General features: G+C 49.2%; 26 protein-coding genes and 1 non-coding gene across 78 annotated transcripts; 15 read left to right on the forward strand and 12 right to left on the reverse strand.

Annotated features, from left to right (window-relative positions):
• Positions 1-2835: 2835 nt before the first annotated feature.
• HSPA1A (heat shock protein family A (Hsp70) member 1A) lies at positions 2836-5206 on the reverse strand. Its single transcript, XM_053601391.1, has one exon. The coding sequence runs from the start codon at positions 5052-5054 to the stop codon at positions 3129-3131; it is 1926 nt and encodes a 641-aa protein (XP_053457366.1). The 5' UTR covers positions 5055-5206; the 3' UTR covers positions 2836-3128.
• Positions 5207-5325: 119 nt separating this feature from the next.
• LOC128593411 (heat shock 70 kDa protein 1-like) lies at positions 5326-12075 on the forward strand. 2 transcript variants are annotated; one of them, XM_053601390.1, is made up of 2 exons: positions 5326-5486; positions 9809-12075. In XM_053601390.1, the coding sequence occupies exon 2, from the start codon at positions 9822-9824 to the stop codon at positions 11745-11747; it is 1926 nt and encodes a 641-aa protein (XP_053457365.1). In that variant the 5' UTR covers positions 5326-5486; positions 9809-9821; the 3' UTR covers positions 11748-12075. The 2 variants fall into 2 exon arrangements, with proteins under 2 accessions (XP_053457365.1, XP_053457364.1); XM_053601389.1 differs by lacking the exon at positions 5326-5486 and adding an exon at positions 5757-5893.
• A 3067-nt stretch (positions 12076-15142) lies between these two features.
• LSM2 (LSM2 homolog, U6 small nuclear RNA and mRNA degradation associated) lies at positions 15143-22982 on the forward strand. The gene is made up of 5 exons (XM_053601398.1): positions 15143-15378; positions 15998-16065; positions 22214-22244; positions 22354-22413; positions 22528-22982. The coding sequence occupies exons 1-5, from the start codon at positions 15376-15378 to the stop codon at positions 22651-22653; spliced, it is 288 nt and encodes a 95-aa protein (XP_053457373.1). The 5' UTR covers positions 15143-15375; the 3' UTR covers positions 22654-22982.
• Positions 22983-24081: 1099 nt separating this feature from the next.
• VARS1 (valyl-tRNA synthetase 1) lies at positions 24082-41152 on the forward strand. 3 transcript variants are annotated; one of them, XM_053601378.1, is made up of 30 exons: positions 24082-24329; positions 24613-25031; positions 26818-26952; positions 27041-27179; positions 27421-27545; positions 27631-27718; positions 27951-28051; positions 28182-28309; positions 33552-33716; positions 33960-34041; positions 34621-34740; positions 34826-34934; positions 35025-35119; positions 35653-35743; positions 36008-36132; positions 36218-36321; positions 36411-36569; positions 36661-36751; positions 36885-36990; positions 37082-37152; positions 37238-37363; positions 38009-38113; positions 38195-38263; positions 38347-38425; positions 38551-38678; positions 38914-39069; positions 39241-39447; positions 39524-39635; positions 39758-40083; positions 41017-41152. In XM_053601378.1, exons 2-30 carry the CDS (start codon positions 24645-24647, stop codon positions 41083-41085), a joined length of 3798 nt encoding a protein of 1265 aa, XP_053457353.1. In that variant the 5' UTR covers positions 24082-24329; positions 24613-24644; the 3' UTR covers positions 41086-41152. The 3 variants fall into 3 exon arrangements, with proteins under 3 accessions (XP_053457353.1, XP_053457354.1, XP_053457355.1); XM_053601379.1 differs by having other exon boundaries at positions 27634-27718; XM_053601380.1 differs by lacking the exons at positions 24082-24329; positions 24613-25031 and having other exon boundaries at positions 26826-26952; positions 27025-27179; positions 27634-27718.
• A 141-nt stretch (positions 41153-41293) lies between these two features.
• On the forward strand, positions 41294-56357 carry VWA7 (von Willebrand factor A domain containing 7). Of its 3 annotated transcripts, none has more exons than XM_053601381.1 (17): positions 41294-41572; positions 41887-42135; positions 42417-42698; positions 43160-43256; positions 43798-43908; positions 44330-44525; positions 44620-44789; positions 48258-48370; positions 49046-49162; positions 49898-50080; positions 52194-52326; positions 53014-53166; positions 53281-53373; positions 53768-54069; positions 54156-54295; positions 54482-54656; positions 54773-56357. In XM_053601381.1, the coding sequence occupies exons 2-17, from the start codon at positions 41902-41904 to the stop codon at positions 54944-54946; spliced, it is 2673 nt and encodes an 890-aa protein (XP_053457356.1). In that variant the 5' UTR covers positions 41294-41572; positions 41887-41901; the 3' UTR covers positions 54947-56357. The 3 variants fall into 3 exon arrangements, 2 of the variants coding, with proteins under 2 accessions (XP_053457356.1, XP_053457357.1); XR_008382352.1 differs by lacking the exon at positions 41294-41572 and having other exon boundaries at positions 41592-42135; positions 54773-54998; positions 55564-56357; XM_053601382.1 differs by lacking the exon at positions 41294-41572 and having other exon boundaries at positions 41592-42135; positions 53768-54048.
• SAPCD1 (suppressor APC domain containing 1) lies at positions 55711-57871 on the reverse strand. Its single transcript, XM_053601397.1, has 5 exons — positions 57517-57871; positions 57129-57269; positions 56133-56228; positions 55939-56028; positions 55711-55844 (listed from the first exon to the last, which is right to left on the reverse strand). Exons 1-5 carry the CDS (start codon positions 57628-57630, stop codon positions 55749-55751), a joined length of 537 nt encoding a protein of 178 aa, XP_053457372.1. The 5' UTR covers positions 57631-57871; the 3' UTR covers positions 55711-55748.
• A 139-nt stretch (positions 57872-58010) lies between these two features.
• Positions 58011-88927, reverse strand: MSH5 (mutS homolog 5). 6 transcript variants are annotated; one of them, XM_053601386.1, is made up of 25 exons: positions 88786-88927; positions 85013-85150; positions 84347-84470; positions 83435-83515; positions 83230-83292; positions 81685-81806; positions 81374-81483; positions 81075-81110; positions 79533-79615; positions 78396-78441; positions 71484-71622; positions 71290-71352; positions 62667-62795; positions 62202-62274; positions 61959-62068; positions 61669-61749; positions 61351-61438; positions 60939-61128; positions 60700-60826; positions 60074-60223; positions 59394-59468; positions 59043-59186; positions 58706-58843; positions 58488-58561; positions 58011-58265 (listed from the first exon to the last, which is right to left on the reverse strand). In XM_053601386.1, the coding sequence occupies exons 2-25, from the start codon at positions 85142-85144 to the stop codon at positions 58154-58156; spliced, it is 2490 nt and encodes an 829-aa protein (XP_053457361.1). In that variant the 5' UTR covers positions 85145-85150; positions 88786-88927; the 3' UTR covers positions 58011-58153. The 6 variants fall into 6 exon arrangements, with proteins under 6 accessions (XP_053457361.1, XP_053457362.1, XP_053457363.1 ...); XM_053601387.1 differs by lacking the exon at positions 88786-88927 and adding an exon at positions 85430-86010; XM_053601388.1 differs by lacking the exon at positions 88786-88927 and adding an exon at positions 85386-86010.
• Positions 88928-89055: 128 nt separating this feature from the next.
• CLIC1 (chloride intracellular channel 1) lies at positions 89056-95578 on the forward strand. The gene is made up of 6 exons (XM_053601395.1): positions 89056-89349; positions 91209-91318; positions 91519-91644; positions 91734-91840; positions 92368-92549; positions 95184-95578. Exons 1-6 carry the CDS (start codon positions 89311-89313, stop codon positions 95343-95345), a joined length of 726 nt encoding a protein of 241 aa, XP_053457370.1. The 5' UTR covers positions 89056-89310; the 3' UTR covers positions 95346-95578.
• A 136-nt stretch (positions 95579-95714) lies between these two features.
• DDAH2 (dimethylarginine dimethylaminohydrolase 2) lies at positions 95715-99112 on the forward strand. 2 transcript variants are annotated; one of them, XM_053601394.1, is made up of 7 exons: positions 95715-96798; positions 96936-97300; positions 97420-97519; positions 97643-97716; positions 97876-97995; positions 98520-98669; positions 98819-99112. In XM_053601394.1, exons 2-7 carry the CDS (start codon positions 97004-97006, stop codon positions 98933-98935), a joined length of 858 nt encoding a protein of 285 aa, XP_053457369.1. In that variant the 5' UTR covers positions 95715-96798; positions 96936-97003; the 3' UTR covers positions 98936-99112. The 2 variants fall into 2 exon arrangements, with proteins under 2 accessions (XP_053457369.1, XP_053457368.1); XM_053601393.1 differs by having other exon boundaries at positions 95715-96118.
• A 4603-nt stretch (positions 99113-103715) lies between these two features.
• On the reverse strand, positions 103716-105867 carry MPIG6B (megakaryocyte and platelet inhibitory receptor G6b). Of its 4 annotated transcripts, none has more exons than XM_053601407.1 (6): positions 105800-105865; positions 105218-105565; positions 104989-105079; positions 104588-104628; positions 104376-104455; positions 103716-104263 (listed from the first exon to the last, which is right to left on the reverse strand). In XM_053601407.1, the coding sequence occupies exons 1-6, from the start codon at positions 105858-105860 to the stop codon at positions 104159-104161; spliced, it is 726 nt and encodes a 241-aa protein (XP_053457382.1). In that variant the 5' UTR covers positions 105861-105865; the 3' UTR covers positions 103716-104158. The 4 variants fall into 4 exon arrangements, with proteins under 4 accessions (XP_053457382.1, XP_053457379.1, XP_053457380.1 ...); XM_053601404.1 differs by having other exon boundaries at positions 104376-104474; XM_053601405.1 differs by lacking the exon at positions 104989-105079 and having other exon boundaries at positions 104376-104474; positions 105800-105867.
• Positions 105868-107368: 1501 nt separating this feature from the next.
• LY6G6C (lymphocyte antigen 6 family member G6C) lies at positions 107369-111066 on the forward strand. Its single transcript, XM_053601408.1, has 3 exons — positions 107369-107579; positions 110133-110243; positions 110685-111066. Exons 1-3 carry the CDS (start codon positions 107528-107530, stop codon positions 110897-110899), a joined length of 378 nt encoding a protein of 125 aa, XP_053457383.1. The 5' UTR covers positions 107369-107527; the 3' UTR covers positions 110900-111066.
• A 153-nt stretch (positions 111067-111219) lies between these two features.
• LOC128593421 (lymphocyte antigen 6 complex locus protein G6d-like) lies at positions 111220-131286 on the reverse strand. Of its 3 annotated transcripts, XM_053601402.1 has the most exons (6): positions 123273-123336; positions 122459-122788; positions 122112-122375; positions 120565-120720; positions 113791-113937; positions 111220-112629 (listed from the first exon to the last, which is right to left on the reverse strand). In XM_053601402.1, exons 1-6 carry the CDS (start codon positions 123328-123330, stop codon positions 112406-112408), a joined length of 1179 nt encoding a protein of 392 aa, XP_053457377.1. In that variant the 5' UTR covers positions 123331-123336; the 3' UTR covers positions 111220-112405. The 3 variants fall into 3 exon arrangements, with proteins under 3 accessions (XP_053457377.1, XP_053457378.1, XP_053457376.1); XM_053601401.1 differs by lacking the exons at positions 111220-112629; positions 113791-113937; positions 123273-123336 and adding exons at positions 120005-120196; positions 131109-131286; XM_053601403.1 differs by lacking the exons at positions 120565-120720; positions 122112-122375; positions 122459-122788; positions 123273-123336 and adding an exon at positions 114056-114202.
• LOC128593425 (60S ribosomal protein L6-like) lies at positions 124250-125056 on the forward strand. Its single transcript, XM_053601409.1, has one exon. The coding sequence runs from the start codon at positions 124343-124345 to the stop codon at positions 125024-125026; it is 684 nt and encodes a 227-aa protein (XP_053457384.1). The 5' UTR covers positions 124250-124342; the 3' UTR covers positions 125027-125056.
• On the forward strand, positions 129601-149417 carry ABHD16A (abhydrolase domain containing 16A, phospholipase). Of its 2 annotated transcripts, none has more exons than XM_053601399.1 (20): positions 129601-129888; positions 130839-130895; positions 131783-131849; positions 132091-132177; positions 136257-136342; positions 138881-138954; positions 139156-139278; positions 143323-143437; positions 143537-143638; positions 144532-144649; positions 145049-145098; positions 145429-145552; positions 146701-146805; positions 147020-147083; positions 147850-147906; positions 148048-148110; positions 148262-148338; positions 148422-148520; positions 148616-148662; positions 149085-149417. In XM_053601399.1, the coding sequence occupies exons 1-20, from the start codon at positions 129757-129759 to the stop codon at positions 149166-149168; spliced, it is 1731 nt and encodes a 576-aa protein (XP_053457374.1). In that variant the 5' UTR covers positions 129601-129756; the 3' UTR covers positions 149169-149417. The 2 variants fall into 2 exon arrangements, with proteins under 2 accessions (XP_053457374.1, XP_053457375.1); XM_053601400.1 differs by having other exon boundaries at positions 144586-144649.
• Positions 149418-155319: 5902 nt separating this feature from the next.
• On the forward strand, positions 155320-162281 carry LY6G5C (lymphocyte antigen 6 family member G5C). The gene is made up of 3 exons (XM_053601410.1): positions 155320-155870; positions 157448-157606; positions 161796-162281. The coding sequence occupies exons 1-3, from the start codon at positions 155759-155761 to the stop codon at positions 161957-161959; spliced, it is 435 nt and encodes a 144-aa protein (XP_053457385.1). The 5' UTR covers positions 155320-155758; the 3' UTR covers positions 161960-162281.
• A 2406-nt stretch (positions 162282-164687) lies between these two features.
• On the reverse strand, positions 164688-167644 carry LY6G5B (lymphocyte antigen 6 family member G5B). Its single transcript, XM_053601412.1, has 3 exons — positions 166864-167644; positions 166604-166732; positions 164688-166316 (listed from the first exon to the last, which is right to left on the reverse strand). Exons 1-3 carry the CDS (start codon positions 166979-166981, stop codon positions 165916-165918), a joined length of 648 nt encoding a protein of 215 aa, XP_053457387.1. The 5' UTR covers positions 166982-167644; the 3' UTR covers positions 164688-165915.
• Positions 167645-168739: 1095 nt separating this feature from the next.
• CSNK2B (casein kinase 2 beta) lies at positions 168740-173427 on the reverse strand. The gene is made up of 7 exons (XM_053601411.1): positions 173285-173427; positions 172610-172692; positions 171414-171516; positions 170549-170664; positions 170035-170110; positions 169700-169889; positions 168740-168970 (listed from the first exon to the last, which is right to left on the reverse strand). Exons 2-7 carry the CDS (start codon positions 172679-172681, stop codon positions 168880-168882), a joined length of 648 nt encoding a protein of 215 aa, XP_053457386.1. The 5' UTR covers positions 172682-172692; positions 173285-173427; the 3' UTR covers positions 168740-168879.
• Positions 173428-173632: 205 nt separating this feature from the next.
• On the forward strand, positions 173633-177152 carry GPANK1 (G-patch domain and ankyrin repeats 1). Of its 6 annotated transcripts, none has more exons than XM_053601418.1 (3): positions 173633-173668; positions 174883-175602; positions 176561-177152. In XM_053601418.1, exons 2-3 carry the CDS (start codon positions 174986-174988, stop codon positions 177003-177005), a joined length of 1062 nt encoding a protein of 353 aa, XP_053457393.1. In that variant the 5' UTR covers positions 173633-173668; positions 174883-174985; the 3' UTR covers positions 177006-177152. The 6 variants fall into 6 exon arrangements, with proteins under 6 accessions (XP_053457393.1, XP_053457388.1, XP_053457389.1 ...); XM_053601413.1 differs by having other exon boundaries at positions 173639-174613; XM_053601414.1 differs by having other exon boundaries at positions 173639-174079.
• A 1372-nt stretch (positions 177153-178524) lies between these two features.
• On the forward strand, positions 178525-181114 carry C9H6orf47 (chromosome 9 C6orf47 homolog). The gene has a single exon (XM_053602762.1). It carries the CDS (start codon positions 179352-179354, stop codon positions 180231-180233), a length of 882 nt encoding a protein of 293 aa, XP_053458737.1. The 5' UTR covers positions 178525-179351; the 3' UTR covers positions 180234-181114.
• Positions 181115-181212: 98 nt separating this feature from the next.
• Positions 181213-188397, reverse strand: APOM (apolipoprotein M). Of its 2 annotated transcripts, none has more exons than XM_053602764.1 (6): positions 188272-188397; positions 182563-182717; positions 182220-182293; positions 182035-182133; positions 181775-181873; positions 181213-181356 (listed from the first exon to the last, which is right to left on the reverse strand). In XM_053602764.1, exons 2-6 carry the CDS (start codon positions 182613-182615, stop codon positions 181331-181333), a joined length of 351 nt encoding a protein of 116 aa, XP_053458739.1. In that variant the 5' UTR covers positions 182616-182717; positions 188272-188397; the 3' UTR covers positions 181213-181330. The 2 variants fall into 2 exon arrangements, with proteins under 2 accessions (XP_053458739.1, XP_053458738.1); XM_053602763.1 differs by lacking the exon at positions 188272-188397 and adding an exon at positions 183222-183426.
• Positions 188170-201494, forward strand: BAG6 (BAG cochaperone 6). Of its 24 annotated transcripts, none has more exons than XM_053602741.1 (26): positions 188170-188399; positions 189058-189178; positions 191230-191347; positions 191464-191660; positions 191903-191956; positions 192934-193008; positions 193603-193841; positions 194638-194767; positions 195262-195459; positions 195683-195935; positions 196255-196359; positions 196470-196577; positions 196700-196812; positions 196913-197000; positions 197186-197469; positions 197883-198171; positions 198331-198500; positions 198683-198736; positions 198877-198979; positions 199072-199196; positions 199370-199516; positions 199621-199680; positions 199791-199934; positions 200012-200119; positions 200879-201025; positions 201321-201494. In XM_053602741.1, exons 2-26 carry the CDS (start codon positions 189071-189073, stop codon positions 201414-201416), a joined length of 3513 nt encoding a protein of 1170 aa, XP_053458716.1. In that variant the 5' UTR covers positions 188170-188399; positions 189058-189070; the 3' UTR covers positions 201417-201494. The 24 variants fall into 24 exon arrangements, with proteins under 24 accessions (XP_053458716.1, XP_053458722.1, XP_053458723.1 ...); XM_053602747.1 differs by having other exon boundaries at positions 196282-196359; XM_053602748.1 differs by having other exon boundaries at positions 196282-196359; positions 196916-197000.
• A 1437-nt stretch (positions 201495-202931) lies between these two features.
• Positions 202932-219659, reverse strand: PRRC2A (proline rich coiled-coil 2A). 3 transcript variants are annotated; one of them, XM_053602766.1, is made up of 31 exons: positions 219534-219659; positions 217177-217351; positions 216223-216400; positions 215769-215868; positions 215616-215688; positions 215125-215268; positions 214814-214965; positions 214539-214618; positions 214244-214386; positions 213734-213824; positions 213405-213621; positions 212097-212571; positions 211455-211645; positions 210944-211238; positions 210361-210571; positions 208293-210167; positions 207355-207626; positions 207024-207154; positions 206661-206790; positions 206467-206552; positions 206037-206270; positions 205790-205930; positions 205599-205670; positions 205338-205505; positions 205028-205110; positions 204290-204500; positions 204099-204197; positions 203762-203974; positions 203570-203664; positions 203382-203472; positions 202932-203257 (listed from the first exon to the last, which is right to left on the reverse strand). In XM_053602766.1, exons 2-31 carry the CDS (start codon positions 217286-217288, stop codon positions 203117-203119), a joined length of 6504 nt encoding a protein of 2167 aa, XP_053458741.1. In that variant the 5' UTR covers positions 217289-217351; positions 219534-219659; the 3' UTR covers positions 202932-203116. The 3 variants fall into 3 exon arrangements, with proteins under 3 accessions (XP_053458741.1, XP_053458742.1, XP_053458740.1); XM_053602767.1 differs by lacking the exon at positions 219534-219659 and adding an exon at positions 219183-219377 and having other exon boundaries at positions 206467-206549; XM_053602765.1 differs by lacking the exon at positions 219534-219659 and adding an exon at positions 219183-219377.
• LOC128595217 (small nucleolar RNA SNORA38) lies at positions 216596-216726 on the reverse strand. The gene has a single exon (XR_008382865.1). It is a non-coding gene; the product is annotated as a small nucleolar RNA SNORA38 (small nucleolar RNA).
• Positions 219660-225238: 5579 nt separating the features above from the next.
• On the reverse strand, positions 225239-226959 carry AIF1 (allograft inflammatory factor 1). Its single transcript, XM_053602769.1, has 6 exons — positions 226854-226959; positions 226614-226675; positions 226460-226526; positions 226051-226092; positions 225705-225867; positions 225239-225443 (listed from the first exon to the last, which is right to left on the reverse strand). The coding sequence occupies exons 1-6, from the start codon at positions 226876-226878 to the stop codon at positions 225359-225361; spliced, it is 444 nt and encodes a 147-aa protein (XP_053458744.1). The 5' UTR covers positions 226879-226959; the 3' UTR covers positions 225239-225358.
• A 24776-nt stretch (positions 226960-251735) lies between these two features.
• Positions 251736-255544, forward strand: NCR3 (natural cytotoxicity triggering receptor 3). Of its 2 annotated transcripts, XM_053602850.1 has the most exons (4): positions 251736-252154; positions 254538-254882; positions 255009-255116; positions 255255-255544. In XM_053602850.1, the coding sequence occupies exons 1-4, from the start codon at positions 252112-252114 to the stop codon at positions 255299-255301; spliced, it is 543 nt and encodes a 180-aa protein (XP_053458825.1). In that variant the 5' UTR covers positions 251736-252111; the 3' UTR covers positions 255302-255544. The 2 variants fall into 2 exon arrangements, with proteins under 2 accessions (XP_053458825.1, XP_053458823.1); XM_053602848.1 differs by having other exon boundaries at positions 254538-255116.
• A 1081-nt stretch (positions 255545-256625) lies between these two features.
• Positions 256626-259308, reverse strand: LST1 (leukocyte specific transcript 1). The gene is made up of 5 exons (XM_053602597.1): positions 259203-259308; positions 258169-258283; positions 257668-257763; positions 257373-257395; positions 256626-256862 (listed from the first exon to the last, which is right to left on the reverse strand). Exons 1-5 carry the CDS (start codon positions 259284-259286, stop codon positions 256719-256721), a joined length of 462 nt encoding a protein of 153 aa, XP_053458572.1. The 5' UTR covers positions 259287-259308; the 3' UTR covers positions 256626-256718.
• Positions 259309-262814: 3506 nt separating this feature from the next.
• On the forward strand, positions 262815-264740 carry LTB (lymphotoxin beta). 3 transcript variants are annotated; one of them, XM_053603012.1, is made up of 4 exons: positions 262815-263012; positions 263399-263444; positions 263635-263706; positions 264116-264740. In XM_053603012.1, the coding sequence occupies exons 1-4, from the start codon at positions 262815-262817 to the stop codon at positions 264568-264570; spliced, it is 771 nt and encodes a 256-aa protein (XP_053458987.1). In that variant the 3' UTR covers positions 264571-264740. The 3 variants fall into 3 exon arrangements, with proteins under 3 accessions (XP_053458987.1, XP_053458988.1, XP_053458989.1); XM_053603013.1 differs by having other exon boundaries at positions 262823-263012; positions 264113-264740; XM_053603014.1 differs by lacking the exons at positions 263399-263444; positions 264116-264740 and having other exon boundaries at positions 262823-263012.
• The last annotated feature ends 1583 nt before the right edge of the window (positions 264741-266323 follow it).

A 266323-nucleotide genomic window follows, 5' to 3' on the forward strand; every position in this document is an offset into this window, starting at 1 on the left:
AGAGAATCGCTTAAGCCCAAGAGTTGGAGGTTGCTGTGAGCTGTGATACCATGGCACTCTACGGGGCAACATAGTGAAACTCTGTCTCAAAAAAAAAAAACCTTAAGGCTCAGCACCTGTAGCTCAGCGCCTAGGGCCACATACACTGGAGCTGGTGGGTTCGAATCCAGCCTGGGCCTGCCAAACGATGACAACTACAACCAAAAAAAATATCCAGGTGTTATGGCAGGCACCTGTAGTCCCAGCTACATGGAAGGCTGAGACAAGAGAATTGCTTAAGCCCAAGAGTTTGAGGTTGCTGTGAGCTGTGATGCTGTAGCACTCTACCCAGGGTGACAGCTTGAGACTCTGTCTCAACAACCCCCCCCCAAAAAAAAACCACTTAAGTAATTTTACTTAAACTAGTAACTTAATAAACTTCCTCACATGTTCACTTGTGAACATCAATAATACCCTAATGAAGTGTCAGTACAGTGCCTGGTACAACAGACCCCTCAAATATAGGTCCTTGGTCTATTATTGAGCCACCATTTTTTTTCTTTTCTTTTCTTTCTTTCTTTCTTTTTTTTTTGAGACAGAGTCTCACTATGTCACCTTAGGTAGAGTGCCATAGTGTCACAGCTCACAGCAACCTCAAACTATTGGACTTAAGTGATTCTCTTGCCTCAGCCTCCCAAGTAGCTGGGACTACAGGTGCCAGCCACATCGCCCGGCTATTTTTTTGTTGTAGTTGTCACTGTTGTTTAGTAGGCCCTGGCTGGGTTCAAACCTGCCAACTTGGTGTATGTGGCCAGCGCCCTAACCATTGAGCTATGAGCACCGAGCCTGAGCCACCATTTTCTTAAGTGACTCCTCCTAAGGTGCTCACAGGGGTAATTAAAATGTAGCATTTCTGTTTCAGCATCCTTTCAGAAATAACTTTAGGCTGGATGTGGTGGCTCACATCTGTAATCCTAGCAGTTTGGGAGGCAAAATTGGAAGGATTGAGACCATGAGTTCATGAACAGACTGGGCAAGGTACCCCATCTCTACAAAAAATTAAAAATTATTTATGTGCCTATAGGTCCAGCTACTTGGAAGGCTGAGGCAAGAGAATCACTTAAGCCCAAGAGTTTGAGGTTGCTGTGAGCTGTGATGCCACAGCACTCTACCCAGGGCGACAGCTTGGGACTCTGTCTCAAAAAAGAAAAATTATTTGTTATGGCACATCTGTAGTCCCAGCTACTGAGGCAGGATTGCTTGACACTGCCTCCCAAGTTTAAGGTTGCATTGAGCCATAATGCTATAAGGACGACACTACACTTTAACCAGGGAAACAGAGCAAGACCCTGTCTCAGGAAAAAAAAAAAAGATAAGAAAGTAAGGCCAGGCACATTGGCTAATGCCTGTAATCCTAGCACTCTGGAAGGCCGAGGTGGGTGGATGGTTTGAGCTCACAAGTTCCAGACCAGCCTGAGCAAAAGCCAGACCCTGTCTCTACTGAAAGCAAAACTGAGGCAAGAGGATCACTTAAGCCCAAGAGTTGGAGGTTGCTGTGAGCTATGACACCACAGCACTCTACCCAGGGCGACAGCTTGAGACTCTGTCTCAGGAAAAAAGAAAAAAAAAAAAGAAAAGAAAAATAACTACTTCAGGGGAGGCATTAAGCCAAATACTTCCTTACTAGGAAAAAATAAAAATAAAGGGCGGCGCCTGCGGCTCAGTGAGTAGGGCACCGGCCCCATATGCCGAGGGTGGCGGGTTCAAACCCAGCCCCGGCCAAACTGCAACAAAAAAATAGCCCGGCGTTGTGGCGGGCACCTGTAGTCCCAGCTGCTTGGGAGGCTGAGGCGAGAGAATCGCGTAAGCCCAAGAGTTAGAGGTTGCTGTGAGCTGTGTGACGCCATGGCACTCTACTGAGGGCGGTACAGTGAGACTCTGTCTCTACAAAAAAACCCCAAAAAACTGGAGTTGAGTAACTCCTAAAAAAAATAAATAAATAAAAATAAAAAAATGAGTAACTAAAGATCACAGTAAAGACACTTGTGCATAACTCAGTATGTCAGTGCATGTACCCCCATCTTTTCACTGTCAATTTACGATTCTTTTCAGTCTATTTTTAATCTAGATTAATATCAAGTTTCTGAATATTTCACGTGCTTAAGAGTAAGCAGCATCCCCCTCACACCTAATGCCTCTCCTTTTGCCCATGTCTCGCAACACCGTTCACTGCCTAGCTCCTTTTGAGACCACTATTACACAGGTCTGCCCCCTCCCTCGTCCACCTTAAGGCTACCCACCCAGGTGTCTTTTTTTTTTTTTAAATAAAGACGTTAATTCCACTGCCAGGTGTTTTTAACTTTTTCTGGACCCACACATTCAACCCACTCAGCATAAAAAGGTCTCTCTCCCTCTCTCTCTTTTGAGACAGTCTCACTCTGTTGCTCAGGCTAGAGTGCCCTGGTGTCAGTCTAACTCACAACAACTTTGAACTTCCTGGTGGTTTTAAGTGATCCTCCTGCCTCAGCATCCCTAGTAGGTGGAACTACAGACACTCACCACAACCTCTTTCTAAGCTATTTTTAGCAGAGGTGGAGGTCTCTCACTCTTGCTCAGGGTCATCTCAAACACCTGAGCTCAAGAGTGCTAGGATTACAGGCAGAGCCACCTCCCCTGGCCAATAAACAGGCTTTTTAAAGAAAAAAAATTACCACCTAACACAAGCGCTCACAGAACAAAATATCCACACTTTTCAATCTCTGACCTTGAGGTAAGACTTAAGGCATGACTCCATTTTAAAGTTTATTTATTTCGAAGTAACCAGTAGTTAAAAATAAGGTCCGAGTAAGACATGACTCCATTTTAAAGTTTATTTATTTCGAAGTAGCCAGCAGTAAAAAAATAAGGTCCGAGTAAAGTGTATTACAAAAAAGAAAATAAACACAAGGTGGCAGTATGAATTCATCTCCACATTCAGAGACCGGGGTGGGGGTGGGGTGGGGTGGGGAGGTTCTCTCCAAACAAGGAAAAAAAACCTCAGTTCAATAATGCAACATGCAAAGACGAGAACCGAGGAAAGGGAGAAATAAGGAAATCCAAAGTCTCAAATTCCAACCATCTCTAAAATGTGTCAATCTTGGAAAAGTCTCCTAATCCACCTCCTCAATGGTGGGGCCAGACCCAGAGCCCCCCTTGGGGGCCTGAGCCCCGAAGCCGCCTGCCCCGGGACCACCCGTACCCTGGTACAGTCCGCTGATGATGGGGTTACACACCTGCTCCAGCTCCTTCCTCTTGTGCTCAAACTCGTCCTTCTCCGCCAGGCTGTTGGCGTCCAGCCAGGAGATAACCTCCTGACACTTGTCGAGCACCTTCTTCTTGTCCGCCTCGCTGATCTTGCCCTTGAGCCCCTCGTCTTCCACCGCGCTCTTCATGTTGAAAGCGTAGGACTCCAGGGCGTTCTTGGCAGACACCCTCTCGCGCTGCACCTCGTCTTCCGCCTTGTACTTCTCGGCCTCCTGCACCATGCGCTCGATCTCCTCCTTGCTCAGGCGGCCCTTGTCGTTGGTGATGGTGATCTTGTTGGCCTTGCCGGTGCTCTTGTCGGTGGCGGTGACGTTCAGGATGCCATTGGCGTCGATGTCAAAGGTCACCTCGATCTGGGGCACCCCCCTGGGGGCCGGAGGGATGCCGCTCAGCTCGAAGCGGCCCAGCAGGTTGTTGTCCCGCGTCATGGCTCTCTCGCCCTCGTACACCTGGATCAGCACCCCCGGCTGGTTGTCCGAGTACGTGGTGAAGATCTGCGTCTGCTTGGTGGGAATGGTGGAGTTGCGCTTGATCAGGGCGGTCATCACGCCGCCGGCCGTCTCCAGCCCTAGCGACAGGGGAGCCACGTCCAGCAGCAGCAGGTCCTGCACGTTCTCGGACTTGTCCCCCATCAGGATAGCTGCCTGCACCGCCGCCCCATACGCCACCGCCTCATCGGGGTTGATGCTCTTGTTGAGGTCGCGCCCGTTGAAGAAGTCCTGCAGCAGCTTCTGCACCTTGGGGATGCGCGTGGAGCCCCCTACCAGGACCAAGTCGTGGATCTGAGCCTTGTCCAGCTTGGCGTCCCGCAGAGCCTTCTCCACCGGCTCCAGGGTGCTTCGGAAGAGGTCCGAGCACAGCTCCTCGAACCTCGCCCTGGTGATGGACGTGTAGAAGTCGATGCCCTCAAACAGGGAGTCGATCTCCAGGCTGGCCTGGGTGCTGGACGACAGGGTCCGCTTGGCCCTCTCGCAGGCGGTGCGCAGCCGCCTCACCGCTCGCTTGTTCTGGCTGATGTCCTTCTTGTGCTTCCTCTTGAACTCCTCCACGAAGTGGTTCACCAGCCGGTTGTCGAAGTCCTCCCCGCCCAGGTGGGTGTCCCCGGCAGTGGCCTTCACCTCGAAGATACCGTCGTCGATCGTCAGGATGGACACGTCGAAGGTGCCCCCGCCCAGGTCAAAGATGAGCACGTTGCGCTCCCCCTTGCCGGTCCTGTCCAGGCCATAGGCGATGGCGGCAGCCGTGGGCTCGTTGATGATCCGCAGCACGTTGAGTCCCGCGATCACTCCCGCATCCTTGGTGGCCTGGCGCTGCGAGTCGTTGAAATAGGCCGGCACGGTGATCACCGCGTTGGTCACCGGGTAGCCCAGGTACGCCTCGGCGATCTCCTTCATCTTGGTCAGCACCATCGACGAGATCTCCTCGGGGTAGAACGCCTTGGCCTCCCCCTTGTAGGTCACCTGCACCTTGGGCTTGTCGCCGTCGTTGATCACCTGGAAAGGCCAGTGCTTCATGTCTGACTGCACCACCGGATCGCCGTACTTGCGGCCGATCAGCCGCTTGGCGTCAAACACCGTGTTCTGCGGGTTCAGCGCCACCTGGTTCTTGGCCGCATCGCCGATCAGCCGCTCGGTGTCGGTGAAGGCCACGTAGCTGGGGGTGGTGCGGTTGCCCTGGTCGTTGGCGATGATCTCCACCTTGCCGTGCTGGAACACACCCACGCACGAGTAGGTGGTGCCCAGGTCGATGCCGATGGCTGTGGCTCTGGCCATGCCGGTGCCTGTTCCCTGGGTTCTGGTCTGAGACTGAGAGAATCCGGGAGAGATCTGCGTGCGCGATCTGGCACAGGAGCTCGGTTTCTTCTGAAAGCCGGAGACTGGATGTGAAGGAGGCTTTAAGTCTGGCAGAGTCGCACCTAGAACACAACACCTCCTCTATCCTGCGCTCGGGTTGGGAATTCTTGTTTTGAGCGCGCAGCTGGGCTTTTATAGTCATCCTCCAGCTCCGCCTTTCCGGCGTTCAACCATTCACCAAGCTTGGTGGGGCTGCCAGGTCGGGAATATTCCAGGGGTTTCGCCTCTGGTCCTGCCCCCGGGCTTCCTGGGACCAATCAGCGACCAGGGCGCCGCCCCTCCTCAGAACTCTCCAGACTCTTCTGGAATTCGCTGGCGGGGACTGGTGCTTTCAGAGGAGAAGAGGCTATGGTGGGGCTGTTTGTTGACTGCATCGCCGGCACCACGCTGGCCGCCTGAGTAGTGTGTGAAATAGAATTGACAGGAAGAGTCTCACTAGGGTTGTCATTACAGGAGCTTGCTGTGCTTGCTTAGTTCTGGGACGCGGGGAGTATGAGTTGACGCAGTAGGGTGGGGTGGGTGCGTTTGTGTTGACATCGCGCCCCTGGTAGCGTTACAATGGCTACGCTGCCTCTGACCTCATGCGCCAGTTTGGAATCAGGATGAGTGGGCCGGACCTCGCTCAGAGTTGCAGGGCGGGGAGGGGTGGGGGGTGGGGGCACGCCGGCTGCTCAGTTTGGATCTTGACGGAGCCCCCACAATTAGGGGCTCCATATTCTGAACGTTTTCAAACTGGAGCGAAGGCGCCGGGAGAGTAGGTGAGCCAGTAGGGATCTGATTGGAAGGAGGTGTGAATCTGCAAAGCCCAGTAGACCCTCGCTTGAGAAAGTGCTGGAAAGTTCCCTGGTTTTAAGTCTGAGGTACAGGGGCACTGGCAGACCAGGAAAGAGGAATCACTTGAGGAAAGCCAAATTGGCTGGGATTGGTTAGAGTTGCTGGATTTAGGCTAGGGGTGGGAGTACATCCTAGGAATTTGGGGAGTGGGCGAGGCAGATCTCAAATCCTTTGTCTTTAATTTCAAAATATTAAGGGGGTACAAATGTTTTAGGTTGTATGTATGGGTCGCTTTTGTAATGTTTGAGTCCTGGCCTGTTACGTTATAATAGGTGTGCCTGTTACCCAAATTGTACCCTTTAAGTAGGTTTTTACTCCTCCCCTTTTCCCCAGATCCCCTCTGGTTGATTTCCACTGAGGTTTAATTTAATTTAATGTAGGTGAGGATTAGTGAGGATTAGCTCCTAAACCCTTCCTTCCTTCCTTCCTTTCTTTTTTAGACATAGTCTCACTCTGTTGCCCTGGTTAGAGTGCCATGGCGTCCTGACTCACAGCAACCTCAAACTCTCAAACTTTTGAACTAAAGAGATCCTTTTGCCTCTGCTTCCCAGGCAGCTGGGACTACAAGTGCCTGCCACAACACCTGGCTATTTTTTTTTTTTTTAATTTTTAATAGAATGGGGTCTCACTCTTACTCAGGCTGGTCTCCAACTTCTGAGCTCAGGCAATCCACCCACCTCAGACCCCTGGAGTACTAGTATTACAGACCAGCCCTAAACCCTTAATTTGCTCAATATGACTCCAGAAAACAGGGGTTTTATTCGGGAGAAAACAAAACTGCTATCTGGAGCACCCTACCTCCTATGAGAAAACTTTCCAGCACATGACTGGGTTCTTAGTAGCTATCTCAGATGGTCAGAATTTATTCCCCATGAATCCCTAATAAAGGGTGAAGTAGCCTAGGAAGGCAGCAAAACCCAAGTGTAGAGGCTAATATCTCTTTTGAGGGAAATCAGAATGTAAAATAACCTTAGTTCAGCAACAGACAGATAACAAGTGCACGATAAAAATATAGGCATAGGAACAGGACAGTTCAATCAGGTCCAATGAGAAATTGAAAACAATTTACACCCAGTTCCTTCCTACCTCCTTTGAGTGGCTGAAAATATTTTGTCAGTCATGTCCATAAAGCACTCTGCCATGAAAGTATGGTCTCAATATATTTGTATACCCATGTTCATGGAGCGATGTATAGGTAAGCAAAGTGTGGTATATACATATATTGAATATTAATCAGTCTAGAAAAGAAGGAAGTTGTGATACATGCTACAACATGGATGAAACTTGAGGACATGTTAAGTGAAATAAGCCAAGTTGCAAAAGACCAAATACTGTATAATTTCACTTATATGAGTTAACAAGAGTCAAATTCTAGCTGGGCGTTTTGGTGGGCACCTGTAGTCCCAGCTACTTGGGAGGCTGAGGCAAGAGAATCGCTTCAGCCCAAGAGTTTGAGGTTGCTGTGAGCTGTGACACCACAGCACTCTACCCAGGGTACAGCTTGAGACTCTGTCTCAAAAAAAATAAATAAAAACAGGTGGCACCTGTAGCTCAGTTGGTAGGGTGCTGGCCATATACAACAAGAATCAAATTCATTGAGATAGAAAAAAGAATGAAGGTTTCCAGGGACTTGGGGGAGGGAGTAATGGGGAATTATTTAATGAAGATAGCATTTTAGTTTTTCATCAGAGTTCTGGAAAATGCTTGGACACCATTGTGATTAAGTGTAGAGTTGTAGGTTGCTGTGAGCTATGACGGCACAGCACTCTACCCAGAGTAACAGCTTGAGACTCTGTCTCAAAGAAAAAAAAAATAGCCAAGTGTTATGGCAGATGCCTGTAGTCCCAGGTACTTGGGATGCTGAGGCAAGAGGATCACTTGTGCTCAAGTGTTTGAGGTTGCTGTGAGGTATGACACCAAGACCAAGGCACTCTACCAAAATTGACAAAGTAAGACTCTCTATAAAAAAAAAAATAAAAAATGGTTAAGATGGGCCAGGCATCACCAAGCCAGGCATGGTGGCTCAATCCTATGATCCTAGCACTCTGGGATGCCAAGGCAGGTGAATTCCTTGTGCTCAGGAGTTCAAGACCAGCCTGAGCAAAAGCAAGTCTCTGTCTCTACTAAAAATAGAAAAAACGTGCTCGGCATCCATAGCATAGTGGTTATGGCACCAGCCACGTACACCAAGGCTGGTAGGTTGGAACCAGCCCAGCAACGACAACAAAAAAAATAGCTGGGCGTTGTGGTGGGCACCTGTAGTGCCAGCTACTTGGGAGGCTGAGGCAAGAGAATCGCTTAACCCCGGGAGTTTGAGGTTGCTGTAAGCTGTGATGCCACTGCACTCTACTGAGGGCGAGATAGTGAGACTCTGTCTCAAAAAAAAAACAAAAAAGTAGCCAGGCATAGTGGTGCATGCCTTCCTGAGTAGACTCACCTACTCAGGAAGCTGATGCAAAAGGATTGCTCAAGCCCAAGAGTTTGAGGTTGCTGTGAGTTATGGTGATGCCATGGCACTCTACCTAGGGCACAGAGTGAGACTCTGTCTCAAAAAAAAAAAAATTGTTGGTATACAAAAAAAATCATGGTATACAAAATGTATTTTCTGTATTTTACCAAAATTAAAAATAAAAACTAATACCAGGTGAGGTAGCTAATGCCTATAATCCTGACACACTGCGAGGCTGAGGCAGGAGGATCACTTGAGCTCAAGAGTTCAAGACCAGCCTAAGCCAGACCAAGACCCTGTCTCTAAAAAATAGGTGGGTGTTGTAGTGGATGCCTATAGTCCCAGCTACTTGGGAGGCTGATGCAAGAGTTTGAGGTTGCTGTGAGCTATGACAACACAGCCCTCTACCGAGGGCAACAAAGTGAGACTGTTTCAAAAATAAATAAATAGACTTGGCACCTGTAGCTCAAGTGGCTAGGGCACCAGCCACATACAGCAGAGGTGGCGGGTTCAAATCCACCCTGGGCCCGCCAAACAATAATGACAACTACAATCAAAAAATAGCGGGGCAGGGCGGCGCCTGTGGCTCAGTGAGTGAGGCGCCGGCCCCATATACCGAGGGTGGCGGGTTCAAACCCAGCCCCGGACAAACTGCAACAAAAAAATAGCCAGACGTTGTGGCGGGCGCCTGTAGTCCCAGCTGCTCGGGAGGCTGAGGCAAGAGAATCGCGTAAGCCCAAGAGTTAGAGGTTGCTGTGAGCTGTGTGACACCACGGCACTCTACCCGAGGGCGGTACAGTGAGACTCTGCCTCTACAAAAAAAAAACAAAAAAATAGCGGGGCATTGTGGCAGGCACCTGTAGTCCCAGCTACTTGGAAGTCTGACACAAGAGACTCACTTAAGCCCAAGAGTTTGTGGTTGCTGTGAGCTGTGATGCCATGGCACTCTACCTAGGATGACAGCTTGAGACTCTCAAAAAAACAAAAAGAAAAGTTAAAATTAAAATTAATGGGCAGGTACCTTCCTTTTGAAAATATAATAAATTGGTTTGGTGCCCATAGCTCAGTGAGTAGGGTACTGGCCACATACACTGAGGTTGGTGGGTTTAAGCCCAGCCCAGGCCTGCTAAACAAAAGTGACAACTGCAACCAAAAAATAGTTGGGCATTGTGGTGGGTGCCTGTAGTCCCAGCTACTTGGGGGGAGAGGTAGGAGAATAGCTTAAGCCCAAGAGTTTGAGGTTGCTGTGAGCTGTGACATTACAGCACTCTACTGAGGGTGACATATTGAGACTGTCTCAAAAAAAAAAAGAAAAACGTAATAAACAAAAAAAATGAAAAACAACATTAAAAAGCAATCTGCCAAAATAATTCTCATTCTTTTTCCCTAGGCCCCGGAAAACCATGGCTGCTGCCAAGGGAATGGCCATAGGGATTGACTTGGGTACCACCTACTCCTGTGTGGGGGTATTCCAGCATGGCAAAGTGGAGATCATCGCCAATGACCAGGGCAACCGGACCACTCCCAGCTACGTGGCCTTCACAGATACAGAAAGGCTCATTGGAGATGCTGCCAAGAATCAGGTAGCCATGAATCCTCAGAACACTGTGTTTGATGCAAAACGTCTGATTGGCAGGAAATTTAATGATCCTGTTGTGCAGTCAGATATGAAACTTTGGCCTTTTCAAGTGATCAATGAAGGAGGCAAGCCCAAGGTGCTGGTATCTTACAAAGGAGAGAATAAAGCTTTCTACCCTGAGGAAATCTCTTCAATGGTACTGACTAAGATGAAGGAGACTGCTGAGGCCTTTTTGGGCCACCCTGTCAGCAATGCTGTGATCACAGTGCCAGCCTATTTCAATGACTCTCAACGCCAGGCCACCAAGGATGCAGGTGTGATTGCGGGACTTAATGTCCTAAGAATCATCAATGAACCCACAGCCGCTGCCATTGCTTATGGTTTAGATAAAGCAGGTCAGGGAGAGCGACATGTCCTGATCTTTGATCTGGGTGGAGGCACATTTGATGTGTCCATCCTGACCATAGATGATGGGATTTTTGAGGTAAAGGCCACAGCTGGCGACACCCACCTGGGTGGGGAGGACTTTGACAACAGGCTGGTGAGCCACTTCGTAGAGGAGTTCAAGAGGAAGCACAAGAAGGACATCAGCCAGAACAAGAGAGCCGTGAGGCGGCTGCGCACCGCCTGCGAGAGGGCCAAGCGGACCCTATCATCTAGCACCCAGGCCAACCTAGAAATTGATTCACTTTATGAAGGCATCGACTTCTACACATCTATCACCAGGGCCCGGTTTGAAGAGTTGTGTGCAGACCTATTTAGAGGCACCCTGGAGCCTGTGGAAAAAGCTCTTCGGGATGCCAAGATGGATAAATCTAAAATCCATGACATTGTTTTAGTAGGGGGCTCCACCCGCATCCCCAAGGTGCAGAGACTGCTTCAAGACTACTTCAATGGACGTGATCTCAACAAGAGCATCAACCCTGATGAGGCAGTAGCTTATGGGGCTGCAGTACAGGCAGCCATTTTGATGGGTGACAAGTCTGAGAAGGTACAAGACCTGCTTTTGTTGGATGTGGCTCCCTTGTCCCTAGGGTTAGAGACAGCTGGGGGTGTGATGACTGTCCTGATCAAGCGCAACTCCACTATTCCCACCAAGCAGACACAGATCTTTACCACATACTCAGATAACCAGCCTGGGGTATTGATCCAGGTGTATGAAGGCGAGAGGGCCATGACACGGGACAACAACCTTCTGGGGCGTTTTGATCTGACTGGAATCCCCCCAGCCCCCAGGGGGGTTCCTCAGATCGAAGTGACCTTTGACATTGATGCCAATGGTATTCTCAATGTCACAGCCATGGACAAGAGCACAGGCAAGGCCAACAAGATCACCATCACCAATGACAAGGGCCGTCTGACCAAGGAGGAGATCGAGCACATGGTTCTAGATGCTGAGAAATATAAAGCTGAAGATGAAGTCCAGAGGGAGAAAATCTCTGCAAAAAATGCCTTAGAATCCTATGCTTTTAACATGAAGAGTGCCGTGAGTGATGAAGGTCTGAAGGGCAAGATTAGTGAGTCTGATAAAAAGAAAATATTAGATAAATGCAATGAGGTCCTTTCATGGCTGGAGGCAAATCAACTGGCTGAGAAAGATGAGTTTGATCATAAGAGGAAGGAATTAGAGCAGGTGTGTAACCCTGTCATCACTAAACTCTATCAAGGAGGATGTACTGGGCCTACCTGTGGAACAGGATATACGCCTGGAAGGCCTGCTACAGGCCCTACCATTGAAGAAGTAGATTAATCTTTTCAGAAACCGGAGTGTTCTAGGGTGCCTCTAAGTGAATTTGTTCCCTTCATCTTCAAACATCATTATGATTCTGGAATTGACTGGACCTGAACCTAAGTTACTATCCCTTTGGGATTCTGATGGAGGAGTCTCATACACCATCTTTTCCCACTCCTCAATGTCCTGTTTCTCACTCTGGAATGGACTCTTAGGAGAACTAGGTCCCTTTTGGAACCATTTGATGAATTTCAATGTCTGTTACTTATTTCTGGCCACCCTAACTTTCTTCTTCCTGTATGGATGGTTATTTGTCACTCAGTAAATTTGTTCCTAAAGGAAATTACTTCTGGTATCTTTACACTGTGAGTGTACCTTGAAAAATAAGGAAAAGTAGAGTTCCTGTGGTCTCTGATTATGACTGATTAAACTGGTAAGGGGAAACTATTTGAATTTTTATGAGCTCATTGTTTCAAACAAGAAAGTAATGTTTGATCCTCAGGCACTTTAGCCCAGATGGAGTTAACTATACAGGATGTCCCAAAGGTCACCCATAAAGTCACCATACTAGGGAAAATGAGAAATTGTAGTGAAACGTGCCTTTATTTACAAAATAATCATTTTACAAAGAAGTGGTCAACACATAGAGAATATTTTGTAAATTTTTTTTTTTTAGGGACAGAGTCTCACTTTATTGCCCTCGGTAGAGTGCCGTGGTATGACACAGTTCACAGCAACCTCCAATTCCGGGGCTGAGGCCTCAGCCTCCTGAGTAGCCAGGACTACAGATGGCCTGCTACAACGTCCAGCTATTTTTTTTGTTGTTGTTGTTGCCGTTTGGCCAGGGCTGGGTTCGAACCCGCCACCCTCGGTATAGGAACCGGTGCCCTACTCACTGAGCCACATGCACCACCCATTTTGTAAATATTTTATAATGACTGTTTTATAAATATAGATACATTTAGCTATAATTTATATATATTTCTCTTTCAATGTAGGCCACTTTTTATGGACGATCTTTGGGACACCGTGAAGTTACTGCTTATAATCAATTATAGGTTGGTTTAGGTGTTTAGGGTAGAGATGGGATTTAAAATTCCTGCTGGAGGTTCTGACGTCACAGGTGGGGGTCCAGGATTTAGTGTCTGTGTACTCACAGAGTATATTATCACATCCGTTGCATATAGAGAATATTTCTATTACAAACTCCTGACAAATGAGTACTTTTATGCAAGATGAGAAATGGAGAATCTATGGTCTCATTCCAGTAAAAAATTTTCATTTATTGTATTATAATAACATATATAGGGGGCCAAAAAATGTATACATATTTTAAGAAAATAAAAACCTGTATTAAAATTGTAATAATATATACTGATAACAAAAGATGAATACGTGGCTTGGCGTCCGTGGCACAGTGATTACAGTGCCAGCTGCATACACCAAAGTTGGTGGGTTTGAACCCAGCCCGGGCCAGCTAAAACAATGACAACTGCAAGAAAAAATAGCGGAGTGTTGTGGTGGGCGCCTGTAGTCCCAGCTACTTGAGGCAAGAGAATCACTTAAACCCAAGAGTTGGAGGTTGCCCTGAGCTGTAATGCCAGGCACTCTACCAAGGGCAACATAGTGGGACTCTGCACCTCTTGTAAGTGCAGAGTCAAATGTGCCTTGAGTATTACAAATGTTATACAGTTTTTGCCTTTTTAAAAATGTGTATACATTTTTTGGTACCCTCTGTATATAAAAACCTGGGGACCTGAGTATTGAATTATATGTAACTGTGCATTTGTGTTGTGTTTGGAGGGCAGCATTTAGAAATGAAACATTAGAATGGGTTCTCCATAGCTGCACAGTCGTTTACATCATAGTCCCAGGAAAAAGTGTGTTAAGAAACGTGGAGACTGCCAGGCGCTGGGTGGCTCACTCCTGTAATCCAAGCACTCTGGAAGGCTGAGGTGGGCGGATTGCCTGAGCTCACAGGTTCAAGATCAGCCTGAGCAAGTATGAGACCCCCGTCTCTAAAAGATAGCCTGGGGTTGTGGTGGGCGCCTGTAGCCTCAGCTACTCTAGAGGATGAGACAAGAGAATGGCTTGAGCCCAAGAGTTTGAGGTTGCTGTGAGCTATGACTTCACAGCACTCTATCCAGGGCAACAAAGTGAGACACTGTCTCAAAAAAAAGAGAGAAGAAATGTGGAGACTGAGGTTGGCTTCCCGGGAGAATTATATTTATTCAGAACGTTTGATTCAATCAAGATTTCTGCTCAAGCTCCCCCTAATCTTGGAGACTTCTCAACATGTTTTTCTCTTTTTCTTTCTTTCTTTCTTTTTTGAGACAGTCTCAAGATGTTGCCCTGGGTAGAGTGCTGTGGTTGCTCACAGCAATCTCCAACTCTTGGGCTTAAGCGAGTCTCTTGTCTCAGCCTCCCAAGTAGCTGGGATTACAAGCGCCCGCCACAACGCCCGGTTATTTTTTTCTTGCAGTTGTTTAGCTGACCTGAGTCGGTTTCAAATCCACCAACCTCAGTGTATGTGGTTGGCGCCAAGCCACTTCTCAACATTTTTAAATGTTTTTACTTAACGAAGTGTAATACACATTTATAAAAGTGCAAAACTCAGAATGAGTTTCCCCAAACTCCCCCCAAAATTTCTTTTCTTTTTTTTTTTTTTGAGACAAAGCCGTAAGCTGTCGCCCTGGGTGGAGTGGTATGGCATTACAGCTCACAGCAACCTCCAATTCCTGGGCTCAAGCGATTCTCCTGCCTCCACCTCCCAAGTAGCTGGGACTACAGGTGCCCGCCACAATACCCGGCTATATTTTGGTTGCAGCCATCATTGTTGTTTGGCGGGCCCGGGCTGGATTCGAACCCGCCAGCTCAGGTGTATGTGGCTGGCGCCTTAGCCACTTGAGCCACAGGCGCCGGGCCGCCCCCCCGCAAAAAAATTTTCAACTGTGTGTAGTGGTCAGGAAATCACGCTATGAAGGGCACTGTGATATAAAAACACCAAAAACTGGCTCGGCGCCCGTAGCGCAGCCGCAGCCACGTCCATCGAGGGTAGCGGGTTCAAACCCTGCCTGGGCCAGCTAAACAACAATGACAACTGCAACAAAAAATAGCCAGGCGTTGTGGCGGGCGCCTGTGGTCCCAGCTGCTCTGGAGGCTGATGCAGGAGAATCGCTTGAGCCCAGGAGTTTGAGGTTGCTGTGAGTTGTGACGCCACAGCTCTCTACGGAGGGTGACACAGTGAGATTCTGTCTCAAAGAAAAAAAAAAAAAGGAAAGAAAGAAAAAAAGGCAAAGGAAAAACAAGAAAAACAAAAACCTTTCCGGAGAAGCGCCAAGGGCCCCCACAAGCTCCAGGGCCGCACCTGCGTAGTGGAAACCGGAGGAAGTCAGAAGGCAGGAAGCCCCGCCCCCTTCCCGGCTTCCTGGTCTCCTCGGGTTTTCCCCATTAGCTCTCTCCGAGCCGGCGGCTGCAGCCGGGCCCTGGTCTCCGGTATTTGGTGCGTTCCGCTGCGTTTACAGCTGCACCTGCACGGCCCCACCCCACCCCACGTGCGGGCTCGCGCTCCTTGTCCCTTCTGGTCTCCGACCCGCAGCATCCAGTCCTCTTCCCTGTGCGGCCCGCAGGCCGCGGTGCCAGCGCCATGGTGGGTACCGTGACTTCACAAGGGGGCGCCCTTGCAAAACGCGGGTGGTTCGGACTTTTGAGTGAGGTGGGAGTCCCGCCTTTGTTCCTCTGGATTAGTATTAGGCCCATGTTTTTACCCCTCCGTCTTTAGCCCTGCTCTTCAAGGTCTTCGAGAAGTGCCTGAAAGCAAATGTTTTTGTTTTTTTTCCCTTATGAGGAAAAAACCCAACGGTTCTTAAGAGTGTCGGCGGGGACAGCATTAGGCGGAAAAGCTAGGCCCCAAGGAACAGTTCCCTGCGGTAGATCAGGCTGCGGGAGAGTGTGGGTGGGACACTTTCTTTATGCAGTTTACTGAAAAGTGCAGCAGGGACCCCAGGAAAGGTGGTCGTTTGAGAGAGCAAGCCCCGGCGACCGAAGGGTGCAGGGCAGAGTCTTTCTTGGCCTTTAAGTGAGGTGCTCAATGTAAATGTGCTGAGTTATTTGGGCAAGCATTTCAAGCCTGTCAACCGAGTATTCTTTGAAGTTTTGAGAACTGCCAGAGATATCGTGGTGATCTGAATACCAGTGTTTGGTAATACTGGCAGGGGGCACTCCTATGTTCCTTCCCACATGATGGTTTTCCCCCTCTTGCCCAATAGCTCTTCTATTCCTTTTTCAAGTCCCTTGTGGGCAAGGATGTGGTCGTGGAACTCAAGAATGACCTGAGGTAGGTATCTATTCCAACAAGTCTGTAGGGGGTGAGGGTTCCCAGGGCCCTGGAACCTTTTAATGTGACAAGTATTGGAGGGCTGGGCAAGATGGGAGAGTAGAGAAGAAACTCATGACTTGTGCCTTAAATTTGCAGATTAGCCGGATTAACAGGGGTCCTCAAACTACGGCCTGTGGGCCACATGCAGTGGTGTGATTGTATTTGTTCCTGTTTTGTTTTTTTACTTCAAAATAAGATATGTGCAGTGTGCATAGGAATTTGTTCATAGTTTTTTTTTTAAACTATTGTCTGGCCCTCCAACGGTCTGAGGGACAGTGAACTGGCCCCCTGTTTAAAAAGTTTCAGGACCCCTGAAAATGTTAGAGATAGGTTAGCAGACAGAGGCATCAATAAAGTTTTTTTCAGAAACTAAGATGGGTTTTTTATTCTGATTAAATTACATGCTCCTTTTGTAATTTAGGATTCAGCTGCTGTTTTGTTTTTATTTTTTTAATTAATTTATTTATTTTGAGACAGAGTCAAACTCTTGTTGCCCAGACTAGAGTGCCATGGCCTCTGCCTAGCTCACTGCAACCTCAAACTCCTGGGTTCAAACAATCTTCCTGCTGGAGCCCCCTGAGTACCTGGGACTACAGGTGCCTACTACTACACCCATCTAATTTTTCTATTTTTAGTAGAGACATGGTCTCCCTCTTGCTTAGACTGGTCTGGAACTCCTGAGTTCAAGGGATCCTCCTGCTTTGGCTTCTCAGAGTACTAGGAATACATTTTAAAATGAAATCTCCTTAATTCTCATCTAAGGATGCCTATCAATGCCTTCTTTATGTACTGCTTTTATATCCTTTACCTCCTTGTATCATGGACTCTTAAACATCTTTTAGCTCTTGGGTCAAATGCTGTATCCTACAGTGAACATATTCTCACAACACCTTCAAAGTGACATATACTATTGGGCTGGGTTTTTTTTTTTTTTTTTGAGACAGAGCCTCAAGCTGTTAGCCCTGGGTAGAGTGCTGTGGCATCACAGCTCATAGCAACCTCCAATTCCTGGGCTCAAGTGATTCTCCTGCATCTGTCTCCCCAGTGCCTGCCACAGGTGCCTGCCACAACGCCCGGCTATTTTTTGGTTGCAGCTGTTTGGCAGTCTGAGCTGGATTCGAACCTGCTAGCTCAGGTGTATGTGGCTGGCGCCTTAGCCACTTGAGCCACAGGCGCCAAGCCTGCTTGTTTGTTTTTTGAGACAGAGTCTCAAGCTGTGGCCCTGCGTACAGTGCTGTGGCATCATAGCTCACAGCAACCCTTCAACTCAGGGTCAAGCCATCCTCTTGCCTCAGTTTTTCTATTTTTAGTAGAGACGAAATCTCACTTTTGCTCAAAGCTGGTCTCAAACTCGTGATCTCAAGCACTCTACCCACCTCAGCCTCCCAGAGTGCTAGGATTATAGGCATGAGCCACGGCGCCCAGCCTATTGTACTGTTTTACACATGAAGAAACTGAGGCTTAGATAAGCCAAGAAACTTGTTCAAGTCTACAAAATTAGTAAGTGACACAGCTAGAATTGAAATCCAATTCTGTCTGGCTCTTTTCTTTTTTCTAATTAAAACACAAGATTAGGCTCGGTGCCTGTGGCTCAAGCGGCTAAGGCGCTGGCCACATACACCTGAGCTGGTGTGTTTGAATCCAGTTCGGGCCACCAAACAACAGCTGCAACCAAAAAATAGCCAGGCATTGTGGCGGGCACCTGTAGTCTCAGCTACTTGGGAGGCCGAGGCAGGAGAATCGCTTGCGCCCAGGAATTGGAGGTTGCTGTGAGCTGTAACACCACAGCACTCTACCCAGGGCAACAGCTTGAGGCTCTGTCTCAAAAAAAAAAAAAAAAAGCCACCTCAGCTTTAGAACTTTATAGTATGCTGTGTTTTGTGGATATTTGCCATGTCAAGAAAGCAGTTGATTTTAACATTCCTTTTTTATTTATTTGTTTGAGACAGAGCCTCAAGCTGTCACCCTGGGTAGAGTGTCATGGCATCACAGCTCACAGCAACCTCCAACTCCAGGGCTCAAGCGATTCTCCTGCCTCCGCCTCCTGAGCAGCTGGGACTATAGGCGCTGGCCACGACACCTGGCTATTTTTTGTTTGCAGCCGTCATTGTTGTTGGCGGGCCCAGGCTGGATTCGAACCTGCCTGCTCAGGTGTATGTGGCTGGCGCCTTAGCCGCTTGAGCCACAGGCACCAAGCCCTTTTTTTTGGAGATAGAGTCTTAGTCTTACTCTTGTCACCCAGGCTGGAGTGCCATGCCACAATCAGAGCTTGCTACAGACTGTATCGTGGAAGTCCTAGACTCAAGTGATCCTAGTTCAGCTTTCCCAGTAGCTGGGACTATAGGCAAAATGCCACCACACCTGGCTAATTTTTTTTTTTTTAGAGACAACATCTTACTCTGTCACCTGTGCTTAAGTGTAGTGATGTAATCATAGCTCCTTGCAACCTCAGACTCCCCGGGCTCAAGCCATTCTTCTGCTTCAGCCTCCCCAGACAATAGTCTGGGGACAATAGTCACAGCACAACCACACCTAGCTATTTTTTTCTATTTTAGTAGAGACAGGTTCACTCTTCTTCAAGTTGGTCTTGAATTCCTGACCTCAAGCCATCCTCCTGCCTTCGCCTTCCAGAACGCTAGGTTTTTAGGCAAGAAACACTGAGCCCAGATCTATGTCTGGCTAATTTTAAAGTTCTTGGTACAGATGGGATGTCACTATGTTGCTTATTCTGGTCTTGAACTGCTGGTTTCAAACAATCCTATCTCCTTGGCCTCCCAGAGTACTAGGATTTACAGGTGAGAGTCCCCGTGCCCAGCCTGATCTTTAACATTCTTAACATCTCAATGGCACTTTTATTAGATGGTTGGAACTAACTCAACCAAGGCTTTGCTGTTGGTGATGGTCACTTAGGCTGTTTATAGTTCTTTTTTTTACGAAGGATGCTGCCTTGTACATCCTCAGAGACAGACTTTCTGGAAGTCAGACTAGAAAGGGAATTATAGAAATTTTCTTTTTTTTTTTTTTTTTTTTTTGTAGAGACAGAGTCTCACTTTATGGCCCTTGGTAGAGGGCTGTGGCCTCACACAGCTCACAGCAACCTCCAACTCCTGGGCTTAAGCGATTCTCTTGCCTCAGCCTCCCGAGCAGCTGGTACTACAGGCGCCTGCCACAATGCCCGGCTATTTTTTGGTTGCAATTTGTCTGGGGCCGGCGCCCTACCAACTGAGCCACAGGCACCGCCTGGGAATTATAGAAATTTTCAAAAGTGGGCGGCGCCTGTGGCTCAGTGAGTAGGGCGCCGGCCCCATATGCCGAGGGTGGTGGGTTCAAACCCAGCCTCGGCCAAACTGCAACAAAAAAATAGCCGGACGTTGTGGCTGGTGCCTGTAGTCCCAGCTGCTCGGGAGACTGAGGCAAGAGAATCGTGTAAGCCCAAGAGTTGGAGGTTGCTGTGAGCTGTGTGACGCCACGGCACTTTACCCGAGGGCGGTACAGTGAGACTCTGTCTCTACAAAAAAAAAAAAAAAAAGAAAAAATTTTTAAAAGTAGTCAACAGAAGGTAGGTCTTCACCGACATGGAGTGTAATGAAGTACAAATAGGACTGGAGGTTGTGAGATGTAGTATTGAAGTCATTGACAGAAGTAAAAAATTTGAGAGAAGGCCAGGCAGCTCACACCTGTAATCCCAGCACTCTGGGAAGCCAAGATGGCTGGATTGCTTGAGTTCAGGAGTTCTTTTTTTTTTTTTTTTTTGCAGTTTTCGCCAGGGCTGGGCTTGAACCCACCACCCCTGGTATATGGGGCTAGCGCCCTACTCCTTGAGCAACAGGCATCACCCAAGTTCAGGAGTTATTGAGCAGCCTGAGCAAGAGCAAGACCCTATCTCTAAAAAAACAGCTGGGTGTTGTGGCAGGTTCCTATAGTTCCAGCTACTTAGGAGGCTGAGGCAAGAGAATCACTTGAGCCCAAGAGTTTGAGGTTACTATGAGCTGTGATGCCATAGCACTCACCCTCAGGGTGACTGAGACCTTGTCTCCAAAAAAAAAGTTTGAGAGAGGTAGCATGACTCAAAGCAATGGTATTTTGGTAGCATTCTTCAACATTTTAGGGGGCTTGAGGATCAGGGGAGAGAGGCTATAAGGTGTGCCTGCATCAAGAGCAACAGTAACTACCTTTATCTCGGTATGAAACTCTGGTTCCAAAGCAATAAATGTTGAAGATAGCTGGTGGGACTGGGTGCAGTGGCTCATGCCTGTAATTCTAGCCATAGTGGAAAGATCCATTGAAGCCATGAGTTCAAGGCCAGCCTGGGCAATATAATGAGACCCCATCTCAAAAAAAAAAAAAGCCTGGGCAGCACCTGTGGCTCAGTGAGTAGGGCGCTGGCCCCATATACCGAGGGTGGCAGGTTCAAACCCAACCCCAGCCAAACTGCAACAAAAAATAGCCGGGTGTTGTGGCGGGCGCCTGTAGTCCCATCTGCTTGGGAGGCTGAGGCAGGAGAATCGCGTAAGCCCAAGAGTGGGAGGTTGCTGTGAGTCCTGTAATGTCATGGCACTCTACCGAGGGCGAGGGCGGTAGTGAGACTCTGTCTCTACCAAGGAAAAAAAAAAAAAAAAGCCTGATGATTTTGGGGTTAGATGGACTTGGACTGAGATTCCTGTTTATTCTAAGTTTGGGAAAATTTCATATGTCTCTAAACACGTGGATGGTAGTAGCTACCATGTAAATGGCTGTAGAGATTATAAATACTATGCAGTATACAAGTATAGCCCATAACAGTTGTTTAATGGTAGCTGGTAAGAATGGATTGGTTGGCCAGGTGACTCACCCCTGTAATCCTAGTACTCTGGGAGGCTGAGGAGGGTGGATTGCCTGAGCTCATAGGTTCAAGATCAGCCTGAGCAAGAGCTAGACCCCATCTCTACTAAAAATAGAAAAAACTGGCTCAGCACCTGTTGTTCAAGCGGCTAAGGCGCCAGCCACATACAGAGCTGGCAGGTTTGAATCCAGCCCGGGCCTACCAAACGACAACTACAACTAAAAGATAGCCAGGCGTTGTGGCAGGAGCCTGTAGTCCCAGCTACTTGGGAGGCTGAGTCAAGAGAATTGCTTAAGCCAGGAGTTGGACGTTGCTGTGAATGTGATGCCATGGCACTCTACCCAGGGCGACAGCATAAGGCTCTGTCTAAATAATAATTAAAAAAAAAAAACTGAGGTAAGAGGATCGCTAGCTTGAGCCAAAGAGTTGGAGGTTGCTGTGAGCTATGATGCCATGGCACTTTACCCAGGGTGATGGCTTGAGACTCTGTCTCAAAAAAAAAAAAAAGGTTTAGAGAAAGGTATGAGGCCTAAAATAACAAACCACTTTGGCAGCTGTTTTTTTTTTTTTTTTTTTTTTTTTGTAGAGACAGAGTTTCACTTTATTGCCCTCGGTAGAGTGCTATGGTGTCACACAGCTCACAGCAACCTCCAACTCCTGGGCTTAGGTGATTCTTCTGCCTCAGCCTCCCGAGTAGCTGGGACTACAGGCGCCGGCCACAACACCCGGCTATTTTTTTGTTGCAGTTTGGCCGGGGCTGGGTTTGAACCCGCCACCCTCGGTATATGGGGCCGGCGCCCTGCTCACTGAGCCACAGGCGCCGCCCTGGCAGCTGTTTTTTGTTTTTGTTTGTTTTTTGAGACAGTCTCGAGCTGTCATCCTGGGTAGAGTGCTGTGGCATCACAGCTCACAGCAACCTCAAACTCTTGGGCTCAAGTGATTCTCTTGCCTCAGCCTCCCAAGTAGCTGGGACTACAGGTGCTGGTCACAACGCCTGGCTATTTTTTTATTGTAGTTGTCATTGTTGTTTGGTGGGCCCAGGCTGGATTCGAACCCACCAGCTCTGTATGTGGCTTCCGCCCTAGCCGCTTAAGCTACTGGTGCTGAGCCGGCAGATCTCTCTTTCTTACTCCAGGGCTTAGGAATGCCCTCTTTTGGTTTCACCTGTCCTTGCTTTTCAAGTTCTGATTTCCCTCAACTATGTTCTTATTCTAGCTCTGGAGTCACCTTTATGTTGACTTTGGTATAAACTAATTTGTTCTTCCTTTCCTCTGCTCTTGACAGCATCTGTGGAACCCTTCACTCTGTGGATCAGGTGAGATATTAGCAAAGACCTGGAATCGGTTCTTGGAGAGGGGAGACCTTAGGGCTGGGTACTTGCTGTGTTTCTAGGGTTAATGACGATAGTCATTTTCCTTTTGTAGTATCTCAACATCAAACTAACTGACATCAGTGTCACAGACCCTGAGAAATATCCTCACATGGTAAGTTGGGAACAGTGGAAAAGAGGAAACACTTCCAAAGCTCTTCCAGGAGCCTCAGGTGTCTAGAGGACATTTTTTTTAAGGGTGTTTTCACTTTTGTCTATCTTTGTCTAGTTATCAGTGAAGAACTGCTTCATCCGGGGCTCAGTAGTCCGCTATGTGCAGTTGCCGGCAGATGAGGTAGACACACAGTTGCTACAGGATGCAGCAAGAAAGGAAGCCCTGCAGCAGAAACAGTGACGGCTCCTCCCCTTTTCCCTCCCTCCTCTATTGGTGGTCCAGAATCTCGCAGCCCAGGACCCCTTTTCCTCAGTACTTCAGGTGTTTTGTTTGTTTTTTTAAGGGATGAGGGGAGTAATAGTGGGGAACAGCTGTCCCTTGTTGAGATGGGGAGGATAAGTAGGCTGGGGAACTGCAAAGGCTTTCAGTCTCTAGCATCTGCCATTCTCACTCCTTTCCTGGAGATGCTGGGAGAGTTTCCTAGGTCTTTTCAGGACAGCATGTGATTGATGTGAGGGATGGAAAGGATCTGTCCCGCATCGGGAATAAAAGTGATGATGCACATTTGAGTTTGGGGGTCTATTGTTTGTGTATGGGCTGGGGGGTGGGAATAGATGTGGGATTCATCCCAGCCCTGTTATTTTCCATTCCTCCAGCCAAGAATCCAACCCATCTTCCTAGTAAACTGCCACACCTTTTCTTGGTATAGAGCATATAATACAATTGGACTATACCGTCCTTCCTGAACATTACGCTACCTACACGTTGTCCCTCTGGCCTTTTGCTTATACTGTACCTACGACAACTAGAGTACTTCCTGCCCTTCCATCACTGTGTTCTTCTATCAGTGTGACAATGTTAGGAGACACCAAACTGCATTTGATGCTGCTGGGTTTTGTCCAGCCAAATCAGTATACTTTTTCTGAATATAGTAGATAAAAGTAAGTGACATAATTTGTATTGTGGAGAGAAGTTACGTGAGAATTAGTAAATTTCAATCACTAATTCAGCAAATATGAGTTCCCAAACAGATGAGAATTATCAAGCCTTAAGGGACCTTTCAGGCCATTCCCCTGTACTCCCCTCCCCACCCCCCTTTTTAAGGTAGGGTCTTACTCAGTTGCCCAGGCTAGAGAACCCTGCTGTCATAACTCACAACCTCCTCAAACTCCTGGGCTCATGTGATCCTCTTGCCTCATTTTACCGAGTATCTGGGACTAGTGGCACCGAGCCAGTGGCTAGCTCTTGCTTGTCTCCAACTGGTAAACTCAAGGGATCCTCCTGTCTCGGCTTCCCAGGAGCTAGGATTACGAGAGTGAGCTATGGCGCGGCCTCATCTCTCTCCTAGTAAATAAAGCTATGAGATTCAGGGAGGAAGCCGGACGCCCAGGGCTTTCGCAAATGCACCTCTCATTTGGTCCTCGCACCCCGGTCTCCCGCTACCCGCCGGACCCTCAAACGCCTGTTACCCTGCTGCCCGCTGGGCGCCGCCCTGGCTAATCGGCCTGAGGACCCGTGCGAGGTGCCCTCGGCGGCGCCTGACGGGACCGCAGTCCTTGGGGTGTACTCCAGTCCACCGCTCATGCCCACGCCCGCCCCTTTCTTCGTGAGCGCGACGAGTGGCGAGCAGCGAGGCCGCCGGCGCGGAAAGGGGCTGGGCAGTGCACGCACCGGCAGGCGGGGCGCGGCCGCCCCCGCTAGGACCCGCAGGCCCGGAAGTGCTCCTTGTCACAAAGGGGGGAACACGTGGGTGCCGACTTCCCAGGCGGCTGGTTCAGGGAACTAGGGTCAACCGGAGAGCAGTCCATCGGTGCCACCCGCCCGACTCTTCCGTCCCGGGCGTCCGGCCGGTTCAGCCGGCGGCCGGCGCCTGGCTGTGAGGTGGATTCCCGGCCCAGTGTGACCCTCTCCCTCCAGTACGTACACGCGGCTCGAACTCGCATCCGCTCCTGCGAGCCTCCCACACTCCCCCAGGCCCTACGGTCGCGGGCAGCTCTCAGCCCTCTGTTCCCAGCAGCTCTCCCCTGTCATTGCCACTCTTGAGAGCCAGGTCCTCACTTCTTATAGCTTAGTCAGATCCTCAATCCTGGGAGTTTTGGGCGCCTGCGGGGGAGGAGCCTTCGTGAGGGTTCCCTGTCTACTCCAGGGCTCCAGGACATTCTGGGTTCCTCAGTCTTACCTGTCTCTCTTTCTCATTAGGTTGTTCATCTCGTTCGGATCCCCTCATAACTATGTCCATCCTCTACGTCTCCCCTCACCCAGATGCCTTCCCCAGCCTCCGAGCTCTCATAGCCGCTCGCTATGGGGAGGCTGGAGAGGGTCCGGGATGGGGAGGACCCCATCCTCGCATCTGTCTCCAGCCGCCCCCGGCCAGCAGGACTCCCTTTCCCCCACCCCGCCTGCCAGCCCTGGAGCAGGGCCCAGGTGGGCTGTGGGTATGGGGGGCCACAGCTGTAGCCCAGTTGCTGTGGCCAGCAGGCTTGGGAGGTCCTGGGGGGAGCCGGGCAGCTGTCCTCGTCCAACAGTGGGTCAATTACGCCGACACGGAGCTAATACCAGCTGCCTGTGGGGCAACGCTGCCAGCCCTGGGACTTCGAGGCTCCATCCAAGACTCCCAGGTGAGGGGGGAGGAGTGGAGGGAAAGGGGAAATTCAGAGGAAGGAAGCAAGGATTGGAATGGGTAATGAGACAAGAAGGTAGCTCATCAGATGTGGGGAAAGAGTCATCAAATCCCAGATTGCCACCTGGTTTGGTAACTTTGGATGCATGTCTTAAACTCTGTGAGCCTTGGTCTTCTTACTCTGTAAACACAAGTTGATATAATACTTGCCTCACCAAGTTGATGAGATTAAAAGATTTGCACAGAGCACAAGGTCTAGTGCCAGGCTTTTTAAAGTCTGTGAGTGTACCTATGGTAAGAAAGAAAGCAGAAAACAAAAGAAAAGAAAGTCTCTGAGTATAAGTTTGGAGAGTCCAAAAATGTTGAGGAAAACACTGGGTGTGGGAAGAGATGATAGTTGCTGGAAGGAGATAAAGGAGACGTGAAATGAACAGGGAGGGAATTGAAAGTGAGATAGCACCACCAGACTATAGCTGTAAATCCTTCCGGAGTTGTGCTTAAGCCCTGTTTACAGCTCTGCCCCCTTGCAGTGTTGAGAGTGGTGGATACATAGTATTTCATGAATGAATGAATGTGTGACATGAACCCTGGTTTGCTCCCTCTTATCCTGATTACATTGTCTAAAATAGAGTCTTTCTCTCCTGGAATTCCCTATTCCTTTCAGCCTACTTTATTTTTCTTCATAGGAGTTAAGAAAACGGGGCACATCATATATTTGCTCATTTATTGTTTCCCCAGTAGAATGTAAACTCTTCCAGCTCAGGGCTGTTCATGTTGCCTATTAGAGAGGTGCTTAATAAATACTTGTTGATACCCTGGACTTGGCAGTCATTGTGTGACCTCCTGTGGTCTTTTCATTTTCTTTCCTTTCCTTTCCTTTCTTTCTTTTTTTTTTTTTTGACAGAGTCTCACTCAGTTGCCTTGGGTAGAGTACTATGGTGTCATACCTCATAGTAACCTCAAACTCTTGGTCTCAAGCCTTGTTTCAGCCTCCCCAGTAGCTGGTACTATAGGCCTGTGCTACCATGCCCGGCCAGTTTTTCTCTTTTTAGTAGAGACTTTTTTTTTTTTTTTCTTTTTTTCCAGTAGAGACAGGGTCTCACACTTGCTCAGACTGGTCTTGAATTCCTGAGCTCAAGCAATCTACCCACCTAGGTGCTAGGATTGAGTAGCACCAATCCTAGGTGGTGCTAGGATTATAGGCAAGAGCCATCACTCAGCAGAATTTTTTTTTATTATGACAATTGAGTGTAGAAGAAACTGGCCTCAGGGCCAGGTGCAGTGGCTCAGACCTGTAATCCCAGCATCCTGGGAGGCTGAGGCAGGCTGACTGCTTGAGCTCAGGAGTTTGAGACCAGCCTGAGCAAGAATGAGACCATCTCTAAAACATAGCCAGGCATTAAGGGCTGCGTGTGGTGGCTCACGCCTGTAATTCTAGCACTCTGGGAGGCCAAGGCAGGTGGATCACCTGAGCTCATGGGTTCAAGACCAGCCTGAGCCAGAGCAAGACCCTGCCTCTAAAAATAGGTGGGCATTGTGGTGGGTACCTGTAGTCTCAGCTACTCGGGAGGCTGAGACAAGAGAATCACTGAGCCCAAGAGTTTAAGGTTGCTGTGAGCTATGACACCATGGTACTCAATCCCAGGGTGACTGATGAGACTGTTTCCAAAATAAAAAGAAACCAGCCTCAGTAGTAGTAGAGGAGACCAAAAGGATTAGGTGGTGTTGGAGGTGGGGATTGAGGTGGACCCAGCCTTTTCTCACACCTCTCCCCTTTCTGTCAGGCTGTGCTGGGGGCCCTGGGCAGGGCTCTGAGTCCCTTGGAGGAGTGGCTTCGACTGCACACCTACCTGGCTGGGGAGGCCCCTACCCTGGCTGACCTGGCTGCTATCACAGCCTTGTTGCTGCCTTTCAGATATGTGAGTCAGTGGGCCCTGGGAAAGAAGAGTGCTCTCCTTAGATCTCACTGTAGAGGGACTAAGGATCATTAGTTCTTTCCCCTTCCAGGTCCTGGACCCATCTGCCCGCCGGATCTGGGGTAATGTGACTCGCTGGTTTGTCACATGTGTCCGACAGCCAGAGTTCCGGGCCGTCCTGGGAGAAGTGGTTCTGTTCTCTGGGGCCAGGTCTCTCTCTCAACAGCCAGGTTAGGAATAGTGAGGAGTGGGAATATAGGGGCTCTTCTGGGATCTTTGATGAAACTCATTTTGTTTTTCTCTTACAAATGGCAGAATCACTACGGCAGGAGCCTATGGGAGGGGAGGGTAAGGTGGGAGGTCAGCCTGGGTAAGCCCTTGGGCAGCTGAAATAGCCCATCTGAAATGTAGTAGCACTATTAACAGAGGGTCCCCAGATGGCTGAATCTGATTTTCTGTGCCTCTCTTCAGGCTCTGAGGTCTCTGCACCCCCAAAGACAGCTACTCAGCTCAAGAAAGAGGCAAAGAAACGGGAGAAGCTAGAGAAATTCCAACAGAAGCAGAAACTCCAACAACAGCAGCCACCTCCAGGGGAGGTGAGAGGCTAGGGCGGAGCTGAAAGGAGGGTTGGCACCCTCATGGGGTGGTTAATATCTGGGCCTGTGTCTTCTCCCTCCCAAGCAGAAGAAACTTAAACCAGAGAAAAGGGAGAAACGAGATCCTGGAGTCATTACCTATGACCTCCCAACCCCACCTGGGGAAAAGAAAGGTACTAGGGGGCAAGGGGCCCTACCCTTCATCTACTCCCTCCAAGTTTTTACCCCTGCTTGTTCTGTTCTTGCTCTTTCCACTTTGCTTGGTGAGGATATGCAGAGTACCCCAGGGGCTCCAATGCCTGTCTTCTGATGTAAGCCACAGGGACCTGGATCATTCTCTGCTGGCCTGTCATCTTCTTAGCCATTCCCAGCCTTGGCACTGAGCCCTCTCCTCCTCTCTCCCAGATGTCAGTGGCACCATGCCTGACTCTTACAGCCCTCAGTATGTGGAGGCTGCCTGGTACCCTTGGTGGGAGCAGCAGGGCTTCTTCAAGCCGGAGTATGGGGTGAGTGGACTCTGCCACCTGGGCTGGGGGGTGGTGTTGGGGAAGGGCAGGACTGAAGGACACATTGCCTGGGAGGAGGCTGGAGAAGTGATATGAGGCCTGAGCACATGCCATCCTTCTCCACCATCAGCGTCCTAATGTGTCAGCATCAAATCCCCGAGGTGTCTTCATGATGTGCATCCCACCGCCCAACGTGACAGGCTCTCTGCACCTGGGCCACGCCCTCACCAACGCCATCCAGGACTCGCTGACTCGATGGTGAGCTCCTGTCTGCAGCTGTCTGCCCTCTCTGGCACCCTTCTCTTCCCTGACCCTGCCCTCCACAACTATCTTTCTGGGTTGGCCCTCAGCTCTGCCTCTAGTGTCATTTCTCTCTCTCTTTCATGGTAAGAAATTTAAGGTTTCAGGTCTCCTTGAGCACCTCCTTCCAGACCTACTTCCTCCCAAGATTTAGGCAGTTACCGCTTTGATGTGTATCTTTTTTGTTTGTTTTTTAAGAAGCAGTCTCCCTCTTGCTCAGGCTGGTCTCTAACTCCTGAGCTTAAGCAATCCACCTGCCTCTGCCTCCCAGAGTACCAGGATTACAGGTGTGAGCCACCTCGCCCTGCCTTTGATGTGTATCTTTCCTGATCTTTTGTGTTTACTTATGTATACATGTACTCATACAAATTTGTAATTTTATTTTCTCTTTTCTAACATAAAGGGTTCACACCAAACATCTTATTTTATAGCTTTCTTCTTACACTTAACATTTCTTTTTTTTTGTAGAGACAGAGTCTCACTGTACTGCCCTCGGGTAGAGTGCTGTGGCGTCACATGGCTCACAGCAACCTCTACTCTTGGGCTTACGCGATTCTCTTGCCTCAGCCTCCCGAGCAGCTGGGACTACAGGCACCCGCCACAATGCCCGGCTATTTTTATGTTGCAGTTTGGCCGGGGCTGGGTTTGAACGTGCCACCCTCGGCATATGGGGCCGGCGCCCTACTCACTGAGCCACAGGCACCGCCCCATTTAACATTTCTTTTGGCAATCTTTCCTTGTCCTTATGTACAGATTGACTTCTCTCTCTTTAATTTTCCCATTGTATTCTATAGTGTGAATATACCATAGTGGAGTCACTTTTTATTAATGCTTGTTCCTAGTTTTCTTCTATGGAAAACCTTGCTGGAATGCACATCCCTGTTCATGCTTGCTCCAACATGTGTGGAAGGATTTCTCTGGTATAGCTACAAAAAAGTGGAACGGCTGGGCCAGCAGAGCGGGGGGTACACCTGTGTTAAGTCCACATGAAAGCTGCCAAGTTGCCCTCTAGACCAGGCTTACTGTTTGGTACTTCCTCAGTTGCACATGAGGGTATTCATTTCTCCATCCTTGCCAACCCTGGGCATTGTTGGTCTTTGTTTTGCCAATCTGATGGACAAAATAGTGGTACTTCTCTTATTTTACTCCGTGTTTCTCTGATTACGATTGAGGTGGTGCCTCTTCTCATGTGTTTCTTGGCTAATCAAGTTTTCCCTTATATAGTTTCTCTGTACCTATCTTTTTTGTTTGTTTTTTTTTGGCCGGGGCTGGGTTTGAACCCGCCACCTCCGGCATATGAGGCCGGCGCCTTACTCCTTTGAGCCACAGGCGCCACCCAAAATCTCTTGGGGTTCTTTTTTTTTTTCTTTGAGACAGAGTCTCACTATGTGGCCCTCAGTAGAGTGGTATGGTGTCACAGGTCACAGCAACCTCAAACTCTTGGTCTCAAGCAGTTCTCTTGCCTCAGCCTCCCAAGTAGCTGGGACTACAGGTGTCTGGGACAACACCCAGCTATTTTTTGTTGCAGTTGTCAATTGTTGTTTAGCTGGCCTAGGCCAGGCTGGAACCGCCACCCTAGGTGTATGTGGCTAGTGCTGTAACCACTGTGCTACAGGGCTTTTGTTTATTTTTTAATTGATCCTTATCATTTTTTATTTTTAATAAGTTTGTTGGAGAATTCTTTACCTACTGTGAGTATTGGATTTTTCCTTGTTACAAATGTTGTAAATGTTTCATTGTATTGTTACTGTGTGGTGATTCTCCTATTTTGTAAATGTTTTTCACTTTTTTTTCTCACTGTTAACATTTTTTTTTTTTGAGACAGAATCTCACTTTGTTGCCCTCAGTAGAGTGCCGTGGTGTCACAACTCACAGCAACCTCAAATTCTTGGGCTTTAAATGATTCTCTTGCCTCAGCCTGCCAAGTAGCTGGGACTACAGGTACCCGCCACAACGCTGGCTATCTTTTCATTGTAGTTGTCGTTGTTTGGCAGGCCCAGGCTGGATTCAAACCCGCCAGCTCCGGAGTATGTGGCTGGTACCCTAGCCACTGAGCTACAGATGCCAAAACACTGTTAATATTTTAATTAGCAACAACTACAAGATCGAATGTTTTAGGTGACAATTCTTTTTTTTTTTTTTGGCCGGGCTGGGTTTGAACCCGCCACCTCCAGCATATGGGGCCAACGCCCTACCCCTTTGAGCCACAGGTGCCACCCGACTATTCTTTTTTTAAAAGCTACTTTTTTTTTTTTTTTTTGCAATTTTTGGCCGGGGCTGGGTTTGAACCTGCCACCTTCGGCATATAGGGCCGGCGCCTTATCCCTTTGAGCCATAGGCACCACCCTTTAAAAAGCTTTTTAAATTTATTTTATTTTATTTTTTAAATTTTTTTTTGAGACAGAGTCTCAGGCTGTTGCCCTGGGTAGAGTGCCATGGCGTCACAGCTCACAGCAACCTCAAACTCCTGGGCTTAAGCGATTCTCCTGCCTTTGCCTCCCAAGAAGCTGGGACTACAGGTGCCTGCCACAACAACAGGCTAATTTCTTTTGTTGTTGTTGCAGTTGTCATTGTTGTATTAGCTGGCCCCGGGCCTGGTTCGAACCCACCACCTTTAGTGTATGTGGCCAGTGCCCTGCCGACTGAGCTACAGGCACTGTCTTATTTTATTTTATTTTTTTGAGACAGAGTCTCACTTTGTCACCCTTGGTAGAGCGCCAGGGCATCATAACTCACAGCAACCTCAAACTCTTGGGCTCAAGTGATTCTCTTGCCTCAGCTTCCCAAGTGGCTGGGATTACAGGTGCCCATCACAACCCCTGGCTATTTTTAGAGATGGGGGGGTCTCCCTCTTGCTCAGGCTGGTCTGGACCCATGGGCTCAGGCAGTCTACCTGCCTTGGCCTCCCAGAGTGCTAGGATTACAGGTGTGAGTCACTGCACCCAACCTTTTTTTTTCTTTTTTTCCATTTTTTTATTGGCCGGGGCTGGATTTGAACCCACTACCTCTGGCATATGGGGCTGGCACCCTACTCCTTTGAGCCACAGGCGCCACCCGTACCCAGCTTTTTATTTTATTATTATTATTTTATTATTATTTTTTTTTTTTTGCAGTTTTGGTTGGGGCTGGGTTTGAACCCACCACCTCTGGCATATGGGGTTGGCGCCCTACCCCTTTGAGCCACAGGTGCCACCCTATTATTATTATTATTTTTTTTTTTGAGACAGTCTCACTTTGTCGCCCTTGATAGAATGCTGAGGCGTCATAACTCACAGCAACCTCAGACTCTTGTGCTCAAGCAATCCTCGTGCCTCAGTTTTTCATTTTTAGTAGAAATAGAGTCTCAGGCTGGTCTCAAACTCCTGAGCTCAAGTGATCCACCCACCTTGGCCTCCTAGAATATTAGGATTATAGCCAGAGCTATAATTTATTCTAGATAAAGAATTCAACACAAAGAAACAAACTACGAGAAAAGCATTAAAAATGATGTAATTTCTCATAATAAATAAGAAAATAACATAAGTAATCATGCTTACAACTTTGGGTTAGGAGAAACCTTCTGTAATAAGATACAAAGAACAGCCCCCACTGAACTTAAGGTAGAAAGATTTTTTTCAATGAACATACATGATTTTGGAAACTCTGATTACTTTAACTGAATAGATATACATCAGTATTTTAGAATAAAAAATGAAATAACAGTGACTTGGATTTTTTTTCTTTTGAGACAAAATTTCACTTTGTTACCCTTGGTAGAGTGCTGTGGCGTCATAGCTCAGAGCAACCTCAAGCTCTTGGGCTCAAGCGATTCTCTTGCCTCAGCCTTCCAAGTAGCTGAGACTACAGGCGCCTACCACAACACCCGGCTATTTTTAGAGGCAGGGGTCTCGGTCTTGCTCTGTTTGGTCTCTAACCTGTGAGCTCAGGCATTTCACTCACCTTGGCTTTCCAGAGTGCTAGGATTATAGCCACTGTGCCCAGCCAGGATTTTTTTTTTCTTCCTCAAGCAATGAACTTTCTGTCAAATGTCCGTTGATTTATTTATTTTTGTTTTGTTTTTGTTTTTTTTTTGTAGAGACAGAGTCTTACTTTATGGCCCTTGGTAGAGTGCCGTGGCCTCACACAGCTCACAGCAACCTCCAACTCCTGGGCTTAAGCGATTCTCTTGCCTCAGCCTCCCGAGCAGCTGGGACGACAGGTGCCCGCCACAACACCCGGCTATTTTTTGGTTGCAGTTTGGCCGGGGTCGGGTTTGAACCCGCCACCCTCGGTATATGGGGCCTACCAACAGCCACAGGTGCCGCCCCTGTCCATTGATTTATTATTTTGCTAAGTTTATCTGAGCCTCACGAGCTATTTCACTAAAATAAAAATTTTTATCTTCGGGGCGGCGCCTGTGGCTCAGCGGGTAGGGCGCCGGTCCCATATGCCGGAAGTGGCGGGTTCAAACCCAGCCCCGGCCAAATTGAAAAAAAAAAAAAAAAAACAAAAAAAAATTTTTATCTTCATTTCTTATGAAGACTACTTACGCCTCACTTCTTTTTTTTTTTTTGTAGAGACAGAGTTTCACTTTATCGCCCTAGTGCCGTGGCGTCACACAGCTCACAGCAACCTCCAACTCCTGGGCTTAGGCGAGTCTCCTGCCTCAGCCTCCTGAGTAGCTGGGACTACAGGCGCCCGCCACAACGCCCGGCTATTTTTTTTGTTGCAGTTTGGCCGGGGCCGGGTTTGAACCCGCCACCCTCGGTATATGGGGCCGGTGCCCTACTCACTGAGCCACAGGCGCTGCCCTATGCCTCACTTCTTTAATAGTAATACCTAACAGAATCGTGCAGTTCATAAAATATGATCCTATCTTCTGTGGCATATAAGATTTCCCAATTATCGATTATCAGATTATTCTTCTAATCTGTTACTTTGTTACTTTGTTCCTATGTAGTAACTTATTTTAACAATCATAGTTCTCATACACTTTGCTATCCAGTTAGACCCGAGTCTCCTTCCTCTTTGTTCTTTTTGTAGATTGTCTAGGCTCTTGCAAATCTCTCCCTGACTAGTTTTAGGATCAGCAGAGTTCCAGCTCCACCTACCTCCCTTCTTTCCTGAAAGTCCATTGAGTCCCTGCCTAAAGCCTCTGCTTCCTTTGGTGCCAGGCTCCACCAGCCCAGCTCACCCTTTGGTCCTCTGTACCCTCCCACAGGCACCGTATGCGTGGGGAGACCACCCTATGGAACCCTGGCTGTGACCACGCAGGCATTGCCACCCAGGTAGTGGTGGAGAAGAAAGTATGGCGTGAGCAGAGGCTGACTCGGCACCAGCTGGGCCGAGAGGAATTTTTACGGGAGGTCTGGAAATGGAAAGAGGAGTGAGTATGCAGCATCCCTGTGGGCGTGTCCCTTACAGCCCTGCCTCCCTGTCCCTGTCCAGAAAAGACCTCTGTAACTGTGACTCCTAGCCATAGGGTCAGACCCACTCACAAAAGCACGATGTCAGTTGGCCCCAGGTCAATCTCAGAGGGCTAACTGGTTCCCACAGTGCCCCATCAGCCACCAATATCTCCTTTCAGCCCGGCCTGAGTGCTCACCCTGGCCTGTCTGTCCACTTCCAGGAAAGGTGACCGGATTTACCACCAATTAAAGAAGCTTGGCAGTTCCTTGGACTGGGATCGAGCCTGTTTTACCATGGACCCTGTGCGTAGGAGGGGTCTTGGAGCTGGGGCAGGAGTGGGAGGCTTCCCAGGGTAGTGTATCTTATGGCTTTTCCCCAGGAGGTGAGCCCAGTAGGAGACCACTGTGGGCTCACCCTATGTCCTGGCCCTCTTCACATCTTGGTCATTTGTATTCCCTGGCCTGCTCTGAGAACTCCAAATTCCTCCAGGCCATATGTGATGAAGTCTCCCCCTCTCATGGAACCTGAACTCCCAGAATTCTGTGCATCAGCACCTGTCCCCAGCTGAGCAGGTTCCTTGCCATCTCCAGCATCATAGGGCCTGTTGCCTACTCTTGTGTTCCCATAGTCCAGTGGTTCTCAACCTTCCTAATGCCACAGCCCTTTAATACAGTTCCTGTGGCTCGTGACCCACAGGTTGAGAGCCACTGCCATAGTCCCTTCTCTCCCTTGAAAAAAGTACTTCTCCCCTCAAAGGGGTCTGTGTGCTGACTGATGAGACCCTGTGCAGGACAGGCCTTCCTGGACCCTGCTGCCTTGGGTGTCTGCCTGGGCCCCAGGCACCAAGGCCCATTGTCTGAGTTTCCCCTGCTGTACCCCAGAAACTCTCAGCAGCTGTGACAGAGGCTTTTGTCCAGCTTCATGAGGAAGGTGTCATCTACCGCAGTACCCGTCTTGTCAACTGGTCCTGCACCCTCAACTCTGCCATCTCTGACATTGAGGTATCTCCCCTGGCTCCTGCCCCTAGGCCTGTCTCCATCTCTGGCCCTTGCCCCTAGGCTACCTCTCTAAGTGCCCATCCTACAGGTGGATAAGAAGGAGCTGACAGGTCGCACCCTACTCTCTGTGCCTGGCTACAAGGAGAAGGTGGAATTTGGGGTCCTCGTGTCCTTTGCCTACAAGGTTCAAGGCTCAGGTGGGAGTCAGGGGCACACAGATCCTGGGCTGGGTTGGGGGAGGCAGTAAGGGGCCACAGCTGAGACCACAAAGCCTTCTGTCACACCAGACAGTGACGAGGAAGTGGTGGTGGCAACAACACGGATCGAGACAATGCTGGGAGATGTGGCTGTAGCTGTCCATCCCAAAGATCCCAGATACCAGGTGGGGGCTGCCAGTTGGGAGAAGGCTGTCTGAAAAGGGGCTCCCACACCTGTGGGGATAGGGGGTAGGGTCCAAGGCCTCTGGCTGAGGAGAGGAAATGGGATCAAAACTTGTCTTCTGGGCGGTGCCTGGGGCTCAGTCGATGGGGCGCCGGCCCCATATACCGAGGGTGGCGGGTTCAAACCCGGCCCCAGCCAAACTGCAACCAAAAAATAGCTGGGCGTTGTGGCAGGCGCCTGTAGTCCCAGCTACTCGGGAGGCTGAGGCAAGAGAATCGCCTAAGCCCAGGAGTTAGAGGTTGCTGTGAGCTGTGTGAGGCCACGGCACTCTACCGAGGGCCATAGGGTGAGACTCTGTCTCTACAAAAAAAAAAAAAAAAAAACTTGTCTTCTAGCTCCTTTCTCAGCTTTGAGGGTGGAGGCATTGGGACTGTTTTTTTTAGGGGGTGTTGGTGTTGGGTCAGTCAGGGCCTTGGAAAAGAAGGAGTTGGGCCTAGACCTTTTTGCATTCTTGACATTTCCCTCTGTCCGCAGCACCTGAAGGGGAAGAGTGTAATCCACCCATTCTTATCTCGGAGCCTCCCCATTGTCTTTGATGAATTTGTGGACATGGAGTTTGGCACAGGTGAGCATGGGGCTGGCCCTGTGGGGAGGGGGGAGACTGCAGCCCATGGGCATACCCCAGCCCTTTATCTTCTCTCTCAAAGAGAAAGAATATAAGCTGCAGCCAAACAGAACTTGGGCTGGTTCTCAGGGGACTGTATCAGGGACCCCACCCTGTATTAGTGGGGTCAGGTGGGCCAGTAGCTGCATCCTTCAGCAGAAGAGGTGAGTGTGGAAAGGAACTCTGTGAGTCTTTTGTGACCCTCACACCCCATGTACACCCCAGGTGCGGTGAAGATCACTCCAGCACACGACCAAAATGACTATGAGGTTGGGCAGCGGCATGAGCTGGAGGCCATCAGCATCATGGACTCTCATGGGGCCCTGGTCAATGTGCCTCCGCCTTTCCTGGTGAGGCTTCCTGGGGCATGGGGCCCTTGTCAGGGAGTTGGAGGGGTACCTAGGCGTCACCATGATGAGGCCTTTTTCTACCCAGGGCCTACCCAGGTTTGAGGCCAGGAAGGCGGTACAGGCAGCACTGAAAGAGCAAGGGCTATTCCGTGGCATGGAAGACAACCCCATGGTGGTGCCGCTTTGCAAGTGAGGGTGGATGTCAGAGGGGGTGAGGAGGCAGGGGTGCTCCTCAGGGTGCTCACCACCCCACCTTCCCACCCTGCATGTAACCCCAGCCGTTCCAAGGATGTGGTGGAGCCTCTGCTGCGGCCACAGTGGTATGTGCGTTGTGGGGAGATGGCCCAGGCTGCCAGCGCTGCTGTAACTCGGGGTGACCTCCGTATTCTGCCTGAGGCCCATCAACGGACGTGGCATGCCTGGATGGACAACATCCGGTGTGTAGAAGAGTCTGGGCTGAGAACTGAACTGGGCACAGGCTGGGGCACCTCCAGGCCCTCCCTGATCTCCCTACCTCCACATTTGCAGGGACTGGTGCATTTCCCGGCAGCTATGGTGGGGCCATCGCATCCCAGCCTATTTTATCACTGTCAGTGACCCAGCAGTACCCCCTGGGGAGGTAAGGACAGACCAGAGCTAGATACTGGGACATCTATGGGAGCTATAGGTTTATTGGGTCCTTGGTGGGGGGAGAAGTCAGAACAAGGCAGAGACAGAGGCACCCCCTTGGGTGCTCATACTACCTGTGGCAGGACCCTGACGGGCGGTACTGGGTGAGTGGACGCAATGAGGCGGAGGCCCGGGAGAAGGCAGCCAAGGAGTTTGGAGTGTCCCCTGACAAGATCAGTCTTCAGCAAGGCAAGGCGGGGCCTTGGGCATGAGGAGGGGCAGAGCTGGGGCCCTCATCCTCACTGTTCCTGACTAACCTCTGACCTTTGGCCTCCCTCAGATGAGGACGTATTGGACACCTGGTTCTCCTCTGGCCTTTTCCCCTTCTCTATCTTAGGCTGGCCCAACCAGGTGTGTTCCTGGGGCCAGGCCAGGGTGTGGTAAGGGTCTCGAAGGTGAGTGCTTGGCTCTCCTTCACACCTTGGTCTGCCCCCAGTCAGAAGACCTAAGTGTGTTCTACCCCGGGACACTGCTGGAGACAGGCCACGACATCCTCTTCTTCTGGGTGGCCCGGATGGTCATGCTGGGCCTGAAGCTCACCGGCAAGCTGCCTTTCAGAGAGGTATGAAGACTGCTGAGACCCTCCTCATCTGCCCTCCCCACCACAGCTCAGGCTCAGCATGAGGGTATGGGGGCAGGGTCTGTGGCCTAGCCTGGGGGTTAGAGGGGGCTGAAATCCAGCCCAGGTTCTGATCAGTGACTTCAGTACCCTGTCCAGAGTTTCATCTTCCCAGAGGATGGAACATTTCTTTTTTCTTTTCTTTTTTTTTCTGAAACAGAGTGTCACTGTGTTGCCCTCGGTAGAGTGTCATGGTGTCACAGCTCAGAACAACCTCAAACTCTTGGGCTTAAGCAATTCTCTTACCTCGGCCTCCCAAGTAGCTGGGAGTAGAGGCACCTGCCACAACGCCCAGCTATTTTTTTGTTGCAATTGTCATTGTTGTTTTTTAGCAGGCCCAGGCCTGATTCGAACCGACCAGCCTCAGTGTATGTGGCTGGTGCCGTAACCACTGTGCTATGGGTACTAAGCCAAGAGGGAACATTTCTGATTCGCATGAAGGCACCCAGTGAGCTGGTGGGGATACTGGATGGGGCCTGAGGTTCAGAGTGGGCAAGACCAGATGTGGGGTCCTGGCTGAGGGGCACTGAGTCCAGGGAAGGAGGGCTCTTCCTTAGCCCCACGGGCTGTCCCCCACCTGCTCTGCAGGTCTACCTCCATGCTATCGTGCGAGATGCTCATGGCCGGAAGATGAGCAAGTCTCTTGGCAATGTTATTGACCCCCTGGATGTCATCTATGGAGTCTCCCTACAGGTGGGGCTGAGTGCTGGGCCAGCCAGGAGGGGCTGTGGGGCTATGGACATGGCCACCTGACTATTCCCACCTCCACCTCAGGGCCTCTATGACCAGTTACTGAACAGCAACCTAGATCCCAGTGAAGTGGAGAAGGCTAAAGAGGGGCAGGTATGGAGAGGGGACAGGGTGGAGTATGAGCAGAAGGTTGGGGGGCTGGCTGAGGATGTTCCTCCCTCTGCCCCTCCCTGTAGAAGGCAGACTTCCCAGCAGGGATTCCTGAGTGTGGCACCGATGCTCTCCGGTTTGGACTGTGCGCGTACACATCCCAGGGTATGGCCCCCAAAACTTCCTCAGCTGCCTCCTCACTCCTGTGTGGCCCTTCACTCTCCTTGGCCCTGGGCCCCTGGTGGATGTGGGCTGGGAGGGACAATGGTGATACTTCACTCCCCATCCAGGTCGTGACATCAACTTGGACGTGAACCGGATATTGGGTTACCGCCACTTCTGCAACAAGCTCTGGAATGCCACTAAGTTTGCCCTGCGTGGCCTTGGAAAGGGTTTCATTCCCTCACCCACCTCCAAGGTAAGGCCTGGTGGGTGGCAAGGTTGGCATACCCACATAGGTTCCACCCTTGCTCCAAGGGCCTCCATGTAGCAGGAGGGACAGATAGACACAGATACACATGGTTACAGTGAAAGCCCAGGACATTGGGGTCCTCCCCTGAGATGGCTAGAGGCTTATTCCTTGTTCTTGATATTTGCCCATGGTTCCCAGCCCCCTCCCTGGGGCCTATTGGCTGATGTACCCTTCTCCCCAGCTTGGAGGCCACGAGAGCCTGGTGGACCGCTGGATCCTTAGCCGGCTGACCGAGGCCGTGAGGCTCAGCAACCAAGGTTTCCAAGCCTACGATTTCCCAGCTATTACCACCGCCCAGTACAGCTTCTGGCTCTATGAGCTTTGTGATGTTTACTTGGTGAGAAGCAGGCGAGGAGAACAGGGGAGAGAACAGCGGAGCCCTGGGCCCAGCTCTGCCTAGGTTGGCCATGAGGACCTAGCCAACCTGTCCCCTTCCCAGCCTTCACAGGCTCATCGAGGGCTTGAGGCTAGATCTCCAGCCCTGAGTCCTGTGCCTCTCCTGCCCTAGGAGTGCCTGAAACCCATACTGAATGGGGTGGACCAGGTGGCAGCCGAGTGTGCACGCCAGACCCTCTATACCTGCCTAGACGTTGGCCTGCGGCTGCTCTCACCTTTCATGCCCTTTGTGACAGAGGAGCTGTACCAGAGGCTTCCCCGGAGGACACCGCAAGCTCCCCCTAGCCTCTGTGTTACTCCTTACCCTGAGCCTTCGGAGGTATTGGGCACAGCCTGGAGGGAGGACTCTGACTTCACCTCCGAGGCCCTCTCTTATCCCCTTCTTCACCCCATAGTGCTCTTGGAAGGACCCTGAAGCAGAAGCTGCTCTTGAACTGGCTCTAAGCATCACTCGAGCCGTGCGTTCCCTGCGTGCTGACTACAACCTTACCCGGATCCGGCCTGACTGTGAGCCACGGGCCCCCACATCCACCCATCCCACTGTACCCCCAGCCCACTCTGGGACCCCGTGGCTGCCTAATCTCCTGTCTCTTTGGGGCCAGGCCTCACCTTTCTCCCCTTCCTGGCAGGTTTCTTGGAAGTGGCTGATGAGGCCACAGGCACCCTGGCATCAGCTGTGTCGGGCTATGTGCAGGCACTGGCCAGCGCAGGTGTGGTGGCTGTCCTGGCCCTGGGAGCTCCTGCACCACAGGGCTGTGCTGTGGCCCTAGCCTCTGACCGCTGCTCCATCCACCTGCAACTGCAGGGGCTGGTGGACCCGGCCCGGGAGCTGGGCAAGCTGCAGGCCAAGCGAGGTGAGGCACAACGGCAGGCCCAGCGTCTGCGGGAACGCCGTGCCGCCTCTGGCTACTCTGTCAAGGTGCCCCTAGAAGTCCAGGAGGCAGACGAAGCCAAGGTGTGTGGTATGGGTGGGTGTTTCCCACACCATCCGTTCCCTCCATCAAATCCCTACTGTGGAAGCTGGAACTGGCACTGAGCCCTGGGGAATCCCCACAGGGCAGCATGGAGCCTCGAGTCCTCACATGCCAAGGCAGCCAGGGGCAGGGGCACAGCCTAGGCTCACAGAACAGATTGGAGATGGAGGCCAACTTAGGCCCAGGCACCCTGCCTCCTGGCCAATCCCCTTTTGCCCCTCCCAGCAGCCCAGACCATGGAGATCCACACACCTGGGGCTGCACTCAGGACCCACAGTCAGGGAGCCCAAGCTCTGGTGCTTACTTCTGACCACTGGGCTGACCACAAAAGAACAGGATTGCCTCCTCATGTGCCCCTGCAGACCCCCAGCCTCCTGGATTTCTCCAGGGAGGAGCAGTGGGGTAAACTGCAGAAACAGGGAAAAATAGGCATGGAGGCCAAGGGCAGGATAGCCTTGAGTGGACATAGTTTACCTCACTTGGTTCTCTGGCTAGCCCCCAGGGGTGTGCGGTATTATCTTCATTTTACAAATGAGGGTTAAATGACATGCCTGGGTGCCTGTGTTCTCCTGTCCAGGTGGGGGCATGGGGTGAGGCAGGTGGGCTCTGAGGCCCCTTTTTTATTTTATTTTATTTTTTTCTTGTATGTACTTAACAATAAAACAGAGGCCCCTTTGTCCATGGGAACTAACCAACCTCTGGGAAAAGCAAGACCCAAGAAGCTGGATCATGGGGGAAGGAGGTGTTGTTGGCTGGGAGGCTCATGAGATTAGGGGGACAAGGCCAGCCAAACACATACCCCCAAACTGCTCCTCTCCTGGTCCCCATCCATCTTTCCAACCTTCCTATCCTGGGTGTTTGGAGGGTTTCCTAGCTTGGGCTTGGGTCCTCATTCTCCTTGCCCCCCGTTCCAGCTCCAGCAGACAGAAGCAGAGCTCAGGAAGGTGGATGAGGCCATCGCCCTATTTCAGAAGATGCTGTGATTCACCCAGCTTCAACCCCCAGTGGTCCACCATGGCAATGGCAGCAATAAAATATTTTGCCACAAAATTATCTCTTGTGTGTGTCCAAGGTGGTATAGAGAGGGGTACAGAAGGGGTGGGCTCCTGAATCTTTGGAGGCTGCTGGTGTGAGCAGTGCTGGAGCAAGGAGCTGGTTCTGGGTGGCAGAGGGGTGCGTCTCTCTGGGTCTGTCCCTGGCACTGTGCCAGGCCTGAGTCATGCTGCTTACTGCCTTCCTCCCCAGCTCTCGCTCACCTCTGCACTGCGGGTGGAGGGAGACCCGCCCTGGCAGCCGCTGCTGCTTGTGGCCTTGGGCAGGCTTGAGCAGAGGGGCTGGGGCTGCTTGTCCTTACCCCACCCTGGTGGGGCCTCCCTCCCTCTCCCCTGAGTCCAGTTAATTATAACTCTGACCTAAGTACCCTGTGACGCCACGCTCGGGCCAGCTCTGCCCACGAGACCCAGCAACCAGGTAGGGAAAGGCCTGAGGAGACACTCAGACTTCCTATTCATGGGGGGTGTCCCTGGGGCAGGGCCAAGGACTTATCCTGGAGCTGGGAAGGAGGCCCCAGGGGAGAAGCCTTGGACCCAGACCCTGGCAGGTGCAGGTTTGTGTCCCTAGTGGCCTAAAGGCCCCCAGATTATCTGGGTGACTGAGGGGGAGAGGGCAGGGAAGGCAGGCTGGAGCAGACATGGTGTTTGAGGCAAAGCAGGTGCCCATGGAGACAGCTGGGCCTGCCCTGGAGTCGCCATCGCTTCTTTCCTTGAGAGTCTTCTGTTTCCCAGGTCCATGCCTCAGCCATGCTCTGTGCTGAGGTGTCCCCATCCCGCCCGGGCCCCTCAACGCTGCTTCTGCTGCAGCTGCTCCTGCCCCCCACATCTGCCTTCTTCCCCAACATCTGGAGCCTGCTGGCTGCCCCCGGCTCCATCACCCACCAGGACCTGACCGAGGATGCAGCGCTCAATGTCACCCTGCAGCTCTTCCTGGAGCAGCCGCCCCCAGGAAGCCCCTCCCTGCGTCTTGAGGACTTCCTGGTGAGCATTCCCCATTCCCTGAACCTTGAGGGCTCTGGTTGCCAAGAGAAGGGACACTCCCTGCCCCAGCTGCTCAGCACCCCACTTGTGGCAGCAACAATTCTCAGCAGTCCTAGCCCTAAAACCTAGTCCTTAGAACTGTCCAGGACTGCCCCTCTCTAGGCGGTCTCAGCACACTCAGTTCCATCTATACCCAGCTCCAATGCCAGTTGCTGAGATAATGGTGGGCAACAGTCCAACCCAAGGGGCTTCCCTAGAGCTCTTGTCCCCATTCTCACCAGGGCCGAACTCTCCTTGCCGATGACCTCTTTGCCGCCTACTTTGGACCTGGGTTTTCTTCCCGGCGCTTCCGAGCAGCCTTAGGTGAGGTATCTCGTGCCAATGCAGCCCAGGACTTCCTGTCGACTTCCAAGAATGACCCTGACCTGCACTTTGATGCTGAGCGACTGGGCCAGGGACGCACACGCCTGGTGGGAGCTCTGCGAGAGACCCTGGTAGCAGCCAGAGCTCTTGACCACAGCCTGGCTCGCCAGCGCCTTGGGGCTGCACTTCATGCCTTGCAGGTGAGAAGAGTTGGGGCATTGGCCCTTCCTGTCTGGGATGGAGGCCTTAATCTGGGAGCGATGCGCACTGCTTGACGGTGCCTTGGGGCTGTTCCCTAGCTCCCCACCTTCAAACTAGCAGTGCTTCCTGTGGGAGAAGCAAGGAGGGTGCTGTGGCTGGAGAGACGGGAAGGTGAGGAAGGAGGAAGAGGGGAGCAGTACTTTGTGCAGGGTCCTGTAGCCCCCGAGAGGCCCTCAGTTAAACTCAGAGTGAGGTGGGAAGAGACACTGGGACTGTCCCACTCGGGCAAAGCTCTGCTCTGAGTCATAGAGCAAGGGCAACAGGAGACAGGGGTTGTCTGGTGGAAGCAGTGGGGCTGGGATGAGACTTTCTGGGTGAGGAAGTTGGAGGCACATCCGGGCAGGAGATAGGGAGAACAGTCAGACTGGTGTCTGTTCCCCTTCTCCTATCCTGGGACCAGGATTTCTACAGTCACAGCAACTGGGTGGAACTGGGTGAGCAGCAGCCACACCCTCACCTCCTCTGGCCCAGGCCCGAGCTCCAGAGCCTGGCACAAGGTACTGCTGTGATCCCAGCGTTGAGGTGAAGCCCATGGAGCCACTTCCTCCATCCACTCAGCCACTATGTCACATCCTGAGGTCACTCACATAGGTCATCTCCACAAGGACCGTGAGGCCCCCCCAGTCCAACCAAAGGCTGGGTTAGTTAAGTGGTTTCCCATGGGGAAAGCAGCCAGGACCAGGTCTCCAGACCTCAGTCCAGTCTTTCTTGCAGCTTCCTTCCACTGCTGGCTCACTGGAGCCTCCCTTCATCCTCCCAACCAAACTAGGACTCAGAAGCTGCCTTCATCCATTACAGGTTCATGTCCTGTGGGCATTGCAGAGGGCACAATCCCTGTAGGATTGGTCCCCACCTTCCCTGGTTTTCTAGCCCAGTCCCAGTCACAAATATTCAGTGTCACTGCTGGCCCATGAATCCTAAGGTTTTCATACAGAAAGCTCACCGTGGGCTCCAGCCCTGTCCCAGTGAAGTTTGGGTGGACAGGGATGAAGGCCAGGGTAGCAGTCTCACCTTAACCTACTTGCCCTCTCTCCTCAGTGAGTGATCCTACTTGCTCCGATTGTGAAGAGTTGAGCTGCCCTAGGAATTGGCTGGGCTTCACACTGCTCACCTCTGGCTACTTTGGAACTCATCCCCCAAAACCTCCAGGTATCAGGCAGGAAAACTCCCCAGAAAGAAGAGGAGAAAGTCACCGCCTTTGATCCCTTGCAAGACCTCAGTTCTTAGGTCCTGTTCCCTTTCCTGGGGCATCACTGCCTAGAAGGAGGAGATGTCAGGAGTGGGGACCTGGAGGAAGGCCCACTGAGGGGGCGTGATCCTTGGGTTGGGGAGCAGGTTCTTGCTCAGTTGATGGAATTTCTCCATTGCTATGGGAAGCTTTGGGGGTGTGGCTGGAGAGATCAGAGATCCTCCTTGTGCTGTGGTGACTGCTTTCCACAAAGTGTCATTGTTTCCTGCTGATCCTTTGCTGAAGGGTAAAAGGGACAGGCCAGGTCAGAAAGAATCTCTTTTTCTCAGGAGGGAGTGGGCTTCTGACCTCCTGCTCTTTAGATCCCTTTCCCCATCCCAGGGAAATGTAGCCACGGTGGCCATTTTGACCGGAGCAGCTCTCACCCACCCCGGGGAGGCATCAACAAGGACAGCACATCCCCAGGTTTCTCCCCCCACCACATGCTACACCCTCAGGCTGCAAAGCTGGCCCTTCTAGCCTCCATCCAGGCCTTCAGCCTGCTACGAAGCCGCCTAGGAGACAGGGATTTCTCCAGGTGAGTCACCTCCAAGACATGGACAGGTGCTCCTGGGGGAGCTGCTAGAGACAAACACTCAGACCTTTCATTGTGTGTCTGGCCTGCTCCCCAGGCTGCTGGACATCACCCCAGCCTCCAGCCTGAGCTTTGTCCTAGACACCACAGGCAGTATGGGCGAAGAGATCAATGCTGCCAAAATCCAGGCACGCCACATTGTCGAGCAGCGGCGGGGCAGTCCCATGGAGCCTACCTACTACATCCTGGTGCCTTTCCATGACCCAGGTAACTATGGTCTGGCTAGGAGAATGGAGGGAAGGAAAGTCCAGGGCAAGGGATAAAGGCCTTTGATGAGGGCCTTTATGACTCTACTTTTTTTTTTTTTTTTTTAATTTTTAAAAATTTTTATTGTAGAGACAGTCTCACTTTATTGCTCTCGTAGAGTGCAGTGGAGTCACAGCTCACAGCAACCTCCAACTTCTGGGCTTAGGCCATTGTCTAGCGTCAGGGAGGAGCTGGGACTACAGGCACCCACCAAAACGCCCGGCTATTTTTTTGTTGCAGTTTGGCCGGGGCCGGGTTTGAAACTGCCACCCTCAGTATATGGGGCCAGCGCCCTACCCACTGAGCCACAGGTGCTGCCCATGACTCTACTTTTTTAATAAAATGGCGGCATGTCCTGTGGTCCTGAGTGAACCTTCACTGGGTATCTGTGTGCATATGGAAAACAAGCAGCCATTTCTTCCACTGTTTCCAAAATGACAGCACTTTCCTTATGACTTTAATGCATAATCCAAGCTTAGGTACATGTCCTCTGCTTTCTTAGGCTTCCATACTAAAAAGCCATTTTCTTTCTTTTTTGAGACAGAGTCTCAAGCTGTAGCCCAGGATAGAGTGCTGTAGCATCATAGCTCACAACAACCTCAAACTCTTGGGCTTAAGTGATTCTCTTGCCTCAGCCTCCCAAAGTAGCTGGGACTACAGGTGTCCAGCACAACATCTAGCTCTTTTTTGTTGTTGCAGTTCTCATTGTTGTTTTAGTTGGTCCGGGCAGGGTTTGAACCTGCCAGCCTCAGTGTATGTGGCTGGCACCCTACCCACTGAGCTACAGGCGCCGCCCTAAAAAGCCATTTTCAATTCTTTTTATTTCCTGCAGATGTGATTGGGCTGATGATAGGGGTTAGTGAGGTTAGGCCCGTGGGAAGTGTCTGAGATAGCTAGTTATATTGTAATCTTTTTCCTGCTGTATTGGACTATCTGGTCTTGGGTCCATCAGTCTTACTATGTCCTTAGGCTAGTGTTTTAACATTCTTTTCCCTCAATTTCATCAGCCATAAAATGAGTCAGTACCTGCTTTATCTTGCCTAACACCTGGGTTGAAATGATAATCAGATAAAATGCCTACTGGACTGAGAATTCCCTAAGGGCAGGGGTTTGAGTCTTTTTGTCTGCATAAATCTTATAGTGGCTGGCATTTAATAGGGACTTATTACATGTTTCATAAAGATATGAATAATTAAGAATTTAATGCTTGATCAGGAAGACCAAAGCAGGAGGATCACTTGAGCTCAGGAGTTCAAGACCAACCTGAGCAAGGAATAAAGCCTTCTGATGAGGCAGTGGGCCTCATGACTCTACTTTTTTAACAACCTACAAAAAAAAAAAAAAACCCACAAAAAACAGAAAACTTAGCAGGGTCCAGGCACAGTGGGTCACAGTACACAGCACTCTGGGAGGCTGAGGTGGGTAGATTGCTTGAGCTCAGGAGTAAGAGACCAGCCTGAGCAAGAGCAAGACCCTGTCTTTATTAAAAGTAGAAAACACAGCAGGTCATTGTGGCACACACCTATAGTCCTAGCTACTTGGGAGGCTAAGGCAAGAGGATTGCTCAAGCTCAAGAGTTTAAGGTTGCTGTGAGCTATGATGCCACAGCACTCTACCCAGGGCAACTGAGTGAGACTCTGTTTCAAAAAAGAAAAGAAAAGAAAACTTAGCCAGATGTGATGGTGGTGGTACCTGTAGTCCCAGCAGGCTGAGGCAGGAAGATCCTGTGAGCCCAGGAGTTTGAGGTTGCAGTGAGATATGATGCCACAGCACTATGCCCAGGGCTACAGAGTGAGACTCTGTCTCAAATAATAACAATAATAATAATTTAGTGCTTACTATGCATCAAGACATTATTCTAAGATATATAGAATCAACTCAGTTTATCCTCCCAATAAGCCTCTGAAGTAAGTGCTATTATTGTCTTATTATTTTCTATTATGTTTAGAGAGTGCACTTTCCCACAGGGCACCTAGTCCTGCCCTGTTCTGCCCCACACTGACAAGTATAAGGAGCTATATAAATATAGTAGATCCTCTCTAAGTTGACCACCAAGGGACTGTAACAAACTGGTCAACACACAGACATGGTCAACGTAAGGAAATAGGCCTACTATACCAATATGCACATGTGGTGCCTGTCTGGTCTATGAAAAGTAGATCAACTTTAGGTCAGTGTAGGGAAGTGGTCAACTATAGTGTAGGGAAGTGGTCAACTATAGAGACTCTACTGTGTATGGGAATATTGTTCTTTCAATACTTGTCCACTAGTGGCGCCTATAGCTCAGTGGGTAGGGTGCCAGCCACATACACTGAAGCTGGTGGGTTCAAATTCATCCCAGGCCAGCTAAAACAACAATGACAACTGCAAGCAAAAAAATAGCCAGGTGTTGTGGTGGGCGCCTGTAGTCCCAGCTACTTGGGAGGCTGAGGCAAGAGAATCACTTTAGCCCAGGAGTCTGAGGTTGCTGTGAGCTATGACGCCATGGCACTCTTCCAAGGGCTACAGCAAATACTTGTCCACTGGCCAGGTGAGATGGCTCACACCTATAATCCTTGCATTCTGGGAGAGAATCACCTGAGCTCAGGAGTTCAAGACCAGCCTGAGCAAGAGTGAGACGTTGTCTCTAAAAATAGCTAAGGTGTTGTGGTGGGCTCCTGTCGTTCCAGCTACTGGGGAGGCTGAGGCATGAGGATCGCTTGAGCCCAAGAGTTTGAGGTTGCTGTGAGTTATGACACCACAGCACTCAAACCCAGAGCAACTAAATGAGACTCTGTCACAAACAAATAAACAACAACAAAAAAAACTTGTCCACCCCTGGAGCATAGTAGATCTCTTAACTGGGAAGGTAGGTGTGGGTAGGAATGAGAGGAGTTCTTTTTTTTTTTTGAGACAGAGTCTCACTTTGTCGCCCTCGGTAGAATGCCGTGGCATCACATTTCACAGCAACCTCCAGCTCTTGGTCTTAGGCAATTCTCTTGCCTCAGCCTCCTGAGTAACTGGGACTACAGGTGCCCGCCACAACGTCTGGCTATTTTTTTGTTGCAATTTGGCCAGGACCGGGTTTGAACCCACCACCCTTGGTATATGGGGCTGGTGCCCTACTCACTGAGCCACAGGCACTGCCTCCCTCCCTTTTTTTTCTTTTTTGATGGCATCACAGCTCACAGCAACCTCAAACTCCTCGGCTCAAGTGATTCTCTTGCCTCAGCCTCCCCAGTAGCTGGGACTACAGGCACCTGCCACAACACTCGGCTATTTTTAAATAGGGGATCTCGCTCCTGGTCAGGCTGATCTCAAACCCGTGGGCTCAGGCAATCCACCTGCCTCAGCCTCCCAGAGTGCTAGGATTACAGGCATGAGCCACGGAGCCTGGCCTTAAGAGGAGCTGTTTCCTCACTCATCTCAATCTCCTGTCCCCCTCCCCAGGGTTCGGCCCTGTCTATAAGACCAGTGACCCTGACAGCTTCTGGCAACAACTCAATGAGATCCATGCCTTGGGGGGTGGAGACGAGCCTGAGATGTGCCTGTCAGCCCTAGAGGTCTGGCCCCTCCCTTCCTCGTTCCTTCTTACCCCTCTTTCCAGGTTGCCACTAGAGGGAACTAGATCTTTCCTAGGGCTCCCCACTTCCTTCTCTCAACTTCTGTCATTGGGTTCCACTAGCTTCTCTGTCCTCCTTACCCCTGCTCTACTCATTCCCTTGCCCCTTTTTTGGGTTTTTTTGTTTGTTTGTTTGTTTGTTTTTACAAATCCACATTTATTTATTTACTTTTCATTAGTTTAAATCCTTGAGGGGTCAGCATCACACAGATTCTGTGTCTAATAGTATTAGCAGGAAGATTGCTTTGGAATTTGTCATGAACCACTGATGCCATGGGCCCCACTTACCATTCCCCAGATTACTTTGGTTTTGTTCAGTCTACCACCAGGAGTCACTATGTTGTTCTTTGCTTTGTATACATAAGCACATCTCTTGCCCAAATAGAATTCAGTTTCATCTCAGACATGAACACCTACAATTTTAAGAAGAGCTGTGTGCTCTCCTTGGTTCTGGAGACCCTGCTTGGAGCCAGCAAAAATGGCCCTTGGACCACAGCCTTCTAGACATATTTGCCTTTTAGAAATGATGTTCCTAGCAGTCTTCTAAAGGCTCCAAGATGGCAGAAAGAGAGCAGATATTTGCCATTTTAACACCTGTCTTTTCCCTCTCTTTCAGTTGGCCCTGCTGCATACACCTCCACTCTCAGACATCTTTGTCTTCACGGATGCCTCCCCCAAAGATGCCTTTCTCACCAACCGGGTGGAATCCCTGACTCAGGAGCGGCGCTGCAGGGTGAGCACAATGTGGGAGACCCAGTGTTAGCCACCCAGGGATGTAGGAGATCCTGTGACGACAGTCTGATAACAAGGGTCATGTTACACTATTGTGGCCCAACCAGCCTTGGCGTGTGGTAGGAGAAATGGGCGTACTATTTTTTCATATCTTTGACAATACTAAAAAATGGGAGATCCTACCCTTAGTGATGCTGAATTTATACACTATTTGAAGAACTGGAGATCTGATTTTTTTTTCTTTTTTATTGAGACAGAGTCTCAAGCTGTCACCGTGGCTAGAGTGCCTTAGTGCCACAGCTCACAGCAACCTCAAACTCTTGGACTTAAGCGATTCTCTTGCTCAGCCTTCCAAGTAGCTGGGACAACAGGCCCCCACCACAATGCCTGGCTGTTTTGCATTGCAGTTGTCGTTGTTTTAGCTAGCCTGGGCTGGGTTTGAACCCTCCAGCTTCAGTGTATGTGGCCGGCGTCCTACCCACTGAGTTAAGGCACCGCCTGGAGATCTGATTGTTAAAAATCTACTGTGAAATGTTGATAGTTACAAGGGGGTGGCCAACAACTAACTGAAGCATCCAGGCAATTATGTCACTGGGAGAACCTACTGCAGCAGCAAGAGGGTAATGGAGACAACTTACTGCTAATCATAAGTTCTGAAGAAAGCCTGAGCACAGGGATCCTCATTTTAATAGTGCCACTTGGATACCCCAAGCACTGGGCTCTCTTCTGGCTGTAGGTAACATTCCTGGTGACTGAAGACCCATCAAGTGTTCAGAGCCGAGCTCGGCGTGAGGTGTCCTCTCTGCGTTTTGAGCCATACAAAGAGGTGGCCCGAGCCTCAGGAGGAGAGGTGATCTTCACCAAAGACCAGCACATTCAGGATGTGGCAGCTGTTGTTGGGGAGAGCATGGCTGCCCTGGTGAGTATGTGAGGGCCACAGGGGCTGGTGCCCTCAATTCAGAGCTGAAGGGTGGTGACCCTGTGTTTCTTCTTGTAGAAGGGGAATGACTTACATTGCTGTGTTGCTATTCCAGTCACAGGGGTGGGAAAGGAAGCGTCTCTCCCTCTGAGGTCCGCTACTACCACTTTCCACATTGTCCTTCCATATTAGTAAAGCCCTCCCCAACATGGGTCTCCACTATTCTCCCCCCAGGGTTACCACAGAAAGTCTTGTCATCTTTTTTTTGTGTGTGTGTGACAGAGTCTTACTATCTCACCCTCCCCTAGACTGCCGTGGCGTCACAGCTCACAGCAACCTCCAACTCTTGGGCTTAAGCAATTCTCTTGCCTCTGCCTCCCAAGTAGCTGAGACTATAGGCGCCTGCCACAACGCCCGGCTGTTTTTGGTTGCAGCCATCATTGTTTGGCAGGCTGGGGCTGGATAGGAACCCGCCAGCTCAGGTGTATGTGGCTGGCACCTTAGCCGCTTAAGCCACAGGCGCCGAGCCACACCCCACTATTTTTTGTTGCAGTTGTCATTGCTGTTTAGCTGGCCCAGACAAGGTTTAAACCTGCCAGCCTGGGTGTATGTGCCTGGCACCCTACCCACTGAGCTGTGGGCACTGCCTTTTTTTTTTTTTTTTTTTTGAGACAGAGCCTCAAGCTGTCACCCTGGGTAGAGTGCCATGGCATCACAGCTCACAGCAACCTCCAACTCCTGGGTTCAAGTGATTCTCCTGCCTCTGCCTCCCAAGTAGCTGGGACTATAGGCGCCCACCACAACGCCCGGCTATTTTTTGGTTGCAGCTATCATCGTTGTTTAGTGGGCTCGGGCTGGATTCGAACCTGCCAGCTCAGGTGTATGTGTCTGACGCCTTAGCCATTTGAGCCACAGGTATCAAGCCAGGCACTGCCTTTAAAAATATATATATGTTTTTTTTTTCGGGCAGCGCCTGTGGCTCAGTGAGTAGGGCGCTGGCCCCATATACCGAGGGTGGTGGGTTCAAACCAAGCCCCACTTGAAACTGCAACAAAAAAATAGCCAGGCGTTGTAGCGGGCGCCTATAGTCCCAACTGCTCAGGAGGCTGAGGCAAGAGAATCATGTAAGCCCAAGAGCTGGAGGTTGCTGTGAGCCGTGTTACATCATGGCACTCTGTCTCTACAAAAAATAAAAAAAAAAAAACATAAAAAAAATTTTTTTTTTCTTTTTTGTTGTAGTTGTCATTGTTGTTTAGCAGGCCTGGGCCAGGTTCGAATCAGCCAGCCCTGGTGTACGTGGCTGGTGCCTTAACCACTGAGCTATGGGCACCAAGTCGGCTTGCCATCTTTTAAAGGGGGATAAGAAGTGATTGCCTCAGGTGGCACCTGTGGTTCAGTGGTGCCAGCCCCATATACCAAGGGTGGTAGGTTCGAACCTGGCCCCCGGCCAAACTGTAACAAAAAATAGTGGGACATTGTGGCAGACGCCTCTAGTCCCAGCTACTTGGGAGACTGAAGCAAGAGAATCACCTAAGCCCAAGAGCTAGAGGTTGCTATGAGATGTGATGCCACAGCACTCTACCAAGGGCGACAAAGTGGGACTCTGTCTCTAAAAAAAAAAAAAGAAGTGATTGCCTCATCTTGAATCCCTTGCCTCTAGCTGTTTCTTTTCTTTTTTTTTTTTTTTTTGTAGAGACAGAGTTTCACTTTATGGCCCTAGGTAGAGTGACATGGCATCACACAGCTCACAGCAACCTCCAACTCCTGGGCTTAAGCGATTCTCTTGCCTCAGCCTCCCAAGTGCTGGGACTACAGGCACCAGCCACAACTCCTGGCTATTTTTTTGTTGCAGTTTGGCCGGGGCTGGATTTGAACCCGCCACCCTCGGTATATAGGGCCGGCACCTTACTGACTGAGCCACAGGTGTTGCCCGCCTGTAGCTGTTTCATTGGCCATAATAATTTCATCCCTGGCTCTGTGCCCCTCTTTCACTGTATTCCTTCTCCAAGTGTGACTTGGTTTCTTTCTGTCTCTACATTTCTCCTGTCTTTGTTCCCATCTTATTCCATACCTTGTCTTTTCCCTCATTTATTGATCTTGCCCATTCCTTAAGGTGACTCTTCCCCTGGACCCTCCTGTTATGGTGCCTGGGAGACCCCTTGTGTTCAGTGTGGATGGGCTGCTTCGGAAGGTCACAATTCGTATCCATGGGGAGATCAACAACTTTTGGATCAAGAACCCGGCAGGTACCTCCCTGTGTCTCAAGGCAGAGTGAAGTGGAATGGGGAATGGAAAATCAAGGGAGATATACTAAGAGAAGAGAATCATTTCACCTGACAATCTCTCTCTCTCTTTTTTTTTTTTTTTCTTTTTTTGAGACAGAGTCTCAAACTGTCATCCTGGATCGAGCAAACTCTTGGGCTCAGGCAATTCTCTTGCCTCAGCCTCCCAAGTAGCTGGGACTACAGATGCCTGCCACAATGCCTGGCTATCTTTTGGTTGCAGTTGTCGTTGCTTTTTAGCTGGCGCAGGCTGGGTTCGAACCTGTGAGCCTCAGTGTTATGTGGCTGGAGCCCTTCCCCACTGAGCTATGGGTGCCTCCCGACAATCTCCTTTTTATTTTTATTTTTATTTTATTTATTTATTTTTTGAGACAGAGTCTCACTATGTCGCCCTCGCTAGAGTGCCATGGCATCACAGCTCACAGCAACCTCAAACTCTTGGGCTTGAGTGATTCTCTTGCCTCAGACTCCCAAGTAGCTGAGACTATAGGCACCCATCACCACGCCCAGCTATTTTTTTGTTGCAGTTGTCATTGTTTAGCTGTCATGGGCGGGGTTCAAACCTGCCAGCCTTGGTGTATGTGGCTGGCGCCATAACCACTGTGCTACAGGCACTGAGCCGCACCTGACAATCTCTTGCTCTGATCCCAGGGATCTCCCAGGGCCAGGAGGAAGGCATGGGTCCTCTAGGTTACACTCGCCGCTTTGGGCAGTTCTGGACCGTGACTGTGATTGACCCCCCTCAGACAGGAACCTGGGAGATCCAGGTCACAGCTGAGGGTACCCCCCGGGTGAGAGTGCAAGGTAAGGAGGAAGGTATTCCTCCCTGGAAAGGGGAAGGAGAGACTGCAGACCTCGGGGAGATAGATCAGTCACATTCCTCTGGGGAAAGTCTCTGATCCCTTTGGCCTCTCTCAGCCCAGACCTCCCTGGACTTCCTCTTCCATTTTGGAATCTCTGTGGAGGATGGACCCCACCCTGGCCTTTACCCCCTGACTCAGCCAGTTGCAGGTACGTCTATTCCCTGACCCTTCCCCAGTTTGTGTGTTATATACACACATATATTTACAGACACACACACATACAAATGTATACATGTATGCATATACTATCCATATGTATGTACATCTTGTTATTGAGTTATAACTTACATATAGTAAAGTACAATAAACTTAAGTGTACTGCTTGTTGGATTTCATATAACACGCCAATGTAACCATCACCAGTTCAAGATATAGAACATTTCCCCCACCCTAGGTCCCCCTCCAGGTGCTGCCACCAGCACCCCTCGGGTAACCCATTTCCCCATCCATACCCTTAGTCCTACTCTGAAAGCCATTCATTCCCCCTGTGTCACCCAATCTCACGCAGAGCACTGTTTTCCCCTCCCTTTCCCTCTTCCCAGGTCTCCAAACCCAGCTGCTGGTTGAAGTGACAGGGTTGGGTTCCAGAGGCAACTCTGGGGATCCCTGGCCGTATTTCTCCCATGTCATCCTTCGAGGGGTATCGGAGGGTACCGAACTGGGCCGAGTACCTTTGGAGCCCGTGGGACCTCCAGAGCGAGGTCTCCTGGTGGCCTCTCTACCGCCTATGCTGTTATCCACCCCTGGACCCTTCTCCCTGGAGCTGCTTGGCCAGGATGGAGAGGGGCGGCATCTGCACAGGACAGCCCCTCAGCCTTGCAAGGTAGCGCCTGTGCTTCTGGAGGTGAGACGCAAGGGGAAGGTGCCCCCTTGTGGCTGGGGCTGGAGGGAGCTCGAGTGGCTCCTGCCCTGACCAGCTCTTCTCTGCAGCTCAGTGGCCCCCAGAGTTTCTTGACCCCGGGCAGCAGGGTTCCGCTCAGTCTCCACATCGCCAGCTTCTCGGGCCCTCAGGATCTTGACCTTAGGACATCTGTGAATCCCAGCTTTGCCCTCACCTCCAACCTATCCAAGTGAGCCTCCCTCACCACCCATCTCCTTCTGGCCACGCCTCTTGGCTCTCTGGGCACGGGGTTTGATACTTTGGCCCAAGCTCTTTATCCCAAGCCCGGCTCTGGCCCCTTCCAATCGGCTCCGTCCCTGACTCCCCGCTACGGGCCGGCGCTAGCTTCAGCCAGACTTCTGGGACCTTCCTGCAGGGCTCACCTGGAACAGAATGAGTCTGCCTGGGGCCGCCTGTGGCTGGAGGTCCCGAACTCAGCCGCCTCGAACTCCGTGGTGATGGTGACTGTGACTGCAACAGGTCAAGAAGGCAGCCCAGTACCCCCGACCCATGTTTTCCTGCGCCTCCTGGTGCTGGCCCCAGCCCCGCAGGTGAGGTTTTCCCACTTTCCGTCGCAGGGTGGGCAGGGGAGGGGGTGGGAGGGCGGTGTAGGCTTAATTTGGGTATAGCTCTAGTTGACCCTATGTTCTCTCCTTCTTACCCCTAGGACCAGCTCGCTGTCCCTGCCCACTCATCTGGCCCTGTCCTCACCACACCCACCCCTGTCTTTTGCTCTGTCACTTTGGTGACTCAGGACAGGGCTGAGAGAGGGCTGGCTGGCAACCCCTGCTGGGGCACAGTTGGAGGAGTGCTGCTCCTGCTAGGCCTGGCCTCCTGGTGATGCAACAGCCCCTGGAGGGATAGGTCTCTCCTATTTTCAATCTGCCTTATTGGTAAGGTCACATGGGACCTTGGGGGCTTATCTCTCCTAGCCAAGATGGAAATTTTCCTTCTCATGCACTTGTCCCTTGCCTTTCTTAAAACTGTAAGATTGAGATAGAGGGCAGAGGATTTTCCCACAATGCATTTTCCCTAACCCTATGGGAAACAAACCAAAGGAATTTTTGGAAAAATTTCTTTTCTTTTTTTTTTTTTTTCAGTTTTTGGCTGGAGCTGGGTTTGAACCCACCACCTACAGCATATGGGGCCAGTGCCTTATTCCTTTGAGCCACAGGCACCGCCCGGAAAAATTTATTTTCAATTTCTCTGTAGCATCTTTATTCCACTAACTATTGATGCTTTCCCAGGCTCAGGTAGAGAAGAAGATATCAAGGAGGAGATGAGGTTTGGGAGTAGAGTAGGAAGGTACCAGAAAGTGTTATTTATAGATTGTTTTTATTTTAAATTCTGGAGAAGCTTCTGTTTTATTTTTATATTTAAGGCTTAAGAACAGTTTCAATAAACATGTCTTCTTCCCAGAGGGATTTCAAAGAGAGATAATTTTTGCACATCATATAGGGCATGACACACCAAGAATATGAAAGGAAAGTTTTCAGGAGCAGAGGAAACTTTACACCAAGATGTCTGAACTTCATGGACCCACTACCTGGAGCCATTTAGCTGCTGAGTTAAGAAACAGAATAAGGAGGCTGGAGGTTTGACTCAGCGTCCTCGTTCACCAGACTAAGGGGAGTGAGGAGGGTTCAGACACAGGTAGGGCCCTTTTGTCCCTTGGGGCATCTCAGTTGAGCCTTCTCCCCTTTTGGGTGGCTGACTCCTTTCTGCTGCCTTGACAACTCCTGGAGAAGAGGAGAGAAATGAGCTGGGTATCTATGCCCCTCCCTTCCTTGTGGGGTGGGGGCTCTGCTCTCCCCTTACACCTGTATGGTTTACCTGTTGCTGCCATAAGTTCTGCTTCCATGGCCTTTCCTTCCAATCCTGGGGAGCACAGGAACTAGTCTTGTTCAGGGGACATGAGGAGAACTGGGGGGAGATTCGCTGTGTTTTCTGCTAAACCGATGCTGACCCCAACATTCCCCTCAATAGTTGCACTTCCCAAACATCTGAACCAAAGACAATAAACTCACCTTCCCCTGAATCAGATTCTGCAAACAGATGTTCACCTTTTGAATCTGGGCTAACTGGGGACCACCAGGATCTGGGTGTAAATCTGTTAGAAAATTCTAAAGGAGGAGTTGGATGCTGATAACATAGTAAAAACCTGAGATCCATCAGTGTAGCCTGGCTTATTGTACCCTCAATGAATCCCCAACAATAAAAAAAAAAACAAAAAAAACCTGAGGTCCACCTGCCACTCTTTTCCACTACCACAGGCTGACTCTCTCCTCATCTGGATCCCTTCATCCCAATACCCTCCCTAGCAGGGGGGAAAATCTAATACTCTCCCTTTCCATTTACATTTTTATTTATTTATTTATTTATTATGAGACAGAATCTCATTCTGTTGCCCCACCTAGAGTGCAATGGCATCATCACAGTTCACTGCCACCCCACCCTTCTGGGCTCAAGCAATCCTCTTGCTTCAGCCTCCAGAGTAGCTGAAACTAAAGGTGCTCACCACAATGCCAACTAATTTTTTCTATTTTTAGTAGAGATAGGGTTTGCTCTTGCTCAGGCTGGTCTCTAATTCCTGAGCTCAAGGAATCCTCCCACTTTGGCCTCCAGAGTGCTAGGATTACAGGCATGAATCATCACCCAAGTTCCCCTCCATCTCTTTATCATTTCAGTTTCTCCATCCCCTCAGATAGCATAATTCCCCCTTTCTCTATTATTTATGAATTTTCCCAGTCCATCCCTGCTTTATTGGAATAATCCAGGCCACACCCACATCTCTGTGGAGTGATCCAAACTATCTCTCTGAATGGAATGCTGACCAGCCTCCTCCAGCCCCAACAATGAACACCAACAAAATGCTTGGTGTCATCCTGTCATTATGATGCTGCCTCCAATTCCTGATCTGTGCCCATTAACTCTCCCCTCTCCAGAGTGGTCTCAGGCTGTGTCCACACATGCCCTACTCTCCCTCCTCTGCCACCCATTCACACAGAGGCGCAGCCCCATACCTCACCAAGGGCCCCCAGATGCAGCTGCTGTCGCTGCGCCTCCCTTAGACGGTCTTCAAACCAGGCCTGGCCATGCTCTAGCAGCTCCAGCCCTTGCCATAGGGCATCCTGTTCTCTCTCCAGAGCTTGCATCCTTTGCAGCTGGAAAGGACAAGAAGCAGAGGCTGACTCTTGTACAACATCAGGGCTGTGGGTCATGGCCCTTTCCATTCCTGGTTGAGTTTACTGTCTGGTCACTAAGTGTGAGCCCAGACTGGCCACTGAGGACCTGGAGGCCAGGGGAGAGTAGGCAGGAAGATTTTGTGGGTCCTCAACTACAGAGGAAATATAAAGGGCAGATTTAAAGAAAGGGGGTCCTCCTGGGATCTCTTGTTGGGGTAATACTCACCCAAAGGAAGAAGCTCTGGGCCCCTGGGTCTTGGCGGCTTGTCCCCAGTGGCAGCAGCAGAACTGTGTAGGGAGCCTGCACCAGGGGCAGCCCACCAGGACCCTGGCTCCCCATGGTTCTGTGGTGGGAAGGGTGGAGCCACTCTCACTGGTGCAGTCTGGGCTGGTCCCTCCCCCTCCATCCCTGCCTTTATACCCATCCTGCCTTGTCTTTCAGTCTCTCAGGCCCCTTCCTGCAGTGTGTGTCTGAGGCCGGGATGTTCCTACTTAAGGGGAGGAGACCATCCTCTCCACAGGGCCCCTGTGTCTTCCTTCTAATCTGTTTTTGTAGGGCCTCTCTAAAGTGATTTGGTCTCATGAATTCCCTGTGGGCAGAATCTAGGGTTTCCCTCATTTTTAATGAGGCAGGGCGAGTTTCTCTGTGGACTCCTGCTTGGTGTTTTGGCTCTTTCCTATTCTCTTGTTTTGTTTTGGCTGGCTTCCGGAAACAATAACTTTCTCCAAAATAAACTTTATTCCTATGTAAAACAAAACTTTTAGGGAAACTAAGAACTCTGGGTCTGAAGGAGATAAGCAAATAAAGAGGGATGGCAGCCAATCAGGGTCCCAGGAAGTTGGGGAGGGCAGAGGAAGGACTCTTAGATGATAGCAGTGGCAGTAGGCAGTACTTCCTGCCTCATGAAAATGTCCAAGTCCAGGTTAGAGTCTTCCAAATCCAGTTTCAGAAACTTGTCCACTAATCTCTGACAGCTAAAGGGGAGAGAGAATGGCAAGATTTATGGAAGAATGGATAACCAAATCCCAGAGCAGAGGGGAGAGGCTGTGGCATAGGAACCCCAGGACCTGGAAGATTTAGGGATGAGTCTTTGAAGGGCAAAATGCTGGAGAAGGCTGGCTGAGTCCCTGCAAAGGAGGACAGAGCTACAGGAGAAGGTGCTAGAGAGGGCAAAGACACTGAGGCAACACACTCACTTCTCCATTTGGTTCTCCTTCAGCAACTCCTTGACAGGCTTGATGGGTTTTCCACTGCGGATCAAGTCTAAAACCTACAAACAAGAAGGAAGGGGTAAGGGATGTTGGGGAAGAGAAGAGAAAATGAGGGCCAGAAATCCTGTAGTCCAGAAAAGCAGAGCAGGGCCAATGGAAGGAAGCCCTGAGGTGGAGGCAGATGGACATTCAGATCTTATCACCTCCTTGCCACGAGCAATGAGTCTATCAGGAAGCCCAGCCTGGGCAGCTGTGTAGGACGCATGGCTGGCCTTGGCAACACCTTCGCAAACCTGATAGAAGAAGACCAGATCGTTCCCATCCTCACAGGTCTCCATGGTCTTAAAAGAGAATAAAAAGGGACAGTGTATTCTCAATCACCTGCTTCCTGCCCTGAAACCCCTGGCCAGTCCCTGTGGGAAGTGAGAAAAGGGATGTGGTCTCTGTGCTTAGGGAACCACTGTTCTGATAGAGAAGCCGATCTCTCCTCTGGAAAATGCTCAGTCCAGGGGATCCTGGGGGCTAGATTGGTTTCCTCACCAAATACTGCACAAAGGGCCCCTGTGGCAGCAGCTGTAGCTGAACAAGGCTCAGAAAGTTGGTGGCCACAAAGATGTAGGGACATGTGGGGCCAAGCGCCAGCCAGTGTCGGAGCACAGCAGCCAGAAGTGCAAGTCCATCCACCTGTACAGAGGCCACAGGTGAAGGTGCAGAACCATGAGGGGCCCACACGCCCCCTGCACCTACTCTGGCCTTTCCCTACCTTGTGGTCTCTCTTTTCTACTCACACATCCCTATTCTTGTCACAGGGCTCAGTCCCATCCTCAGCCTCACCCTCCTTCACCCTCCTCCATTTTCCCTCCTTAGTTCCTCATTAGCTTCTCTCCTCACCGTGTTGGTTCCTTTTCCAAATTCATCAATAAGGACCAGAGACTGTGCAGTGGCATTGTTCACAGCCTTTGCCACCTGCTGGGCATGAGGTCAACAAGGAAAAGTTTCATTAGTATTCAAGGCCCGTAATGCACTGACCAAAGTCTGCCTATGAACAGAGCTGTGTATGCCCACCCCGCTGCACCTTCAATGGTGAGGTGCATGGGTTTTTTTTGTTTGTTTGTTTTGAGACAGTCTTACTATGTTGCCGTTGGTAGAGTGCCATAGCATCACAGCTCACAGCAACCTCAAACTCTCTTGCCTTAGCCTCCCAAGTAGCTGGGACTACGGGTGCCCACTACAATGCCCGGCTATTTTTTGGTTATAGTTGTCGGTGTTTGGCAGGCCCAGGCTGGGTTGAACCCTCCAGCTCCCGTGTATGTGATGGCGCCCTAGCCGCTGAGCTATAGGCGCCGCGCCAAGGTACATGTTTTTTCATCCTTCACTGCCAACAGTACCTCACAAGAAGCAAGGATTGAAGAAAGGTTTGTGGAATTGATTGCTCCAGCCTCTGACCTGGGTGCCCCCTGATCCTATTATATGGGAATACAGCAGAGACTGCTTTCCTGTTCTGAGCATTCTCAGGGATTCCTTCCCCATTATTCCCTTCCCCAAGCCCACCTCCCTTTGCTCCCTTTGACCTGGTTGAGGTCGATCATGAAGGTAGAGAGGCCAAGGGAGATGGATTCGCAGCTATGAATTTGAGTGAAGATGGCGTTTACTGTCCCAATTTCAGCCTCCTCTGCTGGCACAAAGCTGCCCAGAAGGGCCATGAATGTGATCAAGCCTACCTGAATAGAGGAGGAAACAGGGCTGGGGCCTGGTGCGGTGGGCTGAGGTGAGAGGATCAACTGAGGCAGCTAGATAGATGTCTGAATGATAGATCAAAGAGAAATGGATACAGTATCATAGGAGAAAAAAGGAAATAGGGCACATTTGTCCCTCTTCTCCCCCAAGCCTGATCAAAGTCCCTAATTTAGTCAGTAAAGAGGCATAGGGAAGTAGGCAGTCGCACACTAGGGGGTGGCATGTACCTATTCAGAGGTAGGTACAGGGAATTCAAGCTATGGAAAGATTCATTAGTGTGTGGCTCTGGCTCATCAGAGAATGAGAACACGTGAGGTAGAAGAGCAGGGGTGTGAGTAGTGGTCTCTTCACGACAGGTAGGGTCAGAACACAGTGGAGAAAAGCTAGTCTGGGTTGGTCAGCAGATGGGGGTAAAGAAGATGGAGAAGATGTCAGAGGCCCAAGCTGTGGGACTCCTCACCTGTTTGAGGTATATGCTCTTTCCTGAGGAGTTGGGTCCAGTGATGACTTTGATCCTCCCTTTGTCCCCACTGCATTCTGCAGAGTTGGGCACGAAGGTTCGGGCACAGAGTTCCATCAGAGGATGTCTGCAGTGGTGGAGAGGCACCTCACATGGCCCATGGATCCACATGGGTGAACCCCAGAATATGGGGCCTTTGAGCCCCTTGTGTCTATACCTCCATCCTCTTCTAGTCTCACCTGCCATTTTGGATTCGTACTCCAAGGAGCTTGGGGGAGTAACGGGGTCTTGAGTAGCCATAGTCCCGGGCAGCACTAGCAAGAGCCAGCAGGACATCCAGACGGGAGGCAAGGTCCAATACCCGGGTCAAGACAGTGGCCCGTGCCAGCACCTGGCACTGCAGCTGGTACATCAACAGGGTCTCCTGGTCTGGGGGTGGATGAGGGAGGGAGCTGAGGGTCAGCTCCAGGGAAAAGTAAAGGAGAGACAGAGGTCTACAGAAGGGCCTGGAAACAAGTGTACAGATACCGTCTGAAACTCCAAAGACATTCAGAGGAAAAGATGCAGAATCAGAGTAAGAAAAACAAAGCAGGTAGAGAGGCATTCCTGAGCTGCTCACTCCCCTCCAGCCATTCACTGGCTTCTCCTCACCTCGGATCTCACAGTGCAGGTCTCCCAGCAATGCATCCAATTCCTTGGTTCGACCACTACGATAGTGTAGCTTCTCCTCTGAGAGAAACTGGGTACAAGTGTTCAAAGTTGTGGGCTTTATATCTCTTGGTCTTCCTCTTTTCTCCCAAAGCTGATCAGTGGCTGGAGCCACTGTCTTCTCCCACCTTTCTAACCCCACCTCCATTGTCCCACCATGACTTCTTTCTCCTGTTGGGCGCTGCTAATGGGGTAAGGCCCTCAATCAAGTATTGATTCATTTTCCTTGTCACCTCCCTGAACAGAGGTCAAAGGTCTTACCATGAAGTCCAGTCCCTCAATCTCAAAGTCAGGGGCCTCTACCATGGAAGGCAAGCGGGGAATAGAAAGAAGGAAGCCAATCTGGGGAGAGAAAAGAGGAGATACTCTACTCTCCTACTGGGAGACTCACTGGGCACCTTCTCTCTTAGAGGAACCCAGAGACTTCTGTATTCTCAGCAAAAGGTGTTTATGTTCCCCTAAAATTTTTCTTATATACTAATATATTCTTCCTAGGCCTAATATCTCCCCTAAAAGATTCCTGGAGGCTACACCCACTCTCCTGTCCTCACCAGAGGGATGTAGATGACACTGCATGAAGGAATACGAGTGTCCAGATTTTCCAGCTCTTTGCGGGCAACCTCAGTGAGGAAACTGGGAAGTCCCATCAGCCTTCGCTTTTCTAGGAGGGTGGAAGACACATAGATATCAAATTGAGGTTCCTGCCTGGTTGCTATGAAGATCCCCAGCTGTGGTGACTGTCTGCCAAGGATGGTGCCCATCACTGCACAGGCTCCTGCACACCAAACACTCACTCTCATCAATTTCAGGATCTATGTTGGGGAGGACCGTGAAGCGATTTTCAGCAAGACTGCCCTCAAAGTCTACCTGAGGAGATAAGAAGTCCAGTTCTTAGCACCCAGCCCCTTATTCATGTCCTGCTCCTCAGCTCTCCTTGGGCCCCAATTCTCCCTGCGGTTCTGCTTTACCTTCACCCTCCAGACACTTCCTTAAGTTCTATCACCTTTCATCATCAGATTTTTTTTTAATTTTATTTTTAATTTAAAGGAGTTTTTTTATTCAAAGGTATAACTGGATAAGTAGATTTGTTTACCATTCCATCATTCCATTTTTAACCACCTAACTGACCTCAACATCGTCCATGCTTTCCCTTCTCCCCCATCACCTTCCCTGTAGAGAACCAGGCCCTAGTCTCTCTCCACTCTTGAGTCCCATCTCACTTCCCAACCTCCCCAAGTGCTCTCTTTCCTTCCACTCACCACCTTCCCAATGAGGCTGGCAATGTGGTGCAGGTCATCAGAGAACTCTTGGGCGATGTCCCGAAAGAGCTGGATGGACTGAGGCAGGGAGCGGCAGGCATCCCTTAGGCCCAGAGCACTGTACACAGTCTGTGGGAGAAATGAACTGAGGAAAGTGGCGGTGTATGCAGGCTGGGTTGAGGTGAGAGGACATGGATCAACTAAGAAGAATAAAGATCAACAGAGGAAAGCACATCAACAAAGAGAGAGTTCTCCAAGGCAAAAAGAAAACAGTGAGGGAGAAAATGGCATCTATAAAACTATGTGCCAGGCACTGCACTAAACATTGAAATTACAACTAAGATATGATCCCTTTCCCAGCTGAGCTGATAGTGTACTAAAGAAGACAGAAATAGGTGGTGCCTGTAGCTCAGTTGGCAAGGGCACCGGCCACGTACACCTAGGTTGGCAGGTTGGAACTCGGCCCAGGTCTGCAACCAAAAAAAAAATAGCCAGGCATTGTGGCAGGTGCCTATAGTCCCAGCTATTTGGGAGGCTGAGACAAGAGAATCACTTAAGCCCAGGAATTGGAGGTTGCTGTGAGCTGTGACACGACAGCACTCTACCCAGAGTGACAGCTTGAGACTCTCAAAAAAAAAAGAAAAAAAAAAAAAAAGACAGAAATATATCCTGAAGATGTAAAAATAAGGTGTTAGGTACTCTGATAGAGGGACAATGCCAGCATTGGGAAAGAGAGAACAGGAAGGGAGCCACTGAGAGTTAATTTCCCAACCTGCAGCAGATGATCTAACTACTGATTAGACTGAGTGGACAGACCAAATCCCTTGGACATTTATGGAGCCTTCCTTTGTGGTACGAGATATGTAAAGCATTTAAATCAAGGGGGCTATAATATAGCCATCATGGAAACAAGCAACCAAAAAAAGTGATTACCCATGAGATACACTGACCAAGTTGTAGAACTGACTAAAGTAACTAAAGAAGCTCACAGAGTAAGTCTTATTCTGTGGCTAGGATAGTTTGGGATATCTTTGCAGAGAAAAGGAAATAAGTTGGCCTTAAATAAGGCTACTAAAAAGGCAGGCAGGCTGGCACTGTGTGTGAGGGCAAGAATATGCATGGGCTAATGAATAGAAGTAGGAATCAGAGCTAATATTTACTGACTGCTTACTCTGTGCCAGGCAATGTTCTAAACTTTTACATGTGTTAATTTCATTCATTCCTCAGAATGCTCCTATGAGGTAGGTCCTAGCACTATCTCAATTTGACAGATGAGCAATTTGAAGTACAAAGAGGAGATGTAATTTCCTCAAGGTCTCACACTGACTAAATGGAAGAGCTGGGATTTGAACCCAGATGTCTGGCTTTTAACCATCCTGTTATACTGAGCAGGGACACAGGTATCCTAAGCAGAGGTCTTAAATGCAGCCCAGTCTAAAAGAAGCAGAGGGTAAATATTAATGAGCAGTGGGAAAGGGAGATACAAATAGACATATCTACTCAATTTTTTTTTTTTATTCAGAATCATTATCCTAAGGGCAGTGACTCTTTTTTTTGAGACACAGTCTCAATATGTTGCCCTCAGTAGAGTGCTGTGGTGTCACAGCTCACAGCAACCTCAAACTCTTGGGTTCAACAGATTCTCTTGCCTCAGCCTCCCAAGTAGCTGGGACTACAGGTGCCTGCCACAACGCCTGTCATTGTTGGTTAACTGGCCTGGGTCGGGTTCGAACCCACCAACTTTGGTGAATGTGGCTGGCGCCGTAACCACTGTGCTACGGGTGCCAAGGCATCTACTCATATTTTTAAAAACAGATTACTCAATGTCTTAAATATATATAATACAGATAATTAGAACCAGATTTCTCACTATCAGAAAAAGAAGTTGCAAATAAGTAAAGGAAAAAAAGTCTAGAGTGAACTTTGTGGTATTGGATTGGATCAGTGGTATCATTATGAACTCAGGAGATTAAAATAGATAAATATAGGAATATAGATGTATATGCATAGACTAGTATATGTATATACCTACATATATTATGCATAGATTAATATATATATATATATATATATATATATATATATATATATATATATACATACACATACATACATTTCCTAGCTCTGTCTATGGTGATGGCTTAGAAGTGTTAGATACCCCAGTAGCAATAACTACACCTAACAGCCAGATCTTGGCTTCTAATGCCATTCTCCAAAAAGTAACAGGGCTTTTTTTTTTTTCTTTTTTTGTAGAGACAGAGTCTCACTTTATGGCCCTCGGGTAGAGTGCCGTGGCCTCACACAGCTCACAGCAACCTCCAACTCCTGGGCTTAAGGCAATTCTCTTGCCTCAGCCTCCCGAGTAGCTGGGACTACAGGCGCCCGCCACAACACCCGGCTATTTTTTGGTTGCAGTTTGCAGGCGGGGTTTGAACCCACCACCCTCGGTATATGGGGCCGGTGCCTTACTGACTGAGCCACAGGCGCAGCCCGAGTAACAGGGCTTTTTAGAGAAACTAATTCTGGAGCTCCAGTGGCGCAATCAGTTAGCGCACGGTACTTATATGACAGTGCGAGAAACTAATTCTGAACTAAGACAAGGAAAGTACAAAGTCTGAAGCTAAAAAATCTAGGAAGTGCTCAAATTAAAACTATTGGAGGTCATGTAAAAAAGGCATAATCAAAAGCCAACCAGAGGCTCAGCGACTGTAGCTCAGCGGCTAGGGCACCAGCTACATACACCAGAGCTGTCAGGTTCAAATCCAGCTCTGGCCTGCCAAACAACAGTAGTCCCAGCTACTTGGATGGCTGAGGCAAGAGAATTGCTTAAACCCAAGAGTTTGAGGTTGCTGTGAGCTGTGACGCTACAGCACTCTACCAAGGGTGACGCAGTGAGACTCTGTCTCAAAAAAAAAAAACACCAGCCAACCAGAGGTAGGTCTGGTGACACAAACCTACAGTCCTAGCTACTTGGGAGGCTGAGATAGGAGGATGGATCCCAGTAGTTTAAGACCAGCCTGGGCAACATAGTGAGACATCATCTTGTAAAAAAAAACAAAAAACAACATGAAAGAACTCCCAATGACCAAGCCTAAACCTTATTTGAGCAGAAATGCAGAAATAAATATTGACAGGGGCTGGGTGCAGTGGCTCACATTTGTAATCCTGTCTTGGAGGCTAAGACAGGTGGATTGCCAGAGCTCACAGGTTCGAGACCAGCCTGAACAAGAGTGAGACCCTATCTCAAAAAAATAGCCAAGCATTGTGGCAGATGCCTGTAGTCCTAGCTACTTGGGAGGCTGAGGCAAGAGAATCGCTTAAGCCCAGGAGTTTGTAGTTGCTGTGAGCTATGACACCACGGCAGTCTACCAATGGTGGCAAGCGAGATTCTGAAGGAAAGAAAGAAAGAAAGAAACAGAGAGAGAGAGAGAGAGAAAGAGAGAGAGAAAGAAAAGAAAGAAAGAAAAAGAATATATATATATAAAGAGTCTCACTATGTTGCCCTGGGTAGAGTGCTGTGGCATCACAGCACACAGCAACCTCAAACTCTTGGGTTTAAGTGATTATCTTGCCTCAGCCATCCAAGTAGCTGGAAATACAGGTGCCCACCACAAGGCCAGGCTATTTTTTTGTTGCAGTTGTCACTGATGTTTAGCTGGCCAGAGTTCGGTTCAAACCCACCAGCCTCAGTATTTGTGACTGAGGCTGTGCTACAGGTACCAGCCAAAATAAATAAATATTCATAGCATTGAATAACTCATAAAAATAAGTGAGATAATTGTACTATGATTATGTAGGATGTTAGTATAAAATGGATGAAAGATTATATAAGGACTCTATAATTTTTTTTTTTTTTTTTTGTAGAGACAGAGTCTTACTTTATGGCCCTCGGTAGAGTGCCATGGCCTCACACAGCTCACAGCAACCTCCAACTCCTGGGCTTAAGTGATTCTCTTGCCTCAGCCTCCCGAGTAGCTGGGACTATAGGCGCCCGCCACAACGCCCAGCTGTATTTTGGTTGCAGTTCAGCCAGGTCCGGGGTTTGAACCCGCCACCCTCGGTATATGGGGCCGGCGCCTTACCGACTGAGCCACATGCGCCGCCCAAGGACTCTATAATTTTTGCAACTTTTTCTTTTTTTTGGATAGAGCCTCAAGCTGTCTCTCCCTGGGTAGAGTGCTCACAGCAATGTTCAACTCCTGGCTTAAGCGATTCTCCTGCCTCAGCCTCCCAAGTAGCTGGGACTACAGGCACCCGCCACAACGCCCAGCTACTTTTTTTCTTTTAGAGACAGAGTCTCACTTTATCACCCTTGGTAGGGCATAACACAGTTCACAGCAACCTCCTGTTCCTGGGCTTAGGTGATTGTCTTGCCTCAGCCTCTACAGGTGCCCACCACAACGTCCAGCTATTTTTTTGTTGCCAAAGCCCCCACCCAGTTTGGCTGGGGCTGCGTTCAAACCCGCTACCCTCGGTATATGGGGCCGGTGCCTTACCTACTGAGCCACAGGCAACACCCCACCCGGCTATTTTTTGGTTGTAGTTGTCATTGTTGTTTGGCAGCATGGGCTGGATTTGCAGCATGGGCTACAGGTGCCGAACCAATTTTTGCAACTTTCAAGTCTCAATTATTTAAAAAATAAATAGTGGGTGGCACCTGTGGCTTAGAGGGGTAGGGCATCGGCCCCATATGCCAGAGGTGGCAGGTTCAGGCCCAGCCCTGGCCAAAAAAAACTGCAAATAAAATAAAATAAAATAATAGTTAAAAATCGGCTCAATGCCTGTAGCTCAGCAGCTAGGGCACCGGCACCAGCCACATACATCAGAGCTGGGAGGTTGGGTTCAAACCCAGCCCAGGCCTATATAACAACAATGATAACTACAACAAAAAATAGCTGGACATTATGGTAGGCACCTGTAGTCCCAGCTACTTGGGAGGCTGAGGCAAGAGAATCACTTAAACCCGTCATGAGCTGTGATGCTACAGCACTCTACCGAGGGCTACATACTGAGACTCTTGTCTCAAAAAATAATAAAAATAAAAAATAATAATGAAGGATCAGTCTCAAAATTCAAAGAAAGAAAATGTTTATTTATAAGTGGTAAGAAGGATGGAGACCACAATTAGTCAAGTATACTTTGTAACTATGTAAATATTTTATATACTTATAAAATAAAGCAAAAGTTGAAAAAATAACTCCTAAAAATAAAAAATAAAATGGAATAAATGAACATATATGTATATACAAGTAGTAATATAACCACATAGAAAGACATTATTCCAGGTGACTAAAACATAGTAATTGACTATGTATCACTAGTAGGGACAAAAAGAACTGTTTCTACTTCCTACTCTCCCTTAAAAAAAAAAGTAAACAATTTCTCAATAATAATAATAATACTAGTGGGCGGCGCCTGTGGCTCAGTCAGTAGGGTGCCGGCCCCATATACCGAGGGTGATGGGTTCAAACCCGGCCCCGGCCAAACTGAAACCAAAAAATAGCCAGGCATTGTGGCGGGTGCCTGTAGTCCCAGCTACTTGAGAGGCTGAGGCAAGAGAATCGCTTAAGCCCAGGAGTTGGAGGTTGCTGTGAGCTGTGTGAGGCCACAGCACTCTACTGAGGTCCATAAAGTGAGACTCTGTCTCTACAAAAAAAAAAATAATAATAATAATAGTAATAGTTGGTAGTAGTGCTGGTAATGCAAATCTAAGATTGTCGTGCATGTAGTATGGGGAAAAGCAAATGAATGATAATTTTATCATTTCTAGAGTTATTAAGAACAGGATTTTCAGGGTGGAAGAAAGGAAATATTGATGAGAGTAAGTAAAGGAATATAGGAGGTAAGAACCGTGTGGTTCTGCATTTAAATTAGGGGTACCAGTACCAATTTGTCATGTATTTTACTTTTTTTTTTCCTAAGACAGCTTCAAACTGTCACCCTGGGTAGAGTACCATGGCATCACAGCTCACAGCAACCAACATCCAGCTCCTGGGCTTAAGTGCCCGCCACAATGCCGGGCTATTTTTTGGTTGTAGTTGTCATTGTTGTTTGGCAGGCTCAGGCTGGATTTGAACCTGCCAGCTCTGGTGTATATGGCTGGCGCCTTGGCCGCTTGAACTACAGGCACCTAGCCATATCTGATACATTTTGTCAAACCAGAGAACTAGGAAGCTGTTAAAGTCTACTGGGAAGCTGGGTGTGGTGGCTCACGCCTGTAATCCTAGCGATAAAGTGAGACTCTGTCTCTAAACAAAAAATAACAATAGCCAGGTGTTGTGGCAGGCACTAGTAGTCCCAGCTACTTGGGAGGCTGAGGCAAGAGAATCACTTGAGCCGAAGAGTTGGAGATTGCTGTGAGCTATGAGCCACAGTACTCTACTGAGGGTGAAAAAAGTGAGATTCTGTCTCAAAAAAAAAACAAAGAAAAAATGGGCAGCGCCTGTGGCTCAGTGGGCAGGGCACCAGCCCCATATACCAAGGGTGGCAGGTTCAAACCTGACCCCGACCAAACTGCAACCAAAAAAATAGCTAGGCATTGTGGCAGGCACCTGTAGTTCCAGCTACTCAGGAGGCTGAGGCAAGGGAATCACCTAAGCCCAGGAGTTGGAGGTTGCTGTGATCTGTGTGATGCCACAGCACTCTACCGTGGATGATAAAGCGAAACTGTCTCTACAAAAAACAAACAAACAGTGACCGAGGTGGCAAGTTTGAACCCGGTTCAGGCCAGCTAAACAACTGCAACAAAAAAATAGCCGGTTGTTGTGGCAGGTGCCTGTAGTCCCAGCTACTCGGGAGGCTGAGGCAAGAGAATCGCTTGCTCCCAAGAGTTTGAGGTTGCTGTAAGCTGTGATCCCACAGCACTCTACCGAGGGCAACACAGTGAAACTCTATCTCAAAATAATAATAATAATAAATAATAAATAAAGTCTACTGTGGTCATGTGTTTTTTATTCTTTTTTTTTTTTTGGTTTTTGGCCGGGGCTAGGTTTGAACCCGCCACCTCTGGCATATGGGACCGGCACCCTACTCCTTGAGCCACAGGTGCCGCCTCTTTTTTTTTTTTTATTAAATCATAGCTGTGTACATGGGGCATCATTCACTAGCTTCACAGAGTGTTTGACACACTTGTTTTTTTTTTTAGAGACAGAGTCTCACTTTATCACCCTCCGTAGAGTGGCATGGTGTCACATAGCTCACAGCAACCTCCAACTCTTGGGCTTAGGTGATTTTCTTGCCTCAGCCTCCAGAGTAGCTGGGACTACAGGCACCCGCTTCAACGCCTGGCTTTTTTTTGTTGCAATTTGGCTGGGGCCGGGTTTGAACCTGCCACCCTTGGTATATGAGGTCAGCCCCCTACCCACTGAGCCAGAGGTGCCGCCCTGGGGTCATGTTTAAAAGACTTAGAAACAAGTATGAAGAGGCTCCCATTTGCCAGAGATGGAATGATTTTAACACATGTAAAGATATAAAATGCAAAAAAAATTTAAAAAGATATAAAATGCAGTGGACTGAAACATATGTGTAAATCCGTAAGTTCATAATGGTACTAAAACAACTACAACAGTAACCAAAAAACTCACTGGCTACCTCGGAGGATTGTAGGAAACTAATTTACTATATTGACAGTGGTAAATAAAAATGAAGGAAAAAAATCAAACAATTTTCTATATTTCTGTATAAATTTTAACACTAGTCAGTAAACATACATGAGAGGAAGTTTATCTTTTCTGAAATTTCTGGCCAATAAATGAAGAAGGAATAACAGATTTAGAATAACACTACTTTACAGTCCCTAAAGAATTAATAGATTTAGGTATTAAACATCAAAAGCTGCTAACATCACCAAAAGAGGGATAGACATATCAGACATTATTTTCCTCTATTATGAAACAATATTGAAAAAAACTTGAACCTAGTCATGCTTCTATATCTACTAATTTACAGAAGTTATATAAGAGAAAGAAATATGTCAAAAACACCTGGGTAATATAAACAGCAAAATCCAGGCTAAGGGAAACATTATGGGACAAATAATAAAATAGGTTCTTTGACACATAACTTGCAAAGGGAAGAAAAAAAGAGAGAATGAGGGAGGTGAGATAAAGAAGGAACCCCCAGCTTAAAGAAGACTAAAGAGCCATCATCCCATTCATTGCTAGATGTTGACTGTATGTGGATCCTAATTAAAGGAACTATAATGAAGAAAACCATGTAAGAGATGATTAGAAATTTAAGTATCAGGTATTTGATGATATTAAAGAATCATATTTTTAGGTAAGATAACGGTATTGTCATTCTTCTAAAAAATAATTTCTTTGAGGAATCATACCAAAATATTTGTGGATAAAATAATAGAATGACTGGAATTTTATTTCAAAATAATCCAAGAAGGGGAAAGAAGGAGAAGATATAGAAGAAACAAGATTGGTATGAGACAAAATATTGAAGATGCGTGGGGACTGACTATATTATTCTCTCTAAATGTTTTTGACAGTTTCTATAATACAAAGTTTTTAGAAAGTGATGGGAATAAAGTTAGACAAAATGTCCAGAGTTCAGAGGGTCTGGAACACAGGCTGATGGGCTTTGGACGTCTGGAATCCAAGAAGGGCGGCCTTACCTTGTAGAGAACCTGCCAGTCGTTGACCTTGGTGTGGGACAACTTCATGCGTTTCAGAATCAGCTACAGTCAGACAAGATGACAGCCACTGTTTTCCCTCCTGCACTGTAATGCCACTCAGAAACCCAGTTCAATGCCCAATATGGGCCCCTCAACCTCCTCCCCCACCTCCTTGCTCCCCATCCTGGGCTTACAGGCACATTCTTGATATGACCAAGCAGCCGATGTAACATCTGAGCCATGTCCAAATTCTGAGGCAGTAGAAAAAACTGAATGACATCCAGACGGGAATTGAGTTCCCCTAGGTCCTGAGTTGGACGTGTAAACCATAGCCTGGAAGTGAGAGTTGAGGTAGGGGTACTACAAATTACATCTGTTCTCATCATGGTCTTGATCTCAATTTACCTAAATGTGTTTGCAGGTCCCTAGGGATTGTGGCAATATGTATCCAAGACATGATAGAGGAACATACTGATGAAGCAGTGTCCTGTGTGGGTGTGTTTATGTATAGTCTACTGAAAATCTCTGGATTTTAGAGCATGATTGTGTGTGTACATCATGGTTTTGATGGATTAGACCATGTGTCATTCCATGTGAGTACGTGATGGAACTTGTCAATATTTTAGAGGAAGAGCAGTGTGTTGAGATATTTGTATGCCAGTGCTGCAGCTCTCTAGCTGAGTAGGACAGGGTGAGTCAGTATGCGTTTGTATGTCTGTATTTAGCTTTGAAAGTGCCTTTGGGAGGCTCGGTGCCTGTGGCTTAAGTGGCTAAGGCGCCAGCCACATACACCTGAGATGGCAGGTTCAAATCCAGCCTGGGCCCGCCAAACAACAATGATGCTACAACCAAAAAACAGCCAGGCGTTATAGTGGGCGCCTATAGTCCCAGCTACTTGGGAGGCGGAGGCAGGAGAATCACTTGAGCCCAGGAATTGGAGGTTGCTGTAAGCTGTGATGCCACACTTGAGGCTCTGTCTCAAAAAAAAAAAGAAAAGAAAGTGTCTCTGGGGGGCGGCGCCTGTGGCTCAGTGAGTAGCGCACCGGCCCCATATGCTGAGGGTGGCGGGTTCAAACCCAGCCCCAGCCAAACTGCAACAAAAAATAGCCGGGCGTTGTGGCGGGCGCCTGTAGTCCCAGCTGCTTGGGAGGCTGAGGCAAGAGAATCCCGTAAGCCCAAGATTTGGAGGTTGCTGTGAGCCGTGTGATGCCGCGGCACTCTACCTGAGGGCGGTATAGTGAGACTCTGTCTCTACAAAAAAAAAAAAAAAAAAAAGAAAGTGTCTCTGGGAAATAGGACAGGGATTTGTCTTTTTGTGCTCTTTCTATGAAAGCACGTAACTGCCCTATGTGGAATGATAAGCCTTTAATTCTTTTTTTTTTTTTTTGAGACAGAGGCTTACTATGTTGCCCTTGGTAGACTGCTGTGGCGTCACAGCTCATAGCAACCTCCGACTCTTGGGCTTAAGAGATTCTCTTGCCTCAGCTTTCCAAGTAGCTGGGACCACAGGCGCCTGCCACAAGGCCTAGCTATTTTTTTGTTGTTGTAGTTGTCTACAGTAGCAGGCCTGGGCCAGGTTCGAACCTACCAGCCCCAGTGTATGTGGCCAGCGCCCTAACCACTAAGCTACAGGCTCTGAATCAAGCCTTTAATTCATAATGGTCATCCTGCAGAGAAAAATGGATTAAGGGGGGACATTAAGGGGCTTCAACAACATCTTATTCTTAAGTTGGCCAGTGGATATACAGGATTTATATATTATTATTAATCTCTTTTTCCTTTTAGACAAAATCTCACTTATGTTGCCTCAGGATAGAGTGCCCTGGCATCTTACCTAACTCACAACAAACTCAAACTCCTAGGCTTAAGCTATCCCCTTTGCCACAGCCTCCTGAGTAGCTGGGACTGAAGGTATGTGCTACCATGCCCATCTAATTCTTCTATTTTTAGTAGAGACTGGGGTCTCATTCTGGGTCGGACAGGTCTTAAACTCCTGAGCTCAAGCAATCTACCAGCCTTGGCATCGCAGAGTGCTAGGATTATAGGCATGAGCCACCACGCCTAACCATTAATATCTTTTTTTTGTAGAGACACAGTCTCATTTTACCGCCGTCGGTAGAGTGCCATGATGTCACATGGCTCACAGCAACCTCCAGCTTTTGGGCTTACGCGATTCTCTTGTCTCAGCCTCCCGAGCAGCTGGGACTACAGGAGCCCGCCACAATGCCCAGCTATTTTTTGGTTGCAGTTTGGCTGAGGCCGGGTTTGAACCCGCTACCCTCGGTATATGGGGCCGGCGCCCTACTCACTGAGCCACAGGCGCCGCCCAACCATTAATATCTTTTAGTGTAGGCTTGGTGCCTATAGCTCAGCGGCTAGGGCGCCAGCCACATGCACCGGAGCTGGCAGGTTCAAATCCAGTCCAGGCCTGTCAAACAACAATGACAACTACAACCAAAAAAAAAAAAAAGCAGGGCATTGTGGCGGGAGCCTGTGGTCCCAGCTACTTGGGAGACTGAGGCAAGAGGATCGCTTAAACCCAAGAATTTGAGGTTGCTGTGAGTGATGCCACAGCACCCTACTCAGGGCAACATAGTGAGACTCTGTCTCAAAAAGAAACCTCTTTTAGTGTGTTAGAGGTATTTCTTAATAAATTAAATTAGTAGGCTCTGCACCCATAGCTCAGTGGTTAGGACGCCAGCCACATGTACCGGGGCTGTCGGGTTCGAACCTGGCCTGGGCCTGCTAAATAACAGTGACAACAACAACAACAAAAAATAGCTGGGCAAGAGAATCACTTGAGCCAGTGGTTCTCAACCTTTCTAATACTGTGATGTATTTTCATTGTTACAAAAGGGTTGCGACCTACAGGTTGAGAACCGCTGGCTTAAGCCCAAGAGTTTGAGGTTGCTGTGAGCTGTGACGACATGGCACTCTACCAAGGGCAACATAATGAGACTCTGTCTCAAAACAAACAAAAAAATTAAATAAATTAGTATATAATAATCATGTCTCATCTATGTTTGTCTAATTCTGGATATTCCTACCTCCTATGGCTACAAAGAATTTGAGACTCAAGACCAGACGAGGTGGCTCACACCCATATTCCTAGCACTCTGGGAGGCTGAGGCCAGTGGATTGCCTGAGCTCACAGGTTGAAGACCAGCCTGAGCCAGAGCAAGACCCTGAGTCTAAAAATAGCTGGGAATTGAGGTGGGCACCTGTAGTCCCAGCTACTCGGAAGGCTGAGGCAAGAAAATTGCTTGAACCCAAGAGTGGGAGGTTGCTGTGAGCTATGATGCATGGCACTCTACCAAGGGTGACAAAGTGAAACTCTCTCTCCCTCAAAATAAATAAATAAATAAATAAATAAAAGAATGTGAGACTCTACATATATAAGGACTTCTGAGCCTACAGATTCTTTCCTATATAAGAACAAGCAACCATGGCTCGGAGCCCGTAGCACAGTGGTTACGGCGCCAGCCACATACACTGAGGCTGGTGGGTTTGAACCTGGCCCAAGCCAGCTAAAAACAGAAATGCAACAAAAAAATTGTCGGGCGTTTGGCGAGACTGAGGCAAGAGAATTGCTTAAGCCCAAGAGTTGGAGGTTGCTGTGAGCTATGACCTCACTGCACTCTACCGAGTGTGACATAATGAGACTGTCTCCAAAAAAAAAACAAAACAAGCAACCATTTTATATAAGAGCCAGTATGTTCTGGGCATGGTGGCTCATGCCTGCAGACCCAGCACTTTGGGTGGCTGAGGCAGGAGGATCATTTGAGGCCAGGATTTCGAGACCAGCCTGGGCAATAGCGAGAACTTGTCTCTACAAAAATTCTGCAATAGCCAGGCACAGTGGCTCATGCCTGTAATCCCAGAACTCTGGGAGGCCAAGCCAGGTGGATTTCCTGAGCTCAGGAGTTTGAGATCAACCTGAGCAAGAGTGAGACCCTGTCTCTTTAAATAGCCAGGCATTGTGGCAGCCACCTGTAGTCCCAGCTACTTGGAAAGCTGAGGCATGAGACTTGCTTTAGCCCAAGACTTTGAGGTTGCTGTGAGCTCTGACACCATATCACTCTACCCAGGGTGATAAAGTGAGACTCTATCTCACACACACACAAAAAGACCTACAAAAAGTAAAAAAAAAAAAAAAAAATCAGCTGGGCACGTGGGCTCACACTTGTGGTCCCAGCTACTCAGGAGGGTGAGGCAGAAGGATGGCTTGAGCCCAGGAGTTTGAGGTTGCATTGAGCTATGAGGATGCCACTGCACTATCTAGCTGGGCAGCAGAGTGAGACCTTACCCCCCCCCCAAAAAAAGCCAATGTGTTAGAATACATCAGATTAGAATGAAGTGGAGCCCCAGATGGCTTTAGGGTGGATTTAGGTACTTCCACTCCTTGGCCATTAAGGGCTTCAGCCTTAGCAGTCCATGAATATTCATCCCCACTTTGAAGAGCACATGAGCCTCACTAAGCAGACTTCTACATGAAACACCTATGTACGTCTGACTCTAGTGCCAGGAGACCTCAGTCAAGCCTAATTCTACAGCTGAGGAAATGAGGCTGTTAAAGGATAAGGAACTTGTTCAAAGTCATCTGATAGTAAAAATTATAGCTCAATAGCCTGGTTTTGTGGCGGATGCTTGTAATCCCAGTTACTTGGGAGGCTGAGGCAAAAGAATTGCTTAAGCCCAAGAGTTCGAAGTTGCTGTGAGCTGTGACTCCCCATCACTCTACAGAGGGCAACACAGTGAGACTCTGTCTCAAAAACAAAACAAAAACAAATTATAGCTGAGTCTTAAACTCAGGTCTTCAGACTGCTAGAACTGTGCTCTTTAGAGCATACCGTGACATTCAGTTACCTTGTTGGTACCCTGTCCAGCTTTAGGCCAGTGGGGTCCTTAGTTCATCATTCAGGTTAATGCCCTACTAGATCCCATGTGGGGAATGTGCCCTCCTCCCTGACCTTTAATAAGCACTTTTCACTGAGAATTCCTTTCTTCCATCCCTGAGATTAGGGATCTGCACTGGAGAATGTGTGGGTAATTAAATTATCCCACTAATTACCTGGGGATGACCTCAAAGATTATCCTGAATTAACCCCTAAAAGATATATATCACAGGGCAGGGGAGGTAAGGAAGGTGTTGTGTACCTGTAGGCTGGCAAACGGTTCCATTCGAGTTTAGAGATGATGTGACCCATTTGATTGCACTCACATACTGTGTGTACTCACTGAGCACTATTATGTACAAGACCATGTATCAGGCACTGAAGTAATAAGGAATGGCCACTAGACAGAGTGCACAGCTACAGAGGAAAGCAGATTCACTGACTGCTAATTCTAACCTATGTGACAGTGCAATTAGAAAAACATAAAACAAGCACTATCTGAGCACAAGGAAGGTACATGTTGATCTCCTTACAGATACCTATGAAAGCTTCACCAAAAAGGTGATAGTTGGGTGGCACCTTGAAGAGGATGTAAACTTTTGAAAGGTGAACAGGGGAAAGACTTTACAGAGGAAACAGTATAAACACAGGCATGATGTGTTTCCATAATGGCAAGTGGCCCTAAATGACTGGAATATGGGGTAGATTCAATAGGAAATGACTTAAAAGGAGCTTGGGAAGGTGAGCTTGAAAATTAAAATTGGGGTGAATGGCAGGGATCCTAAGCATCATTCTGCTAAAGATGCTAATCTTTTTCTTTTTTTTTTTTTTTTTGAGACAAAGTCTCACTATGTCACCCTCAGTAGATGTCCGAAGCATCACAGCTCACAGCAACCTCAAACTCTTGGGCTTAATCGATTCCCTTGCCTCAGCCTCCCAAGTAGCTGGGACTACAAGCGCCTGACACAATGCCTGGCTATTTTTTTTTTTTTGTAGTTGTCACTGTTGTTTAGAAGGTCTGGGCTGGGTTCGAACCCACCAATCTCAGTATATGTAGCCGGTGCCCTAACCACTGAACTATGGGCGCCAAGCCAGAAGATGCTAATCTTCATCCTGAAGGTAATGAGGAATCCTCCTGAAGTTGGTTATTTTGTTTCTACTTAAGGTATTTTTAAAAAGTGGAGTGATGGGCTTGGCGCCTGTGGCTCAAGAGGCTAAGGCGCCAGCCACATACACCTGAGCTGGCGGGTTCGAATCCAGCCCCGGCCCGCCAAACAACAATGGCTGCAACCAAAAAATAGCTGGGTGTTATGGCAGGCGCCTGTAATCCCAGCTACTTGGGAGGTGGAGGCAGGAGAATTGCTTGAGCCCAGGAGTTGGAGATTACTGTGAGCTGTGATGTCACAGCACTCTACCCAGAGTGACAGCTTGAGGCTCCGTCTCAAAAAAAAAAAAAAACAAGTGGAGTGATGTGCTTAGATCTCTATTTTGGAATGACACGTATTTTAGAATGAAGTATGGATCAGAAAAAAAGAGATTAGAGGCAGAGAGACCAATTTGAAGGCAAATGCAATACTCCAGGTTAAATGATGATAGCCAGAATTAGGAGTGGAAAGAGAGAGAAAAGGATGGCAGGGAGAGACATTTTGGAATGCAATCAATAAGCCTTAGTGAATAATTGAATAAGGGAGTTGAGAGAGAAGCATCGCTCCAAAGTTCACAGCTTGAGAGGCTTACTGCCAGCAGTGCCATTAACATGAACAGGGAACACAGGAACATGACTGGTGGGTATCAGTTTGGATGCTCTAAGTTTGAGCTGCCTGTAAAAAGTATAGCGGGCAATGACATGTAATTAATATTCCACATATTAGAGACACAAATCTGAGAGTCATTAGAGAAATTTGAAGTGTTTTTTTAATAATAAGTATTACTGCGTTACATTAGCATTTTATGGCTGTGTTTCTGCTGCTTTATGTGTGCAAGTCTGTGTATCATCTATAGGTATACGTGTATCTGTGCTGACTACAAAAAATGAGAATAATACCAGCTAACACATGAGGCTGTTGTAAGGAGTAAATGCATTTAGCCTGGGCAGTTGTTTTACTACTACTAGTTGTAGTAATCTGAATACTGCTATTAGTAGGCATTAGTATGTAATGTGCACCTGGAACTCCTGCATTAGTGTGTGCCATGTAAGTGTGATCCACTCACCTGAGCAGCTTCTCTCCCCACTTACTGTGGCATCTGTTGAGGATTCCTGTGAGGGGTAGAAGCAGGGATGGAATGTGTGCATGTGTCTAAGTTGAGGCATCCAGGTCAGAGGTGCTGGTATAGGGCAGGCTGGCCTAGGAAGCCCAGATACAGGACATACTGGCAGCCAAAGCTGGTGCCTGGTCACAAATCTGAGCCAGGATTACTGTACAAGGAGATGGGGGACACTTCATCCAGGAAAATACACAAAGCAAGACTAGTTAAGATTTCACAAAGAGTGGGCCAGGCGCAGTGGCTCACCCCTGTAATGCTAGCACTCTGGGAGGCTGAAATGGGTGGATTGCCTGAGTTCATGGGTTCAAGAACAGCCTGAGCAAGAGCAAGACCCTGTCTTTAAAAATAGTTAGGCATTGTGGCAGATGCCTAGAGGCCCAGCTACTTGGGAGGCTGAGGCAAGAGAATTGCTTGAGCCCAAGAGTTTGAGGTTGCTGTAAGCTATGACACTATGGCACTCTACCGAGGGTGACAAAGTGAGACTGTCTCAGAAAAAAAAAAAAAGATTTCACAAAGAGCTCAACACGGATACATAAAACTTGGACACAATTCACTTAGATAAGCACAGTGAAACTATGTGGATACTTAGAGTGATGTCCCTGACACACTCTAAAGCCAGACAACTGATAAAGCCTATGAAAATCAAATGCAGGCAGTTATACAGTTGCATAGCTCTCCTTTATACACAGGGCCTCCCCAAGTCCCTAACAGTGCCAAAGTAGTAGAAATATTCATACAAACCCAGAGAAGGAACACAAAACTGGCAAAGGAACAAATGATATGCAAACACCACTCACTACCTAGCTACAGAGTAGGGAGATGCTCAAATTCAGAGAGGGTACAAAGAGGACAAGAAAGTTGGATTGGTCCTTCCTTCCCTTCTTTTTCCTCCCCCCCCTCCCTGTAATGTATAAAAAATAAATACATAAATAAGTAAGTAAATAAAAGAAAGCTGGATTGGAGTGGAAGAGACATCTGGTAGTAGGTACGAAATGGCAGGAGAGGAGCTGGGACACATCTTTGGAACCAACTTCTTTTCTGGAAGGTTTTTGTAGTGTGGGATGAGGCCTGGGCCATACTTACCAAACAGGCTGAGCCCCTCCTTCAGTCCACTGGCTACTTTGTACACGGAAGGGTGAGACTCACTCTTAAAAATCTGTAGAACACTGCCAGGGAGAAATAAAATAGATCAGGGTATTGAGATAAGCACAGTGGAACAATGTGGATACTTGGAACTGAGGATTGAGAAAATGGGATGGAGCTGGAGATATCCTCCTGAGATCAAGTGTTTTTGTTTGTTATTGAGATAGCATTGCACTTTGTCACCTGGATAAAGTGCCATGGCATCATAGCTCACATCAACCTCAAACTCTTGGGCTTAAGTGATCCTGTTGCCTCAGCCTCTCAAGTAGCTGGGACTACAGGTGCCTAACACCCAGTTATCTTTTTTTTTTTTTTTTAAGAGACAAGGTCTCCCTCTGGCTCAGGCTGGTCTCGAACTCCTGAGGTCAGGCAAACCACCTGCCTTGGCCTCCCACAGTAGTAGGATTATAGGCATGAGACACCACACCCAGCCTAAGATCAAGTCTTTTTTTTTTTTGCAACCTCAAACTCCTGGGCTCAAGTGATTCTCTTGCCTCAGCCTCCTAAGTAGCTGGGATTACAGGTGCCCACCACAACGCCAGGCTATTTTTAGGGACGAGGTCCTGCTCTGGCTCAGGCTGGTCTCCAACTGCTGAGCTCAGGCAATCCACCTGCCTCAGCCTCCCAGAGTGCTAGGATTATAGGCGTGAGTCACCGAGCCTGGCCTCATGAGATCAAGTCTTGATGTCAGGTTTATCTCTAACTTTTTTGTGCTTCAGTTTCTCCCTTTAGAAAAGGAAGGTGAGGCTGGGCTGGTGACTCACACCTGTAATCCTAGCACTCTGGGAGACAGAGATAGATGGATCACTTGAGCTCAGGCCTGAGCAAGAAAGATCCCCCTCTCTACTAAAAACAGAAAAATTAGCTGGGCATCATGGTTGACACCTATAGTACTAGCTACTCGGGAGGCTGAGGCAGGATTGCTTGAAACCAGAAGTTTGAGGTTGCTGTCAGCTATGATCCCACAGCACTCTACCAAGAGCAACAGTGAGACTCTGAAAAAAAAAAAAAAAAAAGAAAAGAAAAAGGTGGCATGCCCATAGCTCAGTGGATAGGGCGCCAGCCACATACACCCAGGCTGGAGGGTTTGAACACAGCCCAGGCCAGCTAAATAACAATGACAACTGCAACAACAACAAAAAGCCAGGCATTGTGGCAGTTGCCTGTAGTCCCAGCTACTTGGGAGGCTGAGGCAAGAGAATCGCTTAAGCCCAAGAGTTTGAGGTTCCTGTGAGTTGTGATGTCATAGCACACTATCAAGGGCAACATAGTGAGACTAAGAAAAGAAAAGAAAAGAAAACGTGATACCTTTGTGTTTTTCCTCCTGTCTTCTCCTCACCACCCCTCCTGTCCCCTTTCCTTAGAGAGAGAGGTCTTACTAGCTCCAGGATTAGGGAAACTAGAGCTTCATTAGGATTATTAGAGATTTAAACTTAATCTGTCTCCTTCCCCAGAGGTGGCAGCCTGTCTCCACCTTCTTACCTGTAAGTGTCTTGATCTATGCTCACCAGATTGGTCCTGAGGACAGAAAATAAGCAGGAAAGTGACTGGGGTCTGAGGGGTCTAAGTTAATTCCAAAGCTCCACCTCCTTTTCCTCCCACCCTAAATTCCTGAGTATTGTCCCAATCCTCTCCCCAGGGGTCCACATCCTCTCAGATTCTCCTGTTTGTCCTCTCCTGTTTGCCCACTGGGTCACTGCCCACTGCCCCCTAATCCCCATCTTATTTTTCAGTCCTCCCAATCCCACCTTACTTTGATTGAGGTTAGGGTAGACACCTACAATACGAATTTCTTAAACCCCAGGATGGGGACGCTGACATTATAGTCTTCCAGTTCAACTCCAATTCTTCTTCGACTAAGGAACTTGAGCAGCCCTCCAAGTGCTCGAACCTGGAAGAGGATCAGCAGTGAAGTTGGGGTCAATTTTAATGTCCTGGAGGCTACATAACACCAGGGGAAAGAATATTTTCCAGGGCTGAGCCAGTTCCCCACCCCCACCCCCACCCCCAGAACTCAACCCTAGGACTGGGATTCTTACATGTTTTCCCAACCTGCCACCTCCCAGCCCTTCTCCCCCAGGACCCATCTCACTGTAAGGAGGCAGTCAAAGGGAATAATGGAGGAGAGGAAGAGAATTTTCTCAGTGGCAGTCATGGAGTCTGGGATGAAGGAGTAGTTTCCAGAAAGGAGTCGCTGCTTGCTTATCTCCAGACCTATTTGAAGGAGGTAAGGAGAGGGAAAGGTCTTGTAGCCAATTTTTTACCCCATTTTAAGAATGGGACAGTAGGGTGGCGCCTGTGGCTCAAGGAGTAGGGCACCGGTCCCATATGCCGGAGGTGGCAGGTTCAAACCCAGCCCCGGCCAAAAACCACAAAAAAAAAAAAAAAAAGAATGGGACAGTAGAAGCAAGAGAGATGATGTAACCTGCCCAAGCTCAAACAGGCAGTTAATGGAAAGATAAAGTAAGAGCCAAGTTTTTTTGGCTGGGGCTGGGTTTAAACCTGCCACCTCCGGCATATGGGACCGGCGCCCTACTCCTTGAGCCACAGGCACCGCCCTCTAATTTTCTTTTTATTTCACATATTATATGAAGATATTTGGCTGACAGCACAACCTGAGAAAGATAAGTGGTTCAGGGGAATAAGATATCTGTCTGGAATTGGGATTTTTGTCAAAAAAAAATCGTATTAAGGGTGGTGCCTGTGGCTCAACTGAGTAGGGTGCTGGCCCCATACGCCGAAGGTGGCAGGTCAAACCCAGCCCCGGCCAAAAACTGCAAAAAAAAAATTGTATTAATAGAGAAACTTATAACACTGTTCCAACATCTAATTAGATAAAACACTCCCTGTCCTTACTGTTAACTTGGGAAGTGTACATGTATGGAAGTACATTATGAATCATTAGGATCCCTAAGACAGACCTTTACTTTTTTTTTTTTGGCTGGGGACAGGTTTGAACCCACCACCTCCGGCATATGGGACCGGCGCCCTACTCCTTGAGCCACAGGCGCCGCCCAGACCTTTACTTTTTTTTTGAGACACAGTCTCACTATGTTGCTCTCAGTAGAGTGCTGTGGAGTTACAGCTCACAGCAACCTCAAACTTTTGGGCTCAACCAATTATCTTGCCTCAGCCTCCCAAGTAGCTGGGACTACAGGCACCCGCCATACCACCCAGCTATTTTTTGTTACAGTAGTCATTGTTGGTTAGCTGGCCGGGTTCAAACCCACCACCTTCAGGGTATGTGTGGCTGGCGCCATAACCACTGTACTATGGGCACCAAGCTGACCTTTTCTTTTTCTTTCTTTCTTTTTTTGGTGTGTGTGAATGTGTGTGATACGGCTTTGGCTTGATGGGGAAAATTCCAACCATCAAACCTTCCAAAAAGTATCACAATTCCTTCTTGGAGGACAGCCTAATCCCCAGACATGCCTAAGCAGAGGCTTCACAATAAGCCACATATTATTAAAGGGTAGGAAGCAGGAGAGATCTTGGGGACACTGGTCATAGGGCAGAGAGAGCATAACGTTTAGGAGAGAAAAGGCTGAGGGAAGATTTCTGATGATGGGAGCGGAGTTAGGAGAAAAGGTTGAAACACTGAGATGAGTGGTTGTGCAAAGCAAAAGAAAGGAGATACCAAAATCCACACTTGGCAAAAATATGATTTCAGGTCTCTTAGGCTCTCTGTCTTCCTGGGATGCTGTGGGGGAGGCAAAGAAAGGGCCATTATTCTATATGTCTCATTCCTCCTGTCTCAGTCTGACCCTCCCTCTCACCCAGCTATAGCCTCCTGGAACATTCCTTCCCCATTTTCCCTCTTTCTTCCCTATCCCAGTTCTTACCAAGCTTCCCCAAAAACCGAGTCATATCCTCATCCTGTTTGGCACTTGTAACAATGGACTGGGGGTTGATTTCATCCATAACTTGGGAGGAGAACAGAGACCACCTGAATTAAAGGATCTTTATCTTTGACTAAGAGAAAACCCATTACCCTCCTCTTGCTACTCCTTTCCCCTCTAAAACTTATTTCCTCTCTCTAAAGATAGGAAGTGGTTTGTACAATGGGAACATAGGTGGGAGTTAGGGATGAGATTTAGAAAAGTAAGGTCACATGTGGTGGCTCATGCCTGTGGTTCCAGCACTTTGGGAAGCCAAGGCAAAAGAATTGCCATAGGCCAGTATGAGACTAGCCTGGGTAACATAACAGGATCCCATCTCCACAAAAAAATGTTTTGAATTAGCCAGGTGTGGTGGCACACATCTATAGTCCCAGGTATTTGGGAGACCGAGGTAGGAGGATCACTTGTGCCCAGTTTTTAGGTTACAGTGAGCTATGATCAAGTCACTATGAGCTATGATGAGGGTAGATTTTTCAAGAATAGGTTAATATCCTCCTTGAAGGTGTGTCTATGTTCTCACTTTATTAATTCCTGGGAGAGGTGGTTGTATAAAAAAAAAAAAAAAAACCTAGTAACACCTTCCTCTCTTGCTTCCCTTTTTTACTCTATGATCTCTGCAGTGCTACCCTTCTCCTATGAGTAGAAGCAGCCTGAGACTCTCTTTAGATGCAGATGCCCAATCTTCAACTTCTAGTCATTCAGCATTGTGAGCCAAATAAATTTTTTTTTCTTCATATATTACCCAGCCTCAGGTATTTCCTTATAGCACCCCAAAATGGACTAAGACAGTCAGGTAAGAACATATGAGTGAAACACACTTCCAACCCCAGAGAATAGGGAAATTCATATCCCCACCTCTCTGGAGAAGCTTGAGGCTTTCATGGTCTGGAGCATCTGGCATGAAGTGGATGGTGGAGTCACTAGTGTCATAGTAGGCAATGCCTAAGTGTCCTGAATTCCACAGCACACACAGATGTATCTGTCCAGTGAGGAAGAAAGGAAACTAATATTTGAATCACTCATAAGTATACGGTATTGCTATCCTTGTCATGTTATCCTCCCATTTTGTTGTTTTTATTTCCACAGTTTGTACCATCTGATCATTAGCAGGTGGATTTTACCATGCAGAGATTTGGCAAAGGTATTCTGATGGTAGGAGCAACTTGAGTAAATTGGCACATCTAGGGTCAGGCTAAGGGAAGTTTTGATAGTGTCATTTACTATACTATAGTAAATGTTGAAAGGAACATTAATGGAAGATTGTGAAAGATTTTAAATATTGCACTTTTGTTCTGTGAATGGTAGGGAATAGAGACAACCAAATGCACTACGGTGCGCGCGAACGTCAATGTTAATCATTTTATCAAATCTCTGGGACAGGCTTCATCACCTCTTATTAACTGTGGAACCCACCCTCAGCAAAGCTAAGAGACTCGCCTGACTCTTCCCAACCCCCCTTTATCCTGACCTTCCTATCAACTCCCTGCTCTCCCCACTGGAGCTCCCGCGCCCCGGAGAAACCTGGGCCACCTCCTGGTCGTCGTCATCGACCTCCTCCTCCTCGGCCTCACTGGGGCGGGACAGGGGGTTGGGGCCCGGGCTGCGGAAGCTGGCAGAGGGCGTCCCGCCGGGGGTCGCTCCTAAGGAGGCCATGGGGCTCTGAGGATGCAGAAAGTGAAGGAGGTTCAGAAGTGACATTTAACCCACCAGGAGGCTGGGGTAGGGCGGCGCGCAGAATGCAAACCCATTGAGACCTTCCGCGAGAGGGCGAGGCGCAGGCTGACAGGGGCGTGGAGAGCTGTGGCGACAGGGATGGGGGCATTTTGAGCGGTCAGTTCTCACTAAAGTGAGATCGTGGGAAACTCCACATGCCCCACCCTCATTTCTGTCACACCGAGGTTATGCTTTGGAAGGCGGTCTGAGGGCTCTGTGGGCGACCTGTGCACGTCTAATCTCACTGCCTATGGCAATCACAACTCCATGGCCACAGTCTCAAGCTCCGGATTCCCTCCTCCTCCAGGTGCCACCAATTCGTGGCGTTTTCCCGCTTTTTCTGTCAACTGGGTCGCGAAGTGAGCGAAACCTCCCGCAGAACAACCACCACAGGTGGGCGGGCAAGACTATCCAGCCCCTGCGCGAGGTGCGCGCGCACACGGCCCGCCCTCTTAGCGGCTATTGGTCGGAGATGCCCGGATCCCGCCTAGGGATCCAACCTGGCAAGAGGGAGGAGCGGACTGCTGTAGCAGAAAAGTTTGGGCATTGATTGGCCAATTCGCACTGGGGGCGGGTCCGGAACATTTAAACTTCCCGCCCTCTGTTGTTGCTTGGGAGCAGGCCGGAAGGTCAGAACCGCAGTTCAGAGTCCCAGCTGGGGAAAGAGTCTGGGGTCGTTGAGGGTGGTTATGGGAACGTAGACAACCTTAAAGGGCCGGAGGCACTATTTTTTTTTCTGGAGAGTGGAAATAAACAACGTTAATTCAAACCATTCCAACAACAACTCTAATATTTTTGCCCTCTGAGTTAATATTTATAAAGACTTTAGAATAGTGCCTGGCAAACAAATTGAGAGCTACGTGAGTGTTTTAAATAAATAAGCGGAAATAATCCGGACTCCTGTCTCAGACCTTCTTTGCCTGTTTCCTGGGTGCAGTGTATGACCACTCCCACAAAGGATTACAGGGGCTAAAGCATTATTTCCACCCTCAAGTTGAGGTGGAAACATTTGAATTACACCAAATTCTAGCAGAGAGAAATAGATCTGATTAGAACATCATCTACACCCCTATGGGGACATGCCCATGTCTCTATACACACATACACAACGGGTATGATGCATATATTCAGCAACTATTTGCTAATATTTAGTCCCTACTCTGGGTCAGGGGCTAGATTCAAAGCAATGCTCCACTAAAGTTTATTTGTGTGTATATGTGTGTTGGGGGGTGGGAGAGGAGATTGTGAGGGAGAAAGAAATAAACAGTTTTTAAAAATCCTTTAAAAGGGCTTGGCACTCGTGGCACAGTGGTTACGGCGCCAGCCACATACACCGAAGGTAGCCAGTTCAAACCTAGCCCAGGCCCACTAAAATAACTGTAACAGCAACAACAACAAAAAATAGCAGGATGTTTTGGCAGGCGCCTGTAATCCCGGCTGCTTGGGAGGCTGAGGCAAGAGAATGGCCCGAGTTTGAGGTTGCTGTGAGCTATGATGCCACAGCACTGTCCCGAGGGTGACCCCAGTTTGTTTTTGGCATCCTGAGATGAGGAGATTCCTCCTTCCCAAGAAATTAGGAAAGATGGTGGAGGTGAGATGACCTGGCTGTGCTGACCAGTGATTGGAAAATTCCCTCCAGCCTGAAAGGCGGGGGAACAGAGTCAAGGGCTGGGTTAATGGTTATCCCTGGCAAATTATTGAGCAATGGAGCTATGGAAACCTGGAGAAGGCTGATGACAGCTCTGGGGAGTGTCAGAGAGGGACACACCTTCCAATCTAGGGTGTGAAGAGATTAGGGACTGGTTTACCAAGCCCAGGAAGGGGAGGGAGTGAAAAGGAAAGGGGAGATACTGAAATAAGAGAAAAGAAGGGACAAGGAAGTAAGATGGGAGAGAAACCTCTGATGAAGAGCCTCAGATCTATGAGGCACTGCTGGATGGTTCTAGGAAAGGGCAGCGTTGCCTGTCATCTGGGAAGTTAAGGCAAGATACCCTGTGAGTAAGCCATGCCAGCCAGCCAAAGTCAATATCGACGATTAAGGCAGCTTTAGCTACAAAGCTGTCGGAGAGAAAAGAGAGGTAGGGGAGAGGCTATCAAATCTGTTTAAGCCTCAAACTGGCCCTGTTGACCTGAGGCTTCTCTCAGAAGGGTGACCTCTTTGGTGCAGATATCCTCTGGTGGACACGAACCAGTTGGAACAGGAGAGAAGCCTAGGGAGTAGAACTTCTTTGATCCCCTCCCCTCAGTAGGAAGGGGTCCTGTGTGTAGATTTTTTTTTTGTATGTCAGTCATCATGTCTGTGTGTAGATTTTAATGGTCGTCATGGACAGGATTCACACATGCACTCATGGAGTCATTCCATATCTCTATAGGACGTTACAGTTCAAGGGAGCAAACACAACATATTCCCTCTGTGTGGAGAGGAACAAACCTTCCCCCAGGCAGGAGAAAACCCTAGAAGAGGAACCACAAGAGGAAACCACCAACTGCTGGTTTCCAGCAGCACATCCAGTCACTCCACCCCACTCCTCCCCCAAGTCTCTTTCTTTAAGTTTCTTTTTTTTTTTTTGTAGAGACAGAGTCTCACTTTATTGCCCTTGGGTAGAGTGCCGTGGCGTCACACAGCTCACAGCAACCTCCAACTCCTGGGCTTAAGCGATTCTCTTGCCTCAGCCTCCCGAGTAGCTGGGACTACAGGCGCCCGCCACAACGCCCGGCTATTTTTTTTGTTGCAGTTTGGCCGGGGCTGGGTTTGAACCCGCCACCCTCGGCATATGGGGCCGGCGCCCTACTCACTGAGCCACAGGCGCCGCCCCTAAGTTTCAAGCCCTTGTTTTGCTTCTATGCCCTTACACACCATCCTGGTTTTCTCCAACTGTCGGTCTGCTTTTGGACAGAAGGTGTTGAAGAGACAAAGAGAAGAAATGGTTAGACAGGAAAGAAATTTGGGAAGTGGATGCTAGAATGTCTCATTTGAGTGACATATTCTTGGGCTATTTTTCAGTAGCTCATAATTGTTTGGCAGAACCTCCAAAAGCAGGGTTACTGGGTAAGGAGAGAGAGCTACTCTTCTTCCTCTGTCCACTCTACTTAATTATTTATGTATCCCCAAGGACTCCACTCAAACTATTTTGTCTAATCTTTGCTTTATCTCCATGTTAGAACCAGCTATCAAGCCCCTCACGCCACCCCCACACTCATACACATACCCCAGGATCTGCTCTCTCCTAGGGCCTTGATAATACCACCCTCTGCTTCATCTCCAAGGCAACCTGTCAGTGAGAAGAGGCCAAGGGGCACAGGAAGAGGCCCCGCATGGGGTGGGGAGGAGCAGAAGTGGAAGCACAAAGCTGACCAGGCTATAGGGAACGGATTTTCCCTGAAGAGGAAGCCCCTTGCCGTCAGTTTTCTATTTCCCTAGCACAAGACATGGTTGTCTCCCTTCCCATTCCCAACTCTACTATCACCACTTTCTATCCCCAAACCCAGCCTTCCATTTCCAAGTTCTTCCAGACCACAGCCCTTCAAGTCCAGAATTTGGACTGGAGTTGGGAGGGAATGCAGAAGGATTAAACCATCACCTTTCCATTCTAAGATGCCGTGTCTGTATCTTCAACTTTCTTGCCTGAGGGTGGAGTGGGGTTGTCCTCTGATTAACGAAGCAGGGAAACTGAGGCAAAGAAGACTCTTGTGTTCAGAAGAGGTGGGAGAAACAAACAGGCTCCCAGGACTCCCTCCCCTTAACTCCCCCATCCCTTGCTCCTCTGGGAGACCCGAGGACTTCCCCTATGGACCCACTCCCTACACCGTCCAGCCCCGCCCCCCTCCAGTCCCCTCCCCAGGTTCAGGGCGGGGCGGGGCAGTGAGTCAGCGGCTCCTTGCTCCAACCTAACAGGGGACAGAGCTGGAGGAACCTGGTGTGGGTGCTCTGGGGTGGTGGGAAGGCTGTATCTGGAGCAAGTGGATTTGATCCGGCTGTGTTGCACTAAACTAGGAACAGCCCCAGCTCTAGGGGAGACAATTCCTGACTGTGAGACCCGCCTTCCCTGTCCCCAGCCCCTCCCAGTTCCCCCAGCGACGGCCACTTCCTGGTCCTCGACGCAACCATGGCTGAAGAACAACCGCAGGTCGAATTGTTCGTGAAGGTAAGAACACCTCTCTCCTTGGCCATCCGAATTACTGGAAGACAGCTCCAGCCTTAACTCCTCAATCCTTTCCTTTTTTGACTCCACCCCCAATCCCACGTGGAATCTTGGGGGGGTGTCGGGAAGGGAAGACAATTAAGTTGCAAGCAGAAATAAAAGTTCTAGAATCTGCCCAGAAAAGTTAACAGAAGTGCACATTTTTAGCAGCCCAGAGGAAAGGAAGGTGGAGAAAAAAAGAGTTCTCAGGAGTTGGGGTGGGGTGGGGTAGAGGATGAGCTGATGGAAGGAAGGGGAGAGAAAGGGACAGTGGGAGCCCAGAAGGGTTTGGGAGAGACAGAAGGAAACAGCAGTTAGGGCATATGGCCTAAAATCAGAGCATGAGGGGTGTAGTGGAGGAGGTGTGGGGGGGGGGCAGGGAGGTTTCAAGGAACTGGGTGTGTTAAAGAAGGCCTGGGAGTGGGAGGGAATACGCTGGAAAGAATTGGTGGGGTGGAAGGAAAGAGAGGAAAGAGTGGGAATGCAGTTTAGGAAACAGGCTGGAAAGGCGATAGGGTGATAACAAATGTCCCCAGGACTGGGGGAAGCAAGTTTAGAAGTAGCTACCACGACAAGGTTAGGTGGAGAAATCAGAAGGACAGCTGAGTTAGGGCGCCCAGGATTTGGGAGTTACAGAATCCGGAGAAGATTTGCCCCAATTCTTTCTTCTGTCTGTGGGTGTGGATGAGGAGAGGTGTTCCATGGCACTTGGGGATCAAAACTGCAGGTGGGAGCCTTCTCTGCATCTGCTGGCTCTTCCCTGATTCCAGTGGCTGCTTCCCTCCCCACCAGCGCTGCCATCTTTCCGGGTCTTAGGACCTCATCTCTGTGCCCCTCCTTCCCCACTTCAGTCTCCTCTCCTCTGAGACTCTGTTCGCAGGTTCTCCCCACCCTCTGCTTTACCGCCTCCTTTCTCTGCACCTTCCTCGTTTTGTGCATCTCATCTTTGTGTGTTCCTGCTTGTCTCTCCCTCTCCTTTCTGCTCAGTTTCCTTAGGCAGCCATTCCCTCTTCCCAGGCCGAGTGAAGTCGACCTCGCCTTAGGTGTGGTCCCACCTCACTCTCAGACTCGCCTCCAGGGCTATTTTTACCCCTGGGTGAGGATTTGCAGCAGAGAATCCAGCCTGTATCCTGTGTGGAGGGGATTATCTGGAGCCAGAAGACTTATGCTGGGAGACCCCAGCAGTGGGGGGGTGGGGGCGTTAGCTGCCCAGGGCTCAGCCTCACAGAGGTCCCTGCCCCCACTTCCTTGCCAGGAAGGAAGCTGCTGAGGCCAGAGACACAGAGAGATGAATCACCCTCAGCTTAGGGGGAGGTGTCTCTGAGGGAATGAGGTCATCACTTGCTAATTAGAGCCCTTCTGCAGGGACCTCCACATCTCTTGTGTGAGACTTGGGACCCCTTGACTTGACTCCCCACTCAACAGCCAAACCCTCAACTTCATCTTTCCTGTCTTCAAGGTTCTACTTTATTCAGGATCCCAGGAATCCAGGCCTCTAGCCTTACAACTCTGGCCTCGCCAAAGTCCCACACCATTTCCTCTCTAGGGTACAGAGGCTCTAAGTTCCCTCTTCCTATCTCACCTGTCCTTGGTGTCTGGGAAACCAGACACCTGCTTTTGCAGAAAATTTTCCCATTGATCTACCCTGATTTGCCCTAGGCCCAAGGATAGAGAATCTGGTTCTAGGGGGAACTTTTAGTGGAAGACGGTGTATGTGTCATGACTAGGCAATAAATACAGGTCTGGGAGTAGAAATGTAGAGAATGGCCTGGGGTTGGGTGGGGTACAACAGGCCTAACGTCGGAGTGGGGGTTGCTTTTCAGGCTGGCAGTGATGGAGCCAAGATTGGGAACTGCCCCTTCTCCCAGAGACTGTTCATGGTGCTCTGGCTCAAGGGAGTCACCTTCAACGTCACCACCGTTGACACCAAGAGGTGGGCTCACTTTTATTCCTCAAAACATCCCTTGTATACACATGTGTGTATATGCACACTCCCTCACCCTAGTCCTTCCATCTTGTGTCTCTTTTTCTGCCTCCACCTAGAGTCCCTTTCTCTTCCCTCATCCCTGCAATCCCCCATTTTAATTTTCCCTGATCCCCTCTTCCTGTCCTCATGCCTGGGCCCTTCTCTAGGAGGACCGAGACAGTGCAGAAGCTATGCCCAGGAGGGCAGCTCCCATTCCTCCTGTATGGCACTGAAGTACACACAGACACCAACAAGATTGAGGAATTTCTGGAGGCAGTGCTGTGCCCTCCCAGGTATGGGGGCACTGGGAAAGGGGAGGGAGTAGCTAGCTGAGGCTTCTACCAGAGACGTATCTTACCTTGTTTTTCCCATTGGCTTTCAGGTACCCCAAGTTGGCAGCTCTGAACCCTGAGTCTAACACAGCAGGACTGGACATATTTGCCAAATTTTCTGCCTACATCAAGAATTCAAATCCAGCACTCAATGACAGTGAGTCTTGTGGGTCAGAGGCCCAGGTCCTAGGAAAAGATCCAGGGGTTGAGGCATAAGGGGTACCTGGAAGTTCGGTGTCAGGGAGATGGAACAGATATTGTGAAACCTTCCCTAACCCCACCATTTTTGCTTTATCTCTATATTTCCCTGTATTCTTGTTGGCTGAGACTTTGAAGCCTCTCTCATTTGTTCCCTAGTCTGTTATGCCCTACTGGGGACATTAGTTGGCTGCTGGCCTGTTTTCTGGCAGAATAGGGTTGTGCTTAAAAACAATGACTCTAGAGGCAGACTACCTGAGTACAAAGCCAACTATCTGTGAGACTTTAACTTCTCTGTAAATCCAATTCTGGATCTGTAAAATGAGGATAGTAATACCTATTTCATGAGTTGATATGGGATAAATGAGTTTTTTTAAATTTAAGTTGTTTAGAATAACATATAGAAAATTACATTAGTTACCTATATTATGCTTCTTGGACTATTTAGATCTCCTGAAGTTCTAACCAATTCCCTCCCTTATACAGATCTGGAGAAGGGGCTCCTGAAAGCCCTGAAGGTTTTAGATAATTACTTGACATCCCCCCTCCCAGAAGAAGTAGATGAAACCAGTGCTGAAGATGAAGGCATCTCTCAGAGGAAGTTTCTAGATGGCAATGAGCTCACCCTGGCTGACTGCAACTTGTTGCCAAAACTCCACATAGTACAGGTCTGTGGTTGTTGTGGGAGGAGAGAATGCCCACTGGAATAGCTCTTTAAGGAGCTCCCCCTAGGGCTTCCCATGATAACCACTGCAAAGGTGACTTCTTTTTTAGGGTGGTTTCTTTTTTTTGTAGAGACAGAGTTTCACTTTATTGCCTTCGGTAGAGTGCCGTGGCGTCACACGGCTCACAGCAACCTCCAACTCCTGGGCTTAGGCGATTCTCCTGCCTCAGCCTCCTGAGTAACTGGGACTACAGGTGCCTGCCACAACGCCTGGCTATTTTTTCGTTGCAGTTTGGCCGGGGCTAGGTTTGAACCCACCACCCTCGGTATATGGGGCCGGCGCCCTGCTCACTGAGCCACAGGCGCCGCCCTTTAGGGTGGTTTCTACAGATTTCTACAAATGGCAGGCCCCACTCCAGTCCTTACAGTCTTTGTTGGCTATACTGCTACTTGAGAGAATTACATTCCACGAAACAAAACACAGGACAAACAGACTGGCTGAGAGCAACACACCCAGTATTACTTTGAGGAATGCTCTTCCTGTCTCTATATTACTGCCAAATCCCTAGATTAGACAATACAGGCTTTTCCTAAACTCAAAGCTTTCTCTTTATAGCTTCAGTCTTCACTTCCTCTTGTGGAAGATGAAAACTCCTGGTTCACTTTTTTTGTCATAGCCTCAAAGCTATGCTTTAGTTTGTGCAAAACAGGCCCCAGTGTCAGTCTACCACATAACTATATCATCCAGCCTTGTCTAAGTAGTCAAGAACCTTCGTCACCTGGCTTCTCTCCCAACTGATTCTTATCTCCCACAGAAATCATCTTTCTAAAACCCTAACTTCAGCACTCTCTTCACTTAGTGAAATCCTGGCTATTAGTAACCAGCCCCCTTTCAGACCACTTCATTTCATGGATAGGTAACTGTATGGTATATATTAGGCTTTGAAAGACACAAAGATGTACTATGGTTGGTACACATGTACTTGCCCTTACAAAGTGTTATCTGAGCAGATAAAACATTCTCATGAAAGTTAAGTAAGAACACATGACCAAAAATCAAATGGAAAACAGAGACAAAGACACTGTGGAAATTCAAAAGAATTTTTTTGGAGACAGAGCCTTAAGCTGTCACCCTGGGTAGAGTGCCGTGGCATCACAGCCCACAGCAACCTCCAATTCCTGGGCTTAAGCAATTCTCTTGCCTCAGCCTCCCAAGTAGCTGGGCGTACAGGTGCCCGCCACAACGCCTGGCCATTTTTTGGTTGTAATTGTCATTGTTGTTTGGCAGGCCCGGGCTGGATTCGAACACAACAGCTCTGGTGTATGTGGCTGGCACCTTAGCCGCTTGAGCTATAGGCGCTGAGTCAAAGGAGAATTTTAACAGTATGTGTATTATATCTCAATGTCCAGAAAAATCAGGAGGAGGCTGGGCACTGTGGCTTACCTGTAATCCTAGTACTCTGGGAGACAAAGGCAGAAGGAGCCCTTCAATTCAGGAGTTTGAGACCAGCCTGAACAAGATCAAGACTCTGTCTCTACTAAGATCGTGTCATGAGCTAGGCTGATGCCACAGCAGTCTAGCCTGGACAACAGAGTGAGACTGTCTCAAAAAAAAAAAAGAAGAAAAAAGAAAAAGTAGTGCCATATAATAAGATGGTCTGGAAGGGGATTTTGTTGTTGTTGTTATCATGGTTTGTTTTTGGAGACAGTCTCACTTTGTTGCCCTGGTAGAGCACCTTAGCATTATAGCTCACAGCAACCTCCAACTTTTGGGCTCAAGCTATCCTCTTGCCTCAGCCTCCCAAGTAGCTGGGACTACAGGCACCTGCCACAATGCCCAGCTATTTTCAGAGACAGGGTCTCACTGTAGCTCAGGCTGGTCTGGAAACCCTGAGCTTGGGCGATCAGCCTGCTTCACTCAGCCTCCTAGAGTGGTGGGATTATAGGCGTGAGCCACCTTGCCCTGCCAAGGGGACTGGTTATTAATGACCAGGATTTTTTTTTTTTTTTTGAGACAGAGCCTCAAGCTGTTGCCCTGGATAGAGTGCAGTGGCATTACAGCTCACAGCAACCTCCAACTCCTGGGCTCAAGAGATTCTCCTGCCTCAGCCTCCCAAGTAGCTGGGACTACAGGCGCCCACCACAACGCCCGGCTATTTTTTGGTTGCAGCCGTCGTTGTTTGGCGGGCCTGGGCTGGATTCGAACCCACCAGCTCAGGTGTATGTGGCTGGCGCCTTAGCCGCTTGAGCCACAGGCGCCGAGCCAGTGACCAGGATTTCGATGTTGTAAGACTATGAGGATTTGAGTATGATGATTCATGTGGGAGATAAGAATTGGTAGGAAAAGAATGAAGCCAGATGGTAGAGTTTTTTTTCCTTTTTTTTTTTTTTTTATAATTAAGAGCATCCATTCATGAAAAGTAGAGTTTATTGAATGCCTGGACAAGAAGGCTGTATTTATATTTGTATGTCTTTCATCATACAATATTTAAATAAAAAGACTGCCTTTAGAGTAAAAAAAAAAAAAAAAGAAGGCTGTATTTTGTCATATAGGAGAGAAGGGAAAGACCATATAGGAGAGAAGGCAGTAGCTTCCCTGGGACTAACATGTTGGTCTCTCTCCTCTCTCCTCCCCCAGGTGGTGTGTAAGAAGTACCGGGGATTCACCATCCCTGAGGCATTCCGTGGAGTGCATCGATACTTGAGCAATGCCTATGCTCGGGAAGAATTCGCTTCCACCTGTCCAGATGATGAGGAAATCGAGCTAGCCTATGAGCAAGTGGCCAAGGCCCTCAAATAAGCCCCTCTTGGAGCTCTCTCAGCCACCTCTGTTTTCTCCACAAAGGCTCTGAGTAGTTTCCACATTGTTATCCAATGGACACACTCCAGAATGGCCAGTGGGAATCTTAGAGCACTTGTGCAGGGCTGGTGGGGGAAGAGGAAGGACAGAAAGGGATGGGGGACCTGAATGAGATTTTTATTGTAGGGTGGGGTAGGTAGGACAATATTTCATTAATAAAATACAGAATAAAATTCTAGTGTTTTTACACAAAGGGAGCTTGAAGTGAAGGTGATACCAGATAACTAGTGGATTGATGATCTTGAGCTGGGTCAAAGCCAGGAATTAAGAAGAGGGGTATTTGTGGTGGGGCTGCCATTTTTTGTGCTGGCTCACTGTAGCGCTGTCCTGTGGTCCATGCCATATTTGCGGCCCCGTCGCCTGGGCTGGCCACATCTGGGTGGGCCAGGGCAGGATTCGCAGGGCGGCGCTGACTTCTGACAAGGAGGGGTGTTACAGTGTGGGTGGAATGGGCGCGGCATAACTGGGCGGAATGGGCGTGCCTTTGAGAAGCCCAGCCCTGTCCCGCTTAGACAATGCCCCGGAGCCGCCAGACTGTCGCGACCCCCGCCCCATCGTAGTACAGGATCTCGGCAATCCAAAGGCTTCCTAAAATCCATAGTTCCTAATTCCTAAGGCTTGAAGATTGGGACGTCTTTTCTCACCAACTTTGAACTCGGGGTGGGACCCCAGCCGAGATCACAGCGCGACAGGAGTGGGGGTGGCAGCTAGAGGTGAGTCTGGGGTGAGGGGTGTCCCCTGGGCCGTATGGGGGCCAAAGTTGGGGGGTATAGGTACTCTACCTGCATAGGACAGAGTGCAGGGATCCGACATTTGGGCGCGGACCTGGGCGGGGTGGACTTTAGAGGCAAGATGGACAGGGGGACCCAGTCCTGGAGCCTGGAGTGGCACCCGAGCCCCAGAACCACGCCCACTGTTTCCCCGCCCCTTTCATTTCGTTTTAGACCTCTCCCAGTCCTCTGGGACTAGGTCTGGTAGATACTGGGTCGCGCTAGGGGCAGCGTGACCGACCGGGGGTGGAGAGAGAATGCTTAACTCCTTAAGCTCTAATTCCTCCCTCCATTCCCTGCCCCTTTCTCCCTGCCTCACTGGGCATCCAGGACTTCCATTCCTCTAAGGCCCTGACTCTCCCCAGCTTTCTTGTCCCATAACTCCTGTGGGTCCTGGGCCAGACTTAAGGTCCCTACAGCAGCGTCCTGGTGAGGGTTAAGGGGGCGGGGCCGCTGCATTTTTGGGGAGTGAGCGCATCCTAGCGGCTGCCAAGAGGGGCGTCCGTCAGGGTCCTCACGAAGCCCTCGCGCAGGGGGCAACAGGTGTTTTGGAGATTAAGGATCCCCAGCCTTATTTCTCGGATTCCTCTTAAAGAAGCAGACCCGAGAGGGTGAAGGGTAGAGTGAGTCTATAAGAGAGGAAGATCGGGAAGGGGGTGGAGCGCCCAGAGATGGCGGAAGACCTGGGTGCTCTTAACCACCCCCCCACACCCTTCTCTGCATGTCTTTTTCTGCCTCCCCCCTTTTATGTTTCTTCCAGACAGGCGAAGTAAAAAGAGAGAAAACTAACAAATCAGTGGAGCAGGAGGGGGCGTCTGTGTGAATGGGATGGGGACACCGGGGGAGGGGCTGGGCCGCTGCTCCCATGCTCTGATCCGGGGGGTCCCAGAGAGCCTGGCGTTGGGTGAAGGTGCAGGGGCTGGCCTGCCATCTCTGGACCTGGCTAAAGCTCAAAGGGAGCACGGGGTGTTGGGGGGTAAACTGAGGCAGAGACTGGGGCTGCAGCTGCTAGAACTGCCTCCTGAGGAGTTCCTGCCACTGGGACCACTGCTCGGTGACACAGCTGTGATCCAAGGGGACACGGCCCTAATCACACGGCCCTGGAGCCCGGCTCGCAGGCCAGAGGTGAGCAGCAAGACAAGGGTGGAATGGGGGAAGAGCTGGAGGAGCTGGATGTCTGGGGCTTTGGGGAAGAATTAGGGGTGAGAATGTCTCGGCCCTGAGTTCTCTTCTCCTGCCCTAAGGTTGATGGAGTCCGCAAAGCCCTCCAGGACCTGGGGCTTCGAATAGTGGAGATAGGAGATGAGAACGCGACGCTGGATGGCACCGACGTTCTCTTCACTGGTGAGGCGAGGGTGCGGCACTCCCTGGGTCTTGGGCACAAGAAAGCAGGGCAGGGGAAACTGAGTTGTCTCGGATCTTGTTTCTAACTCCCGCCCTCAAACCTCCTTGGCCTCCTGGACTTAGGTCGGGAGTTTTTCGTAGGCCTCTCCAAGTGGACCAATCACAGAGGAGCTGAGATGGTGGCGGACACATTCCGGGTGAGAAGCGTGACCAGCCCTGGGAGGAAATGGGGGCACAGGCGGGAGCCAGAAGAGCCTGAGAGCCCTCTGGGGAGGGAGAGGCTGATGGCAGCTGATGTTCGAGGGTATCTCCTCGCCCTTCCCTTGCCCCTGAATAACTTCCTTTGCTCTCCTAAGGACTTTGCCGTCTCCACTGTGCCAGTCTCAGGCCCCTCCCATCTGCGCGGCCTCTGCGGCATGGGGGGACCCCGCACTGTTGTTGCGGGCAGCAGCGACGCTGCCCAAAAGGCTGTCAGGGTGAGGAGGGACAGGGCTGGGTGGGGAGGAACTGGGCGGGGCCAAACAAAAATAGACTGGCACAGGATAGGGAGGCAAGGAGCTGGTAGGCTTAAGTAATTAGCCCCATCCCTGCCCTCACGGGGCTGTCAGTCTACTACCAAAGAACACACTCGTAAATAAGTTACAAGTACCGCCGGGAGACTGCAGAACATGGATGATTAACTTGCTCTTCCAGAGATTCAGGAAACTCCCCAGAAGTGGCATCTAAGCTTAACTCTAAGGATGGAAAGGGCAGACAGGTGGGGGCTGGAGAAGGGAAGAAGAGAGGAGCAGGTGAAAAGACTGAATGTGAGTCCAAATTGGAAATTAGCGAAGGTAACTAAAGGTTAGAACAGTGGCTGACACACAATAAACTTATGAGCTTTCTTTCATTATTATGCCACAAATGTAACTCTATCCCCAGCCTTTAGTGGTGGCAGGGCAAGCAGACTCAATTACGGAGAGACACTAGACTTGAATGCTTCCTCTTTTCTCTTCCCCAGGCAATGGCAGTGCTGACAGACCACCCATATGCCTCCCTAACCCTCCCAGATGATGCAGCTGCTGACTGTCTCTTTCTTCGTCCTGGGTTGCCTGGTGTGGCCCCTTTCCTCCTACACCGTGGAGGTGGGGACCTGCCCAACAGCCAGGAGGTGAGGAAGGCAGGAGCTCCACCAACAGCCACCAAAGGAAGGAGTTTCAAGCTTTCCTAATGGGAGGAAAGAGGGTGGTGGGGTCCCTCTGAGCTGGCTCTGGCCTCTACTTCTTACTCCTCTCTCCCCATTCTATGTCCTCCCTGTAGGCACTGCAGAAGCTCTCTGATGTCACCCTGGTACCTGTGTCCTGCTCTGAGCTGGAGAAGGCTGGTGCTGGACTCAGCTCCCTCTGTTTGGTGCTTAGCACACGCCCCCACAGCTGAGGGACTGGCCTTGGGGTAGGGCAGCATAGGAAGTATAACAGGAGGGTTAGAGGATGGTGAATAGGCAGTAGTGGAAAGAGGCCTCAAGATGGGGGAAGGGTAGAATGTAGGGGAAAAGAACAAGGGTCACTGGATGAGTCCCCTCTCTCAGATCAATAAAATGTAATTGACCTTTTAGACTGAGCTGTGGCTGGTGTCTTACTGAGGCACAGTGATGGGGCAGAACTAAAACCTGAGGTTGGGGTCAGTGCACGGAAGTCCTCTTTCATTCAAAAATTTCTCCTTAGGCACCTACTGACTCATTTGCCCAACCATGTCATAGGAGCTTGGGCACAAGGTAGAATTTCTATTGTGGCAAATGTGTCCAGGGCAGAGAAGAGACTGTGTAGGTAGATCACTCACTGAGTTTATCTAAATGTCAGAGCCAGGCGTGATGGCTCACTCTGGGAGGCCAAAGCTGGCGGATGAGCCAAAGCCTGAGCTCATGAGTTTGAGACTAGCCTGAACCAGAGTGAGACCTGGTCTCTAAAAATAGCCAGGTATTGTGGTGGGTGCCTGTAGTCCCAGCTACTTGGGAGGCTGAAGCAAGAGACTCTCATGAGCCCAAGAATTTGAGGTTGCTGTGAGTTATGATGCCACAGCACTCTACCTAGAGTGACAAAGTAAAATTCTATCTCCAAATAAATAAATGTCAGATGATTCAGAGGCTGGTAGTTACTATTCCACCCCAATTTGATATATAACAAAATGATACTTCTAGGGACATTCATTTTCATTTGCTCATTTACTGAGGCTTAGCAGTGATATCAAAAGGGTCAGTCTCCATGCACTGTGATGTCAGGGAACTCACAGCACATGAAGATTTCTTACAAACTGAAATACAAGTTTGATGGAACAATTCACAGGAAGCTATTTCTATGAGGGAAATAAGGGGGCTCCCTAGGGCATCAAAGTGTATGCAAGGGTAGGCAAGGAGAATCAGGAAGAGCTTCCCAGAAAGGCCACACTTGAACTCAGTCCTGAGGATAAATAAGAATTAGCTAGGCAGGTAGTGTGGGGGAGGGAAAAGGGTAATTCAGGAAGAAGGAATTGTATTAGGCAAAGGCATATTTTGGGGCGGGGGAGAAATTCTCTAAGGCTGGCATGTTGTGTGCATGTGTAGTGACAGAAATAAGCCTGGACAGTTAAAAAAGTACTGTAGCAGGGCAGCGCCTGTGGCTCAGTCGGTAGGGTGCCGGCCCCATATACTGAGGGTGGCGGGTTCAAACCCGGCCCCAGCCAAACTGCAACCAAAAAAATAGCCGGGCGTTGTGGCGGGCGCCTGTAGTCCCAGCTACTCGGGAGGCTGAGGCAAGAGAATCGCTTAAGCCCAGGAGTTGGAGGTTGCTGTGAGCTGTGTGAGGCCACAGCACTCTACCAAGGGCCATAAAGTGAGACTCTGTCTCTACAAAAAAAAAAAAAAAAGTACTGTAGCATATTGTACCCAAAGCCAAGGCCCATGGGTACAGAGCTGAAGATTAAGGAGAAAAATACTGCAGTTCTGAAAAAAGCACTTGGGAAGGATTTCTCTGGCTTCAGAAAGCAAAGGCAGGCTGGGCATGGTGGCCTGGTGGCTCAAGCCTATAATCCCAGCACTCTGAAAGGCCAAGACTGGTGGTTAGTCTGAGCAAGAGCAAGACCTCGTCTCTGAAAAATAGCCAGACCCCATAAATGCATCAGTGTACAAAGTTATGATTTAATAAAAAATAAGTACAAATAAAAATAAATAAAAAAATAGCTGGGCACTGTGGCGGGTGTCTGTAGTCCCAGCTACTTGGGAGGCTGATGCAAGAGAATTGCTTAAGCCCAGTAGTTTGAGGTTGCTATGAGCTATGATGCCATAGCACTCTACCAAGGGCAACAAAGTGAGACTCTGTCTCAAAAAAAAAAAAAGAGGGCGGCACCTGTGGCTCAGTGAGTAGGGCGCCGGCCCCACATACCGAGGGTGGCGGGTTCAGACCCAGCCCCAGCCAAACTGCAACAACAACAACAAAATAGCCGGGTGTTGTGGCGGGCGCCTGTAGTCCCAGCTGCTCAGGAGGCTGAGGCAGGAGAATCGCGTAAGCCCAAGAACTGGAGGTTGCTGTGAGTCCTGTGACGTCATGACACTTTACTGAGGGTGGTAAAGTGAGACTCTGTCTCTACAAAAAAAATTTAAGAAAAAAGAAAAAAGAAAACAAAGGCAAGGGGTGAGGTGAGGCTGTGGGGAATCTACAAAGGAAATGAGAGTACCTTCAGGTGCCAGTCTTCAACATAGGAAGGGTGTGGCTTTGATAGTGACAATAAGGAAGAAAGACTGGACTTGATTGCTCATTGTGTGGGAGGGAGGGAGGAAGGAGGTCTGCCTGACTCCCAGTTTCTGGCTTGGGCAACTGGGTTGATCAAGAGTGAATGCAGAGGAGGATTAAGTGAGTGGCGTGGGCGACGACAATTGAGTTGAATTTGACCTGTTGGGTACAAAATACCTGGGGCCAGCCAGGTGGGATGTCTGAAGAACAGTATAAAAATCCCAAGTTTGACATGTAAGCTGGAGAGAGTTCTGGGTGCCATTTGTAGAAAAGTGAGGGTGAAGGACTGCTTGTGGATGAGAGCTCTCCAGAAGAGAAGGAAGAGGGTGAAAGGGAAAACTGTGGGGATTGAGAGCAAGAAAGAGGAGTCCAACAGGAAGATACCAGCAGCAAAGAAAAATAGAGTTTAAAGAAGGGAGTAATGGCTTGGTGCCTGTAGCTCAAATGACTAAGGTGTCAGCCGCATACACCAGAGCTGGCAGGTTCGAATCCAGCCGGGGCCTGCCAAAACAACAATGACAACTACAACCAAAAAATAGCTGGGCATTGTGGGGGGCACCTGTAGTCCCAGCTACTTGGGAGGCTGAGGCAAGAGAATCGCTTAAGCCCAGGAGTTGGAGGTTGCTGTGAGTTGAGATGCTACAGCACCCAACCCAGGGGCAAGAGCTTGAGGCTCTGTCTCAAAAAACAAAAAAAAAGAAGGGAGTAATGAAATGAAAGGCCAAGCCAAATGAATGTTAAAAAAATATCTACTAGGCCAGGAACAGTGGCTCATGCCTGTAATCCTAGCACTCTGGGAGGCCGACGCAGGTGAGTTTGAGACCAGTCTGAGTTAGAGCGAGACCCCATCTTTAAAAATAGCCAGGCATTGTCTTGGTGCCTGTAGCTCAGTGAGTAGGGTGCTGCCCATATACACCAAGGCTGGCAGGTTTGAGCCCAGCCAGGGCCTGGTAAACAATGACAACTCCAACCAAAAAATAGCCGGGTGTTTTGGTAGGCGCCTGTAGTCCCAGTTACTCGTGAGGCTTAAGGCAAGAGAATTGCTTTAGCTCAAAGAGTGTGAGATTGCTGTGAGCTGTGACTCCATAGCACTCTACCAAGGGTGATGAAGTGAGACTCTATCTCAAAAAAAAAAAAAAAATGCCAGGCATTGTGGCAGGTGCTTGTAGTCCCAGCTAGTTGGGAGGCTGAGCCCAAGAGGACGAGGTTGCTGTGAACTATGACACCATGGCACTGAACTCCAGGGTGACAACGTGAGACTCTATTTCAAAAAAAAAAAAAAAAAATCTAGATGTGGCCATTATGGAGACAGAGCAGATGGACAATTTCAGCAGACGAGCAGTGGGGATAGAGTTAGGAGAAGAAAATGGAAGAGGCAGATGTATGCTTCTGGTTCAAAAACTTGAACTGTGGCTCAGCACCTGTAGCTCAAGTGGCTAAGGCGCCGGTCCCATACACCAGAGCTGGCAGGTTCGAATCCAGCCTGGGCCTGCCAAAACAACAATGACAACTACAACCAAAAAATAGCTGGGTTTTGTGGAAGGTGCCTATAGTCCCAGCTGCTTGGGAGGCTGAGGCAAGAGAATCGCTTAAGCTCAGGAGTTGGAGGTTGCTGTGAGCTATAACGCCACTGCACTCTACCCAGTGCGACAGCTTGAGGCTCTGTCTCAAAAAAACAAAACAAAACATATTTTTTCCAATTTTAATATCAGGTGTATCCAGATTAAGTAGAATGATTTTGAAGTATTTCTTCTTTTTCTATAGTCTATAAGATTTGTCATAATCGTCTTTTTTTCTTTTTTTTGTCATGATCTTTTTTTGAAATTCTTTTATTTTTATTTATAAATATTAGTTGTCTATTCTTTGATACTTTGGGTAAAAAATAATAAGTTAAATAATGACTCCGTACTGAACCTCAGAGTCAAAGCATTCTATAATAGACATACTCTTCATTCGACAATGTGAATGTTACTTTCTTTGCATTACTGTTATTATTATTGCTTAATACTTTGTTGCAGCAATCATCTGGTTTCTTTTCTGAATGTATTTGTCTTCAGTGTCCTTTGTGAGGTTTTTGTTTCTGGTCCTATCTTAACATGTTTATTGTTGTTAAGTTTTAAGCCTTTTTAGAAAGCAAAAAGTGGAAGCCTAATGAACACATGTATATGTGAAAATAAAAAAATAATAAACTTTGTGAAGAAAAGGGAAGAGATAGAGCAAGTAGGAGTTATTGATGTCTTAAGATGGGGAGATAGAGCTCAATCTGGTTTGGAGAGGACACCAGTGGTGAAGCATACATGGAAGTCATAGGACAGGTGAGGGTAAGTGAAGAAGGAAGTTCAGTGGCAGAGATAGCCTGGAACCCAGGGCTCCTGACTCCCAAGATAGTGCTCATTCCTTTTCTTTTCTTTTTTCTTTCTTTTCTTTTCTTTTCTTTTCTTTTCTTTTCTTTCTTTCTTTCTTTCCTCTCTCTCTCTCTTTCTTTCCCTCCCTCCCTTCCTTCCTTCCTTTCTCTCTTTCTTTCTTTCTTGACAGAGTCTCACTTTGTTGCCCCTGGTAGAGTGCCCTGGTGTCATAGGTCACAGCAACCTCTAACTCTCAGGCTCACGCGATTCTCTTGCCTCAGCCTCCCAAGTAGCTGGGACTACAGGTGCCCACCACAACACCTAGCTATTTTTAGAGATGGAGTCTGGCTCTAGCTCAGGCTGATCTCTAACTTGTGAGCTCAGGTGATCTACCCACCTGGGCCTCCTAACATGTTGGGATTACAGGTGTGAGCCACCGCCCAGCCCTAGTGCTCATTCCTATACCATAGTGCCTTCCTCTTCCAAGTGAGGGGCCAAAAAGGGAAGGAGGATTATTGAGAGCCAGGAGCTCCCAGCTTGAAGGCTTCCCTTCAAACTACAACTGCATAGATGGTGTTGGCATCAGCAGGCACCACTGTGGACAGCCGCAGAGGTCTTTGGAGGGCCATGTAGTCCAGATCCGCATAGAGTAGGTTCTGAAGAAGGAAGAAGAGGAAGGCATGATAGGATGGGCTCCCTAGTCTGACTCCCTTGAGGTCCAGACCCTAAGCTGGTCCACTTTCTTCAGGGATCCCAGCAAGCCCTTACCGGTTCCTGATCCAGGTCCCCTGGAATCTTGGGCTCCTCCTCTTTTACTGGCCTCTGAGGCTCGAGTTTCACCAGTGGAACTATGTGGGGGGGACAGAGCTGAAGGATGGAGAGAAAGTGACCAACTTGTCTGCTCCCAGCAAGGGCTCAGACTCAGATATAAGGGGCGGGGAATGTGCAGGTAGAAAGAAATGGGGTGGAGTTAGTCTCACCAAATCTGGGAGGTGGTCGAAGCGGGGATGGGGGCGAGCGCCTGTAAAGGACATATAAGAGTTTTTAAGAGTCACCAATCCTGTCTCACTAGTTCTCCAAGCCGCTCACAATAGCCCACCAACTTGCAGACTCAGACGGCAGGGGAATAGGGATCCTTAGGCTCCACTCGCATTCGTAGTGGTGCCTGTGCTCTGACTCTGCAGCACTTCCAGCGTGGCTCTTCTAGCCTGTGCTCCACTCGCCAGCCCACGGCCTCTCTCCCAGGTTCTGACCTGTTCCAGTAGTCTCCACGCCCCGCCCAAGGCTCGAGATCTACCTGTTTCGTTGGTGAAGGTTCTAGTCCTGCCCCTCCCGCTTCCGGCCCTCTCTCCCTAAATCAGGCCCCGCCCCTTGTGCTCACCAGCGCAGCCACCAGACCACGCCCAAAGCTCCCAGTCCCAGCAGCATCACAGCGCCCAGCAGCGGGATCAGCACCTGGGGATACACGGACCCTGGGGGAAAGGCGTGGCGGGTAGGGACGCGGAAGTTAGGGGTTCAACCACCGAGAGCTATCTCTCCTTCTCAGCTCTCCCCCACCTCCCAGTATGAGTCGAAATTAAATCCTGCTGTGTGCACCAGCCTCCGCCTACCGTGGGTAGACTCCGGGACCCGGCAATCGGCCCTGTCCCCCAGCACGTGAAGCACCGTACGGCTCTCGTCCTCGTGGCGGCCTCTGCAGAAAAAGGTGCCCGAATCCCCCGCGCTCAAAAGGAGCTCCAGCTGTCGGATACCAGGGTCCAGGGAGCGTAGGCGCCCGGCGAAGAGCTGGAGCGGAGGCACGGTGGGGATCCCGCTCGTCGAGGCCCACAAGATCGGGCGGCGTCCTTTGGACAGGCCCTTGCAGGCCGGGAAACTAGGCGCCCAGGCCCAGCGGATGGGGTGTGAGACCCCTCCGCAGGAGAGATTCACCCGGTCCCCAGGGCGACCGTCCAGAGAAGCTAGAGGAAGCCGGAGGCGGTAGTTAGGCCGTCTTCAACCCCATGTCCTCTTCCTGACTTTCCTTGCCCATCCCTACATATACCTTGATGCTCTAGGGAGCCCCCTTATTTCCTTCTCTCCTCTGTACTCTGGCCATCCGGGATCTTCACACAACACACTCAGTCCCCCTAGGTGAGCTCTTTTCAGTGCTCGTGTCTTTCCATGCCTATCACGCTCTCCCGGGGATCGCTTACCTCCTAGGTCCCCTTGGGCCCTTGAGAGCAGCAGAGGCAGTAGCTGCAGAAACAGGGCCATAGTTGGAATGTGGATGCGGTGGACAGTGGAGGCGAGTGAGTCAGCCGGGGAGACCGGAGGGAAGCTGGGGGCGGCGGCGGGGTGGGGGGTGGAGATGGTGGGGCTGGGGGCTGCGATAAGAGCGGAGGCGGGGCCACCAACTGCCTGGATCCCTTTGGGAATCCTCGTAGGCAAACTCACAATCTTCAACAATGCTCACTTAAAATTTGTGCTCCAACCGTTTACACAAACACTTTTGTCTTAACTCCTCCAGTATAGCAGCCGCTGGGAGCACCATGAATTCCACTGCCTGAGTTCAAATCCTGACTTGCCATCTACTAGCGGCATGATCTGGCCAAACCATTTAACCTGTTTTCTCAACTGTAGAATGGGGATAAAAGCACCTATCTCACAGAGTATTGTGAGAAGTAAATAAAGTATTTCACATAAACCGCCTAGAACAATGGCTGACACATAGGAACATTACTTAAGCGCTTGCCATTATTATTATTTCCATTCTTATTTTAGCTTCTACCTCACCTTTCCGTGCCCACGCTGTCCCTCCCGGCCGCGGTGCCCCGCCCAAGTCGACAGGTTTTGATTGGAGAGACGCTTTGAAACAAGTGCATACGCCCACACCGAGGGCTCCAGCAGCCCTCACTAGACTGTAGCGACCCAGGCCACGCCAAGCCCAAGTGGAGCCGTGATGAAGTCCTGAGAACCTTGGGCTGGGGGTGCTGAGGCAAACCCTCCCTAGCAGGCAGGGCTTTGGCTCTCCTCCACGTGCAGCCCCAGCCCCACCCCCTCCCATCACAGAAGCCCTCAGTGACGTCGCAAACCCTTCATTCTGTGGCTGAACAGGGATTGGGAAGCCTGAGTGGAGGCTGAATCGAGATAATCCAGCCGTTTCCATCTTCAATTTTTCCGGCATGTTCTATGCATGCCTCCGCCAGGGACTCAAATTTGGCAGTTAATTTGTACCTCATTCCATTGTTCATTTCCCAGGCAGGAACCAGCAGAAGTTACCACCATGGTCATTGTAAATAACAAAGGAGTCTTTGGGGATACTCCCTCAGAGGACTGGGCAGTTAGGACTCCAGCTGGGGGCCAGGAGGGGAATCCTGGCCTGAAACCAAGCACCAACATGGAGTTGGTGGGCCAGGCGCGGTTGCACACGCCTGTAATCCCAGCACTTTGGGAGACTGAGGTGGTGGATTGCCTGAGCTCACAGGTTCAAGACCAGCCTGAGCCAGAGCAAGACCTCGTCTGTAAAAAGTAGCCTGGCGTTGTGGCGGACGCCTGTAGTCCCAGTTACTTGGGAGGCTGAGACAAGAGAATCGCTTAAGCCCAGGAGTTTGAGGTTGCTGTGAGCTATGACACTACAGCACTCTAGCCTAGGTGACAAAGTGAGACTCTATCTTTAAAAAAAAAATGCAGTTGGCCTCTAGTGGCACCTATCCTCCTCATCCCTCTCTCCATCCCCACTCCCAACCCTGTTCAGCCCCTCCCCCCTGGTCTTTGCCTCTTGTCTGCTGTGTGTAACTGGGAGGGAGGGGCTACCAGAGGCAGGGAAGGGTGGAGCCTCTGGGATTATAAATTCCAAAAAGGCCGCTCAACTCCCAGAGCCTGGTCCCAGAAAATCTACTCTGTCAGCTGCTGCAGCTGCTACCATTCTCAAGACTCTCACAATGAAAGGCCTTTTGCTGCTCACCCTATCTGCTCTGCTCTGCTGGGTCTCAGGTAAGTGCATGGGGGCCCCAAAGACCTGGTTCACCTGGTCAGGACCCTTATGCCCAGACCTACCTGCTGCCTTGCACTACCCACTACTCAAGATCCCAAGCACCCCACTGGCTCAGCTCTCCTGAGTCTCCAGGCTTCCCTGTGACAGGCTCCTTGCTCCATTGCTCAAATTCCTAGGTCTCCATCTGCCCTCTTCACCTCCAAGAAAAAGACCCACTTTTCTCACCTGTCAGGGATCTGGGTCCACTGTTCCCCACTCCAGGCTGCATCCTTAGAAACTCTGTTATCCAGTTCCCCAACCAGGCCCATTTCAATATGCAGTTCTCCAGGATCCAGATTACCTGTCTTCTCCTCTCACCTCCTGCGCTCAGCACAGCAGGGTGTTTCTCTCAGACTAGGCATCCAGCCTCAGCTTTCCTTTGTACCCCACCCTTCCCATCTACTCTATCAAGGAGTTAGGCACTCAGTCCCTCGGCTATGGCTTCCCTCCACCCCTATCCCACCCCACCATGGGTTGCACACCTCCTTTCCTACCAGGGAGGCAAGAACTTTCTGGCACCAAGGACCTCTTTGAGCTTCCCATGGACATAGGGAGTTTTTCTGAGGCTTCAATGGAGGGGATGCCAGGGCCATTCACAACCAGGGTAAGATGGGTTTCACTGAGGTATTCTTACCAGGCTCCTCTACCCTTGGACTGACCTCTTCTACAAACCTTGCATACCACACCTTGAATTAGCTAAAGCAGGAGCATTGGTATGCCACCTTCTGCACCAGGCCTCATTCCCTTGTACCTCTCCTACCCTTTGGGGGGAGCCCTCAAGCCAGGCTGCAACTGTGTCTTGGCAGTGCATTTTGGTAAACTGCTAAGACAGAATCTGACCATCTGTCTCCCAGTTATTATTCCTTTCTGCAGAAGAGCTGCTGTGGCAAGAGGATTCCATTCAGGTCTGATTCCTCTTTCCAGGCTCTTGCCAACTCCAGGAGGCAAAGAGTAAATTGCTAAAGCAATTCTGGCCACAGGTCACTTTCTTGTTGGTCAAGTTCCAAGGCATTTTTCTGACAGTGTTGTAACCTCCATGATTTTTTTTTTTTTTTTGAGTCTTACTCTGTCACCCTCAGTAGAGTGCCATGGTGTCATAGCTCATAGCAACCTCAAAACTCTTGAGGGTTTGAGAGATCCTCTTGCCTCAGCCTCCCATCTAGCTGGGACTATAGGCATGTGCCACAACGCCTGGCTAGTTTTTATTATTATTATTATTATTATTAGTAGTAGTAGTAGTAGTAGTAGTAGTAGTAGTAGTAAAGACAGGCCTCACTCTTGCTCAGGCTGGTCTCCAACTCCTGAGCTCAAGGGATCTACCTGCCTCAGTCTTCCTAAGTACTAGGATTACAGGCACAAGCCAGCCACTGCACTCAGCTCTCCATGATTTTTGTTTGTTTGTTTGTTTTTTGAGAAAGTCGTACTATTTTGCTCTTGGTAGAGTGCCGTAGTGTCACAGCTCACAGCAACCTGAAACTCCAGGGCTTAAGCGATTCTCCTGCCTCAGCCTCCTGAGTAGCTGGGACTATAGGTGCCCGCCACAATGCCCAGCTATTTTTTGGTTGCAGTTATCATTGTTGTTTAGCTGGCCCGGGCCCAGGCTCGAACCCGCCACCTTCAGTGTATGTGGCCGGCACCCTATGTGGCTGAGCTATGGGTGCTGAGCCTCCCTGTGATTTTTATTTTGTTTTATTTTATTTTATTTCTATTTATTTATTTATTTACAGTTTTTGACCAGGGCTGGGTTTGAACCTGCCACCTCCAGCATATGGGGCCAGCGCCCTACTCCTTTGAGCCACAGGCGCTGCCCAGCCCAGGATTTTTATTTTTAATATATCTCCCTCTTTCAAGTCTCTATCTTCTCCCCTGACACCTCATTCCTTCCCCCGTGGTATCCTCACATTCCATCTATCCCCAGCCCCATTTTTTGTTTGTTTGTTTGTTTGTGTGTTTGTTTTTAAGACAGAGTCTCACTTTGTCACCCTCAGTAGAGTGCTCTGGCGTCATAGCTCACAGCAACCTCTAACTCTCGGGCTCAAGGGATTCTCTTGCCTCAGCCTTCCAAGTAGCTGGGACTACAGGTGCCCACCATAACACCCAGATATTTTTTTAGAGAATGGGGGTCTTGCTCTAGCTCAGGCTAGTTTCAAACTTGGAAGCTCAGGCAATCCATCCACCTCGGTCTCCTAAAGTATTGGGATTACAGGCGTGAGCCACTGCGCCAGTCCTACCTAGCCCTGTGTTTTTGTTTGTAGCTCTGACCCTCTTGAGTCATCCCAAACGGGGTGGAGTTGAAAGAAGATACTCAGGGTGTGGGTTTTTCACAAAGGCAACACCTCTTTTCTACTTTGGCTGCATCACTCACCTGCTTTGTCTCTACTGGACAAAAGAGTCAAACAGGTCTGAACACCTACTCAATTGGCTCTTCTCCACCCTCTTTCCACATCCCAGCTCAGCTTTTCCCCAAGTAAGTCAGAGAGCCCATCACCTCAGCCTGACTCATGTCTCTGCAGCTGACATTCGCTGTCACTCCTGCTACAAGGTCCCTGTGCTGGGCTGTGTGGACCGTCAATCGTGCCGCCTGGAGAAAGGACAACAATGCCTGACAACCCATGTATACCTCGGTAAACATCCCCTTCTTTAGTGGGGAGAGAGGGGTGGAAGATTCTATGACTGAGACTGAGACCCAACTGGGGCTAAGACTGAGACAGAATAGAGAATTATAGCAATGATAATATTTGGTCAAAAATTATTATGTACCAGACACTATCCTATATCTTTACACGTATTGTTTCAATTAGTGTTCGTGACAACCCTATGATACTGGTGCTATTACTAGGGACAGTAAGAGGGACAAGGCCTCATGACCAGCACATGATAGGACTGAGGTGGGAGGCAGGTAAGGAAGTATAGGAGGAAGATTAGACAGAGGAGAGATAAAATCAGGGAGGGCCAGGGCAGACTTGGGGGTGAAGGATGTTTGTGTGGGTGTATGGGTTGGGGAGGGAGATACAGGCATGCCATGTGCCCAACACAGCTGACCTCCTGCCCATTTGTACCCCTAGGTAAGATGTGGGTTTTCTCCAACCTGCGGTGTGGCACACCAGAACACCCTTGTCAAGAAGCTTACAACCAAACCAACAACAAGCTGGGCCTGACCTATAACACTACCTGCTGCAACAAGGACAACTGTAATAGTCCAGCCCCACGGCCTACTCCGGCTTTGGCCCTCATCTTTTTCACATCCTTGGCTGGCCTTGGCCTCTGGCTGATGCACTGAGACTCACTCCATGGCTGCTCCTCCTCCCACCTGCCTTAGCCTGAGCCTCTATCCCTGTGTCTGTGTTTCCCTTAGCTTCCCAGAATAGTCTCTCCCTAGCTCCCTTTGCTCTGAAATGCTTTTCCCCAGTCCCTGCCCTTCCTTTAATTAAACAGTACCCCAGCGTGCTCTCCTTCTCCATTCTTCCTGCCCACTCCCTCCACTCTGCTTTTTCTGAGTCCCTTCCCATTTTCTGTAGACCACTCCAGAGCCTACATTGACCCCTAGAAAGACTGTCCACTTTGCCTCCTACACACTACTGTGCCCTAATTGGAGAGGGATTTGGATATGGGCCTGAAATAAGGCTTCTGTCTTGTCCCCAGTAAAGGCTTCCAGGAAGGATCTGATGACCCCATGGCATGGGCCTGATTCTCCAAACTCTGCCTCCCATAAGTACTCAATTCCCATACTCACCTCCTTCCATTTTGAGTAATAAATGTCTGATAAATTGTACATCTATTATCAGAAGACCTAAGTATCAGGTTGCCTTCAGCAAAAAACATTCTCAGTCCCCCACCTTTACCCAAGAGTCCTTCAGGGAGTTTCCCTGGGAGGCTGGGCTAGAGCAAATGGAGGAACAGGTTTTTCAGGCCTCTATCCTCCCTTCTAGTATTTGGGGGTGGCACAAAGTCCCCAGTATTTTGGAGAAATAACCCTTATCCTAAATTTAGGCCACACCCCTGATGTACTGCTAAGACACAGGTGCAGCCTCGCTTGAGTGCTCCCAGGAAAGGGTGGGAGAGGAACAAGGGAATGAGGCCTGGGACCTTTCCTCAGTCTTCCTCAGGTTAGAGTCAGAGGCCTCATCTGGCCTGGTTACTAAGGGGGGCACCAAGCAATTCTGCTATCACAGGGCTTACATTCCTTTCTCAATTCAAAGTAGTCCCACTGGGCTGGATGTGATGGCTTGCTATAATCCCAGAACTCAGGAAGCTGGGATGGGAGGATTGCTTTAGGCCAGGAGTTCAGACCAGCCTGAAAAACATAGTGAGACCCCCATCTTATAAAAAAAATACATAAAAAGTAAAAATAATCCTAGTGGGAGCCAAGTTCCAAATAGGGAAAAGAGGAGCAAACCCAGACAGCCAGGCTCATGGAACCCTGGTGACCCCCACTCAGCCTAGAGCCTGCTCAGTGAGTCTCATTGCTAAGGAAGATTCTCCCCCCCAGCAAGAGGATCCAGGAGCCACTAAGGGCATATGGGCCTTTGTCTTTTGGGGTTTAATTGGTTAAGGAATGCACCATTGTAACTAAGTCCATTGACATTTGTTAACCCCCAAACTAGGACTTGGATGCTTCATATTACCCCTTCATCCCTCCTATCAACAAAAAATAGAAGTAATTTTCCAGTCAGCTGTAGAGTGGTCTATGGATTTTAATGGCTCACAGAGGAGTGCTTGTCTTCTCACCTTAGATGTACAGATGTCCCTTGCTCCCTTGTTCCCTTCACCCCTACCCCTACTCCCTCTACCCTCTCCACAGTCCTGGCAAGAGACAGGCCAGGGCTGTAGCTGCTCCAGCCAAAATGCACGCAGGGGTCACGTGGCCTGCCACAGCGCTATTGCACAGGTCTCCAAGGCAGCAGTCCCTGTGGGTTGTATAAGTCACATCTCCGACCGATTCTGTTTCTACTTGATTGCAATGATGGGCTGCCACGCAGGCCGGATGTTGATGAATCAAGGTCACTGAGGCTGACAGAGAAAATGAGATTAGCATGTTGGATTCCTGGTTTCACGACTTCCCTTCTGGGTCAATGCAGATGTGATTTCAAGCAACCTAAAGGGATTCTCTGGCCCCCAAAAACCACCTCCTTGAAACCAAGTAATAACAGTTAAAACATTGACATTGTGAACTACTGATGTGATGTACTGAGAAGGATACAACCTCACTTTTGTGGTATTCTTGCCTAAGATACATGACTTCATTCTTATCATGAGGAAATATCATAAATCCAAATCAAGGGATATTCTATAAAACAACTTATCAGGGTTCCTTTAAAGCATCAAGTTCATTGGGGTGCAGTGGCTCACGTCTATAATCCTAGCAGTATGGGAGGCTAAGGCAGGCAGATTACTTGAGCTCAGGATTTTGAGACCAGCCTAAGCAAGAGTGAGACCCCATCTCTACTAAAAGTAGAAAAATTAGGCAGGCGTCATGGCGGGAGCCTGTAGTCCCAGCTACTCAGAGGATGAGGCAGGGGGATCATTTGAGTCCAAGGGTTTGAGGTTGCTGTGAGCTATGATGATACCATGGCACTCTACCCAAGGTGACAGAGTGAGACTCTGTCTCAAAAAATAAATAAAGCATCAAGTTCATGAAAGTTAAAGAAAAACTGAGAACCTGCACAGGTGGTGGAGGCAACTAAGAAGACACCAGAACTGAGTGCAACGTGGGATCCTGGTTTGAATCCCAAGCCAGAAAAAGGACATAAATGGAACAACTGGCTAAATTGAATAAACTCTATAGATTAGTAGTATGGTACCAATGTTATCTTCCGATAATTGTATATGGTTCTGTAAAATGTTAGCACTAGTGGAAGCTGGTTGACTATTTTACAACTTTTCTGTCAATCCAAAACTATTTCGAGGTAAAATAGTTGTACATACATATGTCCTTCAAAGGACAGAGCTTTCCATTCCTGAGTGAACAGGCCTCTGAGAGTCGCTGGCAGGGGATGCACTAGTACTATGGCTTCTGCCAGGAGCTAGAAGGGGGACAGACTGCTCTGCGCCAACAGCGGCACCATCTGCCCAGAGCCAGACTGAGCCTGGAAGGTTCTGGAAGTCAGAAGAATTGGAGTGGGGCTGGAGGCAGGGAAGGGCTGAGAGAAGAGATAGAAACTGAAGACTCACGATTCTCAGATAGCTTGGTCTGTCCCAGGCCTGGTTGAGGTCTGCGCTCCAGGAAGCCACAGCGTTCACCTTCGCCACAGGTGGTCACTGTCTCTTTGCAGGAGCTGTCAGGGGTTCCAGTGCAGTCATAGCACCGCATGCGGCTTCCTGGCAGGAGAAAAGAAGAGCTGGACTTGGGCCCTGGGAAGGGGGGAGAGCCACCTGGCAGAGGGGGAGGACAGGCCTGTATGAGAGGCTAGCTGGCTGCCTCCTTAAGCCTCCTTACCCAAGGCAGCTCCCAGCAGAGTGCTGAGCAGGATCCCAACAAACTGGGGATTCATCTTGTCTGCCTGTGCCAGTAATACCTGTCCCTCCCTCCCACCCCCCTCCCAACTCTGCTCTGCCAGCCTTATATTCCCCTTGCCTTGGGCTTTATAGGGTTATAAAAAGGGAAGAAAGAGTCTCCCCCAGTACGCACCTGGGCCCCAGTAGAGACAGGGAGGGGCCCCATGGCATGGTCTCAGCATCTCTGTAATCTTCAAACTCTTTTATTCCCAGGGGTGGTTCTAAAACTGGCTCAAAGACCCCTGAGTGTCCCTGAAACCCTTTCAGAGGGTCCTAAAGTGTCTTCCTTTTGCATACGTATTTATGGAAGGTCAGATTTTCTTCATATACTGTACTTCAACCAAAACAACATATTCCAATAAATTGAATGCAGAGGCAGATATGAAAATCCGGCCACCTTCCATTAGGCCTGACATTAAATAGTTTCACAAAATGTAAAGCAATGCCACTCTTCTCATGTGCTGTTGGGAAATAACAGTTATTTTTCACAAAACTATACTTTGTTAACATGTAATAGGTTTATTTTATTTTTAAAATGGTTCAATAAATACCTATTTAAAATGTCCTGGTTTAGGCTTGATGCCTGTAGCATAGTGGTTATGGTGCCAGCCACATACATCGAGGCTGGCAGGTTCAAAATGGCCCGGGCCAGCTAAATAACAATGATAACTGCAACCAAAAAACAGCCAGGCATTGTGGTGGGCGCCTATAGTCCTAGCTACTTGGGAGGCTGAGGCAAGAGAATCACTTAAGCCCAAGAGTTTGAGGTTGCTGTGAGCTGTGACGCCCTGGCACTCCACCAGGATGATAGCTTGAGACTCTCTTTCAAAAAAAGTCTTGGTTTGGGCGGCACCTGTGGCTCAGTTGGTAAGGCGCCCGCCCCATATACGGAGGGTGGTGGGTTCAAACCCGGCCCCGGCAGAACTGCAACAAAAAAATAGCCAGGCATTGTGGCGGGCGCCTGTAGTCCCAGCTACTTGGGAGGCTGAGGCAAGAGAATCGCTTAAGCCCAGGAGTTGGAGGTTGCTGTGAGCTGTGTGATGCCATGGCACTCTACCGAGGGCCATAAAGTGAAACTGTCTCTACAAAAAAAAAAAAATTCTTGGTTTAATTTCTAATATAGTAAATATTGATATAAGCCACATAAAGAAAGGCTCTTTGGCTGGGCACCTGTAGTTCAGTGGTTAGGGCACCAGCCACATGTTCCGGGGCTGGTGGGTTCGAACTCGGCCAGACCTGCTAAACAAACAAACAAAAAAAGCTGGGCATTGTGGTGGCACCTGTAGTCCCAGCTACTAGGGAGGGTGAGGCAAGAGAATCACTTGAGCCCAAGAGTTTGAGGTTGCTGTGAACTATGATGCCACGGCACTCTGCCAATGGTGACAAGGTAAAACTCTGTCTCAACAAAAAAAAAAGAAAGAAAGGCTCTTTGGGTTTTCAGTAATTTTTAAGAGTGTAAAGAGATCTTGAGATCAAAGCTTTGAAAATGACTACTCTCATGGCTGCCTGTGTCTCCCCTATCTCACCTCCCCTGCTTGCTAGTTTCACTCCTCCTGGGACACTCGATGATTCTGACTTCCAGTCTCTACCGGTCTCCTCCAACCTGAAATCCCATCCACACCTTCCTTCCAAATCATTTTGATTTCTCCCCAGTGGAAGCACATCAGCCCTCCAGCCCCACCCCTGATTAATTCTTTCCTCCAAGGTAGTAAAGCTGGAAGGGATAATTATGGGGAGAAAGGTTGAGGCTTAGGGGATCAAAGGGATTGGAAGCTGGGTGGGGTCTGCCTTATACAGCAAGGCTTTGCGTCTGCGTTTGTGCGTGGGTAGTGGGGGGTTATTGTTGATCCCACACTCAAACAGATCTAGGCCAGGGTTGGTTAGAACAGGTGACCTTGAGAGACCCAAATGCACGAAGGGAGAAAGACAGAGAAAACAAAGACAGAGAGACAAGTTGAGAGAGCAGAGAGCAGCGTAAGGATAAGGGAGAGAGAAAGGAGTAGGAGGGAAGGTGATAGACACATCTCAGGAGTGGGAGACAAGCAAAGTTACACAGAAGAACACGCGGAGTGCTCAAGAGACCCTCCGGGCAAAGGCAAACTCAAGTTAGGGCAGAGGGTGTGAGAGATGTGTGTAGTAGCAGCAGGGGCTGGGCCTGGGCTGTTGCTTACTGCATCAGGCTGGTGATTCTTGTCACTATTCCAACCCTCAAATTTACTCCTTAGGTATGTTTGTTTACTGGTCCCTCCCTGTCTCACTCAGATCTCCAACTCTCGAGATCTCGGGGTGCAGATCACCTTTCCTAGACTCCTGTGCCTGGTCCAACCATGGGCACTCCAGCATCTTGCTTTGCCTCCTGTTTATCTGTGGAATGTTGGGTAAAGGGGGACTGGGGAATCCTCAAGGGGCAGGGACTGGGGTAGAGTCTTGTCTTGGAAGCAGAGGGCTGGAGGGGAGAGGGGACTAGAAGAGGCCAAGAAGAGAGCTGGGGGGTGGGGCCTTCAGGGGACCAGCCATCAGGAAGACCTCAGGTCAGCCTGATAATGTGGAAGAGAAATTTTTTCCTTTCAAAGGCATTTGAGAATAACTGTCTCTTCCTTGCTGCTTTTTTTTTTTTTTTTAAGATAGAGTTTCTCTTCTCTGTCATCCCGGTTAGAGTGTAGCAGTTCACTGCAACCTCAAATTCCTGGGCTCAAGTGATCCTCCCGCCTCAACCTCAGCTGGGACTACTGGAGTTAGCTACCACATCCTGCTAATTTTTTCTATTTTTAGTAGAGATGGGGGGTCTCACTTATGCTCAAGGTGGTCTCGAACTCCCTACCTCAAGCCATTCTCCAACCTCAGCCTCCCAAAGTGCTAGGGTTATAGGCCTGAGCCACCAGGCCCAGCCCTTGCATCTTTGACCTACCTCTGTTCTTTATTTCACCTTTTGCTTCTGACTGGGCCTCTCAGTCAGTTCAATTCTTATTTTTTTATCTGCCTCTGGTGTCCTCTACTTAACTTTCTCACTTCCCCCCTCTACCTCCCAGTGGGTTTGGCTTTTTATATCACACTTTAAGTTCATCTCTAATCCTCCCAGCTTCTCTTCCTGTGTTGTGTATATTTCTCTCAATCCCTGCATCCCTCTAGCCTATGTCTCTGTTTCTTTCCCTGCACTGTCTTCCCTTCTCTGGGTCTCTCTTTCTACTTTTTTTTTTTTTGAGACAGAGTCTCACTTTGTTGCCCCCACTAGAGTGCCCTGGCATCATATCTCACAGCAACTCTTGGGCTCAAGCAGTTCTCTTGTCTCAGCCTCCCAAGTAGCTAGGACCACAGGCACCTGCCACAATGCCCTGTTATTTTTAGAAATAAGGTCTCGCTCTGGCTCAGGCTGGGCTCCAATCCGTAAGCTCAGGCAATCCGCCTGCCTTGGCCTCCCAGAGTACTAGGATTACAGGCGTGAGCCACTGTGTCTGGCCTGGGAGGCAGCCTTTTCACTTGCTGACCTCACTCTGGTCTGTGCGGCTGAAGAGGAATGCTAAGGTGGGACCACAGGAAAGGTAGGATGGACGGAGGTAGGGAGCCCCTGGAGAAGGGCCACTGGAACAGAGTCCTAGTTGAGGTGCCAATACTGATACCGCAAACTTCATCAGCCTTACACTTGGTGGGAACAGGGTAGCATGGTTTGGCAAAGGAGTAGGTGTAAGAGAAAAAAAAAAAAAAAGAAAGAAAGAATAGAGAAGAAAGGCTGCCTCCCAAGGACCCAATGCCCTTTGCTGGGCCATGCCACCTACCTGCTATGCGCCTACACTCTGCAGCACTACTGCTGTGTGCAGGACCTGTGCAACGCATCTGCCATAGCAAAACTCCCTAGCGTCCTCCTCATCACCCTGCTCCTCCTCACACCAGCTTCTGGAGAGGCGACTTTCTCCACTAGCCTCCTGCAGATATACAGTATGTCCAAAAAGTTCATGTGCGTTTACTATGTTAAACTATTTTACATTGCACACGAACTTTATGGATACCTTGTATGTCCCCCAGCTCAGGATTCCTCCACCAATCACCACAGCCCTGGAAACACCTGCACAGATGCTTTTGAGACATGCCCAAGAATCTGATTTGGACAGAGCCTGCAGATCCCTGGGTCCAACCTCTTTGCAGACCCCTCCCAAGACCTGAATCTTATGGGCACTGCTCCAACCCCTACAGGCACTTGCCCAGAGTTCAGCCTCATAAAAACACCTGTTCTGTGTCTTTGTCTTTTCTAGACATCATTGCTGATGCCCTCTCTCAGCCCAAGGTCTCTGGCAAGGCAAGCATTTTGATGGAGCTGTGGAATAAAGGGGCACCAGGTATGGTGGTAAGGAGGAAAGTCTTGGTAGGAAAGATGAATATGGTAGATCAAGAACTCAGGATGGAGGATTTGGGGAACTATGAAGAGTACATTTAATAAGAGGGTTATTTGGGAGTTTGGTAATGCTGTAGTGTTTCAGTTTCTGTCTGTGTGTGTACCTGTGTGATCACTCTAAGAGTGAATTGTAGCTACTTGGTGAGTTGGGCTGGGGCTTGAACCATAATATTCTCATTCTCCATCTGGATCATTCACGTCCTCCTTCCTGCCAATAACTTAGTTTAAGCCACTACAGCATAAAGGATTTAGGGGAGATTTCCAAGAGAGCTTTTTTCTTTTCTTTTTTTTTTTGCAGTTTTTGGCTGGGACTGGGTTTGAACGCACCACCTCCAGCATACGGGGCCAGCGCCCTACTCCTTTGAGCCACAGATGCCGCCCGAAGAGAGCTTTTTTCTAGGGTGGCCTAAGCTTGAACAGAGACATAAAAGGGCACCTGGTGGAGCTGCTTGTGAGGGTGTGGTTAGGAGTTCAGGTCATTTCTGCCTGAAACTGGAGGATGGCCAATTGGGAGCACTAATGCCCTCTGCAATGTCACCAGCCAGGACTTGTCTACATTTGCAGATCCACCCACATGGCCTTGGCCCAATAACATACCCCACCAGGGAATCCCACCTGCCAGCCTGTGTAGAAACTCTCTCTGCCCAGGGAAATAGGGCTGAGGGAGTATACTCCTGGAACAGCAGGGAGGAGGTGCCAGCCTGGTGATAAACTGCCCACTGCTCCAAATGCCACAGTGGAGTGCCACAGGGAAATGTGTTTACTTGGGATAAGGAGGATGTCCCAAGTTGGGAGCCCAGCACAGACTCCCCCATCCCAACTATTTCCTCCCTTTCCATTTGAGGAAGTCTGGGGGCTGATTAAAGGTGCTTGTTCCTGTTCAACTTCTCTTCTGTTGCAGTTTTATTTTTTGGCCAGGGCTGGGCTTGAACCCGCCACCTCTGGCATATGGGGCCAGTGCCCTACTCCTTGAGCCACAGGCGCCGCCCCTCAACTTCTCTTCTTTGTGAGGATGAGACATGGGTATTGAGATCTGGCTTAATTTGGAGGCAAGCTGAGTATTCTTTCCATTCTCCCTGTCCCTTAATCCTCCCATTTTGTACTATTTTCCCCTCTCTCTGTCCACCTCTTTCCTCTCACTCTGATTTGAGTCTCTCCCCTTCTCTCTTCCTCAGTTTCCTCCATTTGTCCTTAGGTTTCCCTATTGCTGGTTCTCCACCATTGCCCAAGTCTCTAGATCCTCCCCACCTACCCCTACCCCTCCTCACCCCCACTTGCTCCCTCAGGCCCCCCTCAATCCCACAGTGCTGTGTGTTCACAGCTACCCCTCTGCTGGCTGTTACAAAAAAAGAGACCGGGTGGCGCTGGTGGCTCAAAGGAGTAGGGCGCCAGCCCCATATGCCGGAGGTGGCAGGTTCAAACCCAGCCCAGGCCAAAAACTGAAAAAAAAAGACAAGAGACCACACCATTAGATGATATCACAGAATAATGCTCCTCCTTTCCTTCAGTCCCTGATCCCACCCCATACATAGCCTTGTGGCCACTGGACACCAACTGGACAGTGAAGTCACACTCTCAGTGCCCTCATCCAACCAAGGTTTTCCAGAAATCCTTCAGGTGCCAGATGGCGAGAGTCAGCAGCTCACACTTCCCAGCAGATGTCGCCAAGATCACCTCATCTTGTGGGCAGGTGGGCTGTGGGGTTTGTGAAGCAGAGAGGCAGATTAAGGATACCTCTATTCCCCCCTCCTTAGGAACCACGGTCCCATCCCCACCCCAACCCCAGTGCTTCCTCTCTCATCCTAGGCCCCCTAGGTGTTCCTCACCTGAGACGGGACAAATGAATGTTCTCATAGACTTGGATTTCTGGTTTGAACTGAGGAATCACGACATCTGGGCAGAAGGAGCCATATGACATACAGAAAGGAAGTCACCAGACAGCTCTGAGCTATCCTTACCACCCACTCCCGCAGTGAAGACAGGGTATAGAGGCAAGATGTGATCCCAGCTCTTTGCCTCACACCTACATGCCCTCCTCTTCCTTTTGGGAGGGAGGTACTCACCTCTGCCCAAAGGCCTCTGGACCCTCCGCCTCCAGAGCACGATGCTGAGGGCCAGGACGACGATCCCCTGGCCCACTATAAGCAAAAGCATCAGGATCCAGGGCACATCCCAACCAGTGGAAGGGGCACAGAGGGCTGGAGAGGCATCCGTGGGGGCTGCAGTAAGGGCAAGACCAGAGGGATAGAGGGAGTTAGTGAGGGGGGGCCTGTCTCTATCCCCAGAGAGTGGCTTCCTTCCTTAACCTGGTAGGACAGGAGACTTCATGAGCTTTCCTGCTCCCGATATCCACCACCCCACTTTGCCCCTTTCCACGCCTCTTACCCTGACCCCATAAGCCAACCAACATTGATAGGGAATAGCAATGCCCCGTGCCCACACACAGGCAGCTAACTACAAAGCAGACAACAAGCCATAGCTGTGCATTCCCCCTCATGCACTTGGTTATAATTCACCCTTTCTTTTTTTTTTTTTTTTTGTCACAGGGGAATTTTTCCCTTCTTTTTTTTTTTTTTTTTGTAGAGACAGAGTCTCACTTTGTGGCCCTCTAGAGTGCCATGACATCACACAGCTCACAGCAACCTCCAACTCCTGGGCTTAAGCGATTCTCTTGCTTCAGCCTCCTGAGTAGCTGGGACTACAGGCACCCGCCACAACGCCCGGCTATTTTTTGGTTGCAGTTCAGCCGGGGCCAGGCGGGTTTGAACCTGCCACCCTCGGTATATGGGGCCTGCGCCTTACTGACTGAGCCACAGGCGCCGCCCTATAATTCACCCTTTCAAGAAAAAGTAAAATGTCTTCTGTTTATTCCTTTTGCCACTCATTCACTCTATAAGCACCATAGTAGGTGGTGGGAATGTAGAGGGCAATAAAGCCCAGTCATGGCCTTTGTCATTTACTCCTCCCTCCTGCTTTGCTTTGTTTTTTTTGTTTTGTTTTGTTTTTCTGAGACAGTCTCAAGCTATGAGACTCAGTCACCCTCTGTAGAGTGCTATGGCCTCATACCTCACAGCAACCTCCAACTCTTGAGCTCAAGTGATCCTGTTGCCTCAATTTTTCTATTTTTGGTAGAGATGGGGACTCATTTTTGTTCAGGCTGGTCTCAAATTTGTGAGCTCAAGCAATCCACTTGCCTTGGCCTCCCAGAGTGCTAGGATTACAGGCACCCTGCCTCCCTCCTGCTTTGTAAATAGGTTATTCCACACTCCTTAGCATTCTTTCTCACTACAATGCCATTTTTATTGTAAAACAATAATATTTTTTCTCTTTCTGTTTATCAGCGGGCCTGTGATAACACCAGTGCATATATCATTTCTTCAAATACAACTCCCACAGCAATAATTCTTATTTTCTTCCTCTCTGCTATGGGATATGCCACAAAAATCATAGATTATGTATTGCTAAACAATGGTATGTTCAGCTAGAATATACCTCTTGGGTGCTGCTCTAGTGTACCAGAATGCTGGCTTAGACCAATCTCTTTCTCTGTTATGGATTTGGTCAATGAGAAAAAAGGCAACAACTTTTCCCATCTCCTCCCTCAGTTTACCTGCCAGGCTAAAGCTGACCCCTTTGTTATGAGGCATGAGGCAACGGATTATTCTTGGTCTGCGGCCCCTGGGTTCAGGAAATCCATCCCCAGGACACAACAAGAGCAGGGCAGCCCCATCACCCCAGAAGGACTGAACACGGCCCCTCACAGGACCCTTTCCCTCCTGCCAGGTCACAGAGTCCAGTCGTCTGTTAGGGACCACAGAGCACAGAAGGACAGAGCAGGGCGATCCATCTGCAGCCCTTGCAGATAACTGGGATCCTATGGGGAAAGAGGGATCCCTCAGTTGTTTGCCTGGACTTCTTGGTAGCCAGTGACCACCTGGTCTGTGTGCCCCTACTCACCTCTAAGCACAGAGACGTCGTATAGCCTCCAGTTCTGGTACTTGTGGTGCTGACCCAGCATAGCACACCAGTACCTCCCGGCATCGCCCTCATTGGACTCCTCCAGCCACAGAGAATAGTTTCCCAGCAGCTTCAGCCTGGATTCTCTTCCAGGTTTTCGAGGGTCTGGGATTGGCCTGGCCACTTGGACTTGGACCACCAAGGTGGTGAAGGAACCTGTTGCAGGGCTATGAAACCAAGACAGGAGTTCATCCCCATGTAGAATGGGTGGTAAGGGACATGGCAGCTCCATCGCCTCTCCTAAGGCCACAAAGATGGCCTGGATGTTGTCTGTAAGAAGAGGGTTGTATGAGACTTCCACCAGATCAACAACCCTCATTTGACATTCAACCTCTGATTTCCTCTGCTTCTGGGGTCCCCCAGCACTAGCCTGGCTATTAAACATATTTCTCAAGTCCCAGCTAAGAGAGAGAGAAGAGAGTAAAGGGGTTTATTCCTTCTCTCCCAGCCAGTAAGGAGATCTGAGGGCAAGAGGGAAAAGGCTGGAATAGTTCACAACTGCCTGTATCTCTTCCTCTCATTTCTCCTTTTCTGGAAGCATTCACTCATCTGCTCTTATTTCCTAAAGGAAACTGTACATGACCTGGACCTTGGTTGCCTCTGGGTCTTCCCCAGTATCCAAGGCAGGAGGAGGTCAGATACAGTCAATCTATCCCCTTGAATCAGATGCCTTCCCTAGGAGAAAGAATAGCAGTCCCTCCTCAACCTTGTAAATACTATATAGCTGAAGAATCCCCCATCTACTGCCCCTTACCTGAAGCAGCCTGGGGAGTCCCCCATAAGATCAGGAATAGGAGGAATAAGACTGCCATGGGGACTGCCTGCTGAATTCTCTTGTTCCAAGATATGGTGTTGCCCAGAGAGGAAACAGAACCCAGATAAGGGCCCACACTCCCTGGTCTAGAGTGACATGGAACTTTGGAGGGGATGGGAATGCGGGAGAGATAAAACCCAGCCACATGTTTCCTGGGGGAAAAGAGACCATCACCTTTCTGTCTGGGGGAAAAGGACCCAGTACAGGAAACTCTGAAGATGACTCCCTCTGACTCCACATCAGGTGAGGAACTCAGATCTAAGATTTTTCATGCAAGGCTGGGTGTGGTGGCTCATGCCTATAATCCCAGCACTCTGGAAGGGCAAGGTAGGTAGACTGTTTCAGGAATTTGAGACCAGCCTGAGCAAGAGTGAGACTCTGTCTCTACTAAAAAGTACAAAAAATTAGCCAGGCATTGTGACAGGTGACTGTAGTTCCAGCTACTCAGGAAGCTGAGGCAGGAGGATAACTTGACCCAGGAGTTTGAGGTTGCTATGAGCTAGGCTGATGCCATAAAACTCTAGCCTTGGCAACAGAGACTGTGTCCCAAAGAAAAAAAAAGGACTTTAGTTCTCTTTCCCATCTTGCAAGATGGCGGGTGAAAAAGTTGAGAAGCCAGTTTCTTTTTTTTTTTTTTGTAGAGACAGAGCTTCACTTTATTGCCCTCCGTAGAGTGCCGTGGCGTCACACAGCTCACAGCAACCTCCAGCTCCTGGGCTTAGGTGATTCTCCTGCCTCAGCCTCCCGTGTAGCTGGGACTTCAGGCGCCCGCCACAACGCCCGGCTTTTTTTTTGTTGCAGTTTGGCTGGGGCTGGGTTTGAACCCGCCACCCTCAGTATATGGAGCCGGCGCCCTGCTCACTGAGCCACAGGCGCCGCCCGAGAAGCGGGTTTCTAAAGAGAAGAAACCTGTTAATAAAGAGAATAGGCCTAAGGCCAAGAAGGGGAAGTCCCACTGCAGCCGAAATCCTGTTCTTGTCAGAGGAATAGGCAGATATTCCCCATCTGCCATGTATTCGAGAAAGGCTATGTATAAGAGGAAATACTCAGCAGCTAAATCCAAGATTGAAAAGAAAAAGAAGGCGAAGGTCCTTGCCACTATTACAAAACCAGTTGGTGGGGACAAGAATGGTGGTACTCGGGTGGTTAAACTTCGCAAAATGCCTAGGGACTATCCCACCGAAGATGTGCCTGGAAAGCTATTGAGCCAGGGCAAAAAACCATTCAGTCAGCATGTGAGAAAACTGCGATCTAGCATCAGACCCGGGGCCATTCTAATTATCCTCACTGGATGCCACAGAGGCATGAGAGTGGTTTTCCTAAAGCAACTGGGCAGTGGCTTGCTACTTGTGACTGGACCTCTGTCCCTCAATAGAGTTCCTCTACGAAGGACACACCAGAAATTTGTCATTGCCACCACCACAAAAATTGACATCAGTAATGTTAAAATCCCGAAGCACCTTACTGATGCTTATTTCAAGAAGCAGCAGCTCCAGAAGCCCAGACACCAGGGAGGTGAGATCTTTACCACAGAAAAAGAGAAATATGAGAGAACAGAACAGCGCAAGGTTAATCAAAAAGCTGTGGACTTGCAAATTTTACCGAAGATCAAGGCTATTCCTCAGCTCCAGGGCTACCTGCGATGTGTGTTTGCCCTGACAAATGGAGTTTACCCTCACAAAATGGTGTTTTAAATTTCTTAAAGAGAACCTAACTAAATGGCTAAAAGATTAAATATATATATGTATATATATTTTCATGCTGCCCCTTCTCACTACTGCACTTGACTAGTCTTAAAAAAATAAAATAAAATAAATTAAAAAAAAAAAAGAATGAACAAGCAAGCTGAAATTAAAAAAAAAAAATATTTTCCACATTGAAATGCTGTGTAGGGTGGGCACCTGTGGCTCAGTGAGTAGGGCACCAGCCCCATATACCGAGAGTGGCAGGTTTGAACCTGGCTCCAGCCAAACTGCAACAACACAAAAAAATAGCCAGTGTTGTGGCGGGTGCCTGTAGTCTCAGCTACTCGGGAGGCTGAGGCAGAGAATCACTTAAGCCCAAGAGCTGGAGGTTATCATGAGCTGTGATGCCACAGCACTCTACCAAGGGCAACAAAGTGAGATTCTGTCTCTAAAAAAAAAAAATCCTGTATAGAAGACATCTCAGCTATTTGCCTTATGTCAGTCTGGAAGTACATTCTGAAGTCTCACAGTCCTAGAGTTGTCAGTCAGGAGCAAAGAAGCCAAATGTTTGTGTTGGTCTCCATGGAATCCAGTGCAAGACTGTGTATCAAGTCAGTGCTCTAAAAATGATTTGGAATGACTTTCCCTCTGGTTGCCTGGCATGCCACACACCTTCCTGAATCCCTGATGAGTATATTAAATTATTACTCAAGGAGAGGGAATTCACTTGGTAGAGTGCCTCGGCGTTATAGCTCACAGCAACCTCAAACCCTTGGGTTCAAGCGATTCTCTTGACTCAGGCTGCCAACTAGCTGGGACCCGCCAGGCAACTGGCCACAACGCCTGGCTAATTTTAGAGACAGGGTCTTGGAACCTGGGAGCTCAAGCAATCCACCTGCCTCGGCCTCCCAGAGTGCTAGGATTACAGGAATGAGCCACTGAGCCTGGCTGGAATGGTGGAACTCTTAAGGCGCATTTTCCTATAGTTCTCATAGTTTTTAATGAGTTGTGTATTTATTTTATTTATTTTTTTTCAGAGACAGAGTCTCACTTTGTTGCTCTAGGTAAAGTGCTGTGGTGTCACAGCTCACAGCAACCTCTAGCTCTTGGCTTTAGGCAATTCTCTTGCCTCAGCCTCCCGAGCAGCTGGGACTACAGGTGCCTGCCACAATGCCTAGCCATTTTTTTTGTTGTAGTTTGGCCGGGGCCAGGTTCAAACCCACCACCTTCAGTATATGGGGCCGGCACCCTACTCACTGAGCCACAGATGCCACCCTAAAAATTATTTATTTAGTTTTTGGCCCAGGCTGGGTTTGAACCTCCGGCATATGGGGCCAGTGCCCTACTCCTTTGAGCCACAGGCACTGCCCCTTTTTATTTTTTTTTGAGACAGAGCCTCAAGCTGTGCCCTGGGTAGAGTGCCATAGTGTCATAGCTCACAGCAACCTCCAACTCCTAGGCTCAAGTGATTCTCTTGCCTCCACCTGCCAAGTAGCTGGGACTACAGGCGCCTGCCAAAACACCCAGCTATTTTTTGGTTGCAGCGGTCATTGTTGTTTGGCAGGCCCGGGCTGGATTTGAACTCGCCAGCTCAGGTGTATGTGGCTGGCGCCTTAACCACTTGAGCCACAAGTGCTGACCCTAAAATTATTTTTGAATAAATATCCCACATATACCAAAACTATATATGATATCTTAGAATGGGTACAGGCAAAACTTACTAAAGGCAGAATACAAACGTCTACATACAATAACAAAGAAAATGCCACGAAGGCTACGTTGAACAGTTTAATGAGAATATTTCAGATTGTATATGAAACCAGCACATTGTACCCCTTGATTGCACTAATGTACACAGCTATGATTTAACAATAAAAAAGTGGGAAATTCATATAATAGAACACTGGACATTCATGAGAATGAACAAATCCAATGATCTGCAACAAGATTAAATCTTAACAAACATAATGAGAGTAAAAGAAGGCAGACAGAAAAAATATGTAACCACTTATATAAGGTACCCAACCAGGTAAAACTAATCTATGGAATGAGAAATTATGATAGCGGTTATCTCTGGGTCAGTGGTAGCAACTGGGAGGAATATAGAGAGGATCTTCTGGAGGCAGTAATGATCTGCTCTTGATCTAGATGCTGATTACATGGATATATTGAACTGACAAACTTTCTGTATGCATGTTTACTCAAATAAAAAGCTACAGTTTAGGCTGGCACCTGTGGCTCAGTGAGTAGGGCGCCAGCCTCATATATGGAGGGTGGCAGGTTCAAACTCGGCCCGGCCAAACAGCAACAAAAAATAGCCCAGCTTTGTGGCAGGCACCTGTAGTCCCAGCTACTGGGAGGCTGAGGCAAGAGAATCACCTGAGCCCAGGAGCTGGAGGTTGCTGTGAGCTGTGACGCCACAGCATTCTACGGAGGGCAACGGGGAGTGAAAGTCTGTCTCAAAAAAATAAATAAATAAATAAAAATTAAAAAAAGCTACAGTTTATGCTGGGGACAGTGGCTCACACCTGTAATCCTAGCACCAGGGAAGCCAAAGCCAGAGATTATTCGAGATCAGGAGTTCAATTTAAGGTTGTGGTGAACTATGATGACAGCACTGCACTCTAGTCTGGGCAACAGAACAAGAGTCTTTTTTTTTTTTTTTTTTTTTTTTTTTTAGAGACAGTCTCACTTTATCACCCTCGGTAGAGTACGGCGCTGTCACAGCTCACAGCAATCTCCAATTCCTGGGGGTAGGCTATTCTCTTGCCTCAGCCTCCCAAGTAGCTGGGACTACAGACGCCCGCCACAACGCCTGGGGCTGGGTTTGAACTCGCCACTCTCGGTATATGGGGCCACGGTGCCCTACACTGAGCCACAAGCGCTGCCCAAAACACACACACACACACACACTCTCTCTCTCTCTTTTCTCTTCTCTCTCTCCTATCCATTATGTAGGTAAAAGGTAAACAAACTTGTAATATGTATTAAGAAAGAGCATATTAATAGCCGGGCGTTGTGGCGGGCGCCTGTAGTCCCAGCTGCTCGGGAGGCTGAGGCAAGAGAATCGCGTAAGCCCAAGAGTTAGAGGTTGCTGTGAGCCGTGTGATGCCACGGCACTCTACCCAAGGGCGGTACAGTGAGACTCTGTCTCTACAAAAAAAAAAAAAAAGAAAGAGCATATTGCCATTTTAGTCAAAGATCCTCTATGCTGTATAACTACTGTTCTGATTTTGCTCTTTCCTCTCCACTTTATCATTTAATTTTATGTTTTTGAATTTAATACAATGGTATCGTGTTGTATGTATTCTGTGGTTTTCTTTTTTCACTGAACCTGATGGTTTTCAGATTCGTTTATGCTTGAGAGCAATAATTCATTCATTTTCTTTTTACAAGTATGTCGCATATCTTAATACAATGCATTTAGTTTCTTTTTCTTTCTTTGTTATCTTTTTTTCCTTTTTTTTGAGACAGTCTCACTTTGTCGCCCTCCGTAGAGTGCTCTGGCGTCATAGCTCACAGCAACCTCAAACCCTTGGGCTCAAGCTATTCTCTTGTCTCAGCTTCCCACGTAGCTGGGACTACAGGTGCCCACCAACCACAACGCCCGGTTATTTTTTTTTTTATAGAGACAGAGTCTCACTGTACTGCCCTTGGGTAGAGTGTACTGCCCTTGGGTAGAGTGCCGTGGCGTCACATGGCTCACAGCAACCTCTACTCTTGGGCTTACGCGATTCTCTTGCCTCAGCCTCCCGAGCAGCTGGGACTACAGGCGCCCGCCACAACACCCGGCTATTTTTTGGTTGCAGTTTGGCTGGGGCTGGGTTTGAACCCGCCACCCTCGGCATATGGGGCCGGCGCCCTACTCACTGAGCCACAGGCGCCGCCCAACGCCCGGCTATTTTTAACGACAGGATCTGACTTTGGCTCAGACTGGCCTCCAACCTGTGAACTCAGGCAATCCACCCGCTTCGGCCTCCCAGAGTGCTGGGATAACAGGAGTGAGCCACCGCATCCGGCCCCACCATGGTCATTTTCTATCAAGCCTTCGCACGTCTTGCTTTTCATAACTCTTTATAAAATGCATGCCTTGTATTAGATATATTCCTACACACCTCTTGCTGTTTTTTTTTTTTTTTCTTTTTTGAGACGGAGCCTCAAGCTGTCGCCCAGGATAGAGAGCTGTGGCATCACAGCTCGCAGCAACCTCCAACTCCTGGGCTTAAGCAATTCTCTTGCCTCAGCCTCCCGAGTAGCTGGGACTACAGGCGCCCGCCACAACGCCCGGCTACTTTTTGGTTGCAGCAGTCATTGTTTGGCAGGCCCGGGCTGTATCAGCTCTGGTGTATCTGGCTGGCACCTTACCCGCTTAAGCCACAGGCGCCGAGCCACCTTATCGTTTTTACTGCTTTTGTCAAGTGCTCCTAATCTTACCCCTTGTTTCCACTGTCACTCGAGGGTCTGCCGATATCAAGGGACAAGAAAAAAATATTGAATTATGCCCGATAATTTTCTCTCCGCGGGCCAAACGCCTCCGACTAATTTCGGGCCATTACTGTACCCGTAGGCCCAACTGCGTGGAAACCCTTCTCAAGAAGTCCTGAAAAAAATCTCTAGGCTCGCCCCGAGGCGTGGCCGGTACGTGCTGACGTCAAGGGCACGCCACACCTCAGAGACCTGGAAGGGCGGGGCCAGCGGGGGGATCTGCTGCTGGAGGAGCAGCAGCCCGAGCCGGGGCCATGGCGAAGCTGCTGAGCTGCGTCCTAGGCCCCCGGCTCTACAAAATCTACCGGGAGAGGGACTCTGAAAGGGCCCCGTCCGGCGTCCCTGAAACTCCAACCTCAGTCACTAACCCCCCATCCAGCTCCTGGGTGAGTCGAGTTTCCCCGGATCAGGAACATGGTACAGTCGACGGCCTTTGCTCCCTAGAAGTGTCCATTATTGGAATTAAGAGGAGCCTGCTTGTCAAGGCAGTTGTCCGCAAAGTCTGCGCTCTTTGTGCTTCCTGGGGTAAAGTCACGCCTGTGGACTGGCCGCCTTCTTTCTTTATCGTTGTTTGAGCATCGCTGTCTCATTCTGAATACCCCACCTTGTCTTTTCCTCTCCACATCCCCCACCCTGTCCGTCGTGGTTCCTGCCGGTCCCAATTGAGGGAAGAGACCTGCGCGGATTGGGGAGCTGGCAGGTTTTGCCAACAAACTCCCAATTTCTTCCTCAGTGTCTGGTTTGCTCTGTTGTTTTTTAATCTTCCATTTACCCTGGCCTTGAATTTCAAAATGACTTCTGATCATGTATTGGCTCTCCCCTCAGCCGCGCTCCCAAACTAGCCACAGGGTCCTTATTATTCGCGAAAGCCTGGGGTGGTGGTAGGCTGTTCTCCTAAATATTCTTTTCTTTTTTATCGGTAGTCTCAAATTATGTTTACTATCCCCTGGAAACTGCCCACTCCTAGTCACAGTCTCTCTTAGTCAACCAACTTCTTATTTCTCATATCTTCTTTCCCTTTTAGAGTTGTCCTGGTGTCTTACCTTTCTTTTCTAACTCTTTTCCTCATATGCACCCTTCCATAGTCCATTTGAAACTGGATTGTGGAAAAGGAGCAAAAATTGTCCAATGTTACTTTCACTTTTGCTTTCAAATCCAGATCCCTGTATTTGTTCTCATGGTCAGGGTGGGAAATTATTTTCAGAGTGAAGGTGAGGAAGTGGGGCTTCTCTGGGGGTTAGAAATGTTCCAAGGGAGATAACCAGGTTCTGAAAGGGAAGGGGGTAGGGACCCTGTCACTGGGCAGGATCTTTAATCAGACCATCTGTTTTGGCAGGATACTTATTATCAACCCCGTGCCCTGGAGAAACATGCCGACAGCATCCTGGCATTGGTATGTCTACCCTGGCATCTAAGACTCACTGTATCTTTTCAGTTTCAAACCCAGCTTCCCTCTTGAACTTATTCCTCCCTACCCTGGGAGTAGGCAGTACCCCTAGGGCTGGGGGATGCTCTGGGTTCTGCAGCAGTCCTCTCTCCAACACACACACACACACACACACACACACACACACACACACACACACAAGCTCTCAAACCTGCATACCTGGCACTCCTCTTTGGTATGTAGCATCATGCCGCTTTCTCTGGGGCAGCCTTAGCCATGAAGAAAACATGTTTACTCTTGGGAGCATCTGCAGGTGCTAAGTCCTACAGTCCCCAATGACCTGCCCTCCCTGCAACTAACCTCTTTGGCTGCAGAGACAGCTGTTCTCTCTGGCAGGGTTCCTATGGTGATATTTGCACATCTCTTGGGGACCAGGCCAGGGTCTGTCTGAGCAGGGCCAATTGAAAAGGCTTGATAAATTTGAGTAGACAGATGACTAGTCTTTTTTTTTTTTTTTTTTTTTTTCAGTTTTTGGCCGGGGCTGGGTTTGAACCCGCCACCTCCGGCATATGGGGCTGGTGCCCTACTCCTTTGAGCCACAGGCACCGCCCAGATGACTAGTCTTTAAATATGATAGAATTATATTTGGAGATGGTTAGATGAAGAAAATACAACCTGTACCTAGTTTTCCTAGCCACTGTTATACTCGGACACATTACCTTTCAACAAATATTCAGCACCTACCATGTGTGTGATGTCATGCACAGAATAGTATGATACCCCTCAGGTTATCCACCTTGCTCAGAGCCTGGGCCTGGAAATGGCAGAGCAATGTGCATGCATGCTTGCATGTGTATGTGTATTGATTGGCTGTCCCTGTCTCTCTGCTGCAGGCTTCAGTCTTCTGGTCCATCTCTTATTACTCCTCTCCCTTCGCCTTCTTCTACTTGTACAGGAAAGGTCAGTGTGGTTTCAAAGATGGTGGGCCAGGAAGTGGGAAGGTTGTTGGCAGATAACCCAGCTCCCTAAAGAGGAAAAGGGACCTGTGAGGATGGCTTGGCTTTCCTCTTCCATCAGGAATCTTCTTCCTCTTAGGGTATGGCTATTCCAGAGGGTGTGGGGTGGAGATCTGGGCTGAACTGGGAAGAGGAGCTAAGGGGCACCACAGAGAGCATCTCATGTCATCCCTCTTCCCTCCCAGGTTACTTGAGTTTGTCCAAAGTGGTGCCATTTTCTCATTATGCTGGGACATTGCTGCTTCTCCTGGCAGGCGTGGCCTGCCTCCGAGGTAGGTAGAGAGGGAGGGAGCCTGATTTGTACGTATCCATCACTGTCATTGAGTAAATATAAAGTACCTTCTGCAAATATAATTTGGTGCTAGGCCCTGAAGGGGAATAATTAAGAATGGTAAATCATGATCTTTTCCTCAAAAGGCTTGGATTATAAATATGAAAAAATACTGTAATTAACAGAAGAGTTTGCTATTATCTAGAAAAGTTGCATATACCTTACAATAATTTCTCATGTATATGTTTATATATACACACACACTGTAGAGAAACTCTGGCACACATAAATACTATTTATGTATGAGAACATAGCATACAATATTATAATAATCCTAAACTGGAAACAACTCCAGTGGCCACACAATGTTTAGGATGGATAATTACATTATGTGCTATAGTCATACAACAAAATACTATACAGTAGTGCAAATAAACAGATTATAATTACACTTAGCAATGCAGATGAATCTCACAAATACAGTGTTAAACAGAAGAAGCTGAGTACAGTATAATTCCTGCAGTTTGTTTCACTTATATAAAGTTCAAAAGGGATGTATATCTATGAGGTAAATGGTAAAGAAAACAGGGACATGTTTATCTTAAAAGTAAGAGAATGAAGACCTGGGGTAGGGTTGTATAGCATGGGGGAGAATATAGTGGGAATTGGTTTGTTCTTTTTCTTGACCTGGGTGTTAGTCACATGAATGTCTGCTTTATATTTTTTAAACCGAATGTGTATTTTATGTACATATGTTATATCTCATAATTATTTTTATGAGGGAAAACAAATCGTTGACCCCTGGTGGGTGCGTATGGTGACCAGGGGATGGGGATGCTTAGAGAAGGGGGTGGTAGGGTTGGGGGTGGATGGTGGCTGGATGTTGACAGTCAGGTCCAGTCAGGTGAGGACTTCCTGCTGAGGTGTTCTGTTCCTAGTTCTCTGTGGGATGGTTGCTTTCCTCAGAGAGGCCTTTCCTGACCACCCCATCTAAAAGAAGCTTCCACTACTCAGTTTTGTCTTAATTTTTTACTTTATTTATAATTTAGGAAAAAACCTACGAAAGTGCAGAGAAGAAAATATCAAAAAGAACTAAAATGCTTATGTTTTATGATATTTGCTTCAAGTATTTTTTTGTCATTAAATACTAAATAATTGGGCAGTGCCTGTGGCTCAGTGAGTAGGGCACCTGCCCCATATATCGAGGTAGCAGGTTCGAACTCTGCTCCGGCCAAAGTGCAACAAAAAATAGCCAGGCGTTGTGGCGGGCACCTGTAGTCCTAGCTACTCAGGAGGCTGAGGCAAGAGAATTGCCTAAGCCCAAGAGCTGGAGGTTGCTGTGAGCTATGATTCTAGGCACTCTACTGAGGGCAACAAAGTCTCACTTTGGTAGTCTATAAAGTAAGAAAAAAATAATTACAGATAGAGTCAGAGTTCCCACTGGAATCCTCTCAGTCCCATCTTCCTTTTTCCCCTGAAGTAATTACTGTCATTTGGTATGTTTTTTTTCTGGTCCATATTTTTCAACTTTTATGCAATATATATATATAGCTCATTTCAACAAATCTAAGCTACCATCAATTATAAAATACAGGCTAATTTCAGAGTTTTCAAGTGTTTAAAAAATATGCGTCTTAGAATCTATGGAATATGGTTAAGTATCTATAAATAATATATAGTATTATTTTGTACATCTTACATTTTTGGCATAAATGGGATTGCTCCATACAAATCATTCTGCAGCTTGCTTCATTCCCTCATTATCATATTGTTTTGGAGGACTGCCCTTGAGACATAGAGTTCTAGTTCATTCTGGTTTTATTTCCTTTGTAGCACTTCGTTCCTCTCTGAAATTTTCTTGTTTACTTGTTATCTTTTCCCAGCTCCACCTCACCCCCAACCAAAGTGGCCATCTCTGATTGCCAGGAGCTGTGTATTTCTTTTTTATTTTTTTTTACAGTTTTTGGCCAGGGCTGGGTTTGAACCTGCCACCTCAGGCATATGGGGCTGACGCCCTACCCCTTTGAGCCACAGGCGCCGCCCAGAAGCTGTGTATTTCGTTTTCTGCTGGGTCTCCCATGTGTAGGATATTGTCTGGGACGTGAGATCTGCCAGGTCAATCTGCAGGAGAAATTAGAGTTTGACCAGTAACTAGAGAGTGGATACAGTCACCAACGCGACAAGTGAAGAGAGAAAAGAGTTATCCTTGAGAATTGCTTCTGTTTCAGAGAAGCAAGGAGAAAGGCAGGAAAGGAGCAGTTCATGAATTGGAAGGAGGCGAGGATGGGCCCATGAAGCAGAGGAAGAAGAATCTCAGGGGACAGGAAGAGTGGTACAGTTGAAGAGAGTGAGGATGAGACCAGGTGCAGTGGCTCATACCTGTAATCTTAGCACTCTGGGAGGCTCAGGTGGGTGGATCCCTTGAGCTCAGGAGCTTGAACCAGCTTGAGCAAGAGTGAGACCCTGTCTCTACTAAAAAATAGAAAAACTAACCAGGGCTTGGCACCTGTGGCTCAAGCAGCTAAGGCGCCATTCACATACACCTGAGCTGGCGGGTTCGATTCCATCCTAGCCCACCAAACAACAATGACAGCTACAGCCAAAAAAAGGCCGGGCATTGTGGCAGGCACCTGTAGTGGCAGTGGCAGTGGCAGAAGCAGGAGAATCGCTTGAGCCCAGAAATTTGAAGTTGCTGTGAGCTGTGATGCCACAGCACTCTACTCAGGGTGACAGCTTGAGGCTCTGTCTCACAAAAAAAAGAAAAAGAAAAACTAACCGGAATTGTGGCATAGGCCTTTAGTCCCAGATACTTGGGAGGCTGAGGCAAGAGGATTGCTTAAGCCCAAGAGTTTAGCTTGCTGTGAGCTGTGACAGACTCTGTCTCCAAAAAAAAAAAAAAAAAAGAATGAGGAAGGGTAGTTGGATTCATTGAGGGACTATGAAACCAGATGGCAGAGGGTTAATAAGGAATAGACAGAAAAGAGAAAGCAAAAATTAGAGAAGAGTGGCCGTGAGAAGCAGAGAAATCCCTTGTTCACAAGGGGAAATAGTAAGGTTGTGTACCAATGTTTGAAGACCCAGAAGAATGAACATTCTGGAAGAAGGAAGGTTAGTGGTCTATAAAGAAACAAACTGGGGCCACGCCTGTGGCTTAGTGGGTAGGGCGCCGGCCCCATATACCGAGGGTGGTGGGTTCGAACCCAGCCCTGGCCAAACTGCAACAAAAAAAATAGCCGGGTAGGGCGCCAGCCCCATATGCCTGAGGTGGGAGGTTCAAACCCAGCCCAGGCCAGAAACTGCAAAAAAAAAAAAAAAAAAAAAGCCAGGTGTTGTGGTGGGCGCCTGTAGTCCCAGCTTCTCAGGAGGCTGAGGCAAGAGAATTGCCAAAGTCCAGGAGTTGGAGGTTGCTATGAGCTGTGATGCCATAGCACTCTACTGAGGGTGATAAAGTGAGACTCTGTCTCTAAAAAAAAAAAAAAAACCTAACTAAAGAAGCTAAGGAGGGAAATTTTGTAGCCAGTTGCTCAATGTGAAGTAAGGAGGTTGCCTCACGTCTATTTCCCCACATACTCAGTTTTTTCCTCACTTTTCCTTCTGGGGCCTTCTCTAACCCACCTCCAATTCTTTTTCTAAAACCTATGCATCCTTGCCTTGGCACCTGTAGCTCAGTAGTTAGGGTGCTGACCACATACACTGGGGCTGGCGGGTTCGAAGCTGGCCCAGGCCTGCTAAAAGAACAATGAGAACAACAACAAAAATAGCTGGGCCTTGTGGTGGATGCCTGTAGTCCCAGCTACTCGGGAGGCTAAGGCAAGAGAATCACTTAAACACAAGTTTGAAGTTGCTGTGAACTGTGATGGCATGGCACTCTACGGAGGGTAGTTGGATTCATTCTGTCTCAGAAAAAAAAACAAAAACGGCTCAGCTTGGCGTCCATAGCACAGTGGTTATGGTGTCGGCCACATGCACTGGGTTCAAACCCAGCCTGGGCTAGCTAAATAACTGCAACAACAACAACAACAACAAAAACCCTACACACCTGCTTCCCAGTTTTCCTAACACTATATCCTCCCTCTACAGGTATTGGCCGCTGGACCAACCCCCAGTACCGGCAATTTATTACAATCTTGGAAGCAACACATCGGAACCAGTCTTTAGAAAACAAGGTGAGAGGTTCTAAGGAAGGTACCAGACAGGTGCCCCCCACCCCCCACCAGCAGCTTCCTCAGAACTTCCCCTACCCACCCAAGAGCACCAGGTACTGGGCTTCTGCCTGGAGAAGGAGAAGGTGTGTTTTGCCACCCATAACACTGGTATTTACTTGCACATTGCTGTATCTCTCTCCCCTCCATAAGGGAACTATCTATCCAAGATGTTTTTCCTGCCTTCCACTTCAAATGGACTATTCTGCTAGAACAATCCTCCCCACCCTGACCCTCCACCTGCAAGTATTAGCCAAATGTAGAAATATTCCATGGTGTTTCTTAGAAGGGAGTTTTTTCTCTGTCACAACAGCTCAGTTCTGTAAATGTTTGCTTATTTTTGTTGTGTTTTTTAAAATTATTTATTTATTATTATTATTATTATTTTTTTGCAGTTTTTGACTGGGGCTGGGTTTGAACCTGCCACCTCCAGCATATGGGGTCAGCGCCCTACCCCTTTGAGCCACAGGCGCTGCCCTAAAATTGATGCATTTATGGGGTTCAGGGTACTGCTTTGATATACAATGTGAAATGCGTACATTGAACTAAGTAACACATCCATCACAATTATACTCATTTCTTTTCTTTTTTGTGGTTTTTGGCCGGGGCTGGGTTTGAACCCGCCACCTCCGGCATATGGGACCGGCGCCCTACTCCTTGAGCCACAGGCACCGCCCAATTGTACTCATTTCTTAATAGTTTTGAAATGTACCATTGCATCACGCACATTAGGTGAGATTCCCCCAAATACCTTCCCTCCTTCCATATCCCCCTCCCCTCCCCTCGCTCTCCTCTTACCTCCTACTTTCTGGACTATAGTTATGTTTTGCCATTCATGTGAGTGTGTAGGTGGTTATATTGATGTCATAGTAGTATTGAGTACATTGGATTTATTGTGTTTTTTGAATGCCATGCTAGGTTTGTTGGAGATCAGGCAAAATGGTCAGGTATGTCCACTCCTGGGCCCAGAGCACAGTATGGTGCCAGGAGTGAGAAAAGCCAAGGCTCAGTGTCCTGGGATTGTGCCAGGCAGCTGGTGTCAGAGTGTGAGGTTTGAGGCATCCCATAAAGCTCTTTCCTGTTATGAGGGGGTTGGGATCAAACAACCGTGGTCACCATTGTCATATATCACTGGTTACTTCCACACCATTTATGGAGCTATGTAATGATGCTATCTGGGGCATTTTGCATATGCCCTTTTTTTTGAGACAGAGTCTCACTATGTTGCCCTTGGTAGAGTGCCATGGTGTCACAATTCACAGCAACCTCAAACTCTTGGGCTCGAGCGATTCTCTTGCCTCAGCCTCCCAAGTAGCTGGGATTGTAGGCACCCACCACAATGCCCGGCTATTTTTTTCTTGTATTTGTTATTGTTCCTTTTAGCAGACCTGGGCTGGGTTTGAACCCGCCAGCCCCAGTGTATGTGGCCGGCACCCTAACCACTGGGCCACAGGCTCCGAGCCATATATGCCCTTTCTAATCCTCATACCAACCCCAGGAAATGGCATTATTCCCCTCATTTATACATCTGAGGAAACAGAGGTAAAAAGAGCTTCAGTGACCCATGTGGAGTCACAGAGCAAGGAAGTGACTGCGTCTGAATTTGAGTGTAGGTCTGAGCAAAACCTGCCTTAAATTTGCTTTTTTTCTTTTGTTTTATTTTGCTTTTTTGTGTAATTTTCCTATTGCTCTTGCTTAGTCAAGTTATTTTTGAAATGTCAAAAAATTTCTGTAACAGAAAATAAAAATCAATTCTCAAAATAGACTATTGGGAGCTCTGGGGTTAGGGGAAAGAACATTAAGTATTCTGAGCATTAAGACACAGCTCCCACTGCCCTCAAAAAGCATGTGGAAACCATGATCATATCAATGTACACAGCTATGATTTAATAAAAAAAAAAACATGTGGACTGACTCAATGGGGTATCCAGAGGTACAGATGGTCTAGAGGGCAGTGCTGGCCCATGGCTGCAGGAGTTGAGGGAAGGGTGGTGGTTGTAAGGATGGAATTGTCACAGTGTCAGTCAAGAGGTGGTCTCGGGTGTAAAGGAACCCACTGTGGATGTGATTTCATTCCCCTCTCTCACACAACCTTGTGACTGACAGTTTGATCTGCCGTAAGATTTCTAGCCTCTAAGACAGCACCATGTAAAGGTGAAAAACAAAGCATGACCAGCCTCTACCTCCTTAGTCAGCAGCAAAAGCACCTCTCCACCCCTCCTGGGGATGGGTAAGTCTTAGGTTTTTGGAAGAGCGGAGTGTTAGGGTGTTAGGTTCCTAGCTTGGAGGAGGGCAGACAGGTCCTGACTGATGGGGCACACTGTCTTGCCCAGTTTCTTGGTCACGTTAGAGCTTCGAACCAGGAGGTTGTTGACTTCTGCCTAGTCTCCCCATGATGTGTCAGGGCAGGTCCCCAGATAACGAGGGTGTTGAGGGTAGAGGGGACCTCAGTTCTCAACTCCCCTTTGCCTCCATTCTTCTTTCGTTCTCTGCCCACCTCAGAGGCAGCTCGCCAACTACAACTTTGACTTCAGGAACTGGCCAGTTGACTTCCACTGGGAGGAGCCCAGCAGCCGGTGAGGCCCCAGTTCTTTTGCTTTGTCCCTTCCCCTGGAACTGCCTTAGGTAATCCCTGTCCCCCTGCCTCCATCCCCTCTCAGGTCCCCATGCCCACCTCTCACACATTTCCTCATTCCCAGACCCTCACTGTCCTCCAGACCCCAGACATTCAGCTCACTGCTCCTGACCCGGTGCTCCTGTGTCTTTCCCTTCCTCAGGAAGGAGTCCCGAGGGGGCTCTTCCTGCCAGGGTGTGGCCCTGCTTCGCCCAGAGCCCCTGCACCGGGGGACAGCAGACACCCTCCTGAACCGGGTTAAGAAGCTACCCTGTCAGGTCACCAGGTGGGAAGTGGCAGGGAGGAGAGGCCAGCTGGGATGGAAGGGACATGGCCGAGGGCTCTGGGACTGGGCATTCCATTGTAAAATGGCTGTCATTTAGTGGGGCTAATGCTTATGCTTTGTATGTGTCATTTATGGTGAAGTAGTTCTTATTCACATTTATATGTGAAGAAAAGAGGTTCAGAGAGGTCCAGAGTCTCATAGGCAGTAAATGAAGAACTGGGAGATGAGGCCAAGTGTTGGCTCACACCTGTAATTCTAGTTCTCTGGGAGGCTGAGACAGGTGGATTATTTGAGCTCAGGAGTTTGAGACCAGCCTGAGCAAGAGCAAGACCCATTTCTTCTAAAAAGAAAAACTAGTTGGGTGTTATAGTGCACACCTATGGTTCCAGCTACTTAGGAGGCTGAGGGAAGAGGATCACTTGAGCCCAAGAGTTTAAGGTTGCCGTGAGCTATGATGCAATGGCGCTTTACTCAGGGTGACAGTGTGAGACTCTGTCGCAAAAAAAAAAAAAAAAAAAAAAGGATGACACCTGTGGCTTAGCGAGTAGGGTGCCAGCCCCATATATTGAGGGTGGTGGGTTCAAATCCAGCCCGGGACAAACTGCAACAACAACAAAATAGCCTGGCGTTGTGGTGGGCACCTATAGTCCCAGCTACTCCGGAGGCTGAGGCAAGAGAATTGCCTAAGCCCAAGAGCTGGAGGTTGCTGTGAGCTGTGACTCCACAGCACTTTACCGAGGGTGACAAAGTGAGACTCTGTCTCTTAAAAAGTCTGTATGACACAAAAGCTCCTTCAGTGAGGCTGAGAGGGAGCAGTAGGGTTGGGATTAGAGAAGAAACAGACCTGTACCTGGAGCAGGCTCTAGTGACCACTGTGGACCCATCCTGGCCCTTCTTTCCTGTGGTTATTCTGCCTTGGCTCGTTGGCCCCTCTGTGCCTGTTTCTGTGTCCGTGAATAACTTGCCTTATAGAGTTCTTGAGATTAACTAGGGCTCCTTGCATGGGTTCCTGAGAACACATGGTAAAACCCAAATAAAGCTTAGTCGTGGGTATTACTGATGTCAGAAGTAACGACAATACCATTTATATCTTACAATGGAGCAGACTGTGGGAATTTTCTATTTCTGGGAGTAAGGAGGCAAGTTCTAGAATGCCAGGGATGGGGGTAGAGTGAGTAGTTGGCTGTTGACAGTGTGCTGGTTGGTCAGGGGGACAGGCCACATCTGAGGTTTTGAAGGGGATGCTGGATGGTGTTGTACAGTGCTGTTCTGGGGAAAAGAAATCCCACTTCAGGATTAACTGGAAGTGGTTAATTGTCTGTTTTAGGAAGAGCACCTACCACATCTTTTTTTTTTTTTTGAGACAGAGCCTCAAACTGTTGCCCTGGATAGAGTGCTATGGCATCACAGTTCACAACAACCTCCAACTCCTGGGCTTAAGCGATTCTCCTGCCTCCACCTCCCAAGTAGCTGGGACTACAGGTGCCCGCCACAACGCCTGGCTATTTTTTGTTTACAGCTGTCATTGTTGTTTGGTGGGCCTGGGCTGGATTCGAACCTGCCAGCTCAGGTGTATGTGGCTGGCGCCTTAGCCCCTTGAGCCACAGGCGCCGAGCCATCTTTTTTTTTTTTTTTGAGACAGCGTCTCAGTTGGTCAACCTTGGTAGAGTGCTGTGGGGCATCTTAGCTCACAGCAAACTCAAACTCTTGGGTTCAAGCGATTCTCTTGCCTCAGCCTCCCAGGTAGCTGGGACTACAGGTGCCTGCCACAGCACCCAGCTATTTTTTAGAGATGGGGTCTCACTCTTGCTCAGGTTGGTCTCGAACTCATGAGCTCAGGCAATCCACACACCCTAGCCTCCCAAGTGCTGGGATTACAGGCATGAGCCACCATGCCTGGCCACCTACCACATCTCATCTGTCTAGTTAGAACATTTGTTCAATAAATATTTTTTTAGGGCGGTGCCTGTAGCTTAGTGAGTAGGGCGCTGGCCCCATATACTGAGAGTGGCTGGTTTGAACCCAGCCAAACTGCAACAAAAAATAGCCAGATGTTGTGGCAGGCACCTGTAGTCTCAGCTACTCAGGAGGCTGAGGCAAGAAAATCACCTAAGCCCAAGAGCTGGAGGTTGCTGTGAGCTGTGACTCCACAGCACTCTACCGAGGGCAACAAAATGAGACACTGTAAAAAAATAAAAATAAGGGTGGTGCCTGTGGCTCAAGGAGTAAGGCGCCAGTCCCATATGCCGGAGGTGGTGGGTTCAAACCCAGCCCCGGCCGAAAACCACAAAAAAAAAAATAAAATAAAATAAAAATTTTTTTTTAATTTACTTTTGCCTTGTATAAATGTAAGGGGTACATGTGAGAATTTGTTACATCATGATCAAATCAAGATATTTAGGGTGTGGGTGGCACCTGTGGCTCAGCGAGTAGAGCCAAACGGCAACAAAAAAATAGCTGGGTGTTGTGGCCTGTGGTCCCACTACCCAGAAGGCTAAGCAAGAGAATTGCCTAAGCCCAAAAGCTGGAGATTTCTGTGAGTTGTGACGCCACGGCACTCTACTGAGGGTGACAAAGTGAGACTCTGTCTCAAAAAAAAAAAAAAAAAAAAAGATGGGCAGCTCCTGTGGCTCAAGGAGTAGGGCACTGGCCCCATATACCAGAGGGGGTGGGTTCAAACCCAGCCCTGGCCAAAAAAAAAAAAAGAAGATATTTAGGGTTAATAAATATTTATTAAATCCCTACTCTGCGCCATACTCTGGGTACCTACTATGCAGCAGGTATCAGACATACCACAGTGAGCAAAACAGACAAATTCATGCCCCAGTGGAGTTTGTGGTCTAGTTTGTCACCTTGCAAACTACAGATCTTGAACTGTTAGACAACTTAGAAATCATTTTAGAGAATCACAACCATCATCTTTTAAAGTATCATTTATTTTAAAGTACAACTTTAAAAACAATGTGTTTATATATTATCAAAATTATATTTGATAATTCTCTTTTTATTTTATGTAGAAAGTATTATCTCAAAACTCTCAGAATTACATGTATATAGTATTTGTATGTACTGGGCTACAATATAAAATGCATATCTTAACAAAGGTTGCAGTGTTTTTCAACATTCTTTATTTCAAAGCACACTTGAACCTATAGTTAAACTTCTACCACACACTTATGTTGATCAAAAAAACAAGAGTGATAAAAGAATATACTGTGCTTTGAACATCTTTTGAAAGTAATTTAATTGGGCGGCACCTGTGGCTCAGTGGGTAGGGTACCAGCCCTATATACTGAGGGTGGCGGGTTTTAACCTGACCCCAGCCAAACTGCAGCAAAAAAATAGCCAGCCATTGTGGTGGGCCCCTGTAGTCCCAGCTACTTGGTAGGCTGAGGCAAGAGAATAGCCTAAGCCCAGGAGTTGGAGGTTGCTGTGAGCTGTGTGACACCACGGCACTCTACCGAGGGCGATGAAGTGAGACTGTCTTTACAAAAAAAAAATAATAATAATAATAAAATAAAATAATTTAATTGGCGATCTTTAAACATTTGCATGCACACTGATTGAAAATTATTGAAGTAGGGCGGCGCCTGTGGCTCAGTCAGTAAGGCGCCGGCCCCATATACCGAGGGTGGTGGGTTCAAACCCAGCCCCTGCCAAACTGCAAGCAAAAAATAGCTGGGCGTTGGGGCGGGCGCCTGTAGTCCCAGCTACTCGGGAGGCTGAGGCAAGAGAATCGCTTGGGCCCAGGAGTTGGAGGTTGCTGTGAGCTGTGTGACGCCACGGCACTCTACCGAGGGCCATAAAGTGAGACTCTGTCTCTACAAAAAAAAAAAAAAAAAATAGAAAATTATTGAAGTAAGAAAAAGTTTGAAAACACCAACCTGGTATATATATTAATTAAGTCCTTAGAGAAAAGTGAAGCTATGACAGTCAAGGGTAAATTAGGCCCCAAAGTCTGTGAGTGCTAGGGCTGGGGCCATCCTGAGCACAGTCCCTGGGCCCCACTGGGATTAGAAGTTTGTTAACTTATGTTTCCCACAGCTACCTGGTGGCACACACCCTGGGGCGCCGGATGCTGTATCCAGGCTCTGTGTACCTGCTTCAGAAGGCCCTCATGCCTGTTCTGCTGCAGGGCCAGGCCCGACTGGTGGAAGAGGTAAGACTCCACTGCCCACCCCCCACCACTAATCCTTCTTCCTGCCAGGGTTTTGGCCTCCTGCCTCTCAACCTGACCATTGTGTCTTCCCCCACTCAGTGTAATGGGCGTCGGGCAAAGCTGCTGGCCTGTGATGGCAACGAGATTGATACCATGTTTGTGGACCGGCGGGGGACAGCTGAGCCCCAAGGACAGAAGCTGGTGAGAGGGAGAAGAAAGCGTAAAAGTGGAAGATGGAAGAGAAGGCAGTAGAGGTTCTGGGGACCCCAGTCTTAAAGCATCTTCCTTAAGGATCCACAACTGGGGATAATCTCATCTCCCAGCTCCACCCTAAAGGCTTCTTGAAACCCTGTAATAGGAAGACAGACGTTGACAATCAAGGACCAAAATATAATAATCACAGCAGTCGCCACTTAGATGGCACTTACCATGTGCAAGGCAGATATTTAATCCTCACAACAATCCTGCAAGATAGGTACTATTTATGTTAGCCCATTTTACAGATGAAACAGGCACAGAAAAACTTTCCCAGATCAGACAGTAAGTGTTAGAGCTGGTATTCTGAACTTAGGCAGCCTGGCTCCAGAGTCTTCTGCCTCTAAAACAGCCCGGAAAAAGCACTAAGGCAGGTGTCTTGGGAGCTGGATTCTAGTCTTAGATAATACTGCCTATCTGCTGTGAAAGTTCACTCAAGTAACTGCAGATTGGGGCACCATGGAATTAGAGCTTATTTGACCATGAAACTGGGGCCCAAGGAGGGAGAGGGAAAGCAGTCAGCATACCACACAACAGAAACAAATAGACCTAAAAACTATAAAGGAAAAAAATATCCATAGTCCCATTCCTGAGAGATACCCACCTCATAGTCTTCCAAGGAAGAACAACACTGTGCTGGGTGGCTGAGCAATTCAGCTTGAGTCATCTTCCATTGAGTTGCAACCACTTTGCTTCTCATCTTATGGACCTTGTGGAATGAGAAGTTCCCATTCTCCTTGGCGACCATGAGAGCACATGGTAAAACAGGAGAGAGAGAGAGAACAGGAACCTGCCCTTCTTGCCTGCAAAGCTCTTCACAGGCTGTCCTCCCTGTCCAGCTTTCAGTCCCAACTTGGCTCCCTCCCAGCCCTTCCTTCCTGCCTCCTTCCCAGGTGATCTGCTGCGAGGGGAATGCAGGGTTCTATGAGGTGGGCTGCGTCTCCACACCCCTGGAAGGTAGGGCCCTGGTTCAGCCCTTTATTCTCTGCCCCTTGGAACAGAATGTCCCTACCTCCCACACAATCCACAATCCTACCTTCCCCAGCCTCTACTTGTCCCGAGTGAGATTTGATTTGAGTCTCTTGGCTTTGGGGAAAAGTTCACACCCCTTTTGCTTTGATAACCTTACATCCTTCACTAATAGGTAGGATCTCCATTGCCTCTCCTCACATAGCCCACACAGTCATACATCTCTCCTTCTGCCTCAGCTTGGGGCGTCATGGAATCAGAACCTTTGGTGTTATCTCCCTGCTCTGGGAAGGTTTGGGAGTTATACGTCTCTGAGTTGGGGATGGGGGTGTTCTGCTGTTCCTTCCCTCGGGGCTGGAGGGAACTTTCACTCCCTCTGTATTACAGCTGGATATTCAATCCTGGGCTGGAATCATCCAGGCTTTGCTGGAAGCACGGTGAGACTCAGGCATCCCTCCCTTTTCCTGAATTATATGTCTCCCTCTGGTCAGCCACTAGATGGAGGAAAGAAGATGTACTTTGTTGTGGGAGTCTTCCATTCCCCCCACACACACACTGGGATGCCATACCCCCTTTCTTGTAGTGGGGATTGGCAGGAGCGGAGGAGGTGGATCTTACTGTAAATGTGTCTTCTGGAGAGAACAGCACCTCCCGCTACACTTTTGCTCCATCTCTGTCTATGCATGTGGCTGCAGGAAGGGTCCCCTGGGAGGCTGCAGGTAACAGGTGAGCCAGGCTTTGGTACTGACTTGCCCCTTGTCCTACAGGGGGTGCCATTCCCTCAGAATGAGGCCAATGCCATGGATGTGGTAGTCCAGTTTGCCATCCATCGCCTGGGCTTCCAGCCTCAGGACATTGTCATCTACGCTTGGTCCATTGGCGGCTTCACTGGTACTAGGCTCCCTCTCACCCCCTACTGTAGATGCATTCATGCCTCCCCACCCTAAGGTGGGAAAATGCGCTGGTGGTCCCAGAGTAGGGTGGAGGCTTAAGAAGAAGAGGGAGGAAGTAGAATCTCTTGAGTAGGCCTGGAAGAAGGTGTCCTATTTGTTACTCTTTACCTTCCCTTCTACCCTTGTGCCCTATCATTAAAATGAAAAGTAGACCCAGGTTCTGGGTGACAGGATCAGAGGAAAGTTAATGTTTCCTCTGCCTGTTATCTTCAGTGTACTTCAGGGCTCTCTCCCTCACCTCTCCAGGTAGTGCCTTGGCCAAGTGACATGGGGTTAAGGAGAAATGAGCAGATAACATAGTTGGGGGATACTGAGGAGGCTGAAGCAGGAGGATCACTTGAGGCCAGGAGTAGTTTGACACCAGCCTGGGTAATATCGTGAGTCTTCATCTCAAAAACCCATAGTTAACCAGGTACCGTGGTTCACCCATGTAATCCTAGCTCTCTAGGAGGCCAAGGTGGGAAGATTGCTGAAGTCAGGAGTTCAAGACCAGCCTGAAGAGGAGGGAGGCCCTTTATCTACTAAAAATAGAAAAAATTAAAAGAAAAAGAAGGGCGGCGCCTGTGGCTCAGTGAGTAGGGCGCCGGCCCCATATGCCGAGGGTGGCGGGTTCAAACCCAGCCCCGGCCAAACTGCAACAACAAAAAAAAAAAAATAGCCGGGCGTTGTGGCGGGCGCCTGTAGTCCCAGCTGCTCGGGAGGCTGAGGCAAGAGAATCGCGGAAGCCCAGGAATTAGAGGTTGCTGTGAGCCGTGTGACGCCACGGCACTCTACCCGAGGGCGGTACAGTGAGACTCTGTCTCTACAAAAAAAAAAAAAAAGAAAAGAAAAAGAAAAAATTAGGTGTCATGGCAGGCGCCTGTAGTCCCACTACTTGGGAGGCTGAGGAAGGAGGATGGCTTGAGCTCAGGAGTTTGAGGTTGTAGTGAGTGATGATGATGCCACTGTATTCCATGCCACTATCTTCATGGGAAACAAAAAATAGTAGGGGGACAGTGTTAACCTGTAGGGTCAGTGGGATACAGGCAGGGGTGGTGGGGAGGAGCCCCAATCAATCTTCACCTTTCTTCTCTGTCCTGGTACCAGCCACATGGGCAGCCATGTCTTACCCAGACATCAGTGCTGTGATCCTGGATGCCTCCTTTGATGACCTGGTTCCCCTGGCCTTGAAGGTCATGCCGGACAGCTGGAGTGAGTGCAGTGAGGGAGGGGTGGGCTGGAACTGGGAGCTGTTCTAACTGAAGATGGTTCTCTTTTCCATGGGTGGGAATAGGATGCCCATTGTTGAGAGAAACAGGAAGAGTCTTTTATCTGGGACCACCATTTTCTCTCTACGAACAATGGGAACCTTTAAGTTGGGCAAAGGTTTTTGTCTCTACTGTCTCTCATCTTTATCCCACTCTAGGGGGCCTGGTGACCAGGACTGTGAGGCAGCATCTCAATCTAAACAATGCAGAGCAGCTGTGCAGGTGAGGGTAGACCAGGGTCTGGCATCTCTAACCCCCCATTTACTGGGCATTTGTATGCTGAATTCAGTACTAAAATGCAAGTTGGTGGCTCACACCTGTAATACTAGCACTCTGGGAGGCTGAGACTAGTGCATTGCTTGAGTAGGGGGACAGTGTTAACCTGTAGGGTCAGTGGGATACAGGCAGGGGTGGTGGGGAGGAGTGCAGAGACTAGCCAGAGCAAGAGCAAGACCCCAGCTCTACTAAAAATAGAGAAGAACTAGCTGAGCATCATGACAGGCCCTGTAATCCCAGCTACTCAAGACTGAGGCAAAGAAGATCACTTGAGCCCAGGAGTTTGAGGTTGTTGTGAGCTCTGATGATGCCACGGCACTCTACCCAAGGTGACACTTAGTCTCAAAAAATATATATAAAATAAAATACAAGTTGGTAAGTGGCCACTACTTCCATTCCCTAAGTGACCCTGCCACCATACCACTTGGCCTACCCCGTCCCAGCTTCCCCTGTACTCTGGACATCTTTTGATCCACCAACCAAAGGGTGAATGCCTAGCACAGCAGGGTTCTCTCAGCAGAGCCAGACTCTAAGCAATTCTCTATTCTATTCTATTCTCGAATATTCAAATACTTTCACTCCTGGGTAAATGGGTAGCCCACAGGCCCTGCAGTAGCAGGGGTAAGAATGCTATCAGGGCAGGTATGGCAGTAGGCCAGTTGTCAATTGTCTCCCTCTGAGGTCTCCTTCCTCACTGCTGTGTCCTCCGAAGGTACCAGGGCCCTGTGCTGCTGGTCCGGAGAACCAAGGATGAAATCATCACCACCACGTGAGTGCCTAGAAGCCTCTGCCCTCCTCATATCCTAGAAATGGGCAGGAACTTGTCCCTCCACCTCTGCCCACCAAGAGCCCAGTATCCACACCCTTCCTCTCCAGCCCCCCCACCAGGGTACATTCTTCTCGCTCCCAGGGTTCCTGAGGACATCATGTCCAACCGAGGCAATGACCTCCTGCTGAAGCTCCTGCAGCATCGGTGAGAGCCAGGGTGTGTGTGTGTGTGTGTAGGGGCGGGGCACAGATACACACATAATACTGTTGCCAGGACAAGGAAGGAGGAAGAAAAGTTCAGGGATGAGGAATGAAGAGAATTTAGTCCTGACCTCCTGTCCTGGTACTCTCTATAGGTACCCCCGTGTGATGGCAGAAGAGGGTCTCCGGGTGGTGAGGCAGTGGTTGGAGGCTTCCTCACAGCTGGAGGAAGGTACGATGGGATCTGGTGAGGCTTTGGGGTGGGGTCCAGCAAGGCCAGGTTGTTGACAGTCCCTCATCTCTCTCCCTGTCCAGCCTCAGTTTATAGCCGATGGGAGGTGGAGGAGGACTGGTGTCTGTCTGTTCTCCGCTCCTACCAGGCGGAACATGGACCTGACTTCCCCTGGAGTGTGGGTAAGGATGTCCTGGGGCAGAAGAGGGAATGGGAAGAACCTAGAAGGGGGGCGAATACCCAGATGCCTGGCCTGTATTGAACATTTCCTCTACAGGGGAGGACATGAGTGCAGATGGACGGCGGCAGCTGGCTTTGTTTCTGGTGAGCTAAGGAGGGAGAAGCAGGGAAGGATGTCTGAATGGCTAGGGCTCACATAGGGAGATGGGGGACAGGGTACACTCTAAGCCAGGCGTCCTCAAACTTTTTAAACAAGGGGCCAATTCACTATTCCTCAGACCGCTGGAGGGCCAGACTAGTTTAAAAAATATATATATGAACAAATTCCTATGCACACTGCACATATCTTATTTTGAAGTAAAAAAACAAAACGGGAACAAATACAATCACACCGCCTCATGCGGCCCGCAGGCCACAGTTTGAGGACCCCTGCTCTAAGCATTAGAAGTGGCAGCTTTTATAAAGTGGGTGGTTGGTTCAGAGGTGGGGTGGGGAGGGTGTCAAGAGGCTGCTGGTTCCTGTAGTGGCCTGCACCCTTCCTATAGTGTCCCACCCCCTTTTCTCAGGCTCGGAAGCATCTGCACAACTTCGAGGCCACACACTGCACTCCGCTTCCAGCCCAGAACTTCCAGATGCCGTGGCACCTCTAGAGCCCACTCTGGGACTCATTCTGAAAGAATTTAAAGAGCGAAGACATGAGGGAGACCCTCCTATTTGTGGTTCTCTGTGTTCATGTTACTGTTTATATTTTTTGGAAAATGGAGGACCATCCCTCTTCCCACCACTGTTCCTCTTGCACGTTTCCCATCATCCATGTGGCAGTACCTAACCTTCTCCAACACATACCTTGCATTAAATGGATTATTCCTAATTAATAAAAAGGTATTTTTTCTACTATCTGCCTAATTGTGTGACTTCCTATGGGTTCAGAGAACCCGGAACTGGTAGTGGGAACAGCAGAGTCCCCAAAGGGCTGGGCTTTCGAAAACCCCAACTCCACTCAGCCAATTTAACCCTTCCCATCTCTGTGTACCCCAGCACCTTCAGCCCCAACCTGAACTGTCCTCATGCAGTAGGTCCCCAAATCTCACCCTTCCCTGGTGTGCCTAGTACTACTGTGGCAGGGCAGCCTCCCTGACCCCTCCCTCCTTCCTCGGTTCTTCCTGCATATAACTGTCCAGGAGCCCATGGTTGCCCCTCTTGAGATTTGTTGTTTACAAAGCACTTTCTATTATCTGATTTCCAGGTCTAACCTGCATGGTGTCACTATCAGTACCCCCAATTTCCCTTGCTCAGCTCTTGTTATCCCAATGGGGAGGAAACAATGGTCTTGTTCCCCATGTCTGATGCAGAAAACCCTGCACACCCTCATGTCCATGTCAAGTCTCACCTTACAGTCTTTTTGTTTCATAATGCAACAAACAGAGGGACTGCGGGCAAGGACCGTTGTCCTCACAGAGTCATACTTTGCCTTGTGGACAGCTCTATAAGAAGAAAATGCTTAGGTTGAACCTGAAGAAACTGGTTCTCCATAACTTCCATCCTATTTCTTTTTATTTTTTATTTTTTTGGCCGGGGCTAGGTTTGAACCCCCACCTCCGGCATATGGGACTGGCGCCCTACTCCTTGAGCCACAGACGCCGCCCGACTTCCATCCTATTTCTAATCCTTGGACCTTATGGAACAGAATGAGTCCCCCTTTCCCCCATCAGTGTGTTGCCCAGCCACCTTCTCCCTTTGGAATCCTCTTTTCCAGATGAAACACCAGCAGCTTTACCACCTTGGGCCCATTGTTTTGAACAAGCTGCTTAACATGGGTAACTATGTTCTAATGTCTTAGATACACTCACTGGCTAATTTCTATGCTGCTTCTAACCCCATTGCCTGAAGCTCCTCTGTAATCCTGGGGACAAAGGCTGTGTCTTCACCTATCAGCTCAGCAGTTCCTTACTGAGTCTCCACCAGAAGGGGAGATCTGAGACTTACCAGATGATGTGACACCTGAAATTCAGGGTTACAAGAGGGGAGGTGACCTCAGCTCCAGAATGCTTCACATTTAGCAAATAGCAGGTGGAAAGCTGACACCATTGCCTTTCTCCTCTGTCTCATTCCAGGGGCCAAAAAGGGTGGAAAGTGTAGAACATGAAGCTGTGGGACCAGCCGCATGGTTCTGAACCTCAACCTCCCAGATCCAACAGGCCAGTTAATCCAGTGGAAACTAAAGTTTTGTTCAGCTAAGTAAAGCTCCTTAAATGCAAATAGCGGACACCCAGTTCCACCTCTTACAACCTGGAGACAAAGGACTCCCCTTCTTTGACATTTACACTAAGGACTCTGTTGAACTGCCCCATTTTCCCCCATCTTCCTGTGCATACTATAAAGAACAGTAGATGCCATAAGGGGCCCTTGAATGCCTAAAGTAGGTGAGAAGAGAGGTTTTTAAAAAGTGGTTCCAGGTTGGGCGAGGTGGCTCACTCATATCTGTTGTAATCCTAGCATTCTGGGAGGCTGAGGTGGCTGCATCACCTGAGCTCAGGAGTTCAAGACCAGCCTGAGCAAGAGCAAGACCTGGTCTCTAAAAATAGTTGGGTGCTGTGATGGCACCTGTAATTCCAGCTACTCTGTGCTAGCTCAAGAGGATTGCTTGAGCCCAAGAGTTTGAGGTTGCTGTGAGGTATGACACCATGGCACTCCACCCAAGGCAATAGAGTGAAATTCTGTCTCAAAAAAGAAAAAAAAAATAATGATAATAATTTAATTTTTTTTTTTTGTAGAGACTAAGTCTCACTTTATTGCCCTCAGTGGAGTGCCGTGGTGTCACACAGCTCACAGCAACCTCCAACTCCTGGGCTTAGGCCATTCTCTTGCCTCAGCTTCCCAAGTATCTGGGACTACAGGTGCCCACCACAATGCCTGGCTATTTTTTTGTTGCAGTTTGGCCGTTGCCGGGTTTGAACGCACCACCCTCAGTATATGGGGCTGGTGCCCTATCCACTGAGACACAGGCGTCACCCTTAAAAAAAAATTTTTTTTGAGACAGAGCCCCAAGCTGTCGCCCTGGGTAGAGTGCTGTGGCATCACAGCTCACAGCAACCTCCAACTCAGGGGCTTAAGTGATTCTCCTGGCTCTGTCTCCCAAGTAGCTGGGACTACAGGCGCCGGCCAAAACGCCCGGCTATTTTTCTTTTTTTTTTTGCTTGCAGCCATCGGTGTTTGGTGGGCCCGGGCTGGATTCGAACCCGCCAGCTCAGGTGTATGTGGCTGGCGCCTTAGCCGCTTGAGCCACAGGCGCCAAGCCCACCCTTAAAATTTGTTAAAAATAAAAAATAAAAATGTGAGTTCTGGACCACCCCATCCAAGAGCCTTCATCTACTTCAGATTATTCCACACCTAATAAGGCTCGGAGACGCTGGGTTTGTTTTCAGAAGTACCCCCAGCCTGGGGTAGGGCCACCCCTCACCCTGTATATCAAAGTTCCTAAATTCCCAGGGGATGATTAGCTGAGATGCACACTCCACAGCTGGTGGGGCTCTGGACTCGGCTATACTGGGCACCAGGTGAGGCCAGTGAAGAGAAGATGAAGGCTGAAAGAAAGCGAAGTTAGACGCTAAGTGGGAAACCTGAGAAGAGGAGGTCCCAGGCTGGGCCCTTCATTATCCTACTCTACCACATTGACTCAGGCTCGACCCTGCTCTGCTCCCGTTGGGAGGTGCTCCACAGAGCTCGGGGCTGCTTGTTTGGTTTGAGGGTTTACTCTAAGCCCCAAGGAGGGGCATGTGTTTCTCTCGCAGCTGTTACAAATGAGCGATGGCACTGGAGAGTATAGGGCCCAGGAGGTTCTGGAGGGTGGGGATCCAGGCGTCAGGGATAGCCAGATCCCCTATCCACCCAACCAATCAACAAGCCACTTCGGCTCTCTTAGGAACCTAGTCATTCATTTATATTCAACCTCTGTCTGCTTGCTCTCCAGACCGTAGCCTCTGGCAGCTGCCCCCGCAGAACTCACTCTTCCTTTGGCCTTCTACAGCCCGCCCCTCACCTGCCACGCCCAATGCCCCTAACTTGGCGTTTGGTCCTCAGGCTCCACCTCCTTTGTTACGTCTCTCGGCAGCCTACCTTCTGGTAGCCCTTGTCCAGAGAGAGGTTCTCAGGAGGGATACTGTCGTCCGCTGCTGTCACCACGGCGACTATTGTATCGCCCCATCTCTTCACCCTAGGAAAGCTACCGCCACCGAACCCGTCACCGTGGAAACTAACTCTCACGTGTTTTCTCGCGCGCTGGCTTCTCCCTGCTGCGTGGACAGGGGTGGAGCGAACGAAGCAGGGGCAGGATTTTTTTTTTTTTTTTCTAGAGTCTCACTTTGTCGCCCAGGCAAGAGTGCCGTGGCGTCACAACTCACTGCAACCTCAGACTCTTGGGCTTAAGCTATTCTCTTGCTTCACTCTCCCAAGTAGCTGGGACTACAGGCGCCCGCCACAACGCCCGGCTATTTTTTTTGAGATGGGGGGGGGGGGTCTCGCTCTGGCTCAGGCTAGTCTCGAACCTGTGAGCTCAGGCAATTCACCCGTCTCGGCCTCTCAAGTACTGGGATTACAGGCTTGAGCCACCGCGCCTGGTCCAGGGCAGGATTAATGACTTTGAGACCACACCCCCTCCGAAGTACTACCCTGCTGCTCAGCGCTACCAGGGTCTTCACAGTCGCTATAACAGTTAACTGTCTTGGACCTCTCAGGATGATCCCCTCCAGGAGCTCAGCCTCGCCTAGCGTTGGCCTTTCAGTTGAGGCTATTTTCGAGCGATGTATTCAGAGGGCGCTCTGAGGTTACCCTCTGTTTTTCCTTTGTCCTCTTAGTTTAAAGGGGAGCCCCTACTCTATTGCTTCACTCATTCATTCAGCAGACATTTATGTAGATGCCAGGCGCTCCCCCCAGTTCTCCATACTCTGGCTTTCTCTAATACACATTTTAAATTTCATTCATTCCTAGCTGGGCGTTGTGGCGGGCGCCTATAGACCCAGCTACTTGGGAGGCTGAGGCAAGAGGATCGCTTAAGCCCAAGAGTTTGAGGTTGCTGTGAGCTGTGACGCAATGGGACTCTACCCAGGGCGACAGCTTGAGACTGTCTTAAAAAAAAAAAAAAGTTTCATTCATTCCTAGTCTCTGGATAGGGGAGTGGGGGGCGGGCTAGGTGGCTCACACCTATAATCCTAGCACCCTGGGGGGCCAAAGCCGATGGATTTCTCTTTTCTTTCTTTTTTTTTTTTTAGTTGTTGTTGCAGTTTGGCTTGGGCCGAGTTCAAACCCACCACTCTCGGTATATGGGGCCGGCGCCTTGCTCACTGTGCCACAGGCGCCGCACGCGGATGGATTTCTTGAGCTCACTAGTTCCAGACCAGCTCAAGCAAGAGCTAGACCCCGTAGCTACTAAAAATACGGTTCATAGAAAAAGTAGGCGGGCGTCATGGCGGGCGCCTGTAGTCCCAGCTACTCCGAAGGGTGAGGCAAGACGCAGGGGTCCTCAAACTACGACCCGCGGCCACATGCGGCGGTGTGATTGTATTTGTTCCCGTTTTGTTTTTTTACTTCAAAATAAGATATGTGTAGTGTGCATAGGAATTTGTTCATAGTTTTTTTTTTTTTTAAACTATAGTTCGGCCCTTCAACGGTCTGAGGGACAGTGAACTGGTCCCGTTTAAAAAGTTTGAGGACCCCTGGGAGGATCGCTTGAGCCAGAGTTTGAGGTTGCTGTGTTATGACGCCTTGGCACTCTAGCCTGGGCAACAAAGTGAGACTCTGTCTCAAAAAAAAAAAAAAGTCTCTTGTGGGGAGCGCAGCGGTGTGCGTTTTTCTCCGGTGTTTCTTCCTTTCCGATGTCTTTCTTGGCGGGAGTCTGTTTCTTCTCCTCTTCCCCTTCATCACTTCGAGACCGGAAGATCCCAGGATACTTTGGGCGGTAGCAGGGAACCCGACTTCTGGGCCCCACACGAACCTCTAGGCTGAAATTGGAACAGGTGGTGGTGTTCCTGGACGCCAAGGACCTCGCAGAGCCCAACGACTCAAAGTAAAAACACTGGGTGTCTCAGAGTCGGCGACTGACCTGACTAGGTGTGAATAGAGCAGGCCGGGGGGCCCAGCAGATTCCCCAGGTAGAGGAAATGGGCGAGTGTCTGAGACCCAGGCTCCAGAATCCGCCTAAGACGGACGGCAGTACGACAGAGCCCCCTTCCGGGTGTCCGCCGAGGCCCGACGCTTAAGTCCAGTCGCACAGGTGCGCTTCCCAGGTTTGGCCCCAGAGAACAGCGGGGCGTGGGCAGGAGGCCCACCGCACCCTCCTGGAGGCCTGAGGTGCAGTCAGGCGCGGAGAGCGAACGAGAAGTGCTAGATCCCGTGGGCGTTGGAGATCAGACTCACTAGCCCTCCCTGGGCGTAGGCGGGGAAGAAGAAAAGATGAGTGAAGGACGGTGCTGGGTTTCTAGAACCCTAACAGGGCACCGAGCTGAGTACGTGTAGCTGGCACTCAGGTGTCTTCGCTTTTGGATGCCCGATAGTACCACATCTTTCCCATCTTGGAAAATGGTACCATTAATCACCTTCTTGTGCAAGCCTGACTCCTTGCCTCAGTCTGCGTTCAGCCTAATACCAAATGTGTCTAGTCTTCCTTCTGAATATAACTCAGAGTCATTCACTTTCGCTTCAGAGTCCGTGCCTTTCTTCTGCTAGGTCGGGCCGCCATCTTGTGACTGAATTTAGGAATAGCTCCCTATTTCTTGGCTTCCACTCTTACCTCTTATTCTCCAGGGTGCAGCCATGGTAATCTTTCACAAAGAGAAATCTGATCATGTTATTCCTGTGCTGAATTCTTTTGGTCAGTGGTTTCCTCTGTCCAGGTGCTTCGGCAAGTACTCTGCCCTCCCCCATCACTGTCGTTGACTTGTCTTGCCCACAAGACTGTACCCTGTACAAGGACTTTGTGCACTGTTGTGTTCCCAACACCTGATGCAATAATTGGATAAATGTCTGTTGAATGATTTCTCCCTTCTCATTCCCCTTTGCTAGGCCCTTTCTCCCAAGCCAGGAAGTTATACCTCAGAGTGACTGTGGGTGAGGACAGTCTGTCTCTCTGGCTGGTCTGGCACTGATTTCCATCCTGAACTGGTGTTGCCTCTCCCCTTCCTCTTGGCCAATCTCTCTTTTACCAATATAAGCCCAAACCAGAGGCCAGTGGGCAGTCGTGCATTTCATGGCAGGCCCTGCAGAGAAGCGGGATCTGGAGCCCTGGGGCCTCTGGAGAACTCTCCAAGCCCTGTGGATGGTCCTCTTAACAGTGCTGGTCATGAGAAGTGTGGTGTTTGGTAAGTGGCTCCAGTGGGTCAGGAAGGATTACCTGACCTGCTGGATGGAGAAACCCACAGACACCAAGCATTTGGGTACATCTGCTTAAGAAGCTCAGGTAAGGGCGGCACCTGTGGCTCAGCGGAGTAAGGCGCCAGCCCCACATGCTGGAGGTGGTGGGTTCAAACCCAGCCCCGGCCAAAAACTGCAAAAAAAAAAAAGAAGCTCAGGTAAACCCAGGCAGGAGGGAAGATGGGGTGCCTGGAGACTGCTAATGGATTAATGTTCATTCTGAGGGAGATTCTAATAACCCTAGAGCTGTCTCACTCAACAGCAGTGACCCGAATGGAGATACTGAAGGGATTTTCTCCAAAAGTCAGGGCAACAGAAGAGGAAGGATTGGGGAGCATGACAGGACCAGAATCCACAGGGGAGAACACAAGACTGAATGAATCAAGCTTGATAGCCTCCTCACTTGGCTACAGAGCACCATCAACAGAGAAACAGGATTCAAAGAGTTTGTTAAGAATTTGTCTCTGGGGTGGCGCCTGTGGCTCAAGGAGTAGGGCGCCGGTCCCATATGCTGGAGGTGGTGGGTTCAAGCCCAGCCCCGGCCAAAAAAAGAAAAAAAAAAAGAATTTGTCTCTGTTGGCTTGGCACCTGTGGCTCAAGTGGCTAGGGTGCCAGCCATATACACCTGAGCTGGCAGGTTCGAATCCAGACCAGGCCTGCCAAACAACAATGATGGCTGCAACCAAAAAATAGCTGGGTGTTGTGGTGGGCGCCTGTGGTCCCAGCTACTTGGGAGGGCAAGGCAGGAGACTCACTTGAGCCCAGGAGTTGGAGGTTGCTGTGAGCTGTGATGCTATGGCACTCTACGGAGGGTGACAGCTTGAGGCTTTGTCTCAAAAAAAAAAAATTTGTCTCTGTCTCACACCAAGTGCTCTGCTAGGCACTCATTCATGTGTGGTCTGGGCCTAGGGCCAGAGGAAGAGGGAGAGGTATACATGTAGTTGGGGAGGGAAGAGGAGAATGGAGGCCTTGGTGGACAAGGTTTAATATAAATCTGTCCAGTGATAAGATCACCAAAATCAAAGAAGGTGGCCTTGGGCTGGCTTGAAGTCTTCTGTCTATACAAAGCAGAGATTCTTCCTGTCCTGTGATACACTCTTGTTTTTACTTCTAAATATTACAGATTAAGAAAGCATGTTCAAAATAGAGTCCAGGAGGGTGGGGGACTGAGAAACCATTCACAGAGGAAGAATTGTTCTAACAGTGCTGCCCAGAACTAGAATGGGCTGCCTTAGCCTAACCTTTGAATTTAGAGGCTTGCAGGGTGCTGGACACATGTTTACCTCTTGAATTTGTGTTCAATGAATGAATGAATTAATTAATTAATGAGTTCCTCATCTCTGGTGATATAAGAGCAGAAAATGGAGATTTCAATGAAGACCAAAGCTTCTGATGACCAGATAGCTTTGAAGAATTGGTGACTTTATGGTTTTGGGAGGTGGGGAGGTGGGAAGGAAATGGTGGTGTTGCCTGGAATCAGGCAAGATGGGAGTGGGGATGGGACCAGTGCTTCTCTGTATCCTAGGTAAGATTGTTCCTGTCAATCAGAAACCATCTCAGTTCCCCAAGTACCTGCGCTGCTATCGATGCCTCTTAGAGACCAAGGAGTTGGGGTGCCTTCTGGGATCTGACATCTGCCTCACACCAGCTGGCAGCAGTTGCATCACTCTCCACATAAAGAACAGTAAGCTGGGGCTGGCAAGTTCGAACCCAGCTTGGGCCTGCTAAACAACAATGACAACAAAAAACAGCTGGATGTTGTGGCAGATGCCTGTAGTTCCAGCTACTTGGGAGGCTGAGGCAAGGGGATCACTTGAGCCCAAGAGTTTGAGGTTGCTGTGAGTTGTGACGCCATGGCACTATACTGAGGGTGACATAATAAAACTCTGTCTCAAAAAAAAAAAAAAAGACTTGGGTTGTAGCTTAGAAGGCTGGGAGGACCTATGATGGGAGAAAGCAGCTTACTGGTTGTTTTTTTTTTTTTTTTTAGACAGAATCTCAGTATGTTGCCCTAGGTAGGTAGAGTGCTGTGGCATCACAGCTCACAGCAACCTCCAACTCTTGGACTTGAGTGATTCTCTTGCCTCAGCCTCCCAGAAGCTGCGACTACAGGTGCCCGCCACAATACCTGGCTATTTTTAGACAGGGTCTCGCTCTGGCTCAGCCTGGTCTTAAACCTGTGAGCTCAAGCAATCCACCCACCTCAGCCTCCTAGAATGCTAGGATTACAGGCATGTTCCACCACACCTGGCCTTGCACCCTAAGTCTTGTTCCCATAACCCTAAGACACTATTTCACCCTGTCTCTACTTCCGTCCCCTTTTCCCTCCTCAGCTCATAGCTGACTGGTTTCCATCCTCTCACAGTGAGGATGAGATGGCAGATGCCCTGGCCTGTCTCAAGCTGCCTGTGCCCCTGTCAGCCTTCTGAGTCTTTTTTTTTTTTTTTTGTAGAGACAGAGTCTCACTTTATGGCCCTCGGTAGAGTGCCGTGGCCTCACACAGCTCACAGCAACCTCCAATTCCTGGGCTTAAGCGATTCTCTTGCCTCAGCCTCCCGAGCAGCTGGGACTACAGGCGCCCGCCACAACGCCTGGCTATTTTTTGGTTGCAATTTGGCCGGGGCCGGGTTTGAACCCGCCACCCTCGGTATATGGGGCCGGCGCCTTACCGACTGAGCCACAGGCGCCGCCCCCAGCCTTCTGAGTCTTAATACTGCTTTTTTTTTTTTTTTTGAGACAGAGTGTCACTCTGTTGCCCTGGGTAGAGTGCAGTGGCATCGTAGCTTACAGCAACCTCAAACTCTTTGGGCTTGAGCAATCCTCTTGCCTCATAGCTCACAGCAACCTCCAACTCTTGGGCTTACGCAGTCCTCTTGGTTCAGTTTTTCTATTTTTAGTAGAGACAGGGTCTCAATCTTGCTCAAGCTGGTCTGGAACTCCTGAGCTCAAGCCAGTCACCTGCCTCGGCCTCCCAGAGTACTAGGATTATAGGCGTGAGCCACCTCGCCCAGCCTCAAAGTTCATACACTCTCTTCAGAGGATTTTATCTGCTTCCCTGAATCTGAATCTAAACCAACAAACCACTCTCCTCATGTCGAATTTCCCACTGGACATCTCTGTCTCATTTTCAACTTGCCAAAGATTGACTACATTCCCTCCTTACTTATACCTTTTTTTTGACCTGACCCCTGTCTTTTTTTTTTTTAATCTTTTTACAACATTTTATTTCTTCTTTTTTTTTTTTTGTAGAGACAGAGTCTCACTTTACTGCCCTCCGTAGAGTGCCGTGGCATCACACGGCTCATAGCAACCTCCAGCTCCTGGGCCAACGTGATTCTCTTGCCTCAGCCTCCTGAGCAGCTGGGACTACAGGCGCCCGCCACAACGCCCGGCCATCTCTTTGTTGCAGTTTAGCCAGGGCTGGGCCTGAACCCGCCACCCTCGGCATATGGGGCTGGGGCCCTACTCACTGAGCCACAGGCACCGCCCCCCTCAGTCCCCCCCCCCAGTCTTTTTAAAATCAGTGGAAACATGGGCGGTGCCTGTGGCTCAGTGAGTGGGGCGTTGGCCCCATATATTGAGGGTGGCGGGTTTGAACCCGGCCCGGCCAAACTGCAACAACAAACAAAAACAATTAGTGGAAACGTAACACATAATGTGTGCCAGATATTGTTCTAAACATATATACCCTTTGAGGCAGTCATTATTATTATTATTTATTTATTTATTTATTTTTAGAGCCGCAAGCTGTTCCCTGGGTAGAGTGCTGTAGCATCACAGCTCACAGCAACCTCCAACTCCTGGGCTCAAGCGATTCTCCTGCCTCTGCCTCCCGAGTAGCTGGGACTACAGGCATCTGTCACAAAGCCTGGCTATTTTTTGGTTGCAGCCATTATTGTTGTTTGGTGGGCCCGGGCTGGATTTGAACCCACCAGCTCAGGTGTATGTGGCTTGCGCCTTAGCCACTTGAGCCACAGGCGCCGAGCAGGCATTATTATTATCTTCATCTTACAGATGAGGAAACAGAAGTGCAGAAAGGTCAACAGACTTGGCTGAGTTTCATAGAAGCTGAGCTAGAATTCGTGGTGGTTCCAGAGATGGTGGTCCCAACAGCCAATGCATTAAGCTCCTTCAAATCCTTTTATTAGACTTTCTTTTCTTTTTTTAGAGAGAGTCTCACTTTGTGACCCTCGGTAGAGTGCTGTGTCGTCACAGCTCATAGCAACATCCAGCTCTTGGGCTTAGGTGATTCTCTTGGCTCAGCCTCCTGAGTAGCTGGGACTACAGGTGTCCACTACAACGTCCGGCTATTTTTTTGTTGTAGTTTGGCCGGGGGCCAGGTTTGAACCCACCACCCTTGGTACATTGGGGCCGGCGCCCTACCTACTGATCCACAGGTGCCGCCCTTCATTAGACTTCCAAAATAGCTGATGTAGACATAGCTACGATGTGTAAACATAGTTCAAATATCAAAGTATACAATACAACGGTGTCAAATCAGTCTGCCTTCCACTCTTGCCACAATTCACCCAGCTCCTGTGCACACATAACCAATCTTTTTACTTTCTGGATTATACTTCCTGCAATCATTTTTTGCACACTCCATTGTACACAAACGTGCTGTTTACTCTTTTTTCACTTCTTTTCTTCACAGAAACAGTATATCACTGTAGTCACTGTTCTGCACTTGCTTTTTAAACTTAGCAGTTAGGGGAACATAATGTTTTCATATCTGTTTGTAGAGAGCTTCCTTGTTCTGTTAGCCTACTGGATGGTACTCCGTGGCAAGGGCATGTCTGTGCTAATTTCTCCATCCCACTCTTTTTTTTTTGTAGAGACAGAGTCTCACTTTATTGCCCTCGGTAGAGGGCCATGGCGTCACACGACTCACAGCAACCTCCAGCTCTTGGGCTTACATGATTCTCTTGCCTCAGCCTCCCGAGTAGCTGGGACTACAGGCGCCCGCCACAACGCCTGGCTATTTTTTTGTTGCAGTTTGGCCGGGGCTAGGTTTGAACCTGCCACCCTCAGCATATGGGGCCGGCGCCCTACTCACTGAGCCACAGGCTCCGCCCTCCATCCCACTCTTAATGGGTATTTAGGTTATTTCTAACTTTTTACTCTCTCAAGCACGGCATCAGTGACCATCCCCATACATAACTTCTTAAGACATGGGCACAAAGATTTTTTCCCCCCTTTAATATATAGGGCTCAGCGCCTGGGGCTTAAGCAGCTAAGGTGCCAGCTACATACAACCGAGCTGGCAGGTTCGAATGCAGCTCGGGCCTGCCAAACAACAATGACGGCTGCAACAAACAATAGCCGGGCATTGTGGTGGGCGCCTGTAGTTCCAGCTACTTGGGAGGTGAGGCAGGAGAATCGCTTGAGCCCAGGAGTTGGAGGTTGCTGTGAGCTGTGATGCCACAGCACTCTACCCAGGGCAACAAGCTTTAGGCTCTGTCTCAAAAAAACAAACAAACATATATATAAAATAGCAGCAGACATCATTCTCTTACATTTGGTTCAAAAAATAAATGACAGATATTTCCTTTCCGCAATTTAACCTTCAAAATATTTCCACGATTTTTTCTTGCATGGTCCCACAGTGCTGGTTCTCCCTAAGTCCCCTTCCAACTGTGACATTTCAAATGGCTCTCTCCCTCCAACCTTCCGTGTGGAACTTGGGCACAGTTCTATGGCTGGACACTCCACTCCCACCCTGCCCAATTCTAGGAATCTTTCCTTTTTTTTCTTATTGCTCCATGGTAGGCTGCTGGGATAATGAGGATTAATCTATGAGGTGTGAGGGGATGAGAGAATTCAGGGCTCTGCCCAGGGACCTCCATATCACTGGTGCCTGTGGTCCCTCCCAGGCAGTGGATCCGATGTCATGGTGAGTGACTGCCGCAGCAAGGAACAGATGAGTGATTGTTCGCATACCCGCACTTCTCCAGTGTTTGGCTTCTGGATATTCTCCCAGTGCTGCTTCCTGGATTTCTGCAATGACCCTCAAAACAGAGCACTCCATACTCCTTAGAACGACTCCAGAAACGCTTAGAGGAAAAGTACATTTCTGGCCGCTCTCCTGACTTCTACCTGGGCTCAGCCAGGACAACTTTCCAGTCTCTCATACCAGCTCCCTCTGGCTCCTTCAAGTCACTGGATCTCAGCCTTGGCCCTCTTCCTCTTAGTCAACAGCCTTCAACACCCCTGTTCCTACTCTATCCCCTTTTGACCCCCCAAAGGCTCCCTCTTTTGCCCCACGGTCCCAGGCATTCTTCCAAAATAAATTGGTGTGTAAACTGCTTGGTTTGTCTCTCTCTTCTGGTGAAGGAGAGGCTGGCCTGATTCTCTCTTCATGGGAGCATCTAAGGGGCTCCTAGCTCTGCTTCTGCCCCTGCTTTGATATTTGATTCAGCTCTAGGCACAAAAAGGTGAAGAGGAAATGGAAGCCCTCCAAAGGTGAAGGCCAGGCCAGTGGGCATCCTCGGGAGTGCTGTCAGAGCAGAGCTGTGCAGGAGCTGAAGGGGAAGTCCAGAGGGCTGTGTTGGTGGGAGTAGGGCTGCGAAAGTGGGGGTGGGGAGGAATATTGAGGGTTTGTATCTCCAACTACAGCATCACCTAAAAAAATTAACATTGGCTTGGTGTTGTTTGTCAGAATATTGGCCAGAGATATTGAGTGTGAAATGTGTAGTTAAGGATATACACTGTGTGATCCCATTCCCATTAAACACACAGACAAAACTTATTTATGCTACTGCATGTTGCTACAAGTCAGGACAGTGGCTACCCGAGTTAAGAGGAGTGCCTGGGAAGGAGCAAGAGGGCAACTTCGGGCAACTGATCACACAGGTGTGTAGTTTACAAAAATCTCTCTCATGATATGTGCACACTTCTGAGTATTTTGGCAAGAAATATTTTAAAATAGCTTAGCTGGGCACCCAGCTATACTCCCAGCCACTTGGATCACTTGAAGCTGGGAATTTGAGGCTAGCCTGGGGCAATAAAGCTAGACTCTGTCTCTAAAAATAGACGCCAAAAACTGTATGGATGTAACTCTAAGAAATGTGTATTTTTTAAGGGAGGGAAAGGGCCTAACTTCTACCCATGTATACACATTTACATGTATTCTCTCCTGATAAGGTGCTATCCTTACTTGACAGGTGACTAAAGTGAGGCTGACTAACTAATGCAAGTGGCAGAGGAGCTGGGATTGGGCTCTCCAGCCACCAAGATCCACTGCTTTTCAGAAAAAAAATTTCTAACCCCAGATATGGGCTGCACGACTTGGAAGGGCAGACACTTGGCTGCATCCCTCCCAGACTCCTGGTGCTCAACAGTGGGCCTAGCTGAACAGTATATCTAGTGTTTACTGAATATATGGGGAAAGTTGAGTTGTAGCCAGCATTGCAATTTTTCAATATTAAAATGATCTAGGCGGCGCCCATAGCTCTGGGTAGGGTGCTGGCAACATGCACCAGGGCTGGTGGGTTTGAACCCAGCCTCAGCCTGCTAAAAACAAAACAGTAAAACAGCTGGACGTTGGGCAGTGCCTGTGGCTCAAAGGGGTAGGGCGCCGACCCCATATGCTGGAGGTGGTGGGTTCAAACCCAGCCCCAGCCAAAAAAAAAAAAAAAAAAAAACAGCTGGACGTTGCGGGTAGTGCCTGTAGTCCCAGCTACTCGGGAGGCTGAGGCAAGAGAATCTCTTTTTTTTTGGAGACAGTCTTACTTTGCCCTTGGTAGAGTGCTGTAACATCACAGCTCACAGCAACCTCCATCTCCTGGGCTTAGGCGAGTCTCTTGCCTCAGCCTGAGTAGCTGGGACGACAGGTGCCTGCCACAATGCCTGACTATTTTTTTGTTGCAGTTTGACCAGGGCTGGGTTCAAACCCACCACCCTTGGTATATGGGGGCCCAGCGCCCTACCCACTGAGCCACCAGGATCTGCTTGCAAGAGAATCTTTTTTTTTTGAGATAGAGCCTTAAGCTGTCACCCTGGGTAGAGTGCTGTTGCATCACAGCTCACAGCAACCTCCAATTCCTGGGCTTAAGTGATTCTCTTGCCTCAACCTCCCAAGTAGCTGGGACTACATGCGCCTGCCACAACACCCAGCCATTTTCTGGGGGAGGGGGGTATAGTTGTCATTGTTGTTTGGCAGGCCCAGGCTGGATTCGAACCCACCAGCTTTAGTGTGGTTGGTGCCTTAGCTGCTTGAGCTACAGGAACCGAGGCCAGAGAATCTCTTAAGCCCAAGAGTTGTGGGTTGCTGTGAGCTGTGACACCAAGGCATTCAATAGAGGGCAACAAAGTGAGACTCTGTTTCAATAAAAAAATAAATAAAAATAAAATAAAATGAAGATCCAAATACTGCAGCCCCACCTGTGCACTCTGCACTTTGCCCCTCAACTTGGACCCCCTACAGAGGGGACCTAGGTGCCAGGATCCTTGAAAAGAACAAGGGACCGGGCGGCGCCTGTGGCTCAGTGAGCAGGGCGCCGGCCCCATATGCCGAGGGTGGCGGGTTCAAACCCAGCCCTGGCCAAACTGCAACAAAAAAATAGCCGGGCGTTGTGGCGGGTGCCTGTAGTCCCAGCTGCTCGGGAGGCTGAGGCAAGAGAATCGCGTAAGCCCAAGAGTTAGAGGTTGCTGTGAGCCGTGTGACGCCACGGCACTCTACCCGAGGGCGGTACAGTGAGACTCTGTCTCTACAAAAAAAAAGAAAAAAAAAAAAAAGAACAAGGGACCAGTAGGAGCCCAGGTCCTTCAGTACCAGGTGACTCTGGGATGCATGTCTGAGCTCAAGTTTTCCTGGGTTAAAGTTTTTCCTTTTCTTTTAGGTAAAAAAATTTAACATCAGGAGGGTTTAACTTTCTAGGTTTTGTACTGTATGTTTATGGATGAAAGGAGTCAGTCCTCAGGCTTTGATCTCTGGCTAAACAGAGGGTAGAGAAGGATGTGGGGCCTTTGGGGCAGGCACAGAGGAAACCACAAGGCCAAATGGAGTGGGCTGGGCTCTGCAATTCTGTTTGAATCCCACACCTAATTAACTCTCTAACTTGTTCATACCTGTCCATACTTGGGCCTGACCCCGTAACAATGTTGACACAAATTTAGCCCAGTCCCAGTTTATTGGGGATTTGGAGGAAAACAGGGGATTTGGAGCAGAGAAACAGACCTTCCCAGCTCCTCTCACCAGGCCCCTAATTGAGGTGGGTATCATGATTCAGTGAGGTGAAATGGGGCTTAAGAGGACAGAGACTGTGATAAAGAGGACAGAAGACAGGAGACCATGGGAGGGGATGGTAGAGACAGTGAGGCAGGGACACCAGACTGCCAAAAAATCTGCACAGAAGTCTACCCCTCATCCTTTTTTTTTTTTTTTTGAGAGTCTCACTATGTCACCCTCTGTAGAGTACTGTGGCATCACAGCTCACAGCAACCTCAAACTTTCTGGGCTTAAGTGATTCTCTTGCCTCAGCCTCCCAAGTAGCTGGGACTACAGGTGCCCGCCACAACGCCTGGCTATTTCTTTGTTGCAGTTGTCATTATTGTTTAGGTGGCCCGGGGTGGGTTTGAACCCGCCTGACTTGGTGCATATGGCCGGCACTGTAACAACTGTGCTATGGGCGCCAAGCCCCACTCCATCCTTCTTGCTGCAATTCAGTCTAGGTCTTAGAGGTAGATGTAAATAGAAGTGGCAGGTCATCAGACAGAGGGGATAGGAGATGAAAGAACACTCTGATGATGGGAAAGGGATGAGAGTTGTCGGCCTGGGCAGAATCCACACTTGAGATTCTTTTCTAGGAGGAGCAGCATCAGGGTTCAGGAGAAGAATTAAACCAAAGCCACATAAATGCTGGAGTACAGAGGAGGGAGGTCTAAAAAAATCATAGTGACCAAAAAAAAGTGAGTGTTCTCTGAGAGGGCAGAGCAGGATGCTGGGGAAGTTAGACAGAGATGCTGGAACAGGGTGGAATCTGGGAAAAGGTGTCAGAGTCCAGCCTGGGGAAGAATCAAAAGTCCTGAACTGTTGAGGAACAAGTACATGCGGCGTAGGGCAGCAATGGACAAGCCCAGGTTCAGGGACAAGGAGGCCAGAGGGTCCAGGCCTTCAGGGTCCTTCCTAGTACCAATGCTGGGTAGGGGCAGTGAGAGGTTGAGGGCCTGGTAGAATCGTTGGATTTGGGAGTCAGACAGTGGCAGAACTAGGGGTTTATCAGAAGGCTCAGGCAGGAAACTCTGGAGCTGGGGGCTGTACCAGGAATTGCAGTAATCATACTGGCAGCACTCAGCCTGATACCAGTACTCTGGGAAGTAGGTGTTACGTCGTTCTTGACAGCGGTAGGAATTGTACTGTCCACAGCCTCGGATGGTAAAGCGAACCTTGATGTCTGAAGGAGAGGGAACAGATAATAAGCCCTGCTCATAGCCTCTAGTAGTTCCCAAACCTGGCACCCCTACCACTGACTCTCCTGATCCCTTACCCAAACCTGACTTCTATCCCAGACTCCTTCAGAAGAGGCTAGAAACCTTAGCTCAGCTGGCTCCTCAGACCCCAATCCCTCCTTCCAAGATCCCTGTCTTCTGTACTACAGGCCCTAACCAGCCCTCATTCGTGAAAGGAGAAATGAAGCCGTAGGCTGCCCCATCAGCAGGACCTTCCTAGGACTTTACTCACCATGATAGATGGAGATCACCATGCATGGGGATGAGCTACTGATGGTGCACTTCTCCGAGCCTGAAATGCACCCTACAGAAGGGTCTTCTAAGAGGCAGAAATGGCAGGTCCGGACCTCAGGAGCAGGAACTGGGGAAGCAGAGAAGGAATGGAAGCACTGGCTCACTTCCAAGCCCCCTGCTTGTAGGAACCCCCCAGTGCCTAGTTCCATCCCCTTCCTGAACTCAAGACACCCCATCCCACCCCTGGGCCCCACTTACCCTTTCCCACTGCGAAGCCCACCATGACCGACACACCTACAAGTACATGGGCCTTCATTACAAAATTCTGGGGAGAAAGGCATTTCCTGAGGGATCCCCTAAAACCCCACATCCCCATGACCCTGCTCCTTAATCCTGAGCTGTAGGGTGATTTTGACAGGCAGTCTGAGTAGGAGCTGCTGTAGCAGAACTCTATTCCTGCTTGGGGAGAAAATTATTAACTTGGCAGGAGGGACATCATGTCCTCACCCACAAAGTCTGGTTCCTGAGTGTGGGAGCCATGGCTCAGACAGGGGTTATACCTGAGTACCATCTAGGTCTTTATCCAGTTGTCTATCTTTGTCCTGCAGGCTCCTCAAAGACCTATCTCCTCCCTTGAGTTCACAGATTAGTTTATCTTTGACACCATCTGCTGTCCTCTCCACCCAACATGGCCAGTCCCCACTGTGCTGGGATAAGCTCAGGAAACCAAGTGTCCCTTATCCTTCTGAAATGAGTACAGCTCAGCTCCCCCAACAGGGGGCACATGGACACCATTGTGCAGCAATTCTGGACCTTGTCCCTTCTCTCTCCATCCCTTAAAATTTTCTTTAGGACTACTTTCTCAAATTTTAAGACCCAAACTAAGGTGGGGTATGATGGCTCACGCTTATAATCCTAGCACTCTGGGAGGCCGAGGAGGATGGACTGTCTGAGCTCAGGAGTTCAAGATCAGCCTGAGCCAGACCCCATCTCTAAAAAACAGCTGGGTGAGGGCGGTGCCTGTGGCTCAGCGGGTAGGGCGCCGGTCCCATATGCCGGAGGTGGCGGGTTCAAACCCAGCCCCGGCCAAAAAAAAAAAAAAAAAGTCTAATAAAAACAGCTGGGTGCTGTGGCGGGCTTCTGTAATTCCAGCTACCAGGGAGGCTGAGGCAAGAGAATTGCTTTGAGCCCAAAAGTTTGAAGTTACTGTGAGCTATGACGCCATAGCACTCTACTGAAGGTGACAAAGTGAGACTCTGTCTCAAAAAAAAAAGCCAAAACTAAAAGGTAGTGTTGCTAATTAAGCCCCTTAAATTGGCTTGGTGCTAGTAGTTCAGTGAGTAGGGCGCCAGCCACATACACAGAGGCTGGCAGGTACAAGCCCCGCCTGGGGCCTGCTAAACAACTCCAACCAAAAAATAGCCAGATGTGGGCAGTGCCTGTGGTTCAATGGGTAGGGCACTGGCTCCATACACCGAGGGTGGCAGGTTCGAACCCAGCCCTGACCAAACTGCAATAAAAAAATAGCTGAGTGTTCTGGCAGGCGCCTATAGTCCCAGCTATTTGGAAGGCTGAGGCAAGAGAATCACCTAAGCCCAGGAGTTGACAGTTGCTGTGAGCTGTGATGCCACTGCTCTCTACTGAGGGTGATAAAGTGAGACTCTGTGCCTAAAAAAAAAAAAAGAAAAAATAGCCAGGAGTTGTGGCGGGCGCCTGTAGTCCCAGCTACTCGGAGGCTGAGGAAAGAGAATCGCTTAAGCCCAAAGAGTTTGAGGTTGCTGTGAGCTGTGACTCCATAGCACTCTACTGAGGGCAACAAGGTGATACTCTGTCAAAAAAAAAAAAAGGAAAAAAAAAGGCACCTTAAATTATAAACAGTCATGGGTACTTAAAGAGAACAAATTATTTCTCTAGTCTCCTGATTTTTCTGCTTTCCTTCTGACCTTTCACTTCCCCATACCCAACTGTAGGAATTTTGCCTGCTCTAGACTAAAAACCATCACCCAAATGCACCAGGCACAAATCTTTACTGTTGTTCAACGTGAGGAGGGTGGGCAGACCCATGAGGGCCACTGGGGTCCAACACACCACCACCTTCCCTTCCCAACCACAAGCATCAGCAGACTAGCTCACAGCCTTTTCTTCCACTTTATTTCATATTCCCACCACAATAATGTCTCCTTTAATTTAAACTAAAAACCATAGAGGGTTCCTGAAAGGGTGGCAGCAAAGGAAAGAAGGCATCAAAGACTGCGGGACAGGCAGAGTGGGGAATCAGCGAATCGTCTTGACTGGGCTCTTGAAGTTGCTGGCGGCTTGAAGCTGCAGCTGGTAGGCCATTGGATGAATCTTGAAACCATAGAGCCTGGGCAGGGGTAGAGGTCAGACAGGAAGCACAGTGAGCCCCACCCAGGCCCTGCCAATGGCCTGCATTCCTACCATTCCACCCATCTCCTCCAGGGGCCTGCTCAAAGCTTAAGGGCAGTGGTTCCTAACCTCTTTGCTCAAGAATATTGGAAACTTATCATAAACATCCATGAAAACCCAAATACTAGGGCGGTGCCTGTGGCTCAAAGGAGTAGGGCACCAGCCCCATATGCCGGAGGTGGTGGGTTCAAACCCAGCCCCGGCCAAAAACTGAAAAAAAAAACCAAAAAACAAAAAAACCCCAAATACTAGGAGATGTGCATCAGTATTTATTTCAATAAAAAGCTGAACCTTTTCTCAAATACCAGGGTAAAAATGATGCTCTAGGGAAACAAATGATATTTAACCTGTGGCTCTGAGGATCTCCTGACAAAAGATTTAGCACTCAAAATGGTGACTATAAGAACTATTGCAAATGGTACTTCAAATGTCAAATGTTATTCAAAAGAATCCACACAACTAAAGATACTTTATCAGGCAAGTATTGTCAGCATCCTTATATTATGTGAAAATTGAAGCCTAGGTAATCAAATAACTTTCCCACATTCATTCAGAAGAAAGATGCCCTAGCTCTGAGAGAAGCAGGCTCAAGAAATTGTCCTCCTTTCTCTCTAGGGGACGTTGGGCCTTTCCTCTGGCCCTTGATAATTCTGTCCCTGCTCCCCACCTGGGCACAAACTGGTTGGCAGGTCGCTTGGGTCGGTACTCGGGATGCACCATGAAGAGCATGTGAGGGAAACCAGTGCCAAAGTAGGCGCCATCCGTGTGATGGTGCCTCGACGACTTGGGTGTGTACACGTCCATGCACTTGGGGCAGTAGAGCTTCACCATGGCCTCTCCAGGGATGTCCGAAAGGCCTGGGAGACAGCTAGACTCAGCAGGCCAGGCACCTCTCAACCCTACCCAACCTCCCCCCAGGACTCAGGCCCTGACTTGCTGAGCCCCAACTACTTTCAAGAAGACTGCCACATGGTGTTGTCTATTCCCTTCTTCAACACTCACCGATGGGAAGCATTGGCTGGTTCTCACAGTACACTCGGGGACAGTAGCCAAAGTCTCCCTGCTGGTACTTTTCCAACTGAGGTGAATAAAATGGAAGGAATTGGCAGGTAGGTGTTAAGACAAGAGGTAACTCCCTCCTTAGCCCAACCTGTATCATTCTCTCCCCTACTTCTCCCACCTCTGCCCAGAGGTCCTTTCATTGGCCCAAATGGGCACTCAGATTCTTCTCCTGCCTTTCCTCCACTTAGGCAGGTTACAGACCATCAGAACCATTCAATATTTGTTCCTTGAGGGAGAGGCAGTCTATAACAACTCCTGTCCAAGGTCATGTCTCTCTTCCTAAAAGTGTTCCCTTCAGGATGACCTTGAATCAGGATTCAATTCAGGCCCAAGGTCTGGGGTTTCTCCCCACTTCTCAGCTAGACTCCTTGATAGCACTGAAACATGACTTCTTGCTGCAGGAATCTGTTTCCCCCACTGCCTCAGGAGATGAGTGAGAGAAGAGAGGCCTCACCATCTGGGCGATGCCACGGTTGGTGAGGATATAGCGGGCGTGGATCAATCCATAAAGCATCTCAGCTGCCTGCTCAATCAAGTCACTCTGGTTGGGGTTGTCTTCAAGCTCTTCATCTGAAACACAGCCCAGCCAAATGCAATCACTTGTTTTTCAGCTTTCCTTTGTGCCATCCCTACCCTTAGGGGCTGGAGCTACTATTTGTTCAGCACCCATCTTTCATCCTCACCGTATCTATCATCTGAACATATGACCCAGAAACTTGGGCCTCTGACCCTTTCATCAACTTAAGGTAGTTCTGCCTTCTTTCCACACCTCTTCAGCCTCTGTTCTTCTCCTCTCCCAAGTCCCCCCAACACATAAATGCAACAATGTCAATGCAGAAGGTAGAATTCTAGACTGGAAGGTGCAAGGCAGGAGACAGAAACAGTAAACTAGACCTAAGAGGAAATGGCATTACGAAATAGAGCTGAATTACAGATTCAGAAAGTATGAGAACAAGTCACAAAACTAGGCAGTCAGGTGGGGGATCAAAAGCAAGCATGGGATTTTGGGTTAAGATAATCAGAGAATCAAAAGAAACTTAGAAATTCCAGAAGTAGGGAGGGTGGAAAAAGGGTTTAGTAGGTTCCCACTAAGTAGTAGAATGTATGGATATATGTCATACTTCCTAGGTGAAAAACACAACTACAACTCAAGACTTTGCCTCAGAAATGCGAACAATGTAACTTAGTCATATGTACCCTCACATTGCTCCAAAATTAAAACAAAAGAAACCTCAAGAAGCAAGTGAATAGAGGTTTGAAGAGGGAAAAATGTGTGCACTTGCACAAACACACACAAAACAACCCTTAGGGTGCCTCACCAGGCTCCAGGTCCAAGATCATGTCTAGAGCTTGTCGATAGTGAGGCACCTGCTCATTGAGTCCAGTGAGATTAAATTTGTCCTGGATGTAGTCTTCATCTACCTGTCAGGATATAGAAGTTAAGAGGGAACCCATATTGAAACCTCCAGCTTTGACTCCAGGCAAGAGCCTCTAACTGATGCCTTGTCCTCGACACAATATCTATTTCCCTCATTCCTACTCCCAACTCAGCAAGAGTACTTCAGTCTTTCTCCTTGGTTCATCTATACCCTCCCACCTCCCAACAAAACCTTTGGCTTTTCTAAGGATAAACAGGTACAGCAATCTTCTTTTTTTTGTAGAGACAGAGTCTCACTTTGTCACCCTTGGTAGAGTGCTGTGGCATCACAGCACACAGCAACCTCCAACTCCTGGGCTTAGGCGATTCTCCTGCTTCAGCCTCCCAAGTACCTAGGACTACAGACACCCACCACAATGCCCAGTTATTTTTTGGTTGCAGTTGTCATTGTTGTTTGGCAGGCCCGGGCTGGATTCAAACCTGCCAGCTCTGGTGTATGTGGCTGGCGCCCTAGCTGCTTGAGCTACAGGCCCCGAGCCGGTCACAAAACATTTTTTTTTTTTTAATTTTTTTTTTTCTTGTAGAGACAGAGTCTCACTGTACCGCCCTCGGGTAGAGTGCCGTGGCGTCACACGGCTCACAGCAACCTCCAACTCTTGGGCTTACGCGATTCTCTTGCCTCAGCCTCCTGAGCAGCTGGGACTACAGGCGCCCACCACAACGCCCGGCTATTTTTTTTGTTGCAGTTTGGCCAGGGCTGGGTTTGAACCCGCCACCCTCGGCATATGGGGCCGGCGCCCCACTCACTGAGCCACAGGCGACGCCCCACAAAACATTTTAATAAGTACTATTTCGATTCTCCTAACAGCAATCTGAGATAGGCACTACTAGTACCATGCTAGTAATAAGACACGGATTGACTAGTTCAATGTCATATTGCTGGAGAGTGGGGGACTTGGGCTCCCGTATTGCTACTTCATCACAGGTTAGTGGAGGAGTTAATGAGGGAAACCTTCCTTGACAGGAAGGAGTTTCCATGAAGCACATAAGAGAAATGTGTAAAAGCTGAATATGGAAAGGAGCATCTAGCTAGAGAATATGTAGAACTGGCAAGTAGAGAGGTTGAAGAAAACTCACTTCACAGAAGAATTCATTGCCACGGAGCCCACAGAACCAGGAAATCCAGGACACCTCCTCTGAGCTGCTCATCTTCACGTCAGCTGAAAAAAAAAAGTGTAAGTGAAACCCAAGCTCTCCGTCCCTAACTCTGATAGCCTCCCTCCTCCCACAGTGCCCTCCAACCATGAAATAATTTGGGGCCACCGTTTCTTAAAGGATCTCAGATTCTGAAGCACCCCTCTCCAGCTCCGCAAATCTACACCTCAGCCCCTTTTCTCCAAAGTTAGAAATTCTTTGGGGTCTCACCACTGCAACAGACCCAAGAACCAACCCTACCACCTGGCAGCCCTACCTCCCAGCCCTGGTGCTTCCTAAGGCGCCAGGCCCCTTTCCCGTGTCAACTCGGGCTCTCTGCAACTGCAGGTTCTGCATGTCCCGGGCGCTATCGCAAAGGTTTCAAAGTTTATTAATCTCAGTCAAAAGCTAGGCACCTCCTTTTCTTACGGCCCACGGGCAGCCGTCAGTTCCCATTTACAAGAGCCCCCAAATCTTGACTTTGCTCCTCAAGGCCACCCCTCTTTCCTTCGGTGCCAGACCAGGTCGCTTCCTCCCCTGCCTCCACATTAAAGCGCGAAGACCGATGTGCCGCGCCCAGCGACAAGGGACTTAGCGCAGCGACGACCTCAAACTCACCAGCAAGGACCGGGACCAGGACTGGGGTGGGGGAGAGGGAGTTGCTACTTCCAAGGAACAGCTGCAAGCGCTGGAGGGCAGACCGCGGACCTCACCGCGACAAGCGAAGTAGGGGGGAGTGGAAATTGGGGAGGGCGGGGAAGAGGGCAACACGCAAGCGCCAAGGGCCCGGCGCCGCAGTGAACGCTGGGATATGAAGTCCCGAGAGGAAGAAAAACTGGCGAAAAGAGGCAAATGTGAACTACGAATCCCATGACGACCCGCGCATGACCCTGGTGTCGCGAGGCCTCGGGGGAAGAGGTCTAGGGTGGGGTGCAGTGAGGGGCCACCGGAAGCGGAAGTCAAGTTTGGCGTTCGGGGCCGGGGAGCCTGGGAAATATAGTGGTGTGTTCACTGGATGAAGAGGCCAAGAGGCGATCCCGGAGCTATCTCTCCCCGCAGCTTCCCTCACAGATTTCCTCTCTACTCCCGCGCAGCACTGCTACCCAGGGACTGACCCTATCCCTGGCCAGTCCGCTGGGTCCTTATCGTCTGCGAAGCCCCTAGTCCGAGTCAGGCCCGCTACCGGAGACCGCGACAGGGCCAGTGTTTTACTGGGTCTCCTGAGGAGGGAGGTGCGGCTAGGCTCCGTGCAAAGGCCACTTGGATTGTATGTACTGGGCTGAGCTAAGCGGTGTGAGAATCGAACTGCCCACTGTGCTAACCTGAGGTGGCGCCAGCCATTCTGCTGCTTGTTCCTTTGCACTTCTCCATTTCCTTTTGGGCTCTACGTGTAACCTTCGAGCCTTGATCAGGGTAATAGTGAGGGGCAGCGTGACGTTATTTCATTTCACAGCTTCTCGGCATTCCACAGGTTTCTCTCCGCCTTCTCAGGGCCTCTCTTAACCCAGAGAGTGGTTTCCCACCTCCAGGAAATGAGTTTGGAGCGGGGACCACGTTGAGAAAGGCGAAGGGCATTGTGGGGGCGTTATGTAAAGTAGGACCCCAACCGACAGATCCTCTCGGGTGCTCGCGCTACCTGGGCACGCGGTGCTTGTGCGTATGCTAGAGGAAAAGTTCCAGAGCGGGAAACCGAACTGGGCGCTTTGCGAACGCCTGCGCGCTCAAGTAATGTGGGTGGTGTTTTTGTTGTTGCAACACATGCGTTTTCGTGCTGTGAGGCTGTTTGATTGTGTACTCTTTTTATCAGAATAGCGTCACTTTGCGCAGGGGAACACAAACGGGAGCCTCTCTTGGAAAGAGAAGTGTCACGCCTATTTTGTTTAGACAAAGGAGATCCCTAAATGGAACAGAGGAAAATTTAAAGGGCCAGGATGATTTTTCTTAATGGTATGTCTTGGGGATGGGAAAGTGGTTTCAGAGAGGCTGGTCTTACGTATTGGTGGGGATGAGGATGGGGGTGGGGGCGGAACATGAGATCTCTGGACAAATGTCTCATGGAGTTTTCTTTTTTAACTTTTATTAAGGGGCAGGTCAATTATTGTAGGGTTCCTTTTTTACATGTGGCCCTTGCTCCCTGCAGGGTTCTTGGTTGTGGTGTCTCTTTGAGGGCAGGATGGTGTTTTTGATGCTAAGACTACTTTTTCTCATCCCAACAGGTTCCTAGACGTGGCTCTGGTCACTGCAGGGACCATCAGGGTCTTGGCATGCTTGACTCATCCTCCTTTGCCTGGTCTCATTTTATCAGTTCTACCAAAAGCCATGTCCAGACCCTCCCTCATCAGCTTCACCCCAGCCACCGACCCTAGTGACCTCTGGAAGGATGGGCAACAGCAGCTGCAGCCTAAGGAGCCAGAGCCCACCCTGGATGGGGCTGCAGCCCGAGCTTTCTATGAGGCCCTGATTGGGGGTGAGAGCAGTGCCCTTGAGTCCCAGAAGACTCAGCCTGAACCTGCAAGGGAAAGAAAGAGGAAGAAAAGAAGAATGAAGAGGGAGGCTGTAGCAGCGGCAGGAACATCAGGAAGACATGGACAAGGGAGATCCCTTGAGGCTGAAGACAAGATGACCCAGTGGATACTAAGGGCAGCTCAGGAGGGGGACCTTGCAGAACTTCGAAGACTATTGGAGCCCCATGAGGCTGGAGGTGCTGGGGGGAATATCAACACTCGGGATGCCTTCTGGTGGACCCCCCTGATGTGTGCAGCTCGAGCAGGCCAGGTGGCAGCTGTGAGCTACCTCCTGGGCCGTGGGGCTGCCTGGGTGGGGGTCTGTGAACTTGGTGGCAGGGATGCTGCTCAGTTGGCCGAAGAAGCTGGCTTCCCTGAGGTGGCCCGCATGGTCAGGGAGAGCCATGGAGAGATAAGGAGCCCAGAGAACGGGTGAGGGAAAACCCTAGTTCCTACCAATCTTTCTGTATTTTTTGCCCTTCCTAGCCACTCCATGCCAGAGTCCCAGAACAGAACAGGGTTCTTTCATCCTCTTCATTCTCCAGTGAGGGTTGGTAAGGGTTGTAGTTAAATGGTTGTAAACATGAGCTCCCTGGGTTTAAATTCTTGATTCTTCTTGGGCAAAAAATCTGTCTACATGTCCCAGTTTGTTCATCTTAGAAAAGGGGATAATAGGCTTGGCCCCTGTGGCTCAAACGGCTAAGGCACCAGCCGCATACACCTGAGCTGGCCGGTTCGAATCCAGCCTGGGCCCGTCAAACAACAATGACGGCTGCAACGAAAAAATAGCCCGGCGTTGTGGCGGGTGCCTGTAGTCCCAGCTACTTGGGAGGCGGAGGCAGGAGACTCGCTTGAGCTCAGGAGTTAGAGGTTGCTGTGAGCTATGATGCTACGGCACTCTACCAGGGTGAAAGCTTGAGGCTCTGTCTCAAAAAAAAAAGGTGGGGGCGGATAATAAGGGTGGCGCCTGTGGCTCAAAGGAGTAGGACGCTGGCCCCATATGCTGGAGGTGGCAGGTTCAAACACAGACAGCCAAAAACTGCAAAAAAAAAAAAAAGGGATAATAAGAACACTTTTTTCATAGGGTTGATAGTATTCATTGGGTTAATGTATGTAAAATGCTGTAACAGTGTTTGCTACATGGTATGCACTAGATGAATGTTAGCTATAGTCATTACTATTCCTCCTTTGCCCCAGAGCCTGTGAGGCCTGCTTACCATCTTTTCTCTCAATTATATCCTTCTGGGTCCTTAACTGTTAGGTGGATAGGAAGGCAATTTATTCCTTAATCAGAAAGCTAGCTTTTCTACCCTGTCATCACCCTCTGAGACCTTAACTCTTCCCCTCTCCCTTTCCTTGCTCTTAATCTTTTCTTTTTTTTTCTCTGCAGGTCTTCCTGTCCTTCCCCCCAGTACTGTGAGACCTGTGACACCCACTTCCAAGATTCCAACCACCGTACATCTACTGCTCACCTGTTGTCATTGTCCCAGGGTCCCCGGCCCTCCAGCCTTCCCCTTGGGGTGCCCACCTCTAGCCCAGGATTTAAGCTGCTGCTGAGGGGAGGCTGGGAGCCAGGAATGGGGCTAGGACCCCGGGGTGAGGGCCGTGCCAACCCCATCCCCACTGTCCTCAAGAGGGACCAAGAAGGATTAGGCTACAGGTCAACACCCCAGCCTCGAGTCACACACTTTCCAGCTTGGGACACCCGGGCTGTCGCTGGGTGGGAGAGAGCTCCTCGGGGGGCCACACTAACCCGAAAGGAGGAAAGAAGGCAAAAGGAGAAGGGCAGGGCCTGGGAGCGGGATCTGAGGACATACATGAACCTTGAGTTCTGACCTTGGTGAAATCTGACCCTGGGCTGATGCTCAAATCTGACCTTGGGCCTCAGACTTCTACTTCCTGGGATCTGCACCGTTTTGATCAGTAGGCTCTATCTTTGGAAGAGGGGCTGAGAGAGGAAAAATAAACCAACCGTCTCTGTCTTTTGTGGTTTATTCATTTTTTTGGAAGCTTTTTGAAAAAACCAAACACAAGTCTGTTCCCCATGCAAGTACCACCTGAGCCAGAAGAGATTTTCTCTGGGAGTTGGGGTTCACTTTTAGCTCCCACCCCCTATTGGGAGTGCCCCACTTACTCTTTCAGCACCACCCAAACCAGAAATTACCCATCACCATGCAAATCTCACATTACTCAGGCCCTTGACCACTCCAGGCAGTTCAGTCATTAATGAGACATTCTCTTTTTTTGAGACACAGTCTATGTCGCCTTCGGTAGAGTGCGGTGGCGTTGCACATCACAGCAACCTCTAACTCTTGGGCTTAAGTGATTCTATTGCCTCAGCCTCCCAAGTAGCTGGGACTACAGGTGCCTGCCACAACACCTAGCTGTTCGAACCTGCGAGCCCGGGTGTATGTGGCTGGTGCACTAACCACTTAACTACAGGCGCTGAGCTTGAAAGACATTGTCAACCTTCGGGGAGCTCACAGCTGGAGAAGAACAAAGCCTGTGATCATATTTTTTTTTTGTAGAGACAGAGTCTCACTTTATGGCCCTCGGTAGAGTGCCGTGGCCTCACACAGCTCACAGCAACCTCCAACTCCTGGGCTTAAGCGATTCTCTTGCCTCAGCCTCCAGAGTAGCTGGGACTACAGGCGCCCGCCACAACGCCCGGCTATTTTTTGGTTGCAGTTTGGCCGGGCCGGGTTTGAACCCGCCACCCTCGGTATATGGGGCCGGCGCCTTACTGACTGAGCCACAGGCACCGCCCGCCCATGATCAAATTTTATAGTGCAGGGGGATAGGGGAAGTCAGGCAAGGACCTGGGAGATGATAAGAGCGGGTAGGATCTTGGAAGAAGCTAATGTCATAGGAAAGCCTAAGATTATCCAGTTTATACGCGGATAGATCTGGCTTCCCAGATCAAAACTTTTAAGTCAAGATTCTTCACCTGTTTGTCTACACTTTTCTTTCCTGCACTTCCTCTGTCCCCAGGTGCCGGACACACGAAGAGATGTTATGAAACCCAGTTAAGTCTGCAGGGAAGTGCTGCTCTAGTTGCAAGACTCCCCGCATCATTTTCTTTTCTGGGAAAGCCTTTCATGAAGTCACGGGCTCAAAATGGAGCAGTGAAGGATGTGGGGAAGAATCCAAAGGCAGGAGGGTTGTGGAAGGCAGGTGAATTTAAGGGAACACTGGAGGCCCGGGGGCCCTCTGGGAGGCGAAAACTTCACATTCCGAGCCTGGCGGAGGCTGATCTCGACTCAGCGCACACTGACTGCGCCGGAGAAGGGAGGCGCTGGGTTCACGCGCTGGGCCCGCCCAGCAAGCTGCGGCTCCGCCCCGCCAGTCCCTCCGTTCCCGATGCTGCTGCTTCCGGACTCCGCGGCTCCGGGCGGCTCGGCGAGGCCACGGTTCCAACGCTGGGCCCAGAAAGGGGCCCAGCCCACAGCGCCTTCGACGCGTGGGTCCCTTGATAGGCCCATGCTTTGCCTCTGATTTGGGATCTCCGAGGACATCTCAGTTCTGACCTTGCGGAGGCCGCACTCTGCTGCTTGCTTGCCGGCTGGCGAGGCCACTGGAATCACAGCTCCCTAAATCAAGAGGCAAACGCTGCTGGCTGGAATTTGCCTGACACCCCCATACCACCTCCCAACAAAGAGAATTTCTATTCCTTGAACTCACTTGGGGCAGCAGTTTAAAACTCCCCATATCCAGGAGCACCTAGGACCTGGGGCCACCTTCCTGCCTGCCTTCTTGGATGAAGCACCGCCTCCTCAGTTTCTGGGGTAACTTGAGGCGAGGCCTGGGTGAGTGAAACTTGGGGTGCTACCCGCTGGGAAGGAAATCCGGAAACAGGATTCTGTGGGAGTGACCCAGACCTTCACAGATCTGAGACTCTTGGAATCTTGTGTTTGTGTGTGTGGGGGGTGGAGATGGTGACTGAATTTGGATATGCCTCCTTTCTCCATCCCTAAGCTGAAAAGGAAAAAGTCATTTGCCACACTTGCGACTGCACAGCCATTTAGGGATGTGAGGAACCGCTTCTGAATTCATAATAGGACAGCATCACTAAGCAGATACCCATTCTGAGCCTGAAAAGACTGTCTTCTGAGGAGACCCTGAGGATCTAACAGTGCTGGGAAGCAGCCCCAGTATTGGGGTGCTCATTACATACCCCAGCCATGTTCCTAAGACAGCTTGGTGGTTGGCTACCTCGCCCGTGGGGCCACCGGAAACCAATGAAGCCTGACTCGCCTACCCCAGAACCCAGACGGTTGGACAGCTCCCCTGAGAATTCAGGGAGTGACTGGGATAGTGCCCCAGAAACCATGGAAGACGCGAGGCCTCTCAAGACTAAGGACTCAGAGTTACTGAGGAGCTCTGGTACTGCTTCAAAACCAAGCAGGCAAGCCCAAGTTGAGCAATTGGGGAGCAAAAGAATGGATTCCCTCAAGTGGGACAAGGCTGTCTCTAGCACTGAAGAGTCTGGGAGACTGGAGGCTGGAGGAGCTATTCCCAAACTCGAATGGGATTGTGTGGATTCAAGTGGCATCAGTAGACCTAGGATATCCCCTGAAGTGGCACTGAATGCTCCTGGGCCTGAAGTCCCAGTGGAGAAACCTGGCCGGCGTCAGAAGCTGCTGGGCTGGCTGCGGGGGGAATCAGGAGCTCCCTCACAGTACTTGGGGGACCCAGAGGAGTGTCTGCAGATCTCCACCAATCTGACCCTGCATCTGCTGGAGCTGCTGGCCTCAGCCCTGTTGGCGCTGTGCTCACGGCCTCTGCGGGCAGCCTTGGATGCACTGGGCCTGCGTGGACCCCTGGGCCTCTGGCTGCATGGGCTACTGTCCTTCCTGGCTGCCCTACATGGGCTCCATGCTGTGCTGAGCCTACTTACAGCCCACCCCCTGCACTTTGCCTGCCTCTTTGGCCTCCTACAGGCCCTGGTGCTGGCTGTCAGCCTCCGGAAGCCCAATGGGGATGAGAAGGCCACTGACTGGGAGAATGGGGGACTGGAGAGGGAGAGTGAGAAGCAGAGGGAAGACCCAGGAAAGGGACTTTGACCATGGGTTAGGGTTGGGTGGGGACAAAAGGTGAAGACAATGTGGCCTTTAGGGGGAGAGCATAGGGTATGAGCCAGACTGTAAGCACAGGGACCTCAGGGATGAGGAAGAAACCCCGGAGTAGAAGGGCACAGGGACTTCTTCATATACAGGAGAAAATACAGCTAAAATAGGGTGTCTTTGTTTATGGACTATGGGGGTATGGCCCTTGGATTCACCAGCTGTTATTACTTTTTGCTTTTACATTTCTCCTATCTCAAGTTATTTTTTTCCACCTCCACCTTTTTTGTTTTTTTTTTTTTGCAATTTTTGGCCAGGGCTGGGTTTGAACCCGCCACCTCTGGTATATGGGGCCAGCGCCCTACTCCTTTGAGCCACAGGCGCCAGCCCACCTCCACCTTTTAAAAGCCAAAAACAACAAAAAATAGCGTGGTGGTGGATAATAAAGACCAAAGGGTCCTCCCTCACTTTAAAAACTTTCTAGGGGTGGAGGAAACCAGAGGTAGATAGACCTCTGTGGCAAGTGGGTATAGTTGGGAGACCCAACCCAAAGGATCCTTTAGATCTTGGGATCTGAGCCATCTAGGAAAATGTGGGGCTGCTCGGCAAGTGCATTAGCAGGTCTGGATTGGGGCCCACAGGTGACGGATTCAGCAGAGAGTATCTGGTACTCATGGGAACCAGAGGGAGTGGGGAAGGTACACGCAGCACTGGCAGGAGGGTTAACTCAGAAGGGTTGACAGCTCAGATGAGCAGTATGGGGGGAGCCCATAGTTTCTCCTGGGGGCCAGGAGTTTGCTCACTCAGCAATAAATAATTTTGTCACGCCAAATCCTAAATATATCATTATAAAGTGAGAGTTACTGCCACTCACTGTCCTTTCTGATGCCATCCAGCTGGGGGTTTTAGGTGGTAGAGGGTCCACGTGGAGTGTTGAAATGGAGGGGATTGATGTCTGGAGACAAACTCCAGAATGAGATGAGGATTGAAAAATCATCTTTATTATTCTTGAAGGGGTGTTGGGAGTCTCCAGCTTTTCCTCCCCCCAACAACTCAGCTCCCACCATACAGTGTGGGGATGTAGATGAAGTTATAGGTCAGTTACTGGACAGCTCACAGGCCTCTGTGATGGGAGGAGGGAGAAAAAAAGAGGACAGAAAGGAAGTCTAGGGAGAGAAGCAAGGTTGGTGGTAATGTGATGGGGAAGAATGTGTTCCTTCATTCCCGTGTCGAAGGAGGAATCTCTGAAGGCTTTTCCCCTCCATGTCTTTCCCTCTGGCCCTTTTATGCACTATAAACTCAAAGCTCTCTTTTGAGTAACCCACAGCCCATCCTGGCTCCCTCATGTGACATTACAACTCTTAGCCACATCCCTCTGATGTCATCACAGTCTATGACAAATGAAGGAGTCAATATAGCCAGTCAGATGATGTCACCCTTTGGCCATGCCCTGTAGTGACATCACATGAGCCTCTTTCATCCTGCATCCCCAGAAGATTTGGTGAGTCTTAGTTCTCTTTTGTAAGACTTTAACCCCTCACCTTGATTCCTGGGTGTCAGTACGAAGGCTTTGGAATCCAAGCAGGAAGTTAGGGATTGGAATTCCTCCACACACTTCTCAGGAGGGTGTGGTGAACGATCTGGAAGGGGAGGGTGGGACCAAGCCAGTCAAAGTCTCTGGTGAGGACCTCACAGAAGCACCTATCCCTTCTTGGGATGATGTCATGGGGCCCAGAGTGAGGTGTTCCCCTGGCTTCCCCTTGTTTCCCTCCAACCTTTCCTGCCTTGCGTCCTCACTCACTATAGAGGAGAAAGCGCTGGTAGCCCTGACCCATCTCTTTGAGCATGATTCCACCTGCGCATGAGCTGGAAAAGACCTCAGTCTTCATGTCAGGGCGGCCTGTCAGGATAGGCAGGGGAAGTGTCAAGACAGATAAGCAACAAGTTCAGGGGCCTTGGGAAGGGTGAGGGCTGGGTGGAACCAACCTTCAGTTCTGAGATCTGTGCTCCCTTCAGTCAGGTGGTAGATCCATTTCCGGGGCACACAGTTCCCATTTTTCCTACAGAGGTGGTGGTGACAGGGAGAAAGACTGAACATCACTCCAACCACACTGTACAACCCTCTTCCACATTATTCCTTCTTGAAGCCCAGCTCCCTTTGCTACCAAAGGACAGTTAGGCCCATCTCTCTCCAGACAGCAATTAATGGAATTATTGTATTGAGTGGGCCAAGAATAGTGGATATACTGAGTCCAGCTCTTGGTGGGTGAGTACTCACACTTTGGGCAGATACTGAACCCACTGGTGCTTCTGCCTCCTAAACACTCACTTGCGGATGGTAGCACGAAGCTGGAGCTGCATCGGGGCAGAGCCAGCAGCCATGTTGAAGACGATGTTGTCCACAGGGTCAAAAGTCGCCAACTCCTCCTTGGTAGGAGCTGCCCCTGCGATAAAGTACCACTGGCCCAGGTGGGGCTCTGGGAACTGGAGAGACAATGAGGGGAGCAAAAGAGAGCAGGTCCTACCATAGGATCCATTCAACCTCTTCAGTGAGGACAGAAAGACTTAGAGGTAGAGATTTTGGCTGCCTTCCTCTTTCCAACTGGAGCTTAGCTCCATGACAAGGAGTCATGACATGGCTTTTCCTTTTTGCCCTTCTCAAATCAACCTGGGTAACCACCCATCTCTCTAATTCTGCCGTGTTTGCACATTGATGGCTGCAGTACTGACATTTTTCTTCTTGCTTTCATCATCACAACACTCACACCCTCTTCCTTTTTTTTTTTTTTTGCAGTTTTTGGCCAGGGCTGGGTTTGAACCCACCACCTCTGGCATATGGGGCCGTTGCCCTACCCCTTTGAGCCACAGGCGCCGCCCACACACCCTCTTCCTCTTTTCCTTTTCCAACATGGCTTCCAGTCATTCTAGGCCACCCACCCAAGTCCCTCAGAGCTTCCACCACAGGCTTTCCCCAGTCTCTGTCCATACCTCCTTCCCATCCACTCCTAGAGTTGTCAGTTGGATGTGCTCAGGGCACTGGTAGATGGAATTAAGGAGAATACCATAGAGGTAAAGCAGAGCTGCCCAAATTTGGTGGAACATCTTCAGGCAAGAGGGAGCTGGTGCTCTGTGTGGGGTGACTCGTGCCTTAAATGTTGTCTCCCCTAGAGCTGCTCAGTGCACTCTGCTTCCAGCTCCCTTGCCTCGACCCTTGACCCTTTCACCTGCTAATGAGTAACTTCAACCTTGTTTTTGCAGCCCAAACCAGGATTACTTAGTGAGTGAGTGGGACTTCCTCCCCCTCTTCTGGATGCCACCACTCCACAGTACACACCCCCTGGCATGATCAGGGTCTCTTAGGAGTTATAAGGAGAGCCGAGCCCTATAGGTAGAAGTCTGTGGATTCTGAGCCCATATTAGAACTTTATCTGCTATGTTCCGTACAGCAGAGAGGAAGCCTGATTAGTCTTTCATTCATTCACTTAGCAAATTGTTTTGAGTCCCATCTGTTGGTCAGGAACTGGCTAATCCCTGGGGATATACATTAAAAAAAAAATCAGTAAGACACCCTGATGGCCTTGAAGAAGTTGGTATAGGGAAAACTAGCTGAGTAAACAATCATTGCAATACACCCTGATAAGTGCTTTAGAACATGTATGATACAGGTGCTGAGGCACGAGGGATTGCTCTCTAAAGTTTTATCTTAAAATTGGGAAAGCAGGCTGGGCAAAGTGGCTCATGTCTGTAACCCTAAGCACTCTGGGTGGCCAAGGTGGGTTGTTGCTTATTATTATTATTGTTTTGTTTTATTTTTTGAGACAGAGTCTTACTTGGTTGCACTTGGTAGAGTGCCGTGGCCTCATGTCTCACTCTTGCTCAGGCTGGTCTTGAACCGGTGAGCTCGAGCAATCCACCCACCTCAGCCTCCCAGAGTGCTAGGATTACAGGCGTGAGCCATCATGCCTAGCAGTGGGTTGATGCTTGAGCTCGAGTTCAAAACCAGCCTGAGCAAAAATAGAAAAACTAGGCTCTGTGCCTGTAGCTCAGCGGCTAGGGCGCCAGCCACATATACCAGAGTTGGTGGTACTCTGGCTGGGTACCTGTATTTCAAGGCGCCAGCCACATACACCAGAGCTGGTGGGTTCAAATCCAGCCTGGACCTGCCAAACAACGATGACAACTACAACCAGAATTAGGCTGGCATTGTGGTGGGCTCCAGTAGTCCCAGCTACTTGGGAGGCTGAGGCAAGAGAATTGCTTAAGCCCAAGAGTTTGAGGTTGCTGTGAGCTGTGACACCATGGCACTTTACTTGAAAGGCTGAAGCAAGAACATGCCTTGAACCCAGGAGTTGGAGGTTGCTGCTGTGCAGCAGTATGTACATACTCTGGCCAAGTTCACTGATTTCATACACTCAACATTACTACAAGAGGCTACATAATGTAGTGGACTATCTTTAGATAGACCTTGGTGTGAGGCAGTGTGGGTCCAAACCCTAACTCTACTGCTTATTACAACTGGGAGAACTTTATTGCTTTTTCATCTGTAAAATGGACAAATCATCATTGTCATAAGATTAAATGTTTTTTTTTTTTTGAGACAGAATGTCTTTCTTTTTTAGACAGAGCCTCAAGCTGTTGCCCTGGGTAGAGTGCCGTGGCGTCACAGTTCACAGCAACCTCAAACTCCTGGGCTTAAGCAATTTTCTTGCCTCAGCCTCCCAAGTAGCTGGGACTATAGGTGCCCACCACAATGCCCGGCTATTTTTTGGTTGTAGTTGTCGTCGTTTGGCAGGTCCGGGCTGGATTTGAACCCACCAGCTCTGGTGTATGTGGCTGGCGCCTTGAAATACAGGTACCCAGCCAGAGTCTCACTTTCTTGCCCTGGTAGAGTGCCATGGCATCACACATCTCACAGCAATCTCAAACTCTTGGGCTCAAGAGATTCTATCGCCTCAGCCTCCCCAGTAGCTGGGACTACAGGTGCCTACCACAATGCCCAGCTATTTTTTATTTTTAGAGATGAGGTCTCACTCTGGCTCAGGCTGGTCTTGAACCCATGAGCTCAGGCAATCCACTTGCCTCAGCCTTTTAGAGTGCTGGGATCACAGGCATGAGCCACCTCGCCCAGCTTTAAATGAGATTTTTAAAAAGATTAAATGAGATAATGCACATAAAGCCCTTAGCCAGGACCGCACATGGTAAGTCTAAAGTAAATATTTGGTATAATTAATGTCTTCAAACCACTGATTGGTTTCAAGAGGGTAATAAGTTCTCAAATGATAAGTGGTAAGAATTGTCAAGAGGCTGGCTGGGCATGGTGGCTCACACCCTTAATTCTAACACTGGAAGGTAGAGCCAGAGGATCACTTGTCATCTCCACCCCCATCTCCACTAAAAATAGGAAAATTAACAGGGTGTGGTGGCACATGTCTCTAGTCCCAGCTGCTCCAGAGGCTGAGGCAGGAGGATGGCCTGAGCCCAGGAGTTTGCAGTTGCTTTGAGTTAAGCTGAGGCTTTGGCACTCTTGCCCACCTGCTGGGTTACAGAGCTGAGTTCTGTCTCACAAAAAAAAACCCCCAAACCAAAACAAAATAACAAAAAGAATTGCCACAATAAAATCGGTCCTGAAGGGTGAGGCTTGCAATTTAGTTAAAAAACTAAAACAAAGGCCAGGCACAGTGCTTCAGGCCTGTATTGCTAGCACTCTGGGAGAGTGAGGTGGGTGGATCACCTGAGTTCACAAGTTCCAGACCAGCCTGAGCAAGAGTGTGATCTTTGTCTCTACTAAAAGTGGAAAACTGAGGAAGAGGATCGCTGGCACCCAACATTTTGAGGTTACTGTGAGCTATGACGCTACAGCACTCCATGTGGAACATGACGCCCAGTCTGCAGGTTGTCCACTGGCGCAAGCCGGCTTTGGCAGCAACCATGCGACCAACGTGAGACCGTCTGGAAGGAAAAAAAAAAACAACCAAAATTTACGTGATGAGTATATTAGGGTTTATTATGCTATTCTATTTTGTTGTAACGTTTAAATTTCTTTCTTTTTGTAGAGACAGAATTTCACTTTATTGCCCTCGGTAGAGTGCCGTGGCGTCACACAGCTCACAGCAACCTCCAACTCCTGGGCTTAGGCGATTCTCCTGCCTCAGCCTCCCGAGTAGCTGGGACTACAGGCGCCCGCCACAATGCCCGGCTATTTTTTTGTTGCAGTTTGGCCGGGGCTGGGTTTGAACCCACCACCCTCGGCATATGGGGCCAGCGCCCTGCTCACTGAGCCACAGGCGCCGCCCACGTTTAAATTTCTTAACGAAAAACTAAAATGCTGCAACAATTTATTGGAGGCAGTAAAATAGAAAGGCTGATCCTGCTTGGTAGACCTGGATTTGTCAGTTCTGTCAGTCTCGTTCATCTAAGTGTAGTCACGTGTAAAATGAACGTTAATACCTATCTCAGATGTTGCCAGGCTTTTTTTGAGACAGAGCCTCAAGGTGTCGCCCTGGGTAGAGTGCTGTGCCATCACAGCTCACAGTAACTTCCAACTCCTGGGCTCAAGCGATTCTCTTGCCTCAACCCCCAAGTAGCTGGGACTACAGGCAACTGCCACAATGCCCGGCTATTTTTTGGTTGCAGCCGCCATTGTTGTTTGGTAGGCCCGGGCTGGATTCGAACCCGCCAGCTTGGGTGTATGTGGCTGGCGCCTTAGCCGTTTGAGCCACAGGCGCTGAGCCCACATTACCAGGCTTTTAAAAACATACGATTGGCGGCGCCTGTGGCTCAGTGAGTAGGGCGCCGGCCCCATATGCTGAGGGTGGAGGGTTCAAACCCATCCCCGGCCAAACTGCAACAACAACAAAAAAATAGCCGGGCGTTGTGGCGGGCTCCTGTAGCCCCAGCTGCTCAGGAGGCTAAGGCAAGAGAATCTTGTAAGCCCAAGAGTTAGAGGTTGCTGTGAGCCGTGTGACGCCAAGGCACTCTACCCGAGGGCGGTACAGTGAGACTCTGTCTCTACAAAAAAAAAAAAAAAGACGATTATAAGCTTTAGTATTTTTGTTAGCACAAACTAAGTGCTCCCTAAGCAGGTGTTTTGGAATTCTTAACTAAAACTGGACACAGATCTGGATTATAAACTACGGGTCTGAGTCTTAGAAAGGCTAGGCACCCGGGCAGTGACGGGTTTTTCCGGCAGAGTCGCAGCGCCTCTGGGATGGGGACTCTGACTCCTGTCGTCGGCATTGGGTGGGGCGGGGTGTGTGTGTAGAAAACGGTAATTCTCCCAACCTCTGCCAGGGGAAAAACCATGGCCGATCCTTAAATTGTATAGGATCAGGGTCTTTTTCGGTTCACTCTGACTCCCATTTGCCCTCAATTCCCAAACTGGAAGTCGCCTCTTTTCTTGAAGAAAGTTCTGAAAGGGGGTAGCATGCTTAGTTTAGCGAAAACGTGGCCTGTCCCCTACGTCGCACACCGCCGGTGTCGAACATGACGTCCGCAGGTTGCCCACCAGCACAAGCCGGCTTTGGCGCAACCACGCGATCAGAAGTTAAACAGCTCCCGGGCCGCCCCCAACCGCCTACAGTAAGGGCGACTTCCGGAGGCGCCGAAGGAAGGGCGTAGCGAGGGCCATACTAAGGGAAAGACAGGATTTTAGGCAGTTAGGACAGTGCCTCCTGAAATTGTCTGCCAAGACTTCAACACAGATTAACGAAGCATATTGCCCAGGCTCCAAACTTAAAGGTCCATACAACCGTCTATACCCCTTTTTTTTTTTTTTTTTTTGGTAATCGTAGAGTTCTACCCGGTAATTTTTTTTCAGGCAATTATAGCGGCCACCTCAACCTTCTATCGTTCAAACGCGCACAGAAGAAAAGTGAACGCTGCCAGAGCGGGTGGAGCGTGCTTAAGTGCGTACGCATGCGTAGTGCGACGCACGCAGGCGCAGTACGGTCCCCCGGGCGACAGCGGCGGCGGCTCCTTGGGGTGCTCGGCTCCCTCCCATCTAGGCCGGCCCCGGTCCGTCTTTCCCCCAGGAACTCACTATTTGGGGCTTCGGACTTTCTCGTCTTGCCCCACAAAAGTAAAGCTCAGGGACCTGGGGGAAGCCGGAAGTACCGCCTCGAGATCCCCAAATACTATCGGGGAAACGGAAGTGACCGTCGGTGGCAGGTTGGGGAGACCGGAAGTGACGGTACTCTGGGGAAGTCGGGGGCGGAGTCGCGGGGAGGTGGTGGCGGTGGTGTGTGTGTTTGTGCGCGCGGTGTGTTTGGCTGTGTTTTGGTTACTCCGTTTTGCTGGAACGCCGTGAAAAGGCGGAAGAGGGGGGGCAGTCAGCTAGCCGGTCGCCCCCCGCCCCCGTGAGTGTTTGCTGTCTCGGGCTTGTAGTGATTTAGGCGGGTTCGATGGGCGTGGCGCGCGTGCGCGAAACCACACTCCTCAGTCTGGTGCGACCCCGGTTCTCGCGTTGTGCCAGGATTTGCCTACCTCAGCCCTTGTGTTATCATGACCAGTGATGACACTGGTCTCTGGTCTCGTGCTTCCGTCTCTTTTTCCTAACCCAACTGGCCCTGCCTTATTGTGATTGGCGTTGTGGAGCCCCTCCCACCTCCTGTCCTCCAGGTCCCTATGCCGTCGATCTCCTGCCCTTTGTGTTTCTCTCCCTGTGCCCCGGAATCAGTAGGGAGATGGGGGCGGGTGTGTGTGTGTGTGTGCCTGTGCGGGAGAAACTTTTTAGGTATTGGGGCGGAGATTCATGCCAGGGAGGCTTCCGGGTTTATAAAATCTGTTCTGGACGACAACGAGTTTCCCTCCCTCGGTCCTTCCTTAGAGGGCTGTTGGCCATGGAGCCCACTGATGGTACCAGTACCGCTGTGGAGGAGCCTGAGAGCCTGGAGGTGCTGGTGAAGACCCTGGACTCGCAAACTCGGACTTTTATTGTGGGGGCTCAGGTGAGACACCAATATTTTTGGAATTCACCTCTTGTAGGCCCCTTAACTGGGGGATGATCCTGATTTTCTGGTCCTCAAGTTTTAACTGATCCCTTTGTTCATATTCTAGAAAGAACAGTTTGATGTTTTTAGTTGAGAGGGTATGGTTTCTGTTGAGTAAGGCTGATTTTGTTCTGCCTTCCTTCACTTTAATGGAACTCAATCTGCAAGGAATTCAGAGGAAGGAAGAATCTGTCAGTGTCATGAGTGGGCTCCAGCCCAATGGGATAAACATAAATTCTGCCTTTGGGAAGGAACTCCCAAAAGTATATCTTAGAAATTGGTCAGATCTTGTCTCTGCGCCTGTAGCTCAGCGGCTAGGGCCCAGCTACATACACCTGAGCTGGCAGGTTCAAATCCAGCCTGGGCCTGCCAAACAATAACGACAACTACCAACAAAAAAATAGCCGGATGTTGTGGTGGGCACCTGTAATCCCAGCTACTTGGGAGGCTGAGGCAAGAGAATCACTTAAGCCCAAGAATTTGAGGTTGCTATGAGCTATGACGCCACGGCTCTCTACCCAGGGTGACAGCTTGAGACTCTGTATAAGAAAAAAAAAGAAAAGAAAGAAATTGGTCAGATCTATACTTTGTTTTTAAAAGATGGAAATCAGAACCCATAATTATGAAGAAAGAACCCTAATAGACTATTGAATATAATTACTGATATTTGTGGCATAGTTTGAATCTCTGGAACTTAGTTCTTTGAACAGAACTGTGTTTTGTAATAGTGGGAGACAAAATTGTGTGGGGGTTGGTCTATGGTTTTCCAAAACATGGTATTAACATATACGTAAGAAAGACATACAGGCTTTTGTGATTGGATGTATGTAAGTACTCTGGTACTTCCCAAGAGTCATGTATCCAGTTAGGAAAAATGTTTTTCCTATATTACCACCTTCATGGTTAGTCTTCCTTTTTAATTCCCCCCACTCCATAACTTTACCCTTGGTTTTGTCTTGGAGATTACAGAGCTGTCTCCTAATATCTTTTTTTTTTTTTTTTGCAGTTTTTGGCCAGGGCTGGGTTCGAACCCGCTACCTCTGGCATATGGGGCTGGCACCCTACTCCTTTGAGCCACAGGCACTGCCCACTCCTAGTATCATTTTGTGTTTAGGAAGGGGTCACTGGTATCTAGACACATAATTTCTTTTTTTGTTTTTTGAGACAGAGTCTTACTATGTCACGCCCTCCGTAGAGTGCTGTGGCATCACAACTCACAGCAACCTCAAACTCTTGGGCTCAAGTGATTCTCTTGCCTCAGCCTCCCAAGAGGCTGGGACTATAGGCACCTGCCACAACACCTGGCTATTTTTCATTGCAGTTGTCATTGTTGGTTAGCTGGCCTGGGCAGGGTTCGAACTTGCCACCTTTGGTGTATGTAGCTAGTGCTGAAACCACTGTGCTACAGGTGCCGAGCGTAGACACATACTTTCTTGAGGTCCAGGCAGAGAAGGGACTGTCCAGGTGGCTTTTCTGTTTTTCATCTATGTTGTTTTGTCTGGACCTATTTTTCTTTTTTTTTTTTTTTTTTGACAGAGTCTCACTTTGTCACCCTTGGTAGAGTGCCGTGGTGTCCTAGCTCACAGCAACCTCAAACTCCTCGGCTTAAGCGATTGTCTTGCCTCAGCCTCCCAGGTAGCTGGGACTATAGGCACCTGACACAACACCTAGATATTTTTGGAGATGAGGCCTCTCACTGGCTCAGGCTATTCTCGAACCTGTGAGCTTAGGCAGTCTAGTTGCCTTGGCATCCCAAGTGCTGGGATCATAAGCATGAGCCACTGCGCCCAGGTCCTGGACCTATCATTTGTTAAGTTTATTGTCTGTACTTTGATAGGTGACATCTTAATTTAGGGGTTTGCACAGTAACTATCTCACAGTCTGGACAAATAAGGTAGTGATTCTATGATTGTTTTTAACCCCTCATGTCCACAAGTCAGTTGTTCCTCTTCTGTTCTTTCTCTTTCTTCCATTCTCTGATTCTTATGCATGTCTTTTCCTCCTTGCAGATGAATGTAAAAGAGTTTAAGGAGCACATTGCTGCCTCTGTCAGTATCCCATCTGAGAAACAACGGCTCATCTATCAGGGGCGGGTTCTGCAAGATGATAAGAAGCTCCAGGAATACAGTAAGGGGTTTGGGAAGGCAGTTCAGAGGTTGAGGCTGCTGTCCAGAGGGATGAGCTAAGGTCATAGGTCTACCTGATTGTATAATGTTTTGGTGTGTATCTTATTTTTCCTGCAGATGTTGGGGGAAAGGTTATCCACCTGGTGGAACGGGCTCCTCCTCAGACTCAGCTCCCTTCTGGGGCATCTTCTGGGACAGGGTCCACCTCAGCCACCCATGGTGGAGGACCCCCGCCTGGTACTCGGGGACCTGGGGCCTCTGTGCATGACCGGAATGCCAACAGCTATGTCATGGTTGGAACCTTCAATCTTCCTGTAAGCTTGTGTTCCACGGGGCAGGGTTTTGGGTGGGGTGAAGATAGCTTTGGTTGTGGTAGCAGCAGAGAGTCTATAAGATAGGTGTCTCAGTCTTTAGATTGGGTTTGGAGAACCCCATGGCCTCATATTGGCCTCAGTCCTTAACAAGAAAAGGGTGTGGGGCTCTAGAGAATGAATTGGAAGTGTGGAGACCTTAGTTTTGGCTTCTCCCAGAGCAACTTCCCTTACCCTTTCCCCAGAGTGACGGCTCTGCTGTGGATGTTCACATCAACATGGAACAGGCCCCGATTCAGGTATTGAGGGGCCTGGGAGGGTCAGGGAAGGGGATCTGGGAGAAGGAGGCTGTGAGGTGGGAATGGACCTGGCTGAGGAGATGTCTGCGAACTGGTTTAGTAGGTTGTAGAGATCATGGCTTCATATCAAATCTGCTTTGAATGAGAGGCTGAGGCAGGAGGATTGCTTGAACCTAGGATTTTGAAACTAGCCTGGGCAACACAGCTAGACTTCCTCTTTAAAAAAAATGAAAAAGGCAGGGCGGCGCCTGTGGCTCAGTCGGTAAGGCGCCGGCCCCATATACCGAGGGTGACGGGTTCAAACCCGGCCCCGGCCAATCTGCAACCAAAAAATGGCCGGGCGTTGTGGCGGGCGCCTGTAGTCCCAGCTACTCGGGAGGCTGAGGCAAGAGAATCGCTTAAGCCCAGGAGTTGGAGGTTGCTGTGAGCTGTGTGAGGCCACGGCACTCTACCGAGGGCCATAAAGTGAGACTCTGTCTCTACAAAAAAAAAAAAAAAAATGAAAAAGGCTGGGCATGATGGCTCAAGGCAAGTGGATTGCCCGAGCTCGGGAGTTCGAGACCCTTTTTCTATTAAAAATAGAAAAACTAGCTGGATGTTGTAGTGGCCACCTGTAGTTCAGCTACTTAGGAGGCTGAGGCAAGAGGATTGTTTGCTTAAACCCAGGAGTTTGAGGTTGCTGTGAGCTATGATACCATGGCAGTCTATCCAGGATGACAGAGTAAGAGTCTGTCTCAAGGAAAAAATAATAATAAAAAAAATGAAAAAACAAAAAATGGGTGGTGGTGTGAGCTTGTAGTCCTAGCTCTTTGGGAGGCTGAGGTGGGAGGATTGCTTGAGCCCAGAAGTTTGAGGTTGCAGTGAACTATGATGGGCCTAGTATACTCCAGCCTGGGTGATAGGGGGAGACCCCATCTCTTTTAAAAAACAAAAAAAGGAAAAATGCCCTGCTCTGATCATCCCTCTCTTTATTGTAGAGTGAGCCTCGGGTACGGCTGGTGATGGCTCAGCACATGATCAGGGATATACAGACCTTACTATCCCGGATGGAGGTATGTGGCTAGGGTTTCTCCTCAACTATCTTTCCTCCCCCTTTTCTCAGCTTAGGGATGAAAGCATGACTGGCCACATTATAAAATTCAGCCTTCCTAATCTGGTATCTTCTCTGCAATATTCATTCTCTTTGGCAGACAAAGTATCTTTGTGAGGCTATCTTGTCCCTGCCAATCCTCTTAGTGCCTGGCCTCTGGAGAATTTGTGTCAGATGTGTTAGATAACTATCATAGCATTTTTTTTCAATTAAAGATGGATTCAACACATAATTTTATTTTCCTATTCAATATTGGGATGTCCTGATTTCATTAGTTACTGTTGCAGTTGTAGCCTGTGACCTTTCCTCTTGTGGAGGTCAGGAAACCACAATTCCTACTTTTTGTTAGCAGTTTATTGACAGATATTAGACACATATTGTACATCTAATTTGTGCCAGTATTAACGCTAGTTGCTAGAGTCAAAGATACACATGTTGAGCTCTGCTTTCAGGGATCCTAGTTATATTACCTTCTCTACTCAGTCACCTATAACCTGAGTAATCCTCTGCAGCAGTTTCATTCTGCTTTTGGTGTCCTGGCTGTTCCCCACTTCAGTGTCGAGGGGGACCTCAAGTGCAGCACAGTCAGCCACCCCCACAGATGCCGACTGTGGCACCGGAGCCAGTATCTGGGAGCTCTCAAACATCAGAATCAGTTGAAAGTGAGGTGCCTTCTCGGGAGCCCATGGAGGCAGAAGAAGTGGAGGAGCGTGCCCCTGCCCAGACGCCGGATCTCACACCTTCTGGCCCAGCCCCAGCAGGCCCAGCACCTGCCTCAGAGACAAATGCACCCAAGTGAGAGGTGTAGGGAATCTTTTGGGTAGTGGTTGAGGGATTCTAAGTGATGAGGATCAGGGATTCTAAGTGATGAGGATCAGGAAAAGAATGGTGGAAGGGGAATGGTTCTTGATCATCTCACTCATAGGGTTAGCATTGAAGTAAGGAGGGGGCTTTTGGTGTAAGTAAACGAGGTTAGGACTGGCAGCTGAGCAGAAGCAGTGTTCTTTCTGGGACCAAGAAAGCCAAAGGTGCCTCCTGAGCCTAATCAAAATTCTGTCCCCTGGGTTCACATAAACCCCATTTCTTTTTTAGAGTTAGTTTCTCACAATCTCAGGATTATAGCAGGGAGGGTGGGAGCAGTTTTATATTCTTTTCCCTATCTTCTCATGAATGGGAGTAAAAGAATAGATGCTCTGGGGTGGTGCCAGTGGGTCAGTGAGTAGGGTGCTGGCCCCATATACTGAGGGTTGGCCGGTTCAAACACACCCCCGGCCAAACTGCAACAAAATATAGCTGGGCGTTGTGGCCGGTGCCTGTGGTCCCAGCTGCTTGGGAGGCTGAGGCAAGAGAATTGCCTAAGCCCAGCAGCTGGAGGTCGCTGTGAGTTGTGACGCCATGCCACTCTACTGAGGGCGACAAAGTGAGACTCTGTCTCTTAAAAAAAAAAGAATAGATACTGTGTTAGTCTGGGAAGGGATTGACCCAGGGCTCTGAGAGGCCAGAGAGGGATAGGGCAAGTGTGGTCCCTGTTGACTATGAGGTTGGGAATCTGAGGAGAACCATGGCTTACTCCCCTTGGGGTTGTCCACAGCCATCCTTCTCCTGTGGAGTATGTCGAGGTGCTCCAAGAGCTGCAGAGGCTGGAGAGCCGTCTCCAGCCCTTTCTGCAGCGCTACTATGAGGTTCTGGGCGCTGCTGCCACCACGGACTACAATAACAATGTGAGCCCTTTGATGATTGCCCTGCCTCTCTCCTCAGCCCCAGTACTCCCAGACAGAACAGGCTGAAATATAGATAAACCCATTCCCTCCCTACAAAAACATTGCAATTTTTGTGTTTCCCTCCCTCATTTCCCTCTTGATATGTAAGTGATATTTTTCTCTCGTAGGGAAGGTGATAATTTTTGCCATAACAACTGTCCTTGTATCCCTTGTGCCCTTGAGTGAATTATTTAGGAAGTTTTTGAAGTAAGATTAATAGTTGATGGTGTATGGATTCATTGTAGTGGGAGCAATTTAATTCTATTTTATACATTTTCTGTTTTAATAGGAAGCTCTTATGTGTATAAAATAGAATTAAATTTGCAAAGATTTGATCTGTTTATAACCGAAGGTTTGGAGAATACTGTATTCTCAAAACGGTATTGCTTTTGTTAGTGCAATGGACTCTAGCTTAATATTTTCTGCCTTTCTGTGTTTGGCCCATGGGGGCACAGCATGAGGGCCGGGAGGAGGATCAGCGGTTGATCAACTTGGTGGGGGAGAGCCTGCGGCTGTTGGGCAACACTTTTGTGGCATTATCTGACCTGCGCTGCAATCTGGCCTGTGCACCCCCACGACACCTGCATGTGGTCCGGCCCATGTCTCACTATACCACCCCCATGGTGCTCCAGCAGGCAGCCATTCCCATCCAGGTGGGTTGTGGGGGGCCTAACCTGAAGGAGAATAAAGGGGTGTTGGTGGCATGACCCAGGCTAGCTACTGGGCCCGAAGAAGGTTAGAAAGACTTTGGGACCCAAAAAAAAGACTTTGGGAACACACGGTGATGAAGAGTGGGGGAGAATTTAGAGGTCTATTGTGGGATGCTCTGGGTAGGTTCTTGTGTTTTCCTCACTTTTGTCTGTCCATCTATTCCAGATCAATGTGGGGACCACTGTGACAATGACAGGGAATGGGACTCGGCATCCCCCAACTCCCAATGCAGAAGCACCTCCCTCTGGTCCTGGGCAGGCCTCATCTCTGGCTCCATCTTCTACCACTGTTGAGTCCTCAAATGATGGGGCTTCCCCTTCAGGGCCAGCTCCCCCACCAGCCACCAGCCACCCAAGGGTCATCCGGATTTCCCACCAGAGTGTGGAACCTGTGGTCATGATGCACATGAACATTCAAGGTGAGTTAAGATCACTTGCTGGTAGAAAGGAGCACAGTGAGGGAGGCTGGTGATGAGGTGTGAGGGAACAAAGGTGAAGAAGCAAGAGGTCATTGCTGGTGGTGGTAGCAGAGGGACCAGAACAGAAGCTTTTGTTTGCATGTGTGGAAAGAGGCAGGAAGAGACTGTTTTATCCTTGGAGATGTGTTCGCATGGTGAAGGAATGTTTATTCCCTGTCCAGGTGGAGGGAAAGGCAGGCTTTTTGGTTGGGGGATTAAGGGCCTAAAATATGGTTAATCTCAGGAGGATACAGTTAGGCCTTGGCCCTGCCTGTCTCAGGGCCACTCTCTGTGTCTCCCTGCCCAGATTCTGGCACACAGCCCGGTGGTGTTCCGAGTGCTCCCACTGGTCCCCTAGGACCCCCTGGTCATGGCCAGACCCTGGGTAAGAGTGAGGGCATCAGAGCAGGCTGAGCTCTGGGTAGAGACGGGGAAGGGCTGAGTGGGTGGGTTGAAGGGGTCCAGGTTCAAGGTTACATCAGACCCGCCCCCCAGGCTCCACCCTCATCCAGCTGCCCTCCCTGCCCCCTGAGTTCATGCACGCCGTCGCCCACCAGATCACTCATCAGGCCATGGTGGCAGCTGTTGCCTCCGCGGCCGCAGGTAATGACCTGGAAGGGGAGGCCTGGGAGGTGGGGCGTAGTCCATGGTGGTGGGTGCTGTCGGCTAGCAGGCAAGGTCTCATCCCTCAGCCCTCTTGGCTATCTCTCCTTTGCTACCCACAGGACAGCAAGTGCCAGGCTTCCCCACAGCTCCAACCCGAGTGGTGATTGCCAGGCCCACCCCTCCACAGGCTCGGCCTTCCCATCCTGGAGGTCCCCCAGTCTCTGGGGCTCTGGTGAGCAAGGGCTGGGAAGTTCCAGTAGGAAAGAGTCTGGGAAGAGAATTCTGTGGGGGTGCATGGGAATGGCAGAACTGAAATCCTCCTCTCCCTCAAGCAGGGCACTGGGTTGGGTACCAATGCCTCCTTGGCTCAGATGGTGAGCGGCCTTGTGGGACAGCTTCTTATGCAACCTGTCCTTGTGGGTGAGTTTTTATTCTTTTCCACTTCAAACTTGAAAGCCTAGCGCCCCTTTCCCAGTCTGCTCACTGGCACTTGCCAGTTCTTTCCACATTTTCTTGGTTCTTGCTTTCCTGCTGGAAATACCAGAATGGGGCTGCTGTAGTGTCTTGTCTTCAGATTTCATCTTTCTTCTTTTCGTTCCTTACAGCTCAGGGGACCCCAGGAATGGCTCCACCTCCTGCCCCTGCCACTGCTTCAGCCAGTGCTGGCACCACCAACACAGCTACCACAGCTGGCCCTGCCCCTGGGGGGCCTGCCCAGCCTCTACCCCCTCAACCTTCCACAGCTGATCTTCAGTTCTCTCAGCTCCTAGGGAACCTGCTGGGACCTACAGGGCCAGGGGCTGGAGGGCCTGGCATGGCTTCTCCCACCATCACTGTAGCGATGCCTGGTGTCCCTGCCTTTCTCCAGGGCATGACTGACTTCTTGCAGGTAAATGGCTTGCCCTGCACCTCACCCTTCCTGCTCTCCAGCCCAGTCCAGGCAGTGATGCCTCTTTGCCATTCTGTAGCCACTGGGCTAGAGACCTTAGTAACATGTCAGGAGAAGAGACTGGAAATTTCATTGACTCTGAACTGCATCTTGGAGAGGAAAATGAGGCTTAGAGAGAAAACATAGTAATTAATGTCTTTGCTTTCTAACCCTAACCCTAACCCTAACTCATTTAGAGGGAGAGAGGTATATAGTAATTACTTACCCATGAGTATTATACTTTAAGGAGTAAAACCAGAGGAGAACCTGCTATTTTCCTAGACCCCTGTTGGTTTGTGTCTTCTTGATGCCATTATGTCCTTGTCTCTGTTCGCATCTAACATTCTGTTCTTTATTCCTTCTCTGTTTGCCAGGCAACACAGACAGCCCCTCCTCCTCCTCCCCCTCCCCCTCCTCCCCCAGTGCCAGAGCAGCAGACCATGCCCCCACCAGGGTCTCCTTCCAGTGGTGCAGGGAGTCCTGGAGGCCTAGGTCTTGAGAGCCTGCCACCGGAGTTTTATACCTCAGTGGTGCAGGGTGTGCTGAGTTCCCTGCTGGGTTCGCTGGGGGCTCGGGCTGGCAGCAGTGAAAGTATTGCTGCCTTCATACAACGCCTCAGTGGATCCAGCAATATCTTTGAGCCTGGAGCTGATGGGGCTCTTGGTGAGCAAAAGGGGGAGTACCTTGGCCTGGTCCAGGAAGGGGAAGCCAGGGGGAGGTAGATGGCAATTGTTTAGCAGTGTTGCCAGGGTGGGATGAGGCTGATGGTGGGTGGCAGGCCAGGTAATAAAGGCCATTGCTTAAATTCTGCCCTATTCCTAGGATTCTTTGGGGCCCTGCTGTCTCTTCTGTGCCAGAACTTCTCCATGGTGGATGTAGTGATGCTTCTTCATGGACATTTCCAGCCACTGCAGCGGCTCCAGCCCCAGCTACGGTCCTTCTTCCACCAGCACTACCTGGGTGGTCAAGAACCCACACCTGGTAACATCCGGGTAAATGAAGGCTGGGGGCCCCAGAGCTCTCTCCTTTGCACACTTAGTCTCTGAATACCGATTCTACTTACTGTTAGCTAAAGCTATGACTGCCCTGCACACGTTCTGTGCTTGTTGGGGGATGAAGGGAAAATCTTTTGAAAACTGAGGCTTGGAACTAAACTTGTTCTGCTCTTCCATAGATGGCAACCCACACATTGATCACAGGGCTAGAAGAATATGTGCGGGAGAGTTTTGTGAGTAACTCTTCTCTATTTTTCTCCACTCCTGGGTCTGGTCAGGGCAGCGGCAGCTGATACTCCCTATTGTCTCCTCTTCCACTCCCAGCTGCTCAAGTTTCCTGATTTTGGAATCTTAAGTGTGTCTTGTCTCTCAGTCTTTGGTGCAGGTTCAACCAGGTGTGGATATTATCCGGACAAACCTTGAATTTCTCCAAGAGCAATTTAATAGCATTGCTGCTCACGTACTGCATTGCACAGGTCAGGGGCTGGCCAGGCTAGGATGATTGCAACCTGTTGGGATGTGCAGGGCTGCTGGGTGCCAGCATTTCTTCCTTATTTCTTGCTCACAGATAGTGGATTTGGGGCCCGGTTGCTGGAGTTGTGTAACCAAGGACTGTTTGAATGTCTGGCCCTGAACCTGCACTGCTTGGGAGGACAGCAGATGGAGCTTGCTGCTGTTATCAATGGCCGGATTGTAAGCATCACCCAGCCCTGGGTCCCTAGCCTTTTGTTTCCTGAGTTTCGCATTCTCTTCAATGTCCTGTGGTTTCTTCCCCCCCCCGCACCCCAACTGCCATGTGTATCCTGGTTCTGATATATTTCAAAAGCTGGTTGAGCATTTCATGTTATCTGCTTTCTGCCCCTCAGCGTCGTATGTCTCGGGGGGTGAATCCCTCCTTGGTGAGCTGGCTGACCACTATGATGGGGCTGAGGCTTCAGGTGGTACTGGAACATATGCCTGTAGGCCCTGATGCCATCCTCAGATATGTTCGAAGGGTTGGTGATCCTCCCCAGGTAAAGGGCCTATTGGGCTGTGGGGTCAAGGTACTTGAGGGAACTGGAGAGATCTGAGAGAAGAGCCTTTTGTGGTGTTCTCTTTTCTCTGTCCAATTTTGTAGCCACTTTCTGAGGAGCCAATGGAAGTTCAGGGAGCAGAAAGAACTTCCCCTGAGCCTCAGGTACTAGGGAGAGGTTGAGGGGCCACATAATATGGAGTGGAGGACTAGGGAAGACGGTGCTGGAGGCTGAGAATTCTGAAACCTCTATCTTCTTACCATCTAACTCCCAGCGGGAGAACGCTTCCCCAGCCCCAGGAACAACAGCAGAAGAGGCCATGTCCCGAGGTCCACCTCCTGCTCCTGAGGGGGGCTCCCGAGAGGAACAGGATGGACCGTCAGCTGAGACAGAACCTTGGGCAGCTGCAGTGCCTCCAGTAAGTGTCAGTGATGTAGTAGGTCAGGGCAGCTGAATGTTGTGGGAATTAGTACTTTCTAATCTTTTCCTCCCCAGGAATGGGTCCCTATCATCCAGCAGGACATTCAGAGCCAGCGGAAGGTGAAACCACAGCCCCCTCTGAGTGATGCCTACCTCAGTGGTATGCCTGCTAAGAGACGCAAGGTTGGTTTGCTTCTTCCCTAAGGATCTTTATCCAGGGTCCCCTGTCATGCTTACAATCAAACCTTTTAGATTTGGAGGGAGCTTTCTTTCAGTCCCCTTATTCAATGAGGAAACTTCTCTGGGATTCACACTTGCTTATGGTCGTTGCATAAACCACACAGGACTTCGCCTTACTCTTTGCTAGTGTCTTTCGTCCCTCAGCTGCATAATCCCCATGTGAGTAGGGCCAGTTTTCCTTTAAGGTGTGCTTCCTCTTGTGTATCAGCTGGCTCTGAATCCCAGATGGCTTGACCCATTCTTCCTTATCTGATTTTGAAAAATAAGTCCAGGGTGGCGCCTGTGGCTATGAGCAGGGCGCCAGCCCCATATACTGAGGATGGCGGGTTCAAGCCAAACTGCAACAAAAATAGCCGGGCGTTGTGGCGGGCACCTGTAGTCCCAGCTGCCTGCTTGGGAGGCTGAGGCAAGAGAATTGCCTAAGCCCAAGAGCTGGAGGTTGCTGTGAGCTGTGATGCTACAGCACTCTACGAAGGGTGACAAAGTGAGACTCTTGTCTCAAAAACAAATGAGAAAAGTCCAACACATTCAAACATTTGTTTTTGGCCACAACGAATCTATGCTGTCAAAACCACTTGTGGATTATTTCCCCCTCTCTGCTAACGTGGAGGCTCAGTGGTTGATTCATGGAAAGGGTGAACTGGGTGGTGGCACTGGATCTGACTTTGATCCTCTTTTCCCTCCCAATCCCCTGTTGCTCAGACAATGCAGGGTGAGGGGCCCCAGCTGCTTCTCTCAGAGGCCGTGAGCCGGGCAGCTAAGGCAGCCGGAGCTCGGCCCCTGACAAGCCCCGAGAGCCTGAGCCGGGACCTGGAGGCACCAGAGGTTCAGGAGAGCTACAGGCAACAGGTGCCCCCTCCTTGAAGCAGAATAGGGATGGTCTCTCTAGTGGGAGGGGTTGGGCTAGGGTCCCTTTTGCCTGGATGCCTTCAGAACTGAACTGGTCAGTTGGGGCTTCCACTTGATGTTCTTAAACTGTTTTTCCCTGGTGGCATCTGGGAAGCTTATCAATACTACACGTATTGATAAGGCTGAAAGTCTGGGGGAAGTGTGTGTTCTAAGGGGGTGGCCTTATGTGTTTACTGGGGTCATTAGAGTCTTGGTCAGTGCTTTTCCAACCTGCTTGCCTGCTTTTTCTCTCTAGCTCCGGTCTGATATACAAAAACGACTGCAGGAAGACCCCAACTACAGCCCCCAACGCTTCCCTAATGCCCACCGGGCCTTTGCGGATGATCCCTAGCTCTTTGCTCAAACATGGGACCATTTCCCTTCCCCTTCCTTCACAGTATTTAAGAAATAAAAGTCGGATTTTTCTGGCTGTGTTGTCTTAGAGTCACTTGATCTTATGTGAATTTGACCTTAATACTCCTTTACTACTTGCAGAGCAACCTGGACTACGCAGCAATACCCCACGTCACCCTTTATAGACTGCTGTGGTGTCACAGCTCACAGCAACCTCAAATTCTTGGACTCAAGTGATCCTCTTGCCTCAGCCTCCCAAGTAGCTGGAAATACTGGCACCAACCACAATGCCTATTTTAGAGATGGGGGTCTTGCTCTTGCTCAGACTGGTCTCATGAACTCAGGTGATCCATCTACTTCATCCTCCCAAACTGTTGGGATTCCAGGGCCTCGCCTGGCCTGATGGTTGCATTCATGCAAAAGCACTTTATATGCAAAATAAAAACATTTTGGCTCAGCACCGGTCACATACACTCAGCTCATACCCAAGGCTGGTAGGTTTGAACCCAGCCCTGGCCAGCTAAACTGCAACAAAAATAGTTGGGCGTTGGGGCAGGCACCTGTAGTCCCAGCTACTTGGGAGGCTGAGATAAGCAAAAGTTTGAGGTTGCTGTCAGCTGTGACACCATGGCACTCCACCCAGGGTGGCAGTTTGAGGCTCTTCCCCCCCCCAAAAAAAAACAATTTGAGATGGAAGAAATCCAAGTTTGATGATGTTAGAACTTGGGTCTACTTTGTTCAAAGAGCTCATTAAAAAAAAAAGAAAAAACTTTATAAGTATAGTCAGTGTCCATATTGTCTGGAATTTCTGGCCTCAAGTGATCCTCCTGCCTCTGCCTCCCAAAGTACTTGGACTACAGGTTGACCCACCATGCCTGGCTAGTGTTAATATGCTCAAATGCTGAGGCCATGAAACCTAAAAAGGGAATTCCTCTCATTTGTTTGTCATGAGGGACCAAACCCCATGGCTGCAAATTCTTTGCTGTTCCAACAAGCAGTTGACGTCTATTCCCCTTTTAAAGCTTGTTTAGTGGCTGGGCAGTGGCTCATGCCTGTAATCCCAGCACTTAGGAGGCTGCGGTGGGTGGATTGCCTGAGCTCACAAGTTTGAGACCAGTCTGAGCAAGAAACCCCCACTACCAAAATAAGTAAGGCTAGTTTAGCACCAGACCAGTAGAAAATGGCAGAACATCCTAAGGCCAGGTCATACACTTTGTAGCTTAATAGGTCTGATGACTCAACACCTTGCTGGAGAGTCCATGTGAAGACAATGACAATCCAGTGGCGTTCCAGATTTCCCACCAAGAAATGCCCCAGACACTGAAAGAAACCATATTGGTACCAGCCCAGGTGTCAGCTACAAACCGAAACCGATAACTGGAGTAAGCAGCTTACCCAGCTGAGCCCAATCCAAATTCCCAACCCACAGAAAAACAAAGCATACCTCACTTATCACCCTGTTATAAAGCAATGTAAACAACCAACCCACCTCCCTAAATGATTCTGGAAAAAATTTTTAAATCCTTTTATTACTCTTTTTTAACAAACGGCCCCAGGGATAGGGGACCAGGGAAAGGGGGAGGAGGGGAAGTGAGGCCCCAGCCCCACAACCCCTCCCCACCCACCCCTTTCCCCCTTATATATTTATAATCTATATACAAGCCCTGGGGGGTTGGGGTGGGGGTATGGGGAACTCCCTCAGCGGGGTGGGGGCAACCCAGGCTCCTTGTCCCCTCGGGACCCAGGCTCCTCTGCCCGTCGGGAAGGCCCTTCTCGAGAAGGTGGCCCTGTCCGCTCCCAAGGCTTTGGCATCCAACGCAGGGCATCTGGTGGTGAGGCCTAGGGCACAGGCACATGTGAAAGAGGAAATCATAGTGTAAGGTCAGGGATGGGGTGGAAGGACAGGAACTCAGGTGGCAACTCTTGAATTTAGACTTGGGGCCACAGGGTTTTTCTCCTTCACCTGCTGGTAAAGGTCAATGCGCTGGGTACGGAAGACTCCGCTGTAAGTGGAAGGTGGGGCCTTGAGACGGGAATGGAGGCCAGCGAAGGATCTAAGGGAAAAAGGGTGTTTAAGGTAAGCCTAGGACCCACCCCCTGGTTGCAAACCAAGCAAGCCTTTTGGGAGTCTGCATCCCCATTCCCTTTTACCTTCCAGTTGGGGGAGTACGTGATGACCCATGTCCTCCAAGGTTGCTGCTCAGTTTCCGATAATCCTGTAACGGCTTTAGTTCCACTGAGTGCAGCTGAAGGAAAAAGCTACATGAACCTCCTGCCTTGAGATACAGAATCCTTAACCCTTAACTCCTGGAGTTCCCTGGCACCTTGGTACCTGTACCTTACCTCTGCCCGCCCCAAGCTAGTGGGGAAGGGTCTGGCAGGTGAAGGCAGCACCCGAGTAGCAGGAGCAGGTGGGGGCCGCACAGCCAGGCTGGGGGGCTGCAGAGCAGGCCCCACAGGTAACAGAGAAAGGGGGGGTGGGGCAGGAGGCGGTGCTGGTGGCAGGGAGCCAAAGTTCACCACCGGTAGCTGTGAGTCCACCATTGGTAGAAGCATCTGTAACGAAATTTGGGTATGCATGTTGACAGGGAGAAATGTTAGAAAACCAGGAAAAATAAAAGCCAAAGATTGGACAAAGAAATATGTTCAACGAAAGGGAAATGGGAAGATAAGAAGGTACCTGCTGAGCAGGGGCCCCTGAAGGGAGAAAGCCACTTTGACCACCAGGCTGCAGAGGAGTAGAATAAAAATCTGAAGGGGATGGCAGATCCTGGCGTACCTGTTGGGAAATGGGGAGAAATATGTCAACTCCCCCAAAAGCATCCTCTGCACCGTAACTCCCAAAACCTAATTACCTGCCCCACCTTATACCTGAAGCAAAGGTGGGTCAGGCAAAGGACTGGGGCAGAAAGCTGGAGAGTAGAGGAAGGAAGGTGGAGGGTAGAGAACTCCTCCAGCCGGCAACTTCCCCAGCTCTGTTGCTTGCAGTGTAGAGAAATCCAGAAACTGGCCCTTAAGAGCTACCCCAGAGAGCAGTGCCGAGGGAGGGGCTGGGCCCGGGGGTAGGTACAGGGGCTGTGATCTGAAAAGAAATTTGGGGGAGAAGAGGCATCAGGAATTAACTCCTTTAACTGAGCAATGCCTGAAGTCTACTATCGCTTGGTTCAGAGTGTCCCATTTCATTTTTTTTTTTTTGAGACAGTTTTGTCACCCTCGGTAGAGTGCTACGGCATCATAGTTCACAGCAACCTCAAACTCTGAGGCTTAAGCGATCCTCTTTCCTCAGCCTCCTGAGTAGCTGGGACTACAGCACCCACCATAACGCTCACCTTTTTTTTTTGCAGTTTTTGGCCAGGGCTGGGTTTGAACCCGCCACCAGTGGCATATGGGGCCGGCGCCCTACTCCTTTGAGCCACAGGCACCACCCATGCCCACCTATTTTTTAGACTTAGGGTCTTGCTCTTGCTCAGGCTGGTCTCCAGCTAAGTGAGCTCAAGCTCTACCCACCTCAACCTCCTAGAGCACTAGGATTATAGGTGTGAGCCATTTCCTCTCCCCTGAAACATCTTCACTTCCTTCTGAGATCTACAGCATCAAATCAAGTATTACCTATAAGGGTGCAGTGAGGGTGTCCCAGGGCGGAAGCCTCCACTGTTTGGATGTAATTGAGAGTCCATGGCTCCCCCAGAAACCTGCAGAAGAGCAGGCTGAAATAGCTCTAGTTTCTCTCGTCAAGAAAAAAAAAATCACCCATCTCACCTCACCCACAGCAGTAAAAAATATGGTGAAAAAAATGGAATGACAAAACAAAGGGATTTTACAACTCTACTACATAGGCCTGATCAGAAAATACAGCAGGCAGAAAAGAATAATTATTTACTGAAGGAGTCATGTGATAGCGATGACAAGTACAGCCTACCTGAGAACTGGGAGGCCCAGGACTGCCATAGAAAACCTCAGGGTATAGGCGCTGGCCTGAGGAGCTGGGCTCTGGGACACAATGCCCAGAACCCAGGTTCTTGGACTGTGGCTCAGCTGAGGCAGAAGCACTGGGGAGCAGCTCCCAGTCTCGGGATATAGGAATGGCCTGGGAAGAAAGAGGCCAATGTCTGGCATCCTGGATGCCTAAGTTGCTCCCAGCAGGTTCTCAGACCTTCCCACTAACCTTATTTCCACTTACCTCAGTGACTGATGCTGTTACCTCCTTCTCTGCTTTTAAAGTGTCTACTACCACTAGGCGTAAGTCTGAATCCTATGATCACAAGTCAGAAGAGATTATCTCAAATTTAGACACATGTCCTCTATGTCTCACCTCCAGCCTTTCCCTTCTCTCCACCCAACCCAGAATACTCAGATCCAGGCCATGCACACCTTGTCACTAGTGCCAAACTGGACCGAGGGGCCAGGTCGATGGCATGGCCGGAGAGGTCCAGGCTCTGAGCCTCGGTCTGTACGCTGTGATCGTTCTGTGCCAATGGGACCAGGGGGCAGAGGCTGCTCCCGGGGCAGCTCCTGGGTTGGGAAAGGGAACCCCAAATTAGGGAATCCTCCAAACACAGGTAGGGCCAAAGTCAGATTTCTTTAAACAATCGCTCTAATCATTTCTTGTTTTTTTTACCTTTCTGTCCCCATTGTGGGGGGCAGGTGGCCGTCTCCTAGGAGGTTCAGAGGGTTCAGAGCCAGGTGGACCCTCACAAGGAACAGCATTCAGGGGGGAGGGGCCTCCAGGCCGCTTGTGGGGTCCCTCTGCTGCCCCCTTGAGTCCTCCATCAGGGGAACTTCGCTGGCTGCAGGGACCTGATGACACCTGAGAATCCCCACTCAGGTCCACCCCACTGTCAGACTGACTCATCTGAGAGGAGTGGAGAAGGAGCTAGTTAAGTCAGGGTAGAAAGCATCCCAATACCTGACTGGTGCACACAAATACAAAAACTGTAGGAAGGAGGCAACGAAGTGAGAGGACACCCCCAGACTTGATCCAGAGCAGGGGGGAAGTATGGCCAAGTGCTTAACAGTATCTCAGCTCAGATGCTCCCATCTTCACTTACCTCTGTGCTAGCCACATCCTCAAAAGGACTCAGGGGCTCCATCCAGGGCTCCATGGAGCTTGGGCGGTAACTCTTTTGGCTAGCTGCTGGAGAAGGAAGCACCGACCAGAGAGAGAAAGTGAGAAGAGAGGACAGTTCTCAAATCCATCTCACCCTTCCACTGTAGTCCTTTGCTTTCACATAGCTTTACTCACAAGTATGTAAATGATTCCAGATGTGAGGGGTCAGGGCCTCTGTTCCTGCATCTCTAGATTCTCCCTGAGGGCCTGGGTCCTCAGGCTTAGAGTCCAAGAATCCAGAGCTATGAGGAGGTCGCAAAGACTCCTAAAGATGAGAAAGGCCAGAAGCAAACATGAATTAAAGTAGGGACTGAGAAATACAGGAATCTAGGAAAAAGTGAAGTGTGGGAGCAACAAGAGAGACATGGAGGAAGCAAGTCAAATAGTGAGAATTTTGAGTGAAAACATGGTATAAACGGAGAAAAGAGTGAAGAAAAAACCCCAAGAACTTTCAGGAGTAAAAGTGCAGTAAAGCACAATCTCAAACCCCATCCTCACCTCCTGCAGCAGCTCTGGTTTTCTAGGAGGCCGCTCCCGATGTTTGGTGGGGAAGGGATTAACCCCGGTGGGATCCCGGGGACTCCCACCCACCCCTCTCACCATTGGCCCTGGCTCCTCAAAGTGAGGGTCTAAGGAAAAGAGAAAACCATCAGCACCTGCTTTGCTCTACCACCAACCCTAGTTTTTCCTCCCTACTCTACCACCCAATCCTTCTACCCTTGCTGGCTACAGACATCAGCAACAGGGCCCCCAAGCCAGACTCTCTCCCTCCAGCATCTGCCCTTCTTTGGGAACACAGATATTCCCACCCATAACCACTCCAGCTTACCAGAACTGATACTATTGCTGCTGCTCCTCTGGGGTTCATATTGTGTTGGGGCCCTAGCAGGAGGGCCCTGAGGGGCTTGGGGAGGCCCAGGCTTATGCCTTGGGTGCCCCCCTGGTGTAGTTATGTTCCCTTGGCGACTGCTAAGCTGGGCCAGAGCTTGTTGGATGCCAGCAGGGTTGCTGTGGATAACTTGGTCTAATCGGAAGACAGCAGAACTACTGGGCGGCGGAGGAGGCAGGGGAAGCCCTGGGGGACGCTCTTCTGGAGGACGGCTGAAGAAAACATAACATCAACTCTAGTATTTGCTAAATCATTAATTACTTTATCCTCACAAGTCAATTATCTGTTTTCTAACTTCTCCCCCTTACAACCTATGCCCTTCCCTACCCTGTTTTTCAGCTCTTCTAAGAGTTTTCTACACATATAGTCTGTAGAGTGGAAAGCAAAGAACAAGGAATATACAGGTATTCCTGACTCTACCATCCTATCAATTGCTCTCTAGCTGTTACCTAGATATGCAAACCCTAGTGCCTTTCAAAGTCCATGGCCCCTCAGGTCACATACACCATAGCACCCAAACTCACCTCTCCCCAAGGCCTTTTTGCCCTTCCCCCAACAGTTTATTTTTGACATAGTCCCACTGTGTCGCCCTTGGTAGAGTGCTGTGGCATCATAGCTCACAACAACCTCACTCTTGGGCTCAAGTGACCCTCCTGCCTCAGCCTCTGGAATAGTTGACAAGTGAGCTAGCACCACTATAGCACCCAGCTATTTGTAGAGACAGGATCTCGCCCTTGCTCAGGATTCAAAGTCCTGAGCTCAAGCAATCTAGCTGCCTCAGCCCCCAAGTGCTAGGACTGTAGGTGTGAGCCACTGTGCCCAGACCTTCTCCAACTTTTAAACCCTAAGCATACACCTGACAGTCTATCCCTACCCACCTTCGGTTTTTGGGAGAGGGCCAGGTCCTCTTATCCCCTCGTCCTGGTCCGGTCCTTCCCCCAGAACCCCCGCTGCCACCTCCACTGCTGCCACCACCGCTGCCAGCCTTGCCCCCAGGACCCGGGCGCCGGTTCTGTCGTTCCATGCCTGGGCGCTGACCGGAGAAACTTCGCTTACTCAAATCCTTGGCTCTCTGGCTCAGATCTCCACGGGACATGGTTGAAATGCTTGGTGCGGGGCCACCTCCACTGCCCCCAAGAGTTCCCACAGCTTTGGGGGTCACCAATGCTGGCGGGGGAGCCTCTTTGTCCCCTCTGCGCTCACTGGCAAAGTCGCTACTCTCTGATGCAGTCTCCCATTCCTCATTGGCTTGGTCTGAGTTCTGGTTTGACAGATCAGGAGATTTGGCAGCTGCCCTGCGAGGTGGTGGGGGCGCTGCAACTGTCGTGAGGGTCTCCTCGGGTCCAGGAGTGGAGGCTGGAAGGGCCAGGGAGGAAGGCTTGCCCTCAGCCCCTCTGGCTGCATTCTCTCGTTCCTGTTTCAGCCTCCGGAAACGAGGTGGCTTGTCCTGCTGTTGAGCTCTCCCATGTCGCCTCCTTCGTGGTCGCTCCCCATCTTCTACACCCATGCCCACATTGTTACCTCCACTGCTTGTCCCCCGCGTCATGGTGGACAAGGGCCCTGAAATTAACTTCTCTTTCAGAGGCTCCTTACTTGATGGCAAAGGGCCTGCAGGTGGTTTCTTAGGAGCCAAGGACTTGACTGGCGGGCTCCATCCGGGGCAAACAGGAGGAGGGGGCCGCCCTCCCCCTCGGCCCCGGCGTGATGGCACCCCTCTAGGAGTGAAGACTCGCCCACCCCGGGCAGTGGAGAAGCGTGCTGGGGCTGGTGAAGGTGGGGCTCCTGGTGGGGGGTGAGCAAGAGGAGCTTGGGTGAGTATTCCCTCTTTGGGTGGGGGGGCTTCCTTGTCCGAGGGAGCCAGATCACTCTCGTGGGTCTCACTGCCTGTTTCTGAGCCACGCTGACGGCGCCGCTTGGGTATTTCCTCATATTCTGAACCCTCACTTCGTGTCTCACTGGCAGTGCGGCCACGGGGAGTAGGTGGGTGGTTTGGTAGTCCTGCCCCACCTCCACGCCCATCATCTCCTCGGAACTCTCGGTAACTGCGGAACTCTCGGCTTCGGGCTCCCCGCCCCCGTCCCCCATAGGTTCCCCGAAAACCCCTCCCTCTGGCAAAATATTCACCTCGGCCTCGACCCCGGCAGGAGGTAGGACCCACTCGTTCGTAGGAATAGTCCCTCCGAAGCCTTGGGGCAGGGGAAAGATTCCCACTGGATGGGGTCTCTTTGGGACCCCCTAGTTTCCCTTTGGCTGTCTTTAGTAGGTCTGGTTTGGGGACCTTGGGGGTTTCATCGCCCTGTTCAAGGGGCTTGGGAGGCAGCTCTTCCACTTTTGCAGGTGGTGGGACTTTCTTTATAGGCCCAGCCCGGCGGGGAGGAGCACCTGGCTCCTCCGGAGGGATTCCCCGACGACTGCTCCCTGGGCGAGGGCCCCAGCGAGTCTCTGTGCGACTTTCTCTGCGTGGTGGTGGAGGGCCTTGGCTTCCACTTCCGACTCCACGGGCCGGCTTTCTGCCTGCTTCTGGCCCTGTCAACTGTGCAGCATCCTCCTTGGGGGGCTCTTTTTTGGGTAGTGGAGCTTGTGTCTTGGCTGCCTCATCATTGCCTGGAGGCCAAGGGAGTGGACGGGGGCCTGGGGGAGCTGGCTCCTCCAGAGGGAAGCGAGAGATTGGGGGCCCAGGGGCTCCATTCTCAGGAAAGCCTGGATAACCGGCCAGATAGGGTGGTGGGGGAGGTACTGGAGGAGTCTCACTCCTGAAGAGAGACGGAAAAGAAGGGGAATTATATCAGGAAGAAGAATACCAAAAATAGGTAAGAAAAGAACACTTAGTGATGAACAGGAAAGATCATAATACTATTATCTCACCACTGATCCAAAATCCCTTTCTTTTAGACCTAGATCCTATCATCACTAGGAACTCACCCATTTCTCATAACCAAGACTCACCTCAGCCCCTTGTCATCCTCATCTGCAGCCTGGCGCAGTGGTGAGGTAAGTGGCCTAGGGTCAGTGGGTGTGGTACCGAAGACATCTCCTACCCAGGCCAACTTTGGATCTACTGGTGGGGTGCCCTGTTCCCGTAAAAGGGGGGGTGCATGACGGTCAAATGGCTCTGAGTTTGAGCCGCCACTGTCTGAGCGCTCCCGGGGAACTAGGCCTGAAGAAATAAAACAATAAGAATTAACTCTTTTCATTTCACAGGCCCTACAGAACGAAAGTACCTCCCCAGTCTAGTATTCCCTGTCAAGTCAGCTCCTCGATCTTTTGCTCCCAGTCTGAGCCTTGCCCACTCTTGTGAAACAGGGCTAACCCCTTAGCTTCCCTATGAAAAGATCAACCCATCCCAAATAAATTCTGGCCAATGAAAGTCAACTATTTATTCCTTCTCTAAGCCCATTCCTATAACAGACCTAACTCTATATACACTCCCTTCCTCATTGGTAAAACCTGTCAAACAAGAGTTACAGTAAGACCCTGATATACAACAACTCACACGACTGAGGGGCTCCCCACCTCTCCATGGCCTTACCAGAGGGATGCACACCAGGAGGGTAGAAGTCCAGAGGGGGCCGGCCCTGAAGGAGCCGGGGGTCCACATAAGGAGGAATCATCATCCAGCGGGGATCAAAGTTCATCGGGGGCATGGGCGGGGGCCGGCCCAGGGCACCTGGGTACAGAGCCTTAGGAGGGGGTGGTGGAGCCTGCGGAGCTGGCACAGCCCCCAAGGTCACAGGCTGTGGCGGTGATGGGGGCACTGGGGCAGGAGGGGCAGAGCCCTGTTGATGCTGCTGCCATTGCTGCTGCTGCTGTTTCAGGAGCTGCTCCTAGGGAAGAGAGAAAGAGGATGAGACAGGCATCAAAGCACACAAAGAAGTCAGCGAAGAACAATCATGCTCAAATGTGACAAAAACCCAGCTAGATGGAAACAGGTGACATAATGGAGATAAAACTGGACAAAGGGGCACAGGTAACTTATGGATAGAGTAAATATTAAAGCCAGGAAAGAAAGCAGCCCTTAGAGGGGTATAACTTGATTTCACCTGCTGCTGCCGCTGGAAACGAGGAGGTAATGACTTCTGGTATTTAGGGTAGCCCGAGCCTTGGCTAGCGGGCTGCCGAGTGGGACCAACTCCATCACCCTTGGGGGGTTCCACCTTTGGGGCTGGGGGTGTGGTAGGAGGAACCTCTTCTGATGGTTCAGGACCCTCTTTTGAGGGCAGTTGTGGATCCACTGTATTGAAGAAAAGACAACAATCACAGTCACCTAGTCCATCAACATTCATTCCGTGAACCCAGGAATATCAGTCCTTCCTCCTCCAGCTCACTTGAGATACTCTACTTAGACACCTGACCTACCAAAGCCCTTTCTGTTTATAACCCATAAAAATGCTTTTTGTCTTCTCAAGAGTCTATAGTGGTGGCATTAATATATGAAATTATCAAAGTGACACTTTCTTCAGCGCTGCCCTACAAAAAATGGTTTTAGATCACAATTTATTCAGAAATTCAGGTAACAAAACCTTTCTTCAGATACCCCCACAAATGATGGGACTCTCCTCCCTTACCATGTGTAGTCCAACAAACCAAACAACTGTCTTCATTTACTTCCATCCTTACCACCCCTGTACCTTTAAGCCAAGCAGAGATCTGACATCTGGTAGTACCTATCCCCATCTCCATACCTGGGCTGGCTTCGAAGCTGCCACTGCTGGTGCTACTGGTACTGCCACCACCACTCACCAGAGTGGGAGCTGGAGCCACACCTGGAATGGGGGTGGGTTGGACAGGAGGGGCCTGTGCTGGTTCTTCAGGTTCTTTCTCTGGTGTTGGGGTTGATGCCGGTGGTGGAGCTGGAGGTGCAGGGAGTTCTTTGGGGACTGCAGGTGGTGGAGCTGGGGCAGGAGGGACAGAAGGTGGGGCAGCAGGTTCTGCTTTGAGCCGCTTGTCAGGTGCCCCAAACTTTTCATCCAGCCGTTTGAGCTTCTCGGCACAGGCTGCCCGGCGTTCTTCCTGCATACGCCGCTCTTCTTCCTCTCGCCTTCGCCGGGCACGCTCCACCGCCAGAGAGATTTCAGATGAAGATTGCTTTCGCCGTTGCCGCCATGCCTCATCCTCATCTTCAGGTGCTGGGGGCTTGCAGGGAGGGCCCCCACGATCCTGACAATGGGCAGACCCGGCAAGGCCAGGAACGTCAGTCACCATGCTTTCTACCATCATTTTTATAGACCAATCAATTGTCTCTAGCCAAAGGATGCAAGGACCAGGGCTTGGGGTCGAGGACTTCTCTGGCTGGGGACTCATCACCCTGGTTCTTTTGTTGTTTTTTGAGACAGGGTCTCATTATGTTTTCTGGTCTAAAACTTCTAGGGCTTAAGTAATACTCCCACTTCAGCCTCCTAAGTAGCTGGGACTACAGATGGTCAATACCAGACACCCTAGTCTTTCTTTCTTTCTTTTTTTGTAGAGACAAGAGTTTCATTTTATCGCCCTCAGTAGAGTGCCGTGGCATCACACAGCTCACAGCAACTTCCAACTCCTGGGCTTAGGCGATTCTCTTGCCTCAGCCTCCCAAGCAGTTAGGACTACAGGCGCCTGCCATAATGCCTGGCTATATTTTTGTTGCAATTTGGCCGGGGCCGGGTTTGAACCCACCACCCTCGGTATATGGGACTGGTGCCCTACCCACTGAGCCACAGGCACCACCCCCACCCTAGTCTTGTCTTTTCTCTGTTCCCTCTCTCCTTCAGAGACCCAAACACCCAGCCCTCCTTGTTCTTCCTCACTAGCATCCCAATTTCTCCTATTTTTTACCCAGACTCCCCTAACATCAAGGATGTTCTCAAGTTTTCCAGGGCTGCTCTACAGTTCTGCACTTCATATAGCTCATTTTCAGGCCTCCCTCCAGCTTCCTCTAGTACACTGCTTCAAATACTCAGCTGACATTAATCTCCCACAACTGACCCTCTCAATCCCTCATTGTAGATACTCACTGGGTAGTCCCCAGGGGGGCCCCAGTTTCCACTGGGGCCCCGGTGAGGTGGGGGTGGGGGAGGCTTTGGGGCAGGAGGCCCCGGCTCTGTCTCTGGAGGCCGAGAGGTCTCTGCCCAGGCCGCCTTGGGAGGGGGTGGTTCGCTGCTAGGGGAGTTGCCCTTTTTGCCATCTGCTTCAGGGGCCCGTTCCTCACCAGCAGCTGACTGGGAATCCTTGCTGTGAGCAGATCAAAAGTGAAATTAAAATCAGCTGCAACCCAGCTCCTCTAAGAGTATATTACTATGAGACAAACCAAGACCTCTTTTCTTTCCTGGTGACTCTAACTTACTGGCCCTCAGTTCCCTCCTCATCAGAATCTCGCCCGTCTTCCTCATCACTGAACTTGAGCTTTTCAGTGTAGTCAACCTCTTCATGGGCCCCTAAGGGGAAAAATGAATAGTAGTAACCATAGCCCCCTGCTCTCCAATCTCAGATATCTTCCTGGGACACAAAAAGTGATCTGGAACTATGTGGTGGGATGTACTACTAGTTCCAACCCTCTCCCTCTATAATCAAGATCCACCAATTATGAGTCCTGTCATTCCTACTTCTCTCAGAACTTTGCCAGGACTTGGTTTTTCTCCATTCATCCTCTACCCTTCAATGTCTTTTCTTCCACACTCCCCCCATTTTCATCACACTTTGCCTTTTCAGATCCAAATATCTAACCCCTTGGGTGGTGCCTGTGGCTCAAAGGAGTAGGGCACCGGCCCCATATGCCAGAGGTGGCAGGTTCAAACCCAGCCCTGGCCAAAAAAAAAGAAAAAAATTTTTTTTTTGACCCTTAATATCCACTTACCTGCCCAACCATCATCGTTCTCCTGGTCCAACTGATCAAACTCTTTGAGATTATCCTCTTTAAGAATAGAAGGACGACCCACAGGCTCTACAAGGCGCATTGGTGGCCCAGAGCCACGGGGGCCTGCCACACGGGGGAAGCGGCTGTACATGGAAAAAGAGAATAGGAAAGAAGATATAAAATAGCGTTATTGTATAACCACATATAAGACTGAGCCTGCTAGTTAGAAAACCATCTCCTTTCCCAATAGGTTTCCCCTACCCCCAACCATAAATCCAGACCCAGGATTGCTCACCTGGGCCCATCAGGAGTAGGATATCGGTAAGGCCCTTGGGGTCCATAGGGTGGAGGGAACGGGAGATATGGGGGATACATCTGCAAAAGGGCCCAATAGTAGCTGCTCAGCAGGACAGTCAAACAGCCTTCCAGCTCCTTAAACCATAACCATCCCCTCCTCTTTCTATCTCATATGTCCCTGGCTTTCTAGCTGGCCCTTCCAAAGACTAAGTCCTGATTCCTCATTCTCCAGTTTCTAGCAAAATCACCCCAAAATGAAATATCCAAACTCACGAAAGGCGGCATCATTCCGCGGTAGGGAGGGAACTGGGGTGGGCCTGAAGGCTGCAGCCCCGCCCGGGGATCATGACCATGATGAAGTTTGGAGTCTGGGCCCTCCAGTTCATCAGGGCCACGCCCACCTCCGTCCCTCCAAGTTGTAGGATCTGTATTTTGGAAAAGACAGAGAGACAGAGACAGACACACCAATGATTCAGGGTCAAGTGAACATAGCTAACTAAAAATGATGGGGAAGAAAGGGAATAAGATAGCAATTAGTTCTGAAATGGAATAGGTAATATCCTGGCCAAAAGGCAGCCACTCACTTTGGGGGCGGAGGCTTGGTCCGGGCCCAGACGACTGCTCGGCAGACTCCCTTTCCTTGGCAGCCTTGTCCTGGTCGCCAGCCGCCTGCAGGGTCGGAAATTCCTCTCGAGAGAATCGTGACAGTAGGCTTGATGCCCTTCCACCTATTGGGGTGGGGGTGCAGAACAGGAAACAAATGTACATTTACTGAGGACACACCATAAAAGTGGAAGGCCCCGACAGATACCAGATTGCTGAGTTCCTGCCTTCAAATTTAACCTCCTATGGAATAGGTACTCATTCCCCAAGAACTAAAGTCAATTCTGGGACCCCTCCACTCCTTCACACAAAATTGATATTTAAATCTGTTCATGTGCACCATAAAAGTGAGTATCAGTGGTTCAAGGTTAAGCCAAAGAGGGATCAAGAGACACTGTGCTGAAGGCACCATATAGGGGTCCTGCCTCCCATAGCGCCAAACAGGCAGCTCCCTGAACAACTCTGCACTCACCATCTCCATGTGCTCCATGGGTGACGCTGGCTTGTGCCCAGGACTTTACCCCGCTTGGAACCGAAGGAGTGTTCTGGGGAAGCACAAAGACAATAAGTGGTAATGTATGTGGAACAGCTATGAGCCAGCCCCCTCCCCCAGTTCTCCAGGTACCTCGGGGGCTGCTGGGGGTCGTTTCGGCTGGTTGGAGGCAGGCGTCTGCGAAGCCGGCAGTGGCTGCGATTCCGGCAGCTGAGCGGTTGAGGCATCGGAACTGAGGGGATGGTAGAATGGGGAAGGTTACTGGGACCTGAGATGCCTTCCCTACTTCTCCAACTGGTAGAGAGTAGGGACTGAAATCAGAGCCATTGTTATCATTTATAAATATTAAGACAAACTGATTTTGTCATCTTGCATAGGCTGTCTCCTGGTTCCTCATGCTTTCTCTCCATCTGACAGAACGCTAAAGATAGCATTCCTTATTATTTAACAGGAAACCTGAGATAGGATAGGCAAAGCACCCCCTCTTTGTCTCTGGCTTTTATGCGGATGGGCTAGACCAAGCACAATTTTTCCCAAAGTTTGAAGTTAAAATATTCATCACTCTGGCCCCCAACCCTCTATCTACCTCTTGGGGTCGGACTGTTCCTGTTTGCTTGCCCATCCTGTTCCGTCTTTCGGCACTAGTGAGACATTGGGGTCATTGCCTTTGTTCTCGGCTTTCAGGCTTGGAAGATTGGCTGGGGGTGGCATACGCCGGGCAATGGCAACTTTCCCGAGACTCTGCAGGCCATGGCGAGGGGCAACTGGAGAAAAGGTGGGAGAGTCAAAAATGCCTCACATGGAAGAACTGACAACTACCCACCCCTGGCCCATTTATATATCCTCAGTGTTTTACTATCTATTTCATCCAAACTTCTTAGAAGCAGTCCCTTCCCCTGCTTTTGATTAATCCATGAAATCCCTATCAGGAAGGGTGAGATGTATTACATGTAATGCTTCTATGTGGGATGGTTGATCTTGAGCCTGTGGGGAGTAAGCTGGCCCCAGACTTCTCCAAATCCACATTTCTTTGCCTCCAATTCTTACGTGTCCAAAGATGGGGAACCACAGACACGCCTTTGTAGGAGGATAATTGATGTTTACCCACCCTCAAAAGGATTCAAGGTAAAGTTGGAAAGTCTCCAGTGTTCCTGCAGTCTCCCTGCCCCCAGACAGGGTATCACTCTATCACCCAGGCTGGAGTGCAATAGTGTCACCATAGCTCACCACAACCTTAAACTCAAGGGATCTCCTGCCTCAGCCTGCCAAGTGGCTGGGACTAGATAGGCATGTGCCACCATGCCTAGCTAGTTTTTTCTTATTTTTTGAGACAGGGTCTTGCTATGTTGGCCAGGCTTGTCTCAAGGACCCTCCCACCTCAGCCTCCCGAGTCACTGGGATTAAAGGACTGAATCACACACTCAGGTCTTCTCTGGTCTTTTATCTCTACAATAGCCATTTCCTTTCAAAGAGCTGTAAAACATATATCCCATTCATGTCTAGCTTCCAGGGATTAGAGGCATCTTTGCAGGACTCTCACCAGCGGGTTTCTGGATCTCTAAGGACTTGCCCTTATATGTATCAAACAGGTTGAGCGAGGAATACTTCTTTCCATCCTTCCCCTTGGCAGTTGGCCCCGAGCGATCGGACATTGCGCTGGAAGCTCATTGAGTATGTTGGGTCCTGCAGGCACCTCCCCCAAAACGTGCCGGAGCCTGTGGGCCAAAGAGCAAGTATCTCAGTCTCTGTCTGCTTTATAGACTATAACAGAAGTCTGAAAGTTTTCTTTTATTCTCATTGGGTACTCAGATTATGTGGCCCTCTGGTATCTTTTCTTCTAGCATATGTAAACTACCTAGTCTCTTTTAAGTAGCCACAATCTACTCAGCTCTCATTTAGCCCAAATGCATGTTTTCTCCTTTCCTCCAGACACTTCTACCCAGGAAACCCAAACAAAATTCCAGTATTTTCCTAGTGTAAATGCTCTGCCCTTTGTGCCACTCTACAAAGCATAGCAGCCTCTTTATCCCTACAATTCACCAAAATCATTTCAGAGACTTAAAATGAGACAAGTCTGAGACTCAAAGAAAACCATAAAAAGGCATACAATTCCATCGTCCAATGAACTGAGCTTTAAAACTTCTACTTATTGATACCAGCTTTCCCATCATGCACCAGTGCCCCGTACCCCAAGTTCCATTCCTAGCAGTCTCATGTTCCATCTGGGGAGATTTGGAGGAAGGTATGCTGGAGTTTAAGGATTTTATGAGCTTGCTCAGCCAGACAGAGGCCTAGTGCCAGAGAAATCCTCATGGAACAACAGGGACTCTACATACTACCAGACGATAAAACCTTTTCCTACACTTGCTCCCCATCTTGGGTCCTGGAAAAAATACCCGTACTCAGATGGAGTACTGGCGGGCTCTGGTTGAGCAGAACTGAGGAAAACGAAGCATTGGAGAGCCACCTTGAGAAAACCCTGTAACCATGGGCCAGACACCAAGAGGGCCAAGGCCAGAGCCAACTTCATTTTCCTATTCTACTAAAGAATGTCCATTAGCAGTCATTTCTTTCTCTAATAACCCCCTGGTCCCCAAGCAGGTCAAACTCTCCAACAATCCGTTCTAGACTGACCAGGCATTCATTTATAGATGAGAACAGCATAAAGAGATGAGAGATGGTGGGAAGAAAGCACGGAAATTCAGACAGGCCCAAGACGAAAGCCAAACTGGGGAAAAGAGAACTTTATGACAATATAGAGATGAGGGAGTTGTTTTGGAGATGTTTAAGAAGACCAATCTGTGAAAATAAACAAATGAAGAGAAAGGAGATAGAAGATTCAGGGAGTGTACAGACTAAAACTAATAAAACAGAATGCCAAAGCAGGTGAGAAATACATGGAAGCAGGAACGGCAAAGAAAGGATGTGAATAAAGCACGAGAGAGAAGGCAACATCAAGAAATCCAAGAAAAATGGGTTTGGGGGAAAGGAGAGGGGGGACAAGGAATAGGAAAAATGAAAAAATAGGAGATAAACTGAAGAATCTAGAAAGCGAAGATGCTACATAAAAGCAGGGTTCCAGAGTGGGAGTGACTCGACCCGAAGACGGGCGTCAAGAAGGCAGGGCGACAGCGCTGGGTGATGGGAGGGGTCCAGTATGGAGCAAAAGACCTTCCTAAAGAAACCTCGGGCGCGGCCCACCCCAGGGCGGCGGCGGGGGAAGGGGCCCACAGATAGTGGTAAGCAGCCAGGAACACAGCGGAGAATAGTTAAGTTACAGGCCCAGAAACAGGGGTCGCCCCATGAAGCCGGGACGGTGGGCGGGTGAAGGCAGGCCGTGGGCTCTGAGACCGGGGCTAGAGGTGCGGGTGCCGGAATAGAGGTACCGGAGGGGGAGGGGCAGGCAGGCCCGGCAGCAGGAGGACAAAATGGCGGCGGCTAATGGCATCTTCTCCTCCCCCCTGCCCCCGCCGCCGCCGCCGCCGCCGCCGCCACCACCGCTCCCACGCCGGAAAGGGCGTCAGCGCTCAGCTCACCCAGACTCACCTGGCCGGGTGCGCGGGGGGTCCGGGACCGGAGCTTAGGTGCACCCCGGGGCGGGATGGCAGTGGGGCGGGGGCGGATGGCAGCGGATGGCGCCGGGTTCGGCTCCTCCCGTCTCCCTCGCTCACTCCGCGGCTGGGCTCCGACTAACGGCCCATCCGGGCAACCGCCGCCCCCGGGAATGCCCCCCCACCTCCCACCTCCCTCCGCGCCTAGACACGCCCCTTTATTTGCATAAAGGCGGGGCGCCTTCACCCTACTCCTCTTTACTTTCAGCCCTGTTCTTATTTTTAAAAAAAAAGGCAGGGCTTGCGGAGCAAGTGGAAGTTATTTGCATAAAGAGGAGGGACTTACGGGTACTAGGACGCCGGTTGGCTGAGGAGGCGGGCTCCCAGCGTCGGCCGTTGAGACGTGTAGAGGGGGCGGGAATGCGGCGCCGGTCGGCCGGGCGGTTGGGACGCGGAATTTACACGAGGAATGATGGGAGAAAATAGGCGGAGCGTGCGTCGTGCGTTCGTGGAAAGATGAGAGCGGAGAGACGTACGGACGCCGAAAGTGGAAGGAAGCGATGCAAAGCCCGTTGCGCCTTTAGCGAAGGAGACCGAGAGAGAGAGGACCTATGCTGGCGACGGGGGTTAGCTGCCAGAGGGCGGAGTTTATGTAGACCCAAGGAAGAGTCTCAGTTCACGCTCTTTTCGCGACAGGCGGAAGAACTAGCAGGGCGGGGCCTTCACTATTAAATCACGTCATGCAAATAAGATGAATAGGCAGACCAATCCAAAGTTTTGGGGAAGCATGTTGACCGCACCGCGCAGCTTAGGAGTCTTCGGGTAGTTCTATTTATTTGCATAGTACAAGCTAATCTGAATAAAGCTAGGCTAGGAATGAATGACTTAAGTTATCAAAATATGGGCAACGAATGCCTAAGACGTACATCTAATTTCATAACCTATAATTTTCATGAATAGATTTTTATATTTGGTATTAACTGGCAATTTGTATTATCTTAATGCATTTTATTTTACAAAATACAGTAGTATTTCCCTCGTGTCTCATTGCCTAAAGGTAGAATTCTCTGTTCCCGTCAAACTTAACCTCCCATTCAACGAAACATTCTGCTTTTTCAATTTTCTTACTCCTTGTCTCCTCCCTCCCTTCCTCCAGCCCCGTTTTCCTAGGGTCTCTTTTTCTATTTTTTTTCCTCTCTCTTTTTCTATTTTTTTTTTTTTTTGTTTGTTTTTTGAGACAGAGTGTCAAGCTGTCACCCGGGGTAGAGTGCTGTGGCGTCATAGCTCACAGCAACCTCAAACTCTTGGGCTTAGGCGATTCTCTTGCCTCAGCCTCCCAAGTAGCTGGGACTACAGGCGCCCGCCACAACGCCTGGCTATTTTTTTTTTGTTGCAGTTGTTGTTTGGCAGGCCGGGGCCGGGTTTGAACGCGCCAGTCTCAGTGTATGTGGCCAGCGTCCACGGACTGAGCTACGGGCACACGCTTTATTTCTAAAAATTTTTTTTTTTTTTTTGAGATAGAGCCTCAAGCTGTCGCGCTGGGTAGAGTGTTGTGGCATCACAGCTCACAGCAACCTCCAACTCTTGGGCTCAAGTGATTCTCCTGCCTCTGCCTCCCAAGTAGCTGGGACTACTGGCCCCTGCCACAATGCCCAGCTATTTTTTTTGGTTGCAGCCGTCATTGTTGGTTGGTGGGCCAGGGCTGGATTCGAACCCACTAGCTCAGGTGTATGTGGCTGGCACCTTAGCCACTTGAGCCACAGGTACTGAGCCTTTTTTTTCTAATTCTTGAAACAGTCTCACTTTGTCTCTTTTAGTAGGGTGTGGTGGTGTCATAGCTCACAACAACCTCAAACTTTTGGGCTCAAGCAATCCACTATGACTACAGCCCCCGCCACAACACCTGGCTAATTTTTCTATTTTTAATAGAGACCGATATCTTGCTCTTGCTGGTCTTGAACTTGTGAGCTCAACCAATCCACTGCTGGGGCCTCCCAGAGTGCTAGGATTACAGGCGTGAGCCACCATGCCCAGCCTTGTGTCTCTCAATGTTGCCTCCTTTCTCATGCTTCATTCACATCCTTTCTTTGCCATTCCTGCTTCCATATATTTCTCACATGTATTCTCTTTTATTAGTTTTGGCCTGTTCACGCTGATCATTGAACAATGGTCTTGTGTGTTGAAGGAGTAGGAAATATGTACAGAATATTATAAAAGTAGAGGAATAAAATCTGACAATGCCTGGGGAGATTTAGAAATGCTTCTAGAAAAAATTCTTATTAAGAGATATAAAGAACTAGTTAAAATTTATCCAAGTTTGAGGAGAGGGGAAATGCGTATGTCAGGCACAGTAAACAGCTAAGTGGAGGCGTGGGTTTGGGGACCTGCGAATAGGTGGATGAGGCTAAATAAAGGGACTGCCAATTCATTATGGGAATAAGCAGGCAGAATAGTTAGCAGAAATTGGGTAAGAATTTTAACCTGAGGCTCACTAAGATTTAAGATGACTTCAGTTTTCAAACTTTCTTTTTCTTTTTTGAGACAGAGTCTCACTCTTTTGCCCAGGCTGGAGTGCAGTGCTGTAATCATAGCATCTCTTGTCTCAGCCTCCAAGTAGCTAGGTGTACAGACTCCTGCCACCGCACCCAGCTATTTTTTTGTAGCATCAAGGTCTTGCTGTTGCCCAGGCTAGTCTCAAACTCCTGGCCTCAAGTGATCCTTCTGCCTTGGCCTGCCAAATGATGGGATTACAGTTATGAGCCACAGTGCCCAGCCAGTTTTCAGTTTTTCAAAATGGTTCTCTTGTCCCCTCTTCTTAGCCAGCTACAACATACTACACCATTTTGGTTTTGCATCAAAAAAATTTTTTTTTGCAGTTTTTGGCTAGGGCCGGGTTTGAACCTGCCACCTCCATATATGGGGCCAGCACCCTACTCCTTGAGCCACAGGTGCTGCCTCATCAAAATATTTTTTAAATAGTCTCACTCTGTCTCCCTGGGTAGAATGCCATGGCGTCATCATAGCTTACAGCAACCTCAAACTCTTGGGTTCAAGTCATCCTCTTGCCTCAGCCTCTCCAGTAGCTGGGACTACAGGTGTGTATTATGTATTTTTGTGAGCCGTGTGGCTAGTGCAACAAAATTTCTTAAAGGAATTTTGCTGCAAAATTTTATTCATACTCATCATCTCTAATTTCTCTGCTTCCAGTCTCTCTTAAATCCACGCTAGTGAAGCCTTCACCCTTGCCCTCTACCAAAACTGAGGTTTTCAAGGACATCCAGACTTGTGGTTTAAAATAGCATTTATGCATTGATGACTCTCAACTAAGGGAATGACAACAATAAACATAATTTAAAATACATTTGATCTGTTGGGCTACATTCACACGACGTACTAGAAGATGGCAAGTTATATTAAAAAAAAAGAGAAAGTAGGCCAGGCATGGTGGCTCACACCTGTAATCCTGCCTCTCTGGGAGGCTAAGGTGGGTGGATCACTAGAGCTCAGGAGTTCGAGACTAACCTGAGCAAGAGTGAGATCCCATCTCTACTAAAAATGAAAAACTGAGACAAGATGGCCAGGCATAGTGGCTCACTCCTGTAATCCTAGCACTCTGGGAGGCCAAGCTGGGTGGATTGCCTGAGCTCACGGGTTCAAGACCAGCCTGAGCAAGCCAGACCTTATCTCTAAAAATTGCTGGACATTGTGATGGACACCTGTAGTCCCAGCTATTCAGGAGGCTGAGGCAAGAGAATTGCTTGAGCCCAAGAGTTTGAGGTTGCTGTGAGCTGTGATGCCACACACTCTACCGAGGGCAATAAAGTGAGACTCTGTCTCTAATAATAATAATAAAGAATAGTGTTTGGTACATAGTAGGTGCTCAATAAAAGCTAGCTATTAATTTCATTATATTTGGATATTCAACATATTCTATGTTTATTTAGATTACTTGGTAATAATCATTTCATCTGAAGTCCTATATAGTTATTGAAGGTCTATAGGAATCACCAACCAGGATGCCTCTGTGGCTTCACCATTGCAAAAGGTCACCATGGGAAGCCCCAGCAGCTAAGTCTGTCCTCAGTACATAAAACTAGCTGGGCTGGGCGGCGCCTGTGGCTCAGTCGGTAAGGCGCGGCCCCATATACCGAGGGTGGCGGGTTCAAACCCAGCCCTGGCCAAACTACAACCAAAAAACAGCCAGGCGTTGTGGCGGGTGCCTGTAGTCCCAGCTGCTCGGGAGGCTGAGGCAAGAGAATCGCTTAAGCCCAGGAGTTGGAGGTTGCTGTGAGCTGTGTGAGGCCACGGCACTCTACAGAGGGCCATAAAGTGAGACTGTCTCTACAAAAAAAAATAAATAAAAGGTATAGGGTTTAAAAAAAAAAAAAAGAAACTAGCTGGGCTAATTGGAATCTTTCTTTCTAGAGAGGTAGGAAATCTGAAATAGTGGACAGGGTGGTTTGCTAGAGTTGACTCATCTAGACCCCTTGGTGGAGGAAAGGTCTGGCTTCATCGAAACCCCTGAGGCTCTAAGGTTCCTGCCTTCCCTGGGGTTGTCCATTCATCCCTTTCTGTCATTCAGAGATTCTGTATCCCCAGTATCTGCCCATCGTAGCCTCCTCCAATACAACCTCCTTTTCCCTTCATTAGATAGTTCATTTTCTGGCCCAGTGCCTATAGATCAGTGGTTAGGGCGCTGGCTACATACACCGGGGCTGGTGGGTTCAAACCCGCCCCAGCCTGCTAAAACAACAATGACAACAACAACAAAAAAATAGCTTGCCTTTGTGGTGGGTGCTTGTAGTCCCAGCTACTTGGGAGGCTAAGGCAAAAGAATTGCTTAAACCCAAGAGGTTAGCCTAAGAGGTTGCTGTGAGCTGTGACGTTACAGGACTCTACCAAGGGCAACACAGTAATACTCTGTCTTAAAAAAAAGAAAAAATAATTCATTTTCTGTAGCTTGTCCCCAAAAGGACCTCAGTGATTCATTTAACTCTAAAATTATCAGGCCTTATAGTGTTATGAATCCTTTGTTTCATTCACTAACTCCAGTTCCAGGCTGGGTGCTGTGGCTTACACCTGTAATCCTAGCACTTGAGAGGCCAAGGCGGGTGGATTGCCGGAGCTCACAGGTTCAAGACCAGCTTGAGCTACAGCAAGACCTCGTCTCTAAAAATAGCCAGCCTACTGTGGCGGGTGCCTGTAGTCCCAGCTATTGGGGAGACTGAGGCAAGAGAATTGCTTGAGCCCAAGAGTTTGAGGTTGCTGTGAGCTATGACGCCAGGGCACTCTACCAAGGATGACAAAGTAAAACTCTGTCTTACAACAAAAAAAAAAAAAAAAAAAAAAAAGGCTTGGGGCCTGTAGCTCAGTGTCGAGGGCACCAGTCACAGGAGCTGGCAGGTTTGAACCCAGCCACGGCCTGCCAAACAACAATGACAATTACATCAATAACAACACCAACAAAAATTGTTGGGCGTTGTGGTGGACACCTGTAGTCCCAGCTACTTGGGAGGCTGAGGCAAGAGAATCACTTAAGCCCAAGAGTTGGAGGTTGTTGTGAGCTGTGACACCACGGCAGTCTACCGAGGGCAACATAGTAAGACTCTGTCTCTAAATAAACAAACAAATAAATAAATAACACCCATTCTTTCATTCATCCACCCAGTCATTCAAGTTTTAAATATCTTTGAGGGCTTGTTATTTTATTACCATTTTCAGATAAAAGCCTCAAAGAGGCCGCGTAACTTGTTAAGGTCACAAAGCTTTATAGTGGTAGAGAATGGTGGTTCTTCATGAAAGCTATCATAGGCCTGGGTGATATGTTTTTGTCTGTACATGTCTTTTCCTCCTGCTTAAAATTCCTTGAGGTCAAGGCTATCTTCTGCAGCTGGAATCTCTCTTGGTTCACAAAGACATCTGGTATCATAGACATACTACAGAATTGTTGATGTATTGTTCATATGTGCACATCCTTGCTGCCCTTTCTTTAGAGGCATTTTTGTCTTCCCAAATATAGGGAAAAAATCCCCCAAACAAAAACCAAGCTGATTTGATCTGGAGGGGAAGGATAATTTATTTAATTTAGTCTGACTCTGGCTCACAATCTTATCTTTTTTCCATGTTCCAGTCATTAGAAGCCCCTTCAATACTACCCCCTTTCTTCTCAGATCAGGGCAACTCAGAGATAGCTTTCTTGGCTGGGGGACCAGTTGGCTTTTCCTGTTCTCTCGCTTTCTCCTCATACATCAGGATCCTGGTTGAGACAGGAAGAGACACAGGGATCAGGGAACACTCCTCTCACAGGAATAAATCATGAGGCTGGGAAGAAGAGGAAGAGGGCAGGGGTGGAAGTATTAGAGCTGTGGGGACTAGGACCAGGGGATGGAGATGGAGATGGGACCTTGGAAGAATGGATGCTGGGCACTGTGTAGAAAAGTTGAGCCTGAGGGCAGGGTTGGGGTGGGGGAAAAGAAAATAGGGAAGCATGGTGGGGGGGTTGAAACTGAACCCTCACATTTTTAGAATGGCAGATCTCTTGCCCAGCATCATCCTGAGAAAGTCAGGGTAGCTGAATGTATCTCCCGAAACACTGGACACCTCTCCAATTAATTTTTTTAACTCTAGGTGAGTCTTGGGAACCCCGAGTTTCTCCAGCATTTGCTTCAGGGACATGATATCTAGAGGCAGCCGGGTGGGGAGAAGAGAAGGAATCCCTTTTCCTTTCCTCCCACCTCCACATTCCCATTCTCCTTCCTCTTTGTCTGGTAGGTGAGCCCTCTTCCAAATCATGGGGATGGAGCACTAGGAGAAACCTCTGTCTTCCTAGGCCTGCACACTCCCCCAAATCACCCCTTTCTCACCGATATCTCCATTTCCATTCAGATCAAACTCCATGTATTTTTCTGGGTGAGGAGAGAGAGCAGAGCGGGTAAGTGCTGGCTTGGAGGTCTCTGGCAAGTGGTTGATTGAGGAAGGGGTTGCTGACCTAGGGCTTGGTGGGGGCGAGGATGTGGATGGTGGAGGAAGGGCAGGGAGAGGAAGTGGGGTGGGGAAGTTGACAGGCCCTGTTAGGGTGTAAGGAACTAGAGAGGGTGCTGAGAGGAGCAGGCCAGGGAAGGAGACCTAAACATGGGGCAGAGGGCAATAAAGGCAGCCTCCACCCTTCCTACCACAAAAGTAAATTTGTGTCCCTGAGGTCTCTGCCCAGTTCTTGTGGAAATCTTACCCCCAACCCTAGCCCTCTCTCCACCCCTACAGTTTTCCCCTCACTCTTGAAGGCTTCCAGTTTGGAGGGCAGATCTTCATCACTGCTGTATTTGGGATCATCCAGGAATTGCTGTTGGGGGATAATAAGAGACAGGGTGGTCTCTCCTTGCCCAGACCTTACTGCCTCAGGCTCTGCAGCCTTCCTTCTTCCTTTTACCTTGTTAATCTCATCCAGTCTCTCTTCCTGCTGGGCCTTCAGCAGTCCGAAAGCTTTTCCTCCTGTGGGGGCATAAAGGTTCATCAGTCCTCACCCCTCCCTGCCTCTTCCTCTCCCCACACCAGCCCTGGGACATCCATAGTCTACACCAAGACCTGCTTATTGGGCTCCTACCCCACCGCCCAGGCCTGTGCCCTCCTTGCTCGCCTTTCCTGCTCCTGCTCCTTCAGCCTTCCCTACCCTGCAAATCCCTGGTCTTGCTCATAGCTCAGCAGATGCTGGTGGAGGTGAGAGACAGACCAAGTTGGCAGTCTCTCTGTCTGCTGTTGCACTCGCACTCTCCTCCTCTCCCAAACTTCCCCTTTCTCCTCATTCCCTCCTCTTTTACCTCCCAGGCCTCACTTCCCCATCAGCTTCTGCTGACACTAGCACCCCAGGAGGAAGCGGGAGCCTGTATAAAACAGAGATCAGACAATTACATTCTCCCAAATTCCTCTTAAATGAGAGTCCAGTGTGTGCATGAAATAAATATTTTGATAAGGCACTGGAGGTATGGGGACAGGGCAGTAAGACCCCAGGGGCATTTATTCTCAGGAACAAATGGTCTTTGAACAGGTCCAAGGTTCAGATTACTATAAGGGCTTGCATTTCATCAGGTTTCCTGGGTCAGGGCTGGTAGGTGTGGATAGGGAGCCCAGGAAGGGATGGCTGAATCTTTCAATGCTGTGAAAAAAAATCAAGTGTCAACATAACTCACTAAAACCTTGCACTCTTGGGCTAAAGTGATCCTTCTGCCTCAGCTTCCTGAGTAGCTGGGACTGGAGATCTGTGCCATCATGCCTGTCTAATTTTTCTTTTTCTTTCTTTCTTTTTTTTTGTAGCAGCAGGGTCTCGCTCTCACTCAGGCTAATCTTGAGCTCCTGACTTTGCCTCAGCTTCCCAAAATGCTAGGATTACAGGCGTGAGCCCCCATGCCACCCTTCAGGAATTAGAAAATTTAAGTCGATTCTTTGGAGGAACTGAAAGTGGTACTGAAAGAGACGACATTTGTGGACCCGAGCCAAGGAGTGAGGCTGACATTGAGTTTGTGTGCTGCAGTGCATACACGCATTTGCGGGTGTTCGTGTAGTGTAAGGGCTAGAAACTGTGTTTGGCAGAGTGAGAAATTGTCTCATGCCCTCCCTAAACATGACACTTATCCCCTTAACCACTTTGGCTAGTCACTTCCCAGGGAGGCAAGGTCAGCACATCCTCCCGCTCATTGAGACAGCCTTGTCCGAACTCCCTGCCCAGGGGTCTACTAATGCTGCCCCAACATTGATGAAAACACCTTTCTCTCTCTCCTCCCCCCAACACATTTTCACTTCTCACTGCCCTCTCCCTGACCTAGGCAGGAGGGGAGAGATGCTGGAGTGGACTGGATTTATTGACTTCCCTTTATTGCAGCTGCCTCTCCCCCTGCAGAGAGAACTACAGCCCTTCACTCTCCATGGTCTCAGTGTCTGCTGGAGGAAATTCATTTATTCATTCATATGTTCATTCAACAAATATTTGTTGAATGCTTACTATATGCCCGGCATGCTTCTAAGCCCAGGAAATCCAATAAATGAAAATTCTTGTTCAGTCTAATTGGGGATGGCAGACCATACAAATAAATAAGCATATTAAAGCTCTGTGATGAGTGTGTGTCCTGATCACAGACAGGAGAAAGGCAATACTTGCTTACGGAGGAAACCAAAGTAGGGCAGAGGGATAGGTGTGTGGCCAGTGGACTGCAGTTTTAAATAGGTGGTCAGGGAAGGCTTCCCCGAGAAAGTGATATTTGAGCAAAGGTTTCAAGGAGGCAAGAGAACAAGCCATGTAGACATATGGGTAAAAGGAATACTACTTCTGGTTCCTGAAGTACTGGCGTAGGTACTCTCTTGCTGTTCTTTTTTTTTTTTTTGAGACAGAGTCTTACTATGTCACCCTCGGTAGAGCAATGTGATGTCACAGCTCACAGCAACCTCCAACTCTTGGGCTTAAGCGATTCTCTTGCCTCAGCCTCCCAAGTAGCTGGGACTAAAGGCGTCCGCCACAAGGCCTGGCTATTCTTTTTGTTGCAGTTGTCATTGTTGTTTAGTAGGCCCAGCTGGGTTCACACCTGCTTGCCTCTGTGTATGTGGCTGACGCCCTAACCATTGAGCTATGGGCGTTGAGTCTCTATTGCTGTTCTTGTTAAATCTAGAATTGTAGCCAGACGTGGGACTGAAGGACAAGTAAGGGATGCTGGCCAAGTCCAGAGATCCCAAGGAGGAGGAAGAGGAAGAGGAAGAGGAGGAATTAATGGATCCCTAACAGGAGTGAGACAGCAATGCATGCCACTGGGGAAATGAGTAACGTCCTAGGAGTGGCTACAGCTCTGTGATGAGTGTGTGTCCTGATCACAGATAGGAGAAAAGCTTTGCACTGAGGAGCTCTTTGACTTTTTATATATTTATTTATTTTTGAGACAGAGCCTCAAGCTGTTGCCTGGGTAGAGTGCTGTGGCATCACAGCTCACAGTAACCTTCACCTCCTGGGTTCAAGCGATTCTCCTGCTTCAGCCTCCCAAGTAGCTGGGTCTATACATGCCCGCCACAATGCCTGGCTATTTTTTGGTTGCAGCTGTCATTGTTTGGCAGGCCTGAGCTGGATTCCAACCTGCCAGCTCAGGTGTATGTGGCTGGCACCTTAGCCACTTGAGCCACAGGCGCCGAGCCTTTTTTTTTAGAGACAGAGTCTCACTTTGTTGCCCCTGGTAGAGTGCTATGGCGTCACAGCTCACAGCAACCTCCAGCTCTTGGTCTTAGGTGATTCCCTTGCCTCAGCCTCCTGAGTAGCTGGGACTACAGGAGCTCACCACAACACCCGGCTATTTTGACTTTTTTTTTTTGAGACAGAGTCTCAAGCTGTCACCCTAAGTAGAGTGCCATGGTGTCATCATAGCTCACAGCAACCTCCAACTCTGGGTCAAGAAATCCTCTTGCCTCGGTTTTTCTATTTTTAGTAGAGATGAGGTCTTACTCTTGCTGGTCTTGAACTCTTGAGCTCAAGCAATCCACTCACCTCAGTCTCCCAGAGTGCTAGGATTACAGGTGTGAAGATGTGATTTTTGAGTCAGAGTCTCACTGTGGTACCCTTAGTAGGGTGCTGTGGCATCACAGCTCACAGCAACCTCAAACTCTTGGGCTTAAGCGATTCTCTTGCCTCAGCCTCCCAAGTAGCTGGGACTACTGGTGCCCACCAAAATGCTCAGCTATTTTTTTGTTGCAGTTATCATTGTTGTTTAGCAGGCCTGGGCCAGTTTCAAACACCCCAGCCCCAGTATATATGGCTGGTGCCCCAACCACTGAGCTATAGGCGCCGAGTCAATTTTTCTGTTTTTTTGTAGAGGTGGTGTCTCCTTATGTTGCCCAGGCTAGTCTTGAACTCCTGGCCTCAAGTGATCCTCCCACTTATATCCTACACACACATATATATATATTTTTGGAGACAGCCTCGCTTTGTCACCTGAGCTAGATAGAGTACCATGGCCTCAGCTTAGCTCACAGCAACCTCAGATTCCTGGGTTCAAGCCATCCTCCTGCCTCAGCTTCCCACATAGCTGGGACTACAGGCGCCTACAACCATGCCTGGCTAATTTTTCTGTTTTTCTTTTTCTTTTCTTTCTTTCTTTTTAATAGAGATGGGGTCTCCTTCTGCTCAGGCTTATCTCTAACTCCTGAGCTCAAGGGATCCTCCCACCTTTGCCTCCCAGAGTGCTAGGATTACAGGCATGAGCCACCATACCTGGCCTCTAGCTTTTATTCTGTGAAACTGCCTCCCAGACTGGTCTTTCCAGATATGATTTGGCAAACTATGAGGATGGGATAGTGCTTAGAGGCTCAGCAAAACTTCCTGGGATAGAGAAAGTGACAGTTGCTCTGACTATGGGACAAAAGTGAAGACTAAAGGGTATATAGAAGAATAAGTTGGCGGAGAAGGAAGCTTAGGATCTAAACCCAGACGTGGAGAAAACCTGGGAAGAACACACATGCAGGATGTTTTGGCTAAGAAATCAATACCAATATTGGCTGGGTGCAGTGGCTCACGCCTATAATCCTAGCAATCTGGGAGGCCAAGGCGGGTGGATGGCTTGAGCTCATGAGTTCAGGACCAGCCTGAGCAAAATAGCGAGACCCTGTCTCTACCAAAAATAGAAAAACTGAGGCAAGAAGACAGCTTGAGCCCAAGAGTTGGAGGTTGTTGTGAGCTATGACGCCATGGCACTCTACCCAGGACAATAGCTTGAGACTCTGTCTTACTGTGGGGGGGAAGAAATCAATACCAATATCAATACCAAGACAAGTGCCTTGACATGGTGAGGGGCCATAGAAGCTACCAGAGAATCAAGGTCACTCTGACTTTGTCTTGTTCCTCTTCCAAGCACAGGAGGGACTCTTTTTAAAATTTCCTCATCTGACTAAGGAAGCTTCTTTTTCAAAGAAACACAGTTGTATTAAGACTCCTTCCCCAGGGATCTCATGAAATAACTAGGAAAGATCAACTACCAGAAAGAAGACTTTGGGTGTCATCACCATGCTGGGACATGAAGTACATTCTCCTAGGTGCACTTGAGTGATGGCAGGAACCTCCTGGGACAGACTTGTCATCTATTCTTCTGAGGGCAACTCTTTAAGAGATGACCTGAGGAATTCTGTCTGAATAATAAAATAGACTTTGTTTGGGAGGCCGAGATGTCTGGATTGCCTGAGGTCAGGAGTTCCTACCAGCCTGAACAAGAGCGAGACCCCCATCTCTAAAAAGAAAATAGTGGGGTGTTGGCCTGTAGTCCCAGCTACTCTGGAGGGTGAGGCAGGAGGATCACATGAGCCCAAAAGTTTGAGGTTGCTGTGAGCTATGATGCCATAGCACTTTACTAAGGGTAACAAAGTGAGACTCTGTCTCAAAAAATAAAAACAACAAAACAAACAAATAAACAAAACGGCCTTTGTTCCTGTGCAGCTCCACCTCTCACCTCTCAGAAATGTCTGCCTCCCTCCTCCCAGGTCCTTTCACTATCCCTAATAATTTACTGTATTTCAAAAGAAATGTCAATATCCCCCCCAATGAAAAGGGTTTATAAACTTTTGCACCACACTGGGTTACAGGTGGATCCCAGGTTAAGAATGAAATAGGTTCTGTAGGTTTGTTCTTAAGTGGAATTTTTTTCCTCACTCTGTTCCCCCAAGCTAGAGTGCTGGGGCATCAACTTAGCTCACAGCAACCTCAAACTCCTAGGTTCAAGTGATACTCCTGCCTCAGCCTCCCAAGTAACTAGAGTAACTGGGACTACAGATACGTGTCACCTCAACACAGTTGAATTTCTTTTTTTTTTTTTTCCCTGAGACAGAGTCTCACTTGGTTACCCTCAGTAGAGTGCTGTGGAGTCTTAGCTCACAGCAACCTCAAAACCTTTGGGTTCAAGCAATCCTCTTACCTCAGCCTCCCAAGTAGCTGGGACTACAGGCGCCCGGCACAATGCCTGGCTGTTTTTTAGAGATAGGGTCTCGCTCTTGTTTAGGCTGGTCTTGAACTCCTGAGCACAGGCAATCCACTGGCCTCAGCTTCCCAAGTGCTGGGATTACAGGCATGAGCCACCATGCCCCACCCTAAGTTTAATTTCTTTGTTAGTTGGAAAGGTTACATGGAGCTATTACCTGTAATAACTTGCATTTGTTAAGTTCAAGTAGTACATGAGTGGGATGTTTGTAACTCGGGAACTGCCTATGTTAGGTAATCACTGTGGGACCTTCACTTTGGACATGTTAATAAATTTGTATGTCTTTTCTCCTATTATCGTGCCTTTGTCAGCTGATTTTCAACAAACCCTCAGAGGGTGAAAGGGAAGTTTTCCCTTTGCCCCACATTGACATCCTGACCCAAACTTAGAAGGCTAGCTCACAGTAGTCAAGGGGATGGGGCCCTCTGGGCAGACTGCAGGGGTGCATGGTGGTGGCTATAGCAAGGAATCCACTGAGAAGTCCAAAATACATTACTCTCTGACAGGCTCTGAAGTCTCTAGATCTGAGCAGACATGCAGACCTTTTCTATTTTATTTATTTATTTATTTGAGACAGAGCCTCAAGCTGTCACCCTGAGTAGAGTGCTGTGGCGTCACAGCTCACAGTAACCTCAAACTCCTGGGTTCAAGCGATTCTCCTGCCTCCGCCTCCCAAGTAGCTGGGACTACAGGTGCCCACCACAACGCCCAGCTATTTTTTGGTTGCAGCCGTCATTGTTGTTTGGCAGGCCCAGGCTGGATTTGAATCCGCCAGCTCAGGTGTATGTGGCTGGCACCTTAGCTGCTTGAGCCACCTTAGCTGCTGCGCCGAGCCTGCAGACCTTTTTCAAAGCAGTGGTTATCAAAAAGTAGTCCTTCCACCAGCATCACTTGAAAACATGTTAGAAATGCATGTTTGGGGTCCCTGACCTGACCTACTGAATCAGAAATTCTAGAGGTGGAGCCAAAAATAGCTTTTTAACAAGTGCCTCAGATACTTCTGATATATATTCAAGTTTGAGAGCTACTGCCCTGAGGAAATAGACTAGCTGGGCAGCGCCTGTAGCTCAGTGAGTAGGGCACCGGTCCCATGTACCGAGGGTGGCGGGTTTGAACCCGGCCTCGGCCAAACTGCAACAAAAAATATCCAGGCATTGTGGTGGGCGCCTGTACTTCCAGTTACTTGGGAGGCTGAGGCAAGAGAATCACCTAAGCCCTGGACTTTGAGGTTGCTGTGAGCTGTGATGTCACAGTACTCTATGGAGGGCAATAAAGAGACTCCGTCTCTTAAAAAAAAAAAAGAAGAAAAGAAATAGACTAGCTCTTAAGCTTGCAAGCCTTGCCTTGTCTTTGCCTGAGATTATTAACATAGCTTAAGAATGGGTCAATGGGCTGTGGGGCTGAGAAAAGGAGGAGTGAGTCACTCGGGCCAAGGTTGTTAGTGTCCAGGCAAGCAGTCAGGGAGAGAAATGAGCTGGCTCAAGAAATGGACCTGTCAGAACTCTCTGGGATTAGAGCCCCCAACTGGCATGTGTGGCTAAGAGTTCTGGTTATGATTCTATGCTGTCCAGGGGAATTGCTGATTAGAATTAGGCCCCATGGAATGTGCCTGCAGGAAGACAATGCACGGGCCAGAAACTTGTGTGCTTTTGCGTGTGCGTGCCCTGGGTGTCTTCTGTTCGCTCCTCTGTTTTCTCTTTCCTACTCTGCTCTTTGCTGACACAAAGCATGTGCCTGGCCTCCAGCGATTTTAGAAGCTGGAGAGGTAGGGAGGCAAACACAGAAGGGAGGACACAGAGTTGGGGGTATCCATTCCCCTGGCTCCCTTCCCACAAGGTCCCCTCAGGTTAGCCAAAACTTCTACCTAAGCAATACTCCTCCTGAGCAGTGGCTCTCTGAGTATGATGATCTGCTCTCTGGGACTATCTTTTCCCAGGTTTCAGTAGCCCAGGGCATAGGTTTCAGGTGATCTGTGGACTTTAGAGGGGAAAACATATACATCCTTTTTTCACATGTGTTGCTTTGAGCACTTTACAGTTTAAACTTCTCATTCAAGCCAAGCAACACAACATCCTTTGTATTAATGTAATAACTGATTTTCAATTAGCTGGGCATAGTGGCAGGTGCCTATAGTTCCAGCTACTTGGGAAGCTGAGTCATGAGGATTTCTTGCACACAAGAGTTTGAGGTTGCTGTGAGCTATGATGATGCCACAGCATTTAACTCTAGAGTGACAGAGTGAGACTCTGTCTCAAAACAAAAACAAAAACAAACAAACGAACCCTAACCGAACTTCAACTTGCCTGTATTTTATTATTATTATTATTTTGGAGACAGAGTTTCACTTTGTTGCCCTTAGTAGTGTACTGTGGTATCATAGCTCACAGCAACTCAAACTCCTGGGCTCAAGTGGTTCTCTTGTCTGAGCCTCCTGAGTAGCTGGGACTACAGGTACCTGCCACAATGCCGAACTATTTTTAGAGATGAGGTCTCGCTCTGACTCAGGCTGGCCTTGAACCTGTGAGCTCAGGCAATCCACTTGCCTTGGCCTCCTAGAGTGCTAGGATTACAAGTGTGAGCCACGGAGCCCAGCCAACTTGCTCGTATTTTAAATGTGTTGTCTTTAATATGGTAATAAAAGAGTACATGATTGATTCTAGCTAGAATTTTTATTAATATTTTGGCAACTGGAATTCAATACAATTGGTTTATTTTATTATGTATTTTTATTTTATGCTTTACCAGAATGCCAAAGGAATCTGTGGCACAAAATAACTAAGAACCCTGCTGTAACCTTCTCTTTCCCTTCATCCTTTTGGGCCTGGGGATGGCAATATAATATCCTCTGCGTTTCTTTGTATCCTAAACATATCTACCTTTGTAAATGAACTATTCTCCTCAAGGTATCCTAACCTGTGGGTGTTGTTTCCTTTAGGACCTGACTGATGAGTCTGTAGAGTGTGCATGGGTGTGTATGTAGGGAATGTGTGCATAGAGGGTGCTGGGACAAAATGGATCTCTAAAGCTTTATTTCTCACTGCAAATGAATGAAGGGACATCCTTTGTATGCACTGGAGTGTGAAGCTTGGTTGACACGAGGGTGTTCCTGAGGTGAGAAAACAAGTCAGGATTCCGAGCCTGCAAGGTGCAGCCCTATACTAGGATGACCAGCTTGCCAAGGTTACCATTGTCAAAAGCCTTTTCTAAAATGTCTCCCTGTAGAACTTTGAGAGGAATATGGCAGCAGCTTACTTCTAAATCTCCCCTCTTGTCTCCTGGAAACCACATAGAGCAATAAAGAGAATGGAAACAGGCTTGGCACCTGTGGCTCAAGCTGCTAAGGCGCCAGCCACATACACCTGAGCTGGCTGGTTCAAATCCAGCCCAGGCCCGCCAAACAACAATGACAGCTGCAACCAAAAAATAGCCGAGCGTTGTGACGGGCACCTCTAGTCCCAGCTACTTGGGAGGCAAAGGCAGGAGAATTGCTTGAGCTCAAGAGTTGGAGGTTGCTATGAGCTGTGATGCCACGGTACTCTACCCAGGCTGACAGCTTGAGGCTCTGTCTCAAATTAAAAAAAAAAAGAGAGAGAATGGAAACACACACACTACATTTTCAGTAAAGCTAGGAGACACAGAAAACCTACAAACTCCAAATTATGTGTACGTGTGACCAAATTCCAAGCAAAGCAGACATCCTCTATAGTGCTTCAGGGAAGAGCAGGGAAGGAGTGAGTATCCAGGTCACTGACACATGAATAGAAAATATTTCTTCCTGGGAGGAAAGCTCTGACAGCAGGCTGACTTATCAGAAGCAAGTGCTACTGGAAAAAGTGGAGAGAAAATGTTTTATGAAGTGCCCAAAGAGACCTAGAGGTGGTAGATCTCAGAAAGTGCCAGTAAAATTCTCCTTATTATATGAAGTACATTCTCCTAGGTGCACTTGAGTGATGGCAGCTGTGGGACTGCCTGTGAAACAGAGAAGGCTAGGGGTGGTAGAAGCATTCTTAACCTAGAGAAGTTCTCAGATGCAGAGGAGGTAGTGACTATACCAAGGTAACAATTATTGTTATTTATTTTTGAGACAGAGTCTTGCTCTGTTGCCCACCAGAGCATCAGCCTTGCTTATTGTTAGATTCCTGGGCTCAAGTGATTCTCCTGCCTCAACCTCCCAAGTAGCTGGGACTACAGGTGCCTGCCAGAACACCCAGATTTTTTTTTTCTATTTTTAATAGAGACTGGGTCTTCTTGTTCCAGTTGATCTTGAACTCCTGAGGTGAAGAGATCCTCCTGCCTCTGCCTCCCAGAGTACTGCGATTACAGGTGAGAGCCAGCATGCCTGGCCAAAGGTACCAAATTTAAAGGACATATTCCATTGTTTTAGCAAAGGAGGAGCAGCTCTTGAACTTGTAAGCCTGGTAAGCTATCCTGGATCCTCTCCCTGCCTTTCTTTTTTCTTTTCTTTTCTTTCTTTCTTTTTTTTTTTTTTTTGAGACAGAGCCTCAAGCTGTTGCCCTGGGTAGAGTGCTGTGGCATCACAGCTCACAGCAACTTTCAACTCCTGGGCTCAAGTGATTCTCCTGCCTCAACATCCCAAGTAGCTGGGACTACAGGTGGCTGCCACAGCACCTGGCTATTTTTTGGTTGCAGCCGTCATTGTTGTTTGGCAGGCCCAGGCTGGATTTGAACCCACCAGCTCAGGTGTATGTGGCTGGCGCCTTAACTGCTTGAGCCACAGGCGCTGAGCTGACTGTCCCTGCCTTTCCACATGGTCTTCCTACTAACAGTTCAGAAAAACCTAGCCCGTTTAAGTATGAGTAATAAAAAGAAATGACCAATGCTGTCTAGTTAAAAATGAGAAAAAAGAGGCGGTGCCTGTGGCTCAGCGAGTAGGGTGCCAGCCCCATATACTGAGGGTGGCGGGTTCAAACCCAGCCCTGGCCAAACTGCAACAACAAAAAAAATAGCCGGGTGTTGTGGCGGGCGCCTGTAGTCTCAGCTGCTCAGGAGGCTGAGGCAAGAGAATCACGTAAGCCCAAGAGCTGGAAGTTGCTGTGAGCTGTGTGATGCCATGGCACTCTACCGAGGGCAGTAAAGTGAAACTCTGCCTCTACAAAAAAAAAGAAAAAAAAATGAGAAAAAAGGTAAAAAAGAGCCGTACAATTTACCAACAGATGATGATATATTGCCAGAAATATATTGCCAAAAACAGATGAAAAGTGAAGCCTAAAATTCCATTATGAACTGAAAACAACAACTTATCATTTCAGCAATGATGGAAGGCCACACATGAGAAATACAAGTAATCAGAGATGAGATGGCAGGTAACGGGAGGGTATGAATGGGAAACAGGAGGAAAAATATACCAGAAAAATATAAAGCCATTTCAAAAATGAATATAAAATTTCATGGGAGAAGAATATAATGAATATAATTTCATGTTATATATATTGCTAATTTTAGACATCACAAATGACTGTTGTGAAATATTTTTGCTATTTTAAAAATCTGAATGGTTGTTTATCATGAACAGCATTTGTGAAATGCTTTTAATGTATTGAATCAGATGGTCATATGGATTTTTCTCCTTCACTTCTTAATGCCTGGCTTTTGTATCAAGGCTACATTAATCTCATGCAATAAGCTGAGAAACTTTTCCTGTTTTCTGATCTTAAGAATAATTTTTATGTGACCAAAACTACCTGTGTTTTGAAGATTTCCGATTTCCTAACTATCTAGAGCTGGTGACTTTTTTTTTTTTTTTTTGAGACAGAATATCACTTGGTCACCCTTGGTAGAGTACCATGGCGTCTTAGCTCATAGCAACCTCAAACTCTTGGGTTCAAGCAATCCTCTTGGCTTCAGCCTCCAAAGTAGGTGGACTACAAGTGCCTGCCACAACACCTGACTATTTTTTAGAGACGAGGGTCTTGTTCTTGCTCAGGCTGGTCTTGAACTCGTGAGCTCAGGCAATCCACCCGCCTTGGCCTTGCAAGTGCTGGGATTACAGGCATAAGCCACTGCATTCAGCCTTGACTCATTTTCTTTAATGATTATAGGTATATCATGCTTTTAATTTTTTCCTAAGTCAGTGTTGGTCATGTTATTCTAGAAAATAATTTATCTTAGCCGGGTTCTGTGGTACACACCTATAGTTTCAGAGACTTGGGAGGCTGAGGTGGGAGGATCATTTGAGTCCAGAAGTCTGAGTCCAGCCTAGGCAACATAGAGAGACCTTGTTTCAAAGAAAAAAGAAGGAAGGAAGGAAGGAAGGAAGGAAGGAGGGAGGGAGGAAGGGAGGGAGGGAAGGAAGGAAGGAAGAAAGGAAGGAAGGAAGGAGAGAGAGCCTGAGCAAGAGGGAGACCGTGACTGTAATTAAAATAGAAAAACTAGGACGGCGCCTGTGGCTCAAAGGGGTAGGACGCCAGCCCCATATGCCGGAGGTGGTGGATTCAAACCCAACCCTGGCCAAAAACTGCAAAAACAAAACAAAACAAACATAAAATAGAAAAATTAGCTGGGCATTGTGGCTGGTGCCTGTAGTCCAAGCTACTTAGGAGGCTGAGGCAGGTGGATTACTTGAGCCCAGGAATTTGAGGTTGCCTTGAGCCAGGCTGATGCTAGTACACTCTAGCCCAGGCAATACAGTGAGACTTTGTCTCAAACAAAAAAAAAAAAAAAGGAAAATAAAATTATTCTTCTTATCAAAGTTTGTGATCTCAATATCTACTATATCTGAGATTATATTTCCTTCAAACTTTTTATTTGTTTTTTCTGAGACAGAACCTCAAGCTGTTGCCCTGAGTAGAGTGCTATGGCATCACAGCTCACAGCAACCTCCAACTCCTGGGCTCAAGAGATTCTCCTGCCTCTGCTTCCCAAGTAGCTGGGACTACAGGTGCCTGCCACAGCACCCAGCTATTTTTTGATTGCAGCTGTCTGTTGTTTGGCAGGCCTGGGATGGATTCGAACCCGCGAGCTCAGGTGTATATAGCTGGCACCTTAGTTGCCTGAGCCACAGGTGCCAAGCCTCCTTCAAATTATTTAATTTGTATGTGTGTCTTTCTCTCCTTTTTCTGATTGGTCAACTTATTTTTTATTTTTATTTTTATTTTTTTTAGACAGAGCCTCAAGCTGTCGCCTACTGGGTAGAGTGCTGTAACATCACAGCTCACAGCAACCTCCAACTCCTGGGCTCAAGAGAGTCTCCTGCCTCCGCCTCCCAAGTAGCTGGGACTACAGGCACTCCCCACAACGCCCGGCTTTTTTTTTTTTTTTTTTTGGTTGTACCATCATTGTTGTTTGGCAGGCCCGGGCTGGATTCGAACCCGCCAGCTCAGGTGAATGTGGCTGGCGCCTTAGCCGCTTGAGCCACAGGCGCGGAGCCTATTTTTATTTCTTTTTTTTGAGACAGAGCCTCAAGCTGTCACCCTGGGTAGAGTGCTATGGAATCACAGTTCACAGCAACCTCATACTCCTGGGTTTAAGCGATTCTTTTGCTTCAGCCTCCCAGGTAGCTGGGACTGCAGGCGTCCGCCACAATGCCTGGCTATTTTTTGATTGTAGTTGTCATTGCTGTTTGGCAGGCCTGGGCTGGATTTGAACCCGCCAGCTCTGATGTATGTGGCTGGTGCTTTAGCCACTTGAGCTACAGGCACCGAGCCTGGTTGGTCAATTTAGTCAGAAGCTTATTAACATTAGCAGTCTCTGTAAATATGTATTTCTTTTCTGCTCTATTATTTCCTTGTTCTTTGTTTCATTAATTTCTGAGGTTATCTTTATTACGTTCTTCCCGAATTTTGGGGTGACAACACTTCTATATTCTTTTTCTGATTTCTTAACATTTCTGTCAACTCATTAATTTGTTATTTATTGATTTACTTATTCAGTTTTTTTTTTAGAGACACAGTCTTGCTCTGTCACCCAGGCTGGAGTGCAGTGGTGAAACCCTGCAACCCTGAATTCTGGACTCAAGGGAGCCTCCTCTCTCAGCCTCCTCAGCGGCTGGGACTATAGGCATGTACCACCACACCTGGCTACCTTTTTATTTTATTTTATTTTTTGTAGAGATAGAGGGTCTCCAATTCCTGGCTTCAAGTCATACTTCTGTCTTGGTCTCCTCAAATGCTGGGATTACTGGGATTACAGCCTTGAGCCATCACCCCCAGCCAACTCATTGTTTTGTTTTGTTTAGTTTTGTTTTTGAGACAGAGTCTCAAGCTGTCACCCTTGGTAGAGTGCCCTGGTGTCACAGCTCACAGCAACCTCTAACTCTTGGGCTTAAGCAATTCTTTTGCCTCAGCCTCCCAAGTAGCTAGGACTACCAGTGCCCGTCACAATGCCCGGCTATTTTTTTTGTTGCAGTTGTCAGTGTTGTTTTAGCTGGCCTGTGCTGGGTTCGAACTCTCCAGCCTCGGTGTATGTGGCTGGCACCCGGCCCACTGAGCTATGGGTGCTGCCCCAACTCATTGATTTTTAAACTTTCTTAATATGCACATTTTCCTTCTATGAATTGTTTTAGCTACATCTTATTTTTATTTTTATTTACATCTTATTTTGAAAATTTTTACTTTATTTTTTCACCTTAAACATTGTCTGACATCTCAGTTTTTTTTTTTTGAGACAGAGCCTCAAGCTGTTGCCCTAAGTAGAGTGCTGTGGCATCATAGCTCACAGCAACCTCCAACTCCTAGGCTCAAGCAATTCTCCTCCTTCCGCCTCCCAAGTAGCTGGGAGTACAGACGCCACAATGCCCGCCACAATGCCCAGCTATTTTTTGGTTGCAGCCATCATTGTTGTTTGGCGGGCCGGGCTAGATTTGAATCCGCCAGCTCAGGTGTATGTGGCTGGCGCCTTAGCTGCTTGAGCCACAGGCGCCCAGCCGACATCTCAGTTTTGAAAGGCACAATTTTCACTGTTGGTTAAAAATATTTTAAATTTCATTGTAATATTTTCTTTTGGCATTTGACTTATTTAGAAGCAGGTTTTTAAATTTTGAAAATAAATTAGAAATATGCTTTTAAACTTTCCTAACATAAAATATTCTTTGTTAATGCTCTTAAATTGTTATGGGCTTGGTGTGGTGGCTCACACTTGTAATCCCAGCACTTTGGGATGCCAAGGTGGGGGGATGGCTTGAGGCCAGGAGTTTGAGATCAGCCTGGGCAACATAGAGAGAACTCGTCTCTAAAAAATAATTTATCCTAGCACTCTGGGAGGTTCAGGCAGGTGGATTGCTTGAGCTTAGGAGTTTTGAGACCAGCCTGAGCAGGAGCAAGACCCCATCTCTAGAAATAACCTGGTGAGCACCTGTAGTCCCAGCTACTCAGGAGGCTGAGGCAAGGGAATTGCCTGAGCCCAGCCAAGAGTTTGAGGTTGCTGTGAGCTATGATGCCATGGCACTCTACCAAGGGTGACAAAGTGAGACTCTGCCTCAAAAAAAAAAAAAAAAGAAAGAAAGATAAAAAGAAAAATTAAGAAAATTAGCTACGGGAGGCGCCTGTGGCTCAGTGAGTAGGGCACCAGAACCATATACCGAGTGTGGCGGATTTGAACCTGGCCCTGGCCAACTGTGACCAAAAAATAGCGCCTGTAGTCCCAGCTAGTCAGGAGGCTGAGGAAAGAGAATCGCCTAAGCCCAAGAGCTGGAGGTTGCTGTGAGCTGTGATGCCATACCACTCTACGGAGGGTGACAAAGTGAGACTGTCTCTAAAAAAAGAAAAGAAAAGAAAAAAGAAAGAAAATTAGCCAAATCTGGTGGCATGCATGTATAGTTTCAGCTCCTCAGGAGGCTGAGACAGGTGGATCATTTGAGCCTGGGAGTTTGAGGTTACAGTGAACTATGATTATACCACTGCATTGTAGCCTGGGTAACACAGTGAGACCCTGTCTCAAAGAAAAAAGAAAGGAAAGAAGGAAGGGAGGAAAGCAGGAAGAAAGGAAGGAAGGAAGAGAAAGAAAAGAAATTTTGGTCAGTAATTACATTTTATATAATTTTGATTCATTTCTCTAAATGCTTGTGTGTAACTTAAAAGAATGTGTATTTTTCTAATTTTTCTAATTTTAAGATTCTATGCATTTCCACTGGATCAAACTTGTTTTCACTCTTCTATGTCTTTCATAATTTTTTGCCTGCTTATATATCAGATCAGTTTCTGAGAGCTATAAATCTTCCTCTAATAGTATAGATGATGATGATGATTTAAAGCATCCTTGTGCAGAGAGTCCAAAGGCTAGTGGGAGCAGTGCCAGCCAGCCCGGCAGAGTTGAGGAAGGCCTCTTGGTGGAAGGGTAATTGGCTCCCAGAGGGAAGAGATGAGCACATCACCGTCCTTTCTTTACTCTTCCACACGGAGAGAAATGAAGGAGGAAGAGAGGAAGAGAAATGGGGTGGAGGGGGAATGAGGTACATAGATGCAGAGGGATGGGAAGAGAAAACATGGAAAATCATGGGGAAGCTGAAAGTGATGTGTAGAGAGATGGTGGAAGAGAGACAGAGAAAGATGGGGAGACAGGATGTATGGCATGTGGAAGGTGCTCACTAAGTAAATGCTGAATGAATAAATAAGCAGAAGTGTCTGTGAGATAGAGAGGTGTGGAGAAATGTGGAATGTAGGTGGAGATGTGGAGAATAAACAAGTAATGTGAATACAGGTGGTGAGACAGAAAGAGATGCAGACGGAGGTGTGGTAGGTATAAGAAATAGGAGATGGGGGAAAGAACAGTTACGAGCGATGAAGGGCTGGGTGTGGGGGCTCACACCTATTTTCCTAGCACTTTGGGAGGCTGAAGTGGGAGGCCCTCTTGAGGTCAGGACTTTGAGATCATCCTGAGTAAGAGTGAGACGCCATCTCTACTGAAAATAGAAAAGTTAGCTGGGTGTGGTGTAGGTACCTGTAGTCCCAATTATTTGGAAGATTGAGGCAGGGGGATACCTTGAACCCAGAAGTTTGAGGTTGCTGTGAGCTATGATGACACCACTGTATCTAGCTGGGATGACAGAGCAAGACTGCTTAATAACTAATAATTTAAAAAAAGAAGAAAAGAAATAATAATGCTGAATAGATAACTGAACCTTAATGCTCAGTGAGCATTAAGACATTGAGCTCTGATAGTGTAGTTCTGCTCAATACCATTCAACACCAGCAGAAACTACACTACCTTAACTAGCAGTTGGAATGAAGAGGTAAGGAAAAACACCCTCAGTTTTTTGGAGGCAGAATGGACAGGACAAGGAGATTGTTCGGATGAGGGAATTGAGGGAGAATGCAGAGCAGGAGAAATCCCAGGTTTTGCCTTAAGTGACTGGATGCATTAGGTTTTTATTCACTGAGACAGGGATTATAGGGAACTAACCAAGTTTGGGGGAACACTTAATGATTTTGATCTCAAGTGGTCCTCCTGCCTTGGCCTCCCAAAGTTCTAGGATTCCAGGTGTGAGCCATTGCCGCCAGTTGACACTGATAATTTTGAAAAGGCCTGTGGAATATTCAGGGGAGACCTCTAGGGGGCAGTTGGATATTCTACAATTTGGACTCAGACCTCAAGAAAAAGTCCCCAGGTGGAGATATAGACTGGGGACTTGAGAGAGAATAAGCTGTTGTGACAACTGTAGCTGTGGCAGGAATCTGGGAACAATGGCCCATGCTTATAATCCCAGCTACTTAAGAGGCTGAAGTGTGAGAACTGCTTGAGCTCGGGATTTTAAGGCCAGCCTCAGCAACATAGCGAGACTTCATCTCAGAAAATAGTAATAATGATTTTAAAGTGTATTATTATTATTGTTATTATTTAGAAACAGAGTTTCACTTTGTCGCCCTCAGTAGAGAGCTGTGGCGTCGCAGCTTACAGCAACCTCCAGCTCTTGGGCTTAGGTGATTCTCTTGCCTCAGCTTCCTGAGTAGCTGGGACCACAGGCGTCTACCACAACACCTGGCTATTTTTTGTTGCAGTTTGGCTGGGTTCGAATCCACCACCCTTGGTATATGGGGCCGGCACCCTACCCACTGAGCCACAGGCGCCACCCCCTATTTTTTTTTTTTTTGAGACAAAGTCTCACTTTGTTGCCCTCGATAGAGTGCTGACGCATCACAGCTCACAGCTGCCTAATGCATAGTCCATACCAAATGGAATGCTTTGTATAGTTGTTACTCGTGTTTTTCTTTTTGTTGTTGTAGTTTGGCCAGGGCCGGGTTTGAATCCGCCACCCTCGGTATATGGGGCCAGCGCCCTACTCACTGAGCCACAGGTGCCGCCCTTAAAGTGTATTTTTTTTAAAAAAGTGATAAAGACCAGGCATATGTCTGTAGTCCTAGCACTTTGGGAGGCTGAGGTGGGAGGGCAGGAATTCAAAACCAGCCTGAGCAAAAGTGAGACTCCATCTCTACAACAAAGGGAAAAATTAAGCAGTGCTCGTAACTCAGTGGTAGGCCCTTGGTAGAGTTACAGCTCACAGCAACCTCCAGCTCTTGGGCTTAGGCGATTCTCTTTCCTCAGCCTCTCGAGTAGCTGGGACTAACAGGTGCCAGCTACAACGCCTGGCTATTTTCCGGGATCAGGTTTGAACCCGCCACCCTCGGTATATGGGGTCGGCGCCCTACTCACAGAGCCACAGGCGCCGCCCCACTTCCGAAGTTTTCTACTTGTCATCTCTCCTGGAGTGTCTGGAAAGAGTTTCTTTGGAAATTAAGGCCCAGGTGAGAAAATCCATCATTGGTACCTCATGCCCCTCTGTTGTGTGACCACCAGGGGGCAGCCCTTGCCTTGCCATGGCCCTGCAGTTCACGCCCGTCAGTTAAGATGGCCCTAGGTGGAGGACTGGAGAAGGCTGAGTTGGTCTTTCCCAGATTGTGTGGCATGTGTGGTCGTCTAGACGGCTTAAATAATTTGTTCAAGGTTATAGAACTCGTTTTGGGGAGAGCTGGCATTTGAACTCAGCCTGAATCCTGACAATCTATTTTTTTTTTGAGACAGAGTTTCACTTTGTCACCCTGGTAGAGTGCTGTGGTGTCTTAGCTCACTGCAACCTCAACTCTTGGGCTCAAGTGATTCTCTCGCCTCAGCCTCCTGAGTAGCTGGGACTAAAGACACTTGCCACAACACCTGGTATTTTTAGAGACAGGGTCTCCTTCTTGCTTAGGCTGGTCTGGAACTCCTGAGCTCAGGCAATCCATCTGCTTTGGCCTCTCAGAGTGCTAGGGTTATAGGCATGAACTCAGAGATTACTGCTTCTCAAAAGAAAGCTCTGAATTGCTGCAGTGATGGGTGGGAACTGGACAACCTACAAACATATTGCAAAACAGTGTTAAAACACAGACACAAAGGGGAAAAATCTGTATTAATATGCAAGGAACCAGAAACCGTGTGGTGAGGGGTTGGCACATGTTTTCTCTGGCTTGTTACATGTAACCCTTCTCTTCTGTGTGCCCTGTTATCTCTTGTAGCTGTGTAATAGTGAGAGTGATTGTGCTAATCCTTGTGTTAATCCTTGTTTAGGCATATCTCATTTTATTGTGCTCCACAGATAATTGTGCTCTCACTGTGTCATCCTGGGTAGAGTACTGTGGCATCATAGCTCACAACAACCTCAAACTCCTGGGCTTAAGGAATCCTCTTACATCAGCCTCTCAAGTAGCTGGGACTACAGGTGCCCACCACAATGCCCTACTAGTTTTTCTATATTTAATAGAGACAGGTCTCACTCGTGCTCAGGCTGGTCTGGAACTCCTGAGCTCAAGTGATCTACCTGCCTTGGCCTCTCAAAGTGCTAGGATTACAGGTGTGAGTCACTGCGCCTGGCAATTGGCACCATTTTTCAACAGCATGTGCTCACTTTGTGTCTGCATCACATTTTAGTAATTCTTGCAATATTTCACTTTTTTTTTTTTTGAGACAGATTCTCAAGCTGTTGCCTTGAGTAGAGTGCTGTGACATCCTGGTTCACATCAACCTCCAACTCTTGGGTTGAAGCGATCCTCTTGCTTCAGTTTTTCTATTTTTAGTAGAGGCAGGAGTCTCACTCTTGCTCAGGCTGGTCTTGAACTTCTGAGCTCAAGCAATCCACCCGCCTCAGCCTCCCAGAGTGCTAGGATTACAGGCATGAGCCACCACACACGGCAATATTTCAAATTTTTTAATTATTATTTTATCCATAATGATGATCTGTGATTAATGATCTTTGATGTTCTTATTGTGATTGTTTTGGGGTACCACGAACCAACTCACATAAGATAACAACTTAATTGATAAATGTTGTGTGTTCTGACTGATCCACCAATCAGCTGTTCCTCTGTTTCTCTATCTCTCCTTAGGCCTCCCTATTCCCTGAGACACAATATTAAAATTGGGCCAATTAGGCTTGGCGCCTGTGGCTCAAGTGGCTAAGGCGCCAGTCACATAAACCTGAGCTGGCGGGTTCGAATCCAGCCTGGACCCACCAAACAACAATGAAGTCTGCAACCAAAAAAATAAATAAATAAAATAACCAGGTGCTGTGGCAGGCGCCTGTAGTTCCAGCTACTTGGGAGGTGGAGGCAGGAGAATCGCTTGAGCCAGGAGTTGGAGGTTGCTGTAAGCTGTGATGTCACAGCACTCTACGCAGGGTGATAGCTTGAGGCTCTGTCTCAAAAAAAAAATTGGGCCAATTAATGACCTACAATAACCTCTAGGTGTTCAAGTGAAAGGAAATGTCATATGCCTCTCACTTTAAATTAAAACCTAGAAATGGGTCTGGCACACTGGCTCACAACTGTAATCCCAACACTTTGGGAGGCTGAGGTGGGAGGATCACTTGAGGCCAAGAGGTTGAGAACATTGTGCAGTGGCAATTCACGGGCTTGGTCATAGTGTACTGCAGCCTTGAACTCCTGGCCTCAAGCCATCCTCCTACCTCAGCCTCCAGGGTAGCTGGGACGCCACCTTGGTTTATTGACTATTTCAAGCCCACTGTTGAGGGTAGCTGCTCAGAAAAAAAAGATTCCTTTCAAATTTTACTGTTGGTTGATAATGCACTTAGTCACCCAAGAGCTCTATTGGACATGTGCAGAGAGATTAATGTTGTTTTCATGCCTGCTAACACAACATCCATTATTGTAAGTCACAGATCAAGGAGTAATTTCAACTTTCATGTCTTTTTGTTTAAGAACATTTAGGAGGCTGGGAGCAGTGGCTCATGCCTATAATCCTAGCACTCTGGGAGGCCGAGGCAGTTGGATTTGCCTGAGCTCATGGGTTCAAGACCAGGCTGAGCAAGAGTGAGACCCCCATCTCTACAAATAACCAGCATTGTGGTCGGCACCTATAGTCCCAACTACTCGGGAGGGTGAGGCAAGAGGATCCCTTGAGCCCAAGAGTTTGAAGTTGCTGTGAGCTATGATGCCATGGCACTCTACCAAGGGTAGCCAGCTAAATAATAAGGACAACTGCAACAAAAAAATAGCTGGGTGTTGTGGTGGGCACCTGTAATCCCAGGTACTTGGGAGGCTGAGGCAAGAGAATTGCTTAAGCCCAAGAGTTTGAGGTTGCTGTTAGCTGTGACGTCACAGCACTCTACCGAGGGTGACATAGTGAAACTCAAAAAAGAGAGAAAAAGGAAAAGAAATACATTTTGCAAGGCTATAGCTGACATAGATTGTGATTCCTCTGATTGAGCAGGGCAAAGTAAAGGAAAAGTCTTCTGGAAAGGATTCAGCATTCTAGATACCATTAAGAAACATTTATGGGGGCTTGGCACCCGTAGCACACTGGTTACAGTGCCAGCCACGTATACTGAGGCTGGCAGGTTTGAACCTGGCCCAGGCCAGTAGAACAATAATGACAACTGCAACAAAAAAAACAGCCAGGCGTTGTGGTGGGCGCCTGTAGTCCATTCACTTGGGAGGCTGAGGCAAGAGAATCTCTTAAGCCCAAGAGTTTGAGGTTGCTGCGAGTTGTGATGCCATAGCACTCTACCGAGAGTGACACAGTGAAACTCTGTCTCAAAAAAAAGGAAAAGGAAGAATATTTATGGGGCCGCCTGTAGGTCAGTGGTTAGAATGCTGGTCCCATGTAGCCCGGGTGGTGGGTTTGAACTGGCCTGGGCTTGCTAACCTAAAAAAATAAATAAATTAACTAACTAAAATAAAAACGAACATTTGTGATTCATGGAGGGAGGCCAAATATTAACATTAACAAGAGTTTTGGAAGAAGTTGATTCCAGTCCTGCTGGGTGACTTTGAGAGTCTTCAATGGAGGAAGTAACTACAGAAATAGTAAGAGAACTAAAATTAGAAGTGGAGCCTGAAGATGTGACTGAATTGCTGCAATCTGATGATAAAACTTGAACAGATGATGAGTTGCCTCTAATGGATGAGAGGCAAGTCCTCATCTTTTCTTTGAGATAAGGCCTAGCTCTGTTGTGTGGGCTAGAGTACAGTGACATTATCACAGCTCATTGCAACCAAAAACTACTGGGTTTAAGATAGCTTCCCAAATGGCTGGGAATACAGGGGCTCACCACCACATCCAGCTAATTTATAAAAAATTTTTATTTGTAGAGGCTAGGCGCAATGGCTCACACATACAATCCTAGCAGTCTGGGAGGCCAAGGTGGGTGGATTGCTTGAGCTCACAAGTTCGAGATTAGCCTGAACAAGAGTGAGACCCTATCTCTACTAAAAGTAGAAAAACTGAGGCAAGAGGATCGCTTGAACCCAAGAGTCGGATGTTGCTGTGAGCTATGATGATACCATGACACTCTACCCAGGGTGACAGCTAGAGACTCTGTCTCAAAAAACATAATTTTTTTTTTTCGGTAGAGACAAGATCTTGATGTTGCCCAGGTTGGTCTTGAACTCCTGTCCTCTAGTGATCTTCCCTGTCTCCCAAAGTGCTGGAATTACAGGTGTGAGCTACCACACTCCTTGGTTCTAGGAATCTTCCTGTCTCAGCCTCCTGAGTAGCTAAAACTACAGGTGCTTGCCACCATCCCTGGATAATTTTTCCAAAAAAATATTTTTTTTTGAGACAGTTTCAATTAGTCTCAGTAGAGTGCTATGGTGTCATAGCTCACAGCAACCTCAAACTCTTGGGCTGAAGCGATTCTCTTGCCTCGACCTCCTGTGTAGCTGGGACAACAGGCACCCACCACAATGCTTGGCTATTTTTAGAGACAGGATCTTGCTCTAGCTCAGACTGGTCTTGAACTCGAGAGCTCAGGTGATCGACCGACACTGGCCTTCCAGAGTGCTGCGATAACAGGTGTGAGCCACCACACCCAGCCATAATTTTTCAATTTTTGTATGGACAGGGGCCTTGCTCTTGCTCAGGCTGGTCTCAAACTAATGGCATCAGGTGATTCTCCTGTCTTGGCTTCCCATAGTACTAGGATTGAAACGTAACTTCTATATGCATTCTGGGAAACCAAAAATCTGTGACTTGCTCTATTGTAGTAGTTTGGAACTGAAACTGAAATATCTCCGCAGTATGCCTGTGTGACCCTTCAGTTATGTGTAATGCACTGTTCTTTCATTTGTGTGTGTAAAAGCACTTTTTATATAATGCATGCTTTGTAGGTTCTCAGTAAATGTGAGTTAAATGGTGAATAAAATACAAACAAGTGGATTTCTCAAGGGGTGATAAGTCCCTGGGGAAGCTACTAGATAAAGCTGTCCACTCCTAGGGTATATTCCTTTAATGGAGATCTGAATACGAATGAGTCCTAACTTCTCTATCAGCTGCACTCAATTTCTCTATCAGCTGCACTCACTCCTCTGCCACACTGCTCAAGTCAACACCATCAAAGTACAGCTGTTACCACCTACCCAGGTTCATTGCCACTGTTCTAGAGGAAGCCTATAACACAGAGACAGCAGATGTTACAGCAGAAAAAAGGTGTTTAATTCTGCAGAATGCTAAGCAGGAAGGTGGAAGTGTCCACCTCCCCAAGAATTTGGGAAACGAGATGGTTTTTTTTTTGAGACAGAGTCTCAAGCTGTTGCCTTGGGTAGAGTGCTGTGGCATCACAGCTCACAGCAACCTCAAACTCGTGGGTTTAAGAGATTCTCTTGCATCAACCTCCCAAGTAGCTGGGACTACAGGTGCCCACCACAACATCTGGCTATTTTTGGTTGTACTTGTCATTGTTGCTTAGCAGACCTGGGCCAGGTTTGAACCTGCCACCCTAGGTGTATGTGGCTGGCGCCCTGCCGACTGAGCTATGGTGCCACCGAAAGACAAGATTTTTAAGGATAGTTTGGTGGGCAAAGTATTAAGCAATAGGTTTGGTAATTGGCTGAGTTCAAGGAACCATCTCTTCCTTGGTATAGTCTAGACCAGGCGTCCTCAAACTTTTAAAACAGGGGGCCAGTTCACTGTCCCTCAGACCGTGGGAGGGCCGGACTATAGTTTAAAAAAAAAAACTATGAATGAATTCCTATGCACACTGCACATATCTTATTTTGAAGTATAAAAACAAAACGGGAACAAATACAATCACACCGCCTCATGTGGCCCGCGGGTCTCAGTTTGAGGACCCCTGGTCTAGACTCTTGAAGATACGTCAAAAACTACCTTTAGGTTCTGAAGGGTGATGTTATCTACAGAGAAAGTTAAGAATCTTTGTGACCACCAGCTATGTGACTCCAGAATAGCAATTATAAAGAAACCAACAAGGGGGCAGTGGCTAATTATTGTCATTATTTTTAGCTGGGCCTGTGTCTTATTTTTAGCTAGGACCTTGCCACAGTTCTCAGATTGCACCTCTTTATTAATTGTAAGGGTAATTTCACAACCAGGTGTAGTAGCACGCCCTGTAGTCCCAGCTACTCAGGAGGCTGAGGCAGGAAGAACTCTAAAGCCCAGGAGTTGGAGGTTATAGTGAGCTATGATTAAGCCACTGCACTCCAACCTGAGTGACAAAGTGAGACCCTGTCTCTATAAAAATAAAAGACTTTAAAAAATTAACCCCCCCACAAAAACAAACAAAAAACACTATCAAAGTAAAACAGGATGATAGCTATGCAAATACAGCTTCCAGATACAGTCCACAGTAACCCTTTACCCCACCTCACATCAATCAGCTTCCTTCTTCTAATCCTCTCATAGAAATTCTAGAGCAGTCCTAGAGGGTCTGCTGCTAAGTTGGGGGTAAGGGATCAGACTCCAGGAAGGGAAAGGGTGGGATGGGCCTGGGTACTGGTGAGCAGTGGGGAGGGGAAGTAGGTTGGCTTCTGGGCCCAGAGGGCTCCTGGAGGCTTATTCTGGGTAAAGGACTGGTTTTCTTGAACCTCAGAAGGTTGGGGAACCACATCCTGGTCTCACCAGCCCATCCGCCTACCTCCCCTTGGGTTAGCAGCCATCTCAGACCCCACCCCCTCACACACTGAGGAAACTTGCCCACAAGCTGTTCCCCTTTGCCCCCCTCGAGACCCAGATGTCTACATTAGCAGCATCCTCTCTCCTCAGGGGGAATAAGCATTTGATGCTCGAGCTCCCTGGTGGTTGAGGTCCTTGACAAATGGTATATGAGTCCTCTTGTTTTTTTTTTTTTTTAGACAGAATCTCTGTCTCCCCAGACTAGAGTGCCAAGGCATCACCCTAACTCACAGCACCCTCAGACTCCTGGGCTCACGCTCTTCTCTGCTTCAGCCTCTCAAGTAGCTGGGACTACAGGTACTCACCACAATGCCCAGATAATTTTTCTATTTCTAGTAGAGATGGGGTCTCACTCTTGCTCAGGCTGTTTTTCAACTCCTGAGCTCATGTAATCTCCCGTCTTGGCCTCCCAGAGTGCTAGAATTGCAGGCATGACCACAGCATCAAGTCTTGTGTGAGTCCTCTGTGTCACAGGAAGCTCCACACCCCCATCTGGTGATCAAAGGCCTGACTGGTCACACGTAGTGGGTCATTCCAGTTCCACCCAGACCTCATGGCTCAAGTCTTCTTGGGACACCCTCTGACATGGACTGGACGCTGTTGTTTATCTTCATCATGGCCCATCCAGGTGACTGGGTGTGTGCGGAGGATCACCAGGGATGTGGGGCTGGGAGGAAGGAGATGGGGGAAGCTGGACTAGAGGCCCCAGGGAGCAGGCTCGGTGGGAACTGAACATTGAGGTTTATTATCTAGGGTCTAGATATATGATTAGGAGTTTGAGAGACCCAATTACGTCTAAGATAAATTTCTTAGTGAAACTGTTTTTAATGGACAAAGAGACCTTAGCTATGAGCCATTTCCATGAACTAAAACAGAAGTTCTTAAAGTGTGGATTCCTGGGAACCTGGGACAAATTTTCTGGCCCCACACCAGACCTACTGAATCAAAAACTCTTGAGGGTGGGCCCAGGAATTTGTCTTTTCATAAAAAGTAATATTTATTTTTTTCATTTTTTGAAATAAAGTCACTTACTCTGTGTCCCTGGCTAGAATGGCATCTTCATAACTCATTGCAATTTCAAACTCCTGAGTTTAAGCAATCCTCTTGTCTCAGTTTCCCAGGTAGCTGAGACTACAGGTACACACCAGTACACCTGGCTAGTTTTTCCTATTTTTAGTAGAGACAGTGTCTCCCTCTTGCTCAAATTGGTCTTGAACTCCTGAGTTTAAGCAATCCACCCACCTGGGCCCCCCAGAGTGCTAGGATTACAGGTGTGAGCCACCATACTTGGCCCCAGGAATTTGTCTTTTTTTTTTTGAGACAGAGTCTCAACAAAAATAATTATATGGTTGGGGGTAGAGTTGCCCTGGCTAGAGTGCCGTGGGGTCACAGCTGACAGCAACCTCAAACTTTGGGGCTTAAGCGATTCTCTTGCCTCAGCCTCCCAAGTAGCTGGGACTACAGACACCCACCATACGCCTGTTTTTTGGTTGTAGTTGTCATTGTTGTTTGGCAGGCCCAGGTTGGGTTTGAACCCGCCAGCCTATGTATGTGGCCGGCGCCCTAGCTGGCTCAGCGCCCCAGAAATTTGTCTTAACAAACAAGTTGGAGAACAACTGGAATAGAATGACTAGTGAATTTTCCTAGCTAGAGGATTTAATTAGAAATTTTAATATTTGGATGAGTTAAATAGGAATCTCAACCAATTACAGCCATGTCTTCACCTGGAGATTAATTAGTTCATGCTTGTTAACAAAAAAAGAGGAAGGATGGCTTACTATAGAAAGCCATTGGTACTAAAATTATGCCTGGAAAAACATAATTAGTTTTTTCTGTTTTTTTTTTTTTGAGACTGAGTCTTATTATGTTACCCTTGGTAGAGTGCCGTGGCATCACAGCTCACGGCAACCTCAAACTTTGGGCTCAAGCGATTCTCTTGCCTCAGCTTCCCGAGTAGTTGGGACTATAGGTACCTGCCACAATGCCTGGCTATGTTTTGGTTGTAGTTGTCATTGTTGTTTAGCAGGCCTGGGCCAGGCTCGAACCCGCCAGCCTCGGTGTATGTGGCTGGCACTCTACTCACTGAGCTACAGGCACTGAGCCAAAAACATAATTAGTAATATTATGTTTAGTTAACTAGGCTGCTATTCATTAGGAACTTTAACTTCACTATGACAGGTTAAATTTCAGGTAGACAAGTTACTAGTGAACATTTAGCTGGAGCAGTGGTTCTCAAACTGTGCGTGGAGACTCCTTTGTAACAATGAAAATACATCCTGCATATCCGATATTTATATTACGATTCATAACAGTAGCAAAATTACAGTTATGAAGTAGCAATGAAAATAATTTTATGGTTGGCGGTCACCACAATATTGGGAACTATATTAAAGGGTCACAGCATTAGGAGGCATTAGGAAAGTTGAGAACCACTGAGGAGGAGGATGGTAGAGGGTGAGGGTGAGAGTTGCTATAGGAAAGAATTTGATAAATGATTTAATAAGCAATGTTAAGAAATCAGATTGGGGCTGGGCTCGATGGCTCACACCTATCATCCTACACTCTGGGAGGCCGAGGTGGGAGGATTGCTTGAGATCAGGAATTTGAGACTAGCCTGAGCAAGAGTGAGACCCCGTCTCTACTAAAAAATAGAACAATTAACCAGGTGTGGTGTGCACCTGTAGTCTCAGCTACTTGGGAAGCTGAGACAAAAGGATTGCTTGAACTCAGGAGTTTGAAATTGCAATGAGTTATGATGTTGCCATTCTAGCCAGGGGGACAGAATGAGAATCTATCTCCAAAAGAAATAAATTAATAGATAAAAAGAAGGGGAAAAAAACAAAACTAGGTTGGGAAAGATGAAAGGATTTGATGATTCTCCCATGTGTTGGTCCCCATGCACCCGACACTTGGAGACAGCTGAGATGTCCTACACATATTCCAAACTGTCTTGTCTTTTTTCTTTGGAGTAACTAGGAAGCTGATTCTCTGGGTCTGTTCTCTGCCCACAGGATCCTCTGCTCTCTGGGTGTTCCAGCCGCCCGAAATTCGTACACAAGAAGGATCTCCTGCCTTCCTGCCCTGCTCCTTTAATGCTGGCCGAGGGAGACTGGCCATTGGCTTTGTCAAATGGTTCCAAGACAAGGTGGCTCCAGGGAAGGAGGTGAGCAATGGGACCCCAGAGTTCAGGGGCCGCCTGGCCCCCCTTCCCTCTTCCCGCTTTCTTTGTGACCACCAGGCTGAGCTGCAGATCTTGAACACCCGAAGCCGTGATGCTGGCATCTATGTGTGCAGGGTGGAGGTCCTGGGCCTGGGTGTCGGGACAGGGAATGGGACTCGGCTGGTGGTAGAGAAAGGTGAGGCTTTGGGAGTCAGGGATCCTCTCGGGAAGCCCTCTGCCTTACGCCCCTCCTGCGCCTGTGCACACTTCCTCCTCAAGGCCCCATTTACCAAGCCCCTTTCTCTTCTCTGCCCCCATCCAGGACATGCTCAGCTAGGGATTGGCACAGTCCTCCTCCTTCGGGCAGGACTCTATGCCTTCAGTTTTCTGTCTGTGGCCATGGGCAGTATCCTCTACTACCAGGGCAAATGTGAGTAAAGGAGCCGGGGCAATGGTGGATGAGATGGGAGGGACATAAGAGGGTTGAAGAAGGGGGGACTGGGACCAAGAAGAGAAGGAGACCTTTGGAGTGGTGGCACAGAGCGGCTCTCGTCCTCTCTCCCACCAGGCCACTGTCACATGGGAACACACTGCCACTCCTTGGACAGCCTCTGAAGAGTCATTCCAGACCCTAGTGATCCCAAACCCTCTTCAAAAGACCCCAATAAATCCCTCTCTGCCCCATCACTAACTCCTCCTTATGAGTCTCTTGGACTTTCTTTTCCGTTCTCCAGATGCCCCGTATTCCTCTCCCTGGATTCCCCCAGCTCTTAACTCCTTCCCCCAAGTCTGACTTGCAGTGCTCCAAGGAGGAAGCTTCCCAGCTCCTGTGCCTAGGACCATTCCCACTACTGTCCAGAAGCTCAGAATAGCCCCGTTCCCAAGGAGGCTGAGACCGATTCTCCTGAAAAATGAGGATTATCAGATCTGATTCTTCTTCTTCTTCCTTTTTTTTTTCTTAGACAGAGTTTCACTATGTCACCCTGGGTAGAGTGCTGTGGCATCACAGCTACCTCCAAACTCTTGGGCTTAAGCTACCTCAGTAGCTGGGACTAGAGGCACCCGCCACCACACCCAGCTATTTTTTGGTTGCAGTTGTCATGGTTTAGCAGGCCTGGGCGATGTTTGAACACATCTTTGGTGTATGTGGCTGGCGCCCTACTCACTGAGCTACGGGAGCCAAGCCAAGATCTGACCATTCTTCTTTTTTTTTTGTAGAGACAGAGTCTCACTGTACTGCCCTCAGTAGAGTACCATGGCGTTGCACGGCTCACAGCAACCTCTAACTCTTGGGCTTACGTGATTCTCCTGCCTCAGCCTCTCGAGTAGCTGGGACTACAGGCGCCCGCCACAACGCCCGGCTATTTTTTTGTTGCAGTTTGGCCGGGCTGGGTCTGAACCCGCCACCCTTGGCATATGGGGCCGGCGCCCTACTCACTGAGTCACAGGCGCCGCCCCTCTTCTTCTTTTTTTTTTTTTTTTAGAGACAGAGTCTCACTTTGTTGCCCTCAGTAGAGTGTTGTGGCATCACAGCTCACAGCAACCTCCAGCTCTTGGGCTTAGGAGATTCTCTTGTTTCAGCCTCCCGAGTAGCTGGGACTACAGGTGCCCACCACAATGCCCGGCTATTTTTTTGTTGTTGTTGCAGTTTAGCTGGGGCAAGTTTGAACCCACCACCCTTGGTATATGGGGCTGATGCCCTACTCACTGAGCCACAGGCGCTGCCAAGATTATTCTTACTTGTCTACTGCACTTTCCTGCCAGGCCCACAAATACTCTTTTCTGGCCCTGAGAGAAGCTCCAGTCCCTAAACACCCTTATTCATTCAATAAATCTCTACTTGACTCCAGAGTGGGTGGGACAGTGAGCCATGTATGTTTTGATGATGGTCATTGTGAATGGGGCTTGAGATGGACTGAGAGGACAGAGACACAGAAGGTGCAGTGGCCACAGTCTTTACTGGGTGAACAACAGGATGACCCTGACCGTCAGCCTGGGTCAAGGGAGGCATCTGGGGCACTCAGGTGGGTTTTTAATTGGCAATAGAGGCATAATCGCCACTGGGGTCCGTTTTGGTGCCTTCCTCTTGTCTGTCCTGGAGGTCAGGTCCCTTGCTGCTGCTCACTGGCAGCCTCTGCAGAGATGCATAATGGAGCTCTTGCTCTGGGAGCTGGGCCTGGCCAAGGCAGAAGGTGCTGATGGAAGGAGCCACCCTTGGGTCCTTCCCTGCAGTGTTCTTAGTGTTCTGGGTTCTGCAGCCGCCTCCTGTCTTTCTCACCTCCCTGCCTCTCTGAAGCCTCTTCCCCTTCCTCTCTCTCCTCTTTCTCTCTCTCCCTCTCTGCCTCTCCATCCCCCTCCCTCTCTCTCTATCTCCTTCTCCTTCCCTCTCTCTCTCTCTCTGTTGGCCTAAGAACTTGTCCCTTTCTCTCGTTGCCTTCTCTTTGTATCTCATTTTCTCCCCGTCTCTCACCCTTATTCTCTCTCTCCTACTTTTTCTCTTGGATTTTCTCTCTCTTATTTTCTCCGTGTCTCTCTTTCTTGCCCTTATTTTCTCTGCCTTTCTCATGCTCCTGCTTTCTCTCTCCTGTCCTTTGGCCCCTACCCTCCTCCTGGCTCTCAGCTGGCTTTTCCCCCACCACCCATTCAGGTTCTCTCTTTCCCTCCCCTTCCCTGTTCTCAGACTCACCCAGCTCCTCTCCAGCCTCTTCACTGGAAGAAAAGAAGCAGTTTAGCACAGCCCCATCTCCCAGTGCTCCTCCCTGGCTCCCACCCCCTTAGCAGGCGTTTGTTCCCTTGCTGACTTCCTCGGGCTTCCCATGGCCAGACGCCTGGCCTCTCTGATACTCGCACCTCTCCCACCCAACTCCCACCTTCTGCCTCATCCAGGGCCTGTCAGGACTGATGGCGAAGAGAGCAGGAAAGGGGATGGGTATGCTGAGGGGGCCTTGCTATGGGGTAAATGAGGGGGGAAGGGGGCTCACCTCTGCGATGGAGCCGACATAGGCAGGTGGACAGGATGACCACAGCAAACAGCAGGAGCCCTCCCAGCCCCAAGGCCCCAAAGAGGTAAATTTTTACTGTAGGGAAGAGGGCTGAGAATCAGAGGGCCCACTCTCTCTTCAGCCCAGCCCAGGCTCTGGGTTCGTTGGGGGTTTATCACATCCCCTCTCCAACAGTTTTAGAGACAGAAAACTATGCTCTCAGATTTTCTTCACCCACATAATGTTACCTCATCTCCTGCCAGAGGTGTGCTCCCTCCCAGCTACCCCGCCTCGCCTTGTGTCTGCAACTGCTCATCCCTCACAGGCTTCCCACCATGATCCCTGCTGTTTCTGGGCCTCCTGTGAAGTGCTTTTTCCTCCTGCACTGGCTGCCTGAGAAGCCCTGACCACCTAGTCATGAACTGCACACACCACCGCTCACCCATTACTCTCTGAGCACCCACGCCCTGCCTGTGCAGAAGTGAGGGGCCCTTTACTTACTCTTTTCATTAATATCAACCATTAGGTTTGCAGGAAGAACTGGCCTGGAGGTCGGGAATCGTATCTCTTTTGGGCTAAATGGCCTGGGGCTAGTCTCGTGCCTCACGTACTTTATCTGTAAAGTGAGGGGCCCTCTGTTATAATTCTCCTGGGCCAAGGAGACTTACCTATGTGCCAACCGTGAGCTGGGCACTTTACATTCGTCACCACTAATTCCCACAACAATGAAGGATATTTTAGTGCCCTTTGCCCACGTGAGGACCTGAGACTCAAGCCTGGACTTTACTAGGCCATCCATCCTACAAGGGTGGAGCTAGGGTTCAAGGCTCTGCCCAGCTCCAGAGCCCACCCCCTTCCCTCTGCCCTCGGCTGACCAGATGGTTTGGGGGTGCCTCCCCAGCACTTGGTAGTCTAAGTGCTGGTGAGGGGCTGATGGAAGGACCTGGGGACTGGGTGGATGTGGGTGCTGGGGGAAAAATAAGGAAGATGGTATCAGGGTGTCCACCAGCTGGGCTACTCCCTCAGCCCCAGACCACCATGGGAGCATGAAGCCCCACTTGGCTGCTTTGGAGAGCTGCTTCCCACAGGCAGATACTGCTGGGGCTAAAGTAGGGCATGAAGAAATGTCTGGGGCCCCATAACTTCCCCTTAGGCTCTTCCTGTCCTCCCTCCACTAGTTCCTGTTTGAGGGCAAAGTAGGGGCCACTGACTTCATCCCAGAGCCAGATACATTAACTACAGCCTAGAAACTGAGACCCTCTGGGTTTAAGAGGAATGCCAAGGGGTGGGGGAAACCCAGGTAGAAGAGAGCGCTGAAGTGGCCAGAGGGTTGAGGGATCAAAAGTGGATTGTTTTAAATTTCTTTGGGGAGTAGACTCTGTCCAAAATCCGGACAGAGGATTCCTCTAGGCCTGAGAATCTCAAACCCATACTTTTCCTCCCTGTCTTAGCCTCATCTCACTCTGGAGTGTAACTATCCTTCCTGCATGGTGTGCCCCCCACCCCTCTAGGGTCCCTGCCCACTCCCAGCTTACCCAGAGCCTGTGGTCTGCAGGGTGGACAGACTCCAGACTGGCCAGGGCTGCCTGACTGGAGAGAAGTGTTACCACCTCAGACATTCCTGCCCCTCCCCTAGCTTTAACTTCTCCCCGAGCGCCTCCCCATATCAGTAGGAGAGGAAGTTCGCTTGAGGGTTAGGGTTGTAACAGGTTTTCTTTCAGGTTCTTGGGGCTGTGACAGGGGCTGTCACCCCCCTCAGCATTAGCCATCCTCTTGATCCTACCAGTAGTCAGTGAATTTCCACCTCCAGGTGCCATCCTTGATTAATTTTTTTCCTATTACTCCTCACTCTGCATCTACTGAGAGCTCCTGATCTCGTATGTGTGTAGACACACTTTCCCTGGCTCCCATGTCAGACTGGGAGCTCTAGTGCATTGGGGGGACTTGTCTGGAGTTCTGCAGCTGTTTGCAGCAGGATGCTTGGCTGGTTGGTTAACAAGCAAGAGAGTCACTGGCAGCCAGACTAAATTTACATGAACATTGTGGATAGATCCACGATAGAAAGTTGTTGACAAGTTGGTATTGGGAAAGGAGGTGTGGGTCATTCAAGTAAACTTCCTACAGGCGGCAGCATTCTGGGTGTTGAGCACAGAACTAAGTAAAGGCAGTGGTCTGAAGCCCTGTGGACTAAGAACTGCCTCTAGTGGTACTTGATGGAGAGGAAAATGGGTGTCAGAGGATTGCACACCCACTCCTTGAAGAGAGTGAAAACCAGGGATCTCATATGGGGACATGGGTGAGCAGATCTGGTGCCTGAGTTGATATTCATTTACATTTCACTCTCCAAATTCAGGAACTTTTTGCTACTTCCTTTCAATCCCCTTGACCTCCATCCTCAATGTTCCTCATGCAGAATAAAAGAGGATTCTTTTTACTTTTTTTTATTAAAACATTCAAACATGGCTGGGTGCAGTGGCTCATGCCTTAATCCTAGTACACTGGGAGGCCAAGGTGGATAGATTGCTTGAATTCAGGAGTTCCAGACCAGACTGAACAAGAGCAAGACCCTGTCTGGATGTATTGGTGCATGCCTGTAGTACCAGCTACTTGGGAGGCTGAGGCACGAGGATTGCTTGAGCCCAACAGTTTGATGTTGTGCTTTGAGCTACGATAACAACACGCCACTCTACCCAGGGCAACAGAGTGAGCCTCTGCCTAAAAAAAAAAAAAAAAATGTTCGGCTCACTGCCTGTGGCTCAAGCGGCTAAGGTGCCAGTCACATACACCTGAGCTGGTGGGTTTGAATCCAGCCTAGGCCCGCCAAACAATGATGGCTGCAACCAAAAAATAGCTGGGCATTGTGGCGGGCGCCTGGGGTCCCAGCTACTTGGGAGGCGGAGGCAGGAGAATCACTTGAGCCCAGGAGTTGGAGGTTGCTATGAGCTGTGATGCTGTGATGTCACGGCACTCTACCCAGAGGAACAGCTGGGTAGAAAAAAGAAAGAAAAAAAAGTTCAAACATAGGGAGAAATTGAAAGAAAGAACTGTTCAGTGAACTATATCTCTACCATCTAGATCCTACAATTAACATTTCTTATTTCCTTTATTGCGAATCTATCAATCTATCTCATATTTAAATAGTTTTCCAAGTTGCAAATATCAGTACATTTCACATCCAAATCTTTCAAAAGCTTATTGACCAAAGTTCAGTATATGCTTCCCCATTTCTCTTTTGGCCAGAGGAAGGCAAAATTTACATACAGTAAAATGCACAAATCTAAAGTCAGTACCCAGTTTAAAATTGCCTTGTCACCAAGGCTCTGGAGTCAGACTGCCTGGGTTCAAATCCTGGTTCTGCCACTTGCTGTGTGATCTCCATAAATTTCTTAACCTTTCTGTACCTCAGTTTCCTCTTAGAGTTTTTGTCAGGATTAGAAGAATAACTAAAGCATGTAGATCAGTGGTACACACATGCTAAGTGCATTTTATATATCAACTATATTATTATCATCATTAGGAAACATACAGAGATGTCATCAAGAGAGGGAGATGATCAGGATCACCTCCAGCTTCCTTGGACCTGGTCTTCCTTCCGTCAACTCCTACTGTGCTGCCTATTTCTACCCATCATTTGGTCCTGGCTACTTTGTTTTGTTTACTCCTGCATTTGTGTGTCCTTTCATTCATTTATTTGTAAACATTTAATAAGCATTTATTGATATATGGGGCCTTGCAGACTGTGAAGCTCTTGAGGGTAGGGTGTGCCTCATCCTCCTGTCTTTACTCTTTTTATAACAAGGCAGGTGACACTCCATTTCCATCCTTCTGCAGGGATCCAGCGGTCAGTGTGAGGCTGAGATTTAATTTTTCCTTTTTCATCTAGCACAAGGGGCTAGAGGCGACCAAGGGAATGGGAAAAGATGGGGATCAGTTCTTCTCAGAGACCCAGCCACCTATCCCTTAAAACCCCAGTCCTTTCCTCCTTCTCCAGCTTTTTTTTTTTTTTTTTAGAGATAGAGTCTCATTATGTCACCCTTGGTAAAGTGCCGTGTGTCACAGCTCACAGCAGCCACAAACTCCTGGGCTTAAGTGATTCTCTTGCCTTAGCCTCCCAAGTAGCTGGGACTATAGGCACCTGCCACAATGCCCAGTTTTTATTTTATTTTTATTTTTTGTAGAGATAGAGTTTCACTTTATGGCTCTCGGTAGAGTTCTGTGGCCTCACACAGCTCACAGCAACCTCCAACTCATGGGCTTAAGCAATTCTCTTGCCTCAGCCTCCCAAGTAGCTGGGACTACAGGTGCCCGCCACAACGCCCGGCTATTTTTTGGTTGCAGTTTGGCCGGGGCCGGGTTTGAACCCGCCACCCTCGGTATATGGGTCCGGCGCTTTACCGACTGAGCCACAGGCGCCGCCCAATGCCCAGTTATTTTTTTTGTTGCACTTGTCATTGTTGTTTAGCTGGTCCAGGCTGGGTTCGAACCCACCAGCCTTGGTGCATGTGGCCGGTGCTGTAATTACTGTGATATGGGTGCTGAAGCCCTTCTCCTGCTTTTGACCTCGGAGATGTGGACCAGCTCTCCCTCTAGTACCTGTCTCTGGAGTGTATAAAAATGCAGACCATAGCCGGCTGTTGTGGCAGGTGCTTGTGGTCCCAGCTTCTCCGGAGGCTGAGGCAAGAGAATCGCCTAAGCTCAAGAGCTGGAGGTTGCTGTGAGCTGTGACGCGACAGCGCTCTACCAAGGGCGACAAAGTGAGACTCTGTTTCTAAAAAAAAAAAAAAGCAAAAATAAATAAATAAATAAATATAAAATAAAATAAAAATGCAGACCACTTTGGAAACCTGGAGATCTGTGCTCTCATTACAAGCTTTCTGCCTGGTTTTCTGCAAGCTCCCTTCCCTTCCTGGGTCTCCAGTTTTCCTCCTCCCTGCTGAGCCAGAAGATCTTTAAGGCCCCCTGCAGTTCTACACCTGACAGCCCATTTCTCTACCCCAACTCCTTCCCCAGTTCAGAGAACCCAGGCATTCTGCTGCCTCACCCCAGCTCTGGGTAAACAGGAAGCTGGGTGAGGGGAGCAGGGGTGTGCGGAAAGTCCCAGCCAGGTGTGTGAGTCTACAGGGACCGGGCAGTCCCACCCCAGAGGTATGAAAGCCCCCTGCCCTGGCCCTTGTTCAGTCTCAATGGGGACACTGTGTCTGGAGGGCAGGGGTGGGAGGCGCCAGGGGAGAGGCTCCCTCCTGCTGGCTGTGGCGGGAGCCACTTCCCTGGTGACTCTGTTGTTGGCAGTTCCTATCACTGTCCTGGCCGTGCTGGCTTTAGTGCCCCAGGATCAGGGAGGTCTGGTGAGTGGCTGCCACAGGCCCTGGTGAAGGCTTGTATCTTGCCAATTGCTCACCTCCCTCTGGCTTTACTTCTGTTCTTTTGCCTCATCTGGCTCAGGGGTCCCTGGTGGGAATGTTTTGTCTCTTTGCTGACTCTTTTTCCATGTTCCTATGAGGTTGTGTCTTGCTGTCTCCAAGCCCCTTCTGTCTCCTCTCTTCTTCCTAAGACACACCTGTCTCTACACTCAAAGATGTGTGCCTTGTTTGCTTTCCCTTCTAGGGAGATGTGTTTTGGGTATGATGCCAGTGAGAGAAACCCCCGGCCTGAAGCTTGGGTCCACTTTGGGAGGGATGGTCCTAATATTAGCTGAATCTGAACTCTGGTTATTGTCACCTCACCCCGACAGGTAACAGAAACCACTGACCTCGGGGCACAAGCCCAGCAAGGGCAGGGTAAGAGTAGACCATCTCCTTTCCCCTGCTCCATCCCCTTAGGACTCCCAGCTCCCTCCGTGTCCCCAGATATCCTCTTCCTTTAGGAATCCAGGCTTCCCATCCCTGGGTCTTCACACCTGGTCCTCTCAGGGGAGCATTCACAGGTGGCCAGCTTGCGCTGCTCAATCATGAACTCTGCCCCTTCCAGGATTTCGGGAGCTGCAGGAGGGGGAGCCAGAAACAGATCTCAGCCCCAGGCGGCCGGCTGCCCACCTCATAGGTAAGGATCTCACAGACCTGAGTAAGTGTTCCCATAATCCAGAAGTGCCAGCGGGGCTCTCCCAGAGTCGCTAGGCTCAGTTATTCCACTGCTAGGCTTCCCACTGCTTCACCCCCTATCTCTCACCCCGAAGTGCCCATCCTTTCGCTCGTCTTCCCATCGAGCTGTTTCTTCCCTCCTGGGCAGGCTAAACCCAGCCTGGATGTCCCCACCACAGCGCTCTGCAACCATATCCAGGTGCCCTCGGCCCCTAACTAATACTCATCAGAGGGAGCGCGATCACCCCTTCCCCCTGCCCGGCTCGGTTCCTGCAGGGGGCTAAAAGCCGCCGCCCTCCCAGAGGTCCAGAGCCTGAATGGCTCCTTTGGGATTGGATTCCCTAAAAGCCCACCGGGCCCTTTCTCAGCAGGCGCTTGGATGAAGGGGCAAGGGCTAGGCTGGGAGGCGACGAAAGAAGAGGCGTTTCTGAGGAGCGGGACGCAGTTCTCGGACGCCGAGGGGCTTGCGCTCCCGCAGGACGGCCTCTATTACCTCTACTGTCACGTCGGCTACCGGGGCCGGGCGCCCCCTGCCGGCGGGGACGCCCAGGGCCGCTCGGTCACGCTGCGCAGCTCGCTGCACCGGGTCGGGGGCGCCTACGGGCCGGGCGCCCCCGAGCTGCTGCTGGAGGGCGCCGAGACCGTGACCCCGGTTTTGGACCCCGCCGGGAGGCAAGGGTACGGGCCCCTTTGGTACACCAGCGTGGGATTCGGCGGCCTAGTGCGGCTCCGGAGGGGCGAGCGGGTGTATGTCAACATCAGTCGGCCGGATATGGTGGACTACGGGAGAGGGAAGACTTTCTTTGGGGCCGTGATGGTGGGGTGAAGGCCGCCCGCCTCTCTGGGAAGACGATTGCACGATGCGAGTGTGAGAATATTGGGGGCCAGACACCAGGACCCCATGGCAGTGAGGAAAATGTAGGAGACTGGAAACTGATTTTAAGCCTGATGAAAATAAAGAATGTAAAGCTTAAGTGCTGCCAATACAGACGCTGAGACAGTTGCTAACGTGTCTTAATTCAGGGTGGGTGCAAAGAAGTAGATTAAATATTCTCTGTATTTTTCTGGTTGCTGGGAAAAAAGCACAACACTAACTATGGCCTTTGTTCCCAAGAATGACAGTCTGTTTGTCCCTCCACCCTCCAACTCCCACCGCGGAACCGCCAGGCCCCAGCATGATTAGTCCAACTGAAGAGAATAGAAGGAAGGGGATCTTCTCAAACCCTGAAACATCACCAGGCATCCTGATTCTTAGGCCACATGGTCCCCACCAGACTCTTAATTGCATTTTTTCCCTCTTGGGTCCTGCCCAACAATGAGAGGGGTCATTACAGGGGAAGGCAAACTCCTCTCAGAAAGGCCCAGCCACAGGGTAAACCGCTAATAGGACTAAGAATGATGAGGAATGAAGCACAGAGGGGCCCAGTGTTTCTCCCTGCTGGAGCTCGCGGGCTCTGAAGGGAGGAGGCTGAAGCAGAAAGTAGGGGAGGAGATTGTAGTGACTGAAGATACCAGGGAGGTCTGGGGAGGAGGAAAAACTGATAACACAGAGACCTCTCCAGGGCAGAATGGAAAATCCTCACCCTTTGTTCACACTTTAGGCCTCTCTTTTCCAAAGTGAGCATGTGTGAGTGTGGGCCCCTGGGGTGAATAACCCTCTCCACCCCATGACTGACCTTAAGCCCCAGGCTGGAGAAGGCCCAGAGGGACTTAAGGCCCTATCTAGGTCACTCTAGTAGGTCACCCCACCCCCACAGCATACCACACAGTTTTCCCCTACCTGACACCCCAGGATTGGAAGGGAAGTCTAATTTCTGAGCTCAGTGGGGATTACCACTCTCTTGGGCTCCATTTTCTTTTCTTTTTTTCTTTCTTTTTTTTTGAGACAGAGTCTCACTTTGTCATCCTGGGGTTGAGTGCTGTGGTGTCACAGCTCACAGCTCCTCAAACTTTTGGGCTCAAGCGATTCTCTTGCCTCAGCCTCTGGAGTAGCTGGGATTACAGGTGCCTGCCACAACATCCAGCTATTTTTAGAGACAGGGTCTAGCTCTGGCTCAGGCTGGCCTTGAACCTGTGAGCTCAGGCAGTCCATCCGCATGGGCCTCCCAGAGTGCTAGGATTACAGGCCTGAGCCACCATGCCCGCCCCCTTGGGCTCCATTTCTTACTCCATACTTGCTTTTGTGTACAGAAGAGCCTTTCTTTGGGCAGGGGTCTTTTCTCTTTCCAGTTCACCTGCTTCACAACGCCCCCCCACCCCCCCCCATTCTCCATAAAGACCAGTGAGACCAAGCTGGCATATGGGTCTCTCACACACATCTTATTCCTTATGCTTTGTCTTCAGGCTCTTCAGTTTCACCCACTGAGTGAATGGATGGGGACAGAGCAGCTGAGGGTGTATAAAACAAGTAAGCCAGAATTTACTGAGTGCCACATGAGGTGCCAGGTGCACTGACAGAAGTTCTCAGTGCCACATGTGCAACGGGTCTTCTCCTCTCCAATTGGTAGATGAGAGTTAAGTGACTGGTTCAGGCTGCACAGTTAGGACAGGGTGATTTGGAGCCTAGACATTTGAATCTC

Source organism: Nycticebus coucang, chromosome 9, assembly GCF_027406575.1.
Source record: "Nycticebus coucang isolate mNycCou1 chromosome 9, mNycCou1.pri, whole genome shotgun sequence".
In the NCBI taxonomy this organism is placed as follows: Eukaryota; Metazoa; Chordata; class Mammalia; order Primates; family Lorisidae; genus Nycticebus; species Nycticebus coucang.

Coding starts and splice junctions, on each gene's coding strand:
- HSPA1A (XM_053601391.1), bottom strand. CDS start 5,054: ATGGCCAGAGCCACAGCCATCGGCATCGACCTGGGCACCACCTACTCG.
- LOC128593411 (XM_053601390.1), top strand. CDS start 9,822: ATGGCTGCTGCCAAGGGAATGGCCATAGGGATTGACTTGGGTACCACC.
- LSM2 (XM_053601398.1), top strand. Junction 16,066..22,213: donor GAACTCAAGAATGACCTGAG/GTAGGTATCTAT, acceptor TGCTCTTGACAG/CATCTGTGGAACCCTTCACT. Junction 22,245..22,353: donor CCCTTCACTCTGTGGATCAG/GTGAGATATTAG, acceptor TTCCTTTTGTAG/TATCTCAACATCAAACTAAC.
- VARS1 (XM_053601378.1), top strand. CDS start 24,645: ATGTCCATCCTCTACGTCTCCCCTCACCCAGATGCCTTCCCCAGCCTC. Junction 35,120..35,652: donor CCAAAGATCCCAGATACCAG/GTGGGGGCTGCC, acceptor CTCTGTCCGCAG/CACCTGAAGGGGAAGAGTGT. Junction 40,084..41,016: donor AGGAGGCAGACGAAGCCAAG/GTGTGTGGTATG, acceptor CCCCCGTTCCAG/CTCCAGCAGACAGAAGCAGA.
- VWA7 (XM_053601381.1), top strand. CDS start 41,902: ATGCTCTGTGCTGAGGTGTCCCCATCCCGCCCGGGCCCCTCAACGCTG. Junction 42,136..42,416: donor TGCGTCTTGAGGACTTCCTG/GTGAGCATTCCC, acceptor CATTCTCACCAG/GGCCGAACTCTCCTTGCCGA. Junction 54,657..54,772: donor TGCTGGCCCCAGCCCCGCAG/GTGAGGTTTTCC, acceptor TCTTACCCCTAG/GACCAGCTCGCTGTCCCTGC.
- SAPCD1 (XM_053601397.1), bottom strand. CDS start 57,630: ATGGGGAGCCAGGGTCCTGGTGGGCTGCCCCTGGTGCAGGCTCCCTAC. Junction 57,270..57,516: donor CCCAGAGCTTCTTCCTTTGG/GTGAGTATTACC, acceptor TGTCCTTTCCAG/CTGCAAAGGATGCAAGCTCT. Junction 55,845..55,938: donor AGAACTTATGGCAGCAACAG/GTAAACCATACA, acceptor CCTCTTCTCCAG/GAGTTGTCAAGGCAGCAGAA.
- MSH5 (XM_053601383.1), bottom strand. CDS start 85,313: ATGCCCCCATCCCTGTCGCCACAGCTCTCCACGCCCCTGTCAGCCTGC. Junction 81,807..83,229: donor TTTGCCAAGTGTGGATTTTG/GTATCTCCTTTC, acceptor TCCTTCAAATAG/GTCTGGAGATAAGCAAGCAG. Junction 61,750..61,958: donor GTGTCATCTACATCCCTCTG/GTGAGGACAGGA, acceptor TTCTCTCCCCAG/ATTGGCTTCCTTCTTTCTAT.
- CLIC1 (XM_053601395.1), top strand. CDS start 89,311: ATGGCTGAAGAACAACCGCAGGTCGAATTGTTCGTGAAG. Junction 89,350..91,208: donor AGGTCGAATTGTTCGTGAAG/GTAAGAACACCT, acceptor GTTGCTTTTCAG/GCTGGCAGTGATGGAGCCAA. Junction 91,319..91,518: donor ACCACCGTTGACACCAAGAG/GTGGGCTCACTT, acceptor GCCCTTCTCTAG/GAGGACCGAGACAGTGCAGA.
- DDAH2 (XM_053601394.1), top strand. CDS start 97,004: ATGGGGACACCGGGGGAGGGGCTGGGCCGCTGCTCCCATGCTCTGATC. Junction 97,301..97,419: donor GCCCGGCTCGCAGGCCAGAG/GTGAGCAGCAAG, acceptor TCCTGCCCTAAG/GTTGATGGAGTCCGCAAAGC. Junction 97,717..97,875: donor TGGTGGCGGACACATTCCGG/GTGAGAAGCGTG, acceptor TGCTCTCCTAAG/GACTTTGCCGTCTCCACTGT.
- MPIG6B (XM_053601407.1), bottom strand. CDS start 105,860: ATGGCCCTGTTTCTGCAGCTACTGCCTCTGCTGCTCTCAAGGGCCCAA. Junction 105,566..105,799: donor GGCCCAAGGGGACCTAGGAG/GTAAGCGATCCC, acceptor GGCTTCCTCTAG/CTTCTCTGGACGGTCGCCCT. Junction 104,456..104,587: donor TCGACCACCTCCCAGATTTG/GTGAGACTAACT, acceptor CCCCCCACATAG/TTCCACTGGTGAAACTCGAG.
- LY6G6C (XM_053601408.1), top strand. CDS start 107,528: ATGAAAGGCCTTTTGCTGCTCACCCTATCTGCTCTGCTCTGCTGGGTC. Junction 107,580..110,132: donor TCTGCTCTGCTGGGTCTCAG/GTAAGTGCATGG, acceptor ATGTCTCTGCAG/CTGACATTCGCTGTCACTCC. Junction 110,244..110,684: donor GACAACCCATGTATACCTCG/GTAAACATCCCC, acceptor TTGTACCCCTAG/GTAAGATGTGGGTTTTCTCC.
- LOC128593421 (XM_053601402.1), bottom strand. CDS start 123,330: ATGGCAGTCTTATTCCTCCTATTCCTGATCTTATGGGGGACTCCCCAG. Junction 120,721..122,111: donor GGTCAGCTTTAGCCTGGCAG/GTAAACTGAGGG, acceptor CCCTTACTGCAG/CCCCCACGGATGCCTCTCCA. Junction 112,630..113,790: donor GACCAAGCTATCTGAGAATC/GTGAGTCTTCAG, acceptor TTTCTCTGTCAG/CCTCAGTGACCTTGATTCAT.
- LOC128593425 (XM_053601409.1), top strand. CDS start 124,343: ATGTATTCGAGAAAGGCTATGTATAAGAGGAAATACTCAGCAGCTAAA.
- ABHD16A (XM_053601399.1), top strand. CDS start 129,757: ATGGCGAAGCTGCTGAGCTGCGTCCTAGGCCCCCGGCTCTACAAAATC. Junction 131,850..132,090: donor CTTCTACTTGTACAGGAAAG/GTCAGTGTGGTT, acceptor CTTCCCTCCCAG/GTTACTTGAGTTTGTCCAAA. Junction 147,084..147,849: donor AATGCAGAGCAGCTGTGCAG/GTGAGGGTAGAC, acceptor TGTCCTCCGAAG/GTACCAGGGCCCTGTGCTGC.
- LY6G5C (XM_053601410.1), top strand. CDS start 155,759: ATGGCAGGCCCTGCAGAGAAGCGGGATCTGGAGCCCTGGGGCCTCTGG. Junction 155,871..157,447: donor CATGAGAAGTGTGGTGTTTG/GTAAGTGGCTCC, acceptor TCTGTATCCTAG/GTAAGATTGTTCCTGTCAAT. Junction 157,607..161,795: donor CACTCTCCACATAAAGAACA/GTAAGCTGGGGC, acceptor GGTCCCTCCCAG/GCAGTGGATCCGATGTCATG.
- LY6G5B (XM_053601412.1), bottom strand. CDS start 166,981: ATGGGGATGTGGGGTTTTAGGGGATCCCTCAGGAAATGCCTTTCTCCC. Junction 166,733..166,863: donor GGGCTTCGCAGTGGGAAAGG/GTAAGTGGGGCC, acceptor CTGCTTCCCCAG/TTCCTGCTCCTGAGGTCCGG. Junction 166,317..166,603: donor GGTGATCTCCATCTATCATG/GTGAGTAAAGTC, acceptor CCTCTCCTTCAG/ACATCAAGGTTCGCTTTACC.
- CSNK2B (XM_053601411.1), bottom strand. CDS start 172,681: ATGAGCAGCTCAGAGGAGGTGTCCTGGATTTCCTGGTTCTGTGGGCTC. Junction 170,665..171,413: donor GATCTTGGACCTGGAGCCTG/GTGAGGCACCCT, acceptor GCTGTGTTTCAG/ATGAAGAGCTTGAAGACAAC. Junction 170,111..170,548: donor ACCGTGGCATCGCCCAGATG/GTGAGGCCTCTC, acceptor TATTCACCTCAG/TTGGAAAAGTACCAGCAGGG.
- GPANK1 (XM_053601418.1), top strand. CDS start 174,986: ATGTCCAGACCCTCCCTCATCAGCTTCACCCCAGCCACCGACCCTAGT. Junction 175,603..176,560: donor ATAAGGAGCCCAGAGAACGG/GTGAGGGAAAAC, acceptor TTTTCTCTGCAG/GTCTTCCTGTCCTTCCCCCC.
- C9H6orf47 (XM_053602762.1), top strand. CDS start 179,352: ATGTTCCTAAGACAGCTTGGTGGTTGGCTACCTCGCCCGTGGGGCCAC.
- APOM (XM_053602763.1), bottom strand. CDS start 183,335: ATGTTCCACCAAATTTGGGCAGCTCTGCTTTACCTCTATGGTATTCTC. Junction 182,294..182,562: donor CTTCGTGCTACCATCCGCAA/GTGAGTGTTTAG, acceptor CCACCTCTGTAG/GAAAAATGGGAACTGTGTGC. Junction 182,134..182,219: donor CACAGATCTCAGAACTGAAG/GTTGGTTCCACC, acceptor CTATCCTGACAG/GCCGCCCTGACATGAAGACT.
- BAG6 (XM_053602735.1), top strand. CDS start 188,915: ATGGGGGCGGGTGTGTGTGTGTGTGTGCCTGTGCGGGAGAAACTTTTT. Junction 196,813..196,912: donor CCCCAGTCTCTGGGGCTCTG/GTGAGCAAGGGC, acceptor CTCTCCCTCAAG/CAGGGCACTGGGTTGGGTAC. Junction 198,737..198,876: donor AATATGTGCGGGAGAGTTTT/GTGAGTAACTCT, acceptor CTTGTCTCTCAG/TCTTTGGTGCAGGTTCAACC.
- PRRC2A (XM_053602766.1), bottom strand. CDS start 217,288: ATGTCCGATCGCTCGGGGCCAACTGCCAAGGGGAAGGATGGAAAGAAG. Junction 213,622..213,733: donor GAGGAGGGAACTGAGGGCCA/GTAAGTTAGAGT, acceptor ATCTGCTCACAG/CAAGGATTCCCAGTCAGCTG. Junction 205,506..205,598: donor TAACAGCATCAGTCACTGAG/GTAAGTGGAAAT, acceptor CTTTCTTCCCAG/GCCATTCCTATATCCCGAGA.
- AIF1 (XM_053602769.1), bottom strand. CDS start 226,878: ATGAGCAAGACCAGGGATTTGCAGG. Junction 226,527..226,613: donor GACTGGATGAGATTAACAAG/GTAAAAGGAAGA, acceptor ATCCCCCAACAG/CAATTCCTGGATGATCCCAA. Junction 226,093..226,459: donor CAAACTGGAAGCCTTCAAGA/GTGAGGGGAAAA, acceptor CTCCTCACCCAG/AAAAATACATGGAGTTTGAT.
- NCR3 (XM_053602848.1), top strand. CDS start 252,112: ATGGACTGGACGCTGTTGTTTATCTTCATCATGGCCCATCCAG. Junction 252,155..254,537: donor CTTCATCATGGCCCATCCAG/GTGACTGGGTGT, acceptor CTCTGCCCACAG/GATCCTCTGCTCTCTGGGTG. Junction 255,117..255,254: donor CCTCTACTACCAGGGCAAAT/GTGAGTAAAGGA, acceptor CTCTCCCACCAG/GCCACTGTCACATGGGAACA.
- LST1 (XM_053602597.1), bottom strand. CDS start 259,286: ATGTCTGAGGTGGTAACACTTCTCTCCAGTCAGGCAGCCCTGGCCAGT. Junction 258,284..259,202: donor CTGCAGACCACAGGCTCTGG/GTAAGCTGGGAG, acceptor CTCACTTTACAG/ATAAAGTACGTGAGGCACGA. Junction 257,764..258,168: donor GGTTGATATTAATGAAAAGA/GTAAGTAAAGGG, acceptor TCTTCCCTACAG/TAAAAATTTACCTCTTTGGG.
- LTB (XM_053603012.1), top strand. CDS start 262,815: ATGAAAGCCCCCTGCCCTGGCCCTTGTTCAGTCTCAATGGGGACACTG. Junction 263,013..263,398: donor CCCAGGATCAGGGAGGTCTG/GTGAGTGGCTGC, acceptor TCACCCCGACAG/GTAACAGAAACCACTGACCT. Junction 263,445..263,634: donor ACAAGCCCAGCAAGGGCAGG/GTAAGAGTAGAC, acceptor TGCCCCTTCCAG/GATTTCGGGAGCTGCAGGAG.